The sequence below is a fragment of the Micromys minutus genome, assembly GCF_963924665.1.
Source record: "Micromys minutus genome assembly, chromosome: 24".
In the NCBI taxonomy this organism is placed as follows: Eukaryota; Metazoa; Chordata; class Mammalia; order Rodentia; family Muridae; genus Micromys; species Micromys minutus.
Genome location: NC_137959.1, coordinates 36,201,594 through 36,489,951, shown reverse-complemented (window position 1 = coordinate 36,489,951; position 288,358 = coordinate 36,201,594). Strand labels below are relative to the sequence as shown.

General features: G+C 43.9%; 3 protein-coding genes and 1 pseudogene across 5 annotated transcripts; 1 reads left to right on the top strand and 3 right to left on the bottom strand.

The window, feature by feature from the left end:
• Window positions 1–58,477: 58,477 nt before the first annotated feature.
• ADAMTS18 (ADAM metallopeptidase with thrombospondin type 1 motif 18) lies at window positions 58,478–196,865 on the top strand (the record flags this gene model as incomplete). Of its 2 annotated transcripts, XM_080937342.1 has the most annotated exons (23): window positions 58,478–58,567; window positions 58,670–58,760; window positions 62,061–62,374; window positions 126,051–126,333; window positions 128,479–128,672; window positions 128,889–128,972; window positions 130,874–131,033; window positions 132,982–133,087; window positions 136,803–136,940; window positions 139,567–139,720; window positions 147,909–148,004; window positions 151,324–151,472; window positions 155,527–155,699; window positions 160,142–160,272; window positions 161,338–161,461; window positions 162,004–162,248; window positions 181,482–181,623; window positions 182,690–182,816; window positions 186,017–186,221; window positions 188,906–189,088; window positions 190,607–190,810; window positions 192,565–192,712; window positions 196,750–196,865. In XM_080937342.1, 23 exons carry the CDS (start codon window positions 58,478–58,480, stop codon window positions 196,863–196,865), a joined length of 3,657 nt encoding a protein of 1,218 aa, XP_080793468.1. The 2 variants fall into 2 exon arrangements, with proteins under 2 accessions (XP_080793468.1, XP_080793469.1); XM_080937343.1 differs by lacking the exons at window positions 58,478–58,567; window positions 58,670–58,760; window positions 62,061–62,374 and having other exon boundaries at window positions 126,076–126,337.
• A 43,650-nt stretch (window positions 196,866–240,515) lies between these two features.
• On the bottom strand, window positions 240,516–249,766 carry SYCE1L (synaptonemal complex central element protein 1 like; the record flags this gene model as incomplete). Its single annotated transcript, XM_080937142.1, has 11 exons — window positions 240,516–240,608; window positions 241,341–241,413; window positions 241,531–241,615; window positions 241,692–241,761; window positions 242,477–242,549; window positions 243,683–243,737; window positions 243,987–244,034; window positions 245,073–245,147; window positions 245,233–245,292; window positions 247,036–247,104; window positions 249,679–249,766. The coding sequence occupies 11 exons, from the start codon at window positions 249,764–249,766 to the stop codon at window positions 240,516–240,518; spliced, it is 789 nt and encodes a 262-aa protein (XP_080793268.1).
• Window positions 249,767–251,979: 2,213 nt separating this feature from the next.
• Window positions 251,980–261,084, bottom strand: MON1B (MON1 homolog B, secretory trafficking associated). The gene is made up of 6 exons (XM_080937221.1): window positions 260,975–261,084; window positions 260,415–260,572; window positions 258,648–259,037; window positions 257,339–258,158; window positions 256,867–257,014; window positions 251,980–255,098 (listed from the first exon to the last, which is right to left on the bottom strand). Exons 2-6 carry the CDS (start codon window positions 260,560–260,562, stop codon window positions 254,898–254,900), a joined length of 1,707 nt encoding a protein of 568 aa, XP_080793347.1. The 5' UTR covers window positions 260,563–260,572; window positions 260,975–261,084; the 3' UTR covers window positions 251,980–254,897.
• Window positions 261,085–265,954: 4,870 nt separating this feature from the next.
• LOC308436002 (small ribosomal subunit protein uS15-like) lies at window positions 265,955–266,399 on the bottom strand (annotated as a pseudogene). Its single transcript has one exon. The product of its transcript is annotated as a small ribosomal subunit protein uS15-like (transcript).
• Between the last annotated feature and the right edge of the window lie 21,959 nt (window positions 266,400–288,358).

Here is a 288,358-nt window from a genome sequence, read left to right as displayed (position 1 = left end):
GTTAGTCCCCTACCCCTTCCTTTCTCTATTAGGTGGGGTTCCCCAGAAGAATAGAACCAATAGACTGGTTGGTTAGTTCAACAATAGCAGTCTTTCCACTGGACATTCCATGAACCCAGTAGCTGTGCAGTCTGAGAGGCTAGATGCCTCTGCAGCCCCAGACTAGCACTGACAGCTGGGGGGATTTCAAGAATTGTTTGTCTTCAATTCACATTTGAAACCCAAAGAAGTTGGTTCTCATATCAATGAAAGAATGCTGCAGTAGCAGAATCAGCAATGGCACAGATGAATTTGCCAAAAATGAATGCCAGTCAGCAAAAGCAAATGCTCTTTGTTGAACCTCCTTTTGTCTGGCTGCCACTGGAAGGACTTCACTTGGGTAATGCTCCCTTACAGTTTCCTATACGCCTCTCACCTTCTTCTCTCCAGCTATGGAGTAGAAACCTTTGGGGTTTGGGTGTGGTAGAGTGAGGCCCCTATGAGAAGAGGATGCTGAGCATATTTGGCTTCTCTGGGCTCCTATATCCTTCCTTCACTCTTCTTGCAGATATTGGCTATTTAACTGAAGAAAGTACCATCTACATGCCAAAACCTTGGCTAAGGATTGTATGTGTCTTGCTTATCCATAGCCTCCAAACAAGTATTCATCAAAAAGTAAAATAACATAGTTGTGTCATACAGTGAGCTGGAGAGGCTAAGAGACAAGGTGAAGGTATAAGGAATTGTGGAGAAACACTTGCTGAATATCCATCTGTGTACATTCTGAACCAGGATCAAGGATGGGTGCATAGTGTCTGGGAATGACAGAGACCAAGCCGGGTGTGCAGGTATCAGAGGTCGTTCTCCAAATTCGAATGTTGAAGTGCATCTCATTTTGACTCCTGAAAATGTCCTCTGCATATGCTCACTTGCTCACCAGGCACATACTGAACTTCTGGAGACTCAGATCCCGTGCTTCCTGGTACAGGGGTAGCAAACAGATTATCCCCGTATCCTTAACACACAGGTTGGATGTGAGCGATGAACTAACATGTGCACAGGCAAGGTGTTCCTGGGATGAATGGGAATGAAGGGAGCTGTGTGGGAGAGGAGAGATGAAGAGACACATTTATGCACAGGCCTTGAAGGACACGGGTGTAACCATATGGAGAAGCCATCTGTGAAGCTAGAAAGATCTGGCTTTGAGGAAGTGAAAGGAAGCCGTATGCCTGAGTGCTGTGAATAAAGGCAAGGATATGGATGGATATGATGTTGCTGTTTTGAGACTCGGCCTCCCCCTGTAGCTTCACCTCACCTGGAACTCACTGTGTAGCTCACACTGACGTGTAGCTGTGACTGCCCCATATTCTGTTTCCCAAGGGCCAGGACTCCAGGCATGTTGCATCTGGCTTTAATTTCTGTTTTATTCCAGTAGTTGCAGGATAACAACCCAGACTCCTTGTATCATTTGAATTTTACTCTCCCCTCCCCCTCTAACACATGGAGTGATTCCTGTTGGAGTAGGACGGACTCTTAGTTCAATGTGATTGGTGCAAGAAGAAGAAGAAGAAGAAGAAGAAGAAGAAGAAGGAGAAGGAGAAGGAGAAGGAGAAGGAGAAGGAGAAGGAGAAGGAGAAGGAGAAGAAGAAGAAGAAGAAGAAGAAGAAGAACAAGAACAAGAACAAGAACAAGAACAAGAACAAGAAGAACAAGAACAAGAAGAACAAGAACAAGAAGAACAAGAACGAAGAAGGAAGAAGGAAGAAGAAGAAGGAGGAGAAGGAGGAGGAGGAGGAGGAGGAGGAGGAGGAGGAGGAAGAAGAAGAAGAAGAAGAAGAAGAAGAATAAGAAGAAGAAGAAGAAGAAGAAGAAGAAGAAGAAGAAGAAGTCCTAAAGATGGTTTGGGGTGAAGAGACCACATGAAGACACAAGCAGACAAGAGCTGTGTCAGGATGGGGTGGTTGAGAAGCTGGGATGGGGCTTGGCTCTGTCAACATCTTATTTTCTAGTCTCCAGAATGGTAAGGGTTTCCATTTGTCTAACTCACCTACGCTTTTGTAGGGTGTTAGGGAGGCTCCCTGAAAGCAACTGTGATCAATCAGTTATTTCCATTCATGACATACACCCAATGCTGGTCACAATCTAGTTGCTCTTCTAGGGTTTTGTGTGTGAGAGCTGGTTTTGTTTGTTTGTTTGTTTGTTTTTTTGTCGATGTGGCAGGTCCCTGAGAGGAGGGGAGAAGAAAAACAGGACCAAAGATTCACTTTGGCTTACGAATAGAGAGGTCTCTGTGTATAACTGTTTGCTCGATTGTCAGGAGCCTATGGTGAGGCAGGGATGTGTGATAGAGGCTGCTTGCTTTACGTCATGGCATCTAGAAAGCAGGGGTGGGGAATAAGAAGTATGAAGGGATGAGACAAGGTGTAACCTTTGATGTCATGTTACTAAAGGAGAACCCCCTTTAACTACACCCTATAGCCTAATGACACTATTGAGTTAGGACTCCTACATCAGTGGATTCCTCCTCGGAATCAGCTCTGCTCAGAGCCCCATTTCCAAATAAAGCCTTCATTCATCGTGAGTGCTTTCGAAGGAAGCCATTCCTTATGCCTAACCCACAACAGGCCTCGTGGTAATTTTTCTTCAAAGTGGAATGATCAGAAAGCATGTCTCCGGAAGGAGCGAAGCCATGCCACCCTAGTTGCTACATGAGCTGCAAGTTGCTTGCATTTGTTTCTTGGCCTTTATGCCCAAAGTAACACAAACCAAGGAATTTGTGAGATCACCTGACAGTGCAAAGTATCCCCACTACCCAGGCTGCCACTTCTCTCTTCATTGCGCAGAAACAACTGACCTGGATCAGTCTAAGATCCAAGGGGAAAGTGAATTTCCTAAAACTCTATCCTCTCTGTGGGGAGATTTAGATTACTCTAGCATGGGGTTCAGATAATTAAGGGGGGGGGGACTAGTTTCCTTTGCTCCCAAGTACTTCATTGCTTGAACAAATGTTCCTCGTTAACTAAACAAGGGTAATTCCCCCCTTTCTTTCCTCTGAGTGTTAATTGCCTCTTCTTACTAACACAAAATTCTTTGCTTAAGGAACGGAAAGGGGATGTGTTTGAGACTTGTGATAGATTCTCTGGTGGCAGGAGACAGATGGAAAAGACTATCATGGATGTGGATTCAGAAGCATTTGCCCCCCCCCCCCAGTTCTGTGACATGCAGAATGTTGTCACTTTCCTGAGAGTGCTGATTTCTCAGTCACAGAGCTGCTGGCAGCTTTCAGTCATGTGGGTAAGGGTCTCAGAAGAGTCCATTGTCCTAAAGCCAAATAGTACCCCTCGAGCCTAGTGCCTCCTATGGGTTAGATGCTTCTCCTGGGGAGGAGACGTTGACTTGGGCTCGTGGGTTTTAAGGGTGTATCCATCATGGTGGGAAAGGCCTGGTGGTTGGAACTGCTTTGTTCCTGGTGGTGGGAAATTGATGAGTAGCTTCCTCATGCCTTGGACAATCAGGAGGCAGAGAGAATGAGATTGGAGGAAGGGCTGGGCTGTAACCCTCAAAGGCTTCTTCTGAGTGACTCATGCTACCAGCTAGACCCCACTGACTGCAAAAGCAGAACGCCAGCTGGGGACCAAGTGTTCAAACCAACAAACCAACGGAGAAACCTTTAAAACTAAGCCACATCCTGAAGGATGACTGTATGCACACTGATGAGCTAGGCTGGGGAGCTGTCCAAGATAGTTCCCATGTAGCACGGCCCAAAACACACCAGGTGTCTGATCAAGCTTAGCACACCACAGGAGGCATCTAGATTGTGTGTGTGAGTGCCAGAAGACAGAGAGGAAGATAGTTTTGTGTGTGTGTCTCGGTCCATCCCCTACTTACACAGGAAGCCACCTGTGCCTGGGAATGAGGTTTGACTCAGCTTACACAAGCTCCTAAGGCTTCGAAAATGTCAGAAGAGCAACAAAGGGCTTGATGGCTCCTGGCACAGGAAGTAACACGAGCTCAGGTTTGTGTCTGTTCCTCTTACCTTGTCACTCAGGATGGTACAAAGTGGTGGGTCTGTCACCCATAAGAAGCACAGGCTTAAGAGATGGGAAACTTTTATTATTTATCACCTTGGATTTTATACACACACACACACACACACACACACACACATTTAGCATGATATTTCAGTACATTCATATAGGAAGTGGATAAAATTAAAATTCTCCTTACCCATCTCTATTCTCCACTATATTCAGCTCAACATTTCTTAAACATCATTTATCGATTTACTTATTGAGACAGGCTCTCACGATGTAGCCCTGTCTGGCCTGGAACTCACTATGTAAAGCAGCCTGGCCTCGAATTCACAGGGATCCATCTGCTTCTGTTTGTGAGATTAAAGGTATACATTACTGTGCCTGGACACATCAACATTTCCAAACTCTCACTCATAAAAGACAGTGTATGATAATAGTGTCTCTATAGCTGGCAAATGTCACTTAACATGTTCTCCTCCGGTTCTACCCACTTCGTTAACAGTGACAAGATCTCAGTTTTTAAAACCACCGAACAAACACCTACTGTGTGTATGTTCTCCTGTTTTTTCTGAACCAGTTCACACAGTGATGAACACCTTATGTATTGCAAATGGCACCTCATAGACACAGGCATGCTGATACGTTTGGTAAACAGGTTTCTAGTGGTAGATCTGGTTTGAGTTGGTTTTGATTTTTTTTGTTTGTTTTGTTTTTTGTTTTGGTTTTTTTTTTTTGTTTTGTTTTTTGTTTTTTTGGTTTTTTTGGGGTTTGGTTTTTTTTTTGTTTTGTTTTGTTTTTTGAGAGTCCTGCCCACCATTATTCACAGTGGCTGTGCTAATTCACACTGCCACCAACAGTGTTGGGACAGTCCTTTGGGGGAGGTGCTATGTCTACCTTCGCAGCCTGTTGGTAATACATGCTCGAAAACAGACCCCAGCACAAAGGAAGCTGTGACTGTGCTCTCCAGATGCACAGAAATGTGTAAGCCCCATGGAAAGCTGCCCCAGCAAAGCTACCGAAGTCTGTTTCTTGTTAAAATGAAAGCAGTAGTAGTCAGTTAGAAGGCACTCTATGTTACTTTTTTTTTCTCTTCTCCATTTTCTCAGTTCTCTTCTGCTTTTAATTCAGAGGCAAGGGTCTGGTAGACAGAACCCAGCCTTGGACCTGGGTCCAGCTCACAAGTCTGGTACTTGGCCTACTTGGAATTTGTGTAGACACACTGGGCAAATGACTTCCTATTCCAGAGCATAAACTTTCTCATTGATGAAACGGGGGTACAACTACCTACAACACGGTGGGACGATGAGTTTGGCGTGTGAATCTGTTAGGTTTCCCCTGCTGTGACCAAGTATCTCAGGAGACACAACCTAAGGCAGGAGAGGATGATGATAGTTCAAGTTTCAGGGACTATAGGCCAGCATCATGAGAATGGCAGGGTCAAAGGTAGCAATATCCATGACAGTAAAAGCTTGTGGCAGGACTTGTTTACATACTGAAGGACAGAGAGACCACTTGGGCTTGATGTAATAGTCCTGGCTATAACCCAGGACTCACTCCCAGTGGTAAACTACTGCTAAATCTCACCGCTAAGGGTGCAACAACCTCCAGAAAGAATGCCACCACGTACGGACAAGCATTCAAACGTGAGCCTATGGGATGCATTGCACATTCAAACCATGACAGCATATAAATTGTTTCAAGACTGGTGTCTGTGTTTATAATTGCCACGTGATTGGTGTTCCGGCCTGGCTTAGTCAAGAGAAGAGCATACATTTTGAGTATCCACATCTCTGCAGAGATTGTGTCAGGGTAGAAGCTAGCCCAAAAGCAAGTGGCGGGTTTTGAGCAACGTTGCCCAGTCAGGGCCTTGCTCTCCCAAACTTTCCCTCCAGGTTCTCTTAAGAGAGTTTCCTGATAGCCTAGTGGGCTGCTCAGGAGCAAGCCTACTCCTCCCAAGCTGGAGGAAGGTGATCTCTTTGACTTTGCTACAGACTTTGTGTCCTGTGGCCTGTATATATTCTGTTCTGCTTCCTACTCAACAACTCCACTGTGCAACATCTTCCACTCTCCTCCCTCCTCCTCCCCGGCCTACATTTCTGCATCATCCTTACTCCCCTGGGGCCTGTGTGTCGGGCGTTTTCTTCTGTAGCTGCTGCCTTTCTGGTATGGGAAGCCATCACTGCCAGCACCTTCTCCTTTACTCTTTGCCAGCAAGTTTTATCTCCTTCATGTCACTGGGCTTTGGCCAGCTTTGGAGAAGTGAAGACTTATTTCAGGCTTCACATTCAGAACAGGGCAGGCTGATCTCCTCCCCTGGGTCCCGCTGCTGCTTTGTTTATTCCTGTGACTTTGAAGATCTCAGAAAGGGATAACTTTACTAACCTTGGCTCCCAGAAGGGTCCAAAGTCAAAAGGAGAAGGAAGGCTGTGAAGTCAGGGATGTGATTCCACCTGCTGTGATGAGTGGACCTGTCCCTCATGTATAACATCTGTTTCCTTAGATCCCATATTAATATCCAGGCCAGTGGCTGTGCATGGAAAAAATGATTTGGCTACTTGGGTTGCACTCTCTATTCTCATATTTGGCTATTGTGTAGTGTTGTATTTCTTCTATGATGACTTTTGAGTACCCGTAGTGATGGAGACAGAACATACTATTTTACCCAAACAAAGCTAAGTGCCATTTATCTTGACTGTGTATCTGCCTATCCATCTAAATACTTCTTGTATTGATTCATTCATCTCTCTATCCATTTATCATTTCTTTATCCTGTCAGTCTATTTTAAGTTGTAACAAAATATTTGAGGCTTTGTACTTTATAAAGCAAAGAGGCTCCTACAGTTTACAGTGTAAATGCACTGATGCCTCATGACTTGAGTTTAATCCTTGAGATCCCTATGGTATAAGGAGAGAACCATCCCCTTCACATTGGCCTCTGAACTCTACATGCATGTTCTGGTGCACACACCTTCTCTCTTACATGCTTGGCTCTCTTGCTCTCCTGTTCTTTTACCTACCCCCTCTCCACCTCTTCTTCTTTTTCTATATTAGGCATTCCTCTCAGTATTAGATATTCTATTTCAAACTTTCTAAATATTATCAATTAAATCTGTGGCTTTAAAAATCGAAATCTTTACATTATGTTTTGAACTTTCATTCTTTCTGAATACAGGCTGTATGGTCCAAGTTTGTATGGACATGAATTTGTTTTTAACTGCTAGAAAATGTCGGCAGCTGTGGCAGTTTCTCTTCTGTCATGCATGTGGGCTGTCTGTCTGTCTATCTGTGGGTTTCAGACAGACATTCATTGACTACCCACCCAGGTTATTAAAAAGTCTCACTCAGAAACTTTCAGGACTGGAAGCTTTATTTTCCACACAAGGAAGGAAGTCTAACTTTTTTTTTAACAAAAGGAAGATACACAGAGGAGCTTTGAGTCCAAGGTGTTTACCCATTCTTGCCAATGAATGTTGGGATAAAGGATGGATTTTATATCATGTGTTCTCAGCCAAGGGAGAAGCACCAAGAAACATGAGCAGGAACGACAGAAACTCAGCAACAAATTAAAGAGCCCACTGTGCAAAGAGGAACAGATGACCTGAGACAGCTCAGCAATCAAGAGCACAGGGCACAAGTTCTGTTCCTCTTACCCAACTTAGGCAGCTCACAAGTGCCAGTAACTCTAGGGGATTTGATGGTCTCTTTTGCACTCCTTAGACACCAGAACAATCACACCTGCACACACACTCACACACACACCACCACCATTGAGAAGTAAAAGTATTTTTTCTTTTAAGAATAGACAGGAAAAATAAAGGATTTGTAAGTTACTTTCTCACTATAACAACCAATCTGCCAGAAGCAACGTAAGAGAGAACAGGTATATTTGAACTCATGGTTTCAGTCCATCAAAAGGAAGCTAAGGTAAGTCCATGGTGGCAGAAACATGAAGCTGCCACTTGTCAAGCCCTGGCGGATTAGAAAATACAGATTAGGACCAGAAGTGGGGTGAGCTATCGCACTCAGAGCTTCCTTCTGTGGTCCACCTGTGTGAACCATGCTTCCTGTTCCAAGGTTCTGAGTTTTCCCAAATAATATTACCCTCTGGGGATCGGGTGTTCCGGCACATGATTCTGTGGGAGGCAATTTATATCCAAACTGTAAAAGTCCTGGTAACAATCCTGAGGGAGTCACATATGTCAGAGCAGAGTCAGGTATCAGTGTGGATCCTAGGGTATTCCAAACAGTTTGTATTTTGAGAAGGGCTTCTTTGAAGGCTCAGAACATCAACCTTGTACTGTAGGGTGACTGAATATTCTCTCTAGTGGCCTTGGAGAGGAGGAGTGTAAAGGTTAAAGGTCATACTGGAGGACTTCCAGAGGCACTAAAAGCTGTCACATGACTCTGTGTATGTGTATATTCTTTGTTATCAACTGATAGAACTAAGACATAGTTTTCTTTACTGGATAATATGGAAGCAACATGCTTTGGTCATTCTTTGAGACATTTCTAGAAATTGTCCATTAAAGTTGCTGAATGCTGTTCGGTTAGGTTGGCCAGTTCACATTATCCCATTCTAAGGACAGATCCACCAAGGGGTGAAATGATGGATCATAAAGAGAAATACTTTTGAGTTAAGGTCTCACTCTGTGGCCCAGTCTGACCTTGAACTTGTAGCAATCCTTCTGTCTCAGCCTTTCAAGTGCTAGACTTATGGATGTGAGAACTAACTGGCTTCTGGTCAATCTTCATCCCAACCCTCATTATCCTTTGGGTGGTTTCTTTTTTAATTTTGGTGTGTGTGTGTGTGTGTGTGTGTGTATACACATGTCTGCAGATAGTTACAGAATCCAGAAGAGTGTATAAGATTCCCTGGAGCTGGAGTTACAGGTGATTTTGAACTGCTCAATATGGGAAAGCATCAGGTGGTCTTGACCTCTGAGCCTGCATTCCAATTATGTCTGGGTGCTTGTCTGCAGAGAGAGAGAGAGAGAGAGAGACAGAGACAGAGACAGAGACAGAGACAGAGACAGAGACAAAGAGTGAGACAGAGAGACAGAGAAACAAAGAGAGAGTGTGTGTGTGTCTTCCTTTCCTTCTTCTTTAGTCATCTTGAGTTCTTGCTTTGACTCTCTAGCTGTTCCCCATTCTACTTACCAACCCCTTTAGAAATCTCCCCTCTAAAGAGACACAGTTACTGCTGCTTGCACCGCATGTAAGTGTGAGTTGCTGATTCTGCAGTCGTACATACCTTTATTTTATCAGTCGCCGGGGATCAGACAGCTTCATTCCCAGGATTTGCATGTGAGGACACAGAGTGACCAGGGTGATCTCTGACCAGCTAGGAGTGAAAGGGCTTTACTGGCTCCCTAAAACGACTTTTGCTTGCCCTGTGAGGCCTAGTTTTCCCCATTTTCACAGCACACTAACACTATCAATTTGAGATAGTTTTGAAGAGCAGAATGAGAGAAACATATGAGGGAATCAAAAGCAGGGGGTAAACTTCTTTCCCCGAATGATAACTGTTGCTTTTCTTCTTTTTATTAACATGAGTAATATTGTATTGGGATGGAAATCAGCATAGACCATGACTCTCAAAAAACAGTACATTTTATTTTAAAGCCTTGGGAGGATATGTCTTTTAAGAACTGGTTTGTCTATCTGTCTGTCTGTCTGTCTTTCTATTTTGTGTTTTGATAGTGTGTATGCATGCCATGCTATGCATGTAGAAGTCAGAGGTCAGTTTAAGGTATTAGTTCTCTCTTTCTGCCATTTTAGGTCCTGGGTGTTGGATTCAGATCATCAGATCTTTGCCCACAAACCTATGTCACCAGCTCCAGGATATATCTGTCTTCACCAAAGTAAAATACTGAAATAATATGCAAAATAAGATTCTATGCAAGTAGTTATTTATTGAGCACAGAGACCCTTGCCATACAATGGTGCATCTGAGAACCCTGGCAATGTGGCCTGAGTAACAGTCTAGACTAGATAGACTTTTAAGAGTCTGCCTTCTGCATACAAAGACAATGCCCAACACCACCCACTGTCATGTTATAACTTAAGTTCTTTTGAAGACAGATGTATCCAATTCAGACGGGGGTTCAAAGACTATGCCAACTCCTCTGAAGAGTCAGGGGACCAGGTTTTTAATTCCTGGGTGGGCATGATGGAGCTTCTTATAAACTATGAGATGCCTGAGGACAGCAGACATGCCTGCTGTGGGCATGCAGTCATAAGTTCAGGATGCATTTTTAAGAAATGAAAGGAAATATCAAGGTGGAAGGAAGAGCTCAATAGAATCCAAGAAGGGCCTCCTTGGTCCTGGGAGCTTTGTTGGCTCACACACCATACTACAGATGATACTGAGAAACTGCTGTACTAACTGTGTTCTAGGGAGATGGTGATGAAGAAGGTATAGTCTGCCACTAAATGGTTCAAAATTTAATATAAGAGTTCAATTTTCAACTTTGAATAGCACGAAATATTCAAGAAGTGGATGGTTACAGAAGCACCAGGGGCAGGCAGTTGCTTTGTTGTTGAAAATACCCTCTTTGCCCTTTGAACTCTAAACTACCCTTTATAAAAATTTCAAGAGCCACAGAAAGAGAGGGGGGTGGGCATGTGATTCAATCAGTAAAATGCTTGCCTTTAAGGCACGAGGACCCAGAACCCACATCAAAATGTCAAGCATGATGACCTGTGGTTATCATCTCACGACTGGAGAGGCAGCACATGGGAAGAGCAAGTATGGGATGTCAGGATTGCCCAGTGCTGTGGTTAAGAGGGTCAAAGCACCAGCTGCCAAGGGTTTCAAGCTCAGATGGGTCCCCAGGTCTCCCATGGTGGGAGAGAATAGAGTTGTCCTCTTACTTCCACACATGTACTGCCATACGTGCACACACACACACACACACACACACACACACACACACACGGAGGAGGGGGATAAAAATGAAGTTACAGTTGTGTTGGCAAGATGGTATAGAGGGCAAAGGCATTTGTTGTTGAATCTAAAATCCTGAATTCAGTCTCCAGGACTTTGATGGGGAGAACAAATTTCTGTAGTTTGTCCTCTGACCTCTACACTTGTTCTATGTCCCAGTTGGTACACACAAATCATAGATAGATCAATGACAGATAGATAGATAGATAGATAGATAGATAGATAGATAGATAGATAGATAAGTAGGTAGGTAGGTAGCAAGGTAGGTAGATGATAGAGATGAATGAATAGGTAGTTGATAAGTTGATAGACATATATAATAAAAGGTCAGAGTTTTTATGTGTGTTTATGAAGGTGTATGTGCACATGTATATAGAGGTTTGAGGAAAACCTCAAGTCACCCTTAAGAAGGGTATCCACTTCCCATAAGACTGTCTCTTGTTGACCTGAAGTTTATTAACCAGTCTCCACTGGTTGCCCAGAGAGCCCAAGGGATCCCCGCCCCCACCACAGTGTATGGTAATCACAGACCACCATGGCTCCTGGAGATTGACCTCAGGCCCCTGTGCCTATAAAGCAAGCTTTTTCCTGACCAAGTCATTTCCACTGCTCATGCTATTGATTTTTTTAAACCTTAACGTAAAGCCAAATATTTAGCTAGGCACAAAAGTCACACACTCCTGGTACCTCTTTAGCCCTCTTTCTTCACATGGGATAATCTAAGCACATATTTTGGGGCTGTCAGTGCTGTGATTGCTCACATGTTGCATGCCACGTGTGCTATTCTTTCTGCTGAACAAATCCTCTTTGTCCATTGGACATGAACACATTAATTGGCCATACTGCTTATAGCTTCTCTGCTTCAAATAGATCCTTGAGAGCTAACAGTGGGTGTGGGAAGTCAACTTGGAAAAGGTCCATGATTTCTATGTCTGGACACCAACACCCTTGTGTAATCTACCTCTGAGTGTGGGCATAGCCTGTGACCTGCTTCCTGCCCAAGGCTTATGGCAAAGGTGAGGGGATGCCTTTCCCAGGATCATGGTAAAGATCCATGACAGCCATCTGGCATCCTCTCTTCCCACCTGCTGTGCTTTGAGTTGCCAAAAGACAATGAACTTAGACTTTGTCTGACTCCAGGAACTCAAATCTGCCAACAACCACATGACTCGGGAAATTTCAGATGCAATTCCAGCCTTAGCCTTTGCCTTCACTGCATCCTTATGAGAGACCCTGAAGCAAAGGGTCCAGTCAACCTAGATCCAGATCCATGATCCACGGAGGCTCTCTGGCAGTGAGCGTGTGTGGTCATTTGTTGTATAGCCATATTCATGATGAAGGGGGAAACCCCATTGTGGCCGAAGCAGGCCAAGGGCTTCCTAGAGCATAAGGCCTGATGAATTCTGAATTTCAGCTCTACTGGGGCACAGACTTGCTCCAGACAACCCAGGCTTTGTGGAACATGGGAAAGAAATTTCTAGAAGGCAGCACGGAATCCAAATCTTTGTTCCAACCCTTCTAGTCCTAAGTAGAAACGTTGTATGGAATCTTCTGTGATTACCACTTCTATTCCAGTAAGGATTTCAAAGAGCAACTGCAATCCACATTGGCCAAGTGAGGACTTGGCAAGCTAGAGGAAAGATGTTCAGGACAAGTATCATTAGAGTTCTCGAAGAAAAAGCTCTGTTTTCCACTAAATGTGTTTTGAGGTCTGAAAACAGTATGAAGATAAATGAAGCAATCACTAGTGGCCTCTTCTTCCCGCTCTGTTTTGTGTCTGACACTTAGCTCAGGGGATCAATCACAAAGGGTTCCACTCACTGTATCACATGCATCTGGCTTTAAAGGAAACCGCAGCCTAGTGGATACTAAATATTTTTTTCCTTCATGTCCTTTGGAACTTCCAGAACATATTGAGATTATTTCTGCAAATCATGTTGAACTAATATTTTAGCGTTCTAATTAAGATTTATATAGAGTGTTTGAATCTGCCTCCAAGTAATGCAACAGGGTCTGAAGTTGTGATTTGTACGCCCTGCAAATGTTATGAGGTTTCTTCCAGCTGTGTGTGCTGCTTCTGTCTGCTTTGTGTCTTAGGATTCTGGGTAAAGTTGTATTTGAGAAGCATAAAATGAGGCAGTAGAAATAAACTAATGATAAGAGTTAGGAGGGATGGCTTCACAGGTTGAAGCACTTCCTGTGCAAGCATGATGATTTGAGTTCTAATCCCCGGGAGCCCTGTGAAAAGCTGGGACTGTGGGACATGGATACATGGAAATTTCAGAGGCTTGCTGGTCACCAGCCAAGCTCCAGGTTCTATGACAAATGCTGTCTCAGGAGTGGTAGAGCATCCGGTTAGAAAGGTGGCTTCGTGTTTAAGAGCTCTTACTGTTCTTACAAAGAACTTGAATTCAGTTCCCAAAACCCATGTGGAGTGGCTCACAAGTCCCTGTAACTCCAGCTCTAGGAGATGCAAGGCCCCTGACTTATGTGGGCACTTGTACTGATGTGTACATACTCACATATGTAGGAATGGAGCAGGCAAGGCCCAGTGATCACCATGCATGTTAAAGGTCACTGTGCCAGGCACTTGCCCTGTCAGATAACTCTTGAAAATCCTGTTACTTTCAGGAAGAGTCCAACGTGGAAGATGTGTGAGCTGCCCTAGCTAAGACAGGCTGAAAAATCCTGTGTCTTAAAAAAAAAAAAAAGAAAGAAAAAAATCAAGAACACTGGTAAAACTGATCACGATTTCTCCTTGCACTGAGTGTCAACAGAATTTGAGTACCAACATGCATCTGTTTAATTTACATCTTGGTAGCTGAGATTTGTTATGGGGATGCTCTTGGCTATAAATTATTTATGGCTTTATAATGCCCCTGACCATTATGTAAAAGTAGTGTTGTGTTACACAGGTCAAGGGAAAACAGCCCTTGGTTGATTCACTTCTTCTGTCTGGGACTCGTTCCCAGTTGCCATGGATCATATCTATACACTGCAAAGCGTAAATATCTGCTTTCATATATGGACAGGGTGACTGCTGTGGGCTTCTAGGGAGGGAATTTACCACCCACACTGCACTTTCTTTCACTTCTCAACCCTCGAAGGGATAGGAGTGAATCAGAAAAGAGCTATATGGAAATCTGTGCTGAGATAGCCTATAAATCACCCTTGTCATCATCTCTTCAGTCTGTGGTTGATTTATGATACAGTCTCATGCCTTGTGGCCATGGCCACACCATTCTCATGATATGAAATCACATCCCCGCACCACCAGGGACCACTTAGAGATCATACAAAGGGAGAAATAGAAACAAACCCGAATCAAAACAAGAGAATGCATACATGGGATGGGAATCCATTTGCTAGATGATCTAGGTGTGGGAGGGAGTTAAGAAGCAAAGGAGACAGGCATTTTCAAAGTTCGCACTGGATCTCCTAATTTAACGAAGAGGGTGGAACAACCAAATGCTGACATAGGTGAGCCTTCATCCCCAGACGTACAGGTGCTCCCATGAGCACATCCTCATTCACTCTAAGCTGAGGATTTCTAAGCAGAAGAATTGTCGAGGTTAGCTTCCATTCAAGCCAAGTGAAGGTTTCTGAAACAGGACAGGGAAGCATGGTAAGGGAAGAGAAGAAGAAAAGAGCACGGTGAGAGAAGGAGATGCTAAAGAGAGCGGGGCTGGCAATGGCTCCTTCCCATTGTTATTAGAGCCAGATACCAGAGATCTGGGATGAACCTTGGTATCCCAGCCCAACTCTGTCACCATCCCAATTAAAACTGCAGAGCTGAGAGCCAACTGCCAGTATCCTCAGACATAACCTGAGTCCCACTTCTCTAGTGAGCCAACAAGCTTACTGCAGTGGAATATCCTTTTTAATTGTCTATATACCCTATGCATTCCAGACATCCACTGGAAGTAATTTTCTAAATTATTTTAACACACATCATGGTAGGCAATGATGACATCATAAGAGCAGCTGATGTGACATAGAATTGTCCTTCTTCTGGACATTGCTTTTTCTATTCCTCCATAGTACATCCAAGATGAAAGCCTAGTAAAGCCATGTGGGGAATAGTATTGGACAGAAAGAGGCTGTGGTGCTGACTTCCAGCAGCCTGCCTCTTCCAATGTTGGCTGATGTGCTTGGTATGGTATTGGGACATAGTTCCTTGCTTATGGGTCCGCTCCCTCTCCACGTTCTGCCACTTAATTATTTCCTTTTTCTCTAGTTACTTGTCATCGCTTCGGGCTCTGAGAACAATCTCTGGGTTAAACAGATGTGAGCTGGGCCCCAGCTTTGTCTCTTATTAAGTGCATGATATACAGTCTTCGATCTCACCACCAGCCTAGGTCCTATTGTTACACAAGCTGGGGGCTCAAGCAAGAGTCTTTGGATGCTGTTTGTTGTCTAGTGGACATAAAAGACAAAAACAAATGCTGAACACTCACACATCCTTATTTTTAAAATCCACTCATGTTCTTTCATGATGGAGGCTTATCAGCATCCTCGGGACCGTATGTTCTCTGGCAGACATCCTAGCCTGGTGTTCCTCCTAGTCAGTGGTTCCATTCTGGATCCTCAAGGATTGTGTGGCTCACTTCTGAAGTAGCTCAGTCCCGGTAGGAACAGTTCATGAGAATGGTAGAATACGGAGATGAAAAACGGGCTGAATTCCGCTCAGTTCCTAGAAACCTAGAGCCAGCCTCGGTTAAGAGTGGAGACAAATGTGACCTGTAGCCACTGAGTGAGTAACTATCAAGGGTAGTGGGTTGCATTTGCAAGTAGAATACTTGGTTTCAAGTCTCAGGTCCGCTGTCTCCACTAGCAGGATCGCCTGTGTGAAACACTCAGGGTACTTGCTACCTGCTGCAATGAAGTAGATGCATCCATGGTCCTCCACCATGAGCCGAAACGGCTCCATGTCATGAATTTTCTAAGTAGATGAAACTGACTGGATGGCACTAGACCTAAGTAGTAAGATGGTATTTCTAATCATGGTAAAATGACCATAAACTTTCCTTGAAGAAATCGACATGTATCCTTCTATGTCTTATGGATACACGGTGAGTAAAAAAAATCCCTGTCCATGACACCATCTGCTTTCTCTCTTTGCCTGAGCCTTAGCTCTCTACATTGAGTAAAAGCAACCAGTGGGAGTCATCACTCACACATTATTGTGGATATTTCATTCCCTCTGTCAAAAAAGAAGCAAGTATACTTCCTGAAGATAGCGACGTAAGGGTTTTACTGGCTCTTTCAATGGTCTCTATTAGTAACGAGTGACAGTTTGTGGAATGTACGCGTAGTCGGTTGGCATTGGTATCCATTTCCTTAAGATCTCCTGCACCCGCTGAACTATGGCACATTCAGGTTATCTACTCCACAACGACTTGAAAAGTCATTAAACCCACAAACATTCCATTTGTCTAGGGTGTCTACACCTTCTCCTCCCCCTCTTGCCTTCGCCATTCTTTTTCGTCTTCTCGGATCCTGTTTCGAACCTGAGCCCATGTCAGACTGGGTGCAAGCATGAGAATTACAAATATGTAAACAGTTGGGCCGGGTGATCTCTCCCCTCAGGTTCCCCCAAGGCTGCCTCTATGCCCCACATCTCCTTGGCTTTCACCAAGATCTGCAAAGGAAACAATGGTTGTCGCTCTCAGCCAAGCCGGGTCTTTTTGAGACACAGCTGAACAATCAATTACTAGGTGACTGTATCTGAATTTCCCTGGCTGCCTTCCACCGGCCTAAAGACATCAAAGCTGCTCCGAACCTCCTCTCAGGCTGCCTCATCCTCTTGCCATTCAACTGGAGTCTCTGAGGGAGCTCCTATCCCTGCCAGCCCCCAATGGCTTCCTCCAGACTTCCCACGAGGTCTCTGGAAAGAGACGCAATTGTTCCCTTTTAAAAGCCTGATCTGCTGGAAGGGAAAGTACAGATAACTGTATTTGGCGACCTTTGTTGCTGAAGGCAAGGGATTGGGAACTAGGAGATAGAGTGTTAGGAAATTTAAGTCTGCGTTTTGGTACAAGAAGTGGGAAGCCCCTGTGTTAAAATGTAACACATAGGGGCTGGGAGATAGCTAGACAAGTAAACAGGAAGACCTGAGTTTGAGCCTCAGAAAAAAAAAGGCAAGGTGGCAGGCGCTCACTGGCTAACTAGTGTAGCTCACTTGGTGAGCCCAAGTCACAGCGTGAGACTTTATACCAAAAAGAAAAAAGGGGGCAAGGATCCAAAGAAACACCACTAAGGTTGGCCTCTGGCCTCTAGCTGCACATAGACCTGCACACATGTGGACACAGATTGGACTTTACACCCCTCCCCTTTCTCTGTAGCAAACACACTCAAACTATGAGGACCTCTGATGAGGAATCAGAAGATCAGACCCTCAAGCATCCTTCCACAACCATGGACCTAAAGTCCCCCCAACTACAAAGGGCATCAGAGCTGTTTGGATTGAAGATTTTTCTGGTATGAAAACTCAGGCTGTCTTCAAGAGAGGCAGCGTGCTAGCTTTGACAGCAAGCTGGGAAATAGCTTAAGAAATTGAAAGATTCTTGTCTGTGAAGATGTCTAGTTCTCTGGAGTGCTGGTCTGGATATTTTATGTCCTTTTGGAAACCTGTTGGCACAGCCTGAATACCTGACATGAAGGTGGTTGGCAGGCAGATCAGACCGTTGGTGTAGTGGTTTATTATTTCCCAATACTGTTTCTAAAAGACAAGAATTTACATGACTGGGTCTGAAGACTGGAGCAGACCTTTATTAGTATGTTGACCATCTTCAAATGAAACATCCCTGTGTGATAAGAGAGCCAAACTAAAAAGTTCCCATTTATAAAATAAGAAAAAAGTTGGACCTAAGATGTCTGTAGTAGAGAAAAAAAAAGTGGGAAAAAATCTGTTAAATCATGAGACTGTGGGAGCTTATTAGAGCAAGATGCTCAAGAAAAATCTCTGAAGGGTGTGACAGCTTACAAAGATGAGGCTTCTCTTATGGGGACAAAATGTCCTAAAATTGGATTTTAATAATGGCTGAAAACTTGCTGCCAACATAAAAAGAAATGTGGGATTGTATGTTCAATTGTGTAAGTTACGTGACTTGTAGATTGTGTGTTTATAAAAAGAAAATACCAAAGCAGTCTATTAATAGAAGAGAGGAGGGATAGGAGAGGAAGAGGAGTCTTAGTATAGAGACAAACCAGATAGCTTAGTCATGCCCCCTGGGAACTTAGTTTTGAGGTGGTGGTGGTGTGTGTGTGTGTGTGTGTGTGTGTGTGTGTGTGTGTGTGTGTGTGCATGTGTGCACATGTATGCATACTCGTATACATGTGTGTGCACATTTCTAACTGGTCAAATAAAGAGAAGATTGGATGGAGAATTCACAGCAGTAGCTTACTGTGTCAGACACTGGTAATCAGTATACTATACTGTACTTTTGATCTGGCAGTATAGCAGTGTCCCTGAGGTCAAAGGTTCTGCTTCCAGGCATCCTCCCTACAGGTTTGGTCCTGTCTGGCCGATGGAGCGTGAGCTGAGGCAATGTGTACTTTCCAAGCTACTTGTGGTGTAGGAAACAGTTTTCTACACCACACTATGGACCGAGAAGCCAACTTAGATCTCATGGAGAGGGTAATAATCTTGTGAGTGATTTTGCTATTGGCTAAATTTGCATATCCTCTTCAAGGATCAGTGCAGAGGCCTTGGGAGGTGTGGGCCTTTGAGAGATAAGGTGATCAGGATGATTTGAATACCCATGAACAGAAGTACTGAAAACCCAACAATAAAAAGTAGTCTAAGCACCAGGAAGCAGGTCCTCATCAGACACCAAATAACAGTTTGTTATGTATCAAGACATATGTATTATTTTTTATTGATGAATATGTTCCTACAAGTATTCTTAGGCTTTCTCCACACTACAGAGAAGTAATTTGGAAACATTTTAAGCACACTGGGTGTCTTTGTTTATATGATGTCTTACGCAGGTCTGGGGCAGTTCAGTCTAGGGTTAATTATTCCCTATCATGGAGGCGAAAGTACCCTGGACGAGCTACCAGACACCCTATGAAGTATGGGTTTTACCTGGGGGAAGGAAGCTTTCTCTGGCCCAGTGTGAATACCAGATAGCATTCTTTTGAATCCTTTCACGTGGGTCTCAATGTTATCTGGGATAGTTTCCTTACATGCATGTATTGATGACCAAGTCCACTAAGTAGGACCATGTGCTGATCTTTGAAGGTCCCTCTGTACCTGGCTCTCTCCTCTCTGGCACTCTGCCCCACACACTGCAGCCACTGAGGTCCTCAGATGTGAATGCTCAGCTCTTCCATTCAGCTCTGCAGATTCCACCAGTGTTCCTGAGCATCTAACACTGCAAATCCATCCGCAAAAGCAAACCAGGATATAGTGGTGTTTTCATTCTAGCATTTCACTCATAACTTTATGTACAAAATCTTCACGACCACTTTCCCATATATTTTATCTCATTTTATTTGTTGAATTCTTTCAAATGATGTGTGTGTGTGTTTCGTCTATTTTGTCTGTAAAACATCTATTTTTGTCTTTCTCCCTTTCTAATACTAATAATGAATCTTATTAATAGTCTTTGCAATAGTAAGCCGTTCTCCATTTTATAGTTAAGAAGGAAAGACTCAGATCAGCAGAGTGGTTCTCTGATCTCACATAGTTTGCAGTGGTAGAGCCCAAACTCTACCTTACATGTTATCTCTAGGAAGTATAGGAATGTCAAGCTGCCTGTGTGCCTTTCTATTTTCTTGACTTATATACTCTGGGGGCACTAAGAGAGGGAGGGAGATTAGAGCAGAAAACAGGACCAGTAATCACTCTTGGGAACCATTGCAAGCTAATTCCCTTGGTATGTAAAAATTAAGAAAGGGTGGAAATATGAACATATGTTCCAGATATTGGGACCACACCAGTAAGACTCATTCATTCTTTTCCTTCTTGGCGATCATTGTGCCAAATTGGAAGCATCACTAGGGCTCTGGTGCCTCTGCCAGCCTCAAAAACAAGCAAGCAGACAAAAACTGTTCAGTGGGAAGAATGTATAAAATTTTGAGTTACAAAGCACAAAGCAATGTTCAAAACAGAGAAGAGATTGCAGAGTAATAGCCTCAGTTCCCTCCTGTTGATTCAGGGTTGAGCCTCTGACAGGAACACTGATATGTAGGCTTGAACTCTTCAACACAGAGGAATAATTCTCTGACAGCGCGAAACTAACTATTCCTTTTGTTTTAATGTCCCACATACTTGTGTAGACATAATCCACAATTGTTTGTGTATAGAATGCAGTCCCTGACAATTAATAGAACTGTGGTTTCCCATTCAGAAAATTACTCTGGCTTTCAGTTCTATATCCCAAGACAGAGCATCTAAAGATCTTGAGGAGCTGGGCATGTGTGGGGCAGTGAATCCTAAGAGGCAGCCAGGTTCTTGGTTGAGCTAAAGGCTTGGAAGACCCAGAGACCCTGAAGGGACAGTAAGAACTTACCTGCTCCCCCCCAGCTTGTGGGCTCCCACTTCCTTTTCTGCTCTTCTGTGGCTGGGTGAGAACCCCGTGGCCACAGCCTTGTTGTATACTCGGGGTCCCCCGAGCCAGCTCTGGCTTCTCTATGCCTCAGACTGTGCTTCTTCACCCCCAGAGCAGTGTCTCGAAGCTTCCCTATGGACTGACACCCACCATGTGGGGAAAGCACAGTCAAACTCCACGAGTTCTCCCTCCCTAAGTGGCCATGCCCCATGGTGGAGCAGAAGCAGGGACAAGCATGGTGGCACAAGCCTTTAATTCCAGCACATGAAAGGCAGAGATAGGGAGCTGAGTTTAAGGTCAGCCTGGTATACAAAGTAAGTTCCAAAACAGCCAGGGCTTCACAGAGAAACCCTGTCTCAAAAAAACAAACAAACAAACAAAATCTGCTTTAGGGCCTCATTCATGTGGAGCTGAAATGAAATGGTTCTGTATGTGGAGACACAGAATTAAAAGGCTTGAGTCAACATTATCTGTAAGTATTGAAAGCCATGGGAAAGAAAGTCCTGGCCAACAGAGAAGGGTGATTCAAGGCAGAGTAGGAGCACAGCCAAGACTAAGAACAGAAGAAGGATAAAGGGCCCCAAGAGGAAAGGGGTCATCAGAGTGTAGCCATCTAGAATCCCAAATCTGAGATTGGATTTTGAATCCAAAGCAGGTACCTTGACCTTTCGACTGCATAGTTCAGTAAGTCTCACCTTGTGTTTAATTGGCTATGATCTCAGGTGTTGTCCCTTGTAACCGGAAGTGCCCTGCTAAATTCAGAGGCAGTAAGTTGCCTGATGTGAAGATCTTGAGTTAGTAGGGAGCCAAGAGGTTTTTCAAATATGCCAGGCAGGGAGAGACTTTAAGACCTTCCCCCCAACACACAATCTGAAGTGAGAAACAACTGTTCCATTTACACAAAACTCACCACAAACTAATTATCATTTTCACACATACCAAAACTATCATAGCTTAGTGCCAGGTGAAGAAACTATTCTTTCTATCTATCTATCTATCTATCTATCTATCTATCTATCTATCTACCATCTATCTATCTATCTATCTATCTATCTATCCATCCATCCATCTATCATCTATCTATCTATCCATCCATCCATCCATCCATCCATCCTTCCATCCATCCATCCATCCATCCATCCATCCATCCATCCATCCATCCATCCATCTATCTATCTATCTATCTATCTATCTATCTATCTATCTATCCCCCCTCTCTCATTTTTAAAAAGAATTTTTTAGGCATTTTAATACTCTTTTTTAAAAATGCTTCTCTTTGGAAAAATGAGGTCATTGTGCAGTCAAAGTTTGCCTCAAACTCACTGTGTGGCCCAGACTGGCCTAAAAGTCCTGACAATCCCCCTGCCTTCGTAAGTGCTGAGGTAAGGTTTGAGTTCCAGTGTTCTCCATGGAGGCTTGGAGAAGGGGAACAGCCCAGGTGAAATGTCAGAGCTGGTGTCTACTGTAATTAGGATTCTCAGATGAGGGCAGCCTGACTTCCAGCAATGCATTTGGCTAGTGTGCCCTCCTCCCCTGGGCTTATCCATCCATATACCCTTTGGCTCCAGCCCCAGGTATCCTAGAAATAATCCTCAGCCAGCTGGTAGCAATGTCATGTATGCTTTCTTTCAAATTTCTCACTTAACAGCAAGGGCAGATGGAAGCCTAATTTTAGGATAGAGAAACGTGTGATTCCCAAGGATTAAAAAAAAAAAAAAAAAAAAAAAAAAAAACTCAGATGATTTCTCTATTTAACCTGCATCATTTGCTCTAATTAACAGACTGTTAGTCAAAGCTATTGAGGGTGAATTCTGATGCACAAGGGCCATTCTTTTGTGTGTGATCCATGCATGTATGCATTGTGTGGGCTTATGTGGAGACCAGAGATTGTTTTCCTCAATCACCAGGTCTCTCCCTGAACTGGCGATCATGAATTGGCTTTACTGGGTCCTGAGTATACCTCTGGATCTGCCCCTCTCCACTGTCTAGCACTGACAGAGGTTATAAGCGTGTGCTGACTGACGTAACTGACTTTTTGTTTAATGTGGCTCCTGGAGATATGAACTCAAGTCCTTGTGTTTTTGCAGCAAACCCTTGCTCCACTGAGCCATCTCCCTTAGCTGCCCACGGATGGGGAATAAAAGGTCTTAACCTAAGTTTCCAGAGGGATTTTTCTACAGCCTAGTAGGTGCCATTTGTATCCAGCCCTTGCTGAATCAGGAAATCACTTCATTGAGTACAAACTAAATCCATGTGCCTTTTGGACAAGCTTGACTTGACAAAGCTCCCAGTTACCATGATTAGAAAATGTGCTGCAGCCCAAAGGGTATGCGTTTGGGACACTGCAAGCTCTGCAGGCTTTGATCTCTCAATGGGTACTGCATCTGTGTGCCGCCATATCGGACAGATTCCTGTTGGGACAAGTGGAGTAATTTCCCCATGGAGATTTTTTTTTCTGTTGTTCAAAAGTTAGTAGACCTTCAATTATCAGTGGGACCAGATCCAATAAACAAAATGACACAGACACTTCTGGCATTTTGGTACAGTGGCTCCCCGCTCCCCCCCCCCCACACACACAGCAGAAGGGTTGAGTGCAATGTTCCTAGGGTAACTGAAAAGTACTTAGTAGGGACTGCATGTTTAGACAGGGTGGGTCTGGGAAGCATTCACAGAAGGCCCACCCTGGGTCTGGCCTGTGGGAACAGTAAACACAACCAAGTCTCCTATGTGATAGGAAGGAAGAGGCCATTGTCCAGCTCTCTGGAAGAATGGAACTGCATGGTCTCCAGCGGCTCGAAGGCTGGTGTCATCTCATCCCTGATGTCATTGTCACACAGGTCTTTCTCACACACCAGATGGTCTCTGCCTCGGAACTGGCAATCGGAGGCTTCCCTTGTCCCACTTGGCAAATACCTACAGGATGAGAGTCTGGCTGGAACCAGGGAATACTGCCTCCAACCTGCTTGGGCAGAGTTGACAGTGGGAAGGAGGACAGGGAGTGATGGATCCTGATACCAACTGTGTTGCTTCCAAGACCTGAGCATTGGGGAAGATTCTATCTCTTCTCTGAGCTCCTCCTATAGCCGCTACAGTTCAAATAGACCTTAAGGATCATCCAATGAGACAAGCTACAGCTCCAGAGATGAACTTTGTCTGTGAGAACATTGTCCTGTGTCGTACGGACCTGAGACATTCCAAGCTCGTTCCTGACTTTGGGAAGGAAAGGCATGAAAACAAGGTTATGGGATGAAGTAAGGTCATTTGCAGGCAAGAAGATCCAGTGAGAGATTAGGATAGTAAGTCAATCAAGTACATCGGCAGAAGACAAGCATCATATCCTTCCTCTCACTGGTAGGTCCTGTTCTAGGTAGGCGCATGTTTGTACATGTGCAGGGGATATAAGAGCAAGTAAATGCATTCAGGAGTGTGGGTAGTGCACATCCAAAGACAATGCTCTAAAGGACATTTAGTGTATTTGTAGGAAATTGCCTTGCAGAACCCAACCGAATGAGATAAAAATCTATATAAAATACATGACACAAAGGACAGACAGAACCACTAACAGACAGCAGAGTCCCCCAGCACTCTCTAGCTAGCTGTTGAAATGGCAGCTCTTTGATCTTCCTTCCTCTTTAAATCAGATCACTATTCCCCACGCCCACCCCACCCCCCAGATACAAATGCATAAAAGAAATCTTTATAGATCACTTGCCGGCAATGAGAATTTTTTAAATGCTGTATTATTTTCACTGTTTTATTATTATTTTAATCGCTGTCTAATTAGATAGCTTTGCCTGCCAAAGGTTCTCCCCCTGAAGCTGGCTCTTTCCCTAATGCTCCCTAATCTCCCTTTTAAAAGAGAAAGATGGGAAAGACAGGCTGGGGCTGGCCAAGCCCAATCAGAATTCCCCCCCACACCCCCTTGATGCAATCAGCAAGTGAGAAAGTGAGTTTCTTCTGGATTGTGTTAGATCCCTGGGGTGGCATTGTTCTTTTGTTGGGGCTGGGAAAGTCACCTCTAGAAACCACCGGTGGTACTTTGTCCTCCTTTCCTGAGAAGGAATGGGAGATTGGGTCCCTCTCCTACCTAGGCAGCTACTCAGCAAAGGCCTGTATATTGCAAAGATTTCCTGATAGGAGGCTGAACCTGTATTTCTGTCACTGCCTCAGTGAGATCCTCATCCTTGTTCTCCACGAAACTGAACTATTCTCTAACTCTCTGTAGCTCCGGGGAAACAAAGAAGACTCTGAATCTGAGTAGACAAATTAGTAGACGACTTGCCTCATAAGCACAAATACCTGCATTCAACTCCTAGGACCTGCATCAAAAGGCTTAGCGTCATAGCAAGCATGTGTTCAGAATCCTAGCATGGGGGACGTGGAGACAAGCTTGCTGACTCAGCAGCCAAGTCTTCAGGCTATTGAGAGAGCCTCAGCCTCTGAAACAAGTGGCTGGGACCTGAGGAACAGCACCTGAGGCTGTCCTCTGGCTTCTTCAAGACTGCAAGACTGCCCCCCCCACACACACATTGAGATGTGTGCCTTCATGTACACAAATACCTACTTGATAAAGTGGGACCAAGCATTATACACTTACTTCTTGAACCTAGAGTCTTTACATGCTGAGCAAGCATAACAGTACCACTGAGCCATGTGCTCAAGCCATGTCCCTGTTTGAGACAGTCCCACTGAGCTGGCTACGCTGGCTTTGAGCTCACTCCAAAGTGAGCTGGGATGACAGACCCGGGTCTCTAGTCCATCTAGGCTTATCAACTGTGTTTGCAAACCCAAGCTTTGGTACCAAGTGTGGTGAGGTGTGCATTTCATCTGCGACTACAGAGATCAAGCTGTTTCTGACCACATAGGATATTCTTGAACAAGTCTCCGAGGAAGAAGAGAAAGGGCACAGGAGGGAAAGAGAAGGGGGCCAAGGAAGAAAGCAAAGAGACTGCCATCACCAAATGAGGCACCACAGTAAGATCAAAGGCTTGGTAGGAAAATCTCTTGTATCTTTCTTTTTTCAAAGAGTTTTAATATTGAGTTTTTGGTGGGCACCGATGAGGGGCAGGTGACCGTAAACTGTTACACAGATGGAAATTCCTGTCTTATAAACAGAAGTGGGCAGCTGGCCCTAAGGAATGGGTCCTGCTTTTTCTGTTGCTACACAGGGTCATCTTTCAGATCTATGGGCTCTACATGGAGGTTTGAAGATCCTGATTACAGGGGAGATTCTTCCTCATTGCCATCTGGGTTGTTTCAAGTACTTTATCATAGAGGAACCGGTGAGGGGCGGGAATTCCCTAATTAAGCACCAAACTGTGAGAGACATTTCCTCTAACCCTTGCTGTGATCAAAGGACACAGGTCAAATGAGCAAATGACTTCAGCCAGTAAGAGCAGGACTCTGAGGCTCAACCAGAGGGTGAGGACTAGACTAGACCAAGTGCCTCCTGGAACAGTGAGCTCAGCCTTCAGAACTCAGCCTTCAACAGCTCTTCCCTCTCCTTTGGGCCTTCCAAGATCTGTGGTTTCTGTTTACCTTCAGAGTAACTCTACCTTTTCTGTTTACCTTCAGAGTAACTCTGCCTCCCCTGCTTCCCCTATTCCTTTATCACCTGCCTTGGTTCCAGGAAACATCCAATGGGATTATGATCACTGCCAAAACTATACTTTCTAAAGAAAAGATCTCCCTCTCCTTCTCCTTCCCCTCTCTCTCTCCCCTCCTCTCTCTCTCTCTCTCTCTCTCTCTCTCTCTCTCTCTCTGTGTGTGTGTGTGTGTATTTTCTTTCCTCCTTCTCCCTCCTCTCTACTTGGAATAAGTATATTTGGAAGAAATGTGTTTCCTAAATGGAAGCTTGAATACATTGTAGGCCTACAGTATTATCCCTCTCCTGCTGTGGGAACTCAAAGAAAAGCCCATATTATTTTGCAGAAAATACTGACCTTTCCAACTTTACATTTGGTGAGTGCCGTTCGAAGATGGGAAAGAAAAGCATATTTTAATTTGTCAAATTACTTAGGCAGTCTGATGTTCTTATGTGAAACTAAATTGCTCCGGTCACTTGTGCTATTGTAGAGAAGTTAAGATGCTATAACCACATTCTCTCCAGGTGTCTCTGACTTGTTTTGATGGAGAACCTACTGTGTGCCTCATCTTATACTAGGGATACCTGTGGGAATTAGCATCATGCGGAAGACACGGGCTGCAGTGACCACTTTTGCTGGGATCTTAACCCTAGTGTAGGTTTCAGAGAAAAGTCCCTAGATGTCGTGACTTTTAAGGATATAAAGAGTCAGACATTTCTGACAGACAGACATCCTTTCTAACAGCTGCTTTAAGAACTTACATTTTCCTTCCCTAGGGAAACATTTTTGTAGCAATAAATTCTCTTAAGTCATCTTAGCGTCTTTTTTGCCTCTGGCCTACAGCAACCGGAGAATGCTTGCTGTTCTCCCGTGCCATTCAGGCTTGGCTAACATCTTAGCAATATAGTCATTCGGTCCTAAGCACTAACATTATATAAGTGTTTTATTGAACCAGGCTTGGTGTCACAGATCTGTAACCACAGCTACTTGGTAACCTGTGGCATCAGGATCACAAATCCAAGTCCAGTCTAGGCTACAGAGTAAATTAAAAGCTGGGAAACTTGTGAGGCCCATGTATTAGATAAAATAGAATGTTAAGAGAGCTGATGGTAGGTATAGCCTAGTGGCAAAACCCTAAACCAGCATACAGGCTGAGGCTCTAGGTTCAGGTCCCAGTACTTCCAAAAAACAATTTCAAATTTATCCAAGCAGATAAACAAAGCTTCCCAGATATAGTTCTTCTTGCAGCAAATACTGTATAATTTAAAATGTCACGTAAGAAATGAGAGTGGAAAGCATACACATAGGGCATACATTTTATTATTCTATGCTTTGAAAGTATCCAATTCAGTATAATTACATGCATAACCGTAACCTCCATCTAGTTTCGTTTCTTCTTTAATTTTTATGTATTTTACATTTATTTATTTATTTATTTATTTATTTATTTATTTATTTATTTAGGTAGGTAGGCTAGAGGAGTCGAAAGTCAATTTTCAAAAGTCACTCTCTCCCTACCTTGACATTATCCTTGCAGTAAGCACCATTACCCAACAGCCCACTGCCATTTCTGAGACTTTAAAATACATTTCTCCAAGCAGAAATTCTAAGCATTAAAGCCACTATTTCTTCTCTCTCTGGGACCTCTGAATACAATTCTCCATGCTTCTGTCTGTGGCAGAGATTTTGTTAGTCAGGCAGTATCTTCCTTCTGTGTTTAACATACTCCATCTAGCAACGATGCTTTAAGATTGATTGTGTGGTGGTAGCACACATTGTGACTTCCTATTGTCTGCCTGAATAATGGAGCACTGTAGGGCTGTCTTGTCTTGTTTATCTCTATGTCTGATAACAGGTACTGTTCTCACTTATTCTCTCCTGTGAATAACACTGCAAAAGGAGATGCCTAGGTTTCTCTGGTGCCTCTTTGTTTGTAAGTCCTTTGTGTATCTCCCTAGGTGTGGATATACTGACAATTAGATGATGACATTCTTTGGGGGAACCTCTAGACTGTTTTTTCACAGCTGCCATGCCAATCAATATTCCAGCCAGTGATGTATAAAAGTTTCAGTGTCTCCACACCATCACCAACAAGATGTAGCCATCCTAGGAGTTACAAGACGGCATCTGGTCATAGCTGGGTTCGTATCTATTTAGTGACTTTAATCTATGTGGCTGTTAGCTATCTATTTACATATTTTACCCATTCTTTGGAGATCTAGATGATATCAATTTTATTCACTTATTTATTTTCAATTTTTAAGCACATATTAATTTTCCAATGTCATGGGCTTCATTGTGACATTTTCAACATATTGTACATTGTATAACTCAGGTTCTAATTGTATCATCTATCTTTTTGTTATTAATTTATAATATTTTATATATTCTGGGCATTGAATCCTTACCAAGCATATTGTTTGAAATATTTCTTCTCATTTTCTTTTGTTGGTCTCCTTTTCTTTTCTGGAAAAATCTCTTTTTATTTTGTAAAGATTTACTTATTTTATTTAATGTATATGGGTATTTTGCTGGCATATATGACTAGCCATCATGGGCACTCAATAACAAAAGAAGCCAGAAGAGGGTGTTGGGTTGTAAGATCCCCTGGAACTGGTATTAGGAATGGTTGGGAGCTGGCATTTGGATGCTGTAAATTGAACTTGGGTCCTTTACAAGAACAACCAATGTTTTTAACTGCTGAGCCACCAGTCAAGCCTCTAGAAAATATCTTGTGATGAATGAACAGTTTGAATGTGGGTGAAGTATTTCATGACATGATATGATGAGACATTTGGGGTCATATTCCAAGAGTCTCTTTCTAAATCCCATTCATTTAACCTTACACTCTTCAGGTATTTGTTGGCTGCAAACGTGTCAGGCACTGAAGACAGTGAGGCAGAACAAGCTTTTGTCCATGTGGAGTCTTCTTGTTAACAAGAAGCAAGTGAAAGGCAACAAATGTCCATCATGAAAAGCAAAGTCTCAGAATATAGTGTCATGAAGAATTACTAGGTAAAGAAAAAGGTGACTTTCTTCAGAAAACCCCTTCAAGAAGCTGTGAGTTCAACTGACAGTTGAGTGATAGCAGGGGTCAAGTACTGTGGTAGGACCAACGTTCTTGTCCCCATCTCTTTTGCCCCTTCTGTATTTCATGATTGATCAATGACTTGGAATGGCTATATAGCTGAACGCCAGTGGGAGGAAATGGAGAAGGGAGGAAAGGGATATTATTTATATTTTATTTGTGTCAAAGTTATGGACTCTTTGACCACCATGAGGGGCAATCAAGTGACATATTAATTTGCCCATTATTTTGACAAGCTGCACTGGAATGTAGGCTCCCAGAGTTACTCAAGATCAATAAACACTGTTCCTCAAGGGGTGAGGCAGCAGGCACCCAAACAGCTATTCTAGAAAGGAATGCAAAACATGCATTCCTTTCCCCAGACCCAGGACTGGCTGCTGCAGTGGGATTTCTGGGTGGCGAAAAGGAAAGAAGAAGCCAATGTTCGGTCTTCAGTGGGACTTGCCTGATAAATACCAGAATGACAAATTGTCTTTCAGGATCCCTAGTACTAGATGGCAAGGCGCAACAGTGGCTCAGAGTAGAAGTCACATTCCATGCTTGGGAGACAGTGGGGAACCAAGCCCAGTTCCCAGAGTCCTCTGGACCCCAGACCAAACTCTCCTTCTTGGGAAAACATAACCCAAAGGCAAACACACCCCAAACGCCAGGCATTCTCCCACAGAACAGCTCCCAGACTCTTGAGATTCTCAGCACAATCCCAGCTCCCAACAAACAAAGTGTAGAGAAGATCTTTCCCCGGGGGAGCAGAACTCTGGTCTGTTTCCCTAGGAGTTAGCCTTATTTGGCATGATGCTCTACACAACATGCCTATTTGTGTGCTTAATGAGGCTTCATCTCTCTAAGCTTCCTCCCCAAGGAAGGAGTTAAAAGTTACATATTCCCTTCTTCAATCTGTAGATCCCAATGCTGAAAGTATTTTCCATAAGCATTTGCTTGCTTGCTCGATCTATTGTTTTAATGGAGGTAGAGTTTTATTCTGCTATCAAGGGTGGTCTGAAATTTGCTGTGCAGCCCGACTGACCTTGGTGCTTTGTTTTATTTTGTTTACAATGTTGTGACTCCCCCAACCCCACCCCAGTGCTTATACATCTTTGAATATTCTTATTTCTATGGTGTTATCCATCCTGCCTGGCATGGGCTGGAATGTGCATGATTATTGTGTGACAGAAATGTGTGACAGAAATGTGTGGTGAGGTTTGGAAGCTGGCCCCTGCTACATGTGCTTCCGCAGAATTTGAAGATGTTGATCGTGTTGGAATAAAATTAATGTTGCGATCAATTCTTTGATAAATGGATTAGGTGACCATGCCAGGGGGCAGAAAGAGAACAGGAAAGGAAGATTCCCAAGCCTCACACACCACTCATGCCATTTCAGTAGGAGGAATAAAAATAACAAGATAATTCATAGAACAATTTTAAAATCTAGATGAGAAAGTTAATAAAGCAAAGGTCACAACTTAAGTATTTTATAAATATGTACAAGTCATAAATGGTGGCTTGGTGAGATTGAAAAGCCTTTCCTTGGATACACACACACACACACACACACACACACACACACACACACGTGACATATGTGTGTGTGTGTGTTAGTATATAATGCATAATGCAGGTATAGTTTTAAGGAACACATTTGTATACATGTACATGATAAATATTTTGAACATATAATAAGAAGGCAGACGATATTCCTTTTGATCCAAATCTACCTGTCACTCAGAGAAACAAATGCTAAGCTAATAATTCAAATAGATAACAAGCATTTCTTTTCAAATAAAAAATTATAATCTTTTTTTTTACAAAAATGAAAAGTCATATAATTGTTAAACTTTCAGCATGCTAAGCTTAGGCAGGTAATACATTATACTTGTCTTAAAACTTGTACTAAAACATATACACAACATACATGCATATGTACATACATGCATACATACTTACATACAACACAGTCAGGTTACATTTTAATCCCAGTTTAAAAGTTGAAAACATGCATGATTTCAAGTAGGTAAAAAGTGAGTGTCTTTGAGCTGCATGTCTTTGGCTTTAGCCCTGAGAGTTAGAAAGCTTGTATAAATCCAAATATAGGAAGGTAAATTTCCATCTAAAGTGTCAGAAAGAAGTTAAAAATGAGCTAAGGAAGGGGAATGGAGGATAGAAAGCACCCTCCCCCGGGTGCTGTCCATTGACCCCTTGTCTACTCTGGAGTAAAGCCAGTGCTGACTGAAGCCTCAGGGAGAAGATCAAATGGGCTTTTGAAAAGGAGACACTACTGCTCTAGAAAGGGAGAAAGGTGGCAGATCATGCCTCTCAAAGCAAAACTAGCTCTTGGTGGCCTGTGAGAACAATGCTCAAGGTCTGACAGTTTATTAGAGAATATTTCTACAGCTTTTGAATCTTATTAGGGCAGAGCATGGAAACCTGGTAGCATCCTAAACAAAGTGTGTTGTGTGGAGGCACTTAGGCCGCCCAAGTGGCTTCTTTCTTTAGACACCGAAGAGCAGGGTATTTATTACATGGGGGACTATGTATGAAAGGGCGCTGATGTTAACAAGGTTTGTGTCAAAATAACTTCACATCCTGTGTTGATGGTGTCACCATGAGGCTGGTAGAACAGAGGCCAAATGCCTCTTAGTTTCTGAGAAGCATTTGATAATGTTTCTCTGATGGCCACATGAGCAGGATTATGGCATGGGAACTAGATGGTGGGAAGACTGGATACAATCCTAAATGTCTGAGGAACTCCTCACAGCCACGCTTGATTAATGATGCCTTGTCAACTTGGTGGGAGGTCCCTAGCCATTGACATAGGGATCTTTCCCTGGGCCCGGTCTGTTTGTCATTTTTTATCAGTTCCTTAGGTCGAAAGTCTGCATATCACATCTTTAGCTGCCACAGAGTCGAGGGGTATTGTTGATGCAAAGTTGACAGAGCTAAGACACAATGAGACAAACAGGCAGGAATGAAGGATGGACTGAAAACTAGAGATCTGGCTTTCAAGGAGGCAGAGGTGGTTCTCTCTCTCTCTCTCTCTCTCTCTGTATGTGTGTGTGTGTGTGTGTGTGTGTGTGTGTGTGTGTGTGCATGCTCACTCTTGCACATGCTTAAGTATTGGGGGGAGTAAAGTTTATTACTTCCAATCTTTGTAATGTGGGAGATATGAGACTCATTAAAAGAACAAGAACAAGACTCCGAGTTTTTAAAAACACAGAGTCAATATGCACTTTTTGGAATAGCGAAGGCAGACACTGAATTAAAAATCAGAGAGTACATACTGTAGGGTCTGACAATGTTGTGTCTCTTTGCCTGCAAAGACAGCTAGAGTGTTTTATCTAGATGCAAGCTCCTTATCTCAAGAGATTCACCAAAACATGAGAGAACAACACCATTGAGGAGCCTTGACAAAACCCGAAGACAAGAAAACCAATAGCAAACTAATTGAATCGGTCCGAGAAGAGACAAAAATGATGACCATGGGACTATAAGGTCTTAAACGCAAGATCCACCCTTCTTTTCTAGAAAGCCATCTAAATGTATTATAGAGATGTACGTTGTCTTCATGTATTTAACTAGGCACACGTTGAGAAATAAGAACTAATGTCTTGGGCACAATATTATAGGGAAACCTATTTTTTTCTGCTATAAAGAGAAGCATGTAATGGGTCATAGTCTATAAGAAGTCTGCGTATATACTTTATGGGTTCTCTTTTTCTGGAGCAGCTGAAACCACATAGAAGGCCATCCATCACATGCACATGGAAAAGATTCAGCTTAAAAACCTGTGCCATCCCTGACACAGTGAAAACTCCGAGTCTACGAATCAAGCCAACAAGAAATTCAAGTGCGTTCAGCAAGTGCTAAGCTGCCAGGTTCGCAGCTTACTCACTGTTGAGTCCTGCTGTTTGACTCCGTGTCACATTCCAGATTGCTGGATCCCATTTCTGGCTTTGCTACTTGCTAACTCTGTGAGTCCCTGGATCAGATACACACACTCGACAGCACCATCTGTCCATGTGTGGAAGATGGGAAGAGTGCCTTGCTGACTGGCTGTGTAAGCATTAACTGCAGCTCTCACAGGGACGACATTGAGCATACATCCAAGCCCAAGACAAAACGGGATCGGCTATGGGAAATGCTATCTCAGTGATACCTACGATGAACTGAAACACCTCCTTTCTTCCATTTTTCAGAGTGTTGAGCGGGAAATAAGGCTGCGCTCACTAAGGACATCTGAACCTCAGACAGGCCAATATTTACGAGCTGTTGCCAATCACAAATTAGTCTAGAATACAGGAGTCCTCTAATAGCATCTCCAGCAGCTTTAGGGCAAAAAGACACAGATTTGGGTTCTACTTAATGTCACTTGGATCAGGATATAAATCAAGAAAGAAAGATTCTGTTTTTTACCTTTTTTTTTTTTTTTTTTTTTTTTTTTTTTTTTTTTTTTTTTTTTTGGAGGTGGGGTGTCTTCTGATTGACCTTATTCTGAAAGATGTGTAATCATTTTAGCCCATCATATCCAACATGTTTGGAAGTGTGTGACATGAAAACTGAGAGGCCCCCTTCCCCATCCTCTACTGATCACCACCACACCCCCAGAACAAGACCAACATGCCTTTCCTCCTCTTAGGTAAAAACTTGGCTGAGAAGCCTTCATGGTGTTTTTCTTCTCTGAACCACAGGGAGCAGGCACTTACATATATTGAACGCTTGTGTTGGCTGATGTTACTCTACATGACTAGATACTAAGATCAGAGAGGTAACTTGTAGGTAGTGAGTAGTCGTGGTTCAGACCTTGCTGTCTAAATAGGTTTGTTCTTTTTAATCTTGCTTAGTTAATTTTGATTTATTTTTATTTTCTGTGCATGACTATTTATTTGCCTTTATTCATATGGTGCCAAAAGGAAGAGTTGGGTTTCCCTGGAATTGGAGTTATCAGGGGTTATGAGACATCTAATGCATGTGCGGGGGACCAAATTCAGGTCCTCTGCAAGAGCCACAAAAGCCCTTAAGTGGTGAGCCATCTCTCTAGCCATTAACTGAGTTGACTCTCATCCTTGAGACGACTTGGGCTAGTCTGAATGATGACATGAAGAACTGTGCAAAGCACTATGAGATCAAAACTGAGTGTTTCTAGTCATACAAACTCTTACATTGTAGAGAAAGCATGCCACTAAGCTCTACTGGGAAGCATATACCCCATGCCCACAGCACTCGGGGATGACATAGGAAACAAAGCAAATAACACTCCTAGATATTTTTTTTTAATTTTTATGTATTTGCATTTTACATATTATCACCTTTACCCCCTCTCCCAGTCCCCCTCCCACCTTCCCCTGCTTATATGGAGATGCTCCCACTCCCACCCACCCACTCCCATCTTACCACCCTGGCATTCCCTACACTAGGGAAACAAGCCTTCATAGGACCAAGGGATTCTCCTACTATTGATGCCAGACAATGCTATCCTTTGCCACATATGGGGCTGGAGGCATGGGTCCCCAAATGTGTACTCTTTGATTGGTAGTTTAGTCCCTGGGAGCTCTGGGGGTTCTGGTTGGTTGATATTGTTGTTCTTCCTATGAGGTTGCAAACCCCTTCAGCTCCTTCAGTTATTTCTCTAACTCTTCCATTGGGGTCCCTGTGCTCAGTCCAATGGTTAGCTGCAAGCATCCTCATCTGTATCAGTAAGGCTCTGGCACAGACATCCATAATCAGGCGACTGTCAACAAGAACTTCTTGGCGTCAGCAATAGTGACTGGGTTTGGTGGCTGCATATGGGATGGAAATTTGCACATTTTGATATTTTGTGTCTAGAATTGATGGATTTGATAAATCTTTCATTTCTAGTGAGTTTAATCTTTTCTTAGTGTCAGATTATAGGAAGAGTTCAAAATATTTCAAGTTGGGGAAGAAATCATTTCTCATAATTCTTCTCTTTTAAGAGTTATCTATTTAATAAGAATCAGAGTCCCCCATGGGCTTAAAAAGTAGCTACTAGTTGGAAATATTTTTTGATTTAATTAAAGTAAATGGCAAAGGACACCACCATAGGGACAGGCTTGACTATATATTTCCATTTGAGAAGAAGCTAAGCACTTGGCCTGTGCTGTGATCTGTGCCCCACCCCCACCCCCTAGGTGCAGGATACCAATGTATTTATTATATGCTCTTGAATCCATTGGATTTACAATTATTTTCTGAATCCTCCCCTTCCTAATAAGTAAATGCTTGGGTTTTTAACATTTTTATAACCCATGCGCATGGCTGGAAGTACATGGTGAGTGTAAGTCCTTGGCATGGCTCAGCAGCCTTCCCATATAACACAGGGTAGCATGTGGTCAGCCCATACAGACCAGAGTTTCCCAGGCAACTGAGTCCTGCCTGGTGGGGCTTTCTTGAGAAGGTGAGAGAAAATACCGAAGTGAGTATCCTGGAGCACCCTGTCTCCCAGCCCTTGCTCTTCTAGTGTCTTTCTCTCTGCATTCCCCACTATTCCAGCCCAGGGCTACTAGGTAAGGAAAATGGATTCCATGTCAGTGTTCCAGAGGGTTCTTGGGGGCAAGGAGAACTTTTTAAGGCTTCAACAGTTTAATGTTTTAGCTATTAAGGCAGTCTCTTACAATAACAACATTTCAGGTCATGGAGTGAATCGAGTTACATAAGTAAAGAGTTCAAGTGTACCCAGATTTGTTAAAAAACACAAACATGCTCCACTTGGCATGCTCGCACTGGACCATCTGCCCATTCTCTCATCCTGGTTTTTCTGTTTACATTGTTACTCTTATTCCTTAACCACAGTAAGGATAATGATATCAAACACTTTGTTTCCTTTGGAATTTGGACCTATGTATCTATTTTTTAACTAATTTTTTTAAACAAAGAAGAAGAGTTGTTGGCTAGAGAGAGATTTATAAAACTGGTTTTCATTTATGTTAAGAGAACACACTAGAATCAGATCACACACACACATACACACACATTCTCTCTGTGTGTTTGTGTGGAAGAGAGAGGAGCAGGCTTTGTACATGTTAGACAAACTTTCTACCACTAAATTACACAAGCCCTTTCTAATAATCTTGGCTTCATCTGTCACTAGTCACATGAACTTGGCTAAGCAGTCTTGGGTTATCTGGTTTCCCCCATACCTCAATTTGTTTTTCTGTAAAATAGAACAACACAGTGAGAATTAAATGACTAGAACACAAAATTTAAACAGTTTCCAGCACCCATTTACTTCAAGGTTTTACATATTCTGCTCCTGCTCCTAAGGTGTTGTTAATAATTACAATTTTCCCTCTTATTTCACAGGGATAAAATATCAAGAGAGGCATGTTTCAGAACAATGGTGTTTGATCTTCCAATGGCAAGGTTTCTGGGCTGTTCTTAATTATCTAAGAGTACCTATTGTTTCTGTGACTTTTTCCAAGCCCAGCCCTGGTATAGTGACAATTTGGTTGCTTTATAAAACACAGAAATATTATAAGAATATGTTTTTTGTTGTAGTCCCAGGTGTGGGGTATGGGGCTGCTTCAGATTATCCATAGCAGCTGATTATGATTTGCTTCGTGCTCTAGCAGGGGCATGATTTTGCCAGCTGCAGATAGTTTCCAGATTGTGTGACGTTTGGAATTATGGGAACTTTTCAGGGGCCCTGATTGGAGATTTATTGGTTGCTGTTGGTTTTGGTTTGTTAAGTAGTTGTGTGCAAAGAAGAAAAAAACAGCAAAAAGAAATTAGATATTCCAATGATAAAGATCAAACTTGCCCCAAAGAACTCAAAGCCCCTAATCAGCCGGAAGTATTGCCCCCTTTCTGATCCTCAACTTTATTCAAGGATTTTTTTTTCCTTTCTTGTCTACCCTTTTTCTCTTTTGTCTAGTGTTAGAGGGTTGAAAGGGTGGTGGAAAAAAGGTAGAGAAAGCTGGAAGAAAGAAGACAACCCTATCCTGGTTGTTGGGTGGGGACAACTTTGTTGTCAATCTTCTAGTCATTCCTTAGGAAATAAATTTTAGGACAAGCTTTGTCCCTGCTCTTGTATGGTGAAAGAGAAGAGAGTTCGTTAAATTAATCTTAAAAATTTACTCTTTCTATCCAAAGATTCAATAGGTACATTGATTATTTTCCAGTTTATTTTCTGATATTAACCCTGTCTCTTTATCTTTCCTTCAATTTTTAAAAAAATTCTTTGGTAATTTTGTAGATGAATATGTTAGGTCATAACCACCCCCACCTTACTACATCCTGCTTTTCTTCTCCAGCTCCTTCAGGATTCTCCTCCTAGTCCCTGACTGTCTTAATGTCTTCCATATCTGTTTAAAAATAACACACTGACTCTAATTAATGGTTCCTGTGTGTCCATAGGTACAGGCCACCTGCCACTGGAGCATGGGCCACCTACCATGCACCAACCTTAGAAGAAAATACTCTCCTTCCTTCAGTGGCCATCACATGCCAATAGCCCCTTCACTGGGGGATGGAATCCTTGAGTTCCTTGTTATGCTGGCGTGTTGGCTCACTTGATCTTCTGCTGGTCTGCTTTACCAACCACAGCTTCTTCATAGTTGAGCTTTCGGCCATTAAATAGACCCAGTCAGATACAATGGCAATCACTTTCAACTCACCTCCATGACTTGTTATGTTTTAATACAGCTCTTCCTGCTAATTTAATCAGCGTTAATGCAGACAAGGCTGCTTGTGCTTCAGTAATAGGATCTTCTAGAGCAGGAATGGAGGGACTGTATGGAGATTAACAAAGAAAGAAGCCAGTTGGCAGGAAAAGACAGGAAGCCCTCATTCACCTGGGTAAAGAAGAATATTCTCAGCTGCTATGTAACTGCCCTATCCAAAGGTCTTAAGCCTCCTGGTGGGAGCTTTTAAGGCTCTTCCTTCACTAGTCCAGTCCTAAATTCCGGAAGTGCTTTTCCTTTCTTAATAAGCTTTCTTTAATTCTCTACCATATTTTGCCCTGGAACACAAGTGCCTGGAATGGATACTGAAGTCAGGTCTGCAGCCCAGCACTAAGCACGTCTTTCCTTTACCCTTTTCTCTCTTTCGGATACTGGCCAGAAGTCCAAACATGCTCAGAAACTAGGAGCTTTCGCCCTTTCTTTGATGCTCCCTCCCCTTCCACAACACAGCTGCTTGCAGATCTCCTTGCTCTGAAAAAAGCCAGCTTTCTCAGGGGTTAACTCTAAGACACACTCTCTTCTTCATACAGTTACAGCTTGCCTGCCCTGTTGTTTTTTTTCCTCTCTTCTTTCTGAGTCCATCTTTAAATTCTTTTATTGATGAGGTTAAGCACACAAAGGGGAATCCCAGAACCCCAGATTCCCAGGTGACCTTTCCTTTTTTATTTAATTATTTATGTTCTTTTTGCACCTGAGCCAATTTGGAGTTGCTCCCAAACTTTTAGTGAAATGCCCATTTCTTTGTTTTTTTTTTTTTTTTTTTTTTTTTTTTAAACAGTTTCTGCTGCTGCTTTTTGTTAAGATTGTTGTAAAAACAAATGCCCATGAGATGCTTGTTCTGAGAGACATGAGGCTTCTAAGGGACCACGGGCTTCTAAAAATGATGAGGTCAAACAGGGTAAGAAGGGCCAGATGGAGTAATTGGCATACTTGATGCATGCAGTATTGGGTCATATAGCTACATTCATGTCTCCTTGAGAATATAAAAACAACAAAGATCATCTGATCTGTCATTCCAAAAAACATGTGCTGTGTTGCTGTGTTTAAATCTTACCTCACTATTCTCCACTTCTTCAGTGACCCAGAGGCTCAACACAAATGCACAAGTTTAATGAAAATTGTCTTCCATTAAGGCAGAGATCAAAGACACCGTTGGTTTACTTGGCCACTATTCCCATGGTACCTAATATGAATATGTAAGTGCAGGAGTATCTGAGTGACTCTGAGGAAAAAGCTCCAAGTGAACGCAAGAAGATGGGGGCTATTTATGGATGGGGCACCTATGGCTGGGAAGGATATAAAGTATGTCCAGAAGGCAGAGCCATATTGTATACCCAATAGTCTGTTCCCTTTCTTCTTCTATGCCTTCTTAATCTCTACATCTTCATCCTTTGCCATCTCGGTCCCCCTGAACTCATTGCCTCTAGCCTGGACACAGGGGATTCCTGGCTGAACTTTATCACCCCTACTTTTTATTCCCTTCCTCACTCTGTACTCATTGTAGGGTTTTGTCAAGCACAAGTCTTCTCACCTTGGCCCAGCCCTTCTTTTGCACATTTAATAAATGCCTGAAGGTCTTGCTATGAAGATCAGCCTCCTAAACCCAACTCCATGCATCTATTGTTTAGCCCCTCTCTTAGTTCACTCTCCTTCAATCCTTGCATCTGGCCACCCCAGCCATTTTCCTTGAATGGACCAACTCAAGCCAGTGACAGGGACCTACACGCATGCTCTCTTTCTTTGCATAAAAGGTCTCTGTCCAAAGTTCTTCATCATAACTCCTCCACTAATTTACGTTCCCGACTCAGAGATCATCTACTTCCTAATAAGCTCCTCTTCCATTTGCTTTTATGTAAGAAACTGTTAGATTCAAAGCACTTTACTAATCAGTACTTATGCACTTAGTTGTTTCATTTATTAAAATAATATGAGTTTGGTTTTGTTTGGTTCTTTACTAAAAGGCAAACTCCTGAGATCAAGACTCTATTTGCTACGATGCTTTCTTATGCCTACTGTACAGCCTAGTATGTAATAGTCATTTACTGAATATTTGAATAAATATACTATAACAAGGCATTGTGGGATCCTTTCATGTGGAAGCACACTTGTATTATAGTTACCTGTGCTCATTCAACCTAATCTGTGTCTTTATATTTATAACAGGTAAAATGGTGGCCATGGCTGGAGCTGCTCCTTCAGCTTCTTTAAGTAATACTGGAGCCACCATCATAATCTCTGCTTTGGTAGGTGGCTTTTACTCGGCATTGATGAATTTCCTATGATACAGCTTCTGCCGGAGGAGACCACACATTAAGAGCAATTGTACCACCCCATCTGCACATTTGGAAGATAACTCCTAGATATGTGTTCCCGGTGTTTTTGAGAAATCATCCCTTCCTGCCTTACCACAAGGTCTGGCTTTGGATGCCATGGGACATTGTGGTAGTTTGAATAGGAATGGCCCCCATAGCCTCATATATTTGAATGCATGGATCAGAGAAGGAGTGGCATTATTAGGAGGTGCTGCCCTTTTGGATTTGGTGTGACCTTCTTGGAGGAAGTGGGTTGCTGTGGGGATGGGCTTTGAGGTCTCCTATGCTTAAGCTACTGAGCTATGCCCAGTGTAGGACAGAGTCTCCTTCTGCTACCAGTGACTAAAGATGTAGAACTCTCAGTCCCTTCTCCAGCACTATCTGGATGCCAGCATGGTCTTGGTCATGACAATAATAGAGTAAATCTCAGAGACTGTAAGCCAGACCCAATTAAAGGTTTTCCTTTGTGAGAGTTGCAGTGGTTATGGTGTCTCTTCGTAGCAATCGCAATCCTAACTGAGTCAGACGTGAACAGTTTTGTTCTTTTCCTGAAGGACCCATGAAAGGTTCTGTATTTCAGTGCTGGGCATTGCTTGGGGATTTAGTTTCCTTAAGTGACTGGCTGACTAGCAAGGGTCTCCTCAGTTATAACATGGACAAGTGCCTGCAACTAGAAATAAGACGAGGAGGGAGGCTCGGAAGGCTTAGGTTTCAAACGTCTTTCAGTGAGGAATTAATTTTAAGGAGTCACACAACAAGAAAGCATAAAATGAGTCCAGACACCGTCATTCAGGGCAAGCTTACCCTCCGAAACTGGCACCATGCCAGCCTGGAGCCAGGTGCCGCTCCTGGATCTGAATCAATTGCCCTGCGGCCACCTACAGAGCACTCAGGTAAGATCCGAAAGCCCATCACCTCTGTCTACCCTGCCTGATTACTATTTCAGTTCCTCCTAAGGACTCCCAGCTGGCTGGCCACAGTCCAGCATCTCGGGATCAACCTTCCTATTATCCTCTGGGCTGTTCTGAGGATAGGGAGTACCATGGGAGTGGATGGGGTCTACGTCCCAGACTCCTTGGCTTAGGCTCCCCTTAGAAAGAGGTGCTGCTGACCCGCGTCTACAGAGTTTGAGATGCTAGGATCTATGGCCACAGAAAGAGGGCCAGAGAAGCAAAGTTGAGATGTGACTGTGATTTTTTTTTTTAAGGCAAAATGGAGGTGGGGTGGGGTGGGAGAAGAGCCGTTGTGCAGAGTGAGAGGCATTTGCAGCATATCCCAGGAGCAGCTGAGTTCTGTGGCTTTCAATCAGTATCCCCTCGAAACGCTCAAATATAACTCAGAGTGAGCAGGTGGTAGCTGCTTAGTGTTAGTAAGACCAAAGCAGAGGGTTTGTGCTTGTCTTAGGAAGCATGTGAACATTTTGACATGTATTCCGCTTGCATGTGTATGATATAGTACACGCATGGAGGTCAGAGGGCAGCATGCAGGATTCCATTGTCTCCTTCCGCCATGTGTGCAGCCGGGATTGAACACCGATCATCAGGCTTGGCAGCAAGCACCTGCCAACACTTCAGTCTCGGTAAAATGTGTTCTTACAACTTGTTTTGATTATGCCCTTTGTTGTCCACTGCAATCGTGACATTTTCCTTCAAACACGTCACTGACTCTTATCTCACTTCCCATCCTGCCTGTTTTCTCCCCTCCCCCCTCACACTCAGCCCCTTCCCCTGTCGACAGTCCTGCCTGTGCTTCCAGTCCACACGTGAGAGAGAACGTACTATTTCCCTGAGTCTCGCTTATTTTGCTTAGCAAGGATGATCTCCAACCACATGCACTTTTCCCGAAAACAGCTCGAGTTTGGCTCTTCATTTTGGCTGAATAAGGCTCCACTGTGTGCTTTCTATTTCATCTTCTCTGCCCATTCATCTGCTGACAGGCCCCCGAGGCTGTGTCCTGGATACAACTTGGCTATTGTGAACAGTGCCACAGGAAGAGCAGGTATGCAGGTATCTCTGTGTTTCATTGGCTTAGCAACTTGACTACCACGGTGGGAGGCTCAAATATAATCCAGAGTGGGCAGGTGGTAGCTGCTTAGCATTTTATTAAATCCTTTGTGCTTGTCTTAGGAAACATATAAATATCTTTATGTTTATTGTGTGTGTGTGTGTGTGTGTGTGTGTGTGTGTGTGTGTCCCATAGTACATGTGTGGAGGTCAGAGGTCAGCAAAGGTAGAGCTGAGTCATGTGTGTATCTTCTCCTTGTTTCCTGAGGAAACTGCATTCAGATTTCCACAGATATTATAGACAAATTTTCTGTTTCTGCCAATGGTATGTGAGCATTCCCTCCCTCCATGCACCCTCGCTAGTATTTATTTATTTTTCTTATTATTGTCTTATATGTTTAAAGGTACCTAATGTAGGGCGCAGACACTCAATTACATGAAAGGCAATTGACCAGTTATAAACTGAGTTCCCTCCCACATCCGTGGCCAGGCCAAACCTTAGCAGATTGATCACAGCCATACAGTAAGTCTAGCCAAGTCTAGTCTGAGGGGTTTCTTTCTTAGGGATGCAAAGATCTCCAATGGATGCTATTGGCTGGTATCTTCTTCAGTGATTTTCCAAACCTTCCTTTGACTGCAGAGAGGTCTAAATTGAGTCTTAGTCTGTAGGTCTATCCAACAACCTCCTTCTTTCTTGGAGTCAACTTACATTACAATCTAATGTCTTTTGTTTTTGTTTTGTTTGTTTGTTTTGCTTCCCTAACTCCCTCCTCATTTTTCTTGCAGATAGCTCCCTTATGAGGTCCTTAGGGATTTAATCTTAATTATAGGGATCCTGGTAAAACTTGAAGCACTCCTGTGTACAAGTACAGAGACACTGATAGAAAAGAGGTGTGTGGCCAGAATGAGCCATTATCTTCAGCTGCTCGTTCGTAAAACCCATCAGGATTCTCTTTTCTGACTATTGAATTCTCAGATGCTCTCCCCTTTCCATTCTTCTTCCTCCTCCCTTTCTTCATCCTCCTCCCTTTCAACTTCCTCTCTTACTCAATATTTCTAGGAAGCCACCATTTCTCTGTAATCATTTGGGATCTGTGATTTCTGACCTCATGGCCTCAGTAGGCTTCCTAGTTCTCTCCCACCACAAGGAACAGCCTCCTGTCTCTAAAATTGTTGCCTACAGAGGAGCTAGTGGCCTACTATATTGGCAAAACCATTCAGTGCAAAGAAAACAAACGCTTGGCAATCTTTTCAGGAATTCTTTGATTAGATACTAAGATTACTGATTTCAGTTTTTAGCTTGAGGACCACTGTGTGTGGAAATTGAGAATCAGAATCATTAAAGCAGATGCTATGTTGCCTTGGGAAGGCTACCCAATCTTTTTGAATGTCCATTCTGTCCTATGTTTAAAAAGGGAAAGGTGGGGAAGAGAAGATAATTACGTCATAGCACTACTATAACTGTCTTAGTAATAATGTTGTATTTGTAAAGGAGAAAACTCTTCACCCGTTCATCCCCACTATTATTAGCCCAAAGACACTGGCAAGGAAAGGAGCAGTTACAACTCTCAGCATAAGGTAAAATACACCCAGTACCTAGTAAATATTTGCTAAATGCGAAACTTTCTTAAGTGTGATTGTATTTTATTTTACTTTTTTGCCTATTCACCTGAGGTTTCATCTTATATCCATCAGAATGGCTAAGATCAAAAACCCAAAAGATATCACATGCTGGAAAGAATGTGCGGCAAGTGGTACACTTCTCCATTGCTGGTGGAAGTAGAGACAACCACATTGGAAAATCAATTTGTTGGTTTCTCAGAAAACTGGAAATAGTTGTATCTCGAGACCCAACTACACCACTCCTGAGTGTATACCCAAAAGATGCTCCAACATCACACAAAGACACCCTCAAGTGTTTATAGCAGCTTTATTCATAATAACCAGAAACTGGAATAACCTAGATGTCCCTCAACTGAAGAACAGCAATTTTTTAAAAATGTGGTAGATCTACATAATGGAATACTGTTCAGCTATTTAAAAACCAAGGCAGCATAAATTTTGCAGGCAAATGGATGGAACGTGAGAATATCATCCTGCGTGACATAAGCCAGATTCAAAAGGACATTCATGGTATGTGTTCACTTATAAGTGGATACCACCCATAAAATACAGAATACAAACACTATACTCCAAAGACCCAAAGAAGCTAAACAAGAAGGAAGGCACAATTGAGGATGCTTAAATCTCACTTAGAAGGGGGAATGAAATAGTCATAAGAGACAGATGGAAGGAGGGAACAGGGTAGGGGAAGGAATGGGGAGGGGAATGGTGAGGTTCAGGATCAGGTATGTGAAAGAACAGGAAAGATAGTCAGAGGGCCATGAAAATGAATGGAAATCTGCAACTGACAGGGGTGAGGATTTGGGGGGTATCTCCAGGACAGGACAGAGACCAGAGATAAGGGAGGCACCCAAGAATCAGTGGGAATGTCTGCAGCTGTGACTCACTACATTGGGGATTTGGAACCTGAAGAGGACACTTCTTGTAGCCAGACAGGAATCTCAGTAAATGAGAAAGTTTTAATGGAACCACATACCTCTCAGTCATGGGCTTTTGCCCTGTGCAGTGTGGGACAATGAGCAATAAACTGACCTCTACACCCTAATGCAATGGCAACTCCAAACCTAGCATGGTCACCAACATCCTGGTCATTGTCCCATTTCCCTCATTTGGAAATGAATCCAGGTAAGGACCCCAGTTAAAAATGATGTAGACACAGCCCTGTATCTCCAGGTCTCAAATCTAGCAAGGCAGCCTTCCTGCTTTACTGGTTTTGGTTTTCAAAAGTTTATTTTATTTTAAATTAGGCTTATGTCTGTGTGTCTGTATGTGAGTGTGTGTGTATGAACACAGGTGCCTATGGAAGTCTGACAATGTCACCAGACCCCCTGGAGTTGGAGTTAGAGGCAGCTGTGGGCCACTTGACATGGGTGCTGGGATCAGTACAAGTCATCTGAGGAACAGATCTCACCCTTAATGGCTAAACCACTCCCAGTCCCATTTTTATTTTTATTTTTTGTCTACATTTAGTTGTCTCCTGTTAGGGCAGAGGAAGGCGGTCAGTCTATGGGTGGTTCAATAGAGAAATCTGAACTCACACCAATGCCAACCCAGACTCTCTTCCAATCCCTGACCTCTACAAGCTTTTGTAAATAGACTTCCGAGGTCACCCAGAGCCAGAGGTGAGACACTGAAGCTTGGCTCCTTTCAGCTCCATAGATGAAGAAGAAGCCATTTCAAACAGACAACACTTAAGTGTGTTTTGAGCCTAAGCTGACATGAGTTTTTCTTTCCGTGAAGATGGTCACCTCTTCTAGTCAGCTTTCACTGGTAGAAACTGGCTAAGCAGAAAGGATATTGAGGCCCCTCAGTTGATTCATCTGTTCTGCTGAGGAATGAGACTAGGAAGGAACCATCTTTTAGACCCTCTGAGCATTTTAACAAGCCACTTGATTTACTCAGATAGGCCTCAGACAGAACAGAAGTGGGGCTAAATTGTTCTGCATAAAATGGAAGAGAGGAGAGGGAAGGGGGGCAGTCTTCTGGGGCTTGGAAACCTTAAGCCACATGGTGGGTGGCCAAAGACTTGAAAGGACATCTGATATTCCCTCTAAATCGCTTCCCACCTGTGTGACATAAAACTCATTCCATGGCAGTGATGGTTGCATATGGGCCCAGTGAATGCACTTAACGCCACCAAACTGGATGCTCTCAAATGGTTGGAATGGCAAGTTTTATGGGTTGTGTATTTTAGCACAATCACATAAAATCAATTGGGGCCTCCCAAATTTCGTAACAACTTCTACCCATATACATGCCTCCCTCGAGTCGTTGGGAGCACAGAAAACTGGCTCCGTTGTATATCTGGGCTGAAGTAGTCAGAGAACAGGTATTGTTAAAGGCTCAGAAGCCAAAGGAAACAAAAGAATAAACCCCAGGAAGTCCTCGGTCCTGGCAAGAATATTGGACCTATTTTATAGTTATGTGGGACTTAGGGATTGTGTTGTGCAGGCATCTGAAGGAAGATTATGGGCTCAGCTGTGACCTGGCTAACACAGGAGGAAGACAGAATCAGAAAGATGAGCTTCTCGGCTCTAGATTACAGTCATGGGGAGGCTCCCTGTATTGCTTTATTTGTGTTACCCCTCTGCCTTCTGTAAAGTGGGCTTGGTTTGCTCACTGTTTGAGGGTGCAGTCCATCACAGCGGAGAAGGCATGGTGGTAAGAAGGTCCCTGGATGTGGCAGTGGGAACTCCCTCACAACTGGGTGGAACAGGAAACAGAGAAAGAACCGGAAGTGACTCCTTAAGGCTTCCTTCCAGCCTCCTAAACCAGCAGCACCTTTTCCAGATCAAGTGAACCATAGTCAACTTTTTAGGGGTGTGGGCTGAGCATCTCAGTTTCTCTTGATGAGACAAAGTAACCCGATGAAAGCCACTTAAGGGACAAAAGGATTATTTGGCTCATGATTCCAGGTTGCAGTGTGTGGCGGTTTGAATGGGAAATGCCTTACCCTCATTCCCCACTCCCACCCTAGGCTCCAGTATTTCAACACTTGGTCCACAACTGGTGATGTTGTCTGGGGAGTGATAAAGCCTTGTTGCAGCACATCAGTAGGAACAGCCTTTGAGAATTTAAGTGATAAGGTATCTGCACTTAAATTTGAGTAAAAAATGGGCTGGAGAGATGGCTCAGAGGTTAAGAGCACTGACAGCTCTTCCAGAGGTCCTGAGTTCGAGTCAATCACATGGTGGCTCACAACCATCTGTAATGGGACCCAATGCCCTCTTCTGCTGTGTCTGAAGACAGCTACAATGTACTCACAGACATAAGACAAATTTAAAAAAAATTTTTTAATGAGTTAATAAAGACAGTCCCCTGCAGGGATGTTCTTCTGACCAATCGAACCTTAAATAAACCCTCACCAAGACTGCTTTCCCTGGTGATGCTACATGTCCAGTTGACAATCAGAACTCAGCTGTGCATAGAATCATTCTTATTCCTTGATTTAAAAAAAAAATATTTTCAAAGGTTAAGAGAAGACCTTGTTTGGCTCTATCATCATAAAAACAAATATATTTAAGTTAAGTCTTTGTAGCCAATTATTTGACTTGATTGTGAGGATGTGTGTATGTGCGTGCGTGCGTGCCTGTGTCTGTCTGTCTGTATTTTTGTCTTCCTTGTGTGCTTTCAAGCCCAGTTAACTGTTTCATAATTAAAGCAGTGTGCTCTAAGTTGTAAGTTTGTAAGAGAACTGCCATTTACCATGTAGTTAAGGCAGCAAGCAGAGAGATATTTATGCAGTTCTGAAAAAGTGTGTATATTTTCTAAGTGGGGGTAGGGACTTCAATCGTAATGATTTTCCTCTGTCCTTTAGTAGGTTTCCAGGGCTTTTTCATTATGGTAAGGCTGGGTCATTTGACGTACCTGCTCTCTAATCAGCCCTGGCTGACTTCCAGCCAGCCTGAGAGGAAACTCACTAGGCATGAGGTTTAATTGGGGCCACCCACTGAGGAAATGCTTCCCCTCCTTTGTCCAGAGACGTGGAAGCTCCTTGTGTCATATACATAAAATCTCCCAGGCTTTCCGGTTACAGTTCACGGTTAGATTTCTAGACTTTTCCTTGATAATCCCAAAAACGAGGCACTTCAACCAATTGCAGAGGGAGATGGGTCTGGTAGCAGAGAGAGCAACGTTAAGTGTTTGATTTGCTACCTGGACATCTTCAGATAGATCCCTGACTGCTTTAAAAATAAGAAATACACCCTTACCCACATCTCATTCCTCTGGAACCATGGATTCCTTAAATCAGTCCCGCACACAAACCACATGAGTTCTAATCATTGCTTCTAAATATCTAGTTCTTGAAATTGGCCATTCAGCCCTGTGGAATAGCCACGGGAGGGGGGAGGGGGGTGGGTTTTAGCACAGGGAGTTCAGTAGCCACATAATTTGTAGAAAGAAAAGGCCTGTAAAATGGAAGACAGTTCTGATACAACATGCTCAGCAAGATGGGGCTTGAGTAGCTGGGTGAACAGCCTATCAGAGAGGCCAGATCACTGGTAGAGACCAGCAAGATGGGGCTTGAGTGGCTGGGTGAACAGCCTATCAGAGAGGCCAGATCACTGGGAGAGACCAGGTAATGCAGATGAGTAAACGGAACCTTTATCTTCTTCACACTTAACATTGGAAGTGTATAATTTGGATAGGAACCAGGTGCCTAGAAACCTCTTCCTTTTGTCTATCTGTACCCCTCCGCATCCACATACAGCATTCTGGGAATAAAGGTGTCATCTTTCACGGCACTAGCGTGGTGGGACAAGGAATGGTGGAGGAGAGAAGGTGGTCACAAAACTACCACTTAGCAAGCTAACCTGACAACCAACTTGATTCTTGGGGTTGTATTAAGCAGAGTTTAGGTTGTCAGTAGAGTTAAACACCACAAAAGCTGAGCTCTCTTGCTCTTTCGTTTGTTTGAGGCAATACTTTCTGTTGTTTTCGCCATCTTGTAGATATGGACAGGAACACTTATTGAGGACAGATTTTCCCTTCATACCCCAACTACAGTCAAGGTCTCGTCTAGTTGACTCTACAACAGTGTGCTTCTCAACCTGTGGGTCATAGCCCCTCTGTGGGGTTGAAGGACCCTTTCATGGGGGTTGTATATTAGACATCCTGCCTATCAGATGCTTACATTAGGAATCATGGCAGTAGCGAAAATTAGTTATAAAATAGCAATGAGAAAAAAATTGATAACAGGGGTCACCACGCCGCAACGTGAGGAACTTAAAGGGTCTCGACTCGAGGAAGGAAGCGTGTGGAGAATAACAATCTGACTTGTCCCTGCATTCACTGGAAATCTAGAGCTTGTGCAAGTGGAGGCAGCAGCCGGGTGGGCATGGCCTGGGGCTGCAAGGGTCCTCCTTGTACTAAAGTGGTGATTCTGGTGCTGCTGACATTGCCATGTTCTGACCGTGGAGGTTCTGGAGAATGACGTTCTCTTTAGGTTCATCTGAAGCCAGGCACCTATAAAATTAACCCCACCGTGTATTCCTAGCCATTGACACATACCTCCGGGAGAAGCAATTGGCCAGGGTGCTCCTAAGATATGAACATCAGCTGTGGGGGCGGGGCTAAAAAAATCACAGTCTCAATGTATTTGTGATAGCACACAGTTCATCTAGGAAGGGAAGGAAACAAAGATCAGTGTGTTTTGGAAGGAGAGGGAGAGAACAAAACTAGAGGAAAATTTGGAGCATGAAGCAGGGGCTAAAACAAATGAAACAGTTGGATATGGCTTATGGGCCTGTGGAGCGTATGTAGCTATGGAAATTTGCTCTTTTCAAGGGAGCCATAGCTGATGTTCTAATGTGCAATCTGTTGCTGTGATAACCATAGCCAGAAGTGATTTAGGGAGGGAAGGGTTTATTTCCTCTTATAGCTTAAATCCATCATGGGGGACCGAGGCAGGAATCTGCCTAAGCAGGAACCTGGAGGCAGGAATTAAAGCAGAGATCATGGAGGAATTCTGATTGCTGGCTTCTTACCCTCTGCCCTCTTTGATTTGCCTCCTGCCCCTTATATATCTCAGACCCAGCTTCCTACAGTGGGTTGGCAATTTAAAAAATGCCTCAAGATATGACCGCAGGTCAATGTGATGGAAACGATTCCTTAAGGAAGGTTCCCTCTTTCCAGGTGATTCTGGGGTTGTGTCAAGTTGTGACTGCAGCGACCTATAACAGTGGGTTGATTGATTTTGTGCTGAATTCGGTGGGCTTTGGTGGTTTGCCTTCTGGTTTCCACACAGTGTATTTATTATCGAGGCATGTCCATGGTTGCCCTGTTCTTGAAATTAGGAACAGCGACAGCTGCTTTAAAAAGCTGGCAGCAGGGTTGGATGGAGCCTATGGCTTCTCATGCATTGTCTTGGTCGCCTGGCAGAGGCCAGAGAGGAACTGGCAACTGTGGGTACCTTCAGGAATGTGTTTGATCCGGCATAGTCTACTTGGAGCAATCAGGGTATTCTGCCTAGACAAGGCACAGGATACAGATACAAATGGCCAGGAATTAGACAACTGAGGTTGGATGCAGAAAGATGAAACCTGAATTAGTTAAAAGGCAGATTTGGGGATTAATTGAACAACTCTCTCTCTCTCTCTCTCTCTCTCTCTCTCTCTCTCTCTCTCTCTCTCTCTCTCTCTCCTCCCTCCCTCCCCCCTCTCTCCCTCCCCCTCCCTCCCTCCCTCTCTCTCTCTCCCTCCCCTTCCTCCCCCTCCCTCCCTCCTCCCCTCTCTCTCTCCCTCCCTCCCTCCCTCCCCCCCTCTCCTTTTTAACTGCCTTTACCTCCTGGGAAATTGGAGTGTACTTGCTGGTGTGTACTCGGTGCCTGTGAAGTTTCCTGCACTTCAGATACATCAGCAGTAAAAAAGTCCTCTAAATCTTTGGAAATATGTGTCTAGAGCACAGCAGAAATCTGAGCTGGGATAACAAGTCTGGGAGTTACCAGCTTGTGGTGTTGCCAAAAATTCCTTCTCTGGGAGAGACTTGAAGCAGCCCCCCACAAGCCCCCAGGTCCCAGTGACAACCTGAAACGCATTCCTTAAAAGTTCACTCTGGGAACCAATGAGATTATTGGATTTACAGAGCAGTGGGTGAGAGGTCACAGGCAGGAGCAGGGGTGATCTAGCAGCAGACACACTGGAAGCTCTACACCCAGCAGGGATGATGGCTTTCCCATGGCCATGTAGATGGAACCTCCTCTCTGGTCCTTCCTTACCTATATCCTCTAGATTCTTTCCCCAAGACACAGAGGCCATGTGCACTTATGCCAGAATTGCGCATAGCTGGTTTGGATATAGTATCCAGCAAATAGCTAGATACTCAGGTGAGGGTCCCATGAGAGAGAGAGCCAATAGTCAACTAGTCCAGCTGCATAACTTTTGGCGATCTGGCCCAGGGAACTCCTGAAGATGGCAATAGTATGTTCCTGGGGCTAGACTTGTACTCCAGATGGAGATTACCTTATGAAAGACACAACACCACCATCATCAATGTTTAAAAGACATAAAAGCAAAGATTTGTTGAATATAAATCCAATGTGACCAATAAATAAATAAATAGACAAATAAATAAACAAACAAACAAATAAAACCAAAAGAGGATAGCAGACTGGGAGGCTTTGCAAGGGAGTTGGCAGCTTTTAGTTTTAAACACTACACCTCCTTCCTCTTAACTATTTCATCTTTATATGCGGACTGTGTGTGTGCACACACCTGTGAGTGCGGGGGAAGAGGGTATTAGGATCCCTTGGAATCTGGAGCTGGGATTAGAGGCTATAAGCTGCCCACCATAGTTGGTGAAAATGTAACCAGGGCCCTCTGAAAGAACAAGAGTTAAGCACTGAGCCCCCTCTCCAGCACATTCAAATGTGATTCCTCTTTGAAGATGAATTGTGCCAGTGGCTGGCTCACTCTCCCATTCTGTCTGTCTCCATCTGTCTAGAATTTTAGTGGCTGTATTTGAACACTTCCTACTTTCCCTATACTTATTACTTTATGAGGCTTTTTGCACTTTTTCTTTGAAGGAAATGTGACTATGGGTAGAGAATCATTGCAGATCAGTAAGGAGTGAAATGTCCTATTTACCTTCCCTGCCCACCTGTCCTGCCCACCTGCCCTGCCCACCTGCCCTACCCACCTGTCTTATCCACCTGCTGTGCCCACCTGCCCTGCCCACCTGCCCTGCCCTCCTGCCCTGCCCACCTGTCCTGCCCAGCTTTTCCAATGAGCCTTGGCATAAACAGCACACATGAAAAAGATGCTGGTTAGATGGTTCAGTGGGTTAAGGGGATTGTTGACAAGTCTGATGACCTGAGTTCAATCTCCAAGATCCACATGATGCTTAGAGGGAATAGATTCCTGCAAGCTGTCCTCTGATCTGCACATGTATGTCCAGCAGCCACACCACCTTGACACAATAAATGAATCAGGATAAAATTGGTAGATCAATACCAGTGAAAGACAGATCAATAGCCGGTCTTCTTTGAGTTCATCTCTTGGGCCAACAATTTTCAACATGAAAGTGTTACTATATATATATTATATATGCCATATATATAAAATATATATTATATACCATATATTATCTATTATATACTATATATTATATATAAATTTAATTTCAATTAAAAACAATAGGCTTCATTATGACTTTTTTATATGAAATCACTGACCCACTTGGCCTCTCTTGCTTCCTCTTGTCCATCCCCTGAAATCCCACTTAATCATTCCCTGTGATGCGTATTTGTGTGTATATAAGCTATGTATGAGACAACTTGTGTGATGTTTAATTTTCTCCTAAAGATATGATTTTCATGTCATATAAACTTAGACATGCCTCCATCATAGGTGGAGTAAAAAGGAAGTGATAAATTTGCGAGAATGAATCCCCCTTTCCAATCCCCAAATCCAATCAAACCAGAGATGTCAGTCCTGACAGCTTTGCCTTGTGCTCCAGTGATGTACTAGGCTTCCTCTACATGTATAAACAGTGGAAAGGATGAATCTGGAATAGTTGAATCCTATTCAGTAGGAAGTGGCGCTGGCGTCCAAACAGAAGCGGAAGTACAGTGGGTCCCAATTACTGTTTTGTAATATATTTAGTTACATCGGAAACCCAGACACACTTAATTGGACTATTCACAGTGATGCCAAGAATGTATAGTTACGTTGTTCCAGGTGATTCTGATTAATGGTGGTCACCAGTCCCCACTGCTCCAGTCCCAAGGCTCAGGGGGAGCTGGTGTCTCAACTCCGGCTGGAGCATGATGGGTAAAGGAGGAGAGAATGGTGCCTACACACAAAAGGTATTTGTCCTTCCTAGGTGGCTTGATGTTTTCCAAAGCCTTTGCGAAGTGTTTATTCCATTCACACTTCCACAAGCTCTGGACTTGGCCTTGAGTTGGTGGAAATTGGTAGCCTAGTTTTAATGCTACCTCCTCAGCCTCTGGCAAGCATGGAACTTTTAATAGTAGAGCTTGGGAAAGGGCTAAGAATAGAATTTGGGAAGCAAGCATACCACCCGAAGAGTAAGGTCCACAGTGGAAAACAGACAGAGGAGACCTTCCCACACAGGTAATCAGAGTCCTGGTTTGGTGTCTAGAGAGTAAGAAAATTAAATGTAATGCCAAATTGAAGGTGAGAAAGATCCCCTGGGAATTCCTCGGTCATGGGTTGACTGGAGAGTGGGGCACAGTGGAAGAGACGGGCTTCATGGCATCACACTCGAGGAAGGCAAGTGTTTCACTGCCAAGCCACGCCCTCTGCCCTCTTTACTGTTTATACTGAGATCAAGTCTCAGTAAATTGCCCAGACTGGCCTTGAACTTGCAATTCCCCCAAGCCAGCCTTCCAGGCAGCTAGGATTACAGGCCTCCATGCCCAGGCCTGACTTCCTAAACTGCACTGGATGACCTCTGGTTAGAAAATTAGATGCTTCAACCCCAAGGTTCTGTCTGCTATACTGCTAGTGATTTGTTGTAAAAAGGCTACTGTCTTGGGTTTGAATTTCATCCTTTGTGTCCCTTGTCTTTCAGAATCATTTGGTTTTAAAGGAGGCAGTCAGGAACTCTCCCACCTCCCCACTGATTTTGAGGACAACTTTGCTACCTAGGCCTCATTTCTGAGAATGGGAAGGGTTCCTACTTCTCAGGTCTCTAAGGAGGTACATCCACATCAGGGTGGGACTTCCCTGGGGGAGGGAAGAACTGCTATGTTTTGTTTATACTCACATGAGGTGGTTCGGTTGTGGGTATGGGGACATGTGGGTACAGATAGCACACCTCAGGTGTCCTTCAGATCTTCTCAGTCTACTTTCTGTCTGGGACAGGGTCTCTCAATGCCATGTCCTACAGGATAGCCGGCTCGTGTGCTTCAGGAGATCCTCCTGTCTCCAGCTCCAGTTTCAGAGCACACCATTGCAAGGATTACAAGCACGCCATGAGTTCAGCCAGCTTTGTACAGAGTTCCTGGGGGTCTGACATCAGAGCCTCACTCACTTGCTTTACTGAACACCTGCCTAGTCCCCCATGTCTGGTCTTTCTTTTTCCTTTGGCTGCTGAGCTGAAATAAGTCTGGCCATTTTACTTCTCCTTCCCATCACCTGAGGATGGTGGAAATTTCCTCAGGATAAGAAAGTCCAGGGCCGAGAGAGATACACACCTGCTCAGTAAAACGTAGCACGGGATTCTGATGCAGCTTTTGAGAGGCTGAGCAGGGTCCTTCATCGTGCCTGTAAAAGAGGTAAAAATCAAGGCAGCTAGCTCAGGGAGATAACCATGGTGAGCTGGGAAATGATTTTCTCTATGGGAGAAATATGTACACCTTTATGGATCAGGGACAATGGGCAATATAAACAGCAAATGGGGTTTAGCTCATATTTCTTGACCTGGACAGGAGGAGATATATTACCAGACATATTGCTTTTCAGAATAAGAAGGTTAAGTTTATGTCACTAAATATAAAACCAACACCCAGACTTTACCATTGATTTTTAAGCAAGGGTAGTATGGGGAAAATTTAAATAATTTTTCTCTCTGTGTCAAATGTTTCTGTTTCTGATTTCTTTGCCTTTAGCTCTTCCTTCATTTCTTATTCCACATTTGAATATCATCCGCATGCCACGTTCTGGGCGAGGATGAAAAAATATCTACTGGCTTCTTATGGACTTTAATGGCTGTTGCAGTGTTTTTGATTATAGTTTTAAAACCAGCTAAACATTTCAAAGTATCTCCAAATGACTTAGAAGTGCTACAAAATGCCTCCTCAGGGCTGGATGCCGTGCTGGTGACTCTCTGTCACCATCTAGAGGTAGCGAGAACATATTGCAGGCCCAGTTCTTGGGAAATTCAATGCCCAGACATCCCAGAAGTTGGGGCTTTGCAGATGATTGTGTATCCGCTCTGCAGGAGAGACTGGACACTTCCACCTGTAATGAAAACAATTGGAATTTTGATGGTTATAGTTATATGGTTATAATAAATGAGATTTATTGAGGTATAAGAACTGGAAAGACACTGAGGTAGATGAATGGGCACTCCATGTTGATAGAGAAAGAGATTAAGATTAGGAACTACACTTTGCATTCATGTCCTCACCTGAGCAAGACCTCCACTCTGGGAACATCTGGACATCCGTCCTAATTGTGTATGTTTGGTGGTTAACATTGACTGACTGTTTGGCAGGATCTAGAACCGCCTAGAGGTGAGCTTCTGGGCATGTCTGTGGCTTTTAGTAATGGAGACGATTGGGCTAATAGTTGGGGTAGAAACCTTACTCTGTGGTTGGCATCAGGCCTCACGAGTTGGTAGAATCGCAGATTGTGTAAAAAGGAGATGGGTATTCATCCCTCTGCTTCCTGTCCAAAGATACAATGTAACCAGCTGCCTAGTTCTCCTGATGGCATGAACTGTATCCCCTCTACCTATGAGCTAATACAAACCCTCCCTCCCTTGTGTCCCTGTGTGGGGTACTTTGTGCATTTTCACAGTCCTGAGAAAAGTAGCTGATTCAGACTGGTACTGGAATGTGGTTGGTAGAGGCCAGAGAGAGACTGCTAAACACTGGATGTTTATAATGCATGGAGAGTCTCCATCACAAAGAACTGTCCATGTCCAAATGTAGTAGTGCTCAGACTGAGACTAAACATAGCATTTAGAGCTGTTCCCTTTGGATTCTAACCTTGAACTTAGTCACAAAAAGAGAAGTGATGTGGATAATTCTTTTCGCAAACTCATCTTAGTCCCTGGAAGAACACTAGCCAGGGACTTACTTATTATGCGCTGATTGTGGGTAGACCATTTGTCCCTCCAGTTTCCTTCTGAGTTTACTTGATGCTGTGACTTACAGCACAATGACCCCGGTCCTTCTTTCTTGTTCAGCCTGTTGGTTAGTGACACGGTGGGGTGATGTTTTACTGCATGTCTTTGATGTCTAATTTCCTTTAGTATCCAGTTCTTCCATGAAGTCACCTAAGGCATTAAGTCACCCCATGATGACTGGATGCTGGATGCTCATCTTTGGGTTCTATACCCAATGGATCCTGGCTCAGCATCAAAGGCAGTTTTGGTGTATATGTAAGTTTCATTTAACATATTATGCAAAGTAATGGAAGTATCCTCTGTTCTTCCTTTTAAAGCCTACTTATGAGATGCGTAGAAAAATATACTTAATTCTTAGGATAACCTTTAGATATATCATGACAAATCCTGTTTAACATATTATATAAGACAGGGGCCCCCGGGAAAACGCAGCAATGACAGAACCCTGATGTTCTCTGAAGCCATGCCTCATCCTTCCAGCAGATCTGTGTCACACTCTGTCTCTACAGCCTAAGTTTACCATTCACTCACTGCTACAGTCACTGAACCAAACTCTGCATACTAGCCTATCATTTCTAAGACTGACATGGACCTCTTTACACTGGTATTCAGGGAGTGGAGCAGGGTTGTCTCCTGTTACCACCCGTGGTCTCAGCTCTGTCACGGTACACTCTGATGCTGGCAATAGTCACCTAACCTTCTCCTCTCTGGCTTGCCTCAGTACCTCTGATTTGTCTCCATGCTCAACAGGCTTCCCATTGGCCAAGTTAGCTGATGTCACTCCCTATCTACACACAGCACACATTTGCTGAAATCTAATGCTTTCCTGTATCCAATACACCTGCAGGCTTTGTATACCTCCTGCCAACACTATAGGGCCCTTCTCATCTAGCTACCTGATGCTTTTGTCGCTGACCCGTTTAATACTTCCATCATAGCAGCAAACCCTTTCCTACTTCGAGCTCTTCATGGATGCTATGACCCCCCTCTCTTAGCAAGTGGATCCCGGTGCCCTCTTTCTTGTAAAATGGACCTACTGTCTGGGGCTTTCCCCACTCCAGTTGCATATCTAGGAGCTCTCTCATGTCTGACAAGTCTTCTCCCTCACAACTTCATCCTTTCTGGCTGAAGAGCCTGTTTGTGCTCCTTAATGATACAAGCACAAGCTTCTCTGTCTTACTGTAGCTGAGCTACCCAATGAAGGTCTTTTTCCTCTGGCCTATGAAAAAGCATTTTCTTTCTCACTACAAACTGTAGAGATCAAAAAGAATCAAATGAATGAGTCAAGGAAATGGCCAGCCATACAGAATCGGAGGTAGCTGTTTCTTAGGACTAATACAAAAGGGGGTTGGGTGTCTGGGGACAAGATTCAACTTGTAAAAAAAAGAGAATGGAAAAGGCCATCTCAGAGTAGGGGTGGGGGGGTGGGGGGTTCACACACTGGGGACAGTGACTAGTTATTCACTGCCCACTGTCCTCTTTTCAAGCTGCTAGTCCATTCTACTAGATGGGCTATTTACTGGCGGGATTCTGGACAGCAGGGCGATATTTAGTGCATCCAAGCTTCAGGTCGTATACCTCTTCATCAAAGGTTCAGGATTCCCATCTATCTGGTCGGGGCAGGGCCAGGGATATGGCATAAGAGAGAAAACTGCAGAAAGTTGCCAGTAAACGCCCCCTACCCCCACCCGTGTGTGTGTGTGTGTGTGTGTGTGTGTTTTACCCTGTCACCAGAAGATTATGTCCAAAAGTCACGCCTCTTACCTGAGCCTCCAGGGTCTCAGCTCATCTTTCTGTGGCCTGAGCTAGGATCCCAAGGCAGATCCTGAGGGCTGCCCTCCCTCTCCTTGCGGTGCGTCTGTCCCTCCTTCCCCCCCCTGACTCCCACCAGACCTCTCCGCCTCCTCTGTCCCCTCCCTCGGAGCCCAGGCCCAGAAATCCCACGCCCTTTGCTGCACAGGAGCTCGGACGAAGCCGGGAAAACCTCGGGTCGCCAATCACGGCGCGGAGGAGAGGCGGGCGCTCGGGCTCCGGCACGCAGGGGAGCCAGCTGGCTCTGCTCTGCGCGAGCCGCACACAATCACTCTGATACCGACACGCGCCCAGACCCGCGAGCATCACCGACAGAGCCTCCCAGCTACCGGCGCTGCAGACCCGGCTCTGAGAGCCCCCTCTGCACCCCGAAGCGCCGCAGACCGGCGCGGCCAGAGCAGGGAGGAGGCTCGCAGGCTCCAGTGCTGCCATGTGAGCGACGGCGGCGACTCGCACCTGGCGCCACACCTGGGGCTCCGCTGCCCTCGGGGGACAATGCGCGCCTGCCGCCGTCGCCGCGTCCGCACCTGACCATGGAGTGCGCCCTCCTGTGCTTGTGCGCCCTCCGGGCCGCCGGTCCCGGGCCGCCGTGGGGCCCCGCGGGACTGGGGCGTCTGGCCAAGGCAGGTGCCACCACCGAGGGGCGCGCCGCACAGCCGGGACGAGGGAGGCGTCTTCCCCGCGGCGCTGCTCACGCGGCGGTGTCACCCTTTTCTTTCTTGCAGGCGCTCCAGCTGTGCTGCCTCTGCTGTGCTTCGGTGGCCGTCGCCTTAGCCAGTGACAGCGGCAGCAGCGGCGGCAGCGGACTAAATGATGGTTCGTATTTGCCCTCTCTCTGGGTACTTCACCATCCCGCAAGGGCTCCCCACGTACTCTAGTCCCCTTTGTGTTAAAGTGAGTCGTGCTAGGAAAAGGAGCACCTCCTAACCTGGCAGGTGTGTGCCTTCTGAGCAAAAGGTTCCCTGGTTGGAGAAGGGGGAGTGTGGCAAGGTCTGTGAGCTTATCAGAAAATCAGTGCCTCGAGCTGCGAGTCACATAGATGAGAAAATAATTTCCCTCTTTCACAGATGGCTTGTTAAGAAAAATAATCCAAACTTTAAGTAAGAAATTAGGAAGGAAGTGGGCACCGGGTTGGGGAATTGATAAAAGGCTCCTTCCTTTCCTTCTCCTCTGGGAAAACCACAGGTTGAGGCTGAGAGGGGTGAGCGTCCCCCATCCCCCCACCCCCGTTTCCCCTACTGCTGGTTTGGTTTCCCACTGTACTTCTCTCTTCACTGCATCCTGGCATGGATGCCCAAAGATGCCTTCTTTTGGTGAAAAGCCCTGGCACAAGGTGCTTTAACCGCCCCTCCCCCCGTGTCTCTAAAGTCTCCCAACTTCAAAGATCCAGCAGGCTTCCATTAACTCCACAGAACTCCCAGGGAGGGAAAGCCTTTTTCTGAGTGTTTCCTCACTAGCTGCAGGAGGACAGGGCTCTTCACCAAGACCTTCCTGGCCAGCATGGATTTCTTGGGATTCTAACTTTTTCATCTTTGTAAAATTGAGTCCTCTTATCCTGATGCAAGGGCTCATTCTGGGACTGAAAGCTGCTAGAATTATGGGCAGAAGCTTCCCGAGAATGGGTGTTCTGAGGACAAGAGACGCAGAAATGTATTACCAGAGCCTAAAGTTTCTAAAACTTCTCTCTTGTTCCACCAGCATGTAATGGCCAGGGAGCCCTTCTGTCCCAGGCACGGCCTGTAAGGAATTCTTTCTTTTGTTTTTGGAGGCAGTCTCAAGTAATCTAGCTATGGAGAAGATGGCCTTGACCTTAGGATCCTCCTACCCCCAACTCCTTACTGCTGCTGGTTTCACAGGCCTAACACACCTGGTTTATGTAGTGTTGAGGAGTGAACCCAGGGCATCAAGCATGTCTGACAAGAACTCTGCCTACTGAGCTACGTTTCCCAGCCCCTGAAAGGACCATCAGTAGCTAGCACAGCCTAGAACAGATCATTTTTTTCAGTACCCCCTTTCTAAGACAGGACTGGATATAACCAATAGCCTGTTTGTTCCTCTCTTGGAAACAAACTTGTTGAAGGTGTCTGGGGTAGGTAGGGGGTGGGGGGTCCGGATGATTGGCTAACACTCCCACATGGTCTTCCAAGTAAGAGCAGGTGGAGTTTCAGATGGCCCAGCAAAGGAGGTAAGAAACACACCATAGAAACTGTCTGGAACATTTGTCGGAAAAGCTTATTGTGTAGTTAGGTATGATTGGTAGATAGAGAAAATGGGTTTTCCCTTTAATAAAAAAAAAAAAAAAAAAAAGGAAAGAAAGCAAGGCTGGCTTTAATCAAAAGCTACATACCTGCAGCGCAACATATCAGGAATTTTTGAGAAGTAAAACCCGTGCTGCTCAGAAGGGAAAGAGAAGGGAAACATTTTTTTCTTTTATTTTCTGAAAATATGTCAATGATGGGGTGTTTCTAGTTTAAAGGAGAGAGGGAGAAAATGAGAGAACCATAAAAGAGTTGGCCACGCCCTCAAAGTCACAAGTGGTCCAGAAGGAACCAGGGCATGTTATCTGCATGTTGGGCGTCTTTGCTAATGAAGCCCAATTAGAATACAATTAGAGTATCCTGTGTGGATCCCTACACACCGAAGGCATCTTCTGTTTTAACTTCATTGTTGTTGACTGCTCAAGAAAGGGAATCTCCCCCACCCCGCCCCCTTTCTCTTCTGCAAGCCAAGGACCCAAGTGACTCAAACATACCTCCTAGTTGTTCAGAATCTTTCTAAACACTTTCCAAATTAGTTTCCCATTCTGTGCCTAGAAAGTGAAAACCCAGAAGTTTTTTTTTTTTTTTTTTTTGTTTATTTTTTTTTGGGGGTTTTTTTCTTTCTTTTTTTTTGGTTTTTTTTTTTTTTCTTTTTCTTTTCTTTTTTTTTACTCACACTGGGCATGCTCCACATCATCCTCTGGGATGACGCTTTTCAATTCCAATGTTTTGTGAAAGAAAGCAGTGCACTGACTTCGCTCCTTCCCACAGCAAATCGTTTCCTTGCTGCTCACCACCCCCTACACACCCCCAGATCACACAGCAATTAGTGCTGCTGGGGGTGGGGGGAGCCAGGGGAAGGCATTTTTAAACATGCCTTTCCAGGTGTCCCTGATCTGCCACACCCCCTCCAACAAGTCTGAGCAGTTCAAAACCTCAGCCTCTCTCTAGGATGCTTCTGATGGTTTGGAGGCATGTTTTCTGCCAAGGTTGTATTTTAGGCCACGGATTAACCAGAAGAGTCCCTGGTGGAAGGTGCTTGAAAAGCTAAGGGAGATCCAAATGCTGGTATGAGTAACCTCTTGCACAGCAAGAGGGAGCTGGCTGCCCCTTGTTCATGAGTCAAGGGAATTGTCAGAAGCAGCCTATTTTGTGATTCATTCGAAGTTTAAGCTCCACTAGGAAAGTTTCTAGGTTCAGCATAAACAAGACAATCAATCACATTCACCCTTTGTATTGACTTTTGTCAATAATAATTAATAAAACAATTACATATGATGCTCCGTGGCTGATATATGAAGAGTCCCTGCATTTCTTTTCAGACTGAGCATTGACCTTTTACCCAAATATCTTTGAAATTTATCAAAACTGCACATGCACATAGCTTTTAGATTTTTGTAGTTTATTTTTTATTTTTGTTTCAAATTCCAATTAAATTTTTTTAATTGGATAGATTTTATTTACATCTCAATAAACCTTTCCTGGTTTCCCCTCCATAAACCCCCTGTCCCATCCCCTTCCCCCTGCTTCTATGAGAGTGCTCCTCTCCATTCCCCACCCCTTCACCCCCTCATGCCTTCAGGCTTCCCCTCCCTGACATTCCCCCACACTGGGGTGTGGAGCCTTGAGCTGGGCAGGTGCTGGGCCCCTGAGCCACATCCCTGGCTGTAGCCTCTGTAGTTGAAGCCGGCAGGGCCTGATTGCCCAGAATGCAATGCACTTGAGCCTCTCCGAGTTCTCTCCACCGTTAGGTCTATGGAACAAAGTATTTTGTGAGCTTTGGGGCAGGCTACTGGAAAGGGGTCCCTTGGCATCCTGGGCTCAGGGTGCTGACAGCTACATTTTTTTTCCATTCCAGATTACATCTTTGTCGTGCCGGTAGAAGTGGACTCGGGCGGGTCATATATTTCACACGACATTGTGCACAACAGGAAAAGGCGATCAGCGCACGGTGCCAGCAGCTCCGTCCACTACCGCTTTTCAGCATTTGGACAGGATCTACACTTAGAGCTTAAGCCCTCGGCGATTTTGAGCAATCACTTTAGAGTCCAGGTACTTGGAAAGGACGGTGCTTCAGAGACGCGCGAGCCTGAGGTACAGCAGTGTTTGTATCAGGGATTTATCAGAAATGACAGCTCGTCCTCTGTTGCTGTGTCTACGTGTGCCGGCTTGGTAAGTCTGCCCCGCTCTCGAGCGCCTTCCTTCGTGTTTTGTATAACTTGAGTGAACAGATGTCCGACGCATTAAGCTCCCTCTAGCCAACTCCACACATTCACACTGTCAGCTTTGATACATATAATATTACGGATAATTATAAATTAGATTAATTGAATTAATCTAATCTGGTCTCTGGGAAAAAGAAAAGAAAATATAATAGAACTTTAATGAGCATTTAGAACATTCTTTTGATGTTTAATGGCCTGGGCCCTTTCATTCTCCATGTTTGAGACGATCCCTAAGGAAATTAATTTGATGGATGCCATTCGCTTTGCAACGTCTTGGGAGACCAGGCATTCTATAAATCTAACCGGCTACATGCATCTCCATTGCTTCGAAAGGGGGGAACTCTGCATTTAATCTAAAATTGTGTTCAGCAGCCCGAGTTAGCCTACCTCCAACTTGCTGGAATGGGAGGGGGGAGTCCTTTGTTTTTCTTTTGAAATTCTGTTGGTTGCTTATTACCTACAGAAGGTATCCTTAGAACAGCGTAAGAGTGTGTGGTACTGGCAGAGTAATGCTTGGCACCCACGGAGGCAAGACATTTTAAAAGCCCTTGGGACAAGCCCGATTTCCTTTCTGTATAATCTTTCTGTGTCAAACACCGGGCCAAGAATAGCCATGTAAACGATATTCCGAATCCAATCAAGTATACAAGGCAGTAAATGACGTCCTAGGCTTTCCTTTCATGTTGCAAGGGGAAAATGTCTCGGACTGACAGTGGCGTTGGTACTGGAGACACATGGTGATCATGCTGGGCTGGAAGAAGAAAAATTTGAGAAAGCCCAATTGGGAGTTAGATGGTGATGTACATGTGCCATGCAGCTTGGCTAAGCAAGAGGTGTGGCTTTTGGGGTGGGTGGGGTGAATGAGGGCTCCCATTTTCTCAAGGGTTAAGGGTTTTTTGTTTGTTTTGTTTTGTTTTTTTTAGTTATGACTTATTTTTCCCCCACATGCTGCCCTGAAATCTAGCCAAAACCATAACCACAGCTGTCATATTCTGTAGTGTATCTAAATGACAAAATTAAAATGAGTTAGCATTACCCAACTAATTTGGATTCATTCAAATGATGACTGTCTCAAAGGTGTTATGACATGGTTATACACACGTGTGCACACACATGCATGGATACATTCTAGTTTTCATCCTTTGGGTGTGTGTGTGTGTGTGTGTGTGTGTGTGTGTGTTGAGTCTTATGCTGGATTTGGGCATTCTCCTTGTGTTTCCCACTCTCTGCACTTGGGATGAGATGGTTTGTTTAAGGCTCTGTGGTGGAGAGAGTAACCCTGGGAGACTTTTGGAAATCAGAATAGGCAATAGCCTCTCCCCGTTCAGCACTCAGAAATTCTGATCAGTGGGAGGGGTAGGAAGTCTGATTTGCTAGCTCCGGAGGAGATACTGGGTTATCTTTTCTAGGGATGAGATTCACGTTTGAACTAGGAACAAATTACCATCTAAGGCAGAAGGATGAAGTAGGCTAAAACGCTCCAGCTTCCACAAGTGCTAAAGGAATAACTCACGGGGGTTTGCCCTGTAGGAGGATATCCGTGTTCTGCAACAAGTGGCTGTGTGGACTTAGTTACCTCGACATCACTGGGCCTTGGTTTGTTCTCTTAAGAGGTGTGAGATGACCTCTAAGATTTTTATAATTTCTAGGCATCTGACTCTAGTGATCTAATTTGGTCACCCTGGAAGAGCCCGTTTGTTAAGAGGCAGGGAATAACAAATATATTTGTCCTGGAGTTTGCTACCAACCATTTCCCTTTCCCCCATAAAATGGGTAGGAAATCCAGCAAACCAGAAAGAAGCAAAGTGGGAGAGGATGGAGCTCTCACTAGAAAGTGGTGACCCTGATCCATATTCATTTTGAAACCTTGTGTTGAAGAGTAGAATCTGCATAGAAATGTTAAAGTGCACATACAGAGAGATATAAAAAAGAAGGTAATGGTATACCTTGATTAATGTTCACAAAGTTTATACCCCTATATGTGAGCCTAATTCAAATAGCACATTTTTAGTGCCCCAAGAAGGGAACTCGGCTATTCCTTTCTTCCTGTCTACCATTGCCTTAATAAAATTCATGGTTTGTTTATGCTTATTGAAAACTGTTGGGTAAGTGGAATTGTAATGTACTTTCTCTATGAGGATCCCATGATGGTTTTGATTGATTGTTTGGTTTTGGTTGTGGAGTTCTTGTTCCATTGGGTACATGCCTCAGAGTAAAGTTGCTGTGCTCCCGGGATAGGCACAGGTGAGGTTTTAGCAGGTGCCATGAATCGGTTATCCAAAATGGCTGCGCCAGTGTACACTTCAACCAACAGTATGTGCAAAGGTTCTGGATGCTTCCTCTTCTCACTGACACTTGATACACTACCTGCCTTTCCCGTCTCAGTCATTTTACAGGCATAAATTGGGAGTACCACATTGTGGCCTACATCTTTCTGGTGCTAATGGGGGTGGGGTGCCATGTATGTGCTTCCTTTAATAATCTCTTACTACCTATAGACAAAATACAGGATACATCTTTGCAACTTCAGTAGCAGTGTGTGCTCCTTTCTCAGTGAATAGAAACAAGGGTTCTAAGCAGAACACCTTGATAGTAGCATCTTCTTACTGTGGCTGTCAAAGTCTGACACCATCTATTTTGTTTTGAACAAGAAAATCACGTGAGAACCACTAAAGTTACCACAGCCATATGCACAGTAGAGAACAGCCCCATCTTCCCACTTCTAGCTACCTATAGACACTGGTAAGCATCATTGGCCAAGAGGGAGGCTCTTAACTCCCCTAAGGTTAATTGGCAGCAGCAGTTAGGGATTGAGAACATTGTAGATGTTCCAAAAGTTCAGTGGTCACTTGTTGGAGTGACTGGTCAAAATGTTAACATGCCAGAAGACATATGTCATTCTTCATCCATCAATGCAGACACTAACAGGACGTCAATGGCACCTTGAGATGAGATACCTTCATGATGTAAAGCTTGGGAATTCTTTTAAGCCTGGGGCCAGACCAATGGCTTCGGGATCGCTTTAGATTTGATAGCCATCTTCCAGTGAGTCGTAGACTGTATTAGGGAAGTAATCAGTCACCATTAAATGAACTGGCAAAATGCCAGCAGAGCAGCCTGCTTCTACCTAGCCTGCTAGGACACCTCAGAAAAAACTCTGAAGGGTAGTAAAATCATAGAGGTGAAATACACGTATTTTTTTATTGTAGGCTGGAAGGTAGGCACACACAGGCCAGCTGGGATCTCTCTAGCAGGGGATTTTCCTGAACAATTCAAAATTGCCCAGTGTTTAAAATATTTCTAATACTTTTTTTGGAATGTACATTTACCAATACAAGCTGACAGAATTCACTTTAAGAAGTGCAGTGGGTTCTTTTTTACTTGCAATCATTTCTAGAACGGGAGCAAACAAATCTTGCCCTCCATCAAGTTTACAAGCCACTCTTGGCTTTTCATGACAAGTGTTCTGGGTCACCACTGCCCATTCTGCCTGATGACCTTAAACTCTGTGAGTGGATTAGAATGGCAGCCTTTGTCACAGAATCATGGGGTTACATAGCAAGCTAGTCTGTAGCTGTCTACCATAGTTGTCCTTCTTCCTCTGTGAAGACTCCCCCATCTGACCTCCACAGTGACACAGAGGGTCATGACTGTCAGCAAGCCCAGGCTCCTGGAAGGAGACCTCATCTTGCTGTTTGTAACCAACTCTGGAATCTCACCTAAGTTTCTTCATTCTGTTTTCTATCAGATGTTGCCTGTCTTTGAAGATTTTAATGTTTTAAAACACTTTCAGAATCCTTCTGTTAAAATGTGTGTGTGTGTATGTGTGTGTGTGTGTGTGTGTGTGTGACTAGAGAGTATGACTCACTTGATTAGCTTTGTCTGAGGTGCTAAAAATTTGGGTTCCTTTCCATAAAACTGAAATTTGGGCCCAGAATTGTCTAATTTTTATGAATGATTTTGCTATGTTTTAGTATTTGAGAACAAGTTAACTGTGGGCACTTGTGTTTGGGAATATAAGGGGAATCCACATTGATTTCTTCCTCCAGTAGTTGTTTAATGGCTTCTGTCATGGCAGACACTTCTCTGAGTACGGTGGGTGAAGCCGTGAACGTGGAGGACACAGAAGCCATTAACACGTCCTGACAGAAAGTGTCTAGCCTTTACTTTAAAAGCAAGATTTAATTTTATTTTCTGTGTGTTGAGTGTGCACACAGTGCACAAAGAGACCAGTAGAACATGCCGGATCTCCTAGAACAGGAGTCGCAGGCAGTCATGAGCTACCCCGTGGGTGCTGGGAACCAAAGCTAGGACTTCTGCAATAGTAGCAAGTGTTAACGGTCGTGTGTTGCTAAGCCATCTCTCCAGGCTAGTACACACACTCACAAGCTCACTCACAAAACAACCTGATTTTTTAAAAATAAGTTTAGGATTCATAGCTCTGCTTGCCTACATATAGCCCATGGGTGTGGATTAGACACACCTGCAGGAGAAACAGCGACGGGCTCTTAGATGTAGAAATTCCCACCTTACTCTGCACTAAGCTGTGGCTCATCAGAGCTCAGGAACAAAGAGCCCACAAGCGATAGAAAAGGGAGAGGCTGGGCGAGGTGGTACCAGTCAGCTCCCCTCAGCACTGCCGTGTGCACCAGCATGTCCATGAGTCAGAGTCCTGTATCTCTGACAGATGCTTAATTCTGTTTAAGCCTAGACTTTTCTCAATTGTGTCTGGTCGTGGGTATTTTTTTTTCTCTCTGAGAAAGATCTCTGCATAGTTTCATGGAGACCAGACAAGCATGGAAACAGTGCTTCTCCCCAGTTTGTACTGGGTCCTACATATGAAAACAACCTCTAGGGACAAGAGTGTCATGGTCACCACTAGGCTTGAAGTTAGGCATCTAGGCTGTCCACATATGCCCCATGTAGCAGAGGAAGATCTTGTAGTTCTGATCCCTTTGCCCCTAGTTCTTGAGGGCTGGAAGAGCGGAAATGCATCCCATGTCTGGTTTTATGTAGTGGTGAAGATTAAGCTCAGGGCTCTGTGAATGCCAGCCAGGTAATCTATCATAGGAGCTACATCCCAAGCCATTTCCCCTGTGTGTGACAGACAGAGACGGCAAGTGCACAAACATCCTATGTAACTGAGGCTGGCCTTGATGTTCTGGCCCTCCTGTCTACACCTCCAGAGGTGTACCACCACATCCGGTTTCTTGTGGTACCTGGGATTGAACCCAGGACTTCGTGTGAGCTAAAAAGTCTATCAAGCAAGTTATGCCCCTGGTCATTCCATAACTTTTAATACACTAACATGCATTTTAAATCTAAAAGATGAATTTGGCACGGGCCTGACCAATGTATCTGTTTTAAAATTGTGCTTCTGACTGACAGACCAGGATTCCCTGTTTCAGCACGAGAGGATAATTGTTAGGCCTAATATAATTTGCCTTTTCTTTGTACCTGACCTCTCCAATGACCATGTGTTTGTTCTAGTTGGAGATAATATATTTTTGCTTAATAAACTCAGTCTAGATCAGGATTCATTCTGCACATGTCTATCAAGTGAAAACATTCACAAACACACACACACACATACATACACACACACACACACACACACACACACATACACACACACACACACACACACACACACACACACACACACACACAGCCACTGACCTTGTGTGTCTGTTCGACTCTACAGTGCACCGGTCTGCTGACTTTTGATAATCTCTGCAGAGACTAGCTGAGCACAAGAGAAGGCTGCTTTGCTGCTGTTGCTGTACTTTCTATCTGGTGCTGGCTTATGGTCCCCACTCCCAATTATATTACAGGTTCCAGCACAGTGGTTACAACAACCAAGGCTGCCTCAAGGGTCCCTTCCAGCCTGGATCCCCTGTGTACCATCGAACTTTGCCACTTGCTTTCCTTTGGTTTCTCTTTCCTTTTGTCTGCTCCATGGCTAGCTGCCCTGATGTCATCTGTGTCTTTTTCTTCAGTGGTGGCCTTTGCAGCCTCTGACTGCAACAGTGACCATTCTCAGGAGAACCTGGGTCCCTGCTAGGAGCTTTCCAAGTAATTGGGTATGAATAGGCAGCAGGGAGCTTTGATGTCTCCTTTTCAAAAGTACTTTATAGCCCCAGAAGCTGTCACTGTCTGTCCTAGTCACTGCCTGCCAAGTTATCTTCAGAAAGCTGATTTCCATTCATAAAGGGCTGAAGTTAAATGCCCCAGCCCGTGGTTTGCAGGGCCTTGCTAGCTAGCCGGGGTTGTTGAATTACATCCACCCACTTGGAACTTCATGGTCACTTGAGAGGATCATGTGAAATTACAGATTAGACTGGGTTGTATTTGCCTGTTTTTTAATACAGGCTGACCCAAATCAAAGATGTTTTCTTAGGCTATTATTCAATTCATCAAGGGTAAAAAGACCCTTTTATTTTCTTGGCTTTTCTCCTCTGTGTTCTCCTAAGACATGATTTGTGAATAGAATTATTTGCTTTTATCAACGCTCTGAGCAAAAGGCCAAACCAAATTTTTTTTTAAAAAAAATTTTTCTCCAAAGACCAAAGTTCTTGTGGGGGTCGGGGGAGTAGCACTCTAGAGTAGCTAAGACAAGCCTGAGGGGTTTCCCATGACAGTCGGAAGGGCCCAGCCTCCGTCTGTGCCGCCTGCCTGTCATAATATAGCCATCAAGCACCATTCCTTCTGGATAACTGTCGCCATACCTGACTCCAGGGCCCTGGGCTAGGGGGCATCTTGGGCATCCTGGGCTTGCTTCCTGAAGCCTCCGGCTTTTTACGTCTTCAGTAGAAGTGGCCACTGGCAGAGCACCGGTGAGGAAGTGCTGAACTTATCACACAGTAGCTGCTCTGCTAGATTGTTGACTTTGAACGAGGAGGTGGTCTGGGCAGGAAATAGCCATTGAACTCTTCCCCCACCCCCAAATCCTGAAGCCTTTCCAGGCAGGCCTGTCAGAACAGGAAAAGAATCTCTTTGGTGTTGGCAACTCTCTCACTGTAAAAGTTTAGGAATCTTGCAGGGAAAGGAAACATTTTATCAATGACGAAAGGATAAAAGCAGGAAGCCGATCGAGGGTGAGGTGAGGAGAGGAAGAAGGGGATCAACAGATAGATCACAGTCAAGGTTTGTGCCTTCAGAAGATCCGGCTCTTCCTGTGCCTACCTGCATAGCCAGGCAAGCTGTTACCTCACTGCGAGCTTGACTACTCCACCATAAACTGATAGGACCTCACTGGTGGGGCTCACGTATATTTGCTGGCAAGAAAGACCTTGTTTGGATGCTGAAGATGGTACCCCAGCAGGATCAAATTCCCTAACATAAAAATCAGATTTGTTAAGATCCTAGGCTTTCTTGAGAGCAAGCATGGCACAGTGCTTTCAGAACAGAGGTTGAAAGTTACCGGTCAGGCACCCGCTGGGGCCATTTTTGAGGCTGTCCAATTTATTAAAATATAAACACCCAGGTTTTACCCGGAGTTGGTAGAGTATTCAGAAGTAGGACTTGATCCTTGGTACTGACTTTTACAAGTTTATTTGATGTGCCTGGTAAAAACAAACAAACAAACAACAACAACAACAAAAAACCCAAAACAAAACAACAGAACCAAAAAAAAAAAAAAAAGATTGTCACTTTAGATTTTAAATGCTTAAGTGCTGACTGGCACTTAGATATTATAAAAAACAAAAAACAACAACAACAACAACAAAAAAAAAAAACTATTTCGTGTCCTGTCTTCCTTCCAATAGCCCAGGTGCAAGTGCTTTTGTGAATGAATGTTTGTACCAATAATCATTACTATTCAGTGATGCTTAGAATGAGTGATGTGTAGCTTAGCTGAACTGCTTGGGAATGCAGTGTTTAGGCCATTTTATCTCAAACTATCTATCTATCTATCTATCTATCTATCTATCTATCTAGTTTATATATAGTATATGTAAAATATATGTATAAATGGTGTATGTGTCTAATGGTGTGTATGTATGTGTGTGTATGTACATAGAATTGGTTACTTTTCTACCTCTGTGATAAAAAATACCATGAGCAGTATTACTTACAGAAGGGCTTATTTGGATTTATGATTTCTGAGAGATAAGAGTTTATCCTGACAGGGAATCATGGCAGCAGGCAGCAAACATGGCAGCTGAAACAACCAAGAGCTCACCTCTTGAACTTCAAGTAGAGATATGGAGGAGTGAACTGGGAATGAAAGGCTTGAGGCTTTGAAAATTCAAAGGCCGCCTCCAGTGAGAAACTTCATCCAGCAAGGCCACACCTGCTAAACCTACCCAACCAATACCACCAACTGGGCACTAATTGGTCAGGTACCAGAGTCTATGAGAGATATCTCATTCAAACCACAACAGCATACACACACACACAAACAACTATATGCACACATGACACACACACACACACACACACATATATAGATATCTCTCTCTCCCTCAGGGAGAGAGAGAGAAGGAAGCATGTGTGTATATGTATGCTTATGTCTATAAATATACATGTTTCTGGCATGGCTTTAATCTATTCTATCCATCCATTTCCCATTCCCTTTTCCCCAACTCGCTTCCTTCCTCCCCATTGCCACCTCCCTCCCCCTTTCCTTCTCCTCCGCTAGAATGCTAGCATTCAGCAAAGCCGGTTTCATCCAGATCATCCAGCTGTGTACTCACTACCCCCCTCCATTATCCCTTCCTCCTCTTGGCTTCCTTGTGCAAAGGAGGCCTCCTGAGTTCCAGGTGATTCAGACACCCCATTGGCTTCCCAACTTACTCATCTCACCTGACTTAACCATCCCTAGAGCCACAGATGTGTCACGGCTTGGAACAGGTTATGTGTGGTCTGGGCTTTATTTTTCTTTACAAAGACTTTGAGGCTTCATTGAACAAATGGCTGTGCTCATCAGAACAAGAAGAACACAAAATCCTTCCTCTTTTTCTTTGTATGTTCATGGATGAGTTAACAACCCAGAGGGGAATATTTATTTGTACCGACATGTGCTATATACATTGTGTGTGGGGGGGTACTGTATTCACTGACATTTATATTAAGTCATTTATACTTAATACTATATATACACAAGACCACATTTGTCATGGTAGTATGGAGTTTTTTTTTAAGGCCTGGATTTGGAGTTATTTCATTTTTAAAATGTTGATGATTTTCATACCCTCCCTCAAGTCCTCCATGATACACCCCGACTCCCTTCTCACCCAATCTACTGTCCCCTTAAAACACACAGCAGAACAGCCCAACTTGTGCTGCCTAAATTCTCCTAGATGTGCGCCATCCCCTTGAGTGTGGTCATCCTACCATGCAGGGATCACAAACCAACTCACACTCACTTAGTAGCTCTCAGCTGCAAATAGCTTCTCAGCTAGAGGTTGGATTCCATGCTTACCTCCCCCCTCGACTTGGTGTTTTTTGTGCCTTGAGCTTCTACAGGTCAGGTTCATACTGTCACAACTGCTATTTGGGGGTAGAGGGAGTGTAACATGCTTTTATGGGCATGTGCCACCAAGTGTCATTGTCATTATAACCTTAATAGTTCAATGTGCAAATTTGCTGAGAACTCACTTCCTCCCCGTTTTGCATGGACCCAAGACAGTGGTTCCAAAGAGCTCCCTCCAGCAGAACGTATGAGTTGAAAAATCGCATGGTTTCCCACCATAAGCAATAAACAATTCAAGAGAAAATGGCGCTGATTAAATCTTGGAAGTCCAAAGATAAACAGGCCTAATGGTAGTAGTGAACACTAAGGCTTTCATAACCAAAAATATTTGTTTGCAGTTCATATACAACACTGTCTACAAACTCAGGAGTTTTGGTTTGGTTACATTAAAGTTACATCCCAGGAAAAGCCTGTTCCCACAGGTTTTTTTTTTTTTTGGTTTTGCCAGTTATAGAGCAGAATATACTTGAATGCTCCAACAGAGGCCTGGTGAGTGTTCTGTCTGGGCAGCATAGTCACCTCTCCTGGAGGGATGGCTTTGATGTATCTAAGGATTTTATCTCCAGGAGGATTCTTTTGATGGCTTATTCATGCCACTCAACTTTGATATACACCATCTGCCTTTTTAGCCATCAGTCACAGGGACATGCCTTCTAATATAAATTAGATGTGGCCATCATTGATTTATGAGGAATTAGCTATGTGCACACCCTCCTTTGAGGGGCAGCATGAGAAAGACTGAGATAAGCCGGAGAGGGGTTTATGTCAGCAGATTTGTTAGGTTCTGTAACAGAGCAGGCTTTGGTGTCCTGAGGTCATCCTGTGAGCCCACAGTTCCTCATTGGCATCTTGGGCTTTACTTGACCGCTCCCAGGAGAAATGTGCAGATTAATTCAACATTAATTTCTTTTCGAGCAGATATGATCATGAATAATTTGTGGTGTGTGTAAGTCTGTGGGTCAGTGTACTGGCTGGTTTTGTGTCAACTTGAGACGAGCTGGAGTTATCACAGAGAAAGGAGCCTCAGTTGAGGAAATGCCTCCATGAGATCCAGCTGTAAGGCATTTTCTCAACTAGTGATCAAGGGGGAAGGGCCCAGCCCATTGTGGGTGATGCCATCCCTGGGCTGGTAGACGTGGGTTCTATAAGAAAGCAGGCTGAGCCAGTAAGTAACATCCCTCCATTGCCTCTGCATCAGCTCCTGCTTCCTGACCTGCTTGGGTTCCAGTCCTGACTTCCTTTGGTGATAAACAGCGATGTGGAAGTGTAAGCTGAGTAAACCCTTTCCTCCCCAACTTGCTTCTTGGTCATGATGTTCATGCAGGAATAGAAACCCTGACTAAGACCGTCGGTTTTACTCATGTCAAAGATAAGAGTCAAGTTAAATATGGCTTACATGTCTATCTCTGCAGCCTCGTGGGAGGTCAAGGGTTTGAAGCCATCATTTTGTAGTAAAACTCATCGGCAGAGGATGGATTCCTGTCTTGTCAAAGCCTTTCTACTGTGTGTAAGAGGAATGTGAACTGTAGTCCAATACTACATCTTTAACACTGCCATAATTAGTAACAAAAGAAGCCTAGAACAGTTGGTGACTTTTGAGTATGGACAGCTGAAAAGACCATGGATGCTCTTGTTTAGATCCTAGTCCAGAGCCCAGAAACAGAAAGTTGGGAGATAGGGCCAAGTCATTGCACACACATTTTTTTAAATCAGCACAGTGTTTTAAAGATTCTCCAGGTAGTCCTAAAAGAAGTCAAGATTGAGAGTCTCTCATATAGGTAAATACTGTGGACTTTTGACACCTCAATGCCTCAGCAAGAGCTTGTGTGATGATTTAAGAAGAGAGAAGGAGATGTTTAAAATGTGGGAGTTATAGAGACAGGACTTCCCCCCAGTAGTGATGCAATTTTGAGGAAAGGATTCCTTTGGATAGCATTTAAGTTTTAAATTATGTTTATTTCACGTGAAAGATGTTGAGGAGGAAGGCCATACCTTGTACATGGGAGGGTTAGAAGACCACCCCAGGAGTTGGGCCTCATTTTCTACCTTGAAATAGCATCTCTTTCTGTTTATTGCTGTCTACACCAGGCTGCTCACCCCTAACAGGATGCCTTGTTTGTTGCTGACTACACCAGGCTAGCTGTGCCTCAGCTTTCCAAGGATTCTCCAGTCCCAGCTTCCCATCTGGTGATAAAAGGGATTATAGACCCCACTTATTGTGCTGGCTGTATGTTGGTACTGGGGATCCGAACTCAGATCTTCATGCTTTGCCCACATATCTGCTAGCCCCAGCATTTGATTTTAAAATAATTTTAGAGTCATAGGAATTTGCAGGGATACTGCAGGGAGGTGCTGTGGGAGAATAACTGACCAATCCAGCCATAGTTTACTATAAAGTAGAGACTACAAGGAAATGAGGGCCATTATGTTAAAGGGCAAAAGTCCAAGATGGTCTCCCATATTCCTGGGCTCTGATATACATGCTCCCTCTTCTGGTTATGAGCTCACTCACTGGATCTAGATGCTACAGGGATACAATTTTGCAGAATAAGCTTCCAAATCAGTTGGCCTTTACATGAGGGGACATTCTAGATATTCCTTCCTAAGGAAAGCATTAGCTATCCTTACACCAAAAGTAACCCATTGAGAATCTATACTAATAGAACAATTTCCCAAGCAATTTAAACAAGTGTGCAAGGAAACTGGCTGCTTCTCTTTAGATCATTGTTATTAAGCAGAGTTCTCTGGATTAACAAAACCAATAGAATATGCATATGTGCGGATACATGTATGTGTGCCCTCATGCATGTATGTGTGTGTGTGTACATGTGATAAAATGGACCATTTGGGGTCCATGGCGTCTAACCTTATCAGGCAAGTTCTTTGAATCCAGGTCTAGTCGGTAAGCAGAGAAAGAAGGGCTTAGCACGGGAGAGACTCTCACTTGTGGGTTCTGGGTATGGATGGGGTCATGTCACAAGAGAGAGTCAGCCTTCCGGGACTACAGTAGTCCTCAAGTGTGAAACAGGAAGCAAACAGATACTCAGGAAATGACATAGGTGTCATTTCAGTTCTCCAAAGGAATGGAATTCTAACTGCCATTGTCCCTTACAGAACAAAAGACAATGGCAGCACATCCCACACTTCTGACTCGAACTTTGTCAGTTGGCAAAGGACTGTAATAAGCTGCTTATTGGCCATGATTTTTTGATACAAAGACAAACCTCTGAGACTTATTCCAGGACCAGTGTTCAGGTGAAGGGCAAACCCTTCCCCTTTTTGACTCATGGTCACCTTGGACCATCTGCCACCAACCTTGTATAGCAGGTGAGGTAGTGGGTAGAATGCTTGGTCTGGACTGTCAGCCCCATTGAGATTTAAGATCACCTGGGATAGACACCTTCCAGAACAGGATCAGCCAAGGAGGGAAGGCCCCCCTTCAAAGTGGATGGCATCATCCACTCATGGCCCAAAAATAAAGTCTGGAAGAAACTATGTGTGTCTGTCCATGTTCCCCACCTGCTACAGGTAGCAGACAATCTGCCTTGATCAGCCTTCTGATGTGGATACAGCATGAGTGACCCTCTAGGGATCTTCCTGGCTTTCAGTGCAGACTCAGAACCATGGAGGTACCTGGCTTCATTGAGCAAGTCCTGAGTTCTGTTTCTCAACCAGCAGATAGCCATTGCTGGACTGTGTCTATACCAAAACCCACTCAAATGGCCCATTTTATGACATTTACATATACATACACACACATACATGTACATATGCGCATTCTATTGCTAATGCTTTTCTTCAGAAGGAATGTCTATGATTCATCAGGTATCTAGGGGCATTCTAGGCCTTTGCCTATTAAGCACCATTAGTATCCCCCGATTTTACTGGTCCAAAGTATCTCATAGTCTCTCGTGGATCACATTTTAATACAGTACTAACATGCAATGGCTTCATTAAGAACAAAAAAAACATTCACATGGGCTGCATTTTTATAGTATGCATGGTATTGACTCCAGTGAGATTACTGCTTTTAGGCAGTTTTAAGAATCCCTTCCCCAAAATACTGAATACTAAAAACATTTTAGATTTTATAGTTTTGTTTTTTTTTTTTTTTTTTTTTAATTTCAGAGTATTTACATAGGCTTACTGACTAAACACTTCTAGCCTCCAAATCCCAAACCCAAATCCTTCAGATTTGGGGACATTTTTGAGCATTGTGTCTATGCTTTAAAAGTTATTATGAAACCCATGTCACATGTGCCTGTTAGCTGCTGAGGGTGGGCGGAGGGTGCAGTGGGGTGGGAGTTGGGTATTTGCTGATGCTGCATAAACAATGAAGGGGAGCTGCTGAGGCTGCAGGTATAAGACAGGAGGATGGGGGAGGCTGAGAGTCTGCGGATTGTGTTGGGCTGTTGGGGCTGGTGGATTGGTTGGCAAAAGAAAAAAAAAATCTGGGAACGTTTTAACTTGTTTATGAGTTTCACATGCTGCCCCAGACTCCTGAAAACAATAAGTTTTCTAATGTAAGAATAGAATATTATTCTTTACAAAAGAATACAAAAAGGTACACTTGCCTTCAGCCTAACCATATGGCTGTAGATTAAAAGTGAGGGGTCCTATTCCTATGTAATTTTTTCTAAAACAAACTCAAGTGTCCTCTGTATTTTCTTGACCAATAAGAATGGGAACAATGGGCAGTTCTGGGAATGACATGGGAATATTCTCCTTGTCTTTTGAGCATGTTCTTTCCCCGATATCGTTGGAATCTGAATGAGAGCTCCCTGTCTTTCTGTTCATGTAAATGGGGTTTGCGTACCGTTGCTTCTTTGAGATATCTCTGGTATTTGATGGGACTTGGAGCTCTGCTGTAGTTAGAATGCAAGAAGCCATTAAACCCATGTTCCTGTTGACTTAATATTTAAAGCTGTTTCATCCCATCCTTGCCACTGGTGATACAGTGATGTTTAGGTAGCTCATAGCCCATCTGAAACATTCATTGTAACTATGCCGGGCAAGGAAAGTCAAGGACTTTGGTATTTTCATTCCTGGATGTTAGTAGATGACATTTCTCCCACCCCTAAGTACTTCATTTATTCCATCCATCGACTCATAAATACATATATACATAAATACATACATACATACATAATACACTCATCCATCTATCTCTAACCCAAAACATATTCCTAGCCATTACATACTTAAGAGACATTAGGTAATCTTTGATATTTCCCTTTGTATTAGACTATGAGGTTACAAAACCATATCATTCCTAAATGTTACAGTACTTTAAGATGAGAGTAGAGTATTGATGTCATGAATCCAAACTCAACAGAAGAGTTAAGAAGAAACATTAAATACATAAATGTAATTTTAAAAAAAAGTAGTGCAAATGAAATGGCCCGGTAGGCAAAAGCATCTACAGCCAAGCCTGATGGCCTGACTTTAATTCCTGAGACCCATAGGGCAAGTGATAATGGTCTCCTGCATATTATCTTCTGACCTCCACACTTCTGCTGTGGTAGGCACATGTATGTACACACAGACAAATTGAATGTAATACAAATCAACATCATAGTTAAGAACTGTTTAAAAGAGCCACAGGGAGGGATCTAAGTGATAATAATGAGACCTAGCAGCACAAGAGATGCATCTGCTCAGGAAATCTCGAAAACCAGGAAGCCTTCGCCTCGCCCATTTAGGGTTCATCATTTACACACAGATAGATTAATGTACTCCCAATCTTGCTGCCACAAGTGTCTCTCTGTGAGCGCTCAGCACAGTCCTCCTACCTGAAGCCTCACTTTTGCCTCTTGGCTCCTCTGTTACAGGAAGCCCCTATTTCCTGTTCCTCTTCAGAACCCTTCACTGTTTCCATTGAGAAGAAAAACTAGTCTGTGTTTTCTAGCATAGAAAGGTATATGTGATCTGGCCTCTTTCACCCAGCTTCCTATCTTCTCCATCCTCGTGCACCCCAGTGTGGCTCGCCATGAGGACAATCTGTAGGGTTTATTCTCTCCCTCTACTATAGGTGTCCTGGGGAATCAAACCCAGCTCACCGACTTTACTAATTGAGCCATCTCACAGAGCCATCTTGTTGGCCCTACTTTTATCTTCTCGTAAAAGTAAGGCTTTCCCAAGGGAACCTATCCTCCCTATCTCTACATTAAGCTCATTGCATAGAGGTGACATGTTTCCTACAATGACCCATCAGAAGGTCAGATATCCTTGACTATAGGGATTGGTTTGGAGACACCCACCAAATGTGATCTGAGACAGTAAAATCAAATTGTGAGCCAACAGGGGTAGCTAAGAGGAAACCTACGTTGTAAACTTACAGCTGCTGGCAGCCCTCTTGCTATCTGATAAGAGGGTGATTGAAGTTCTTATGTCCAGTGATGCCTGAAGTTGGAATACCTTGTTTATTTGTTTTGCTTTGTTTTCCAGAGTTAGCTATAAGCTGATCTTCAGTTGTGACTCTGGGTCAAATTTCTTTTCTAGCCTTTTGGAATGAAAACCCAATCTGGGATAGAGATGAGAGGGCTTTGGACATCTTTGGCAAAGAGCTTGTGACTTTGCAGAAGATCTAGACAAGCACAGTGCAACAAGTTCATTGAGCTTAGAGCTGTTCTTAAGGCAACGGGAATTGACTGACACACTTGACGAGTCAAGTCGTATCGGGTGTAACACTTACAGCACAGAACATGAGAGAGTGCAGCTTTGTTAATAATTGCTTCTGGCATATAACCTTGGATCCCCCTTGGTCCTGTGGATCCACCCCGCCCTGCCTGCCTGAAGTAACAGTGGTTTTAAGTCAAGAAGTAGAAGTGGGTGCAGTATGTGCCAGCCAAGGAATAGTCTGATGGAGGTGGGGACTCCATGGTTGGCTAAGAGGATGACTTCACATGCTGTAACTGCTTTTAATTGGTTTCTTTAATTTGCCTAGATGATGACATGTAGGGCAATGTTGTAAACCAAGAATGCTTATCGGTGGATTACACTGCTCAGAATTCATCTGCAGCTCATGTGTGTCTTTGAAGATGTTTATTTTTGTAAATCTAATTTTAGTGTCCAGTAGTCTTTTATTTTTAAATCATGACAATAGACATCTTTTTTTTTCCTGAACCCACGAAGTCTCCTATTTTTTTCTTTTGCATTGCTTAGGACCATACTTCTTTGTTCTAAGGCACGCAGTCTCTGTGGGAGAAACTTGAAGCCAAAATATCAGACCTCTCAGAATGATGCTTGGATACAAGTTATGCTTCGATTACATTTTATTCATCCCCAAACATAAAAATATAATAATTTCAAGATAAAATTGACACATAAATTATTAATGAGATGCTTTGAGTTTTTACAGTAGTTAAGACTGGGAGGAAGCCTATATCATGTGCACATTCAGCTCAGAGCAGCTGTAACTAAACAGCCCAGAAAAGGCCTCTGTGTTGTAAAGTCCAGGTTTATGAAGTTCATTAACATAGACAGTGAAACCAGGGGGCAAAAAGTCCTCTCTTAGGGATTCATTGGTTCAATTGCTTCTCTTCCACAAAGCATTTTCAGGGCCTCGGCAGCTCTACTGTGGGATGGTTTGATTATCTTGTTTTGGAAGCAGTTGGTCATTATTCAATTACACAGAAAATGACCCAATCCTGTTGATGAAAGTCAGAATTAGGGATGCCCTTGAAGATAAATGAAAGAGATGGTGTTTTGAAAATTTCAGAATTTGTATGTAGACCTTCTTCTAATTATACTTGGTTGAAACTTGCAGTTTAATTAGCTCTAGCCCTTGTTTACTCCAGATGGAAAATGCTTTATTAGGTCTTAGCTTTATGATTTGTTTCCTTAGTGACTTTCCTAGTTACACTAAATAACATATTTAGGGAGCAAAACAAAAATCTTGATTTAAAAAAAAAAATCCCTGCTCAAAAAAGTAAAACCTAATGTCAGAGTATTATAAATTTTCTGTGCTAATAAAGAAGTTCCATGACAAAAACAATTTAGTATAGCAGGTCAACAAACATACATAGTATATTAGTTTTCTCATTGTTGTGAGAAATACCTAACAAGATGGAACTTTAGGAAGAATTTATTTGTACCTTTTAGTTTTCCATTAGTGTATATTAATTACAGATAAATAATAGGTTTTATTTGTTATGTAATTTACATATATATGCATAATGTATTTTGATCATTAACCCCCTGTTTTTCATAGAGGCTGGTCTCACTATATAAGCCCTGGCTTTCTTGAAGCTCACTATGTGTAGTAAAATGTCCTTAAACTCCTCAGAGATCCACTTGATTCTGCCTCCCAAATCCTGGGATTGAAGATGTGCATCACCACACCTGGCTAATCATACCTCCTATAAATCTTTTTTGTACCCTTCCCTATTGCTAATGATCCCCTTCTTCCTCCCAACCAATCATCCAAAATGGGTTTGTCTTGGTTTTACAGTTGGAGGAGCTACAGTAGATCATGGTAGAAAAAGCATGGCAGGGAGATTTTGGGAGGAGAAGCCCAGGGTCCAGAGTAAAATCATATTCTAGAAGCAGAGAGTGACTAGGAAGTAGGACCTCACTTCCTCCAGTGAGCTACTTCCTCCATTGACTACTTCCTTCAGTGACCTACTTCCTCCAATGGCCTACTTATCCAATAACCTACTTTCTCCAGTGACCTACTTCCTCCAATGACCTACTTCTTCCAGAGAGACTCCATTTCCCAAACCCAGTAGCAGGAGGACCAAATGTTCAAATCTAAGAGCTCCTGGGGACATTTTACATTTATACGCCTATTGAGTCTGAGTTGGTATCACACTGACTGTATCAAAAATTTTAGTTATCTTCTGTTTCTACTCCAGTGAATATTTGCACAGATTTACTGTGTCTGTGGAATGCTAACTCAAGCAGATAGGTTAAAGTCTATCCATTGGAAGGTTCTCCCTGTGTTCTGGTCCCAAGTGCCCTTTTCCATAGCTTAAGACTCAGCATCAACTTAACCTCTCATGTTATATCTACTTGTTGAGTCCTAACTCTGTCAACTCAAAAAGTAGAACAAGAACTGCCTTGAAGTATAGAGCAGGTGACATTTCTTCTGCTCCAAGAATTCCTGGCCAGGCAGAGATCAGGGGGTGATATTTATTCTTGTGCCTCCTCTAGTCTTGCTGTAGGTTGAGGAGGAATAAGCTTGTATTAAATAAGACTCCCCAGAGAAACTAAACCTATAGTTCTCATCATATACATATGTGCATAAAAAGATTTATTATAATGAATTAGCTCATTCATTTTGGAAGGAGAAAAGTCTCAAGATCTGTTGTTGGTTAGTTGTGGGCCAAGGAGAGAGCCAATGTGTTGGGTTCCATTCTGACTCAGAAGACTGGGAAAGACAGATGTGCCTGCTCACAGATACAGTGACTTCTCACTCAGCCTTTTTGTTCTATCTAGGCCTTTGGTAGTTTGGATTAGGCCCACCCACACTGGAGATGGCGATTTAATTCATCTATATTATCAACTCACTGTTAATCTCACCCAGAAACACCTCAAAGACACACGTAGAATAACCATCTCAGTATCTGGGCACACTCTGTAGCACCATAAAGTAGATATAGAAACAAGGGGCGGGGATTGGCTAAGTCAGCTTTGCATATCTTCTCTTCTTTATAGATTGAACTTGTGCATTTACATTTTGCGTCACCATTGTCTGCTTCCTGCACCAGAGAGCCAGTGTCACAGTAATGATGTTTGTTCTATCTGCTTCTTTGTTGCTATGCTAAAACCATGAGCAAAACCCATTTAGGGGACTAGACTTTTCTTGTCTCACACTTTATAGATTGACACCGAGGGATGCCAAGGCAGGATCTCAAGGCAGGAACTGAGTCAGAGACCATGAAGGAACATGGTATATTGGCTTGTTCTCAACATCTCCCTCAGCTAGCTTTTACACAACCCATACATAGCTACCCACCAGCCCAGGGTCTGGTCCTTCCAACATCTATCATCAATCAAGAAAATGCCTCACAGAAATGCCAACCTGATGGCAACAGTTCCTCAGTTGGCATCCCCTCTTCCCAGGTGACACTGGGCTTTGTCAAACTGACAGAAAACTAACTGCAATGATATCTGTAGCTCAAGCTGTCGGATGTAAAACTATCTAGATAAACTTACCTATTTGTTATATGTCGTGTATCAACAACTACCCCATCTTCAGAAGTATCCAGGGAGCAGTAGCAACAGGTGGTCCTAATGAAGACCATCAGAATGAAGCTGCCTCCACCACACTCTTTCCTATCAAAGTGATTTCACTAGTGAATAGACCCTCGAGTCGTAATGGAAGGCAGATGCTGGGGAGCCAGTGTTGTGGCTCAATTGAAGTAGTGATGAGAGGCAGGGAGTAGAAATGATGGGTGTAACCTAGGAGCTCAGAGCTTCAAGTACTCACTGAGTACCCACCACCAACACCGAATCACTGCAGTTCATTCTCATTAGTCCATCAATCAAGACAAGCAGCCAGTGCCTCTCTCATGCTCTGTTGGCTCTTTGTAGGCCAATAAGGGCCCATTGGAAAAGCTGAACCAGATTGAAATGGTGGTACCTGGGCTTCATGGGACACTACCTACTTGCAGAACTGCTACATGGAATATCTCTGAGAGTCCTGTCTGTTCTGTTGCCTGGTGCACCATACAGTTGGGTGAGCCAAGTGAAGGTTTTGAAAACATGTGCTGAATATGTCCTGTTGACATCCTGGCTGAAGGAAATAGGTGTTCTTCACTCTGAGCTCAGTCCTGGATCTGGACCAGGCTTATTGCTAAGGAGAAATCCTCAGTGGTGTTAATGGCCTGTCCTCCCTTCCCTCACTTGACTTTATTGTTTGGGTAGCATTCCTTCTTCAACAGGGGATGAAATAAGAGAAAAAGGCTCTTGGAGATGTGACAAGATAGTACAGCAAAGAGCCTACAGACAAGAGTTTCATTCCTTCGTGCTTCCTAAAGGCCATGGATCCTGTCACAAAGGCTTTCACTTCCCTGTGCCTCAGTTTCCCTTCCTGACAATAAGTGGATGGTTCATGTATTCTCTGCTTTTAAGAATTTGTCATTTTGTTTTTACTGTACATGGATAGGTGTTTTATCTATGTGTAAGTCTGTGCACCATGAACATCATATGAATACCTGGTGTTCACAGAGGCCAGAAGAGGGTATTAAAACCCCTGGAACTTGAGTTACAGATGGTTGTGCGCTGCCATTATAGGTTCTGGCAATCAGTCCTGGATCTTCTGGGAGAACACTTAACCACTGAGCGCCCTGATACATTTTTCAAAGTGTTCACTTCACTGTACCCATATAAGAAATTATGTAAATGCATGTTAAAAATTCAAATTTCAGGGATGGGCAGTGGCAGTGTGCACACCTTTAATCCCAGCACTTGGAAGGAGAGGCAGGTAGATGTCTATGAGCTTGAGGCTATTCTGGTCCACAGAGTATGTTTCAGGACAGCCAAGGGTACACAAAGAAACATTGTCTCAGAAGAACAAAACACAAACAAGACAATACCCTATAGGTCTCCAGATCTATTTAGTCACAGTTCCTAGAAGCATAAACCTGGTGGAATCTGCAAACCAGTAACACTCTAGAAGACTCCTAGACTCAGAAAAAATTTGAAAAGGGGTGACTTTAAAATTAAAAAGGTGACTGCATCACATATCTAAACCTACTTTGATCAGAGACAGTTTTCCAATTAAAGGTTACAAACCAATTAGTGGATAATAAGTCAATGTCACTCATTATGACTGACAGTAAGAAGAAATGAAACATCAGAGTTGAGCACAGCAAAAAGCAGGTGCAGGGGAGAGGGCTCTGCTGAGAGTGCTGGCCAAGAAGCAAGAGAGTTCAGGTTCAGTCGCTGTTGTAGTTGGGGTTACTATTACCGCGATTAAACACCTGCCCAAAAGCTACCTGGAGAGGAAAGGGTTTATTTAGCTTACACTTCTACATTATGATCCATCCCTGAAGAAAGGCGATAGAAACTCAAACAGGGCAGGGACCTGGAGGCAGAACTGAGGAGAAGCCAAGGAGGAATGTTGCTTACTGTCTTGCTCATTGTGGCTTGCTTAGCCTGCTTTCTTATAGAACCCAGGATCAACAGCCTGGGGATAGCTAACTCTCCCTGCCTTTCATCAATCACTAAATAACAAAATACCCCACAGGCTTGCCCACAGCCAGTCTTACAGAGGCATTTTCTTCATTGTGGTTCCCTCCTCTCAGATGACTTTGTATTGTGTTAAGTGCAAACTAGCCAGTACAATCTCCCAGAACACACTGAATTAAAAGGTAGACAAGTTGGCATGATCTTAGCACTGAGAAGCCTGAGACAGGAAAAACCCTGGAACTCAGTGGTCAGCCAGTCTAGCCTCATCAAGTGAGCTCCAGGTTCAGCAAGAGACTGTCTCAAAAGGTAAGGTAGAAAGTAACTGAGGAAGATACCCAACATGAACATCTAACTTTTATGCACACCTGCACACATGACATGTACATGCAAAATGTGGGCAACTAGCTAACCCATCTAATACTAGAGAGGATGAATACAGCATAGAGTTTGCAGTATTCTGTATGTTTCCCTGGAGCCATGGTATAAAATATGACAGTGTTGAATTTACAAGCCCTGGCTTTTATTCAAGATGTTTTAAAAACATTATCGTAAAGCATCCACGTTTGATGGATACACAAAGTAGTCTTTGTGTATCAGGCAATAGCATTGATGGGCTGGAGAGATAGCTCAGCAGTTAAGCGAGAGGACCATGCTTGAAGAAAATGAGAATTAAGTTCCCACTATATAGGTAGGAGGGCTTACAAGGAACCATAACTCAGCTGCAGGGGTTCTGACGCCCCCTTCTGGATTCCATGAGTACCTGCATACACATGCACAGCCACACACAAACATAAATGAAAATAAACTTTTTAAAAGCATAGTATTGTGTGAGACACTTAAATGGAGCCTGAAAAGTCTCAAACCCCTCTGATAAGAACAGCAAGACGTAGAGACACCGGATAAATAAATCTGCCCTGGCACTGATGAGTCTTAATGATTACAAACCTCTCTACCCTCTCTCTATGTGTCTGCCATTCCACCCCCCTTAGTCCCTGAGGCATCAGAGAGAGTTCCATTATTTTCACAGAAGTGGGGCATTTTCCCCCAATATTAGCAAAGGCCCAGCTTTGATAGCCCAGCTTTTAGCTGAACCTCAGACTCAAGATGAGGCTTGTTGTATAACGCTGACTTCTCAGAAGGCATCACCGTAAATGCCTTGAAGCTGTTGATTTAAGGGTTTGGGGGTATACTGTAGGTCAACAAAGCCTCAAGCAGAGCACATGGTTTTCTATCTGAGATTCAGCTCTCCATTGTAAATCTGTCATCGCTGGCTGTTGAGTCAGCTACTGAGAGTGGGGTGTCTGAGATCCTGTTTATCCTGTCCTATCGGCTTAGAATGGTTTTTCTGTGGCTGTGCAGAATAAGCCGCCCCCATCTCCCCACCCCCATTAAATGCTATGTTTGTCTAATGCAGCGTCTTATCTCTGTTTTTATTACCGTCTGCTTCTGTTGAACAGGCTTCAGGCAATGTGCTCTCAGTCTTAGCTTTTTCTGACTAAAAGTCCCACTACATTTACGAGGTGCTCCTGAGGTCCCACATGCCACCTCACTCCTCATAAGGAAGCCTTTGGTTTCTGCTTTAAAGGGAATAGAGATAAGGAACTAAAATGGGTATCTATTAGGGAAGGTGTCATCCTTGGTTCGTTCATTTACAAAGTGCCCATGCTCCTGTAACAAGCCAGATAGGAAGATAGACAGCCACCAGCCTCAAGAACATTTCCTTAGAGCTCCTCTTCTAGTTTCTTGCTTAAAGACAACCGCTAGGGATTCTTACCTCTGAGCATCAGATTTGCTTGTCTCTGAACCTGCTACATCTGGGCAATATGTTTATGACACCCATCCACAATAGTGAGCCTCTTGGTCACCTGTTCCCCTTTGTCTAAAGTAACCACTTACTAATAATAGCATTTACTTCCCATTCCCCTGTTGGTGAAGATCCGGACTGCCACTGACTTGGGGCGATTACAGATAACACTCTGGTGAATAGTCTCTTTTAAGTTAGATGTGTTTTGAGTTGGAATTTTTGGCTTATGGTATGTATGGAGTTCCAACTTCTACAGAAAATGCCAAGATCCTTTACAATTAGTTGGTTCTCTTTCTTCTCTCTTCTCTCTTCTCTGCTCTGCGCTCTCTCTCTCTCTCTCTCTCTCTCTCTCTCTCTCTCTCTCTGTGTGTGTGTGTGTGTGTGTGTGTTCAGATAAACATACATTTCCAGCTATATGAGTTTTCCTTGTGTGATAGTCAATGTTTTATTGCTGTGGGGATACACCACAATCATGGTAAAACATCTAATCGGGGCTGGCTTACACTTTGAGAGATTCAGTCCATTATCATCAGAGCAGGAAGCATGGTGGAATGCAGGCAAACATGGTGGTGAAGAAGGAGTTCTGCCTGGATCAACAGGAAGAGAAAGAGACACTGGGCTTGACTTGAACATTTGAAACCCCACAGCACACTGTCTTCATTAAGGCCATGTGTTGTAATCCTTTAAAATAGTGTCACTCCCTATGAGACTATGGGAACCATTTTCTTTCTTTTTTTTTTCTTTATAAAACTCCTTTTAATTTTGTCTACTTATATATGTAAAAGAACTTATAAGAAAGAAAGAAAAGAAAAAAATCACACACCCAAATTAACCTGGCCCAAAGTCTATATAGCTCAACACACTGTATTGTTGAAGCTGTGGAGTTTCTGGTTAGAGTTACACTTTTGCTGCCTGGACCAGCAGGTGGTTCTTCTGCAACACATTCCTGAGAGAAAGGACAGGGAGATAAGAAAAGAAGAAAGTAGGTAAGCTGTGTTCAAGATGTCTTGCTCACTAAAGCTTTAATTGGGTAGCTTTCTTTCTTTTTTTATTTTAATTGAACAACTTTATTTTAAAAAACAAAGATAAATGTACAGATTTTAAACATTTTTGCGTAAAAGTATACGAATACATTTTTGTCAGTACTTGGTTTTTTTAAAGGTTTGATAGTGTGCATTAAGATCTTACTAGTTACAATGAGCTTAAAGCACATGTAAAACAAGCTGTAACCTGAAATTAGTCAAAGTTTTCTTGGTGTGTAGAGATTAAGCATAATGGTTTTTCATTTTCTTTCTTTCTTTCTTTCTTTTTTTTTCTTGAACTTCATGTTTCTGGGATGTTCTGAGCTTTCTGGGGTTAGTATCCAATTATCAGTGACTGCATATTATGTCTGTTCTTTTGTGACTGGATTATCTCACTCAGGATGATATTCTCTAAATGCATCCATTTTCTTGAGAATTTCATAAAGTCATTGTTTCTGATAGCTGAGTAGTACTCCATTGTGTAAGTATACCACAATTTTTGTATCCATTCATCTACTGAAGGACATCTGGGTTCTTTCCAGCTTCTGGCTGTTATAAATAGGGCTGCTATGAACATTGTGGTACATGTGTCTTTGTTATATGTTGGAGCTTCTCTGGGGTATATGCCCAGAGTGGAATAACTGGGTCTTCAGGTAGTACTATGTCCAATTTTCTGAGGAATCGCCAGACTGATTTCCAGAGTAGTTGTACCAGTTTACAACACCAGCAACAGTGGAGAAGTGTTCCTGTTTTTCCCCATCCTCGTCAGCATCTGCTGTCATCTGAATTTTTGATCTTAGCCATTCTGACTGGTGTGAGGTGGAATCTCAGGATTGTTTTGATTTGCATTTCCCTGATGGTTAATGATGTCAAGCACTTCCTTAGATGTTTCTCAGACATTCGATATTCCTCAATTGAGAACTTTTTGTTTAGCTCTGTACCCGATTTTTTAATAGGGTTGCTTGGTTCTCTGGTGTCTAGCTTCTTGAGTTCTTTGTATACCTTGGATATTAGACCTCTATCTGATGTGGGGTTGGTAAAGATCTTTTCCCAATCTGTTGGCTGCCGTTTTGCTTTCTTGGCAGTGTCCTTAGCCTTACAGAAACTTTGCAATCTCATTAAGTCCCATTTGTCAATATTTGACCTTAGAGCTCGAGCCGTTGGTGTTCTGTTCAGGAAATTTTCTCCTATGCCTATGTGTTCTAAGGTTTTCCTTACTTTCTCTTCTAATAATTTCAGTGTAGCTGGTTTAATGTGGAGATCTTTGACCCACTTGCACTTGAGCTTTGTACAAGGAGATAATAAAGGGTCTATTTTCATTCTTCTGCATGTTGAATGCCAGTTGAACCAACACCATTTGTTGAAGAGGCTGTCCTTTTTTCATTGAATGTTTATAGCTCCTTTGTCAAAAATCAAGTGACCATATATGTGAGGGCTCATTTCTGGATCTTCTATTCTGTTCCATTGATCCATGTGCCTATCTCTGTACCAGTACCATGCAGTTTTTAGCACAATTGCCTTGTAATATAGCTTGAGGTCAGGGATAGTGATTCCCACAGATGTTTTCTTGTTGAGGATGGATTTTGCTATTCTAGGTCTTTTGTTATTCCAGATGAAATTGCACATTGATCTTTCCAACTCAATGAGGAACTGGGTTGGAATTTTGATGGGGATTGCATTGAATCTGTAGATTGCTTTTGGTAAGATGGCCATTTTTAAAATGTTGATGCTTCCAATCCATGAGCATGGGAGATCTTTCCATTTTCTGAGATCTTCCTCGATTTCCTTCTTTAGAGGTTTGAAGTTCTTGTCATACAGGTCCTTCACTTGCTTAGAGTCACACCAAGGTGTTTCATATTGTTTGTGACTATTGTGAAGGGTATCTTTCCCCCTAATTTCTTTCTCTTCATGTTTGTCCTTTGAGTAGAGGAAGGCTACTGATTTGTTTGAGTTAATTTTATATCCAGCCACTTTGCTGAACTTGTTTATCAGCTGTAGAAGTTCTCTGGTGGAATTTTTGGGGTCACTTAAGTACACTATCATGACATCTGCAAACAGTGATGTTTTTACTTCTTCCTTTCTGATTTGTATCCCTTTGATTTCCTTTTGCTATCTAATTGCTCCAGCCAGGACTTCCAGTACTTTGTTGAATAGGTAGGGGGAGAGTAGGCAGCCTTGTCAAGTCCCTGATTTTAGTTGGATTGCTTCAAGTTTCCCACCGTTAAGTTTGATGTTGGCTGTTGGTTTGCTGTATATTGCTTTTATTATGTTTAGGTATGGACCTTGGATTCCTGTTCTTTCCAAGACTTTTATAATGAAGGGGTGTTGAATTTTGTCAAATGCTTTCTCAGCATCTAGTGAGACGACCATGTGGTTTTTTTTTTCTTTGAGTTTGTTTATATGGTGTATTACGTTGATGAATTTCTGTATATTAAACCATCCCTGCATCCCAGGGATGAAGCCTACTTGATCATGGTGAATGATTGTTTTGATGTGTTCTTGGATTCGGTTTGCAAGGATTTTGTTGAGTATTTTTGCATCCATGTTCATAAATGAGATTGTTCTGAAATTCTCTTTCCTTGTAGGGTCTTTGTGTGGTTTAGGAACGCAGGTTATTGTGGCCTCAATAAATGAGTTAGGTAGTGTTCCATCAGATTCTATTTTGTGGAATAGTTTGGAGAGTATTGGTATTAGGTATTGGTATTAGGTTGTCAATAAATGTCTGATAAAATTCTGCATTGAACCCATCTGGACCTGGGCTCTTTTTTTTTTTTTTTTTTTTTTTTTTTTCTTTTTTGGTTGGGAGGCTTTTGGTGACTGCTTCTATTTCTTTAGGTGTTGTGGGATTATTTAGATGATTTACCTGGTCCTGGTTTAACTTTAGTATCTGGTATCTGTCTAGGAATTCATTTATTTCCTCCATATTTTCCAGCTTTGTTGAGTATAGGCTTTTGTAGAAGGATCTGATGATTTCTTGAATTTCCTCAGTTTCAGTTATTATGTCTCCACTTTCATTTCTGATTTCATTAATTTGGATACTCTCGCTTTGCCCTCTAGTTAGTCTGGCTAAGGGTTTATCAATCTTGTTAATTTCCTCAAAGAACCAGATCTTGATTGTGTTGATTCTTTCAATGGTTCTTTTTGTTTCTATTTGGTCAATTTCTGCTCTGAGTTTGATTATTTCTTGCCATCTACTCCTCTTGGGTGTATCTGCTTCCTTTTGTTCTAGATCTTTCAACTATGCTGTCAAGTGTATGCTTTCTCCAGTTTCTTTTTGGAAGCACTCAGAGCTATGAGTTTTCCTCTCAGTACTGCATTCATTGCATTCCATAGGTTTGGGTATGTTGTGTTTTTGTTTCCATTAATTTCTAGAAAATCCTTAATTTCTTTTTTTATTTCTTCTTTGACCATGCTATTGTTTAATAGAGCATTGTTTAGTTTCCATGTGTATATGGGCTTTTTGTTGTCTTTGTTGCTATTAAAGACCATCCTTAGACCATGGTGATCTGATAGGATGTGTGGGAGTATTTCAAACTTCTTATATCTGTTGAGGCTTGTTTTGTGACTGATTATATGGTCAATTTTGGAGAAGGTGCTGTGAGGTGCTGAGAAGAAGGTGTATTCTTTTGTTTTAGGATATGTTCTGTAGATATCTATTAATTCCAGTTGGTTCATAACCTCTGCTAGTTTTACTGTGTCCTTGTTCAGTTTCTGTTTCCATGATCTGTCCATTGGTGAGAGTGGGGTGTTGGGGTCTCCCACTATTATTGTGTGGGGTACAATGTATTTTTTGAGCTTTAGTAGTGTTTCTTTTATGAATATGGACGCTCTTGTATTTGGAGCATTTATGTTAAGGATTGAGAGTTCTTCCTGACAAATTTTTCCTGTAATGAATGAAAAGTGTTCTTCCTTGTCTTTTTTGATAACTTTTATTTGAAAATCTACTTTATTCAATATTAGAATAGCCACTCCAGCTTGCTTCTTGGGGCCGTTTGCTTGGAAGTTTTTTCCCAACCTTTTACTCTGAGATAGTGTCTGTCTTTGTCTCTGAGATGAGTTTCCTGTATGCAGCATAATGTTGGGTTTTGTTTATGTATCCAGTCTGATAGCCTATATCTTTTTATTGGGGAATTGAGTCCATTTATGTTAGCAGATATTAAAAAATAATGGTTACTGTTTTCTGCTACTTTTTGCTTTTAGAGGTAGAATTGTGCCTGTGTGTCTTTCTTCTTTTGATTTTCTTGCTTAGGTATTTTCTTGTTTTTACTAGGATATAGTTTCCCTCCTTGTATTGGGTTTTCCACCTATAATTAATTGTAGTGCTAGGTTCGTGGTCAGATATTGTGTAAATTTAGTTTTGTCTTGGAATATCGTGGTCTCTCCCTCTATGGTGATTAAGAGTTTTGCTGGGTTAAGCTTGGGCTGACACTTGTGTTCTCTGAGTGTCTGCATAATGTCCAGGATCGTCTAGCTTTCATAGTCTCTGTTGAGAAATCGGGTGTGATTCTGATTGGTCTGCCTTTATATGTTACATGACCTTTTCCCCTTACTGCTTTTAGTATTCTTTCTTTGATTTGGGCACTTGGTGTTTTGACTCTTATGTGTCTGGAGGAATTCCTTTTCTGGTCCACTCTATTTGGAGTTCTGTAGGCTTCTTTTATGCCCATGGTCATCTCATTCTTAAGGTTAGGGAAGTTTTATTCTATGATTTTGTTGAAGATATTTACTGTGCCTCTTAGTTGATATTCTTTGCCCTCTTCTATTTCTATTATCCTTAGGTTTGGTCTTCTCATTGTGTCCTGGATCTCCTGGACATTTTGGGTTAGGAGCTTTTTGGTTTTTGCATCTTCTCTGACTGTTTTTTCTCTTTTCAATGTTATCTTCGGCCCCCGGGATTCTCTCTTCCATCTCTTGTAGTCTGTTGGAGATGCTTGCATATGTGACTCCTGATTTCTTTTTTATGTTTTCTACCTTTAGGGTTGTCTCTTTTAGTGTTTTCTTTATTGTTTCCATTTCCATTTTAAATTCCGTCTTCCATTCCTTCATCTCTTTGGTTCTGTTTTCCTCTACTTCTTTGAGTTCTTTGAGTGTTTTTCTTGTTTCCTCTTTAAAAGCTTCTATTTCTTTATGCTTTTCCTCCTGTTCTTGTTTAAGGATCTCTATCATCATCTTGAGGTAGGATTTCGGGTCTGAGTCTTCTTTTTCTGGAGTGTTTGGCATTCCGCTCTGTGCTGTGATGGGAGAGCTGGGTTCTGGTGTTGCCAGGTTGTCTTGGTTTTCATGGGGTAAGTTCTTTTGCTTTCCTATTGCCATCTTGTCAGTGATTGGTTCCTGTCTCTCCCATGTACCTGGCCTATGTCCCTGGATCTCCGCTGTTCCTGGTGGCAGATGGCTTGAGTGCCTGTTCTAAATGCTCAGGCTGCTGGGTGGAAACAAAGACCCTAAGGCAGGGTTCCTGCTCCCTTGAACCAATTGGGGGGGGCGCACTTTCTGAGCACTCAGCACAGACCCCTCTGTTCCCCGGCTACTCGGAGCACCATCTCAGCAGGCCTGTGTCCTGGATCTCCGCTGTTCCTGGTCAGCCATTTTCATTCAAACCAGCACACTTTCTTTTTAGTCCGTAGCCAGTACTTGATGTATTATTGTCTGCTTTTATTTTGACTGCTGCATCACATGCCTGTATGTTTCTTGGAAGACAAACAGCTCTCAAATATTAGATCATTGGAGAGCCTCTTGTCAAAAACCTGAGTTTGTTTGCATTTTTTTCTAATAGATTACTTTGACTTGTATGTAAATAAATTCTATTTACTGGTATGTCTCTCAGCCACCTGAATGTTTTTGGTATGTAGCCCAGGCTGGTCTGGAACATACTTTGTGTAGATTAGGCTAGCCTCAGACTCATGGAGATCCACCTGCTCTCCTTTCTCAGTTCTGGAATCAAAGGTGTTGACCATCAGTCCCAACTTGAATGTTTTGTTTTGATAATGATATTTTAATATCTCCCAATTTGTCACTTCCTGGCATCTTATAGCAAAAGGTTCTACATCAAGGGCCATAAAAATAATTTCTAATGTAAAATTTGAGATTTCATACCTATCTTCACAATTCATCTATCTGTAATTAGTTTGGAGGAACAGTGTGACCAAATTGGCTATTGTTGTGTGACAAACTTTGCCTGAGGATACCCAACATACACATATCTATTCATCCCAGAAAGGAAATCCACAAAAGATCAAGATAAAGATTATACTGACATCCATCTTTGGGAGCCAATGAGGCTTTGCTGTGGTTACTAACAGGTATAGAGATAAGAGTTAGTTACTGGGACAGGAATAACTCAAAAGCAGCTGCATCGTGGAAAAACCTACTTGAACACGTGATCACTCATGAAAGCTGGAGCCTTGAGCCTACACAGTGCTGGCTGGTCCCAGGATCTTGTCTCTGCAGCTGAGCGGGTCAGAGTATCCTCCCCCACCAGTTGTTTACGCCATCAATAAAGCTGTGGAGGGGCCTTCTAGAATCTTCCATGCTTCCACTTTCAGACACCGACGAGTTCATTTACCTCCCAAGTCTCACGAACTTCCTCCAATTCTAGTCTACTCATTTGTTACCGCTAACATCACTCCTTACTACCTCTGGATTTTGTGGGAAGGGGGCACAAGGGACAGTTTGGTTTCTTCCTCTTGCTATGTCTTTGTTTATCTGTGATCAAGACTACTAGTGGGATCTTGTAAGGTGTCCTGAAAGTTTAAGGAGCTAAACATGCTGGTAGGCAGAGGAAGAGCAACCAATGAAAGCTATCCAGCTCTTGGTTGCCTATAGTGCAGCAACACGCTCTGCTCGACCACCATCAAAGCCTCACCCATGTGCTTGGGTTCTTCAGAGAAACAGAAATGCAGAAAGATATGTGCCATGAGGAATTGACTCCTGTCCTTATTGAACTGGAGAATTCTATGATTGGTCACCCGTAAGCTGGAACAGGAGGAAAGCCCATGACGGAGTTTTGAAGGTTTGAGAGGCGGAGATATGCACAGTATCCAGGGACAGTATGCTGCAGTAAATATTTAAAATGGCTTATTTTTCTACCGACCCCCGTGGTCTCACTCCTCAGATGCTAGAATGCACATATATGGTCCCCACACCACTTGGCACTTCTGGGCACCTCTAAGAACTCAGGGTTCACTCCACTGCCCCTGTTGTTTCTGTTCTGGGTGGATACAACCGCCCTGGTGTTTTCTTTCCTCCACTGCTCGGCACAAACATGACTCCCAAGCCCAATGTCTTTTCATGTAGGTTTATATATTAAATTCTCAATCCACAAACCCTCTACACAATAAGATTATATCCAATGGACAAAGATACCAACTTCCCTTCTATATAAGTCCACCTGGATCTGGATCACCCATCTTGATTCCTCCTCCTTCTCCCTCTTCCCCCTCTCCTTCTGCTCCTCAGCCTTTCCCCATCTATCTTTCTCCTGTCCAGTCATGTACCACCTTAACATAAATCTACAACAGTAGAAGATGGTTGGCTCAGCTTGAGTGAGAGAAAAAAAAAAGAAAAAAAGAAAAAACCTGCCTCCAGCTTGTTTTCTCTGTTCAGGATCTCTACTCAGTGGGTGATTCCCACCCATATTAGTGAGGGGCTTTATTGCTCAGAATCCAGGCTTTTTAAAGACAGATTCCTTCAATTCGATTGATGTCACTTTTTTCTTAGTAATTTTAAAAGATTTTCTTTTTATATTTAATTGTGTGTATGGGTATGTGTATGTGAGGGAGGTGTCAGACTCCCTGCAGCTGGAGTTACAGGAAACTCTGAGCTTCCTGATGCTGGTACCAGGAACCACACCAAGGTCTTCTCTTCTGTTAGAGCAGCAAGTGTTCTTAACTGCTGAGCCCTCTCTCCAGCCACTCGGTAGCAGTTGTTTCTTGTTTGGTCTTAACAGTTTCTACCTGTTTGTGTTTTAGTGTATACTATCACCATAGGATAACCCCACCTTTTATTCTGTAAATGCACATCAATCTGCCTTCTCATCTATGGAGTAGATCCGATGCAGTCAAGATAAGTTGTCCCTTTGGGTCAGTTCTGGATCTGACTTGTAAATATGCACTTAAGCTTTCCCATGTGTCCTTTCCAGAAGTGTTTGCTTACAAGCTTTTTCTCTTGCTGCACACTTAGTAGGCTTGGACACTGAAGCCTTGCTGTCTTCATGGAATGACCTGGAAAATGCCTTGTGTTTGATTGCACATTCCTTTCTTTGTGAGAACAAAAAGATTCTAAGATCATCCCCCCCTTTTTTCCCAGCCCATTCTTTTTTTCTAATGCATGCTTTAGAAGCATGCCACACCTCTTAACCTGTCAGCTCCGTTGCCATAGGAAATACTTTATGGTTTTCCTTTAGTTTTTCCTTTCAACTCACAGGTTGGTTAGAAGTCATCGCTTCCTTTTCAGAAATCCGGGAGTATCGAATATCCAGTCATAGTTTTGTTTTCTATTTCTAGTCTAATTTAACAATGATGAGATGATATCTGGTTTTGTCCCTTCAGAATTTAAGTCTTCTATTATGGGACTCCCTGTGAAGCCCCAGCTGTCCTTGGGGTTTGGGGGTTCTCCTCCCTCATTTTCATGTATAGGAGTGTCCACATGTACCTAGTCATATGTCTTCCTCCTCCTCTACCTCTTCCTCCTCCTTTGATGTTTAGAGTTTTTGTTTGTTTGTTTGTTTGTTTGTTTTATTCCCTTATAAGACTGCCAACACTATGGGGTTAATTTTCTCAAACTTTGGGACGTTAGTTCTAATTCCCTGAACCACCATGCTTTATGAGGGAAATTCCCCAAAGCTGAGCCTCCATGATTGTTGGGCCCACTCTTTGTTCTTCTCTTATTTGTGGGATGTGGCATCTTCAGGTCTCAGGGACTTCAGTCACCCCAAACGCAAGGCCCAAGTGTCCATGTTTCTTGAGTTAGCAGAACTTTGTTTTCTGGACTCAGCAGGAAATAGTGCTTGGTTTTCTTACCCCATATACTTATTTTAACCTGAATCTTTCGGTCCTCATCACTGAGTGTCTTAAGGAAAACACGATGTAGAATGTTCATCTTGATTCCTTCAGTTTCTCATTTTATGGGACTCTCTTCTTTGGTCCCGGACACCTTGAAATCTATGTTGTTAATTCCCAAGGTAGGTACAGGGGGATTTTCATGACGCTGATCTAGTTACTTTCCAGTCAAAGAATAGGGTGCTATAGGACAGTCCCAATATATGTATTTATTACCCATGGAATCATTGTTCACACCATAGAGCAGAAAGAAAATTAAAATTTGGGAGAGACGCAGCCAACATAGATTTACACTGCACATACGTTTCATGTCTGGCACTGTAAGGACCGGTTGCCATATTGCCACTGATAGGGGAGTAAAAAGCAGTTGTTTGTTAGTTAGTTTGTTTATGGATTTTATAGTTTCCTTTCTGAGGCTGAGCACGTTTAGAAGCAGGTTTTTCCATGGCTCTTGCCTCTTGCATTGGTGCCCCGATGTCCCTGAGGCATCGACTGTGACCTGGAAGGCAAAGAAATACTTCTCTCCCCTGAATTGCTTTCGGTCCGACAACAGAAAGGAAAACATGGAACCAAGGGTGTTTGGTGCATCCTCCACAGGCTCATGGTCTATGAGCTTCCTCATACATCCCAGGCCCACAAGCTCAGGGAATGGAGTTGTTGGGCCCCTCCCTCTCTCAAATAATATGTGTGTGCATAGTTCCCCTACTTTGTGAGCACACAGCGTGAAAGTGGCCAGCCACCTGACAGCTAGAAAGGAACCAGCTGGTTGGTCAGTTACCTTGAGTTTGGTCGTGTGGCCCCTGAAACGGAGAGAAACGCTCTCGTTTCTTGTGCCCCCCAGTCTGTGGTTTTGTGGCACAGAAGCCCTGGCAAACGACCCCAAGAGGTAAACCATTCATGCTCTCTCGTATACTGAAGCAGAGGGGAGACTTTGATAGGTGAAATTCTCTTATTTATGAAAATGGTGTCCTTCGGGACACAGCTGGAAGAGCCATTTCCTATGTTGCCTTTCTTCAGCACTAGACGGAACCGAAGCTTGCCTGTGCTCTAATGTGCTCATTTAGAGCCGTGCGGCAGGTCGGTCGTACCCTGGAAGTCAGCACAGGGTTGGCCCCTGGCTTAGTGTGAGCCATTCTGCCAAGAGTAATGGGGGAGGTGCTCGGGACATTGACAGGAATCCCATTGTTTCTGTTTGATTTTTTTTTTTTTTTTTTTTTAATTCATTCAGGGCCGCAGAGCTTTTGGATGCATTTGACCACAAGCTTCTTGTCTGGACATGAATTTGAATCCCCTTAGCTGTCAACATGCCACTGAGACGTCCAGATTTGCTCTCGGAGCCTCACACAGGGGTGGCCAAGGGCTGCTGCTAGACAAACCCGCCCTTTGTCTGATTCTGAGTGTCACTCTTAGAGCCTAATCTGCCCAAAATCACTCTGAATATTTTCCCTCAGCAGTGGCTAAGGCAATTAACAGCAGTGCTGAATCACAACTCCCCATAAGTTCCCCATCCCCCCAGCCTCTGGTCTTCTTCCGTGAAGACACTGTTCAAACCCCTTTTTCTTTTCCAAGCTAATGTCTTCTCTTTCACTTCTAAAGTGAGGCAAGGCGTCCTGTGGCTATCTCCCCACTGGACAGGACAGGCCACTCCTGCAGGAGAAGCTTTACATTCTCACAACCTGACACCGATCCTTCACAGAGCTGTGAAATATTGTGTGCAAAATGCCTCCGGGCAAGTACATAGGATGGCTCCAGTTGGCCTTTGGAAAATATGAGGCCCTCATATGACATGAATAGGAAAATAAATCAAAGACTTCAACTTTACTAAACTGCACAACCATCGTGGACTTATATTTTTAAAGTTTTTCTTCTTGGTGCATACATGCTGTGTGTGTGTGTGTGTGTGTGTGTGTGTGTGTGTGTGTGTGTGTGTGTGAGTGATGAGGTCAGAAAAGGAAAGTAGATCCCCAGGGAACTAGACCCAAATGCAGTCATAGGCCATTTGACATGGATGCTTGGAACCAAACGTGTGTCCTCTGAAAGAGCAGCAAGTGCTCTTAACCGCTGAGCCATCCCTCCCTCCAGCTCCTCCATGTTGTGTTTGAAACAGTATCGAGCCACACAATTTACAGTGAGTTTTCTATTTTGTTTTGTCTTCCCTTTGAATTATATGCCTGCCATTAGTTATTTATTAACTTGTAGGAAAAGAGCCATGGGTCCCTGTGATAAGAGGATGTTATATAATTGAGAGTCACACTCAAAATACATTTCCTCCCATACCTATTTTTTTCATGGCCCCAAGAAGTTATATCCCCAGGTCCATTTTCCTGGTGCTCTCAGAATAATATGTGTGTGTGTGTATGTATGTATTTGTGTATGTATGCGTATACACATGCACACACACATATATACAGGCATTTGTCATCACATGGAGTTTTAGAATTGCATTGTCAGAATGCAGAAGTCAATTCAAACTCTCCATTCATTCACTCAAATTTTCTCATTCCTTTCTTCCTCTTGGGGTACAAATTCATCTTTAAAAGCCAAAGCTTTGGATTACAAGTTACCAGTGTCTGGGTTTGAGTGTGACTCAGCTGGCCGAGTGATTTCTGGTTTGCATGAAGCCTCGAGATCCTTCCTAGCACCACATGATCCCAGCATTCAGGCGGTAGAGGCAGGTCAGCAGCCTCAGCTGCCTGGTGAGTCTGACTCCAAATGAACTATGTAGGACTTTATAGCAGGAGAAAAAGCAAGAACCGATGTCTATAGAGAATTTTCAGTGGTCATACATACCCTAAAGAAAGTTTGGTCTAAATATAATGCCAACTGTCCTCAGACCTTGGCTAAAAGGCTACTTCTTAAAGATTTTTTTCCCCATAGATTTCTATCCTCAAACTTAACTTCATTCCAGTACTTTTGTTTTTCCTTTAAAAAAATATTTATGTGCAGGTGTGTGTGTGCGTGCATTCACACACACACACACACACACACACACACACACACACACACACTGAATGGGATGTGGGAGGGGACAAGGAGAACCTAAGACATGCATGTCTGAAGAGGCTACCGAAGGGCCTCAGATTCCCTAGAGTCACAGGAGGTTGTGAATAGGCAGGATGGGAGTTCTGGGATTCAAAGTCAGGTCCTCTGAAGGATATAGCGGGTGTTCTTCCCTGGGGAGCCATCCCTCCGTTGTCACTTTGTATCTCCTTTGACAGCATCAAGAGTCCTCCTGCTCAGGTACTTATCTCATGCTTAGTTATAGAATGCTCTGGTTATTCTCAGTCTCTCCCCCTAGACTGTGCAGACTGCACCTGATTTTTCTCAGTAGCTCTGATGTACACAAGGGCCCTCACACGTTAAAGAGAGGGATGACTTGGTTTCCATTAATAGAAAAGAAACTGACTGAGACGTGCAGGCTGCCTGGATGTGTTTCAGAGGCTCTGACTCACAGGCTAGTGGGCTGAGGTCCAAGAAGGACCCAGAGATCCCCAAGCTTTCCATCTCCTTTTCCCAGACTCATCCTTCATCTGTGTCATGGTGTGGGTTAGAAGCATGGACTCTGAAGATTGGCGCCTTATTTAGGCTTTGGCTCTGCCTCGTCATAGAATTTTAATATTGGCATTTTCTTCATTTTTTTGTGGCTGTTACAGGTGTGTGTGTCTGTGTGTATATATGTTTGGAAGGGATACACGCAAATGATTGGAGGGAACATATGTATGTGGGTGACTGTGTACATGTATGTGTGTGTGTGTGTGTGAATGTGCTTTAGTGTGAATTGTGAGTTCATGTGCATGTGCTTGTGTGTGAATGTGTGTGTGCATGTGCTTGTGTGTGAATGTGTGTATGTGTGTGTGCATATGCATTTGCTTGTGTGTGAAGGTGTACTCTGGCATCTGTCTGGCACCCCAAGATTGATGTTAGGAGTGATTCTTGTTCACCCTTCTACCTTATTCACTGAAGCAAGGTCTCTCACTAAAATCCAGTACTTACCAATATTTCTCATCTTGCCGGACGCTTTTCTACAGAGATTCCCAGCCTCCTGCCCCTCAAGGCTTAATGTCCTAATTCTTTAACCACTGAGCCACTTCCCAATTTAGAAGTGGGATTTCTAATTTTGGGATTTAGAAAGTATCTCTGGACTTAGATTTATCAATCTACCTCCTAATGGAACGAATACCCCTTTTCTTAGATGTTTAAAATTTTTATGTGTGTGTTTGCTGACATAGATGTATGTGCTGCATATATATGTATAGTTCCCACAGAGGTAGGAGAGGTCGGATCTCTGGGAACTGAAGTTATATACAGGTGTGAACCACCATATCCGGTACTGGGAGATAAAACTCACCTCCTGCAAGAACAGTAATTGTTCTTAACTGCTGAGCCATCTCTCTACTCCTATTAGAACCCTTTTAATTATAAGATTGTGTTCTTCCCATCACAATCTATATGCCCTTAGATAAACAGATCAATCTCTCTAAGCATTGCTTGCCTTACCTTTGAGGCTGGCAGTATTATGATCTATTTCACAGTCACAGTGGCTATGGAATTGAATTGTGCATTTAAATTTTAAACCATATTTGGTACACAATAAGCCATTCATATAAAAGTTGCTTTTTGTGATAACTTAGGATAACTATGAAAATGATCATTATTTGAAAACATACCACGTGACTGTTGACCCAGGACTTGCTTCATGCATATTCAATGGACATCTATGCTTTGGGGCATGTCTCATGAGGAGCCAGGTTGCAGATGTGACAATTTCGTGACACCCCACATGTCTTGGCGCATCTGTCACCGTGATCAAACCCACCATGACAAAAGCAACTTGGGGAGCAGAGTTTAGATCACAGCCATCACGAAGGGAAGACGGCTCAGGCACCTGGAGGTGGGAACTGAAGCAGAGAGCTTGGATGAGTGATGCTTACTGGCCTGTTTCCCATTGCCCAGCCTTTCCTCATTCAGCTCAGAACCACCTGCCTGGGAGTAGCATCATCCACAATGAGTGGGACCCTCCCAGATTAGTCATTAATCAAGACAATGCTCCCCACACTTGTGTTCAGGCCAATCTGAAAGAAGAGGGAGTTTCCTTAATTAATGTTCTTCTTTGGAGATGACGTGAGCTTGTGGTAAGTTGACAGAAAACCAACAGGACATCACTGTAGCAAGAATTTGTGGTCTCAAGGCATCTAGATCATAACACTACAGAGAACTTAGGAAAAAGGAGTAGAAAGCTAAAATAGGGCTGGGTTCCAGGAGCTAACAAAGAGTTTTAATCTATCCACACCCTGGTTTGTTTTCCAAAAAGGTATTATCAATTGTTAGCCTTTAGACTGATTATCCACGTTGATCAAATATTCTATTCAGGGAGACAGGACCTCATGTAAACAATCTTCTATATACAGCTGATTTTTAAGTTATTTATGTCAGGCTGTGATAGAGACCTTGACGTTTGTTCTCAGAGTTGTCAACCCTCCAGTCCTCCGCTGTTACTGGAAAGTGGGCTCAGGTCTCTGCCTCCCATCCCCCCAATCTCTAGTGGTCCTGGCCACACTCAGATTTGTGTTAGAATGTCTGTGCAAAAAGTGCACTCACAGGACTGCTAGGATATTGGCATAGAGAGAAACAGAAGGATCAGAGGAAGAGGGGGTGAGCACAACCCATTGGGCTATCCTTCCTTTGGGTAGGAAGCAGGTGATGGGTGGGATTTTGAAAGGAGAAACTAAGCACCCTAAAAACTTCATTCCATAGCTAAAGTTGTTCTTGTCCCTTGTTTTCACAAGGGTTGAAGAAAGAGACAGAGCATGTCAGCCAGGGCTGGCCAGACAAACAGAAACAGTGTAGCAGGTAGATAGGGAGGGAGAGACTGATAGAATGTTACCTAGTGTAAACATCTTAAAGGAAAGTGTATTTATTTGGGCTCAAGTTTCAGAGGTTTTAATTGGTGGTCACTTGCTTTTTGTGTTTCAGCAGAACACCACCATAATGGAAATCATGTCAAAGGGGTTATGTAAGAAGGCGAAGTGGTGGGGTAGTCACACACACACACACACACACACACACACACACACACACACACACACACACACACACACACACACACGCTCTCGAGTGCACAGGAAAGGAAACAGACAATGCCGTTACTGTTAGGCTTTTCCCTTTTCTCTATCTCATTTAACTTGGCATAAATGGTGTCACATTCAGGGTAGGTCATTCTCTCCCCCCAACCCCCCACTTCTCTGAAAGCACTACCCTTATAGACACACTCAGAAGAGACTTTTATTAGTCTTCTAGGTACATATCAATCTAATAAAGTAGAATCAAATATCAACATTTATCAGAATAGGTAAGTAGGCAGATAGATGGATCAATAAAGAGATGATGGATAAGTGATAGACAATAAATAAATGATAAAAAGATAGATAAAATGGGTAGATAGATAATAAACAGGTGATAGATTACAGATAGATTATAGATAGTAAATAGATAATAAAAGATTATAGAAAGATGGATAGACAGACATACAGGTGATATGTGTTAGTAAATAGATAATGGAAAGAAGGTTGATAATAGATATGTGAATGGATGGATAGATGGTAGGTGATATAGAGTTGAAAGAGAGAGAGAGACAGATCAGGGAGAAGGCATATGGCTGAGTGATCTTCCAGAATTATACAGCAAACTAGAGAATCAGGAAAGCGATACAATTCACTGTGACCTTGAAGACCTATCCACAGGAAGCAGGTGTTATCCTCTAGGTCAAGCCTGAAGGCCTAAGAGATTGGGATGCTGCAGATGTCAGCTCCAGGCTGCAGAAGTCTGAAAATCTAGAACCCTGATGTCTGAGGACAAACGATGTCTATCCCAGCTCCAGGAAGGAGAGAAGAAATTAAATCCTTCCTCTACCTCTCTCTTCTGTCTGGGCCCACTGTGGATCAGACAGTGCCTTCTCACAAAGCTGAGGATCGGCCTTCTTTACTCTGTCTACTGACCAACATTGCTAATCCCTCCAGAAACAGTATGTCAGTCCCACACGGCAGTGATGCTTTGGCAGCTCCATGAACACCCCTACCTAGCCAAGAGCACCACTTCACTATCCCAGCAAACCAAGGGCAGAACATCACAGTGACCCAGGCTTAAAAGCAGTGCTTCTTGATTACTGGGTCAAGACTACTTGGGGGGCTGTGTGTTAATGAGCTATTTGACAGGGGTCACAAATATTAGATACCCTGCATAGCAGGTATCAACATTACAACCCATAACAGTAGCAAAAGTACGGTTATCAAGTAGCAACGAAAATAATTTTATGGTTGGTGGCCACCACAATACAAGGAACCATATTAAAGGGTCTCAGCATGAGGAAGGAGAACCACTGGATTAGACCCACTGACCTGATGCTTTCTGGTTCAGGGGGTAGAATGTCAAGTGGGCAGAGCCTGAGATTCCAGGCTTTAACCTTAACCACTTGAGAGACCTGGCTGTGGGCACCGGGCCATGCTAACTAGTTTCACCCCATGTTCTCTGCACTAGAAATGGTTTTGCTTATTTTAAGTAGGTCCCTGGCCAGGTGCTGAGACAGGTCACACTGATATTTAAGGTAGATCCATATAGAATTCTAGACGGCAGAGAGCAAATCTGTGTGGAATGGCAGGGGACCATTGGTGAGGGACACTGCTGTTGTGGTGGGTATCATTGCTCTTGTTGCTAGGAGCACCAGTGGCCACTTGAAGACCGAGCGGTGCCCAGGAGCGTGTGTTGGATGCTTGCTAAAAACCCAGGCACTGTACCAGATCCCAGGCATTGCTCTACTGGAGTTCTGGATGGCATTTTGTGTGGACCTGTAGAGCCATTGCTGTGTTAACAATTTCAAATTATACAGTGTCTGCATCTCTGCATCTGCTTGCTGCAGAAAAGAATATAGTTCCTAGAATGTCATTAATTGTTCTCTAGGAAAGATCTTCTGGAAGCTGGCAGTGAGGAAACCTCAGAGGAAGGCTTGCCATGTTAATTTATTAGCACCACACGTGGGAAGCCTGAAGTTCTCTTAGAACTTGCTCTGAGAACAAAAATGGAGGGCTCTCTATTCTTCTCTCGAACACATTTCCCATCTATAGGCGCTGGTGAACGCCCAGGGTTTTCTCTCTGCCTACAGCTGAGATTTCCTATGTCTAAATCGGACTCCCAAACGATTTCGTCACACTTTTTCTCTGTGGAGTTCAGTTGCAGCTTTGAACATAGGATCCGAGTCTCTGTAAAGGCAGCGCAGCCTGGTTCGTGTTTGGTGAACAGGGCCAGCAGTCTATAACATGCCAGTCTATGAGAACAATAGTGGTTTTGGCATCCACCTGGTTTCTGACCTTAGTTTACAAAATAGACCAATCGCCATTTCTTGCACTAGTTCTTGGGCTCTTGATTTCCCCTGTGTACCGGAACTGAGAGCTTCCTCCACACGTTGGTCTCAAACCCATTTGTTTTCCCTTCAACATTTGTTTTCTGATTAAGTTATTATTTTTTTCTTAACCTTCAAATTTTTTCTGCGGTTTTGGTCTAAAATGATTTTTTTTTTGTCAACCTTGTATTTCTGATAACAACTTAAAAAAATTCATACCAATCATGTGAAACTGGTTCATAACCTGTGTGGCGTCTGGAAGTAGTTATTTTTAAATGACTTTATGCTGAAACACAGTCATATTTTTGTAGGGAGGCTGTGATCTGTTTTTAATTTACAACAGTTTGAAGCCATATTGACTCTTTGTGTGTGTGTGTGTGTGTGTGTGTGTGTGTGTGTGTGTGTGTATTTCTGCTGATAATCAACATTTCCCTTTTATGGCTAGCACAGTCTGATTAACCTCTTGGCTTCCTTTACCATGGAGTGCCAATGGCTTTATTTACCCAACGGAATGTCGGTAGATGAGTCAGCCTTTAATTCCAGGGGGGAAAAAAACTAGAACGTGGTAGAGAGCTATAAATTATTGCGGTTCCAGGCTAGAATTTAGTAGTCAATGGCTAGTGAAAATTCTAACTTTGTCATGCTAGCTGGGTGGCCTTGGGTGTGTTACCTAAATTTTTCTTTTCTCCCCTTCATTCTTCCTCTCCCTACCCCCACCCCCTCTGCAGTTTCTCATCTACCAAGTCTCCCTGGTACCTACGCTCCCCACCCCTAGGGTGCTTTAGGAGAACTAAGCAAGATTGAGTACGTTGGCACCCTGCCCACCTCTGCATTGCCAGGACATGGTAAATATGAACCACTGTCACCATCATGGTTTCTTGTTGTAGTGCTGGTCATAGCAACAGCATACCTGTGGCCTTTCCAAATACTGGTGGAGTGCCAAAGGTTGTTTCCAGTCCAAGGGGTTCTACAATCCTGTTGACAGCACCAATTCTGTCCTTTGATTATTTCCCCCTCCCTATTCAGTGACAGGCATTTCAGTAGGTTCTGCGGTTGGTTGATTGGCTGTTAGAAAGGTAGTGTCCCTGCCCTGCTAGAGTGTATAACTCCCAGTCTTGTGGGTATGGCTCTCCCATTAAAGGATTCCGGAGGTATGTACCTGAAGCTGTTGTGTGCACTGGAACAAGAGAGGTATATAGTGCTGTGAAGTCATGGTTTATGGAGAGAGGAAGCAGCTCTGAGGATGGCTCAACTGAGAAGTAGGCAAAAGACACCTTGATCAGCTAGAGAGAGGACCTCAAAATTACCTAAGGTGGAGGCAACAGCTAATGCAGATGTCTTGTAGGCTGGCTCCAAGAACAGCCACACAGCCATAGATAAAGCCAAGGTCCTTGGGTAACCCACAGGCTAAGAGACTTCAAGGGTCATGCTGTATTTTCCCTCCAGAAAGTATTGCCTCCCCATACATACTCTACCCAGTTTCAGCCACATATCAAACTGGTGACCTCTGTAAGACCCAATGCTCCCTCTGGTACTGCCAGAAACCCACCGTGGGTCTCTTCTGGTGCTCTGGTTCACTGCAGACAGAAGTAGTGAATCGGATAGAAATTTGTCAATACGGTTGTCTTAACATTTAGCTGCCTGAATCGACAATGTAACTTGCAACAATTATTTTTTTTAGAAAGATAGCAATTCTGTGTTAGTGTTAATTGTAGTTTTTATCTACAGATCTTATCATTCCAATAATCAAAATTTTCCTGCTATCTTTTTCCTGCTTTAATGCTAGGAATTTTCTTTTGAAATGGCCTTGAGAAAATCACACTTTGGAAGGAAATTGTTATTTCCTTGTTATGCCCTGGGGGCAATCCCAGTGTGGTTTAAATAACTCTGTAATATGCTTTCTTTCTTTTCCTGTTTTCCACCACACAACTTCTCTTGATTCAACTTTCTAATGACAACATCGTAGTTTATCTTCCCCCTATTTTCTTCTTGTCTAGTGACACTAGTGAGTGGTATTTGTATATTTTTATCAAACGAATACCGACATCTCACGGCAATCCTCAAATGAAGCTGTTTTTTTTTTTTATCTCTCTCTCTCTCTCTCTCTCTCTCTCTCTGTGTGTGTGTGTGTGTATGTGTGTGTGTGTGTGTGTGTGTGTGTGTGTGTGTGTTTAAATGTCATAACATGCTTGCTACAGAGGGCATGTGGAGCTCTGGGGATCTTTAACCAGTATGGACTTCCTAGATTAGATTAGGATGGCTGGCCAATGAACACCAGAGGTCTGCCCATCTGTCTATTTTTCCAGTAGGTGAAATACAAGCGCAGATCACAATCCCTAGCTTCCAAATTGTGAGCTTTGGGAATCAAATTCAGCTCCTGGTGCCTGCCAAGCAGGCACCTGACAGACTGAGCTATTTCCCAGCCCCAAGTTGGTTATTTTGTATTTTAGGTAAAACCATTGAGGTATAAAGAGATTTAGCAACCTCAGAGTTTCCCCTTGGGTAGTGTCTAGATTTAAGAGAGTGGGTGTATCCATTACCTATTGTAACCTTACCTATTTCTGTTCTCCAGCTACAAAGTAATATAGTCTACAAACTATTGCAATTCGAGGCCAGGAGGGTCCCAAACATGCTAAGAAGTTCTTGTTTGGGAAACCATTACTGGTTTACTTCTACCAAACAGCAAGTGAATACGTTTTTATGTGCCATGATATCAAGCTCAATAGATTCTGGCAGATAAATCTTTATAATGAAGTTCTCAGGTCTCTAGAAACAAAGTGATCATTAATCATGTGAAGTCCAGGCAACCTGAATCTAATGTCTCAGCAGCAATACTTCCACTAACCACATAATGGTTCATGGTCAGGGACAAACAAAAACGGGGCAAGAAAGGACTGAGTGAGTCTTGTTGGTTGATAAAGATGATGACTCCACTCCTCTGACATCTGTCAAGAGAGACCTGAGACAATTCTTGGTTTTATGTGTTTGAGCATTTTATCTACATGTCCAAATGCATACCTCATATGTGTCTGGTGCCTGTATCTGCCAGGAAAGCGTATGAGATACTCTGGAGTTGGGGTTATAGCTGGTTATGAGCTGCCATGTGGGTGCTGAGAAATGAACCCAGGTCCTCTGTATGAAGGGCAAGTGGTCTTGATTGCTGAGCCATGTCTCCAGCCCCTTTCGGAGGACACTTGAAGAGATGAAAGAGTCAGTAATAGAGGTGACTTGATTCTAATAGGTCCATGAGGTTTTTCAGATGATTAGGTAACTTATTAACAACAGAACTTTGTTTTCCAATATGGAGGCTGGGAGTCAGAGATATGGAGATTTCTCGAGAGGACCCTTTCCCGGTTTCAAACTGTGGTTTCTTTCTGTGTCAGGTGGAATGGGATATGGCAGGTCCTCCCCCCATAAATGGGCACAATTTCTGAGTTAACCACCTTTCCAAAGGTGCTACATCCTCAAACCTCCAGTTGGACTTTCCATCCATCTGCCAGCCCACACATGTTGGATGCTTTAGTGGCCTCTGATTAAACTCAATTGGGAATGCAGTACGTTCTTATTATAGCAAAAGGGTATTTGATAGAGAGTGCTTTTTGTATAGGGATCTGCTACCGGGAATATAAATTCCATTAGGTTAGAGACACTCACTCAATATATCAGCAGTCATGGTACTTACTATAGACTGGAGTTAGGGATTCAAGAAGGTAGAAAGAAATGCCTGCCTGCCTGTCTGCCTAGAGCTCATGAAATAAGGCATAAGTACTGAGATTTTGTGTGAGGGAGGGTGTTAAGGAAAGCCAGTCTGTCCCCAGCCATGGAGCAGCAGGGTAGGAATTGCATGTTGGATATTCTGGAAAATTCCTACAGAGAGTGGCATGTGAGTGGGAGGGAAGGATTCTGAGTAGACAGAGGGAAAAGTGTTCTGTGCAGAAGAAGTGACCATCCATGATGGCGGGGCGTGTCAATTCTGGTGTTTCAGGATTGGCCCTCTGACTGGTACAGCTGATGCTCCGTGAACCTCGAGAGATGGAGCCTAGAGCAAAGGGAGCCTGTAATGGATAACTGTAATAAAATCAGGAGATACCCCCACGCTGGCCCCAGAGAAGGCTTCAGTTTCATAGGAATCGCCCAAGGGTCCTGAGGAAGGAGGAAGTGATGCCCCTTCTCAATGGGTGTCCCCTTTGCCATGTGCGCCTGTGTTGTATATGATCACACAATGAAGCAATCACTTCTTCTAATGGGGTGGCAGCGCACTGGGCTTCAGAACTATTTTCCTGCCAGTAGTGTTCGTGGAGAAAATATTCCAGAGGGTGCACATTTCTTAGGTTAATAGCAGTATGAATGACCTTTCTCAAGGTCAAGATGACTCTTTTTAATTTGCCAGATGTCGCCTTCTTCCTGTGATGGAGAGGGATCTCCCACAGGGCTCTCTTTGGATAGGGAGAAAAGTGAGTCAGGTCACATTTTGATCTCTGTTCCAATTCTGAGGACTCCTGGACCATCCCTTACAGAATGAAAACTCTGCCTTTCCTTTCTCTGCAGACCAGAGTCAGGTCAGCTGGTATCCCCAGTCTTAATCTCTTTACACCCAGCTCCAGCAGATGATGACACTGTCCATAAAGCCCCTGGCAATTACAAAAGGGAGATGCTGGGCTATTGCTGACTCCTTGATCCCCCTAGCTGCCAGTGCTATGTCAGCAGCAAACACTAATTACTTGCAACTAGTACAAGGCCCCAGTTTGTTTGCACAGCTGCTTCTGTGTTACCTCCCCCAACACCCCCAAGACTGGGTCTCTTATAGCCCAGGCTGGCCTCCAACTCACCCTGTAGCCACGGATGATCTTGAACTTCCAATTCTCCTGCCTACATCTCTCAGGTGTTGGGTTGTAGGTATGCATGGCCTTGACCAGGTCTACAATCCCAGGGAAGGAACCCAGAGTCTCAAGAACATCAGGCAAGCATTCTAGCTACTGACCTATATATACTTCAGTCCCTCTTTTAGTCTCATAAGATTAAGCCATTGTAAGGACTTGGTGTGTAAATCTATCATATTTTTATTTAAAGCATATACGCACTTACCTTATTCATAGTCAGGACTAGGGACCAGCCCCAGAACCTTCCATATGCGAGGTAAACTCTCTACTACTGAGGAACACCTGGGACTTACATGTAACTTATTTTTCTGGGCAGATAGAAATTTTGATTTCTAGAAACAGTAAGGGTGCCTTTTAGATTTTAAAAAAGGAAGTTAAATCGAGGCCAGTGTGCAGTTCTTTGGTAGAACTGTGGCATGTAGTGGTGTCATGGGAGTTGTTAGTGACAATATAGCAGAGTTGTACCCAAGAAAATCATCTGTGCCATCTAAATATGACCACAGCTCTCTTTGAGATGTGTGACAGAGGCAACCAATTCTTTTTATTGAGGTCATGTAAATGACTCAATTCTTTCTTGAGACAATGTCTCACACCACCCAGACTGACCTCAGACTCACTAAGTAGCTAAGAATGACTTGTGGACCTCCAAGTGCTAAGATTACAGGTGTGCGTTGACTTATGACATTTTATGCAGTTCTATGGGTCGACCTCGGGGATTTGTGCATGTTAATCATTCTACCTCTGAGGTAGATTCTCAGCTTGGCTAATTAAACGTAAGTATCTGCCTGTAGCTGCTGACTACTGTAGTAGGGGATTGCCCACCAGGCTTTGTGGCTCTAGAAGATAGGACTGGACATTTGGGTCTGCATGCTCTCTTTCGTTTCTCTCCCTTACCCATCACGCATAGCTAAACGCTAGCGAGTCTTTCTCTCTGGTTGAGTTCACTCTGTCTTGACCATTGCTGGTTGCTTTCTTCCTTGTTGCTGTCTCTTGCAGAAACCCTAACAACCATTTCTGATGGGTTTCTTGGTTTCATTTCCTGTTGTTTTGTGTCTTCCCTCAACTTACAACTATAGCCACTCTTTTTAAAGAGGAGTGTGTGTGTGCATGAGAGAGAGAAAGAGAGAGAGAGAGAGAGAGAGAGAGAGAGAGAGAGAATGTGCACAGGTACTTGTAGAGGACAGAACATGGCATCAGATCCCATGAAACAGGAGTTACAAAGCAGTTGTGAATCTTCCTTATTTCTGTGCTGGAACCTGAACCCAGACCCTCTGGAGAAGCAGCAAGAATTCTTAACTCCCCCACGATCTCTTCATCCCACGAACCACACTTGAAAGTTCCCACCCAGTGTGTCTACCTTGTTCTCACACTGAACCTCAGAGTCCTTTAAAGTCTAACAAATCTCCCAGTTTTGGGAGCTTCTGCATACTTCTCTGTCAGCCGAATGGAAGGCTTTGCTAACAATGCTTTTTTAAAAATTTCGAGTTACACATGAATACACATGATACCTTTATAAAGGGTTAGTGAGTGCTTCTAGAAAATTCCTCTCTCGTTTTTTTTTCTACTCCCAATAGCAGATGCATGCCAGTGCACATACTCCTTCTACGCTTGAGAGGTCAGATCGCTGCAGGGCACTGAGCCCCTCTGCCTGTCATCTCTGCCCCCTCACCTGGAGCTCCTCTTCCCCCTCCGCACTTCTGGCTCACCTGGCCAACTCTGGCTTCATTAAAGGCTGTTTGGACACACACGACCTTTTTGTAAGAAACCCTCTCAAGAATTTGTTAGTGTCCCTTCATTGGTCTTACAAGCTTCTGGTGGGTTAGGGTGGGCAGAAGGGGGCTGCTGAAGGAATTTCTGTTTAACCATTGATCTCCCAGATCTGAATCCCCACACCCTGAGGGCAGTATCCAGCCCCAGCCAGATTTCATTTCTTCACCCCAGTGCCTCACTCGGTGCTTAATCCACTACAAAGACTCAATATTTGTTCCACAAATGAATCTGACAATCGGACACTGGCATGAGGGGAGTTTTCTAACTGCAGCTCCTACGCAAAGAAAGAAAACCGGAACCAACGAGGTTAAAACCCAACCTGTGTAAGTGATGATGATTGACACTTGAGTTCAGGCCACTTCGTACTCACTGTTAAATTTCAACCCCAACTTTTGGCCTAAAGATAATTACACCTTGTTGGCCGATAGCAGCTTCATTAGAAGCTGTTGCTGATTGCAAGCACTGTCTGGCTTCTGCCCATTCGATTAGCACCTACTTATTCAGAAGTGATGATTCATCAGACAGGGCCATGGGTGAGGTGGGGCATTGTCTTTGGAAACACGGGGCTAGAATTTGCATGGTAACCTCCTCTCTGCTTCCCAATCTAGCCAGAGTCACAATATTTGGTGAGCGGTTTTACTGCAGAAAACCAGCACCCTTTCATCTGAGCCCCTCATTCAATAGCCGAGTTCCCTCTTCCCCCAGCAGGGGAAGTGTATGCCCCTCTTACTCTCTGCACTGGTCATGAAGCCATGTGCATATATGTGTTGTACATGTGCCACACACTCTTCCTGTTGCACACCCTGTGGTCACCCATCTATTTCTCAGTATGAGGGCTGGTCATCAGTTTTGGATTCCCGCTGACCATTGATATCTATTTACTGTGTGGGTGTAATTTACCATGTGTATTGCACACACACATACAGAAAAGAATTACAGTATTGCCAATTGTTTTTTTTTTTTCCTGGTGCAGTACAGTAAGTTGAGCTACTGGGGAGCCTGAGGCAGGAGGTATTCATGTTCAGAACCAGCACTAGTATTTTTGTGAGACTTCGTCTCAAAATCAAATGGGAAAAAGAAGGCTGGGAGTGTTATTCAATGGAAAAGAGGCCTCGGGCTTCATCCATAGCATTGAGGGAAAGAGGGAGAGAGAGAAAAATGAATATTGCCATGTTTTCAGACAAGGAAGCAACACAGAGGACAGGCCCTGGCTGTGCAGAAGGCATTTGTATGCTTTAGATATTTGAATTTTACCCCTTAGTTTTTAGAACAAGCCAATGTCCTTCACTTGGCATGCGTGCATGTTGAAGAAACTGAGGCACAAGTAGTCAGAGACTCCCTGGGATCACCATTCTTCAGAGCAGTACAATGAAAGTTTGACTCCCAGGCATTTGGCTTGGCCATGGTGCCGGCTGACGTTATCCATGTTTGTGATTAGCTGGGGAGGGACGAGCACTGTGCTCAGGTGAACCCAGCCTTGCTGGACTGCAGATAGAGAAACAAGCCGGTTTAGGGAAGAACTCCAGAAAGGCCAGCTGGCAGCCTGAACTATAGTCAAAGGAAGGGGCAGGTACAGATGAGGACGGGAAGTGAGGAAAGCAGGCACCTGGCTACTTTCAAGCTGTATAGATGTTGACAAAGGGGTGGCCAGCACTGGCTAAACACACTACTGGACAGAAAGGCCAGCTTGGTTCATACCCTGCATGTTGATGGACAAATAAGATATTGGCTGCCATTTTGGGCCGTGAGCTATCTTAACTATGGCTAGAGAATCTAATAAAACTTGTTCATGGCAGATAAAGAACTCGATATCCTGGTACTAATTCATTCTTTCTTTCGTTTCGTTTCGTTTTGTTTTGAGACAAGGTTTCTCTGTGTAGCCCTGCCTCTTTTAGAACTCATTCTGTAGACCAGGCTGGCTGCCAATTCAGAGAGCGCTGCCTGCCTCTGCCGCCTCCCCAGTCCTAGAGCTAAAGGCATGTGCCACTACCTACTGGTGGTGCTGATTTTCATATTACGACCATCATAAGCCACTGACATGCAGTGTATAACTCCCCCTAAGAAAATGGTCCAGCAGCAGAAGCAATCCCCCTATGACATTTTACATCAAAGTATGAAAATAGGGGTTTTAGAGAAGGTGGCTTGGTTTTTAAAGTGCTTGTCACTCAAGCACAGGAACCTGAGCTCAGATTCTCAGCATCCACATCGTGAGGCATGACAATGTGCGCCCATATCCCCAGCTCAAAGGAAACAAAGACAGGAGAGCCTCTTGGCCTTGCTGACCAGCTAGTCTGGCAGGAACATCGAACTCCAGGTTCAGCAAGACCGTGCCTCACAAAGTAAGGGGGAAAGCAATAGGAGAAGAGACCTACCCAACCACTCTAGAGTCTACGTGCATTTCACACATGTATGCGGCCACGCATCCACATGCACACTTACACCCTGCCCTCGAGTGGATACTCTGGCACAAAATGTGTTTTGAGATCTCTTCTAGAAGTCTGGCTGCCCATTTTCTTTAGTAATCTAGAAGCCTAGACATAAGCAGGTGTGTCAAGATACAATTTATTCCATGATCACGGTGACCTGAACCATTTAAATGTTGGGGGCAGGGGCAGGAAAATCATGTAAACAGATCCATGACAACCTGATATATAACTATATGACCAGAGACAGGCATGAGCCAAAGTTTAGTAATAAAGCCACCCCTCCTCTCATCTCCCGATACTTTGTGCTTGTAACCTGAAGAGAATGGGGACATGTAAGCAAGGGTCAGGAGAAGCCTGGAAATCCCTGCCTACAGGCAGCTGCTCCTCACTTGTATCAGTGGCTTCAGTTTGAGTTTCCTTACCATACCTTGTTGATCTCTTTCTAAGCCGAAACCAGGATGAAGGATCCTGGTTTAATTTGATGCATGTGGCCCTTTGCTGGTTCTGCCAGCCTCTGCCAGGAGCAACAATTTTGACGATCTACAAGTGAGTGTTAGTGGCTGCACAGAGCTGCTGATCGCTTAGAAGCTGCTGTCTTCATGTTTCTGCATGAAAGCCCCTAGTATTTGCAAACACACACAGACTCCACAAGGTTAAATAAACTCTGCTTCGATTCCAACTTTCTAGAAAGCTCTGTTTATCTGCCTGCTCCTGTTTACAGTGACCATGCGTTGATTACATAACGCAGGCCCATTACCAAGCAGCGTGCCTTGCAAGGAAGAGTCACATGGAAATACCCAAGGAATATTAAAAGGAGCAGTTTAAGCAAACCACACAGAGTGCCAGAGATCCTCATGGACCAAAGTCAAAACTTGAATCTAGGTCCAGACTCAAAAATCTCAGCTCCTTTACTTAGTATCCATTCCTTGTGTGTGTGCCAAGGTGTTTTAGGGATTACATTTATATGTAACATACCCAGGGTGTTAGCTTTCTGCCACGTGGTCTGGCAGATGCCAGAGACAGAAAAGGAAATGCCTCCGCCTTGACTCGGCAAGCAAGGCACGTATTAAATATAAGAGATTCAATGCAGGGTTGAGTGAGGACAAAGGTCATAGAGTTAGAACGTCTGGGGGCTCGGAAGAGGGTGGGAGGAGGGGCACTTTGAATGGGGAGCTTCCTGCCTTATTCATAAGGTTTATTCTGCATCTTCTTGTCACCTGCTTATGCTCCTGAATTAAGAAAGTACTTGAATGTAAGCCAGGGGAGGGCCATTCAATCAAGTCAAACTTTTCTACTAAAATAGACAAGAAAATAGAGTTGCAGACAACAAGGTTCTACTATATTGCCAATCCGTTTTGACCTGTTGGGTCATGCTTTATTCTCCCTGTATCCCATTTCCTGCCTCTGAGAAATCCGGGAAATGGACTACACAATTGCAAACATCCCTTAAGCCTACGATTATTTTCCTTGGATTTACCTTAAGGCAGGGGACACAGAGGGGCCGAAGATAAATAACCGGTGAAAATTAAGACCAGCTATCTCCAATACAGTGGTCATCTCAGGTGTTCCCATACCACCCGTGGGAGCACTTGGGAGTCCAGTCAATCACATAGCCCGTTGGTGCAGCTACCCAGTGAGTTGACGCCACGTAGTAGACTTCCTCCCATGTCTAACAGCTGGTTGCTGGCGTGGTTTCCAGCTCTAGCTGTCTGTTTAACAAATGAATGCTGTCAGTTCCAAGGGAAGCAGGGCGGGGCGGAGAGCTTGACATAACCCATCACCACTACAGAAACAAGTGAAAACATATGTCTTCCCAGTCATGCATCAGCAGGCAGCTGCCTTGGGAACAGGGAGCATCACTGGTTCCTAAAAAACGATTCTCCAGTATCTTGCAAACATAGCAGATGCTATTTACAAAGTTCCAGCTGAGATGGATAGTGTGTATCAACTCTTCCTTCTTGAAAAAGTAACTGTTTTCAGGCAGCTGATGCTGGCTGCCAACCAGGGGAATGTCTGTGTTATTCAAACTTAGATGCTAAGTGGGTGCAGTTTAAAAAGCAATGATACCAACAATCAATTGCTTATTATCAAATGACAAGGGGGTAGAGTTTTAATATATCCATGGCTGCCAGTCTTAAATATGAGTGTTCATCTGAATTGATGTGAAAGGGACAGTTTTAAGCTTCAATAGACAAGCACCCATGTCTGCAATGTTTAGGATTTGAAGAAGAGAAGTCGATGTGCATGGATGGCATCATAGTAAGGCCTGACAAACTGGGTGGTGGGTAATGTGTGCTCATTATGTAAGTTTCTGTCACTTTCATGATAATGTCTGGCAGGTATGTCCTTCATTGTTCTGGGGGGGGGGGTCAGAGGATCCCAGCAATGTGGGTCCCATGCCAGGGTTTTCTATAGCATAAATTGGTTCTTGCAGCATTTCAAAGCTTTCTGCTTGTCCCCATTGGACAAGAATCCAGACCCTTAGATGGGATCTGCCCTAACTTCATATGCCCATGGGATCCTATAGATGCCATCATCCGTTCAGCAAAATTTGAGCAACATTCCCACAAGCGCTGTAAATGGCTGAGGCACAAAATCAAGATCATTTATCTCAGCTTTGCCAGGATTTCCATTGCAAGGATGAGGAAGAAACTAGAGAAATAGTCACTCACACCCCCCGCCGTACACACACACACACACACACACACACACACTCCATTACTGCAGAGTGACCAAATGGCCTGTGGGAGGAATCTGTTGATCAGGAAGATGAACCAGAAGTGGCTGCTTCTGATTGAGCGCTTGTGTTTGTCCCCCAGAGGAACACCACTCCCTGGGTATCTTTATTTTTATGCCTCTCATCCTAGTTGCATCTCTGCTGCTGTGATAAATGCTCTGATCAAAAGCAACAAGGAGGGTCACAAGAGATTTATGCCCGGATAACCTCACACTATGGGGAAGGCACAGCAACAAGAACTTTTAACAACCACAACATCACATCCACAACTTGCTCTCTGGCTCACGCTTAGCTTGTCCTCTGTACTCTTCTGCAGCCCCGAGCCACCTGCCTAGAGAATGGTGCCACCTGCAGTGGGTTGGGACCTCTTAATTAATAGTCAAGGTGGTTCCACACAGTCATTCCCACAGGCCAATCTAATTTATACAATCTCTCAATGAGATGCCCTTCTCAGATAACTTTAGGCTGTATCAAGTGTGACTAGGCTAGCTTAGGGGCTGGGCAGGGATGACTTTCCCTCCTTACTGTTCTCTGTGCTTATTAATTCCTTCAAAAAGGAATTAGGATATAATGTGGCTGCCATCAAGCAGAGCAGTCCAGGCTCAGTTCTGGAGAATCCAGTATCTCTGGATCCATGGAGAGCCTTAATGCTATCTCAGCCACCTCTGGTCTTTTGTCATACATCTTGATGTGAAAATATCAAGGAGAGAGAGAGAGAGTAACCAGCAGGTTTTAACATCTCTTGACCTCACTCTTCCATTTCTGACACAGACCTGCACTTACTTGCCTGTCGGTCTCCTCCATTTGTTTGAAGTGACAAGAATGCCCAGTAGTCAGGACTCTTTGCTGTAAGATGTGCAGTCCAGACATAGTTTACTTTTTTAAAGTAAAGTATATGACGCTTCAATGGCTGTCTCTTCCCCAGAGTCACATCCTCCAGAATCCTAACATGCTTAAAGTTAGGCAGTGGGGTGCATGCCTTTAATCCCAGCACCTGGGAGGCAGAGGCAGGTGGATCTTTGAGTTCAAGGCCAGCCTGGTCTATAACATGAGTTCCAGGGCATCTATGGCTACACAGAGAAACTGTCTCAAAGAAAGAAAAGGAGCGAGGGAAGGCTGTGTAGTCTCTCGGCTTGGGGCTTGAGCTGTTTGCAGACGTGAGTTTCTTATTCCAATGGAGATACAATAATTAGCTAAAACAGTGCGTTGACAAGCATGCACTAAGAGCTTTTACAATGACTGAAACTTCACCAGTCAGATCTCTATGGCCCTACAGCTTTAGGAAAGGGCCAGAACCTATTGGCTTTTATGTCAGGACATGAGTGTTCCTTGTGGTCAAAGCCACATTGGTTCATTACGATTTGGCACTCATTTGGGATAGAGAGAAAAAGGGCAGAATGACAGAGAACTCTGCAGTGCTGTTGAGGGCAGAGAAGAAAGGGAAACCTTCAAAAGAAACACACAGAGAAGGACTTGCTGACTTTTTTTCTTTTTCCTTTCTGTTCTTGTCATTGTCATTATGACAATGTGTTCTACTTTGCAGAGGTCAGGGGTTACATAGACAGGTCACTAACGTCTGGTTTGCACCTGAGAAAACGTCAGGCAGCGTGCTGCAGGAGCAGGTGTGGGATGGCTCAGCTCACCAGGTATTCTGTGGAAGCGGCAGGCTTTTGCCTGCTTCATCTGAAGAGATGGCCAGCGTGTGACTCAGGGGCCCTAGTCTATAGTGACAATCTGCTGCTGTGCGCTCCAGAAAGTCCACGGTGTTCTAATGAGTCTAAATGAATCTCCATGATGCCAGTCAAACTGAATGGGAACATGCCACCTCTTTCCCATTGAGAAGGAGAATAAGAGATCTAGTCTTCATAACACATCGATACTACACCTAAACATCTGATCTCCAGAATACTGTGGATATGCAATTAGTGTCCATACTGGCCGTACAAACTGAGCAACCAAACCAAGTCTTCCCAACCTCCCACTGCCCTATTCCCACTCAAACCAACCAACCAACCAATTGCCTCTATGACTTAAACTCTCCAAAGGTTGAGCTGGAGAGATGGCTCAGCAGTTAAGAGCACTGACTGTTCTTCCAGAGGTCCTGAGTTCAATTTCCAGCAACCACCTGGTTGCTCACAACCATCTATAATGGGATCAATACCTTCTTCTGACATGTCTGAAAACAGAGACAATGTACCCACATACATGAAATAAATAAACCTCGAAGAAGAAGAAGGAGAAGAAGAAGACAATGATGATGATCAAGATGAAGATGACGAGGAGGAGGAGGGTGGAAAAAAAAACTCTCCAAAGTAGACTTATTCATGACTTCTCCATCTTTAAGAATCTTTGGTTATATCTGGAAGATTTTCAATGATCCCTTTCTTTTCCGGTCCCGAAGCCTTTCTCCTTCTCTGTGTTATCTCACCCAATAAACAGAGTTAATGCTCATACAGTCTTATACCATTCAATGTCTGATTGAAGAGGAAAACCCTAAGAGTAACATAGTTGGGAAAGGGCCTAGCTAGCAGATGTGCTATATCAGTCCTGTAATGCCAATGATCAGTGGGACAGGGCACAAGGGGTGAGGGCAGAGGCAGGAGGAGTACCCAAAATTTGAGGCTAGAATGAGCTACATGGAGAAGGGAAATCACACAAGACTACCATAAGAAAAGGATAGGAAAAGTCTGGCTTGAACTCTCTGCTCTGTTTCCAAGCTATCAAATATAGCAATTATAGGGATACTTGATAGGCAGTACCAGCTCCCCACCTCTTCCACCATCTCTGACACTTTACAAGTCTTCATGCATTTAATTCTCTAAGGGAAGGGCTATTGCTATTCCCATTTTAAAGACCAGGGACTTGAGTTCAGAGAGGTTCAGGAACATCCCTAGGAAGTAAAGAAAAGGATACATATTAGCTACATATAGCTATGGTAAACTATGGAGTAACTTGGTCCACAGTCATGGTGTAGAGCAATATGGCAGACAAGGGGGCTACTGAGGAAGCTGTTAACATACCCTCTTAGTCTGAAGGTGGAGAGACTGGCCTGAGAATCTCACTAGAGATTCTAGTCACTTGTTCCTCCTTCCCTGGATGGACCCAGTCTTGGGATGCCATCGTTTACAGCAAGTGGCAAGTCAAATGGGCGTTGGGTCTTTCTGGTGCTGTCATCTCCAGTGTATCATCCATGGTCATATAAGTTGACCTCAATGAACTCACATTAGCAAGAGGTCACCCAACAGTATACCAACCTGGAAATTGTGTGTGTGTGCATGTGTGTGTTCATGTGTGTCTATATATGTCCATGAAGATAGCCTCCCATATCAGTCTTCACCTTTCACCTAGTTTTGGTTACGGACCCTTGTTGGCCACAGAATATGCTAGGGACTAGCTGGCCTGTGACCCTCTGGGATTCTGGAGTCTTTGCTATGGGATAATGAGATTACAGTGGATAGATGCATACTGCCACACCTGCTTGGTGTAGGTCTTAGGAGAAGTCTTCATGAGTAAAATGTTTGCTGCCACAGTCCCCAAATCTGGAGATTGTTAATCTCCTCCTAAATAGCATTGTGAGTCTATCCCATGAATATTGAGATAAAGAAATGAACGGGAAATGCTAGTGTTTTGTTAATATACACATTTCCCCCGTTTCCCCTCAAACATACAGGAGATATTTTTCACATTGACAGCAGCAGAGAATCCTGGATATCTCATCTCTTTTGGAATACACGTGTAAACTTGCAGGCCTGTCCAGGTCACCTATCCCACCACCTCGGTATGTGTAGATGACAGAATTTCTGTGTAGGTGTCCTGGAATTAAGATATTTTGTCGAAAATGGAATAAGCTACCCATATTGGTCATCTCAGGGCATAACATCAGCAGGTGTTCTCTTCTTGGCCCGAGCAGTGGTCCAGATGAGCCCACTTGTTCTTTCCTGGGATTTATTTAGTAAACAGTTTATGGTGAATCAGTTTATCACAGTTCCTTTTCTCCTTGGCTTTTTCTTCAGAGCAACTATCTCAGTGTCTCTGTCTGTCTGCCTTTCTGTCTCTCTTTATATACATACATACATACATACATACTTACATACATACATACATACATACATACGGATGTTTATGGATCTTTGTCCAAAAAAGCTCATGGCATAACACACTGTGGCTAAGGATGGACTTATTCCACCCAGGGAAGCACTGAGTTCTGGTCCTGTTTAGGAGATGAAAATAAAATAAAAACAGCAGCAAACACTTAGAGCCTTCGAGCCCATCTTGGGAGCAACAACACTTACAAGTCACCTTTAAACCCTGCTGTTCTCTTGACAATCTTCCCTAACTAACTGTTTATGTCTGTGTCATTCCACCCAAATCCTTCAGTAAATCTTTTTGCCTCCGGACAACAATCCACAAACATCCTCCTCCCACAGGCTGCCCTCCGAGGAAGACTGTTGCAGCTTCCGCTCTGCAGAGCTGTGTTTCTCTCCTTCATTTTCCTTGTTCCCTGCCTCCAAATCATGGATTTTTGGTTCAAGACTGACCACTTAAGCCTTTCGTTGGATCGGACCTAGGGAATGGCCTTTAGCATGGCACTAGACATATTGTGCAGCAAAGAATCAGTTATCTGTGGTTTGGATAAAATGATTTATCTTTAAAAGGAATGATCATCTAGGGAACTGGAAACTTGGCTCGGGGGCCGAAAGCACTGTTGGTCACGCAGAAGAGCCATTTGCAGTATCCAGCTCCCACGTGGTAGCTTACAGCCATCTGTAACTGCAACCCAGGGGGTCCGATGCCCTCTTCTGCCCTCCACAGGGACCGCACACTTGGCAGACATGTGGACAAACACCCGTACATATAAAACAAAATCTTAAAAACTTAAATGAATGACAATCTCAGTTGAAGAGACCACATTTTAGAAAGTTATTGGGGCTAGAATAAAATTCAAAAATTCAAAAGTGAAGTCGAACTTGGTGATGACTCCAGAGGTATATGATTGATAGGCCTTTGCCACGGTTTTCCAGCCGGCCCGCTGAGAGCCATCTGGCTGTGTCTGTCAGTTACAGGCCACTGAAAACTAAAGTGGAATGATTCTACCGGTGGGGCTGTTGCTGTCACCATCCAAGAGACTTGCTTAAGGTCTACTCAGTCATTCCACCTGTAGCTCTGTACGGCTGTAGCACATCAGTAGTCCATTAAGGTGTTCGTAGGTTTAGGGGGAGGCTGGGTATTTAAAGGCCCAGGGATACAAATTTAAAAAGGAACTTATAACTTCCTAACTTTCATTGCTCTTTAGGGCTGTTCACACTGAGCTTTCAAAAATGAATTAAGTGCCCGGTGACCACTAACTTTATCAAGAGTCTTCCATTTCTTCTCATCTTCAAAGCTGCTAAGAGAACCGAAATCTGTATAAACAGCTAGTTTTATTGAATAAAGGTCTTGTTAAAAATATGAGCGTCTCTTAAAAGAGTCATTAATATATTGTATTATTTTAATCACAAATTTATTAATTTAACTACCAATATATTGGGTATTGGGTTTTTTTAATTTTTTGCTTCTTTTAGGTTTTTTTTTTTTTTTTTTTTCTGGACTGAAGAACTGTTTTATATTCATTTTGACTTAGTACTCAAAGTTTTCAAAAATAAAAACTTATTGACTTATATTAATTATCTAAAGTAAAACAGAGTAAGGTATCAAAATAGAATATTGGCCTTTGGTTAGTATGTACTTTAGTTTTAAATTTAGTGGTTTAATCTGTCTCTTTAAAATCCAGACAGAGAAAACAATACTAGAACAATCCTTGCATGCTGGTCTTTCTGAAGAATCCAATAGGGGGCGCCACACCTGCTACCATCTCTGCCTTTCTTTTTCCTGATTTATACTTTTTTTTTATCTGTCTGTCATTTTGACAAATTCTTCACTTTCCATAGTTTATGACATCACCAGCTCAGCGTATTGGAGCCCTCTCTTGTCCTCGCTGTCTAGGGACACCCTGTCTGATTGATTGGCTTTGCAGGTCACTTGGGCCCTGGCCTTCTGCTTGCTCCCACTTTTTGTTTCGTAGTTCTGTGAGCCCATGCATGTACTCCATCCAGGGTTAAATCTGCCTAGATCAAGGAGCCTCACTGTTCTCAGAAAAGCTTGCTGTATATACATACATACATACACACACACACACACACACACACACACACACACGCACACATGCACATGCACACACACAAATACACATGCACACACACAAATACACATGCACACACACATGCACACACACACAGTTACTTCCAGTAGAATCCTAGTCTTCCCTCCCTGAAACACTGCGTCCTGTACACTAGTGAATATTTTATTTTAATTTGTAATAATTACTAGCTTCCTCTGTATATTTTCTGTTGAATTAGAAGCTTCAGGGGACCACAATTCTCCTAATTCACCATATTTAGGCAGAAGGTTGCACTGATTTAGTTAAGTTTAAAAGGCTTCACACTCCCAATACAAAAATGATACAATTTAGATGCACTGGACCTGTATCTTTAAAATGTAGCTTGTGTCTTTGCTCCTATTACATTGCTTTTCATCAGACCCCAGGGAAAAAATTTTTCTCTTTTCTTATCTAGCATGGTGCCATTCTTCCTTTATTATAAAGAATTGTTGTAGACACTTTACACTGAACTGGTGTGTAGGTCCAGTGTGTTTATCCCAATACAGGCCCTTCAACTGAAGTGAGCTGTCAGCAGGAGACAGTTTCACACTCCCTCCTGAAGAGGCCTGAAGGGTTCTTTGCAGAGATGTCCATTCAGGAGAAGCTGGATTCTAGACTTAGGCGTAGAAAAGCAGTTCAAACCCAATAGAAAGTACAGCCGGCATTTATTGGGAGGATATTTTAACATAGGTTGGAAGTACCTGAAGTACCTATCAGAATTGATATAAAGAGAAGTAAGGGGGGAGGGAAAAGGCCCTGTGTGTGTGGGCTTTTTAAAGGCAAGTCCCACTTGAGTGTCTGAACAGCACCCACACACTCAATGTGGGTGTCTTTTAAGTTACATCTCAAAGCATTGCTAAGAACCCCCTCCCATCCCTCCTTCTTTCTTGATAATTGAGACTAAAATAAGGCTCCAGGGGTACCTTTGATGGGATTAAATCTGATAAAATAAAACCACTCCGATTAAGGGAGCTCCATGCGTTTCTTTCAGTGTAAAAGGGGTTTTTGAGACTACTGGGAAACAGAAGCCAGGGAAGGACAGAGGCCTCCATGGGCTGTGTTGCTATTTTAACCTCCAAATTTACATCTCTCTGTAAAAGCAACATTGTTTCACAGCACATGACGTCCACTGTGCTGTGGTCCTTGCCTCTCAACTAGGAAGAGGCTTCAACCAGACTCCAGGGGGAGGAGCTCCTTTCCCTCCCCGTGTCCAGTTAGTTAGTTGCCCATATCTTTCTGCCCTGCCTCTTGATGACCAGTTTATCCATGTCTCAGCATAGAAACGCCCCTTCAGCCTCTGAGCAGCCTAGAGTCTTCGGGAATTAGGGAGAAAAGAAAACCTCCAAACCGGTCAGTCCGGTCCAGGCACTTGAATAACTTTTAGGATATTAGTTAAACCAAGTAAGGAAGTCAGGCAAGGTGGAGGGCTTTTGAGGCTTTTTTTTCCCCTTCAGTTATGCCTCTGTATAGGGAGGGCTGTAAATGGTGTCTTTTGTCTACATGTAGTCTAGTGGAGGGGCCAGAGTGGCTTGGAGTACTCCGCACAGGAAATGGAGAGCAAGGATTCCACCTGCATTTGCCACTAGTATTACTCTACATTTCCAGCCTGGTTTCCTTTCTTTCTATGATGGCCTGCTTTCAGCCTAGTCTTCACTCTGATACAAGTTTATAGACTAAGAAACCAGTATTTGTTGTCTGTTAGCATGCAGATTACCCCAAGGCTTCCTGTGTGGTCTGTATTATGACAGGTCCGTTATATTAGATGCAGAAAGACTTGGATTTTATTCCTTTCATTGGAGAGAGATGGGAAGACAACGGTGTGGCTTGTGATCTTTTGGAAGGGAACATGTGGTTGTAGCCCCCTTCTCTGAAGGGGGACATCAGAGCATCTCTGAAGACTTGGCGTAGCAGCTGAGGCATGTGCACCTAGCATTTGCAACGTTCTACGAACCCCCTGCATGGCTAAAGAAAAAAGTCTGAGCAAACTCTGGGATGATGTGCATGGGTCTGAGGCACTATTTATGGGGTTTATCATTGATGAGAATCCCGGGTGGTGTCAGGGACTGTGTAGGAAAGGTCAAGATGGAAGATGCATGTTTCTGGCAGCATTGGCGAGAGCTTGGTGTAGCCAATGCATGTGTGTCTGAGGGATATGATAGAGATGTTTCTGGAATGTGTGAGATTTAGCTTACTTCATGTGTGAGAGGGTACATGTGTATGTACACGCATGTGAAGCCGGAGCACAGTCGCTGTCTTTCCTAGGAAGTTGTCATTCCTTAGCTCGGTCCTTCAAAACCACTTATTAACGTCATCAGTCCGGCGTGGTTCCTCGTGGGTAGCAAGCCACGTTGGGGTTGCCTAAGACCATGGGAAAACACAGATATCCAAATTATGATTCATAATGGTAGCAACATTACAATTGTGAAGTAGCAACAACATTACAATTGTGAAGTAGCAACAATATCACAATTGTGAAGTAGCAATGAAAACAACATGGTTGGTGGTCACTAGCACGTGAACGTAGTCAAGTGTCACAGCATTAGGACAGTTGGGAAGCACTGCTCTAGGGGCTGGAGAGATGGCTCAGTGGATAAAAATGCTTGCGCTAGAAGCATCAGGACCCTAGTTCAAATCCCAGCACTCAAATGCCAACCTGGGCATAGTTTTATGTAATCTAGCATGTAGATGTGGAGATGGGACGATTTCTGGGGCTTACTGGTGGCAGGTCTTGCTCCAGGTCTCAGTAAGAAACCCTACCTCAAAGGAAGAAGGCAGAGTGACAGACCATCCCAACATCCTCCTTCACTGGCCTGCATGTGCATACATGGAGCACACACACATGCACATATACACATGCACACATACACACAAGCACAAGCACAAACACACAAGCACAAATGCACACATACACACAAGCACACACACATGCACACACACATGCACACATACACACAAGCACACACACATGCACAAGCACAGATACACACATACACACAAGCACACACACATGCACAAGCACACATACACACATACACACAAGCACACACACATGCACAAGCACACATACACACATACACACAAGCACACACACACATGCACAGTGCACACACACACATGCACAAGTACACAGCCATGAGAACACATACCACATATATGTATGCAAATAATAAAAACGTGAAGTGTTGCAGCCTAGCCAGATAGCTAAGGATACATGACATATTCAGCATGTGTAAGGCCCTGGATTTGAACCCTCAACTACCATAAAATGCATTTGAAAAAAATACAGATGATGGTTTCCCCATGATTAGCGTAGATTTGAGAGAGAGAACCAGCCCACTTACTCCTCTGCCGTCTCCTTCATAAAACTGGAATTAGAACAGCAGCAGGTAACAGTGTGGAGAAAACATGGCATGGCAGAGCCACTAAGATGCTTTAGCATGGTACATGTGCTTGCCACCAAGCCAGATGACATGCATTCAGTCCCGGGGCAGGAAGAGAAAACTATCTAAGTTGTCCTCTGACCTCCACATACACAAATGTGCACCTATGTACACACACACAAACACACACAATTTTAAAAAGGCGGGGAGAGAGAGAGCAAGCATTATTTATACACAGAGCCTCTTCACAGGAAGTAATCAATGCAAAGATGCCAAGCATCGACCCAGGAAAAGGCATTGCACGGGCATGGAGTCATGAGTGTGCTCTTTGTGTTTGGATTTTCTAGTCAGGTCTGATAAGGACTCGAGACAATGAATTCCTCATCTCACCGCTACCTCAGCTGCTGGCCCAGAAACACAACTACAGCTCACCTGCGGGCCACCATCCTCACGTCCTGTACAAACGGACAGCAGAGGAGAGGGTCAGGCGGTACCAAGACTACCCTGGCTCCCAGCGGACATATTCTGGTCACCCCCCAAGTCACACTCCCCCTGCCTCCCAGAGCCAAGAGACAGAGTACCGCTATCGAAGGCGGCAAAAGCAGCATTTTTGTGGACGACGCAAGAAATGTATGTAAGGAGACTTTCCTTGTCCTGTTCTGAAGAGGGACCCAACGAACGGGTTATTTGGGGGCAGCTGGGTTCGCTGACGTGGCAGGTCAGTGAGGCTGCGCAGTTTGTTCTCGGATGCCACCTAGCAGAAGTCTGGTGGACCCCATACTTAAGAAGGGGCTCTCCTACCTTCAACTAGGAAAGATACATTCGGGTCTTTTTTCTGTCTTTTTCTCCCTCCCTCCCTCCCTCCCTCCCTCCCTCCCTCCCTCCCTCCCTCCCTCCCTCCCTCCCTCTCTCTCTCTCTCTCTCTCTCTCTCTCTCTCTCTCAGTTTTAATCAAAGATACTAATCTTATTTTAGTTTCTGTGATCTTAGGGAGGGTACCCAGCTTTCTATTGTGAAAAATAAATCAGAGATACATTCACAGCTGAGTGTTCCTTCTAGAGACCCAAAGAAGAGACTTCTCTGTCAACCTCTTAGGAATATTGGCTCTGGACAGTGAGCTGACAGTGAACTCTTAGGCACGCCCTATAAGCCAGTGGTGGATACCTATAATTCCTAAAATACCAGTGCTTGGATAGGTGAAACAGGAGAATTATGGGGTCAAGGCCAGCCTAACCTGTATAATGAGCTCTTGTTCGAACAAACATATAAACAACTGAAACATGCTTTGCTTCCCTCTCCCCCACAGTTGGGATCAAGCCCAGGGCTTTACATATTCTCAGTAAAGCTCCAAACCAGCCAAGCTGTGTTTCCAGTTTCATATCTTTTCTAAATCAGCAAGGTCAGATAGATTAAAGAACCAAGTGTAAGTTTGCATTTTCCAACTGTGTCCAAAACCAGTTTAAGGCAGACATTGTGATGTATACTCGTGATCCAAGGACCCTGGAGCTGAAGGCAAAAGAATCAGGAATTTGAAGCCATTTTGGCTGTGTAGGAGATTCAAGCCCAGGCTGCCTTTAAAAGTGAGATTCTGTCATTTAAAAAAAAAAAAATCAAAAGCAAGAGCTGAGGAGATGGCTCCGTGTACTGAGGCACTTACTACTCATGTATGAGAGCCAGAGTCCAGATCCCCTGCATCTGTGTAAGCGCCAGGTTCCTCCCCCTATAATCTCTTCACATGAGGAAGATAGAAACAGGCTCCTCTGGAAAAATGCAACTAGATGAGCTGAATTGATGAGCTCTGTGTTCAACTAAGAGCCCTGCTTCCATGTATAAGATTGAGATTGATGGAGGAAGATATGCCCATTATCAACACACACACACACACACACACACACACACACACACACACACACACACACAGTAGTTATAGCATCTTCTAACAAAATAATAGAAAGTTTAAAACAAATTACTTACGGTAATGTTTTAGCTAACTCTACCATTTAAAACATCATCATCTTCAGTTATAAGCTAGGTAACAAACTACTACCAGGAGATGGGATATTTTCTTTTATGTTTTATTCTGGAAAGGTAATTAGTTTACTCTTATAACTCAGTGTCAGTAACAACATTTCCACAGGAAGGATTTCATTTGTATGTAGATTTCCTAAGCCTTAATCCCAGAGAGGTAGATTTTAGATACTTCATTGCTTCAGAGATATTTGAACTCTTCCCGCAGCAAGTTAAATATTATTTTTTGATGAGATAGAGAATGTGGTCCTTATGTTTTCCAGCCCCACTCAGCTAACTTGGTAGCCACAAACAGTCAGGTCCCACACTGCTCAGCACAGGCAGATGAGGGCCTCTCACAGAAAAGGGAGCTGGCACAGTTGGTTATACAAGGTAGTGCTGCTGCCGTTTCCTGTGGCTGTTGGTCTTACGGAGTCATCATATGCCATTAAGGGATAAAAATGAGACTTTTCTCCCATTGATGTTTGCTAACCTGCCTTGTCTGCCAACTAAAATTGTAGCTTGTTTTCTTTTACTTTGCTCTGAGCATTTTTAACATTTCCGAATCTACCAATCTGTCCACCTGTCCGTCAGCCCACCCATCCGTGCATCTAAGCATCTGCAGAGTGATTCTCAGGTGCAAAGCCCCCAGGGCAGGTGACAACAATGGCACCCAGTGGCACCTCCCCATTTTCTCATCTTCCTCAGCCTATGTCACCCAGATTTCTTCTACTGATCTTCCTTCCAAATGCTCTTCTGTCTCCTACAGATGCTCCCAAGCCTCCTGCAGAAGATGCCTATCTAGGCTTTGATGAATATGGAAGCACAGGACGGCCCAGACGATCAGCTGGGAAGTCACAAAAGGGTCTCAACGTGGAGACCCTTGTGGTAGCAGATGCAAAGATGGTGGAGAAGCATGGTAAAGATGATGTCACCACATACATTCTCACAGTCATGAACATGGTAAGGGGCATTTGTCAGGAACCCTCTTGATACCCCTAAGAATGACTTACACTTAGCCACATTTTCTTAAATTGAAAAATTTGCATCCTGAGACAACCACTTTTATATCTGGTAAGATTGAAAGGTACACCCATATCAATAAATGTCTAATGGATTCTCCCCATGTACAATTGTGTCTTTAAAAAATGTTTATGTGGTTATAATTGCCCCCAACAGGTTTCTAGCCTGTTCAAAGATGGGACCATTGGAAGCGACATAAACGTCGTGGTTGTGAGCCTAATTCTGTTGGAAGAAGAACCTGTAAGTGACAGACTTTATTTATTTATTCACTAGTTCTGCTGTTGAGGATGCATTTATTGAATATCTACTGTATACCCATGCATGAAATGGTCATTTGAATCTCATTTTTGAAAGTATATCAACCACCTCATCAAGAAAAGTACAATCTAAAAGGGACTCATCAATCCAGTCATTGGGCTAAATTGTCACAAAATAACCCTTTATATATCATTCTAGAAAATATATTTATAGATATATCAGTAGTTGTATGTAAATATTAAATATGTTGTTAATATACAAAATGTAAGTACTCATATATTCAGTCCTTGTGATAAAGGTTAATTTGGTCATAAATTTTAGGGTTGGCAGAGCTTTAGATCTCAGATATACCAACCAACACCAAGGTGGATACGTAAGCATATTTTGAGAATTTACCAGAAGGAACCCATCATAAAATTCTTGTAAGTCTATGGTCTCCCAAGCACCAGTTTAGGAATGACAAAGAATAAACAAGGGGCCTGCCTTGAATTGATTATGGTGAGGTGCCTGACACAGGAATTGGGCAAATTGCAAAAACAGAACCCATAATAATGTGTTAGATCGCACGGTACTCCCTGCTCTGCATTGTTTTGATCTGTAAGCTGGATCTTTCCCTATGATCTCACCAATCAGACAGATGAGTTTTCAAAGCCCCCGAGGCTTGTCCTCTTCAACTCCAACCCCAATAAAGACCTTAGTGCAGAGTATCAAACCTTAAAAAAAGAAGAAAAAAAAAAAAAAGCCAAGCACTGGCACAATTTTATTTGTATACATTTATGCAAAAATGTTTAAAATTTTTTCTTTTATCTTTGTTTTTTTAAAATAAAGTTTTTTTAAAAAAGGAAAGAAAGAAAGAAAAAGAATGTGAAACACAGGGAGTCAGAGAAAAGAAAGAAAAGGGATCTAAATTGCCCATGTGTGGAGAGTTATAGGGGTTTGAGCTTTGCAAAGTTATCCTGGAATTTTAGAAAGGTGTGTGTGTGTGTGTGTGTGTGTGTGTGTGTGTGTGTGTGTGTGTGTGTGTGTTTGGGAACCACTTGGGCTTTGGTGTGCCAATCACAAACTGCAAACTGCTCAAAGATACTGAATCCAACATCACCCAAATTCACTGACAAAATTATTGTCTAAAACATTTATTTGACTTGACCCAACTCATTGGTTTAACTTAATCAATGATTTGGGGGGGGGTGGAAATGATTGTTTTAGAATAGTTTCTGTGTTCTCTGCTTTTATTTGGTTGTGTGTGTGTGTGTGTGTGTGTGTGTGTTGCCTACATGTGTATGTGTGCATCATGGGTGTGCCTGGTACCCACAGAAGCAAGGAAATTGTGCTGGGTCCTTAGGAATTGGAGTTATAGAGATTTGTGAGTTGTGATGTCATGCTAAGAATTATGCATAGGTCCTCCAGAAAATCAGCCAGTGCTCTTAACCTCTGAGCCATGGTCTCTTCAGCCCTAACCCCTCACTCTTGAGAGCCTAGTCAGTGGTTCGCTATTTGGAAAACTTAGATTGTGTTATTTGATTGCATATAGCCTCTTAAGCACTATACACAGAGATGTAAACTATGGATGCCATCTCTGTCACACATCATTGAAGAAACTATTGAACTTTGATATGAATAAATATATAAAAATTAACAGCTTTTATTGTAGCAATATAGTTAGAAATACGTACTAAAAAATCAAGTTTACTTTCAAATTTATATTAACCTAAAATAGAATCTTTTTTTTTTTTTTTAGTAGAGATTGGTTCAGTGCCTTTTTTATCTACTGATAATGTCCCCTAGAAACATGGCACTTCTGCATTTGCTTCCACAGTCACAATGATTCAACCTCTCTCCTCTGGCAAAGTCAACACTCTTTAATTCCCACACCTTTCCCATAGGGAGGATTGCTGATCAATCACCATGCAGACCAGTCTCTAAATAGCTTCTGTCAGTGGCAATCAGCCCTTGTGGGAAAGAACGGCAGGAGACATGACCACGCCATCCTCCTCACAGGATTTGACATTTGCTCCTGGAAGAACGAACCATGTGACACACTAGGTATGCTTTGCCCAGATCTCTCCTGCACACCTACTAGCTGGAAAAACAGGATGACAACTTTCTGATGGATGAGACCCTTTCGAGTCTCATCAAAGGAAACTGATATACTCATGTGTCGCTTACTGTCCATTGCACATTCTGAGAACTGTATCACTAGACATTGCTTCTGTGTGGCCATCTCAGAGTGTACTCAGAGAATCTGAGATGACTGTGACATCACTAGACACTATTTTCCCACAGGACCACCATTGTATAAACACCCACTGTTGCCTGGGATTATTATGTGACGCTCCGCTGTATTTAGGTCTTTAATAGTTTCCTTGCTCCATGGTGAATGTGTTGTACTTTCTGGATCCGTTGTGGTGTGTAGCATCTGTATATTGGTCAGTTGGTATTTTTCTTTATTGCTACAGTTAATGATCAATGACATGAAGATAGCCGTTTGACTACACACATTTTGGGTCATTTCATAAGGACTATGAGCACATAACTGGGAAGCAGAAGAAGAAATGCTGGCTGTTGTCACACCTCACCATGTCACTGGTCATTGGTATCTTCTTTAGCAAGCTCCTTGACTTTGGACAACTCCACCCCACCCCCCCTTTTTTTGCCCAAGCCACCCACCCTAAGAACAGTATTTCCATAGTAGTGCCCATAGTAGGAATTGAACTTTTGGTTTGTGGGCAAATTGGGTTATTCACATCAAGGTCTGCAAACTTTTGCTCTAAAGGGTCCTGCAGGAAATATGCTCTGTTCTGCAAAGTGGCAACTACTCACATCAGATAGTTAGCGAGAAACCAGTTGCAGACAGCGCATAAACCAATGAGTGAAGCTTGTCTAATGAAGTTATGCTGAGGAGACAACCGCAGACAAATGTATAAACAAAGGCTTGAACACAGCAAGCATGCCACCAGGAATCAGCCCCTGATCTGCTACATAGGTCACTCTCTTTAAGGAGCATGCCACGCAGGCTTAGCCATTCGCATACACATTGTGAATACTGAGGCCTCAGACTATGCTTCCCAAAGCAAATTGATTCAACTGTCTGAGTCTCAGATTCTAATTTGAAATTTAGATGCACACATTACATGTACAGTAAAATATATGGTGTTTCTTAAACATATGTCAGAAACACAATATATTTGGAAACACAAGACTTTTACATATCCAGGCCCTAAGCAGGTAGAACTGGAAGCAAGACCAGAACCAGCCAACTTGACACCAAGTCAGCTTCACTGTGATCCACACATTAACCAGGTCCCCTTTCCTTATCTAGCATCTCTGTGACCTCCATCACCTAGTCTATAGTCCCTCCTTACCTTTGTCATGTGGTATAAGTAACATATTAGTTAAGTGATGATATCACCCATGGCACATATGTGTTCCTGCGTTATTAGGCTTCCTAGATGATCTCATGACTTGGCATTGAGGTGGATGCATCCAATTCACAAATATGTATTTAACTCTACATGGCCATCAAGATGTATTCTAATGGGCATAACTAGAAAGAAAGACATGCATGAGCTATAAGGTTGATCAAGATAGAAGCAAGGGGTGATGGGAATGGTTACATAACTGTTCTTGCAGGGAGGTAAATTTGAAGAACGAAGACACCAGATTGTGAGTGGAAGAAAAGTGAATTCGATCTGTACATATTGCCTGGGCATGTTTGTTTTCTGCTTCAGAGAAAGATCAGGAAAGAACTGGAAAGTATATCCTACCCTTAGACAGTAGAGACACTCTTCAGCTAACATTATACCTGGATATAACTGTCTTCATTTCAATGTCTATCACTTTAATGATATACTTGGATAAGTCATATACATTTTGGTGACAATAATGGTATTCATTATTCTCTGCAAAAGAAGAACCTTAAATGTACGAATCCACTAAACTCTGTATGTATATACCCAATTAGTGTTAATATCTGAAATTGATCTTTCAATAGGATTTGCACCTATCAGTGGAATGTGCAGCAAGTACCGAAGCTGTACCATCAATGAAGACACAGGACTTGGCCTTGCCTTCACCATTGCCCATGAGTCAGGGCACAAGTGAGTGGCTTCTTAATTCACTGCTTTCTATGGAAACTGGCCAAGAAATCCTTTGGCTTTCCTCTAATGACTATTCTTGATCTAATCAACAACACAGGGTTCGTCTTGCATAAAGCTTCAGGCTGTGGACTCTAAAGGACCTTAGGGGTTGACAGAAGACTCAGCTGCTAAACTACCTGCCACACAAGTATAAGTACATAAGTTTGATCCAAAGAGCACATGCAAAATGATAGCCAACGATGGTGGTGCATGCTTCTAATCCAAGTGTCTTAGTTTCTGTTCTGTCCTCCATGACCAGTGCAACTTACAGAAGAAAGCATTCCAAAGGCACAGGCCATGGTTAGCATGGCAGGGAGTATGGCAGCAGGCAGGCATGGCCCAGGAGCAGCAACTGAAAGCCGAGATTCTGATTGGTAGGAGGGAGCCAGAGAGAGAGAAAGTCTGGACCTGGCCTGGCCTTTCAAGACCTCAAAGCCCAGGGGCCACCTCTTCCAATAAGACTGCACAGTTCTTCCCAAATAGTTCCACTAACTGGGGACCAAACATTCAAATATATGAGCCTATTATATCAAGCAATATGGAGACAGCTCTCTAACCCTAAAACTAGTCTTAATCACTGACTAGACTAATAGTGACACATTCTAGAACAGTGAGAGAGACACTGCCTCAAAGTAAAGGGGGAAAATACCTAAAGTATGGTACCCAAGGCTATCCCCTAACCTTTCTCATATGTATATACTCATGTGTGCACACACAAACATACTCATGTGTGCGCACATACACACACACACATCCAGTAAAGACCAGTCATGGATGTCTTTTTTTTTTTTTACATCACATATTATATCATTTAGGTTTGCAAATGAACTGTACATTACTTACCCGATTCTCTTGTCTTCTAGGTCATTTCTTTTCATTAAGGTTTTGCTTTGGTGAAGACATTTAAAGCCCAGACCACTTTGTTCCTTTTGTGTAGAAAGCACATTTGCTGCTGCTGAGCCTTATGTGTCCCTTCATTTATAACTTGTATTATGTGGCAACAATCTCTCAGTACATTTCCCTGGCTGACCTTGAACTTGTGACCCTCCTGCCTTAGCCTTCCAGGTATTGGGCCTAAGCCACCCTGCCTCTAAAACGGCTCATCCTTTGTATAAAACAAACTAATCATGCTAACATGTAAATCCACCCCTATTAGTACAGCGATGTACTGAATTTGGTTTTTAAAATACTGGCTATGAAAAATGCAACCATTCTTGATTATGAATAAAAGTTATCTGAATCCCAAATCTAATACACTAGTTATGGAAAACAAGTCATAGACTTCAGGGAGTATGAAAGAGAGAAGTTAGAGGTAAGGGGGGAATGGACTTTTGGGTGGGAATTTGATTAGTAAGGCTTTTCCTATGCAAGCTTTAGGATCTGAGTTCAACAGCCCAGGTGTGGGGATTCATGCTGGTGATCTCACGGCTGAGTGAGGCAGAAGCAAAAGCTAGAAGATGTCCCAGGCTCAGTGGCTGCTTAGCCTAGGCTCATGAGTTAGTTCTAGGCTAATGAGAGATGCTGCCTCGAAAACAAAGGTGGGGGGGCACCTGGGTTTCATAAAAATGTGCATACAAGCATGTACACACACATGTGAACACACAGAAGGAGCAGACCTAAAATCCGATTTCAGGATCAGATCTTGGCATGTGGCCTTTTTGGCATGAAGTTGATGAAGCAGATAGTTGCTGAGACTTGAGGAGGACTTTTGAAATGAGCAGGGGAAAAAGTGTCTTCCAAGGGATTACTGAATGAAAATGCAAAAATTTTGAAACTCAAACTTGAGTTCAAATTGGTTTTTTTTTTTTTTTTTTTGGTTTTTTTTTTTTGGGGGGGGGGGCAAAAGAAAAAATTCCAGTGAGGCTCTAAGTAAGCAGCTTTCCCCTGTTGAACAAAGGCTTTGACCTCTCCGCTCCTCATTGCTCCTTCTGGGATTTTTACTCTTCATTCATAGGCTTTAGTGTATTTGGAAAGAATGTCTCTCAAACAAACCCCCATCAGCTTCCCTGCTTAAGCATAAAGAATTGAATTCAGCAAAGCTAAAAATGTGAAACTGCTCTTGCCAAATGTCTTTTGAGATTAGTAAATATATTTTTGGAAATAGTTACCTCTAAGTCCCAGGGAGTTGATTGAAAACCATCCAGTATATAGCCACAGCCACCCTCTGCTTGCTTGTTAAACTGGAAAGAACACTAGCAAAGGAACGTCTAGATTGTAGGCATGGCTCACAGGAAAGTCCTGCTTGTGGATATAACACCGTCATTTGTTAGAGCCGACCTTCAAAAGGTAACTATATAATAATATTGTTTTCCCCATAGGAATTGTAACTGCTTATATGAACATGCTCTTAGGAGGCAGATTTTATTTCTTTAAATTATCAGATTAAGAACAATTTAAATTCATGATAAATTCATATAGACACCTCTCTGTGCTCTGCCCTCCTTGAAAGAAGCATCACAAAATTTGCTTTGTCTCATAAATATTTTCCAACAATGGCTGCAGAAGCATGTTGTGGCACTTCCTAAGACTACAAGAAAGAATGCATTTGCTTTGCATGCAAAGAGACTGGAAACTAACTAGGAACAGTATTCAAGATTCCCTAAGGAATCTCAAAGAGGCCTTCAGAGTTATGGGCAGCTGTGAGCCACCTGATGTCATGGGTGCCGAGAACCACACGAGTCCTCTGGAAGAACAGCAGATGCTCCTAAACACTGAGCCATCCTTCCAGTCCAACCACATAATATTTTAAAACAAGAATATAATGCTTATTTTCTGCATAGGAATTCATTATCCCAATGTCATAGGAAGGATGGTGTTCAGAAATCATTTACAGTGCTAACAGGATGACTGCTCTCTAAAAGGCTGAGCTCAGGGAAGTTCTGGTTTTCTTTTATAGGTTTTGAATGGTTTTCATCATTACTTTGTGAAGATTTTTATTTTTATGAGGGGACTCAAGTATAATCCGAATTAGAGAGTTTAGCTAATCAGTTGATTATCTTTTGAGGGAAGATTTATAAGGTGTTAGCTTTATAAATGGATATCCATAAAGGGCTTATAATTACCTTCTCCTGTGCCTAATTCCTCCTTACTCTGAACTTCTAGACTGAAACTCCAAGATTGGTACCAGGAGAAATTGGCTGTTTTTAATTTTTAGAAATTAGCCACCTAAGCTTTAAGATAGCTAAACCTTTTTAAACATTTATTATTGTACTCATTTTATTTATGTGCATGCATGAATGTTTGTACATAGACGTGCATGCTCGTGTGTGTGTGTGTGTGTGTGTGTGTGTGTGTGTGTGATTTGTAGGAGTCTGTTCTTTCTTTGCATCCTGTGTGTTCCAGGGATTGAACTCCATCAGTCAAGTTTGGCCACAAGTGTCTTTAACTGCTGAGTCATCTTACTGGTCTAACCTAAGAAATCTTGACCAAAACTTTCTAGCCCTTACATACATAGCAGACAAACCATTCTTTGGTTTTGTGGCCATTACATAACAAAGTCTTTAGCATTCTTGGAGTTTCTCTGCAGAAATTACACAGCAGTTCCTAGTAACCCATTTTGTCATAATTCCTGTCTCCCACCTGGGTCTGCTGAGTCTTGGTGTAATTTTTTCCCCCATTTTTCTGATGGTAACTAAGAACATGGGTTCACAGAAGGCAGTTTTTCTTTCTGTTTCAGCTTTGGCATGGTTCACGATGGTGAAGGCAACCCCTGCAGGAAAGCAGAAGGTAACATCATGTCACCCACACTGACCGGAAACAACGGGGTGTTTTCATGGTCTTCCTGCAGCCGTCAGTATCTAAAGAAATTCCTCAGGTAAAATGGGCAAAATCCTGGGGTCTGTGTCCAGTTCTGAAGGAGTCAGTGTTCAGTGGGTATGAAAATAAATGTTCAGTGAACGGGCTGGGCTTTGTGACTGGCAGACTGCGTCAGAATGATTGAAAGGCAATGGTGTGCCTGGGTTAGGTGTAAGTTCAGGGCCAGTCTGAAGAGTAAAGAATGAAAGGGAAACTTACAGACAGAGCTCAGCAGTAGAGTGCTTGCCTCGCATACATGAAGCACCAGGTTTAACTCTAGCACCCCAAACAGGAAATGAACCAAACAGCAAATACTCCATAGAAATAGCTTTTGGTATCTCAGTAAAGAGAGACTAGAAATTCCTATTATGATAACACTGGTAATTACAATGATCCAGTTGTTGGAAATATATTGAAGTCCCATCACTATGCCAGATTCCCTCCACACATTGCCTTACTGAGTGGCAAGATGGCCCAGGAGCCAACGCACCTGCTATCAAGCCTGATACAGGCTTGAATTATATACTGGGGGGGTGCTATGCTGGAGAGAGAACTGCCTTCTGCAAGTTGTCCTTTGATCTGCATGCTTGGGTGGTGGCGTTCAGGGCGTGCATATGTGCAAACACGCACACACAGGCACACATAAATAAATAGCTTAGTGTATGTCAGTGAACGTGCTGTAGGCTCAAGACCACTCACACTTAAATCCATTCTGACCCTAAAATCTAAAATTTATAACCTTTCTCTCTCTGTCTGTATCTGTCTGTCTGTCTTTATCTCTGTCTCTGTCTCTGTCTCTGTCTCTGTCTCTCTCTCTCTCTCTCTCTCTCTCTCTCTCCCTCTCTCTCTCTCTCTCTTAACTTCCAAGACTCCTATATTAGTCTTTTTACTGACTAATTATTTTAATCTAGCACACCAGCTTGTAGAACTTAGGAGAGCCCAGCGCTTGACTTACATCTTAGAAATGAACCCAGGGCTGGATGTCTTAGCAATTAAGAGTGCCAGCTGCTCTTGCAGAGGATCGGAGTTTTGTTCTGAACATCCATGTTGGGTGGCTCACAGATGCCCGTGGCTCCAGCTATAAGGGATGCCCTTTTCCGACTTCTTCCAAATGCTTACGCACAGGGACACATACATAAGTAAGCCTTGAAAGAAGTAACTCAATGCATAATGGCATGCATGCCTCTCCATCTTTTTAGTCTACATTGATTCACGAAGATGTGACATAACACATAGATATATGGATTCTAATCACTCCCTTTGACCAGATATTAGTAAAGTTTCATGACAAGTTGATGTTGCTGATATGTTCACACCTATCCTACTGTATGTTAGCTGCAAATGTTCACAGAAAAGCTGTATCAGCAAGGCAGATTAAATGTAAGCCTGTATAGGTTGACTGATAACCACAGCACAGTAAAAATGGACAGATGTTTGCTGATGTATCACAACCCACATCCCCATATATTTTCATATTGACTTTGGATTCATCGTTTGGGGATTGACAAAGTCTTCCCTACTTCACATGGGGATGGGCTCAGCAAATACTGTCCACCAAGATGAACTCCACTCGGATTAAATCACCATCCTGACATCGTAGCAGTTCTGGGCTTTGCGTAGTAATGATAGCAGAAGCCACTGACGTTACCTTCGCTGCTGGGCTAAGCACATTCCATTTTCTTGTTTCAGCCACAGGACAGCCCTTGTGGGAGTCATAATCATTAAGGGGGTTTACAAGAATTATATAAAGTCATTATGGATGCATGGTTAATAGTATCTCCCTGTATCTGACTCCAAATTTGCATTTAATATCACATACTAATTAACCTCTTCGTGATGGCACAGTTCGGTTACATAAATAAATTGGGAAGAAGACTATTTCATTCAAAATATCCTTACCACATTGTCAAGACCTCCCCCCACCCCGGCCCCCAGGGAAACTTTCTGCCTTGTGCCCCTGATTCTAAAGTTTATTTTATGAGGCACCCTTATATTTTACACAAGGTCTCTTGTATATGCCTAGGCTGGGCTCAAGCATCTCCTATAGAAAAGGATGATTCTGGGCTTCTGATCTCCCTGCTAGGACTCCAGGCCTGTGTCAGTACAACTTGAACCTCCTGATTCTTCGGCTATAACTTGTTTGGTTTTGTTTCTAAAGCCTTATCTCTTCTTAGTCTTATTTTTAAGAAGTATACCGTCCCTTAAAACCCCATGAAGACAGATATTCTTTGTGTCTGACCTATTTTGTACTTAAACTCCCTAAACTAATGCTAACCCTATGGTAGGATCTCAGTTAAAAAAAAAAAAAAAAAATGCTGGCGTTGTTGGGATGAGACAGTAGAAGGGGAGATTTTAACTTATATTTACACTTCCATCTCCTACCCAACCCTAGTGCGCATTAGTTAGATGGCCAGAACTTCCAGCCTCCTATAAAATCCTTTATGACTATGCATTCCGGCCTTTTAGACAGGGCTCACCCTTTGCAATAAAACATACTTTAACAAAACAAAAAACTTTAAACACATGCCTGTGTCTCTAAGAACATTCTATGTTTCTTTGTATGACCGCACTCACAGAGGTGCAGTTTTAAATGGAAAAGGTGACAGATGAACAGAGCCGTTAATAAGGATGTGTTATCAATGTAGCACGCCGCAGGCTGGCTGTCTGGTGGACGAGCCCAAGCAAACGGGACAGTATAAATATCCGGACAAACTCCCAGGACAGATTTATGATGCCGACACGCAGTGTAAGTGGCAATTTGGAGCCAAAGCCAAGCTGTGCAGCCTTGGGGTTATGAAGGTATGTTTCCTTGTGATTTCTAACTTGCATTAGGGATATGCCATGTGCCTGTACCTACCAAAAGGATAAACATTTGGTTTGTCGAGGCCAGAGGTTAGCATCTGGGTTATCTCTAAAATGTCATTTGTTTGGCATGATAATTAAGTGGTAATTTTCCTGTCAATGAATTATCCCGGCTTATCCCTCATAGGCCATGCATGCCTGGTTTAAATACCAGTTGTCTGTGTCCTTGGAAGAAAAAAACATTTCCCTTCTTACTGCAGGCTTTATTCCTCATTGTAAGGCTGAGAGTGCTGGCTCCTGGTAACCGAGGCTTTTGTTGTCCTTGTGCGAGGTTAGAGGAGTGTGCCTCCATGTCACCATTACATCATTAAACACGTGCCCTTCACAGAGTATGAAAACCAATAGAGCAGACAACTCTCCTTGATACCTGAAGTTGACTGCCTCTTTCATAGTCTCAGCATGGTTTTCACAATGACTCATGGGAAGCAAGATCACAGCAAAGACAAGTGAGAAAACACAGGATTATTAACGTTCATTTATTTCCGGTGTCTGGTGGAAGATATAAAGCATGGGAAATAGGGAGGTTGTTGGCCTCTCCTTTCCCCCACTACTTCTGTCCTTTCTCTTCCTCCTCCTCCTCCTCCTCCTCCTCCTCCCCCTATTGTTCCTTCTCCATCACCACAGCAACACACATCAGCAGCCACACTGTCATCCTATGCCACCACCATCATTTCAGAACTCTCTGATGACTCCCCACCCCCATCCTACAAAAGGCATTCCACCAGAAGATTTATTGCACCTGACCTCCATCTTCAAAACCACTTTGAAGTAAAAGTTATCGCTCCCCTTTCACCTACATCCCAGAGAAGGTATCCAGCTCGCCCCAAACCACAGAGCTTTTAAATGATGAAATCTAAACAAAACAAATCACCTACGTGGAAGTTAAGCCTCCTCCTCTCTTTCGTTGGACACTAGTTTCCCTCCATCTGACAGGTCAGCAGCCGCTGTTGTGACTTGTGTGGTATCTCTGTAGCTTCGGTAAGAGAACTCGCCTATTAAACAGAATTCCATCCTTGAGAAATGGTATCTATCTAGTCACAGGTTTGACGTGGAGCTATGTAAGTTAATGTAATTTAAAAGCACTGCTATTAAAAAACTAATCCGCAGCTGCGTCTTTTAGGCATATCCCTCACGACACTTGGGCTTTATGTTGGCAAGTGTTTATGTATGGTAGGCTTTTAAAAAAGGGGGGGGGGAGAAGCAAGTCTAAAGATGCTTCAATTTGCCTGTTAAATCACAGCATTGGGGGAGTGACCTGCTCATTGTAGACTTTGTCTCCTGAGTTTGCCCTTCACTCACTTCATCCTGAGATTCACCAGCTTTCTCAGTCATTGAATATGCACACGTGGTAAGTATAGAGCTAGTATCAAGTATGGCTCCCTTTAGAAGCACAAGGAAGCTCCTGAGTAAGTCACATTCCTCCGGGGTCACGCCTGTTCTGTGTCAGGCAGTGAGTAGGGTGTCAGTACCTTGTGTTAATCATTTTCTGGTGCCACATCATATTTTTAAAAGATGGTATCTCAGCCTTCACTGGCCCTGGAAAGCAGTAGTGGATGGAAATGAAAATTCTAAATGAAAAGAACTGAATGATGGCCAGCTCAGAGATGCCTGCCTGTCTGAGAGGGGGCTGGGGAGTCTGGGTTAACAGACGGTTCAAGAGGACAATGGAGGGGGAAGGTGAGATTGATGGATGGCTCCTGAATGTGGGGTTGTTTTCCCTGTGAACTAGCCTTTGGTACTTTGCAAATCTTGCTTATAACCCTTATAACCTGAGTCATGGCCACACCTCTTATGGTCATACAGAGTGCCCTGCTGTTCTAACACTAACACACACACACACACACACACACACACAGAAGGGGGTGAGGGAGAGAGAAAAAAAGTTTAAAAATAAAATAATTATCTTTTATAAAAACACATACTATATTGCACATACTATATACAAACATACTATATATACACATACTATATACCCTTAGGAGTTAAGGCAGACCTGGGGTTAGCGTCTAATTTCAACTTTGCCTAGAATCTCTGACAAATAATTCAACCTCCCTTGACCTGCATGTCCACATCAGTAAGGAGAAGGTAATAGCCCTCTGGCTAATTTGTAAGGTTTGTTCTGTGGGTCTCATTGCATCCTACCTAAGAGTGTTTCCTCTTGATCTCTTCTTTCTAATCTCAACATCACTGCTACCAGCCTGCTTGACTTTTTCATAAGGACAGAGGTGCTGAGACTAATTTTTTACTTGTGCCCACTCTCCCTCTTCTCCCAACTTCACATTTCCTTTGCATAGCAAACCACACTGATCTCGGCTTTGTCCCACGACATTTCAGTGTGCCGGCTGGAACAAAAGCCCTGCAGCATAGCTCCATACATGACAAAAAGAGGCTGCTTTACCTGACAGCTGATGGGGTGGTTCCCGGGATTGCACTGTAGCTGGTCAACTCTAGTGAGGGTTTTCTTAACTGTGCCCCAGTGTGGATGATGTCCATGGCCAGAGCATATATAAAAGAAAATAATCCCGCTGCAGATGTTAAGCCAGACAGGGAGATAGTGGAGCTGTGCCCAGGTTATTATAGTGTGCCCACTCTCATGAGAACTAACTAACTGAGGGAGTTAAAGCACATTTCTATTCCTGTTCCCTCAGATAGGACACTGATAACAAGCAAATCGATCATTCCACCCAAACCTAGCCTAGTGAACCAAGGAGTTTCTTAGGATTCCTTACAGGTGCATGAATGACTCAGAGACAGAAATACCACACAACTGCCCTCCCAGCATGAGTGGACATTTGGACAAGCTGCAACCAATATCTAGAGCTCTCTGTAACCATTTGGCGGCTGTTTGGGCAGTTGAAGAGTTTCTTCTCCTCAGCAATTGGTTATTGACAGTGTAACCTTGGGAATGGACCTGTGGAGCTTAAAAATAACAGGAACTGTCAGAGATGTATATGTTACCTGCACTTCCCGACTCCTAAGAGCCCCTCTCTGGAGGGAATGTTTCAATCAGAAGGAAGCAGCTGCTCAGATAAAGTATCCAGGGCACATCTCCACTTATCCGAAATCTTTTCTCTAGACCCTGTTTGATAAAGACCTCACCTCCCAACATTGATACACTGCAGACTAAGCTCCCAACATGTGGGTACTGGGACTTCAAACCATAGCTAGGGAAAAGCAACATTCATGAAAACTCGTTGTTAACATTACCTAGTGGTTCATGCCATTTAAACAAACCTAAAGCAGGTTACCTCCCTAGCAGCTGATGGGACAAGCATCCACCCAATGTTATACACGTATACATAAATGGATGCTCGCTCATCAAGTTGAACTGCTGATGCTAATCAATGGTCTAAAGCTTGTCACAGGAGACAATCAGTGTTTGCATGCTGGTGATTTTCCTACAAAGAACATAAGTGGAACAAAGGGAGCACCCCAGGGTTGACTCCTGGCTCAGTAGACCCCATTACCATCATATAACTGGAGCTCAACCATCCACGATGCTTGACATATTGAGAGACTGTGATGCCAAATAGAAATTGTGGGGAAGACATTTGAACACCAGTGAATGTTTGAGTGCCCACCATTTCCAAGAGTGCTTCTCCTGAAGGCATTAAAATGTGAGTGTATTGCCTCTTAAGAATTTTATATTATGCTTAAGAAAGGAAGAAGAAATAGGAAGTTTCTAGAAGCTTTTCCCAAGTGCTCTGTAATATACCAACCACATCATCGTTCAATTTCTACTACCTTTTCCCCACAAACTTACATCCTAGTTACATCAATGCACCTTCAAAAATTCTATTTAATATTTCCTATTTTATGCGTGCAGCCCTTGTCTGTGGATTTCCCATTCTGGAATTCTGCATTACCTTCCATATGACGAACATGTAGCCATTCATACTGCTAAAGACAGGGCTCAAGAGATACCTCTCCCTCTCCCAAAGATTATTTAAATATTATTTCTTCTGGGCTTCATCTTATGTATGAACCATTATGAACTCATGGTTCCATGTTGTAATCATGTATACATGTTTCTCTCCCTCTAAAACCTACTCGCTATTTGTCTGATATAACAAGAAGTCCTCCATAACTGGCCTTGTAACAAACAATGGTCGAGGTTTTAGATACTCCCACTTTCATAAAGTAGATTCTGCGACCATCCTCTCTTTCATCTTGCAGGGTGATTTATCTAATAGAAGGGGTATCTCAGGCTGGGGAAATGGCTCAGTAGATAAGGTGTGAGAACCAGAGTTGGATCCTCAGCACCCACTTAAAATCCAGGCTGTTGAGCATGGCAGCTAGCCTGTGATCCCAAGGCTCAGAAGGCAGAGTGGGGATCTTTTGGCTAATCTGGCAGAATCGGTGAACTTCAGCTTCAGTAGGGAACCCTATCTCAATAAAACAAAAACAAGCAAAAATATATACAGTTGAGGAAGATACCCACACTGATCTCTGGCCTCTAAACACATGTGTAGATATGTACCCTTCCACATTCAAGCATACATACACACTTCTGCATGCCAGATACTCATATGCATGCCAAAAGAATACACACTATAAGGCATTCCCAGCATTGCTTGTCTGTGCCATTTGGCTAAAGAAGCCATATTTCTCCTCTAACAAATCTTCTAAAGATACCTCACCTCCAAGAGAGAGTTTGGTTTGCCCCTCTTATCTACAAAAAGGGAGGTCCAGTTAGTTTAACACTAGATTGTGTTGCCGACCAGTTGGCCACAGATTGCAGCCATCCTCCAATTCTTCTTAGTCTGTAATTGTTTGTTTTTCTAGCTCTCTCTTTGAATCCAGTGTTTCATTAATATGACAATAAAAACATCTATGGCATTATTGTTGTTCCCCTTGAACTCAACAGTAAGTCCATTGGTGTGAACTAATATAAGGGCACATAGAGCATCAATAGAAAAAGGAACCATGAAACCCCCCCGCTTCTGAGTCAACATGGATTGATTTCTTGATTATGTACATTTGAATGAACTTTTTGAACACTGAGGAAAGTAGTCATTGATTTATATAGAAATAGCTATATCTCTATACACATATCTTTATTTACCCTTGGATCCAGAAAATCCCCTCCAAATGTTTTGTCTGAGAGAAATCATAGAAGATACATTGGACAAAAGTGATTTAGTCAGTAGTGTTCTTAGCTACTGCTCACCTGCCAGGAGTCAAAGTCTGGAGGTAACCTTCAAATGTCCTTAAGACTGTGACTGAAAACACACTGATATGTTCATCGTTTTATTTAAAAAGTAATCATATACAGAAACATAAAGTTTCAAAACCACATGTTGAAAAAAAAAGTCACGAGTTCATTTGGTAGGATTCTACAATCTGAAATTGAAGGGCAGATATGTGATATCTGACAAATATTGGAATGGTGGTTGCTTGGTTATTAATTGATGTAGGAAGACTCAGCCCACTGTGGGAAGGACCATTCCCTAGTCAGGGAGCCCTGAAGCATGTAAAAAGGAAGAAAGCTAGCTGAGGTCAAGCAAGTATTGATACATTGATTCTTTCTCTGATTTGATTGTGGACTAGCTGCTTCAAGGTCCTGATGCTACAGCTTCTCTTTCAGGGTGAACAGTAATCGGGAATTGTTATTAAACGATTCGGCTTTCTCCCTATGGGCTGCTTTTAGGTGGAGGTTTTCTCATAGCCAAGGGAATGAAAACACAATAGCAAGAGTTAACCTGTAAGATATGAGATCAGAGGATAAAGAGCATTCAGTGTATGGTATGGGAGGGGATGAGGACTCTGGCTTTACACTGAGTGTATCGAGGGAGCATCACACGATTTGAACAAAAATATAACATGAACTGGCTGGCTTACGTGGAAGGTTCTCTCTAGCTTATAATGCTGGCCAGTATAACTTTCTATAATGATGAGATGATTCATTATTCAGTATGATACTCATACATCATATCTGACTCTCAAAACCATGAGATGTGACTAGGGCAAAAGCCATACACAGCTGTGGGCCATTGTATCGAGTAGTGCCTTGCTGAGAATCCGCTGGGTAGGAATGGAGGTGAACAGAGCAACTGGCCAACTGGCCATCTCATAAAGGGTATGGCACAAAGGCACATGCAAAATGGCAGGGGACAGGGTGGCAGCAGTGGGTGTGGAGACAATTGTTTGGATTTGGAAGGTATTTGAGAGGTAAAGTCCACACGATCACACAGCTAAAGGACCTGGGAACATCTAGATATGTGGATAACCTATAGAACTAGTGTCTTCAGAAACTTTTAAACATTTTCAACGTGTCATATTTTACTAGAAGGAACTTGTCCTGTGGAATATAACCAGAGGACATTGGTCAGCAAATGACAGGACCCAGGATAGCCAGCACCGCTTAAATATGTGGTCTTGTTGAGGTGGCGGGGGGGGGGGTGTCATATCCAGGCAACATGAAACCTTAGGGTCTCTGTGGTTATTTCTCTTTCTCTTAAATTATGACTTAAATCCAGGTAATTATAGATAAGACAACGTAGAATATGCTGGAGGGGGAGGGAAAGGGAGATACCAGCAAAAAGAAGTGCAAGCTCCCATTTTCTGTTTACTTTGAAAGGGAGTTTTCTCAGAGGGTTTTTGTGGTCGTTAAAGCATGTCGTCGGCTATAATTACGTTTGACTTCTGCACTTCACCACAGGGGAAATAACATGTCCGTACAGCCTGTCTCCTTTCACTCTGGAATCCCCGTGTTTTGCCTGTTCTTCTCCAGCTGCCCTTTGTCTCAGCCCTGTGGCTTGGCTTTGGCTGTGGTGTCTAGACCACCCTCCCCCTCCACCCCTTTCCTGTCTTCTTAAGGTCTCTCCTTTTCTTTGCTCATTTTGATGGCCACTATATATATGGGCCCTGGCTCTCTATTGGCTGTAGGAAACAAACCCATTTAGTCTTCAAAGGTGTGGCTTGAAGTGACACTAGATTGGAAGAAGCTTATTAGCAAAATGATCTTTGTTCTGCATGGATGGATGCCACCTCTAGTCCATGTCCATAGAGCTAACTTGAACTGTTTCCATGGAGACCCTTTTCTCCTCCAAGCCAAACTATACTCCTCATATCTCTTGCTCAAAACCTGCCTTCAACTTCAAAGTACCTTGGTATGGAAGCCCATATACGTGGAAGCCCTGATTTCATCTGTTGAGAGCCACCTCAAAACCCTTTAAATGACCTCAAAGATCTCCTATCAGAATTACATTGCAGTGATACTGGACAGTCACAATGTTAAGAATGTAACAATGATAGTGGCAATACTAGCCAACACATTAGGAGTCATGTGTGTCAAACAGAAGGGTGTCTGACCGTGTGGTGTCTCTGTGGGGTTGGGTGATAGCTTGATAACTTTTAGACTGACAACTAAGAGAAAGGTGAACCTGCAGCTGTTAGCAATTCTAAAACATGCCGTGGAAATGCCCTGAGTCGGAGTTGCTTTATTCCTCCCATATGTTCTGCCACCCAGGATATTGTCACTGTCATCAGAAAATAGACCTTGGGCCCAATGAGATGGCTCAGAGGGAAAAGGTACTTGCCACTAAGCCCATTGACCTGAGTTTGATTGCCAGGACTCACAAGGTAGAAGAGGGAGAACGGATGCTTGCAAGTTATCCTCTGATGACCACATGTATATGCACATATGGGCACACATGTACACACACCACATACATACACACACAGGACACACACATACACACACACACACACACACACACACACACACACACACACGACACACACATATACACATACACCACATATATACACACACACATACCACACACACAAATACACACACCACATACACATGCCACATACCACACACACACCACACACACACACACACACACACACACACACACACACACACCAACCTAAGATACTCAGTGCTCTGGACGTTAATCAGTGGTGCCACACCCCAATCACTAAACACACACGAGCATACATGTTCCACAGACACTCCCTGGGGAGGGGTGCGATCAAACAAAGTCCTCAGGAAGTACAGGCAAGCTGAGCTGGTAGCAGGTAAAATACTGTACCCCAAAGCTTTGACTGTACTCTGTGTGTATGACCAGTCTCACCCACACTTTTTTTTCTCTCTCTCTTTCTCTCTTTTCAGGACATTTGCAAATCACTCTGGTGCCACCGCGTGGGCCACAGATGTGAAACCAAGTTCATGCCTGCAGCAGAAGGGACCGTTTGTGGCTTAAGCATGGTAACCGTGCACTTGTTAGTCCGTAGCCCTGAAATGGCCCTGAGGTTTTGAAAGTGCAGCCCTAGAACAGCCATTTTCTTGGCTGCTTGTTTTTGTCTTTTGGCTTCTTTCTAGAGTCACCAGCCTTACCAGGCGAGGATTGTAAAGCAGAATTCTGAACATAAGCCAGTTCACTTGTTTTTATGTAGATATTTGTTTGTGTTTCTTTTTGTTTACGTGGGGCCTTGCGTCTTAACTATCTGTATGTTACCCAACTGATTGGCTTCACTCTATTCTGTGTGGGGGCTGAAGTCCATGTCCTATGAGAGAGCCCCGGGCAGGGGAAGGGGGGAGCCGTTCCTATCAGTAACAGGAATGACTGTCTATATCTACAACCTTTCATATGTATTCCCACTGCCTTCTTTTCCTAGGGAGAGTGTGGCAGGAAAGGTGCCCTTACCATAGAAATAACTGAAGCAGACTTAGCAAGTCCACTTGAAAGACGGAGATAGAATTTTCACATACGATGAGGTGATACACACTTGCTGATCTCTGTCATTCACTTTCCTCAAAACACCCTTAATCCGGGGAGAAGGATTGGCCATTTAAAGAAATTTCAATTCCCTGGTGACGATTGAGTACAAAGGGTCAAGATACAGCTCTGAAGGTATAGAAATGAGACAGAAAAGCCAACTCTGTTCTCCTAAGAACCTGTGGCAGAAGCCATCAACTGTTCCTGGCCTTCAGACATCTCTTCCTAAAGCACTATCTGCTATCACCCAGTAAAGAAATTCAGAATGAATGTCATGTGACCAGTAATGAGTGTGTATGTATGTATGTATGTATGTATGTATGTATGTATGTATCAATGTGGGCACTAGACTTTAAATTGGACAGTCTTTTGAGGGAGTATAGAAATGGGGGCAGAACACAAACACATGAAATCTAAAATGGGGTGAAAGCCAAGTACTTTCATCTCAAGATGTGTGTTCGAGAAAGAAGAGTGAAGGTCTTGGGGATGGAGAGATGGCTCAGCGGTTAAGAGCACTGACTACTTTTCCAGAGGACTCAGGTTCAATTCCCACCCCCCACACAGCAGCTTCCAATTGTCTGTTTCTCTAGTTCTAGGGAATGTGACACCCTCACACGCACATACAAGCAAGCAGAGCACCAGTGCACATAAAATAAAATAAATCATCTGAAAGGTTTTAGCAAGAAGGAGGAGGAGAAGAGGAAGATCTTTGTTGTCATCCTCTAAGCTATTTAGGCAGGGCACCGGCATTCATTCTGTAATCCCAGCATTCACAACACCGAGACAGGAGGATCTCCATGACTTTGGGGTCAGCCTAGGTTGTGTAGCATAATGCATTTTCTGAGGTCCAGAGCAAGTCATGGCTACTCAGTAATACTGAATATTTAAGACACACTAGGGATATGTGTGATGGATAAGATGAACTATGGGTGTCTATTTAATATTTGCATTTTGTATGTAAGAATTTTATGTATGCATATGTGTTATTTGAATCTATATGTAGATTTCTGTAAATTCCCACTTGTTACACAGATTGCAAAGGCACAGGAAGACAGTCTGGCAGCAGCCTGCCCTAGGACCAGGTGAACACTGAGACTGTGGTGGTGCAATTCATTGATTGACACAGAAATAAAGGGACACATTCCCAACTCAGGAATTAGATTCAAATCGAGGGCCATTGGTTGGTAATTTGTCCTGGTTATGAGAAGCGGAATGAGTCCTGTGTAGGTATAAAATCTGGCCTCTGCCGTGTGTGTTATGTGTGCCCCTGTGTGACTGGACAAGTCAGCATTTCCCTGCTAACTTTCCAAAGGCAGGGTAGTCTTTAATTTCTAAATGCTTGAACGGGTTCTAGAAGACTTGGTGTATACCTGTCCCTTACTGTTCTCGGGACACCAGAGCAACTTGGTGTTCTTCAGTGGCTGCAGATGCTAATGGGACCATGAGTAGTTGCTTCTTGCCCAGTGTCAGCACAGTAAAGGTCCCATGATTCCCAGTGAGAAAGATGTGTGGTAACAGTAGGCAAAGCCCTCAGATGACAAACTGGTTCCCCACAGTATTATGGGATCTCAACCTCTGAAATGGCAATTAACCCAGATGAAAGAAAAGCTTAAAACAAACAGATTGATCTGCCCAGAACAAGGATTTTAAGAAAGGGGAAAAAAAAGATAGCAAAGACAAAACTCACTATCAACAAAGCTACACTGAACCCCACTTCTCAGTCAAACTAGACATCACCTAAACCCCAGCCCTTTGGATAAAAGTGCAGAGGTTTATCAGGAATGTGTACAGCAATGCTATGTCTTTCAGGACTTAGCTCCAAATGAAAACACATCAAGGAAAACTAAAAGCAATACTACCAGAGACAGGAGCCCTAGAGGAGGAGCAAAAAGAGCGAAGAGGGTAGGGAGGAAGCAAGGAAGGGAACTCAAGCAAAACCCAAATTTTCTGCAAAGGAACAAGTAACATTGGAGGCTAAGAGAAAAATAAAATCCTTACTCCTCCTGTGTGACTCACAGCCAAATGAATGCCTCAGAAGAAATCCGTCGAGGATGGTGAGGTGTCCAGCTATCAGAAGGTCTGAAATGGGTACCTTCTACAAATACAATTTGTTCATACAGAAAGCTGCTAATTTCATAGGAGATGAGTATGTGGCGGCTGAATGGGGTAAAGCACATGTTAGCTGTATCTTGCATCTGCTTTGACAATGGGATAATCAGTGTTCAAGTCTCAAAAGCATTACAATTGTTTCATAAGTAGCTCTGTCTCCAAGTAACAAAGAAATCCTTAGAATTCGGTCCCAATACTTGGACCACTGTATAGAATCTTATCTATACATTTCCTCTACACAGACTGTTCATAAGGCATGTACCCCTCAGCATGAGGATAGGAAATGACACTTTTCTCTAGAAGGGTGCTTCTCAACCTTTCTAATGCTGTCCCTTTAATACAGTTCCTCATGTTATGGTGACCCCCTGCCATAACATTATTTCATTGCTACTTTATTACTTCAGTGAATCATAATGAAAATATCTGATATGCAAGAGGTCTGAATTATGATCCCTGTAGGGGTCGTGACCCACAGGTTGAGAACCACTTCTCTAGAGGAAACCTTGAAAATGTCAGAAACAGCCATGAGCCATCACGCATTCATAAGACACAGCAAAGGGCTATGTCACAGCATCACATACTATCTGTCCCTCCTGTCTTCCCAGACCCCATTTCCCTTTCAGATTGTGTGGCTGTTTGCCTCTCCCGAACTTTCCCAGGTAGCCTCTGATGGGAACCGTGTTACGTGTTCTTTTGCAGTGGTGTCGGCAAGGCCAATGTGTAAAGCTTGGAGATCTCGGGCCCCGGCCCATCCATGGCCAGTGGTCTGCCTGGTCGAAGTGGTCAGAATGTTCTCGAACTTGTGGTGGAGGAGTCAAGTACCAGGAGAGACACTGTAGTAACCCCAAGTAAGGCTCCAGAAAGATTTGGCTTTCGAGTGGGATTTTTTTTCTTCCTTCCAGTTTTTACTATTTATGTATAAAGGATATATGTACTGGGAAGTGGGGTGGGAAGAGGCGTGGGGTGTAACATATTCAGAATTCATCAGTGGAGTCACTCTGTGCTTAAATAAGATGGTTGAAGGCTCCAGTCGCTCGCTGAGCTTTTTTCTTAATTTGAGCTAAGGCTCTGCAGTCCTAGAATCAAATAACTGAACTATTGTACAGCTGACCGGCTTGGTAGGTAGAATGTGTATCTTTAACAGATGAACTCAGAGCATGTTATGATTTTGACCTTGCAGGGTAAATTGTAATCTCTGTCAACTCCTCAGACTCAGTACCTGATTATAATGGGAGCAAGGCTAGGGATCCATTCATGATTTACACCAGATAATAGAAACAAACTTAGGACCAAAGTCCTAGGTATCGCTGATCAGATTTACTCCGTTACTCTGGGGTTTGTAGCATAGTTCCTGGGTCTGGTTTTCATACATGGCCACATTTTATAATCTCAATATTTTCCTAAGCAAGAAAGAAATTACCTAATAGCCCTGCCGGCAGAGTGTAGGAAAGACGCCCTGGGATTTAAATTAAAACCTTTTTCATATCTATGGGATTGAGAACTCCCCTTATGATTGATCACTGCTTGTGGAAAGAGCCTATCTCAGTTTCAGAGATTCCTAATGAAAGAATTAATCACTAAACTATTTTCACTCAGTGGAGTTTTGTCATGTTAGATGAGAGCAAAGATAATTGGAACACACTCCACTCTTCCTCAGGGTGAAGCCACAAATAAACCAAATGGATAGCAGCCCATCCAAGGATGGTTGGCTGAGCTGTTCTATCCCATTTCTTAATTCTATTTATTAGAGCAAAGGGGACTTTATTTTCACCTTTTCAGATTGAAGTTAATTTATTTTTCTCTGCCAGCTAAATTCTATCATTTGGCATTATCTGTGGCTCTCAGTTTGAACCATTCCACTTTCTCCCCAAGAGAAGAAGTAGATGGTTCCTGTTTCATCTACTTAGGTTCTTCCTAGGATGGGTTTTGTTTCATAAAGGAATGAGGCACAGAAGACTAGTTTGCAGACTCACCAACACTTTTAACTTTACAGTGTTTAAAGACCATCTGATCCTACAATAGCCAATGTTGAGCTAGAAGTCTGACTGTTCCATCTGTCTATTATAGCAGGTGTTTCTATTTCTTCCACACCCTGTTTTCTGTGGCATTCCTCTATACCTCAAGAGCCTTTCAAAATACTTTTTCCAGACGTCTTCTCCAGACACGTCAGTTCCAACCTTACACCATCCCTTTATTTCACAGATGGGCCACCAACAGAGACAACAGACTCCACTCAGAGCATCTGCACCTGCTTAGGTATCACACTGACAATTGTGGAGTCAAACTAAGGCCCAACATTTGTCTTAGCCCTTTGACATTTCTCTTCTTTATCTACCACATAATCACACTGCAACACTGCCTAAGGATGGTCCTATGAGCATCCCTCAAAAAAATTAACAGCAACATGCTGAGATATTCCAGGACTTCCCTAAAATACAAGTCTACTCAACAGAGAATTATAGTCTGATTATTCTAGTACCACCTAGCCAGGGGAGTTTGGGGGTGGAGGGGGCTGGGGCTTCCCAGTAGTCTTCAAACTGACTCTGGGGCCCATTTTCCTAAACAGTAATTTCCAGGTTTAATTATCAATATTAGCAAGGTCCCCCAAAAGGCACAACAGTATCTTTGGAAAACACACCATAGAACACATCATGTACGAGAACCTCTGTCTGTCTCCAGTTCCCATCTAGTACTGCATAAGCCAGGCTTGGTGGCACACATCCGGAATTGCATCACTGGGGAGGTAGATTCAGGAAGTTCTGCAATTGAAATTCATCCTTGGATGTGCAGCGCATTTGAGATACAGGAGGCCTTGTCTGAGAGAGAAGGGGAAGAGAAAGAGGAGGGGGCGATACAAATATATTATAATGTAGAGGGAATCCTGCTATATATACATGTGTGCCCATATGTACATTAACAACATTCCCCAGTGATGCTAAGAGTCATATAACCAACTAACACCATAAGCGTCTCTGGTCATATTCGCTGGTACAAAAACAAATACAGTTCTGCTTTATAATGCAATATCATGTGGAAAGACTTTCTTTTCTGCCTCTGGTTTTTGTTTGTCATCATGGAGAACGCAACACTCTGCAGGATGCTATGTAAAAGAGTTCTGTTGACTTTTCCACACCCTCATGCTAACCCTACAGAAATCCAGATGTGGCTGAGCAGGCCCTCAACCCCCCAACATTCAGAAGCCATAAGCAGAAAGATTCTGGGTTCCAATCCAGCTTGTTGCTACCTTTTGAGACTGGGTCTCAGAGTGAAAGGCAGCAGGAGAATGTGCTGGGGTTGGAACCTTTGATAGGAAATCTGAACTTCTTGGCAGCCATCGCTTTGACTTCTCTGACGCTATCCCGTAATGAAAAATGAAATCGGAGCATTCTGACCATGGGGAGAGTATAGTGTGGCTTGTAATTTGAGAGAATGAGCTTTTAAAAATATTTATAGTTTATCTCCTCTATCAAGTCTCAAGGGACATTGAACCCGTTTTTGAAACTGCATAAAATTTAGTGCATAGCTGTATCACTTTTAAGACTGACTCGCTAACTACTCTGCTTACTGGATCTTTCTCTCAGTCCCCATGTGGCCTGTCTCGGTTCCCATGTGCCTGCCTTGCTCAGATAAATGCAATCCTAGGTAACAAGGAAGAGAGCCTGGGACAGAGTCCAAAGGTCTGCGGTTCAGCCCCGCTGTCCTGCTGAACTGCGAAACCTCCGCTGACATGCTGAGTGTAGTCCGCCTGCCCACCCTTCACTTCAACTGTCTGAAGAGAACTGTTAGTCTGGGGCTCCTTTCCAAACTGCAGCTTTGCAGATTGGAGAAGTTACACATTGGGATGGTCATTAACCTTACTATGGGCAGTCCAAGTTTAGTCAACATTTAAAACCTCAGAGAGAAAGCCTTAAGCTGAGAATTTGCCTTAATATTCCTTGTAAAGAATATTGAGACTGTGCTAATACAACCTCAGGTTTTCTAAATGCCTAACAAATGATCATTTGAGAAGTCTTGGGAGGATCAGATGGAGCGCCGTGGGGGCTACATGTTTAGCCATTTGCTCCAGAATGTTTTGAAACAGCGTAAAAATGTCATTCGGGCCAGGAGACTCTTTCTGTGTCTGTGAAATTCATCCATGGGCTCTCAGGAGGACTGACTAGGAGATGGTGTAGCACAGAATTCAGCAATATTCTGTAGCAAGCCTGTGCCCGTGGGGACAAAGAATTTTAATCACATCGATTTATTAACCTCGAGTCTCCTTTTTGTTACCTGCTGGTAGTAGATTTTCTATGAATTTTCTATGAAGATTTTCCATGGTTGAGTATTGGCTCTGGAGAAAGCTGTGGGTTGGGAGCTCAAAAGCAAGGACTTTGGTCAGGGTAGGTTAGCATTTGGTGGGAATGGTAGTAACTTGCAGTGCGTTTGAAGATTTTGATGCCACTGCAGACAGTGTATGTATGTGGTACAAAGGCCCATTGCAGAGACTATCTAACTGCAGCCACAGAATCCCTGACACATGAAGTATCAAGAATAGTTTTTTCTTCAGTTGTTAAAGTTCTAGAACAGAAAAATTGGCTCAGAGATAGGAAATGAGTTTGGTTTTATGTGCTAGTTACAATTAAACACAGCAGAAGCTGCCTTCCAGTATGAGGAAAATGATATTGCAATTATGAGGCCATATTAAGTCTCTGTGGAAACAAAAAGGAGTTCTGTGGTTGATTAGTTATGTCTGCATGGTCGCAGGAAGAAGCCAGATGTGGGACATATGTTTCCCGTTATGTAATAAACTAGATATAAGTGCCCATAGCACAGTGATGCTCCCCTCAATTGTCCCTTCCTGTACTATTGCACGTGGCTGAGGGTGAAGTGCTTAGTGCTGAAATTCTTGAATTCTGTCTTTAGGCCTCAGTATGGTGGCAAGTACTGTCCAGGATCTAGCCGTATCTACAAGCTGTGCAACATTAACCCTTGTCATGAGAACAGCTTGGATTTCCGTGCCCAGCAGTGTGCAGAGTATAACAACAAGCCCTTCCGGGGATGGCTGTATCGTTGGAGACCCTATACAAAGGTCGAAGGTAACTCAGTCCCCGTGACACTCCGTGTGTCACTGGAGATAGTATGTAAATTCACTACACAGTTTCCATGTTCATTTTCTGTTTCTGAGGCTTGTCCTGGTTCAGTGTTTTACCAACCTTCCTGGGTGCTGTTTATTTTTGCACAGTCTTTGTTTGTGTTCCCCCAGAAGACACCCCTTGTCTGTGAGCAAAAGGACATGTTTGTTTGGAAGAGATTTACATTTCCAAATGTACTATTGACAGCTTGTCGATCTTTGTCTCCCAGGGATGTGAACTGAAATTGGTATGAGTTGTCCAGACTGAGAACTCAGGAAAACATATACATGTGCCCCACTTACATCATATTTGGGAAAGGACCAGTGATGATTGAAGGAACAGGAAGACTTATTTTTTGTAAAAAGGATGTATGTCTGTGCATACACACACACACACACACACACACACACACACACACACAAACATGTGCATTCAGTGAATAAAAAGTTATACAGAACTCTTCATATTTATTATAACTGAAAGTTATAGCTTGCTTTTGACTTGAGACAAGGAAGGTGTAGAGATGATGTGTCACTCTTCAGCTGAAATTAACTTGGAATTTAGTATGTACCCCAGACTGAACTATGTAGCCCAGATTGACCTGAACTTTTGGCAATCCTCCTGTCTCAGCCTCTTGAGTGCTAGGATTATACCATGACTAGATGCACTTGACTTTCTACAATTAAGAAAACATTTGTTTTGGTTGCCATGGAAATACTGATATCCTTAGGTAAGCCATCACTAGTCCATCTGGTTCTTGGCATCTTTGTATTGTCCTTACTTACCAGATCTCATCCTTACTTTCTTGAGGGAGGATTTGCAGGACTCTTGGTAGCCTATGTGTAGAAGGGGAAAGTTGTGATATTTTTGACAATTGATGGCTGTCCCTGTTCTAAAAAAAAAAAAACAAAAAAACAAAAACAAAAAACAAAAAACAACTATAGTAAACAGGTACCACAGCTTTAAACAATACCATTTTGGCTGGTCCAGGAATGCTCTGACACTTCCCTTAAGACTGTCAAGAACAAAGGCAAATGTGAATATTTTGAAAGCTCTGTCTTCAGAGAAAATAATGGGAGCGCTGGGGATGTTTACTATTTTTTTTAAAAAAGGGGGGGGTAAGTTTAAAAAAAATAAAAATTGAGGTGCTTTACTTGACCTTCTTTCAAAGAACCCATCAACGTGAGAGCTCAGAATGTCCTAAGATCTCAGCTCCTCAGAGCTAGCCATTCTTTTCTTTTGACACTTTTATTCCCTGAAGCCTTTGTCGTGCTTTATTTATAATTTAGCATGAGTTTACTTTAACATTTTTGTCTCTACAATATGTATGGATATTTTACCTACACATGTGTCTATATACAGATCCCTTGTTACTAGAGGAACAGACAACCGTGAGCCAAGTATGGATGATGAGAACTGAACTCTGGTCATTTGTGCTTACCACTCTTAACCACTAAGCCATCTTTCCAGTCTCAAGTTTACCTTGTTCTTCTTCATTTATTCATTTACGTATCATTTTTACAAGAACTTGGGGTCCACAGGGAGGTAACTTGGTACATCTTTAACATGTTTTATGTCCATAGCATCCAAGAAGGCTACTTAGTCCATACTTAAAGGCTAGTTTGAGGGATTTGTTGTTGCCTTGTTTTATAATACAGAGTACCACTTTGTGGCCCAGGCTAGCCTGGAACTCCCAGTCTTCCTGCTTTGACCTGTGTCCTGGGATGGCAGATGTGTGTTACCATACCTGGCTTTAATAGCTGTAATATTTGAAATGAATGAATGAATATTAGCTATCCAAAGTATACACCTGATCCCTGGATAAGTGATAAGTTCTCTATCACTACAGGCATTCAATGAGGGGTTGAGTAATAATCAGAGAAAGATGCCACAGAGCAACTTCCAGCAGCTCAACAGATGGGATAGGTCAAATTATTATAGCATCTAAAACTGTATTTTCTCTTACACACACACACACACACACACACACACACTCACACACTCACACTCCTGCAACCCGTGTCTCTTATATGTACTTCTTTCCCTAAAACCCTGAGTTCTTCTCTTTGCTGTCTGTCCTTTGACTTCTTGATTGTTCTTTGACCTTCACATGTGATTTATTTCATCGTATGTAGCACTAATGCAGTCTGCCCTCCTGTTACCACTAACCGGGTTCTTTGTTGAAATCTAAACAGAACCTAGAAAAGTCTGTAGCTGGGAAAATGCTTCGGGCTGCAGTGTAGCTACACTATTGCATTGCAGACTTTACTAACAAGGGAGTGTGCAGTTTGAGTCACTCATTCTGTGAGAATTTGCTGCCTAATGTCTGCACAGTGTGAGACAGCACAGTTGAGCCTTTTGTTCTCACTTTCTTCTGCATACGACACTTAGAATTAGAGGAGACTAACTATTATGAAAATCTGGCTCATTCCTACCATTTAAGAACAGAGGGCTAGATGGAATGGGACACACTAGTAATTTCAGTCCTTGTGAAGATGAGGCAGATAGGTTCTCATTTACTTTTTATTGCTGGGATAAACACCCTAACAGAAGAAGCCCAGCTAACAGAAGGATTCACTTCATCTTATATTTCCAGATCCCTGTCCATACTCCAGAGAAATCAGGGCAGGTACTCAAGCAGAAGCCAAAGAGGAACACTTCTTACTGATTTCTAGTTACATGATCTAATTCATGCTCAGCTAGGTTTCGTATATTACCTAGATCTACTTGCCTGGGGAATGGTGCTGCCCACAGAGGGCTAGGCCCTCCCATTATCAATTATCAATCAAGACAGTCTCTGGAAGACATGACTATGGGCCAATGTGATCTGAGCAACTCTTCAGTTGAGGTTTCCTTCTTCCAGGTGACTCTAGGTTGTATGATTTCATGCTAAAGGGTAAATAGAATAAAGCAGAGATCAGAAGCTGGCTTGGGATACATAGTGGAAGTGTCTCAAAAACAAAGCCAAGCCAAAAGGACAGGGGAAGTTTCTGTCATAAATGGAGATCTCTCCATGAGCAGTAAACTCTAAAGAAAAAAAAAAAAAACATCTCTTTTATTCTTTTGAAAAGGCAAGTTTGTTCCTGGAGATCTATACTAAAAAAATAAATGAACAAATAAAAGACAAAAAGCAAGGGAAATACTAAGCTTTGATTAGAGCTTTTCCATTCCTGAGACTAATACAGAAAAGAAGCACACACATACACACACCATCCAACTTTTCCTTAATCTCATTTATAGAACTTAGAATGTATTAAATAAGCTCATTATTTGAAAACTAAAGACATTGTAGTTGAGAGGAAACCATTTTATCCACCCACGCATCTACATATTTTGACCACAGTAATATATTTTGTCTCACATGTAAGTTTTTAAGTTTGACTTCTACTGGAGGGTTTTGTGAAACAGAACTGTTTGTGAACTGTTTACACATCTGTGGGAAACTGTTGTTAGGGATATTGCTCAGTGTCGCCTACAGAAGGTCCCATGTGAGAAACGTCATCTGGAGTTTCTGGCCAAGGACAGCTGTCTCTATCACAGGCATTGGCTTGGTTTCTCCTTCCAGATAACAAGAGCTTTATAACTATACTTTTTTCCCCCCTGTATGATACCAGAAATTTCCCAGGCATTCAATGGTCAACTAAAAGTACTGTTTTTGCCTTTAGAATTACCTTCTCTACTTTTTCTGTTTGTGACATTTCAATTTGATATCTTTCATGAACATGGTAGACTACATGGTTTTGCTTTTGAAGTATGTCAATCTTTACCTTTATACGGGCTGTCTAAGTTTTTGAGGGGAATCTAGTCCCGAGCCAAATCATTAGACTATAACCTGAACTGTTTGTAAAAATCAAATTTAGTGAAGAGACAAAGATGCCCCTTTATCTATCTGCTGCCATTCATCAACTCCAGGGAACCACAAAGTCTGGGATATTTACCATCCAGAGAGGCTATCTGCACAACCCAGCAACCCTGCACATGGTTATGAGTCCTGTGGATTATGAGTCCAAAGCCAGGCAGAGTGACACACTCTTTTAATCTAAGTGATTGAGAGTTAGAGGCAGGTTGATGCCTGTGAGTTCAGGGCCAGCCTGATTTACATAGGCACTTTCAGCTTAGCCATGGCTACATAATGAGAGTCGCTCTCAAACAAAACAAAGTATCCCACAATTCTTTGGTATCGATATTTAATTGGCTTTGCGTGGGCTCTCAGTGGGACCTGTCTTTTGGAAGACATGTGGTATTCTGTGCACACACACAGTCATATTCACAAACTAAATTATATAGAATGCTGTCTACTTTGCCCACAATCACTATCCAAGTCAATTTAATTGCCCTCTCTGGAGGCCACAGTGTTCTGCACCCAAGCTAGTCTTGATCCAGCCCTTCCATCTCTCTGCCTCTAGAGGAAGATCGGTGTAAACTCTACTGCAAAGCTGAGAACTTCGAGTTTTTCTTTGCCATGTCTGGCAAGGTGAAAGATGGGACCCCTTGTTCCCCACACAGAAACGACGTCTGCATCGATGGGGTTTGTGAGGTAAGAGGACCTTTCTGCCCCAGGATGTGCAGTCAGGCTTTGAGACCCTCACTAACTTTCATAAGACACCTGCATTTTTTTTTGTCTCAGCAACTTTCCAGCATAGAGAATGTGGGTAAGTTACAGCCATTTTTTTGCATTGCTCTAAAAATGACCAAAAGAATGGTAATGTCCCAATGCCTACGTACTAAGTATGTTTACCACATAGTAGAACCTCAGAAGTGCAACAGGAATAGAGCTGTCCTCTCTCAGTTCTTGTCTTTGCGGACTCACTTTCCCTTACACCTAAACTTTATTAAGAGCCTTTCATCCTTTTCCAGGGTGTGTGTGTGTGCACGCACGCACACACATTCAAATGTCTTTATGTGTGTCTGTGTGTACATATGTGCCTGTGCTTATTTCCATGCATATGGGTATTTTTCATGCATGTGTCTGTGCATATGTATAGACAATGGGTACATGGTTGTTTATGCTTGCATGCATGTATGTATACATGTGCGTGCATATATGCGCATGCACGGAGGGAGTCTGAATGTGTGCTGCTCAGCATTTTTATGCTTTATTCAAGCAATTGGCCTGGAGATCTGCTAATAGCCCATGATTCTTCATTCTGGTTTTCCGAGCCCTGGAGTCTAAGCCTCAGATCAGTCATGCAAGCTGACCAACCACGAGTTTGCTTGCAGAGGAGAGTCACTTTCTTTAGGGAGAAGCTGACCACCAGTAGATTGCCCATGCTCCAGAGCTTGACTCCACATTTCTGTGTGCGTACAATCAGTACGCGTTAGAACCAGCGGGCTAAAGCAGCAATAAGATACGAAAGAAGACATGAAGCTGGGAGATGTATGAGAGACTTCCAGGAGAATTGGAGGGGGAGGGGCTATATATGATCCAAATAGATGTGTGAGTGAAATTTTTCGAAGAATGAGTAAAGCGTTCCAGAAGTCTTTGAGCCCCAGTGTGACTCTGGCTTTCCCCTTAGCAGATCTGCCCATCCCCCACCTCTGTTGGTCTTCACCACTGGGTCTCTGCTCATCTTTGGTCCTTCTCTGCTTTTGTTCCTCACAGCCCGTGGGGTGTGACCACGAACTTGGCTCTAAGGCGGCGTCTGATGCATGTGGTGTTTGCAAAGGTGATAACTCGACTTGCAAGTTTTATAAAGGCCTGTATCTCAGTCAGCACAAAGCAAACGGTAAGAGCTACTGCCTTCCCTTGCTGCTCCTGGTGGGGTCCCACTTCTGCCTCTTAATGGGGAATAGGCTGTGCTAATGTAACCCTAGCTCGCCTGACACTAGTGGGAACTTTCGTCACATGGTAAGGTTCTTAGGACCTTTGGCTGAGCATTTTCATCCATTCATTGTGCCTCGACAGCACACTGAGTCGGCCTCAAAATGGCTTATCAGAGAAAAGCAGTTGCCGCCAAGCCTGACAACATGAGTTTGAACCCTAGAACCCAAGGTGGAGGGAGGGGAGAACTGACTCTCCAATGTTGTCCCCTGACTTCCTCATGCATGCTGTGACACGTAGGTACACGTAGAAACACATGCACTCACATGTGCATGCACAGACACACACACACAGTGAGCAAGTGCAAATCTAAAAAAAAAAAAAAACAAATTACTGGTCTCTTTATTTTATTAAATAGAATTGACTAGTCTCGAAGACCCCATCAAAATGGTCACTGTTCTACAGTCCACAGCGTCAAACGTGGAATATTCTTCTGTGTCCATTTAGAGTATTATCCTGTGGTCACCATCCCGGCTGGGGCCCGAAGCATTGAGATCCAGGAGTTGCAGCTTTCTTCCAGCTATCTCGCTGTTCGGAGCCTCAGTCAAAAGTATTACCTCACAGGGGGCTGGAGTATCGACTGGCCCGGGGACTTCACCTTCGCTGGAACCACATTTGAATACCAGCGTTCCTTTAACCGCCCTGAACGACTGTATGCTCCAGGACCCACAAATGAGACGCTGGTCTTTGAAGTAAGTTTGATCCTGGTGCTAGCGCCTCCTGTGGCAGTGGTGACGATAGGCAAACCCAGAGGACTCCCATTGGCAGCCTCTCAGAGTGCAAGGAGGGGAAGGGTAGTTAGCAACTCCATCTTGAAGGTTTTCATATTTGAATAGCAGTCTGGTTCCAGTTCCCCTGCCTAGGAGTACCCAGGAATGCAAAGGGAGTATTCACTAGACGATTCTGTGTCGTGATCGACATTCCGAGAGCCCACTGTAGCTAATTCTAACATTGTCAAGCTGGCCCGGGAGGAGGTTTTTTGGTAGAGAAAATGCTGACCGGCATGTCAGGAGGCATTTAGTCATAATTTTGTAGGTTGTAGCTTCCCCTGAGATGAAAGAAAGAAAGAGAGAGAGAGAGACAGAGAGAGAGAGAGAGAGAAAGAAAGAAAGAAAGACAGACAGACAGACAGACATGAATGGACAGTAGAAGCAATGAACCCAGCCCGCGTTTCTCTAAGTAAGTATGCAAGATTGTAATCATAAGAATATCCCCGAGTTCTCTGGGTATGCTCTCTTCCCATTTGCAAAATGGGGTTCAGGCAGGACTGTGATTTATTTCAGTGTGTGTATAAGTGACAGTGTCTGTTATTTAACAAGTGCCGGCATAACCAGGTATTATGGCTAGTCATTTTGCACTTGAGGTTTTTTATCACCTGCACAATTAGAGGAGAAAGGTTACTGATGTTCAGATTTCCGGTTCTACCGGAAAACACCCGAAGAAATCGGCTTACGCAGAAGAAAGGTGTGTTTTGACTCTGAGATTTGAAAACTTTGAGCTATGCTCTTTGGGGCCTGTTGCTCTTGCTGTGTCTAAAGCATCATCAGGAGTATTAGGGGGAAGAAGATGGCAACCAAGAAGTAGAAAGAAAGAGGGATCCGGGTCAGGAAATACCACCAAAGATTCTTCTCCCCCAGTGACTTGACATCTTCTAACTATGATCTACCACTTAGAAGTTTTGCTTGCACACACACCACCCAGCAGTGTCACAGGCTAGGAACCTTCTGACCTCTCTCTACCAAAAAAGCCTCCTCCTGGGCCACATAGCACCTTCCCTGTTTGACTCGACTTAAAGACAAGGGGTTTGAACATGAAGAACAGTTAAAAGCTTCTATAACCCACAAAGCTAAGAGAAGCAGGGCAACCTGGAGACATCTTCTCCTCCCAGGAGCGTAAACTCTTTGCCATGGTCCAGATCCGTTGCTCATCTCTGTTCAAAGGAAGCAGACGTTTGGTGGACCGGCTCCTAGTACCACTGCTGTTAAGGGTTGTCCTGGAGTCAGTCTTTCTGTGGCTAGACACTGTGCTAATCAGTCCCATGCATTGGTTTCCCTTTTGGCTTTCTGGAGAGGAATGTGAATTGTGTGTGTGTGTGGGGGGGGTGATGCATAATAATGTAGGTATCTGCACATGACATATGACACATGTGAGCACATACATGAGTTGGCCAGAAGTGAGGTTCATAGAGTGTCGCCCATCTTGTTTTGGAGACGAGGCCTGAAATCTGTTAGTTAGGTTAGGCTGGATAGCCAGCAGGCTCCAAGGATCCATAGGTCTGCCTCCCCAGCTAGGGGTTACAAGTGTGTGGCACCATGCCAAGATTTATTTATATAGGTTCCAGGGATTGAACTCAAGTCTTCATGCTTGCCTGGCACACACCTTACCAGCTACGCCATCTCCACAGCCCTTCGTGCTCTGGTTTCTTGAATGTCCACAGCACCTCATGAAGGGAGAAGGTGTGAACCCCCATTCACAGATGGGAACACAGAGCCTCCTAGAGCTTGTTTAACACAGAGCTGGTAGACCTGAGATCCGAACTCTGGTCTTTCTATCTCTGCTGCCCATGACGTTACCTCACATCTAAGATGCTAAGAAAAGTCAAGCCTCTCAAGTGGCAAAGCTTTCTTAAGGCAAAACTGCTCCGGGTGACCTAGAAGGTGCAGAAGCTTCTGGAAGGGTGGGAAGCTCTGTGAACAGGGAGCTGGGCTGCTCAGGGGCAGTTGCTACTCAAATTATTTTTTAAAACATTTTGTTGGTGCGAAGAATTGGAGCCAGGGCCTGGTATAGGCCAGGCATGGACTTTCCCTATGTGCCTCAGCCACAGCCCCTTGTCTGCACTTGAATCAACAAGATCATTGGGATATACCCACCAGACATAGACCAGTGGCAACTAGGAGGCCACTATGAACTTAATAGTCAGTCTATCAAGACAGGTACCAGGAGCTTGGCTGATAACTTTTGCCTAGGACTCTATTTCATTCTCTCCACCTGGTACGTAGTTAATCTATCTGCGTTCATTGTGTCTTTGGTATACTCAGGGGGCATCTCTGCACTCGATCCTTTAAAATGCCGTGTCCCGCCCTCTTGGGATACTTTGGCCAAATTCACGATCGACAAAGTTCTTTCCAGAGGCAGATTCTTCCTCTGTATAAACTGAAGCTTCCTGTTCATTTTCCGGCTTCCTCCCTCAGCTGGACTAGATCTAACTGCTGCAAAGTGGGGGGTGGGGTGACCCCGTGCAGCCTCTGGCGGGTCCGTGGTGAGAGAGGTGCGGATAGATTTCTCGTGCCCCCGGGTGCAAGTTTGGATGCCCTGTGTGATGAGCTATTCTGGGTGAATTTACATGGTGTTTAGATGGTTCCTGGACGGACTCCTAGATTTGCCGGAGCCGTAGATGGTTGGAAATTGAAAAATGCCACTGTTTTGAAGCTGCTGTTTGAGGTCTTCTGCATTTCACATCCTGAGCATCTACTTGGTTCCTCACTTAACTGTAGATGGGTGCAGGTATGTAGCTGAGAATAAAATAGTAAAGGAGAAGAAAAAGAGAAGAGAGGAGAGGGGAGTGAGAGGGGAGAGGGGAGGGGAAGGAAGTGAGGGGGACGGAGGGGGGAGGGGAAGGGAGGGGAGGGGAGGGAGAGGAGAGGAGAGGGAGAGGAAAGGGGAGGGAGAGGGAGGGAGAGGAGAGGGGAGGGGAGGGAGAGGGGAGGGAGAGGAGAGGGGAGGGGAAGAGAGTGAGAAGGGAGGGAGGGGAGGGAGAGGGGAGGGGGAGGGGAGGGGGAGGGGAGAGGAGGGGAAGGGAAGGGGAGAGGAGGGAAGGAGAGTGAGAAGGGACGGAGGGCAAGGGAGGGGAGTGAGGGGGGAGGGGAAGGGAGGGGAGGGCAGTGAGAGGGGAGGGGAGGAACAAGCTAGCAGCCTTCCCTGGCATTATAAAACTTAGCATACTGGAAAGCTAGAACAATGTTATACTACTCTATCAATGAACACAGATTTTTGGCAAACTCCCCAAAGGAAAATAAATGTAAAGGAAGCAAACAGAGACGATCTCTGGACGTAGAGCTTGGTAGAGAAGTGCCATCTTATGTGAAGTGTGCAGAGTTTTCAGGACAGGAAATAGTTAAGGATAAAGCTGATGCATCAGGCTGAGGTACACTACACTTTGGTGCATGTAGTGGACCTGCAGAACGCAGGTGACATTCTAACCCAGGGTGAGGAGCATGAAGTTCATGCCAAGGCGGTGTCCGGACGGATCTTACTGAGGTGGATGTGTTAAAAACTTACTCCATCTGCTGGGTGGAAACGTGGTCTGGGGGACACAAAGGGAGCCGAGAGACAGAGGAAAGGGATTTTTAATTCCAGGTAAAAAGTGCTAAAAACTTGTTACCGAGGGTGTGAACATGAAGGGGCATGGTCTTGCTTATAGCACTTAGATAGACAGTAAGAAGGAAGGTTCTAGAGACACCTGGGACGTGGAATTTTAGGGAGAAGACAATATTGAGAATGAATGGTAGCCTCTTCCTTTGAGCCTTTGGTGTTTGTAGTGCTATAGAAATCTTGGCGGCACCTGGCAGTGGTGTTAGGGATGGAGGGGCGCTTCCATCTTAGCCCCCTGTTCTTTAAAATGCACCTTCAGTATTGATGCAGCAATGGAAAATCGGTGGGTTGTGCATTCAAATACCCAAAGCAGCATTGAAAGGAATGTATATCAGATCATGGAAACTCTGGATGTGATGATACCTTAATGAAAGTTAATAAAACATAGAGTGCAGGTCCCAGTTCTCGCTGATGGGCTGCTTCTTGGGAATAGGCAAATCTTTGCCTTAGCAAGACTCTGTCTCACAAAAACACTATGGAACTCCAGGTGGCACCACTGATGAGCTGGCACACGAGACGAATGGCCACCTGGACCTTGAATCGGGTCAGTCTCCCCTTTCACCACACGGGTGTTCTGGAGATTGAACTCAGGTCATTAGGCTTGGTGGCAAGCACCTTTATCCACTGAGCCATCTCACCAGACCTGTAAAATAATCTTTCTAAAGAAAATGGTAAACTGCAGTAATAGTTGTAGCCACTTAGCATTAGACAGTCACCATCATGAAGCCAAACTATACTTTCCTGGTTGTTTTCCAAAGCCTTACCTTATGATCCTGTTCTTCTGCTACTCTCAATGAATCTTAATGTAATGGGCCAGAAATATAATCTGACAGACAGCCCACCCCCATAGTAACTTCTATGGCCAAATAAGACACACCCTAATTTTTAAAGCAAGTATGGATTCATTTTAAATTTATGAATATACATGGCATTTAAAAATAAATCTAATTACCTAATATTTGTTTGAACTTTTAAAAGAATCTGGGTTATGTCAGCATCATCACATTTCTGGCTAGTTTTTATTATCTGTTTTGTTTTTTAAAGATTTATTGATGTATGTATCTAAATGTTCTGTCTGCAAGCATGCCTGTATGCCAGAAGAGGGCAGCAGAGCCCATTATAAATGATTGTGAGCCACCATGTGGGTACTGGGAATTGAACTCAGGACCTTTAAAAGAGTGATCAGTGCTCTTCACCCCTGAACATCTCTCTAGCCCCAAGTTTCTGGTTAGTTTTAATCACACTTACTTCTCTCCAAAACTGATGGCCTAGGGTTTTTTGGTTTTGTTTTTTTTTTTTAACTTAAAATTTTATTAAGTCAGATTTAGGAGATGGCTCCGTGGGTAAACTGTTGTAAGGAATGAAATTACAGTTCAGCTGAACCTTCATGAGGCTGAGTATGATGAAGACTATCTGTAATCTGGGGACTTCTACAGCCAAATGGGAGGGAGAGACTGAAAGATCCCTGCAAGTTTATAGACCAGTCAGCCACCTTGGCATACACAAGGCCAAACTAGAGACCACCTCAAACAAGGTGCAAGGCAAGGACCAATTCCAGTGTTTGTCCTCTGACCTCCACATAGTCTTCATGGCTTCAGCATCAGTGAGCTCACACAAACAAACATGGAAGGCAGAGAGAAAGAGAGACAGACAGAGAAGGAGGGATGGAGAGACAGACACAGAAACAATGTCAGAGAGAGACAGTGACAGAGAAATTGTAATAAGTAATAAATTATATTTCCCTAAAGAAGACTTTATCTTAATGTCCAAGTGATCGATGGCATTATTCTTTAAAGGGAGTTCAGTAAAGTTCATTTTCTTTTTTTAAACAAAGACAATGAGTTGAACCAAAATGGGTACTTTGGGAGCCAAAAGTATGTTCACTCCAATATGAAAAGGTTGAATATGTTTTACAACCCTGTGGGATGCTGAAGTCAGAATGTGGGAACACAGCATCCTCAGAAGCACGCCTACGGGCCGCACTCTTCTCCTGGCCTTGCGTGTGTCTCAGTTTTCGTTACAGGGTGAAATGTTTCCCAGCCACTCAAGTGCAGCCCTCTGAGGATGACGCCTCTTTCTTTCCCACTCATGTGCATTATTTTATGCAAAGTTCTAGCAGTGCCCCATCTTCAACCACCTTGGGAGACATTGGTTCTGTGACAGTCATCGAAGAGACCTTGTTCTTCTTTATATCTCTCCTGATGTCTAACAGTTTGCACTTTTAAATTATATTTTTAGACACAGACCTTAATTCTAAAAACATCAAATGCCCACTGGTGCCATTCTATCTGTAGTCTATCTTAGATACAGAAGTTGCGCTGGGGGTTAAAATGCAAACGATATTGCCCAGCCTTTATGACACAAGTCTTTTTGAATATTTTATGTATTCTTTGACAGTTGCTGACACATGTATGATATATCTGGATCCTATCCTCCAGCACAAATGTCTCCTCCTGCTTCCCCTGGACTCCACATTGAAAACATGCAACTCCCCTGGACCTTGGAGTCCTCATTTTAGTGTCCTCTCTCTCTCTTTTTTAATGTGTTATAACCCATTATGGATTTGTTTTTTAAAAGCAATACTTTGTGTTTATTCTTTAAGAATCTCGTGCCTCTCTATAATGCAGTCCCATCATATCCCCCATCATCACATACCTCCCTCCAGCTTGCCCCGAGCCCCATCTTATCTTCACCACAACTCCATATCTTGCTTTTTTTCTGTTATTAATTACTCCAAGTCCAATTAATGATGCCACATGTACATGGATGGGGGACTATCCGCTAGGATGCAGGCGACCTGCCAGTGGGGCTCCTACCAAAAGCTGAGTGACTCTCTCCCTCAGCAACCACCAGCAGCTAAAATGTACAGGAACAGATCTTTGGATCCTTACCTGTGGAAAGCTTCGTGGGCAAGACAGGGAGTAGCTGTTACAGTAATTGGTGCTCAGGCTTAATGGCTCCTGTGTGACATTAAAGAGATAGTTCTGGTTTCCTGGGTCCCAGTTTGTCAAGGGTGTTCTTTTAATACCTGAATCCCAACTTTCTCAGATGATGACTTATTTCTCTTCATAGCTTTCCTCCACTGCCATAGTATATAGAACATTCTAGAATACCAGGAGAAAAAATTTTAAAGCGTGGAGCAAATGCCATCGCATGATAAAACTTGTGGGGTTTTTTGTTTGTTCGTTTGTTTTGAAGATTATGATTTGATTAGAACATTGATCCTGTCCCTTTCCTCCCTCCAAACATTCATATACACCTTTTCCCCTTTCCTTCATATTCTTCAGTATATGTTATCATCATAATGTTTAATTATCTCTTAGAACCAGCCTTAGAGCCAGAGCCATATGGAGTAAAGTTAATTACAGCGAACAACATTTAAATCCAGACACCTCTTTTAAATGTTTTTTATTTATGTACATGTAACGGTGTCTAAGTATGTGCACATATGTGTAGGAGCCCGAGAAGACCAGAACAGGGTATCAGACCCTCCGGAGCTGGAGTTACAGATTATTAAGTATGACCAATAGGGGTACTTGAAAATAGAATGTTAGTTTTCTTTGTGGATGTGGCTGGCCTGGAACTTAACGATCAGTCTGGCCTCACCTCACAGAAATCCACCTACCTCTGCCCCTAGACTGCTGGGGTTTGAAGGCAAGCACTGCCAAGCCCAGATGGCCTACAGGGACTCCTGACCGCTGAGCCATCACCCCAGTCAAACACATTGAATGGGAAAATGCTCTCCTGGACTCCTGTCCCATTGTGAGCATGATTGATTTATGTATAAGTACTGTTGACCCATGAGGTCTCAGGAGGCTCACTGTACTGAGGGAAAGGCTTTTGCTTCCCCAGCCTGTGGGTTCGCCAGATCTTTCCATATTATCTCTGTGTGTTTTATAATCCAGAGAGAACAATACAATCCCCGGAGTCGTTGACTGCTGTCAGTTAACCCTGAGAAATAAGGACATGGCCTCACACCAGCTAAAAGCACCTTCTGCTTCTGGTTATTTTTATACATCAACATTTTATACGATGTCTTCATAGGCAACTCAGAGTTTAAACTAAATGGAAAACAGACTTTCACTTTATCACGGAGTCACAGGCTAGTCCTGTTTCTAAATGCTGTCTCTGTTCCACACTTCCCCTCTCTCTGCGTCCTTGGCGCTATCTGGATTCCCCCATTTCCAACAGGTGGATGTCACTCTGTCATAGATCCTCTCAGTGGCCAAGGGACGTTCCTGGGTCTGATGCTGATTTTCTAGAACTATCTCAATCAAGCTCTGAGGGATTTTAGGCATTATTTAAATTCATCTGTCACGTTCCTGCTTTGACTTGCAGACTCAAACAACCTAAGTTTCTGCATTGCTCATGCGCAAGTCCTAGCCCCCAAAGAAATCAGCACAGACTTGGCAGTGGTCTGCTTTCTGAGATCACAGCAGATACAGTTTTTATGAAACCAGACAGTTTCCATCTATTTCGACTCACTCTCAACAGCAAAAGTCTGGCAGGAGGACTGAAACGTCTCTCATTAAACTTATGAACTTGTTGGTTATCTGGAAGGCTTAGAGTGAGCTTATGTTTCAATAGTGCTGAGGGTATTGTGCGTGTGTTCAATGATTGGGTTTGCCTGCCTCAATTCTGCATCCCCCAATACTTTAGTGTATGTGTGCCTAGGGATATAAGATTTATATATTAAAGAGATAGAAATGAAAAATAACTGACAGCCAGGGTCAAAATTTACAAATAGCTTCTTTGGGGGACAAAAAACGGTCTCATCTTAAGTAGACCGAAGTATGTAAGCTGAGCTTTTTATTTCCTTTGACAATGTACATGGTATATTTGGATTGTCATACTCAACACCTCATTAACCTCTCTTACCCCCTCCCACATTCATTGAGCCCCTTCTCCTTCCCAACATATCCCCTACCTCCTACTTTTGTGTGTGTGTTTGTGTATATGTGTATGGGGGGTGTGCACATGTGCACACGTGCTTGTGGTTTGGGTGGTGTGATTGACGTGTGTCTGATTACACGTAAGTAACCATGACTGCTGTGAGATGATGTGCACGGGTCATGGTGTGTCCAGAAGACGGGATTGCACAGCCCCATGCCCCTCCCTTCCGTTCTTTCTGCTTCCTTTTCTGTAATGTTCTGAGCCTTGGAGGACTTGACCTGGGCGCCCATTTAGGGCTGAGAAAAGCTGTAAACCTTTGCAGTTACCACCACTGCTGAGTTTTGGGCTCTGGGTGAAGACTTAACGTTCTGCCATTTTAAGATCTATATAGAGATCAGCAAAGATCAACGGCGGAGATCTTTCACTTAGTACTTCAGGAGAGGCTCTCTTAATAGGCAGTGGTAGGAGACCTTGTAAAACTCAAATTCTTCTCCTTGGCTAATCAACTTCTGGAGGTGCTGAGAATCCATCCTGGGACTTTGTGCTTTAGGCCTCCTCCCTCCTGCCGAGCCACATCCCCAGGCCAAGGTGTGTCTGGCTGAGGATGTGGTACTCTCTGCTTCATGCCTCTCATTCATTCTTTTCTGTCCCTCAGGCTGTCCTGTGTCTCCATGTGTCTGTCTCTCACGAGTTCACAGGCACACAGCTGTGAAATAGGCCTCCTCTAGCAAGCTGTCCTGCAAAGGAAAGGGGATTCCTCAGGAGCGTTTCCTTGTAGCGTGACATCATCCTTATCTCTTAGACAGAGTGATCCAGGAAGGCAGGGCAGCGGAGGCTGCTGGTCTTTAACTGAAATCTGATCTCCCAGATCCTTCGTAGCATTCCTCTTTGAGAAAAACTTGAAATATAAACTTAAGCTTATTTCCTTTAAACATTTTCCCTCCCCCTCAGCAGTGTCAGGCTGCAGATAGGCACATTTGTTTAACTCTTTGCAAACCCAGCGGTATTTGATAGCACATCAAAGGAACCCTAAAGCCAAACAAACACACAGCAGCCTTGGAAGTTAGCAACAGGAAGTGAGACATATGCTGGCCTCAGATTAATTGTGAGGCTGGAAAAAAACATCTCTACAGAATTACTGCGAGCTGAATGTGGTGGTGCACACCTTTAATCACCGCACCTGGGAGGCAGAAGCAAGCTGATTGGTGCAAGAACCAAAAAGGACCATCACTACTTAAAGTGCTGAGAATAGCCTATTTTAACACACTATTGAAGCTTGAACCTTACTGATATAGATTAAGATGCTTGCAGCTAACCATCAGACTGAGCATGAGGACCCTAATGGAGAATATCAACCACCCCCAGGAGCTCCCAGGGACTAAATCACCAACCAATAAAAAAAAAAAGTTTTGTGGGCTAGAGAAGGAGAGAGAGAGACAGAGAGACAGAGAGACAGAGAGACAGAGACAGAGAGAGAGGAGAGATTAAACACAAGGGCTTGTGCATTCTAGAGGATGCATACTATACTATCACTGAGCTATAGCTTCAGACTTTAGGGTAATAGAAGTAGGTGCCATTAATTAACCCGAGGCTCCGGTTTCAAACAGGATATGGCAGCTGAGACAAATCATTAGTTGTTGCTAAAGGTCCTTGGGGAATGGCTGTGTCTCCCCTGAGGGCTGCCTCAGCTTCTCTGAAGTCACTCTCCATTTCTTCCTTGCCTCTTGAGTTCTCTGCTTTTACCAAATGCAGGCTTCTTGGGTACTCTCCTTTTTCCTATGCTGACTCATTTTACAGAACACTTTTACAGCTATTATACACAGGGGAGGGTTTAGGTAAAACTATTTCAAAGGCAGGAGCGATACAGAAAGGGTGGGGTTATTGATGGTGCTTGTACATGGTCATCCATGGTCATCTCAATAATTAATGCGCCCATCCACTTAGATCCTTGACCCATAGCATCTCCCTTTGCCGGAAAGTGCAGGGTTAAGTTATTTATTATAGTAATGCATTCTCATTTAAAGTCTCTGTCTCTCTCTGTTTCTCTCTCTCTCTCTCTCTCTCTCTCTCTCTCTCTCTCTCTCTCCCTCCCTCCCTCCCTCCCTCTCTCTGTTTCTCTCCCTATTTCTCTCTCTCCTTTTCTAGCCCACAAAACTTTTTTTTATTGGATAGTTTATAATTTTACATTTCAAATGTTATCCCCTTTTCTGGTTCCCCTCTCTCTTATCCCTCCTCCCTGTGTTTCTATGAAGGTGCTCCCCCTCCCACCCACTCATTCCCACCTCAATACCCTGGCATTCCCCTACATTGGGGAAAGGAGTTTTCATAGGTTCAAGGGCTTCTCCTCCTATTGATGCCAAACAATGCCATCCTTTGCCACATAGTGAGCCATGGGTCCCCACATATGTGCTCTTTAGTTGGTGATTTAGTCCCTGGGAGCTCCTGGGGGGAAGGTTGATATTGTTGTTCTTCCCATGGGGTTGCAAACTCCTTCAGCTCCTTCAGTCCTTTCTCTAGCTCCTCCATTAGGGTCCTCATGCTCAGTCTGATGGTTAGCTGCAAGCATCTTAATCTATATCAGTAAGGTTCAAGCTTCAATAGTGTGTTAAAATAGGCTATTCTCAGCACTTTAAGCAGTAATGGTCCTTCCTTTTGGGTTCTTGCACCAATGAGCTCACTACAGTTGTGTTTACCTGAACAAGAACTCTACACATTCTTTTTGTAAGTTTGTTTGTTTAGTTTGGGGACAGGATTTCAATAATTTGCCCAGGATGGCCTTGAACTTATAGTTCATCTGACTCAGCTACAGAGTATCTGGGATTATAGGCCTGGCTCAATTTTTCAAGCTAAAACTTTACATTGAAATCCTAGACATTGTTTCAGAGCATGAGAAGCAGTGTTCTGAGAGAGTAGATTGAGTGCTGCAACTAGACAAAAGGATACTTTCCATCCTTTGCTAGCTGGTATGAGAATATTCACTTACAATCTGGGGGCTGATAACATCTGTGTATACTATTAACATCAACTTTAAAAGAAAGAATACATTTTGTCTTGCCTTGGTGGTGCACAAGATAAATTCAAGAGATGCTGCTCTCACTATGTTTAAAGCAACCAAGCTCATTATGGGGCTAGGGAGCTAGCTCCTTCCATAAAATGCTTGCTGCACATGTGTGATGACCCAAATTTGGTTTCCAGAATTCATATAAAAAAATCCAGTTGTGGTAACAGCACCAGGGGGGTTGTGATGGGGGATGCTGAGGTTCACCGGCCAGCTAGTTTATCCTAATTGATAAACTAGGAGCTCCAGACCAACAAGAGGACCACAGGGTCCTGAGGAACAAGGTGGACAATACCCAGGGAACACCCAAGGTTTAATTCTGGCCTCTACAGTCACTTTCCCAACCCCCCCCCACACACACTTTGAAACACAGGCAATCAGATACACAATAGATTCCTCACGTATAGTAAAAGCCAGTCTTTAAAACCTATCTGTTAAGTTGCATTTTCATGAGGCAATTTTAAAAATGTACACACTGGTTTAAAAAAAAAAGGTTTTTAATAATGAAATCAATATAAACCTGGTAGAAGAAATGTGTAAAGTTTAATAGAACCTAAAAAGCGAAGAAGAGAAAAAGCCAGTTATCTACCTATGATTGCGTTGGGTGCCCTTGGCAGAAGCTGCTTCCCCCAACCTCAGAGGGCAGTTGGTAGATTCCAGTCCCCTCTGTGGTTTTCTAGTTTTAAGAAGCTGTGAATTTTATAACCATGCACCCTGCGGTCAAAACTGCAGAGCTTTGAGTCCGAAGGCAGGTGGTTCTTGTGTTAAAGGTAGACATTAAACAGTTCTATTAAGGACCTGGAAGTATTTAACGGAGGCGCTTGCCAGCTGTAAATTAGAGACCCAATCCCAGTTGGCTGGAGAGTTCTCTGGACTAAGTCCAGTTAAGTAGACTGAATCGCTGGCGGTCTTTCCAAATTTGCACATTTAACAACTTGGCTGTTCAGCCTGCCGTGTAACACCCGGATGGGCGGTTCAGAGGTGGCATCACTGTGAGGCAATGAGCCGCCATCTACGCAAGGATGGGAAGCCTGTGGGATTGGGAGAGGGACAGTGTCAGCCACCCCATCCCCGCCTGACAAAAGCAACTCATCTCGGTTGACAATCACGGAGAAGGTTTGTGAAGAGCTGTGACTGACACTATTATTTTCAGGAGATTTATTGTCCAAGGCTCGCACCCCAGCATTCCCAGAGGAAATGGGTCCTTGAACTTCTCTCCAAGGCCCCTGTGGTTCACAGTGCCTAGGTGCAGTTAACGGGATTAATGACAGTCACATTAAAATCCTTGGGTGTGGGTGACAAGGTCACCAAGCTGAGGGCTGTGGTCTCTCTCTATGAAGAAAGAACCTGTTAAATCAAATGATCCTTATGGATTTTAAAGTTTTCAAGTTGTTTCTTTAAATTGACTAAGTCTGATCCGAGGTGCCTTCACAGCCATGGGACCTAAATGGTAGCAGAAAACCTTGTGTGCTCCAAAGGAGCCCTGTATTTGGTATAATGGAATGCTGGGCTCTTATTAAATCAAGGGACCTTGGATTTTCCCTTTTGCTCTGGGACCACAGATTCTGAAATGTGGAATTGAGTTCTTCACCAAACTTAGGTTTTTGGAAACAGGAAGAACCTCTCGATAACCTTGGACAAAGTGCACAGTCCGTTTCCAGAGAACTGTATGAAGAAGAAAACATAGAACTGGAGTTTCCTTCTATGTGTTTCATTTTCTGTCATTCACCTCCTCCACACAGAATAAAGAAAAGGGCAGACCAGGCCTTAAGGTCATTCATTGTGTGCTTGCAGTTTCTGTGCTTTGCCCTGCTCCCTGTAGAAGTTGGTCCCTCTTCCAGAGGCTTTTAAGAGCTTATGTTAAAGTATTCAGAATGCGCTCCTCTGGTTTAGGTATTTGCTTTTAACATACATGACTGCTCATATAACAGCATGTGGATTTATAGCTATGCAGACAGCAAGGTCAAGCCTTAAGTTTTTAAACTTGGGGTGCTTTTAATTCACTTAATGCCTTTGTAAAAACATTCACGTGTTCCACAAATAAATATAAAGAATGCGTCCTATGTGTTAGTGCCTATAAAACTAATAGAATGTATACAGTGGGTCATTATAGGGGCTTGTAACTTACAGACTTGAGAGTGCATGTTTCCTGTGAAATTTTTCAATACATTGTACCTTTTAATCTGTCTTTTCTTCCTTTCTGTGCTTGTTCCGATTATATGGGTTAGATGTTCATTATAGCTTTTAAATATCCTATTCAGAGTTCTCACTCAAATATTTTACTTTTTCTAAGGACCTTTTCATATTTTCCTTTAAGTGAGAAGGAAGGGGAGATGGGAAATGTTTTATTTGTCTCTTCACAAGGAATATAAAGCCTCAGAAAATCTTAAGTCTCCTTTTGTTCATTTGGACACATAGCCCAAGTCCTCGCCAAGGTAGTTTGATAATTCAGTCTGGGCTTCATGCTACACACTGGAATCCTGGCATTAAGAGGCAGAGGCAGGAGGATTATGCATTCAGGCAGGCTCTGCTATGTAAGTCCAGTTACATTTCTTAAAAACAAAACAACTGCAGCCCTGGGGAGACAGATTCAGGAGAATCAGGGGTTCTAGGCCAGCCCTGGTTGCCTGGTGAACTTCATGCTGAGATAGATGGCTTGAAAGTATAGCTCAATAACAAAATAATTAAATAAACTGAACAGGAAACAAGGTAGAACTCAGAATTAGGATAATGTTCAATAATAACAACTAAGCTGCCTTAAGTGCCCCTGTGATTTTTAGATAGAGAGATTAAGCTGGCCATGTGATTTCAAACAGTCTTTCCATTACCCCTACGTTTCGCATATATGTGTGATTTCCCTCTGCGGGTTTTAACGTGCCTGGCTCTTAGTTTTTTGGGTGACCGTGGCAAACTTACTCCGACCTATGGGTCTGCTTCAGCTTCCCTGCTAGAGATGCTGACGTTTCTCCACCCTGCCTGTGGAAGTCAGGAATGACTCCGTGGTGCTTAGCTCATTGGTGACAGGAGAGGCGGTGTGATGGAAGGCACAGTGAATGTAAGGAGCACACCTCGTCCTGGCCTGCTGCAGGGAGTTGTTAGAATCCAAAGAGTCTGTGGTGGCTCCATGATCCTGTGTTGTCTTATTAACTTAAAAGGATGGGCTGACATCTCATGGGGCCTAGTGAAGAGAAGCCTTTCTGGATACAGGTAAAGAGATTGCATCTAATGTTGGACTTGAACTTACCTCCCGAATCCTCAGATTCAAAGGCTGATTGAACAGTGGATTAAACAAATGTGGAGGCCAGCGATCGAACTTCATAGAGAATGGCTACCACTAGTCACTCGTGATAGGCTGAAATTGGCCTGAGTTAAGTCTGGAGTTACTAATGGCCTGGGCTGTGTTCAGAAGCTAGCTGAGCAAGCCAGTGACTAAGCAATGTTACTCTGTGGTTTCTACCTCAGTTCCTTCTTAAGCTCCTGCTCTGACCCTCTCAATGATGGACACAGGGAGAAGTCTGAGGGGGGGGGGGCAGGAGGTAGGAGGTGGGGGGCGCAGGCAGAACATCATAGAGATGTCAGGGAGGAGTGGGCTGCAGAGACAGAAACAGATTTCTGAGGGATATCATACAAGTCCCTTCCTGCCGGCAGTGTTGTAGGTTGAATGGGTGGCTGGGATGGCAGTCTGGGAAATATGGGCATCTTGGTTGGTTGGTTCTTATTATAGAGGAAGCATTTTAGTCTAATGTTTCAGTGTTGCTGGGAAACCATGTGTTTGCATCAGCTCCTGAAAAGTATCTAGAAAGTGAAAGAAACAGATACTATGTATACGCAATGGAAACTTGTTAAACCATTTTTTCCCCTTTAGATTAAGTTGGGGGAAGGGCAGGCAGGATGGTCTCAAACTCTGTAGCCAAGGATGACCTTGAACTTCCTGAGAGTCCTGCTTTCACTTCCCAGGTGCTGGTATTGTATGGGCCTTGTTAATGTGGTCCTGGGCTTGAACCCAGGTTTTATGGGTGTTAGGCAAAGGCTCTCCCACCTGTTCTACACCCCTAGCTGCTTGTTTGCTTGCTTGCTTTCCCAGTGCTGCAGAGCAGCCCCGGGGGTTTGTACTTGCTTAGCAAGTACTCTCTACCATATATCATGGATCTAAATCCCAAACCCTTGTTTATCCACTCAGCTCACCAAAGTGTTCACCCTTGCAGCTAAAAAGAAAGAAAGGAAGGAAGGAAGGAAGGAAGGAAGGGAGGGAGGGAGGGAGGGAGGGAGGAAGGAAGGAAGGAAGAAAGGAAAGAAAGAAAACAAGAACTACCATTATTTTCTATTTCTATTTTCTTTGTAGTTTTTTTAGAAGTCCATTCACCTATAGCAGTAAAAAGTCAGCAATTAGTTTAGATTAAGGTATAGGTGGCACTAGAAAGTGGAGAAAAATCAGCACCTCTTTTTTTCTCTAGAGCACACAGGAATGTGCCCCCACCATGTGCAGCTTAGCGGAACTCCACCGTACCTTGGCATCACCCTGCTAAGGCCTTGCTTAGCTTACTGTAGTTCTGCATCGCTCAGGTCCTCTGCTGCACAGAGACAATGGCAGCCAAGAATGTAAAGATTTGTCCACCTGCTTCAGCTGAGGAGCTGAGGTGGGAAGAGCTAGTTCACCTCCTGACCTAGTTTCATTCCTGATGCTGGGATAAATGCAATGTGAAAAAGCAACTTAGGGAGAAAGAGTTTGTTTTAGATCACCATTCAAGATTATAGTTCCTCCTTGATGGATGAAAATCAAGACAGGAAGCTGAAGCGGTGTCATAGCCACAGTCAAGCGCAAAGAGGATGAATGCAACCTGCTTACTGCTTAGCTAACGGTTTCTAGTCTTTGTTCTTAAAGATTTATTTATTTATTATAAGTACACTGTAGCTGTGTTCAGATGCACCAGAAGACAGCATCAGATCTTACTACAGATAGTTGTGAGCCACCATGTGGTTGCTGGGAATTGAACTCGGGACCTCTGGAAGTGCCATTAACCGCTGAGCCATCTCTCCAGCCCATGTTTTCTATTCTTATACAATCAAGAACCCAACACCAGTGAATGGAGAGCTCTACTTTTAGGCTGGGTCTTTTTCTATATCAGTTAACAAACTCAAAACAACCCCCCACCCAACACACATACATATACATACACACATACTCATATACACACATACACACATATATACACACATTTACATATACACAAATGCACACATGTACACATACATACACATATGCATACATATACACACATACACGCATAATCCCACACATACTTATATACACACAAATACATATACATACATACACATACATATCCACACATTTACATACACACACATACACATATATACACATATACACACATACATATATAAACATACATATATACACACACAAATACACAAACATACATACAGGCACATACACAGGCCAACCTGATCCAGACAGTCCCCTCATGGAGACTCTCTTTGCAGGTGATTCTGGGTTGTGTTGAGTACACAAAACAAAACCATCACAGTTTCTGAATATAGCTCTGCTCTTCCAACTCTAGTTTGACTGTGACTTGCCTGAATTTACTTAATCTGACACCAGAAAAATAGCAGAAACACAATAGAAAGGCCAAACTAGGAGAGCAGAACACTTTTTATTGGTAACTGGTGAGAATCCGACGTTTGTTCATGCTAATGGTTCTTCCCGTTGTGTTGTGTATTCGTTTCATTTCTCATAAAATATGGCCATGGGGGTAACGCAGATCCATCTGTTAACATGACGCTGTCTAGAAGACTCCACACTTGGTTTGGTCATACTACCACGTGATGTTCCCGCCGTGCTTCCTTCCGTGGTAGACAATACTTCTGGAGGCATTTAAGCTAACAGCAATATGAAACCCATGTGGTAGCATCCTAAAGAGCAGTGTGGTACAGTGGTACAGTACCGCCCAGCCAACCTTAATTGAGGTGGGATCCCGACAGACAGAGAGACCAAGGGTTCCTATTTTTAACTGGCTCTAACCTTTGCTTCTGGGGTGTGCATGCCCAGTTCTGGTGGTAAAGAATTTTCCACAAGACTCATGGGGTAGGAGAAAACCAGTCATTTATATTCATGAATTGAGCTTGAGAGAGAGAAAAAGGAATGGTTTGAAAAAGAGGACACCCAGGGAGTGTTTGCCCACATCAAAAAGAAGGTAATAGACAGCATTGGAAAAGCATGTTTTTTGGTTTTTTTTTTTTTTTGCAGATTTTATTTAGTCATTTGTGTGATCTTGTACATATTCTTTTTATGAAGAAAAAAAGAAAGCATTATAGAGCTGTCTGGAGGAATGTCCTTAGATAATGTACAGAAATCACTGGCTGAGCACCTGATAACAAAGAAGACCCCAGGCCTCAGATCACCAGGAATATGCACTATACGCTGAGATTAGCCCTGAGTCCTGCCCCCCCTTTTAGATTAAATCCCTTATACTACATACATATATTGACTCTATTAGGATTAAGTAGATATGTGTGAATGTGTTTGTGATTGTGTGTGTGACTGTGTGTGTTTCTGAGTATGTTTGTGTGCATGTCTGCATCTTTGCCTGTACATCTGTGTGTGAGTGAGCACACATGAATGTAGGTGCCTAAGCAGGCCGGAAGTGTATGTTGGTTCCCTTGAAGATATAGTTAGTCACAGGCAGTTGTGAGCCACCCAGCAAAGATGCTGGGGACTGAGTCAGGGTTTGGTGCATGTGCTTCTGACCACTGAGCCATCTCCTGAGTCCCCGTTACTGCTCCATTTAGACATGGTATGTAGACACTCTCTCTTGGCAAACTACCTGTGAAGAGTCTATTGAAATCCTACTTGGACTGTATAGTGGGACAGGCAACTCTGACTGAGATATGCTGTAATTTGGAGGCATACTTATTCTGTGCTGAGCTTCAGTCAGAAGTTTGTAAGTCAGTTTATGATTAGTTTAGAGTCTAACGATTAGCCATGGAACACTAGTGTGTGTGTTTTGTTTAGGCTGAGACCCAATGATCTGACCTTTCTTTCTTTATTACTTGTGTGTGCGTGTGCATACGTGCACACATACAAATAGGCAGGAGTGTGTGTACACATGTATGCATGCACACTCATGTACACATGAGCGATGGAAGTCCAAGAATAATAACTGTGGATTTTGTTCTCTCCCCCTACCATCATGTATCTCCCAGGGATGTATTTAGACCATCAGAACTGTGCCTGCAGCTGCCGAGCCATCCTGCTGACCTACTGACCTACTTACCTTCATTTTTTCAAGGCTCCTTTGCTTTATTCATAGTGATACCTTTATTTTTATGTGATTACAGAAAGCATTAAATTGGGTTTTTCAGCATCTATCTACTCCAGTTTTCATCCTAGGAAGGTTAATGGTTTACAGTGTCACAGGAAGCCTTCTTATAAATTAACATGTAAAATTCTTGGGAACAAGAAAAAAATGATCTGACTTTAAGACCAAAATGACATACAATGTCTTTAATATGATCAACAAGATCTCTGCAGTTCCTGGGTCTGGCCGGTATGCTGATCTCTTAAGTTTTATCTCACCTCATGCAGATTCTGACACAAGGCAAGAATCCGGGGATCGCCTGGAAGTATGCTCTCCCCAAGGTCATGAATGTAACTCCGCCAGCAACAAAGAGATACCACCACACCTGGCGCACAGTGCAGTCTGACTGCTCAGTCACCTGCGGAGGAGGTAACTGACTTCCCAACTCTGCTTCCCAACTCATCCCTGCTTACAGGTGTTATCCAGTCCATGGAAGGACACCGTGAACTCTCGGGAACCACAGGGCAGTTTAGATCCACGTCTCTAGGAAACAACCTATTTTTAGCTGAGAAACACATCTGATTGTCAATCAGAAAGGGAGAGACATTATATTTGAATCATGTCTCAGATGTCATTTCAAGGAGAAAAAAAAAACACATAAATGAAAAACAAGGAACAATTCAAAGTCGAGCGGTGCTCCCTATCTGAGGAGCTAAACATGAGTATTTACAAAGAAATGAGTGCCTCCGGTGGGAGATTTTGAATCCTGGGAATTGGGCCGTATGGTTCCCCTAAAACTAATATTTACATAAACGAGTCATAAGCTGATAGGTATGAATGGATATTCAGAGTTTAACTTTTAAACCCATGTTTGCATCGCCCTGTGATGAAGTAGCATATTAGGGTTTTCACACACAATTCACTAGTGGCTTAATTATTACATGTGGGACTGTTTTGCCTGTCTGTATGTATGTGCACTACATGTACCACAGAGGGCAGGAGAGGACATCAGAACTCCTTGGAGCTGGCAATGCAGGTGGCATGAGCTATTATACGGATGCTGGGAATCAAACCCTGGCTCTCTAGAGGCAAGAGCAAGATAGGTGCTAAGCCACCTCTCCAGCCATCTCACTGGTGTTCTATTGATAGAAATATTTTCCGTTTAGACCTTTACAATTTATGTCAGCGCTTCCTGGGACGTTTCGTTTTATAGTTGCTCTGTTTCGAATGGTATTTATCACTTGATGGTTCTAGAATCCACTTGAAAATTAAAAGCATATATTAAAATTACTAAAGTATAAAATCAATTATCTTGCGAATAAATGGAATTCCAGTGGGTTGAAATCGTATCCAAGGGACCCATTTTCGCGAAATATGTGGATTCCGTGTCTTAAAATAGGATAGCAGAACACTGATTGACCCCAAGCTAAGCCGGGAAACTTAACTAAATGGGTTGTCTGTGTTTCTCACTGTGGAACTTCTGGCATCTGACTAGGTTACATAAGCATCAAGGCCATTTGCTTCCGAGACCAAAACACCCAAGTCAATTCCTCATTCTGCAGTGTAAGAACCAAGCCAGCGACCGAACCCAAGATATGCAATGCTTTCTCCTGCCCAGCCTAGTAAGTCTTCCACAAATGTCTCCTTCTTTGTATGTGCTCTCCCATAACCTTGTTACTAGTAAGACATGAGGAAAAGCCCCCTGGCCACACTTCTGGTTGGAAGGGATTCAAAAATAAATACAATATTTAATATAAAAATCGGGGAAAGGATGGTTGAAGTTGAATCATGAGACCTAAGAATATGAATCTGCCTTAGACATTCCCTTATGTTTTGCTATGGAAGCTTGATATGTAAAGATGGGTTTTCTCCACCACCACCCTCCCCAGGAGTAAGAATTGGACCTGAGGTCTCTTGCTTGCCAACTTGTGCTTGATACCTGAGCTATAGCTGCAGCCCCCTCCACCCCCACTTTAACTTTTGAAGAGATCCCCATCTTTCCAGGATGGAATCAAAGAAGTTATTTAATGGACATACAATCCTATATTAGTTAAATTCGAGTGTTGCTTAACTTTTACATAGGTCATCCAAGAACTCAGAATGACAATAATGAAGGCCTTTAAACCAAAGAAATGCAAATTGCACAGTAGTAAGATGCAAGCTGGAGGGGGTGAAGGCCAAGTGGTGACTCCTCCATGGATGACTGTCCCCTCAGAAGCACTCAGGGGAGGGGGTGTTCTCACACTCATTTTAGCCATGCCAGTATTGGAAGATGAATCTAAGTAAGCTTCCTGGCCAACTGGAGTCCCTTCTTAGCTGATTTATCTTAAGCCAAATATATAAGACAGTGGTGAAGTCACCAGGGGTCACACACATCATTTTAATAAGTGACACAGTTGTGTGTTTGTGCTCATGCATGTGTATGCATGTATACTAATATTTCATTTTTCCCACAATTGTTTGGGGTTTCAGATACCCACTAATCCTGCATGCTTACTTTCTCTCAGATTCTGAAGCTAACCATGGCTACAAAGAGTAGAGGAAGTAGGGGAAGGGGCTTCTGTGGATTTTCCTCTTTTTCCAAGTAATAGGCAGTCCCTTGGTGGCCCTAGGATGCATTTAACAGGAAATATTCTTGACTATCCTGGGTTCATCTGTTCTTTAGGGGAAGTGGGGTACAGTGTATGTACTAACATACATATTGGTAAATTGATAGTTTCTGATTTCAAGACTTCCTCCTATCACCTAGCAAAAGAAAGGGACTCTTTGATACACATGTCAGTGTAAGGAGCATGCTAAGGTCATCTAGAACTTCTAGACCCTCCCGAGACTCTGTTCTGTAAAGAACAAGTGTGTTACTGGGAATCACAACAACCCCTTGCAGGGTCTGCAGAGGGAAGCTGGTGTTGTGGGTGGCCTCCTCTGCCCCTCTCTGTTTCCCACCAATACTCAATGTTAGTATATTCAACTAGGAGACTTGCTCTTCCCCAAGCCTAGACTAGAGAGAAGGCTCCTGGACTCTGAGAAACTTGGGGAACAAAGGAACCGCCTGATCAGACCCTGTTACTTTTCTGCACCAAGAACATCACCGGGACTCACTGTACATCAGGCTCTGAGCTGAGCAGTGTGGTGTGGGGGGCGACAAAATAAGGTCCCAGTCATCAGCAACAACCTCCTATGGGGGAACGGAAATGATGGATAAGTACAGAAGGACTGAGGTGCAAAGCCCTGTGCCAGAAAACGCTAGGCAGTAACGGATGAAATGGACAACCTGGAGTCTGTACCTGGGGCAGAAGTAGACGACAGTGAAGTCAGGTTGAAAATGTAGCCTAGGGATCAAACATGGAAGGCCAGGTATGCCACCCAAAAGTGCCCATGGGTTGCTCTTTCCAGTTCATTATTTTTGTCACATTCTATTTGTCACAAAAGGAAAGCAACTTGAATTTAACAGAAAAATGTCATTTGTATAGACAAATGGTGAAACTAACAATTTTGTACTATTTTTTAAAAGCTAGTGTAAGGTACAAAAATTATATAAATATGAGGAATTGTTTTATTAGATACATTGACTCTAGACTGAAGGGCTTTAATTTCACACAGATGTGTTGTGGTATCATAGTCAGGGTTTTGCTCCTGTGAACAGAAACCATGACCATGGCAAGTCTTATAAGGACAACATTTAATTGGGGCTGGCTCACAGGTTCAGAGGTTCAGTCCATTATCATCAAGGAGGGAACATGGCAGCATCCAGGCAGGCATGGTGCAGGATGAGCTGAGAATTCTACATCTTGGTCCGAAGACAAACAAACTGGCTTCCAGGAAGCTAGAATGAGGGTCTTCAAGCCCACGCCAACAGTGACACACTTTCTCCAACAAGGTCACATCTCCACTTCTTGGGACCATATTCAAACTACCACAGGTAGAAACCAGAGGGAGGGAGGAAACAAGATTAGGGACGTGATGAAATTGTAGAGGTCTAAACAAAGCACAGTTAGCTACTGATTTGGTCTCAATTTCTAAAAATAATCAGTACTTAGCATATTCATATCCAAGGTAACTTGTAGACATCACCACTGCAAGTCAGATATGTAGCAGCTATCCCAACTGACTCTTTTTAATGTCTGTGAATCACACCATTTCAGTCAGTCAGAAGGGAGTCTTGAAAAGGCGCTATCGTTGCCACAGATGGGCGTTCAGGCATCATGACTTAGTTCTGGAAAAGCTTATCTGACCATATTTAGATGAATCATGTGAGCTGAGATCTCTGACCCATCTGTAAGTTATAAGGCCAACTAGAAAAGGAATGTGAGGAGCTGCTCACTTAGAAAGAGCTTCCCAGAGTCGCCTCCTCTGAGGTGTTCCCTCTCCCACACAGACACATGCCCTTCCTTCTGCTTACACTTCCACGAGCCTTGTGGTTTGTACTTTTGTTAGTCTGGGGCATGGTGCTTACCAGCCAGCCTTGTCTTGATGTGTATATCCACGGTTTCAACCCCCATGCTTAGGTCCCTGACAAACTATTAAAAGCTCAATAAATTTGCCTGGATGAATTGCTCGGAGAGAAGAATGTGTTTCTTTCCATGTAGAAGGCTAGCATGTATATTTTGTTTTCCAGATTAAATGTGTCTCCTTGTGACATACCTGTTCTCCCAATGGGTGTGTGATTCAACAGCCATAAAAGAGCAGTTAGTGGGTGTGGCCCTAATTGGTTATAAAATGGATCAGAGGCTTTGCCTGGGTGGTTAAGTCCTTCCCAGTAGCTGCTTGAGTGGTCCCATCAAGCCTTTGCTTTACAGGACGTAACTTTGGTTCTTTCTGAAAGTTGGTCACCAGGTGAGTGGAGTACATGTAGCAAGTCCTGTGCCGGGGGCCAGCAAAGCCGCAAGATCCAGTGTGTGCAGAAGAAGCCCTTCCAGAAAGAGGAGGCTGTGCTGCATTCTCTCTGCCCAGTGAGCACGCCCACTCAGGTTCAAGTCTGCAACAGCCATGCCTGCCCTCCCGAGTGGAGCTCCGGCCCCTGGTCTCAGGTAACTAGCACTGCTTTGGAAGCACTGGTTTTGGGCTGCCTGGAAAAACCAAGATGGCAGAAATATGGGTGACACTGCATCTTCAGCCTGGGCCCTCAGCTCTGTGCATTTTCCTGGGAAATTAATAAGGCAGTGCCTGGGAATTTTCATTTCAGCTAGTACCAGTTTAGTGGCTCTCATCTGGCTGGAAGTCTTGGACCTCTTCCTTGGTGGTCCAGAAATTAGTATGGAGACTATTTAGGGCAGACTATGGATACAGATCGAAGGGGATTGGCACCTAGTCCTGGCTACTAGAGATATAGATCCATTGATAAAGGCACTTGGCAGCAGGTCCAAGCACATGAGAACAAGCCCCAGCACCCACATAATTCCTGTAAATTAACTGCTGACCTCTATACATACAGAATAGATGAGTGAATGAATGAAGGAACGGGGACACAAAGAAAAAGTTAAAGGAAAAAGATTTTATTTTGCTTCAGTGGCAAAGATGCAGAACTAAAAGAATATGTAAGAAATGGCACCCAGGTTGCAGTCATCACAAGGCATCATGGGGTTAGAAGAGACAGAGTAGGAATTTCCGGCTCTGCACGCCTCATACATGTAAAGCAGATGTCTTCTATTGGGAGCATGTTCATCTCAGAGACATCTTGGGAGTGAATGGGCCCAACTGGCATCTAGAGCACAGATGCAAACATCCTCCGGGGCACAAAGAGCTCCCCTAAAGCACAGGATAAGTACCAGGACTTCCCTGCCCTCAGCACCTCACCTTAGCCTCTGTGGGTGGATAGTATAAGGCATGGCCCATGACGCTAGTTCGTGGCAAATGGCCCCATGTCTGCTGTGCTTTCCCTAAGATTCTGTTCTCTCCCTAAGAAAGTATTTCTCACCAAGATAAACAATGCACCAACACATTCAGAAGAAGAAATGAAGGGAAGACTTTTAGACTGTACTTTATAGAGAATAAAGATGCAAGAATAGATGGGAATATGTTGAACATGAGAACAGATCCACGCCAAAAAATAAAAAACAGTTTGTTTATAGCAGAGAGCAACTCTGAGCAGGATATGGTGCTGAATCAATATTTCTTTTCAATTGAGAATTGCAAACCGTGTGTGTGTGTGTGTGTGTGTGTGTGTGTGTGTGTGTGTGTGTGTGTGTGATGGGTGTGGACCATTGTAAACAGGTACTACAGAGTGTCTAGCACATCTTAAACTTTCACATGAAATATTTTGAATGTTTTTTTTTTTTCCTCTTCTTAAAGTTGAATTGTAAAGACCAGACAGACCTGCCTTGAGTAGATTCGGGGTGAACATGAAGCAGAATTCATTTCCACAAGCTGTTCAGCTCTTGTCCATGGGTCTCGGCAACCAGCCGGTTCTTTCTACAACCAACATATGCAGCTTGCTGTTCTGGGGGAAAAAAAAAAAAAAAAAACTGCAAGCCACATTAAGATTGTGTTCATTGTTCAGGAATTCCATTTGAGAGAGCAGTGATAGGTTCCATGGCTCAGGTTTCCAACTGAGCAGCTGACTGTGTGGGCTTCAGGTCAAGTCTTCCTTTTGAAGAGGAGATAGCAGTGAACTCAGAAAGTTGATGGACAGTTGTGTGATCTGTGGTCTAATTTGCAACCTAAAACCTATCACACTGCATATATTTCACTCTCACATGATGAATGGTAATTTACACTGGCCCCCTAAGCCCATGTAGGACTGTCTGCCCCAGCCTATTATTTAGGCACCGGAGGCCACATCTCACTTGGCCTTTCTGAGATAAAAAGACAACCCCAAAGATCAACACAGGCAGAGAGCCCCCCAAGACAGTCTCTGTGTGGAGCCAGTCTTCAAAGGCATCTTGACAGGGTTTTAGCTGCTCCAGGGTCAGTTCTTTGCCACCTTATCTGCTTTGAAGAATTTTCAGGAAAGCTGAAGAAGAAAGGTCTTAGAAAGGCAAGTTCTCTGACGCCATTTTTCTTTCTTGCATTTTTAACATTAACTATGAATGAATATGACCTAGGTGTGAAATTCATTTGTGTCTGAGTTCTTCTGTGAAAGAACAAGCGCTTCGAGGAATCTTGATGAACTGTGCCATAGAAAAGTACCGTTGAGTTGCTCGGCAACTCGTACATCAAATGTTTATTGGACGCCGAGTAAGAAAACAATGTGACTGAAGAACATTCATCTTTTTAAATCCCAAAGTTTCCACATGATGAGGACACAGAACACACAAGGCAGCAGCAGAAAACAATGGACTACGTTGACACATACACATTACACATGATGTTTAGTTTCGTGACAGCCTCTCCATTTAACATTCTTATATATAAACCTTATGTATACCTTGTCCTGATTAGTTTTTGATGTCAAAATCTTTACAAGCAAGAGTCATCTGGATGGGAAAAACCTGAATTGAAAAGAAAAATGCCTCCAAGGGCCAGTTCTTAGGAGTAAGAACTTTGCTCTTCTTGGCACTGTTGTTCACATCCTCACTGAGTGTGTGTACATATTTCTACTGTGCTTTTGTGTGTGTGTGCTGGCGATGATGAGTTTAAGCACATCTTCAGACTGGGGGACAAAGCAGCCGCAGGTATTCAGATGTTTCAAGCAGACGCTAAATATCCCGTTACTATATTATCCTTGTTTACCCAACTGACACGGGTGCAAACGGCATTTCTTCTTCTTCTCAAGTGTTCCAAGACCTGTGGGCGAGGAGTGAGGAGACGAGAGGTCCTTTGTAAAAGCCCTGCAGCCGAGACAGTCCCTGAGAGCCTGTGTTCCAGCAGCCCCAGACCTGAGGCACAGGAGGGCTGTGTGCTGGGACGGTGCCCCAAAAACAACAGGCTCCAGTGGCTCGCCTCTGCGTGGAGTGAGGTATGAACTTAGGCATACAACTGGGGGCGGGGAATATTTTCATAATTGCTTCCCCCTCATCCGCACTCACACGGATACTCCTTTCTGTGCATGCATGTGCCAGGTGCCTCCTCATTGCTGTCTCGTATCCGTATCCATGGCTACAGAACAGAGATGCTTGCTGGTGTTCCACATGCTTTATCATCTTCTTACTATCATCTTCTTACTTCATCCGGTCCAGGAGCCCAACCCATGTGGTAGCAGCACCCCAATATTTAGTGTGGGTCTTCCTACTTCATTTCAACCTGGCTGGAAACTCCAGGGCTGCGGTTCCCAGGTTGTTTGAAATCTGGTAAACCTGACGGCGAGCATCACCTATCGTAAGGAGCTTTGTGGCCACACATCTGTCCCTGAAATGCACTTCTGTTCTAGGTGATGAGCCCACATTATGGAGCAAAATCCTACAGTATCCCTGTCATCTGTCAATCATTTTATAGAAGTATTACTGTAAAATAGCCAGATGGAAGACGTGCCCTCTTTACGGTCAACCATCAGCATGCACCATGCAGGTAGCACTGAGCCAGCTCCTGTCTCTTCGTCTTTACGATGGAGCTAACATGTCACCCCTTCAGAGTTTGCGAAATTTATACTGATGTACTGACCTGTACACTTCATCCAGACCCTGTCCATTGCCTAATAGATTAAAACCGTCAGTCCTCTTTCAGACTTCTCTCTTTCTGTCCCTGGTGTAACACAGAATAGGTCTAGCTGTTGGAATAATATTATTGTGTTCTATATAGAGGTATCACCTTTCAATAAAAAGGGAATAACCTATTAGCAAAGGGCAGGAAATAAAAGGCGGGAGTTGTAGTAGAAAATAGGAACTTGGGACGATAGTCAGAGGCCGAAGGTTCACCTGGACTCTGAAGAAGTTGGACCCATGAAACTGAGGAGAGGTAACTAGCCTTGTGATAGACAATAGAGTAATTTAAACAAGTTATTTAAGTTATAGGCTAGCCACACACTTATTCATAAGATGATAAGCCTCGAGGTCATTATTTGGGAACTGGGGCATGTGTGGAGAAGCAGTTACATCTATGTAAAGATAAAGACAGGCAGTTATCCAATCTAAAATGGTTCCATCTTGGTCATTTCCATTCCTCAGCCCAAACTCTCCACTCTTTGGGGAGGCCTCCAGTAGGCAGGGTGACTCCAGTCCAGCCCCAGCTCTGTGGATGGAGGCTGAGGTGAAATCAAGAGAATTTAAAATTATTACAAGATAATGTTTGGGACTTTGACAAAGTGAGTGAATCAGTGACCTTAGCCTCACACATCCGCATGGCAGGCACCTCATCAATCCTGACGAACCGGGAACTCTCTCTGTAACTCAGAGAAAAGCACTTCGGTGCTCCAGCCTTTGATTTCCTCCTCGGTAACTGGAGGGTCTTGGCTGCTGTATCATGTCATTGGCGTTGTGTGGACTGACAGCTCTGTAGATTTGACTCCATGTGCTCTTTCCTTTCCTTTCTGGGCTCCTAGTGTTCTGCAACCTGTGGCTTGGGCGTGAGGAAGAGAGAACTCAAGTGCATCGAGAAGACCTTGCAGGGAAAACTGATAACATTCCCAGAACGGAGATGCCGTAACCTTAAGAAGCCAAACTTGGAACTGGAAGAAACCTGCACCCGAAGGGCTTGCCCAGTGTACAGCATGGCGGCAGGCTGGTATTCATCACCATGGCAACAGGTTGGTGCATGCAGTTTAGAAGGCAGATGGTCAAGTGAGATGGAGTAAAGGAGTATTGTCATTAACCAATCAACCATTGTCCCCTGTATAGAGTTGGAGTGGCTGGTATCACTTGACCCACCCCACCCCTGTCTATGAGCCTGGGTAGATACCACAGTCTTTAGACCTAGAAAATTGAAAAAAGAAGTAAAGCACTGAATAGAAAGCCTGTTCTATTATGTTCATGTTGATTGCCGCCACTTGAAACCATCACTTCAGGATGCTGCTTTCTTTTCCTACTTCCTGGTTGCTAGAGCAACATGTTTCCAAAGGAGACACACACTAAATTTTGCCAACCCCTGCCTGTGCTTTCTGTTCATGCTCTACAGGGACTTTCTCATTCTGTCTTTGCATTATCTCTTGTGTTAGCTATTGTTGTCCCAATTTCGTGGACAAGGATGGTAATAGGGTAAGAATATTCAGCCATCAGGACATGTTTTCTTGGGGATGTTAGTTGGGTTCCACAAGAGCTTGGAGCTATGTTGAGATGCTTGAGACATAGAGACTGCAGAGATAATACTGTAACCAAAGCTGCTCACCACACCCTTAACTTAGACACGGGGTACAGAGGGGGACCTGAGAATAAATCACCAGTGAAAGGGAACTGAATATTTCTAATAGACTAGGCATGGTAAAGCACACACACACACACAGCTATAGGCTTCTTACTGTTTGTAATTTTTATTTAACATTTACAAATTCTTTTTTATGGTTTGTGAAACCCCATTACTATGTGTAATGACTATAGAGACATGTTTGCATGGGGGAATCATATACTTTTATCGGAAGGAGTAAATATGATCAGAAATCAGCCAGCAAATGCCAGGAGGCCAGATGTTTTCCTCCTCAGACACCTGTTCTTGTATAATAAAGACTGACTTTGGACCTAAATGCTTATTGCGTGTGTATATACATACATATATATGTATGTATATAAATGGCAATGTCAGAGTCAGATAATTTGATGGAAACATATGTCTGTATTTGAGTATTAGGATAATTCCTAAATGTGTCCTCTTTCCTCCCAAACACCAGGCCACAGAACAGTATTTGTACAAAATGGTGCTCTCAGCTGCCTGCAGCCCATTCTAAAGCAAAACAGCGATGATCTATTGGCAGCACTGCCCTCTTCCCAACCCCCAGATTTCCTTATGTGTCCTTCTGTTAAAGATCTATCAACTTTTTTTAGCCACTGGGGACAAAATGAAACTCAGAGCCAAGATTCGTTTTAATTGGACAGACAAAAAAAACAAAACCCTGGCCGTTAGCTACCATGGTACTTCAAAACCCAGATAAGCACCATCCCAAAGTGTCTCTGGTCGGTATGTCCTTTATGGTCCCTGTTTCAAGCTACCCCTATCCATTCTGGCATCTGGCTGACATTGCCTGGGTTTCCTGACCTCCATCGCTGGCCACGTCTGGATATGTTTCTGAGTTTTAAAGGCACTTCTGGAGCCTACCTCCTTATGAACCCCTTAACCGGGAAATACACTCTCAGATGGTGCAGTAGCCTTTGCCCAAGATTTTCCTGATGGACCCCACAGCTCACACTGGGCTGAATAGACGTGGGCTGTATGGCCAGGCCTAGCTGTCGACTGCAGGCACCTTGGGGTCATGAATATGGTGCATCTTATTATTTGATGCCACTGACCTCAGAGAGGACACTGTCCAGTTGGACAGGTATAAAACCTCCCTTCTCTCTCTCTCCCTGGCAGTGCACAGTAACCTGTGGGGGAGGGGTCCAGACCCGATCTGTCCACTGTATGCAGCAAGGTCGGCCTTCCTCGAGTTGTCTGCTCCATCAGAAGCCTCCGGTGCTCAGAGCCTGCAATACCAACTTCTGTCCAGCTCCTGAAAAGAGAGGTAAAGGATCCTTTGTCCCATCAACTTTGCCAGTTTTAAGAAAGCATTTGCACAGCTCATTATACACGGTTCTGTGGCTTGTACCTTGCCCGACTCTAGAGCACCCACCGGACTGCATGTTTACACCTGTACAAGCCCCGATTGGGGGCACTTGCTGTCCATCCCAATATTGTGTGCATGATCTGAAGGCAGCATTACATCCAGTGGGGATTTTCAGCAATTTAATCTCGGGTCATGTTACCACTCCTCCTTTTTTAAGACAAAATATCTGGGGTGTGAGATTTAGCACGGTTGGTGGGGTGTGTACGAAGCATGCGTGAATCCCAGGGTTCGGTTCCTGCATGACAGAAAATTTTGCATAACTGTGCACAGCCGTAATTCTAGCCTTTGGAAGGTGAAGTCAGGAGGACTGGAGTCATCCTTGGCTACATAGTAAGTCTGAGGCCAGCCTGGGCTACCTGAGACCCTCCCTCAAAATAAAATGTAAGTTTTGCTAACCAATGGAAATACAAAGGTAAACAAAATTTCCCCCAGAGGAACTCACAACCCATTTAAAAGGACAGTGTTCTTAGTTGGTTCAAAGTGAAGGGCAGCAGGTACTGATGGGTAGGTAGTTCAGAATCATGCTTAGAAATCCAAGTCATTTTACAGAAATCTGGCAAACACCACCAGGATGTCTCTCTCTTTCTGCAGCAGAGGACTCCTGGGATTTCTTTTCAGTATCACCATCCACAGGTTTTCCAAGCCTGCCGGATCCCTCAGCCCACTTTTCCAACTTGTGGTGACGAATATCCAGTGCTTTCAGTTAGCCCCTCCCTCTGCCCGCTCTCCTGCATCACTTCCTGCCTCAGCTGCAGTTGGTTGGCAGCTCAGGCCATTGGTGCTCCTCCCTCTTCTCTCCTGTGATACTGGGCTGTTGAAACAGGACCGTCTGTAATCAACACTGGGATTCTACTTGGAGGATACGGAGACGATTTAGTATTTAGAATGGTGGAGCATTATTCTGCCAGACTCCGTCTCCACCCTGTCTACCTCTGGAGTCAGACCACCCCAGAAGGAAATACAACCCCTCAGTACTCTGGTTAGTCCTGGGAGCACCTCTCAGATAAGTACGTGAGAGACAAAATGGTGTCGGTGTTGTTTTTCTGTCATCTGATACTTACCTGGCTCAGGCCAGCCATTAAGCAGGCAGTAAATGAATGAATGGCGATGTACAGTGTGGTGATACCCTTCACTCCACACACATCGAGAACTTACCATGTATCCCCTGGACACCCATTCTATAGAAGAACATGTCAAGCAGGGTCCTATCCTGAAGCTATAACAATCACAGAGCCTTGTGGTGGACACCACAGCAAATCTGAACCTTGAGAAGATGGTGGGGAACCCGGCTTGCCACAATGGTGGAGTCAGACACCAGAATTGAAATCAACTTTCAAAGAGGGCCCCCAGGAAGTAAGAGAGGGGGACCTTGTGTGTGCTTAGCAGAGGAAAGAGCAAATACAAAGGAACAGAAAGATACTTGGAACAGGAGCACAGTTGAGGACTGTAGAGGCACAAACCAACTGTGGTACAGGAGCTTTAGCGGCCATCACAGAGACATCAGATCTAGCTAAGGTGGAACGCCATGGGGTCTGTAAGATCATGACCATGGGTCACCTGTTGTAGAATGAGAACAGGGTCTCCTCATGGAGAGGTGGCTGCTGCTATCCAAGAAGGGATGGAGGAGTTTCTTTATACAGGAGGTAGTAAGGAAGGTGGAAAGCTGGGTGGAACACTTAGCCAATGGTGCTTGCTGCTTTCTGGCATGCGCAGAGGGAGGGCTCTTACATCAGCATCCACAGTGTAAGCCTGGTTCAAACCTCAGATACCCGGCCGTTCACAAAGCAAATAAGGTACCATATACACACAGCATGCTGGCCTTGCTTGCTCTGCCTCCAACATGAAGCCCATGGCCCCAGATAAAGGCCTGTGTTAAAATCCCATTCTGTTCCTAGGACAGATGGCTCCACAGTTAAAAGCACCAGGCTGCTCTTCCAAAGGATCAGGTTCAATTCACAGCACCCACATGACAGTTCATAACCATCTATAACTCCAGTTCCAGGGAACCTGATGACGCCTTCTGGCCTCCTTTGGCGCTGCAGGCAGGCGGCACATAGACATGTGACATGTATAGAAAGAGAACCCACACATGTACATTTTTAAAGAGAGGTAAGGTCAGCCAAACAGTAGTTCATGCCCATAATCAAAACACTTAGGGGGCAGAGGCAAAAAGCATAGCAACAAGTTCAAAGCTATCCTGGGGTATAATGCAAGACCCTCTCTCAAAAGAACACACACAAAAAAATAATCGACTGTGAGGTTTGGACAATAGTTTCAGTGGCCTGTATTATCTTCCATTGTGCCATCAGAGTAGTCTAGACTGTAAATAAAATGATTAACATGGAGATAAATGCTAACTGATCTGGAACATCAGCGGTAGACACATATGTAATAATTGAACTCAAGTATGTCAGTATATGTACATACATATACGTTAGGCCAATGAAATATACTTGAATCTTCATCTTAATGTCTGACTTGAATCATGAACCTAGTTAGTATATCTCAAACCAGGTTTCTGGTGCTATATCCCCAACCTATAGGAGTGTCCATTTCAGGGAATTAAATGCCATCCTTTGACATACTGATCTTAAAAATATTGTTATTTCTTTCACATCATTTACCAGCAAGTAAAAGTTACCAGCACTTTGGTGTGTGTATCTCCAGAAGTCACTGGCAAGAAAAGAATATCCCACCTCACTTTTAATTAATTTTTCAAAAGAAAAATAATAAGTTAGACAGGACTTGTATTTCGGTTGAGTCGAAGGACAGGACTTACCAAGTACAAAGCTAAATCTTTTGCTACCCAGAACTCATTGTTCAGTGTGAGTTTTGAAACCTGTGAGGAGGAGCATGATGCTCAAGCCAACGCAAAGCAACGATGGGGTTCTAAGACTAAAACTCGCTGATGACTTTAAGAAGACAGTTGATAGAGAAACTACTCTGCGATTGGCACTATCTTAAGTATGGGGAAGAAACCAATGAAGAGTCGAGACCAAGACCTTGGTCACAAAGCTCTTGCCTTCTAGAGGACAGACAGGGTTAGCGACCGCACAGTGTTGAGGGTGGATAAACTGAGGCCCCTTCCTGCAGGGACAGAACTTTAGACTGGTTTGTTGCCTGGGCAGAGGAGAGAAGAAACCAACCTGAAATTTTGGGGACAGCAAACTCACTGCTGCACTGCCGATGAGCAAGGGGCCTAGTGTGGAAAGAGAGGCGTAGATAGAGTCTGGGAGGCAGGCTTTCAACCTCCATGGCGATCACCATCCCTTGGCCCCTTAGGATGGGAAGGTGCCTGAAAGGGATTCCTGGGAATGACTGTGGAATGGGGAAGGGCATAAAAGGGAAGCCAGGACTTAAAGAACTCTAGGCAGATATGAGGCACAAAGCAAATCCAAACTGGGGTCGATACAAAAGGACAAGAGACCTGTGGGTCTTTACCGAGTATCCCAGTTGCTTTCCTCTTGCCTAAGAAATGCACTGCCCTGGGGCCCTCATGTCTGTGCTAACTGCTGGAATATATGCAGACGAGGAGACCTGACCTCATACTAGGTATGGCTTTTTTTTTTCTAACACTGCCCCCTCGTTTAAATTTTGCTAACACACACAGTCCCTTTTGGCATCTTAATCCTGCCCTGACAAAGTCCATATGTATCATGGGCAGAACACATGGAGGAACAAGGCAGAGGGGCCTAGGTCTCTGTTCTGTAGGCCCTCGTCTTAATAAGAAGTCCAGAAGCTATCTCTTGCTCTCCCACCCTTACCCCTCCTCTCCCCCTTCCCATCCCCCTCCACCACTTGCCCCCCACCCGTGCGCTCATGGCCAGCCTCTACTACCCTCTTAACTCCCTCATGACCTGAATAAACTCTATTCTATACTTTTAAAAAAGGACAGAAGCCTTACCCAACATGCTAAATGCTTTCTGTCCTTTCAGATGATCCATCTTGTGTGGATTTCTTCAGCTGGTGTCACCTGGTTCCTCAGCATGGAGTCTGCAACCACAAATTTTATGGAAAACAGTGCTGTCGATCATGTTCAAGGAAGAGCTGATCTCAGGGTCTCCTCACTCTCCTCAGACCAGGACCTGACCGGTCCATCTCCAGGTCTTTGTTATCAAGACTACAAAACACAAAGGAACTACCATAGGGCTTAAAGAATGGACAGATAGCCACCAGCCTCCTGAGTCAACCCCTGGAAACACATGGTACTCTAAAGTACTTGACAATGGGAAGCGAAGCGATGACAAATCTAACTTAAAAGGAAAAAAAGAAAGCCTTTGGTTTGCACTGTGATTCGGAAGGTGAGAGACGCATCGCACTGAGATATGTCAAGTTTTCATTTTGACAAAGTGGCAATCTTGCTGGCTTTGGGATTGGTCTCATCCTCACACACATATATGCTTGAACATGAAAGGATTCAACAGCAAAGACATCTGTTTTTTTTAAAAAAGTCTTTAAAGTTTCAGGTCAACGACTGAGACCCGGAGCCATGGATACATGAATGGAACTCTGCGTAACAGTTGCTTAGATTCTATTGTGTCAAACTCTGACAACCAAACGGTGCTCAATAGGTGCTTGCTGCTGGGCTGCAAGCTTCATCTTATGTTTTATTTTTGTGTGTTGTTTTTATTTGGTTTCAAGTATATTCTGCTGATAGCGAGTCTCCAAGACTGAAATGAACAACTTGAAACATCGTCCCAGTGGCCACGTGGACTACTTAAGTTCTCCAAGGAATTGAAATCCACACCTGAAGGGGTAAAAATATCAAATCCTGATTGATGTCCTTCACGTGAAATCAACCCCGTAATGTCTGGAGCTTGTTGAATGGGACCGTGAGAGGCAGGGAATGTTCTGTGCGCTCTAAGAACAAGAATTGTGATGTGTTCACTTTTGGTAAAAATAGGCGCTAACTGGTAAAATAGCATGCTTGAAAAGGGGAAAGCCTACCACTTATAATGTTCCATACATATTATCAGAATGCTTAGAAAATTAAAGGCTGCTTGTGGTTTTTCTCCTTCCAACTGACGAGTTTCAATTTGCTCTGGGACTTGGTCAACAAGAGGGGGGGGGGGGCGTAGAAAACACCGTGGCTAGAGAAAAATCCATCTGTCTTCTTGCTGCATTAATAAATTACAACTCGCCAAGATCTTTCCATGAGTAACAGCATTTCACCATGTCTCAGAAGGAGAGTTTTGAGCGTCAGGGGCCAACTGTTGATGGCCATTAACAAGCTTCAAATTGTTCTCAATTGGAAAAGTACCACGCTGTTTTGCCAAAACCAGAGTAACTTAAAAGACGGTGCCCACCCCCCTGTAATTCTTTGAGAAGTGTCTCTCTACAGGGCTTGTTTATATGATCCTAGTCTACTCCCCCCCCCCAAAACTTCTTTGATGAATGTACACTTTTTTTCACTGCTTCTCAGAGTCTTGGTTCAAATAGGGGTTTGCTAGCTCAGCAGAACTAGCGAGACAGTGGTCTGTTAAATTTAACAGCACTCTTTGTCCCCACCCCAGTGGGAACCGTGAGCTCTTGCATGCCATGGAAGTGAAGAGTGACAGCTTGGCCTTCTTGGATTAGCCTTCCAGTAGCCATTTTGATATGAGGAGGAAAAAAAAAAAAAAAAAAACAACAACAACAAAACCACACTACCGCTCCCTTGCTCTACGAAAAGTGGGAAGTTATTTGACTTTACATAATTATCACTTTATTATTTTATGGGAAAGAATTAATTTATTAATAGCCTATTCTTATGTGTTCTCACCTCTCTTCTCTGAGTAAATGATATTCTGAGGGAAAATGTTGAGTTAAAAAAAACATGGATTATAGAGAAAAAGTCAAAATATATGTGTAATATTTAATTATTTTATAATAAAAGTATTCTGTTCCTTCGTCTTTGAAACTTGTTAAATTCTTGAACAAATTAGTGAGAAGTGGGTGGCTTCCAAGTTAATTTTCTGTTGCTGGAGACCCTCAGCAACTTCACTAAGGGGAGGAGGGAAGAGCTTTAAGAATTTGGTACCTCTGTACGAGGAAATAAACTGCCCAATGCTTTTGGGACCAGTCAGATGGCTCCACCACTGAAGGTACTTGATGTTAGTCCTGATGACCTGAGTTCAATCCCTGGAACCCACACTGTGGAAGGAGAGAACTGACCCCCCGAAACGAGTCTTCTGGCCTCCACACATGCACATGTGCAGCCCCACAAATGTGGATGAAAATACGTGATGTTCTGACATGTTCTGCTACATGAAGCAGATCAACATTTACATATGGAAATCATTGAAGATTAAAGCCATTAAAGCAACTGCCTATTTGAAAGGCATTCTGGGAAAGTGTGTCAAAATGAAAGGGAGGGGAAAGAAAGGATAGTACTTACAGGATGGGACAGGAAAGGAGGGAAAAAGTAAGATGTTAAACAGCATACATGTTCAGGCTTCCCAGACTTTAGTCATCAGACCCATGAAGACTCTGGATGAAGTAAGTCCAAATAACTTGAATCGCCAGCATTTCTCTGCATTTATGACCACACACCAGACATAGCTCTAAAGCATATTTAAGAGTATTATAGTATGAATTATTAATATAGACGAAAAGAAAGTGAAAGCAAAAAAAAAAAAAAGCTAGTTTTGTATTTTGGAGTAACGGAGTATATGGTTAGGAGAGATTCATTTGTGTTTCATGACTTCCAGGTCCTATGCTCAACACTTTTATATATGTTATCTTATTTAATGTACATATCAATTCAGTTAAGGGGATACTGTTCACCAAGAGGAAGCATCTGGGATTCTGAGAGATCACATATTTGACCCTGAGGCAAATGGCCAGCTTGTGAAGGGGTCAAGACTCAAACTCAGACCCCTTAGAGCTCTTCTGTCACAACCCTGGGAGACATAAAGAGAGCAAGGAGCACATAAGCCTTGGAATCATGGTCCCTACGATGCGTATGAATAAGGTTTTAGTGATAAATGACTTTAATGACAATGAATTGTAGGCAGAGCTGGGAATTTAAGATTGGGAATCTGAGTGGAAGGTAATAAATCCCTGCTAAGCCCCGCTTTTCAACAGAGGATACTTGAAGACTTGTTGCATAGTTTTAAAACTCTATTCCTTAATAATAGCTTCTCTCTGGGATGATAGTATTTCCTGAGCAATAGCACCAGAGTGTCTAAAGCCTGCAGGTTTCCAGGATCATCAGGATGGAGAGAAGGCTTGCTGGGCTGCTCTTGGCATGGGCTCTGTTCTAACCATTCCTGAGGCAGTGACTGTCATACTAAGAGTGGATTGGAGCATTCCGATCATTGAAGCCTATGGCTGCAAATGTCATAGGGAAATGGTCATATGTTTACAGGGTTTGTGCCCTTATCTTGAAAACCATAGAAGCATGGACAGGTTGCTCAGTGGTGAAGAACACAGATGCTCTTGCACAGGATACAAGTTTTAGTTTTTAACCCATTTTGGGCAGCTCAAAACCACCCAATTTCAAACTCCAGGAAATCTGACACTCTGGGTTTTACAGGTACCTGCACTGCACTTGAGTGTGTACACACACACACACACACACACACACACACACACAAAACTGTATAGTACATGCCAGAGGTGTCTTGGCCATGCTATTAACTATAGCACTGGCAAGGCAGAAGCCGAAAGCAGCAGATCAATTCAAGTTTGAGGCCACCTTGGTTCACATAGTGAGTTCCAGGTTGGCCAGAGTTGCATAGTAAGACTGTGGCATGATGGTGGTGGTGGTGGGAATGGTGATGGGTACATGGGTGGGTGGGTGGGTGGGTGGATGGATGGATGGATGGATGGATGGATGGATGGATGGATAGATAGATAGATAGATAGATAGATAGATAGATAGATAGATAGATATTCTTTGAAAGTAAAGGAAGGGATCCTATTTTCTATTTTACCTCATCTTTACCTTAAGATTTTAACTCTTCAAAAACCTTGGTGGTCGACACTTGTATTAGATGTTTCTCTCACTGATGTGACCAAATGCCTGTCAGTAAGTAGCTTGTGGGAGGAAGGGATTATTTCTGCGAGAGAGGGGTCTCAGCCACCAGGGTTGAGAAGGCATGGCAGCAAGCAACTCCTTGGTGGGTGCTTTTTACATCTCCAGAGGACAGCAGAGAAGAGACAGGAAACAGACTATACATGTCAAAGCTCTTTCTAGTGACTCACTTCCTCCAGGTAGGCTCTCACCTTCTGAAAGTCCCACAGTTTCCCAGCACAGGGTCACCAGCTTGAGACCAACTGTTCAAACCTGAGCCTGTGAAGAACAGTTTATATACAAACCGTAACAATCCTGATGATCCTTTACATCAGTACCCTGTATGCATGTGATGGAGACACCAGAAGAGGCTCTGGACACTTGACTCTCGCGCTTGTCACTCAAGGTATCATCCAGAGTTTCTCATGAGAGCATTGGATATCTACATCCTTCCTTCCCCCATATCCAGGGAAATAATTATTTTCTCTGAAGAAAGTGTTTTAAAAAGGCAAATGTTTTATAACTCCTTCAAATGGAAATGTGTGTGTGTGTGTGTGTGTGTGTGTGTGTGTGTGTGTGTAAAAAGCATGGTATAAAGAGAATATAGCTAATCAATAAAAAAAAATAACCTTGGAGGCTAGGGAGATGGCTCAATGGTTGAGATCACTTGTTCTTCTAGAGAACCAGAGTTCAGTTCCCAGAACCCACATCTAGTAGTTCACAATCTAACTTGAGCTCCAGGGATTAAGATACCCTCTTCGGTCCTCTTGTAGGCACCTGAACATGTCACACACTCACATACATATATACATACATACACACACACACACACACACACACACACATATATATACATATATATACATACACACACATATATACATATATATACATACATATTTTTTCTGGGTGGAGCTGGGGTGGGGCTTGGTGGCAGAGCATTGCATCTGCCTAGCATATTTGAGGCTCTATGCACACAGCCCAGAAAACAAAACAAAGCAAAACCCTGAGTAACGTTTATATTGCACATTTTAGTTTTAGTTTAAAAGAATACTCACCAGATAACTGGCTTACAAATTATCTGAAAATATATTTCCTCAGGATTGAAATATTAGTAATTTCTTAAAATTTGTGAGGTTCTGTATCTGTGTCAGAATGAATAAAAATGAAATACTCTATCGGTGAGATAATCCTGAAGGCTGGTATCCATGGTGCAGAGAAAGGGCCAATGATACCCACGTTAACTATGCTTTTTAGATGTTGAGAATCGTGTTGTGATTTCTGTCCAATAAATTTTTTTTGTTCTGAGAAAGCACTCAGAGGCATGTTCTGAATGTGTCCAGATATTTCTTAGTTGCTACAAAGTAGTGGAAAGCTGCCTCTCCCCTTCTGCATCCCTGCATCCTGTATGAACATCATAAAGCTATCATTGCTAGGCATCTCTGTGTTCAGTAAGGCGCATAGTTGAGTTTACAATGATGTTATTTGCTAATTAAAAAGTACCTCAAGTCAGGATGGCTCTGTGGTTCAGAGCATTGGCTGCTCTTGCAAAGGACCTAGATTAGATGCCCAGCACCTGCAGAGCAGCTCACGACTAGCTGTAACTCCAGTCCCAGGATATGTGACTTTTGGCCTCTTCAGGCACCAGGCAAGCATGTGGTACATAGCCATACATGCAAATCACCCATAATTTAAAAGAAAAGAAAGCACTGTATGTGGTTATCAGATTTTGTGACAGACACGTGAAGTTAAATAGCTGTTATAACACCCTAATGGGGTTGAGAAAAAAAAAAAATCCCGCTGTCCAACAAGCAGCCAGCAGCCAGCAGCCAGCAGCCAGCAGCCAGCAGCTCTGAAAGTCACTTTGTTCCGTGTCCCTTTCTATACCTCTCTTATTTTTCTTCTCACGTGCTTGCCCTTGACATTGAGGCACCTCTGTGCTGTGCAAGCCAGGATCTCACTCGACCTCACCCAGTCCAGCATCATAGCATCTACACCATGTTAGAAACTCTCTGTAGACAGTGTTTGGTGCTCCGCAAGCTAGCATTTAACCCCTCCATTCCTAGATAAGTAAACCAGTATGGGAATTGCAAAGAGGGGAATCTTTGCTGCATTGAACTAGAGCCCCTGGGGAGATGCTTTCTGAGGGCTGTCCAGGCTAGGGGGGCTATTTCAGGGGAGGAAGGACCCAGATATGTGTCTCCTAACTCTCCTTACCTTTGCACATGGCTAAGGCAGAAAACTGTCGCCCATGTTAATGGTCCCTAGCAAGCTCCTAGGGGAGGAGGAGTCCAGAACACTGTAATTCTGTGCATTAGAGGTGGAGTGTGCTCTGGTTCTGAAAAGGGAGTCCTCTTGCTCCTGTTCCCATGTCCTTTCGAAAGCTTGTTGGACATAGAGCCTCAGAACAATGCTTCCTAACCAACTGCTTCCATCACCTGAGGGTGTTTAAGTTTCCCAGTCCCTTTCAAGACATTGGATGTGTTAATACTGCAGATGGGCCCTAGGGGATTTATGGTTTAAAAGGCGTTCAAGTTTCTCTAAGAAAAATTGGTTTTGGAACCACAGGTCTAGGATAATAAAAAAAGGGACTATCCTCCCAGTTAGACAAAAGAGCTTCCTTGGAACCAGGCCACATGGTACGGATCCACAGTGGTTAAGCCAAATTCGCCTAATGATACGGTGGCCCACTGCCCTGTTGCCTAGTCTTGTCTCCTGCAAGTGTATTTCACCTGCACACAGCTGGACAAGGAAAAGGTTGACCAGCAGAGAGCAGGAGCAACATCATTTTTCCCCTCACTTCCGGAGACACTCCAGGTTAGCTGAATGAGAACCAACAGTGTGGAGGACAATAGGCTGTTTATCTCCAGTCAGGCACCCACAGACGAGAGCTACAGTGCAGAAGAGAGCCCAGTGAAGAGTAACTATGGCAACAAGGCTTTGGCAAACTATTCCCACAGCCTCAGGTGTGTGTTTCTGGACAAGAGCTGCAGCCTGAACCCCCTGAGATTCAGAATCAAGATAGAACAAAGGACGTCCCCGCCCGCTGCCTGTCATTATGTGCCAAGGAGTGAGCTAGCCACTTTTATGAATAGTACCAATGCTCACCTCCCTGGCATAGTGCCAGGAACCACTGGCTTGATCTGAGAGGGAGAGAGACGCAAGGGGAGCAGGGGAGGAGAGAACAAAAGACAGAGGGAGGAAGGCAAGAAAGGAAGGGAAACAACCTAACGGCAGAGAGACGCTGGAACGGTACTTGGGACTGAGTCTCTACTCATCAACAAGATCCTGGTCTGAGCTGCTCTGAGACACTGATTCTGTTTTATGGCTACATTCATTAATTCACAGCTTTCGTGTTTTGTAAAGGCAGATTGGTTCCAGATACTTGAAAAATTAGCATGTTGCCTATTTACACATCTGCTAAGTCCAAACCTAGTGAAGAAGGGATCGTGTTTGTATTCAACAGCTCAGCTCCTTTGTTATGACACCCTTATTGTCCACAGATTTTATTACTTGTAGCATGGTCTGCCGAGGGGGAAAGACATTTCACATGTTCTTGGAGCTATTACTTGTTTTTCAATTCAAAGCCCCTCTGACACGCATAGTAATGCTCGGGCTTGCTTAGTCTGGTCTGCCTCAACTAACATTATTTTTCCCACATGTCCGCTAACTAGCGTACATGTGTTCTTTCAACAAGAGGATTTATTGGATATCCATGAACAACAACTACAATGTGAGATCCAAACAGAAGAAAAAAAAAAAAGCTCTTGTTTCTGACCTGAAGGGACTTGAACGTACAAAATACAGCTGGCCTGGTCATTAAAACAGGACTGTTGCTCCAGCTATCTGGAGACTGAAGCTGAGGAACTATGAGTTCAAGGGAAGTTTGGGAATTTAGAAATAGCCACCCTTTACAAACTTTAAAATAAGACTGTTTTGAAGGACTGGGACCATGGCTCAGTGGTAGTGCCTAGTAAGCAAATCTTTCTAGTGCCGAAAAGTATGGGGGATGGGGGGAAACAGAGTGATGGTTTATGCACAGACATCGTTTCAAGGTAACATACATTGTCCCAAGGTCATAGGCATTCTCCCAAGGTCATAGACCCATTTAATGCTGTCCTTACTTTAAGATTCGTCCTACTAAACAGAACTTTGTGCATATGTTCAGCATGCTGCTATCAGGAAACATGCACATCTGAATATGCCCATTCATATTAAAAATATGGATATTTTTCACCTCACTCAAAGATAACAAAAGTCACAAAACTATAGCAGTAAACAAAATGCCCTACCTGACAACAGATAAACATTTAAAAACTCAAGGTATTTTATAGGGAACTGTTCTCCCATTTCCCAGATCCAGAAACCAAGGGCCAAACTTTTCAAAGCCTTTCCTAAAATCATCATCCAGTAAACTAATGAAACTAAATGAGATTGAGTGATTTATTTTTCAGAGATACTTGCATTTGATTGTACTCTGAAGTATTTTTTGATGTTTACTTGCCAGGGAAACACTTATTAACATGAAGGACAACTTCATAAGGAGTAGGAGTCAAACAGAAATCCAGTAAGAAACACTCCTGAATTCATTTAACACTTGGGACAGAAGACTCTGTTACCACTAAAAGATCATAAGGATGACCTTGAGAAAGTAGCAGTCCAGCCCATTCCCTTGTAAGGGTCTGGGTGACAGGGAGTTTATCAATTGCTTGCCCCAGAGCCATGAGTCAAAAGGCCTTGCTCAATGCTTCAAGACTATGATATGTCAAAACTACTTAACCAGATACTTCAAGTAGGTAGACTAAGAATATGCATGCTATATTTCAATACAGTAGGTTAAATGGAATGTTCTAGAAGTAAATATTGGCTTAGACCTGTATAGCCTTATTTTGTCTCTGTATCCTTGGTGCCATAACACCCTATTGCATTTCTGCAGCTTCAGTGTTATGGTGTCAGGACAACCCCGTCACATTCATGTAGCCCTGGAAGCAGCCTTACAGTCATTAGATCTCCAGTGAAAATCTGTGCTGTCACATTAAGGGGACTAAGGACAAAAAGACGTCTAAGCTCCACCATGCTCAGGGCTCATCTTTCCATGTGAATCTGCTGAGCCAGGACAGGCATAGGTAAAGCTGCCTTCTGGGGGGGAAAGGGGAGCTCCGTGTTCTGTTCTCCATCCGAGGACCCCACTACAGTGAAGTCGGTTATGTAGCAAAGGAAATAATCAACAGAGCAAAACACTAATCAGCAGAACTGGGTAAAAAGCTTTAGACCCACGGGTCTGCTAAGGGGTTAATACTCAGAATTTGTATAAGGAATTCATACAACTTAAAATAGGAAAAAGGAAAATCTGGATTGCAAATGAGCAAAGGGCAGAGATGTCTCTCTGTGAAAGACAAACGCGAGATAACAGGTAAGGGAAAAGACATTCGACGTGACGGATCCGGCAGGCAGCGCACATTAAAACTTCATGGAGATGCTACCTTATACCTGTCAGGGCAGCTGTTCACAAAGGACAAAAGGCAGCATGGGTTTGGGACTGTGTGGAGAAAGGAGCCTGAACTGATACATTATACACTGTTTCATTCTCAGAAACAGTGTATAAGCTTCTCTAGGAATTAAAAGATAGAACTACCAGAAAGATGACCAGCCATGCTCCATCTGGGGGCACATCCAAAGGGAATTCAGAGAGTATGTCCACTGAAGCATCATTCATATCATAGAGTCAATTCATTTGGTGACGAAGATGTGAGTGGGACACACACACACACACACACACACACATCACATGCATGCACACACACACATGCACAAGCACACAAGTTAATGTTACCATGTGCTTAAAATGTACTGAGAGGGAAGGTGGAAAGTATTTTCACATCACAGGAGGAAGGGAGGGCAGGGTGGTTTATAAGGCAATCCATATGCTAACTTGGTCACCATAATCATTTAATGGCACACTCGTCATCCTGATCTAAGCATTAGATCTCCATCACTCTGCTGGATGCATTAAGTTCCTAATTGTCAGTATGACCTTAAGTCGAGCTGAAAAGAAAAAAAGTATTTTACAGTTTTAAAGTTCCTCAGGAGAAGGGGGGGGGGGCAGATTCATTCATGGTCTAGATTTCAGAAGGCTGAAGCCCCGGGTCATCTGCTCCCCAGCTGCCAGCTTTCTGGCACAGGTGCGAGTCTGGCTCCACAAGCGGCTAAGCTGGCAGCCTAAGAGTCGCCAGCTGCCAGCCTCCTCCTCGCTCTGTAGAGGGAGGAAGTTGGTTCCTGTATGACAATTTATTACACCCTGACGGGGCAGGCACTTTCAACGTCTTTTCCAGGATCACAGTCGTGCGAGCACCCTTCCCCACTGAACTGCAGCCAGCCTCAGTAAGGGAACCGGAAACCCCCTTTGGCAGGGGCCAGAGCTCTTGTTCTCTATCCAAACGTAGTCACCCAGGTAGAGGTCTCAGAGGGAGATCAGCCTGCAATTCTCAATAGATCAATTGTTCCCACCTACTGCCCCTCTACAAAGTCCGGAAGACATGAAATAGCATTTGAGGCAAGATTAATGTACCGCCGCGCTGTCCTGTCTATCTGGAAGGCACACTCTGGCGATTGTCTGCTAGCACAAAGCGCCTTTCAGAAGCGCCTTGCAAAGTCCTGCTTTTCCCAAGGATTCTGGTTTAAGAGTTGGGTGTCTCGCTGTCCCTGGGACAAAGTGGCAGGAAGATTTAGCAGTAATCTAGATAATCTTATCAACCCAGATCATCCAGGTTTGGCTTAACTGCCTCTAAGTGGAGTCCCCCAAAAAGCTACCAGATAACTCAATTGCCTTCTGAAGAGAGAGGTGAACTAACATTTACTGAGCCAGAGACCCCTGAATAGGCCAGGGATGTTTAGCTGCACTTTTTCTCATTCTCATATGAAATCTCTTATCGTCCTTTCTTCTCTTTCAGGGGAGAGGAACTAAGGTTCATTAAAGTTAGATAAGTATTTAAGATCACACATCTAAAAAAAGAATAATAAGAGGTCTAAGTGGGTTTAAGACTTGAGTCTGCCTTGGGTTTTTTGTTTTTTTGTTTTGTTGTGGTTTTACCCTTGTGGCTATTCTTGTTTGTTCGTTTGTTTGTTTAGGGTTGAGGTGATGTTTTCTGTTTAGTTTTGTTTTATTTTACTTCATTTTGGTGGTACTGTAGTGAACAAAGGACCCTGAACATCCCAAACAAGCACTGTATTATTATGAAGCTTAATCCCCTTGGTCTCATTGCTTTAATTTTGAGATTTGAATTTTTAATTAAGTATATTGTACCTGTGTCAGTGTGGGGCCCGGGCATATGAGTGCAGTTTATGAAAAAGCCAGAAGATTCTCCGGAGCTAGAATTGTACTAAGTTGTGAGCTTCCTAACTTAGGTGCTGGGAACCAGTCTGGCTCTTCTACAAGTGGATCATTTGTTCTTAACAGCCGAGCTTTCGTCCTAGTCCCTAAGCTGCCGAGATTGGCAGTAAATGCCTTCTGCAGCCTAGGGAATCCTTGAACCTGCCATTTTTCTGCATTGCCCTATTGAATAACTTGTGTCTCCATGCAATTGAGATCAGCTAAGAGGCTGACAGACTGACTTATTTTAAGTCAGCCTGATGATAAAATACATTCAGGAACACCCTGTGTCATTCACCTGTCATTGGGCAACAGAAGCATCCCACAGGCCACATTCTGAACATAAGAGTCTGTATGATCAATTAGCTAAAACTTTGTAACTTTGATTTCAAAACTAATCTACATAGAAAGGCTCTCAATGAACCACAAAGAGCAGAAACGAAAAGAGATCCACAGCAAGACACTCTATAAGACTCTATATGTGCCCTCACACAACAAACGTAATAAAAAGATTTTTTTAATATAAAGGAGAAAACCCATGCAGCCATAAAATAAAATTGGACAAGCCTCATCATTCACCGAAGAGTTTTTGAAAGAAGCACTTAGCAAAGAGTCCTTATTTGCAGATGAACTAATTCTGTGTGGGGGACCCTAAAGACATTCCATTGGAACCTCTGAGAGCTGATGAACACATTCAGGAACTGGCGGGCTTACAAACTTAATACACAAATATCAGATTTGCCTTCCTATCTCCAAATTACAAACACGCCCAGAAAGAAATCAGGAAGACACCTCCACTCATAGCTGCCTCAGAAACAAACGCCTCTCAACAAACCGAACCAAGGAAGTGAGAAGCCTCCACAATAAACTTTTAGAGAGTTTGGTTCCTATTTCTGTGATTAAAAAGCCATGACCGACAAGAACACCACAAGAAAACCCACAGAGTCAGCTAAGCTGTGCTCCCAGGAGTTCACAGAGATTGAGCCAACAGTCACAGAGCCTGCATGAGTCTGACCTAAGCCCTCTGTGCAGATATGGTTTTCCAGCTTGTCTGACCTCCTAAGGGTGGGGGCTGGGGAGGTCTCTGCTGATTTTGCCTACGCTGGGGACCCTTTTCCTCCTGCTGAGTTGACTCATCCAGCCTCCATAGGAGGGGCGGTGCCTAGACTTTTTGCAACTTGATATGCCATGTTTGGTTGGGATCCATGGGAGGTCTGCCCTTTTCCGAAGGGAAACTGAGGAGGAGTAGATGGGGGTGAGCAGTGGGGGAAGGAACTGGGAGGAAAGGAAGAAGGGGATATGAGAACATAAAATAATCAATTTCAAATTATATAAAAATTTCTACTAAACGCCACTGTAAGGCTGACATGTTCTGATTCCATTAGATAATTATAGTGTATTTATATCATACAATCTCTCCTCTGTCCTGTCACATACAACCTGGCAATTGTAATGTGTGTCTTACTTACATAAACCCCTGGGTAAGGCTATAAATGTAATTAATACTATAGCTGTGATTTAAAAGGGACTGAAAAACATGGAGAGGAAAGAGTTCATTTCAGCGTCAGTCCATCAGAAAGGGAAGACAGGGCAGAAACATCAGGTGAGATCCTGGAGGCAGAAACTGAGGCAGAAGCCATGCAGTGTGCTCCTCACAAGCTTGTTCACGGCTCGCTCAGCCGATTCTATTTATACCCCCAGAACCACTAGCGGAGAAGGAACACTGCCCGTAGTGGGCTGGGCCTTCCCACATTAGTCCTTAATTAAGGAAATGCCCTGCGGACTTGCCCACAAGCCAATTGAATGGAGAAAAAATTCTCAACTGTGAGTCTCTCATTCCACATATGTCCGGGGTTTTATTAAGCTGAAAAAGAAAACTACCCCCTACAAGATGGATGCAGGAGACTCGAGAAAACAGTAGAAGATGGAAAGTCCTTAATCAATTGGAAGAATGGATAGTTCAATGCATGCTATCAAAATTCCAATACTGTGATTTATAGAAATAGAAAAGAATATTAAAATTCATTTGGAAGCACAGAGACTCCAGAGAGACAAAGCAATCCAGCACAAGAATAATTCTTAAAAATATTGCTAGAGCAACCCCAAAGAAAGCCCAACACTGTCTGGACCCCTGGAAGCTCGCAGAGACTGAGCAACCAACCAACTAGCATACACAGGCTAGCCTGAGGCCACCGGTACTTAGACAGCAGAGAGAGCTGCCTTGTCTGGCCTCAGTGGGCAAGGATGTCCCTAATCCTGTAGAGATGTGATGCCCCAGGGTGGGTGTTACTTGGGAGGAAGGGGCACTGGCTCAGAGGCAAGGGAGAGGGAAAGGGGGAAGAACTCTGCAAGGGGGGACTGGAAAGGGAGGAAACATTTGGGATGGAAACAAACAAAATAATTAATTTGAAAAAAAAAAGTCATACTTGATTTCAAGTTATACTCTAGAGCCATAGTAAGAAAAACAGTATGGCACTGTCACAAAACATGCATGGATCTATAGGCAAAAATAGAGGGCCAGAGTGTATGCTCACAGAATATGATGGCTGAGTTTTAATAAAGATGCCAGGCTCAGAAGAGAAGCCAGGGTTTTCAACAAATGGTGCTGGGCAAACTGGATGTCCAGAAGCAGAAGGGTGAGATTAGACTGCTGCCTCTCATTCTATAGAGAGCTAACTCTCCGTGGATCAAAGACCGTAACGGGAGACCCGAAACTCTCCAACTGTCAGAGGAGGAAAAACCAGGCGCAGGCAAGGATTTCCTCAATAGGACTTCAGTTGCTCAGAAAATAATGAGACCTCGTGAAGTTCAAAGGCTTCACAGCAAAGGAAGCAATCAAGTAAAAAGACAAGCCATAAGATTGGGGGGCGGGGGTTGTCAGATTATGCTAGCTATACATCTGATAGAGGACCAATTTAGACTATAAAAACTAAATAGTCAAATAACCCAATGGATAAAAATGCCAATGGAAATATATATACTGTTCTCAAAAGATAACCTACAGATGGCCAACATGAAAAATATTCATCCTCCATAGCCTTCGGAGAAAAGCAAAAATGACCTGGGGTGGGGTGGGGGTCTGCAGAGATGGGTTAGCAGTTAAGACCAACACTTGCTGCTCTTGCAGAGGACCTGAGTTCTATCCCTGGATGCCATGTTATAAGGCTCACAACCCCCTTGTAACTCCAGTGCAGGAGGATCCAACTCCCTCTTCTGGCTTCCACAGCCACTGCCCACATGTGGTGCGCACACATACATGCAGACAGACATGTATATGCACAAATAAACCTTTTAAAAAGTTTTTTTTTTTTTTTTTACTACATTGAGATTCTACTTCGACTCAGTTATAATGGTACTCATTAAGAAAAATAAATTCTGGCAGATGTGTGGACAGCAGGGAATTCACACAATGCTGGTAGAAGTGTATAGGAAGCACTATGGAATTCAGTGTGATTCTTTTGAACAACTAAACAGAACTCTACCATATGGCCCAGCTATACCACTCCTTGCTGTTTACCCAGACGCCCACAAGTTAACACCTGCACAAAGATACTTATGACAACACTATCCACAGGAGCCAAGTTATAGAAGCAACCCAGGTGTTCATCAAAGGAAGAACTGAGACAGAAACTGTGTTGCACATGATAAACAAATAAACACTGGGGTGGCTTTCAGCTGTAAAGGAGAATAAAGTTTTGTCATAGGCAGGATGTAGATTCAAAGGGAGATAATCGTACTAAGCAAGTACGTCTCAAATTTGTCTCTGAAAGACAAATACTATGTGTTTTCTCTTATCTGTGCTTCCTAGCTTTTTTTAATAGATTCATAGAGTTATTTACAAATATCTTGCATGAAAGTAGCAATGGAATTGTTTAGAAGAATAGGTGGGGTTGTGGGAGAGAGGGAAAAAGAAAACAGGCAGGGGAAGGGGGAAGACATTCAAAATAATTTACATATTTATATGAAAGTTCCCCCCCAAAATGTGCTGAATATATGTTATATACATGTATAAAAGTATAACCCAGTATTATCTACAATGAATATAAGCCAATGAAAATATACATATAATAAAAGAAGCAAAACATTCCAGTATGCAGGTTATCCTAAGCTACACAGAGAAGTTAAGACCAACCTAGGCTACATGGGGAAAGCTTATCTTACAGTCCAAGCAAGCAAAGGAGGAAATGCTAGAACAGAAATGGTTATGACAATCCCAACACACTGAAGTCAGTCAACCATTAAAGTTGAGGATAAATTCCTAAACACATACAATCAGGGAAGACTGGATTATGGAGACACAGAAAATCTGAACAGACCGATTATTACTAAGTACCTTGAATCAATAATAATTAAAAAAATCTCTCAAAGAAAATCCAAGGACTCAAACATTTTCATGGGTGCACCCTGCCAAATATTTTTAAAACTCATATTGGTCCTTTTCAAACTATTTTCCAAAAAGAGAGAAAAAAAATAGTATGAGAGAATGCTTCTGATCTTATTTTACAAGCCTGGCATTACTTCGGCAGCAAAACCATTCAAGGATGTCGCAAGAGAATAAGATTATAGGCCAAGATCCCTGACTAACTCGGACATAAAAATCCTAAAAACAAAAAAAACCAAAAAAAAAAAAAAAAATCACACCAACCTTTCCCAACAACATTAAACGGTATATTACAATGGTTTATTCTTGGAGTTTAAGGATAGTTCAATAACCACAAATCAATAAGTGCAACAATCACAGAATAAAAGAACAACAACAACACAAAACAAAAAAAATGGCCAACAAAACAACCTCCAATACTCATACCATCTCTCCAAGAAAGCATTTTACAAGCTTCAACATTTAACTATGGTGCTAAAAAAGAAATCAACAAAGTCGGTATATAAAAAATATATCTCGCTGTAGAACAAGCTACAGTAACTCCACTTGTAGCATATACTCTCCAGTGAAAAATTGGAGGTTTCTCCTTATGCTCAGAGTTCTAGGAGGCCTGTTCTCATGTCTATTCAACATAACACAGGCTGTCCTGGTCATTAAGTCAAAGGAATAAATTACGTGGGATACAAATAGGAAAGAAAAGAATTCTGTGTGTTTGTTGTTGTGTGTGTCCCTAAAGCATTCACTAAGAAAACTGTTAATAACAATATCATGGTTTTCTCTCCATTAAGCACATGCAATTTGTAAATTGTTCAGTTTATAACAAAAGTGACAATACATAACATGAAGTATTGACACCTCATAAAATATGTATGACTTTTGAAAACATTCGAAATGAAAGAATCCAGTCCCAACAGACTGCTCCATTCTTCAGCGGTACCCAGAAAAAGAAAATCTATAGATTCATAAAATGTGCTAGTGTGTTGCCAGTGTCTTTGGAGATCTCAAATTTATTGAGTTGAGAACTTCAAGTGAACACATTGTATGGTACATAAACCACAGTCCAAGGAAGACATTTTATAAGGAAAATTTAAGAAGTATATGATACACCAGCTACAGACATCAGAACTGAGTGGGAGTTGGTAGGAGTACTTAGTGATAACTAGAACAGTGGTTCTCTTTTTCTGTTTCCAGTTTATCTTTAATTATGTGTGTACCTATGTGGCTTGAATGGATGGACATGTGCATGACCAATGCCCAAGAGGCCAGGAGAAGGTCTCAGATCCCCTGGAGTTGGAGATGCAGTCAGTTATGAGCCACTTGATGTTGGTGCTGGAAGCAAGGTCATCTGCAAGATCCAGTACCCGCTCTTAGCCACTGAGTCATCTCTCCAGCGCCTAGCATGGGAGTGTTCTATGTTATCTGAGAATCTTCTGGATTCTCTAAACTTACAAAGGTGATTTTGGGCGCCTGTGTATGGAGAGCGGCCGCCCTAGATGGAATGTCCTCCAATGCTAATTTGTTTGGGCCGTCTAAGGCAAAGCAAAACAGGTGGGAGGAAATGGTTTTAGACAGTGTCCACTCTGGTGAGTTCTTCCTGGCTTCTGCTGCCTCTCACCGGTAATCATTTCTACCCAGTTCTTAAAAATGTGTAGTAGAACCTGGCATTCTGGTGACTGAGGATCTGGAATCCCCAGAGGTCACTATTCCTATAAAGAAATCTGAAGACTTATTATCTATACGCCCTGAATTAATTAGATAGACCACAAATTGCCTGGTACCTTTCCATAGTGAATCGGAATGATGGCTTTAATGGAAACCCAGGGAACTCTTGATTCAGGCTTTGCACTCATTTCCTGCATGCATTTGATTTATTCTTATATCCTCTCAGAGTCCTGGACATCATTAGATTTTGTGACCCTCAACCCTAAATGCACATAGATGCACATAAATCTATGCCTGTGGTTCCAGTCTCACAGAAACTCTTTTGGGTCCATTGGTTTGGGACAGAGCCGCATAGTCCATATTCTGAAATTCAGCAGGACCACAACCTTTGTGTTTGATCCCAATAACATCGTAGCTGACTCCGAGCCCTGTTTTATTTTACGATTATTTCCACTCTCGATGAAAAAGCTAAGAATGACTTCAGCCTGTTGTGTAAGGGGCTAAAGCCATTTATTTATCAGCCTTGGATAGATTTAACAAGCAAAGATTGAAAACATCTGTGCAGAGTCTTAGTCACCAGGGTGACAAGGGACAGAGTGAAGATTAGGGTGAATGGTCTTTGGGGAACTTCTTGTTACACACTCCAACCATCAGGCATTTGTCATTGTCCCTATGCTAATATCAGATGCCCTGGCTACCTTAGTGGCAAGTTGTAATCAAAATAAGAAGAAAAGTCTTTCCAATACACTAGTCTTCATACACAATACACAGACAGCCTAATTTTCCTCTCCACCTCTCCCAGGAATCTAAAAACCCACATTGGTTTTGATGTATATGCTGGCAGTATGACTTACTTGGACTAATTTGGGATGGCAGAGGTCACAGAGAAATACAAACAGGGTCCTTAAATAAACCCTAATCCAAATGGGGAAATTACTACTTAAATTTACAACTGAGTTTACCTAAGAGGCTTCTTTCTGTCCCTTCCTAATACCCTTCCCTCCTCCTCCTTCTTAAACTTTTCTTATTTATTTGTGTTACTGTAGGAGTGGCTGTGTGTGTGGGTAATGCATGTGCCATCATGAATGTGTGTTAACCAGACAGGGACTTGCCTTTCTTGGTGTGGATCCTGGGGATTAAACTCAGGCTGTCAGGCTTGGTACCAAATGCCTTTACCACCTGAGCCATCTCACCAGCCCCCACTTCCTATTTCCAAAGGAAGCCAGCTTGTCATTGAAATTGACCCTCTGTGTTTAACAAAGTCTATGCTTGGTAGATATCAAACCCTAAGGGCTCTTTGATGAAGTCATTTTGAGATTGATACCCTGCCTTCCTTATTACCTTTTTCAGAGGGTTGTCTTAGTTAGGATTACTACTGCTATGATGAAACACCATGAAACAAAAAAGGAAGGGAGGAAAGAAAGGGTTTGTTTGGCTTACATTTTCCACATCGTGGTTCATTACAAAAGGAGGAATTACGGACAGGAGCTCAAACAGGGCAGGAACCTAGAGGCAGGAGCTGATTCAGACGCCATGGAGATGTACTGCTTACTGGCTTACTCATCATGGCTTGCTCAGCCTGTTCTCTTACAGAACTCAGGACCACCAACCCAGGGATGGCACCACCCACGGTGGGCTGGGCCCTTCCACACCAATCACTAATTTAAAAAATAATGCCTTACAGGCTTGCCTACAGCCTGATCTTAAGGAGGCATTTTCTTAATTGAGGCTCCTTCTTCTCAAATGAGTTTAGCTGGTATCCAGTTGACATACAAGCAGCCAGCACAGATGCTGTTGTTTTCCCATAAAAGTTTAAGGCAATGCGATTACAGGCTATGAGACTGCCCATCCCCCCAAAGGAAGGGAGTCAAATTCCACTCAGGTGTTATCTCCCTTTAAAGAAGTAAATCAACACTCTTGTAGCTTGTACCAAGAAATAGTATGTTTAAAATACGACTTCTGTATTTCGCATTTGCCAAAGGACAGGTATGAACAAACATAATCTCTATGCCTTCTTTCTTCTTTAATGATTGCTAACGTTTATTTTACCTTCATTTTCCCCTGGGAAGACATTCTTCCTTAAGACTAATTTATTTTTATTTTATGTGTGTAAGTATCTTGCCTGCATAGACGTTTGTGCATCACATGTGTACCTGTGCCTGCTGAAGCTGGAGGAAGCCATTAGATTTCCTGGAACTAGAGTTACTGGATGGTTGTGAGCTGCCACAAGTATTCTGGTAGCCAAATCCAGGCCCAGTGGAAGAGCAGCCAGTGCTCTTAACTACTGAGCGGTCTCTCTATCCCCCAGAAAGAGGTTTACATTAAACATTATATGTAATGATAAGGTTTTTGAATGAAAGCCCTTAAATAAAAAACATTTTGGTCATCATCTCCTGTTTTTCTAGGGAAATGATTTGTACTCTACATCAGTATTAATTCTGCGCCCCAAAAGAAAGCTAACAATGATGAACTGGAGGAGATAAAGTTGATCATTAGTGGGTCCCACAAGCACCTGCTCTTTGCCAGTGTTTAACTTGGTCTTGGAAACACTGGGCATGATGGAGTAGCCCTTGCTCTCCCTCAACTCTTGATAGAAGCTTTTGTCTTATAATGAGAGGCAAACTCTCACATAATAGCATGTGCAAAGTGCTTTGAAAAAAAGAGAGAAGGAAATCAATTCTATTATGTGCATTCAGCAACCCCCCCCCAAGAAAAGTAGATGGCATCTGTGCTGGTTAGTGTTGTCATTGCTTGTCATTGCGACACAAATGGAGAGTCATCTCAAAAGAGGAACTTCGATTAGGAAAATGCCTTCATAAGACTGGCCTGTAGGCAAATCTGTGAGAACAACGTTCCTTGACTGATGATTGGTGAGAAAGAACCTAGTCCTCTGCGAGTGGTGCCGCCCCTGTGCAGGTGCCCCTGGGTTGTATAAGAAATAGGGAATAAGACATAGGGAACAAGTCAGTAAGCAGCATTCTTCCATGGCTTCTAAAGCTTTAGTTCCTACCTTGCTTGGGTTCCGACCCTGATTTTCTTTAGTGCTTTACTGTTACTTGGAATTATAAGATGAAACAATCCTTTCCTCCCCAAAGGTCTTTGGTTGTGTGTGGTTATCACAGCAAGAGAAACTCTAACCAAAATGGAACCTAAGATGATTCTGGGAATTTGAATAGCAGGTGGCTAGGTAGAAGGAAGACGGAGTTAATCAAAACAAACAGAATATTAGACAAGTCATCATGTTGACCTTACGGGCATAATAACTACTCTCCAAACAGCCCTCCTGTGATCTCTGCCTCCTGATATCCACACCTTTATGTATTTCCCTCCCAAGAGTGGCTAATTCAAGCGACCTACAAAATATTGACAAATTGATTGTGTATGGTTTCCCAGGACGGCTCAGCTCACTCATATAGTTTGATTTCTGTTTCTGTAATAAAAGTATCTTGACAAAAAGCAAGTGAGAGGAAGAGGGGGTGATTTGACTTAAAATTTTAGGTTATAGTCCATCATCAAAGAGAAGACAAAGAAGTAACTCAAGCAGCTAGTCATACCATATCCACAGGCAAGAGAAACAAAAGGATCCTCCTTGGTTGTTGTTCTCTTGCTAGCATTATTCATTCTTATACATTTCAGAGCCCAGCCTAGGGAATGATACTGCCCACAATCAAACCTTATCCTCCACAGATGTTCCCAAATGGCAGCCTGATCAGTCGCCATAGTATACTCAACTAGCCCACTAACGCTTCCCAACTGGGCTGTAGAAGAGAGTCATCTTAAATCATAGTTCTCAGACCAACCACAGAGTCAGGCAACTACAACCCTAATCCATTAAAGTCCTAGGCGAGAGTCCCGCAACTAGTCACGCTTGGATGACTACGAGCCAACAAACGCTTAGTTGGGAAACCCAAATCTTAAGCTTATTTTACAGTGATAGGTAGTTTAGGTGGCACTGACATTTAAATCATGCCATTGGATCAGAGGGTGATCTGAGAGGAATGGAATCTAAAGGGAAATCTGAAGATCAGATCAGAAAGGTGTAGCAGTCAGGATAGGTCACCGAGAACAGAAGGGGTGAGTGAAGTCTTTGACAATTTTTGTGATGCAATTGTATTTTCAAGTCAGAAAGCATGTGTGTAGACATGAGGAAGGGTGCCAACAGAAGTGTCCAGGTGTAGGGAGTTGTTTCCTGTGGCATTGGCTGTACCCACCTGTATTCAAAGCAGATTTCTGGACTCATCAAAGAACACGCCCCCCCCTTTTTCAGAACCCACTTGGAGAACTTCTCGCCACTGCTTGAGCGTCTTCATGGATGAAGAGCTTCCCTCCAGGTGAGCCAACCATCAGCCTGTCACTCTGAAGGTCTAGAGAACTCCTAACAAGCTAACAAGCTCTGGGTCTACAAGTTTTAGGGTCTTGTGTACTAGAAGGCAGATAGGATTCTATTCCTGTTGCCAGACTTCTTATTCTTGAGACAAGCGAGCAGCATTCTTATCTCGACCCAATCAGTAGCCATTATTTGGCTGTCCGGGCCCAGAGATCCTTACTTACTCTCCTTGGGAGCCAGGAAGAAGTGGAGTGATGGAAATGATCTTTGGATGAAGACTTACACTTGAGCATCAGAGCCCCCAGAAGAAAAACCCGACCTTGCTTCAGCAGCATCCCCACTTGAGCTTCTGCTTGCAACCCTAAAAAAGAATTTAGAGAGGGCTCACACTTTAGCTTAGCCAGTGGAGTGCTTGCCTAGCCTGTTAAAAAAAAAAAAAAAAAAAAAAAAAAAAAAGCCTTGTGTATAATCTCCAGTACCCTGCCCAGCGGTGTTGGGGTGTGGGCTTGTATCCATGTGGTGCCACTCAGATCATCTTCATCTTTGTAGTGTGTTTGAGGCCAATTTAGACAACAAGAGGTCCTCTCCAAACAGACCACAACAATGTAAGCCCCTGATAGGTTATCCAATTCCAAGATGTCATACCTAAATTCAAATACATATGAACACTAAGTCATGGTTGGATTGTTTACAAAGACACACACACACACACACACACACACACACACACACACACATACACACGGGGGGGTGTATATATTAGAGAGGTTTTGCAGGGCTTTTTTTTCTCGTTTTATAAATACCCCCCAGGGTCCACACTATATTGCATCCCATGCCATCTACTTGAAGGCACTTGAGTGGATGTGGCTTAAAGGCTGATGTCCCAAGATGTCTAGAATGAAGTCATAGTTAATCAGGACTTTGGCACAGACCAAACCCTGGTAGAGGAAGCTTGAGAAGCAATCCTGTTTGTATAAATCCCTTGCCTTTCCAGCCCAAGGTTACAGCACTTGGCAACCATTGCAGCCTGTGCAGTGACTTGGATGTCTGCACAGTTGTTTAATCAGTAGGCTCAATCATTTGGGGGCTTTAATAACTTTTAATTATTTTGTGTATTATATGATCCCTGTAAGTCCTGCCAAGACAGTTCTGGGACAGGAAATACAGAGTAATGGATGCAGGATTGTGAACCAGAAAGTCACCTTGCATCTTGTCATTATATGACACTGAGATTTAAAGTCCTGTTTACATCAAAATCATTCTGATTTTTGTCATGCTTTTTATCTTTGGAACTTTATTTTAAAATGTGTACCAGGCTTCTTAAGGTCCAGAAATGGTCACAGTGACCCATCTTCAAGTCATAGTTTCCTGGAAATGTTTTAACTCAAATTTGGCAACGAGTCTGGGCACCTGAGGATGTTCAGAGTTGGTGTGTTCAGTACTTCGGCTGAAGTTCAGAACATCACATGAACACTGGAGTGGGACAGTTTCAACCCAGCATGGGGTATCTGTAATACATCGCTCTTTCCCCAGTGTCCCTGGTGAATTGGGCACTACATGAGATCAGAATCACAGCCTTTGGTTTGCCCTGCCCACTCCCGACCTACAAGGATTTCCCTACAGGAATTGCCTGTCTTTCAGAAGCATTTCACCAGTGAAATATTCACACTACTAAAGCCGTCTCAGTGCCTGCTCTCCCAATGTTCCAGCTGACATCAACTTACTTAGACACTTGGAGTCACGGTCCCCCACCCCGTTTCAGATTACATTGCTGCCACATACATGATCTGAATCTGCTGAGGTTAAATGTGATAAAATATCTAAAGTGAACTGGGATTTATTTATTAGGGATTGTCCACCACCACCACGCTACCACCACCACACTACTACCACCACGCTACCACCACCACACCCTCCTCTCTGTGTTCCTTCCTGTGACTCACCGGCAGGAGTTTTTCTTTCTTTCTTTTTTCTCTTTTACTACTGGTATACTGAAATCAGATATATTTTCATAGGTTTTCACTAACTTTGATACCGACACTATATGGTGGAGGAAAACTAGAAACACACAGTTGTAAATGTTTCTGTGAACCTCTCGAGGGTAGAAACTTTGGCTATTCTTTTATTTAAAAAGTGTAAGCAGATGATCTTTGAAGATAATGTCTAACCTGGAACGTCAAAAATACAGCCCAAGGAGGAAAAACCTGCTTGAGTCTGAAGGAAAAACTTGCAGTGCCGAGGAAGTAAGCCGTCGAGTATAGAACACACCTGTAACCCCAGGACTCAGACATCTGAGGCAGAGGAGTCATGAGTTCAAGCTATTCTGGCTTAGTCAGACACTATCTGATAGATGATGGGGAAGAGGCCAAAGATGCCAGAGAATATGGTGAAGTCAGATAAAGTCAAAATCATCCATACACATTACCTGGTAACCTGGAGAATAGAGCGCTGTATCCCAACAGAGCAGGCAGGGGCGGGGGGTGGGGGTTATGCTGGGGAATTTTGTCCCATTTTGTAGGGGAAAAAAACACGTAGCAAGGCCCAGAGTGCAAGGAAGTCAGGCCTAAAGTAATAAAACAGTAGAAATCTTTGAGATACACCCCATCTTTGAGTCTCTTCTACCTGAAGGTGATGGAGCTTAATCTCAAGGAGTCTGAGCTGATCCAGGTAAAGTCATCAGGTGTTAATTAGAGGCCGTCCTTTGGGAGCAGGGAAGGAGTACAGTTAACCCCTCAACATTCAGCACTCCGGGCCTTTTCTGAGAGACCCTCTGGGCTCCATAGCTTTAGGAATGTGAGCACACTTGTAGAGAAACAGCAGCCAATGTACACATTCACAGACTTCCATTCCCCCGAATCAATTAGGCTTACGTGATGGTAAGGGTCTGACAGAGCCACAAAAGAAAGAGCAGTCTTTAACCTCAGAACTGAGGCCGATCCTGGTGCCCTAATCTAAGCCATTGTGTCTGGTCTTATTTGCAGGCCCAGGTCTGGTTCTCATTGACTTTGTGGATTTAAATAAAATCCTTCACATAACTTGAATTAGGGTTTGTGTCAATGACATTTCTTCTATTATAGAATAAAAGAAAGAAAGAAAACGCCCAAGTCCCTACAATCCAAGCCACTGATCTAGTGGCCACAGGCTGTCCCAATAGTTAAAGAGAGTGTGCCCCCCCCTCAAAAAAATATGAGGGTGACATCATTGTGGGCAATGCCACTCATGGGCTGAAATCCAGCCTCATTTACAGAGCCAGATGGGTATGAGCTGTTCTCATGCCCTGCTGGTATTTTGGGGTGAAGTCCTTAATGCAAACCATATAGGACCCAGGCAGCTACTATAAGGGAGTCAGCGAAAAACTGTAGGACAGCTTTGGAGTCAAAGCAAGGTTTGCCTGCCATTTATTTAGAATGAGACTACCATGCCATGCGGAGTGAGAACGCAGAAGCCCAATGCAGCTCCGACGCCTTTACTCTCTAGACGAGGGTGTGAGTGTGCAGGGTTTGATTGGACAGGTGATTCTCAGCAAATCAAGGTCAAGTTCACAGCACAGGCAGAATTTGAGTCCAGACTCTTGGTTTCCAGGCCATTGCTCTTGTTTGGCTCAGCTGCTCAGAGGCAATGAAAAGCTTCTGGTTCCAAGTTTTTATTTCCATTTGGGTGAGAAAAATGGAATAGGATTCTAATGAACAGGCTGCCGGGGGAATTGGGGGTGGGAACAGCGCCGGGCCCAGTCACGAATGTGGAAAGCATTTGATTTCACGCTAAGGTCATCATCGCATGCATGCTGAATTATGGGCATCTTCCCCACAGGGCTCAGGGTAACCTGAGATAGGCTGGTTGATCCTGTTCGTACTGATGAGGCAGCAGCTGTCGACAAACACATCTTTTTCTTGACCCCAATTCTAGAGTCAACTAAGGAGTCACTAGATGGAGTAGAAAGAAAGACATCGCAGTTGAAAAGACCCCCAGGAGATAAGCTCGTTCTGAGGAACAACTCATGGGAAGGCAAGTTCCTGCTACGGAAGGAACGAGCTGGTGGTGAAATGGCAAAGTCTGGTGTAACCCAAATATAAAAGGACCCTGAGGCAAGATGTATCAGAGGCTTGGTCGCCGTCATTGTCACATGCATTAAGACTTTCCAGGAGAAAAGATACAGATCCACCAAAACTGAGTCCTTTTTCATTCAAGAGGCACTGTCACAACACTAATGCTTCTTAGAACATAACATTGGAATGCTGGCCACTTCCAAATCATGTAAAAACAAAATGGTCAGAGATGTGACATCTCCTGGGTCACAGAGCTTATCAGTGATGGAAATGGGGCTCAAACCTATGATGGTAACCACAGCCAGATCCCTTCCTCTCTCGCTGTCAGGTTCCTAAATCTGTGTCTCTATTCGACTTGTCAAAAAGCAGTGAAGAGTTACTAGAGGCAGCTTATTGTTTAATGGGGTCTTCATCAAACCCCCAAGGATACACTCTGTGACATGTCTATTAAAAAGTGAGGTTTTGGAGCTGGACAGGTGGCTCAGTGGTTAAGAGCACTGGCTGCTCTTCCAGACGTCCTGAGTTCAAATCCCAGCAACCACATGGAGGCTCACAAGCATCTGTAATGGGATCTGATGGCCTCTTCTGATGTCTGAAAGCAGCTACAGTGTGTATTATGTATGTATGAATGCATATAAATGTATATATTTAAAATATAAATCTATAATTATAATAAATATATATATATTTTAAAGTGAGGTCTTAATAGAGTCGCTCCTTTGTCTAGAGGTGGATAATGAACAAGGATTTTTTTTTTAAAAAAAGGAAAGACCGGCAGAGCTCCCTCAGCAGTTAAACCTCACCAGTCTATCAGAGGTCCAAAGTTCAGATGTCAAGACTCACATCTGAAGGCTCTCACAAATGTATGTAACCACATCTCCTAAGGTATCTGATGCCTCCTTCTAGCCTCTGTGAACATCTACACACATGTCTACATATATTTACACACACACACATTTGAAGAAAACTTAGGGTGGATGGATGTTTTCTCTAACTAGCCTGGGTTATAAAACAATGTCAGCTCACTCAGGGCAGCATAGCAAGACCCTGGCTCAAAAACAAGACTGTGGCTAGTAACACAAACAAACCCTAAAAGCCAAAACAGAAGGGACAAATGAAGTAGTGAAACCTCTTGGGAGTTCTTTTTTATCTACTGCTGAGCTAACTAACGGTTCCTTCGCTTCTCCCAAAACAATAAAGGAGGTTACAATGACAAAAGATGCAGTAACTGAACTTTGTGGTTTCCTTGTCCAAACTGCAGTCAGTCCTGTCAAACTGGAGTTGAAGGTAAGACTTCCATTCACACCTCAGATTCAGCAGCTCTACAGTTCATGGCCCGCACTGGGTACCCTTTAGTAAAGCCAGTCAGCCTCTCCTAGAGACTTCCCTTCAAAGCCTAAGGAAGCCCATCCCAGCCATTTGGAAGGCATTAGCTCAGCCCTCCCATACTGCCATTGTCTTTAAAATGTCTGCCCTGACATCACAGAAACTCTACCTCGGGGGGGATTTCAAACTGCTTACCATCCTTGGCCCTAATTCTCTTTGCTGTCTCACAATAGGAAAACCCTTTGAGTTAACATTCGGGGACAGGGTATTAGACTTTAGCTGCACTTTTAGTTATGAGCGCCTAGGTGTTGGCGTCAACAGCACTGTCACCAGGTGCATCATCACCAGGACGTCTGTGCTTATTGCTGGCTTCAAGATTATCAGCTGTGCCAATGGCTTGCTATCATTTGGGGTGGCTGTTCTGATTGTCAATATTCTATCGATAAAATGTGGCCCAGTAAGACTAACCTAGATCTTTCATCTAGTAACTTAAGCAGATAGGAGTTGGATCACAACTAATCCCATTGGATAAGATAGCACTTTGGAGGTGGCATGATGCATTTATGCACTTAAGTGTAGAGGTTTGGGGGCTGCAGAGATGGCTCAGTGGTTAAGAGCACTGACTGCTCTTCCTAGAGGTCCTGAGTTCAAATCCCAGCCACTACATGGTAGCTCACAGCCATCTGTAATGGGATCTGATGTCCTTTTCTGGTGTGTCTGAAAACAGCTACAGTGTACTCATATACGTAAAATAAATAAATTTTTAAAAATGTGTGAGTGTTCTCTCCTTTGTTCTCAGGAGCCCCTGAGTTGATGATTATCGTCCCTATAAGATGAAGGGAGAGAGAATTTCACATTCAAAACCCAAGAGATCTTAGACTGTAAAGGAGTGGCAGACATGAATCTAGAACTAAGGTCTCTTTGTCCCCTAAACCCAAACTATTTTGGCTCTAGTATGGGGCCCTGTGCAGGCCGCAGTCTCCTTGTTCAGGAAAACAGGTAACAACACTGCTCTCAAGCCCGACTGCAGGGAAGATCAAAGCCGGCTGTGGTCTCTGAAAGATCTCCTGAGCCAGGTGATGAGAACAGCTGCCTGTTTCATCTTGGTCTATGCAAACCTGCCTGGAGGAAGGGGTGGCCCTGGAGGAGTGCCATCTGCTGTCCGGGTTCGTGCGCTGGCTGGACAGCAGGCTCACTCACCTAATTTTTTAGGGTCTTGTAAAAGGTATGAGGTAATTTGTCTTTGTTAGTGAAAGATTTAGTGATGAGTTCACCCTGCGGTATAATTAGCCCCAGGCCTGTCTGTCCCAGAGGGGATTCCCTTCCTATCTTACCAAAACACAGGCAACCTGAGGCTAATCTGCAGAGTACAGGCTAATCTAGTAGAAATGCTTTGAGTCAGCGAGGCCTTACTCCTGCCCACCTCTGAGAGCCTGCGCTTTCCCTCAAAGCCAAACAAAAGAGTATGTCGGTGCCAGCATTAGGGTTGAGCGAATGACATCAACTCCCCATCTTAAGGACTTTTAAAAACTGCTGAATTCTTGATCTGAGTTCTGTTGCTGCTTCCTCAGTTTCAGGGTGGTGTGGGGGAGGGGAGCATAAAACAAAGGGGTGTTCTTAGGAAGCAGGATGCATTTGCCATGCCCATCCTTGCCTAAGTGATAGGCCTCTACTTGCTTTTCTAAAGAGACAGAACATGAGGCTAGGGGCTTGCCAGCTTCAAAATAAAGAAAAAGAAAAGAAAAGAAGAAAGAAAGAAAGGAAGAAAGAAAGAAAGAAAGAAAGAAAGAAAGGGAAAGGAAAGGAAAGGAAAGGAAAGGAAAGGAAAGGAAAGGAAAGGAAAGGAAAGGAAAAAGAAAGAAGACAGAGGGTTTGCTTGAGGGAATCTGTTAGCATTCTGTCTTAGCTCTGCCCCACAGTTACCTGGCAACAGCCAGGTATGCCTGACACTATGAAAGGGGCTGCTAGCCCCCTCCTCTCTCTCTTGTTCTCTTGCTCTTGCCTTCCTGCCCCCACATTCTCCACATTCTCTTCCCCCTCTCTTTCCACTTGCTCATAGCCAGCCTCTACTCCTTCTCTCTCTCTCTCTCTCTCTCTCTCTCTCTCTCTCTCTCTCTCTCTCTCTCTCTCATTCTCTCTCCCTCCCTCCCACCACACACCTCCCCCTCTCTAGATCCATCATAACAGTCCCCACAGTCACACACACGCTCACTAGGGAGTCAACTACGGTCTGTGCAGACAGTTCCTAGCAGAATTGACCCTTCACTCCAAACAAGCACTCTAGGAAGCAGCATTCAGAGACAACAGGACTGGACCCAGGACCCGGAAGGTACCACAATCATGCTGGTGACCAAATGTACGGGAATGAAGAAAGTCTGGATTCACTTCCTAGAGGATCTAGGAAAGGATGCTCCAGATATACAAATTCAAAAGCCACCATCTAAACCACTTGCTGCCGATGATCTCATGCTGGCCTCTACCATGTTAAGGGCCTTCATGATCTTGCATACAAGGATAGTGGTCCTCACCTCTGGCAAGGGCACCGGCAGGCACAGAGTGGTTGAGCTCTGAGAATGACATGACATGCTTTCCCTGACATGCCTTCTCCCATGATTCCTTCCCTGGTTCTCCGATACCACATGATTCTAAGAATGTCCCTAAGTAGACAGCAACGTCCTCTCCCTCAGGTACTGTGGCCCTCTCAACCCTTTATTCCTCAAAAATTCTTGAAGTCGCTTTGAATATAGTGTGTGTGTGTGTGTATGTGTGTGTGTGTGTGTGTGGTATGCTTGCTAATTTTTTCTTACTCCCCCCCAAAAAAGGTAGTGATTTGAATGAGATGGCCACAAGATGTTACAGCACCTGTTCATTGGAAGCTGGACTTGATTTCATCATTGTTCAGACACTGGGCTAGGATCAGACTTGCCTTGAATGCTGGAAACTGTTTCTACAACCAGGTTCCCCAAATGTCTTCAAGCACTCCCACTTGGGCCTCTTGAACTGCTGGAGTGAGACCACAGTATAAAGTTCTGTCTACCTCATTTTAAGGCTGAGAAGCTGGGTAGGAAGTAACCGAGGTACCAAAGGATTCCTGCACCAGCTACCAGAAACCTGAGGCCACCTGGGCCGCCCACACATAGGATAGCTACTTCATAGGTTATTCTAGACAGCTCAAGAGGAGAGACATTCCAGGCTAGGAATCTTGAACTAACACCATCATGGCTCCCAACAACAACCCTGGCCGCTTGTTAGGTATTGACAGTTTTCCTGGGTGTGCTGTGAAGTTTCCAGATGTATGGTGGTTCTCGGGTACTTTTGTATTTGAGAAGGCAGATGGTTCCCATGAGAAAAATCCTTTAGCCCCTGCGTTCCTTACCCTACTCATCCCCGCTGATGGCTGTTAGGATTTGAAGGCAGCCATTGGAGTGGACAAGGCTCCTCCCCCTGTCCTCACCAGACCAAAGCAGTGCACACTTTAATGACAGTAGCGTAAGCTTGGGCTAATTGCAGGCCGCTCTGAAACCACTTACTTAATTAGGCTGTTCCCAGTTCGGGTCTCAGTGTCCCTCTGGGCACTTTAGATGAATACTGCCAGGCTGTGCTTTGGTAGGAATTTGCAGTGCTGTCTTTTAGTTCCAGGAGCCATACATCTCATGAATTACTCTGTTTTGTTTTGTTCAAATAAACTCCGCTAAATTTAATTGGTCTGAGGAATTTTCCCTTAACACTATTCAGGTCTCAAATTGGACACTGTTCCTCTGAGAATTGTCTCTGGCTCCCTCACCTCCCCACCCTTCGCCCCCCACCACTCACCTCTCAACCTCACATTCCTTGACCCCCACCCCCATCCCTTACCCCTGTGAAAGCTCTTTCTTGGGACCCCCCACCCCGTGTTTTTAACATTATCATGACATTATTTATGTATTTTTCTCTGCATCTGTCTGTCTACATGAGCGAGTGAAGTTCGGAGGACAACTTGCAAGTGTCTGTATCTCCTCCAGCCTGTGGGTCATGGCCATCTAGATCAGGTCGACAAGTTCTTTAACCTCCTGAGACATCTTTCTGCCCACTGTCCCTCTGTGAGGTGCCACGCGTCTCCCACCCTGAGGCTGTGCTGTCAGCTGTCCTCACTGGACAAAGTGTGGTCAAGCCAGGCTGCTGTCTATCTTGACCATTACTGTGTTTCCAGCGTTCAGCTCAGTGCGGGCCAACTATGGAAGATTCCGTTAGGGATGCAGGTTATCAGCCCGCCAAGATTCCGTCAACCCGCTTATCTGGACACCAGTTTGAGGATGGGCTCCTGCTACGGATGTAAGGCAGTGGTTCTCAGCCTTCCTGATGTGGTGACCCTTTAACACAGTTCCTCCCATGGTGCAGTGACCCCCTAACTATAAAATGATGCCATTGCTAATGTATAAGTGTAACTTTGCTACTGTTACAAGATAGCTGACATGAAGGGTATCTCATATGCAATCCCCATGGGGGTCCTGATCTCACAGGTTCAGATCCGCTGATCTAAGAGATTTATTCTGCCTCTGGGTCCACCTTCCGTACAGGTCTGTATCTGATCAAACCTTCCCCTGCGTTATTGGAGTAGGGGTGCAAGATGCCCGCCCCCTAGCAACCACCCCTCCCCAGCCTACACTGTACAGAACAGCTGCAATCTTATGTTCCATCAGGCCCCAGGGTCTCGCCTGCTGCTGCTCTTCTGACACACTTCCAGTTGCCAAAACAAATTGCCAAAAGACGGCAACTGAAGCTTAGCACTTACAGTGGTCTGACCACGGCGGGGCAGAAACCACCGATTGCATCTGCAGCTTAGAACACGATGCTTTTATTAAGGCCATGTGGAACTCACACTGACTTCCGAGGAAGCCTCATTTTGCTGACTTACACTGGCCTTGTCGCCAGGCAACAGCCTGCATGAGGAAGAGAGTTATACCTGTTGCCACCTCACCTCAACCTGAGGATGTGTTAACACTGCAAGCAACAACCATGGCCAACTTATTTCATCATGTTTTAAAATGTAAATAACTGAGTCTTTTATATAGTTATTTAAAAAACAAAAAACTGTGCTATGCAAGGCTCCTGAGAATTTCATCAAGCCAGAATTCCACATTTCATTGGACTTTCCTAGAACTTGCCTTTAGCATATTTTTTTTTTTTTTTTTTTTTTTTTTTTTTTGTTCAGTCCTTGGGAGAGGTTTTTTTTTTAACTCCAGGGCATTCTATTTAGAAAAGAAAAACAAATTACAAGTGACACTAAATTCCTTTCAGATAACTGAACATTCTCTCGTGTTGTAAGGGAAGCCAGAGTTATAGAACAAATGTGGGCTTGGGTACCAGGCAGACGGGAGATCCAACCCAGGGCCTTACACCTGCTGGGCAAACACACCGAGCCCCCAGCTCTAGGACTGACGTTTTTTGTTTTTGTTTTTCTATTCTGTATATGGTTTATTTAAAACCAACCAAACAGCCAAGCAACAAACCAAAGCGCCTAAGAAACTCAAAGTATAAGGAAATGAATTTTGCTTGTGCTATCAGTTTATATACCTGTATTGACGTGAATAGATACGAGCTCATTAGATACACTATCAGGGGTCATGTTGGCAGGGACGGAGGGGCAGGCCATCTGGGATTGGTCCTAGTTCTTTGTTTCTTGGTTCCCCTGGTGACTGTTCCTGCAGAAGACCTGAGTTTGGTTCCCAGCAGCCATGGCAGGAGGTTTGTAAATGTCTGTCCCTCCAGTTCTAGGCATCTAATGTTCTCTTATGTCCTCCACAGGCACCTGTACTTATGTGCACATACCTGAGCAAAGACCTAAGCACACAATTAAAAATAAAACCAATTTTAGATAGAAACGAGCATTTAATGTAGAAAGCTTTCTCTGCAGAACTGCTAAAATGCAAAAGCAAAAAGTAAGGTCTCTGTCTCTCAGACTCTGTGTTTGTTTCTCTGCTGCCTCATCCCAACCCCCACCTGTTGGCAACTTTCTACCGTGCACATGTGGAAAAGTAGTAACACTGGCGTAGAAAGCCACAAGCACAAGTTTGTTCTACAATAACCACTAAACCAGCTCTTCTGACCCAACAGTGGAGCCTTGGCGCCCTCTGCTGTTCTCTATGCATAATGCACCGAATCCTGAGTTCTTTAGAGGAAGTTGGTGTGTCTCTGGGCGATGCTGCCATCTCCTGGGTACAGTAATGCTTAGCAACATCCAGGGTGTTTGATGTTGCAGGCTAGAAACCTCCAGGGCTGGGTCTAGGTGACCTATCTCTCCAAATCAGTCTGGAAGGTGAGCTTCTAATGGCCATAGAATTCCTTCCAGCCTAGTGAGCATCTCGCTCCTCAGAAAATGAGTCACGAAGTCCCTCTCATGGTTCTAGAAGCAGTAACAGCTGCAGGGGTGAGGAGAGACTCCATCAGAGGTGTGCAGCTCTGGGGAGCGGCTTTCAGTCCTGCTAGGGCAGGCTTTTCAATGATGCAGCTGCCCTAAGTCACCCCTGCTATTCTTAGTGAGCCTGGTGAATGCACTACTTTACATGGGTGGGCTTGGGTGCAGTCTTTGGTCTACTGACCGGTGCTCTATCAGGTAAGGACATGTTCATCTATATGTCCCAGGGAAAGTCCCATGACATTGCCATGCATATACCAAACCTTTCTGCTCATAGTTCTCTGACATTTGAAATGACTTTCTGAAGGATCCATGTTATGGACGATGTCATTGTAGAAAGAGCATTTTTACCCCAAACTAATTTTTTACATGTTATCTGTGCATTAAAACAAATACATATTCATATAGATATATACATATACATTACACACATCTTATATATATATTACATATACATCATATAGATACACATGCATAAACATATGCATATGTTTATAAGTATATATCTATATATATTACATGTACATATAAACATATATATACACATATGCATGTATGTATGTATGTGTGTGTATATATATATATATATATATGAAGAGGCCATAATGAATTTGGGAGGAAGTAGAGGAGACAAATATGGCAGGGAATGAGGGTGCCGAGGAAAAGGGAAATAATATTTAAATGGAAAGGAAAATCAAATGGGCATGTATTTTAGAGTAAAATATTATGTTAGTTAGCAACTTGTGGAGGAACAAGTTTATTTCCTCTTACAAGTCCTCAGGGCAAGTACTCAAGGCAGGAACTAGAGGGCAGGAGCTAATGCAGAAGCTGTGGGGGAATGCTGCTTACTGACTTGCTTTTTATAGCTTTCTCAGTTTGCCCTTTCTATACGACTCAAGGCCACCTGTCCAGGCTTGGCACCACCCACAATGAACAGAACTCTCCTGGTCATTAATCATGAAATTGCTCCACAGGCCAGTCTGCTAGGGGCATCTGCTGCACTGAAAGGGTTTTTCTTTTTCCCTGTGAAGGACTAACTGAGGACACAGACTGTCAAGATTTAAACCTCATACAGTGTATACCGGAACCTAAACATCGTGTGACATGACACCCCATCATTTGTCTAAGTTTTATGTGTCAATTTAAAAACTGTAAGAGGCCAGGTAGGAAGGCATGCATCTCAGCACTCCAGAGGCTGAACTAGGAGAAACTGCTAGAACTCCAAGGCCAGCTTGCACTAAATAACGCGTGCCAGGCCAGCTGGGGCTACGGAGGGCTGGAAATCCATCCAAACCCGACAATGACAATCTGAGACCAACTGGCAGGAGTAGGGCTGTTTTCCTCCTTCCTCTGGGCCTGCATGCTCTGTCCACCTAGCCTTCCACCTCTATCTGCCACCCTTCAGGTAATCACATAGCCTGGTGGCCAGGTTACAGGTTAAACATCTCCTCTCCCTACAAGGACATGCCCAGCAAGCACCTGGAATTCCTCTTCATGCAAAGGAAGCATTCCCAGTACCCAGTACCAACCAATCATATCCACTCATCCTGAAAACCCCTACCCATTCCCCAAGGTTTATACAGCCCTTGCTCATCCGCAATAAATAGAACTGTTTCACCAGAAATTCTTTCCAAAGAAGGCTACCTTCCCGCAGCACTCACACCAACCAATATCCTGCATTAGTACCCACCTACCCACCCACCCCGTGGGTAAGCTTCATTCCTTCCAGTCCAGACCAGTGCTCAATGGTACCTGGATATCCCAAGGGGAAAAGCAGACCTGGGTTGGCAGGGCTATATAGTAAGATGCCCAGGGTACCTTATCCAAAGTAAGCACAAAAAAAAAAAAAAAAAAAAAAAAAAAGTTTCTGCCTTGGGATGTTTGGAGGTGGACCAGCAGGGATCCAGGTTAGCAGGGGGAGGGACGGGGGAGAGGGAGGGGGAGTGAGAGGCAACACTACAAAAGCAAGCTTGCATAAAACTAGTGGGGTGGCGAGGTTGTCCGGAACCAGGATTTGGGGCTTAACCTTGTAGTTCATAGGAAATCGCAGCCGTAATAAAGTGGTGTAAATTCATTATTTCTGACCACATTGTGGTTGATGAAAGGACATTTGATGAGACCAACATCAGAGTGAGAGGCCAGATTCTTAGAGAAGCCAGGCAAGTGGAAAGGACAGTCAGGGAAGATGGTGGCAGTAAGAGGAAGGTGACAAGAAGGTGGGTGTGAGGAGCTCACTCACCAGGTAGCAGGGGAGGATTCTGTGATTAAGTGTGAATTTTAACTAGAATGCAAATTCCTGCCTTTGTGACGTAAAGCCAGAGAACTGCGAAGGAAAGGCCAGCAGGAGACCCTTGTGACCTCCTGAAAGCCTCCCCACCCCCCACTCCCCTCACCCCCGAATTCACTCTACACCTGCAAAGTAACCAGCCAAGTAGGAAGGTGGATGAAAAGGTGGTTTGTGGGACCTTCTGGAAAAGACCCTTCGGTGTTTTAAAAGTCATTCGTGTCACAAAGGTAAAGAGCCACCAACCCATCTTGAAAATCAAAATGGATGCTGTAGGGTTTGCTAGATATTGCCAGCCATGCTCCATCTGGCTCCTTTCAAGGCACGGACAGCCCTCCCCAGCTCCAACAACTGTTTCTCAACTTGGCTCTGATCTAAAGTAAGCATCCAAAGCCCTGGAGGCTTGTAAACAATTTAAACCAGTTGATCCTCTACAGCAGACTCCCATGGAATAGTACAGGATGCACAGCTTTTAGACCCAGGCGGACATAGCTGGGTTTCTCTGTCCCATTACTGGTGTTAGATAAAAGAGAAAATCTCTCTGGAATTCGGTTTTTCTCAGTTATTAAAAAAAAAAGGGGGGGGGGATGAGGAGTTGTTGGTGCTGTGACGGGCGGTGTCGAGCTGAACTTAAAAAGCTGATTGCCAGAGGGAGGCTGGATCCCTCCCTCCCCCAGTTAGGGGCTGCACGTAAGAGTATAATAAAGCAGAGCTCTTCTCGTCCAGAACAGCCCGCTGCACCTTCACACCGGAACTCAGCTGCAGTCCAGTTATGCCATGGGGAACCTACAAACACTTCAGGAGAGCCGTCCTGCCTTAGTTAATCTAGGTAATCCTTCACAGATGCACCCAGAGGCTTGTTACCATCACAATTTTAGAATCTCTCATCGAGTTTGTTGGGATTCTGTAAACCCCACCCCACAGTTACCCAGCAACATCCAGGTATGCCCCGCCCCAGTAACCTGACACTATAAGGGGACTGCTTGCCCCATCCTCTCTTTTGTGTTCCCCTTCTTTGCATTCCCACTCTTGCTGTCCCTCCCTTGTCCCTCCTCTTCCTATTCCCTTCCCCCCTCTCTCAAGGCAGGCCTCTACTCCTCTACGCCTCTACTCCCCTGCCCCACCCCCACCTCTAACATCCTCTTAACTCCCTTCCCCATGTTCTGTACTATCATGTGTCTGGTCCTTCAGGAGAAAGACTCTTTCTTTCTCTCTCTCTCTCTCTGTCTCTCTCTCTCTCTCTCTCTCTCTCTCTCTCTCTCTCTCTCCCTCCCTCCCTCCTTCCCTCCCTTCCCCCCTCTCTCTCACTGCCTCTACTACCTTAACTCCCCTCCCCATGCCTTGAATAAACTATTCTGTACTATACCATGATGTATATGGTGGCTCAGGGGAAGGGATTTTCAACATGGGTCCCCCAGAGACATCTCCCTGCCCCCATGCCTTGATGCACCTCCATGGAGCATGCCCCCCCCCTTCATCTTTTTCCTAACAGAGTTTGCATTTGAGATTGGCCATCATAAAGATCTTGGGATCAACTCCTCTGGAAGGAAAGGAAGCAGAACTGGGTGGTGGGAGAGGTTTCCATGAAGGCAGCATCAGCCAACCTCCTAGGCAGTTTTAAAGATGAGATTTCTCCTTAAATGCTCCAAATTCAGCCAAGGTCAGTGGTCTACATCCAAGCTCAAGGGCTCATTTATACTAAGACAGCAGCCACACCAGTTATGGGCTGCCCCAGGAAAATCGCAGGATTTTTAACCAGCTTAGTATAATACTGCATTCCAAAGGGGGGATGGGATGTATAGTGCAGTGTCCACGGCCTGCTGGGTTTGTGGGAGGAGTGTGTGGGCGCATAGTCTCTGTGGAGTGCTGGGGGGCACTTGGATTGGCAATGGACTCTCCTATGCTAACTGCTGGTAACTTCACCTAGAAGCCACATGAAGCGTATATGCCTGGATGAAATGTACTCTAACTCATGAAGAAATGGGAACTCAAAGCTGAAAGAAGACATACTTCAGAAGAATACCCAATAATGGAGAAGACCGATAGATCTAGACAGTCATCCATCTTAGCTGTAGAACTTCTGGAAGTATCTATAGCCTTCTCAGACCTCAACATCCCAGTTTACTCATGGGGGGGGGGGTTAAAAGCCCATTTCCTGAGCAGTCAGCTCAGAATGAGTTTATATGTATCTCATAAAATGCCCAAGCAGGGATACACCAGCACTATACAGTATCTTCATCTTAAATATTAGAATTCTATCAGTGTGTCTTAGTTAGGGTTTTGTTGCTGTGAAGAGAGACCATGACGTTTAGTTCATTGTTGTCATGAGGAAAAACATGGCAGCATGCAGGCACGCATGGTGCTAGAGGAGCTGAGAGCTCTCCATCTTAATCCACAGGCAGCAGCAGGAGACTATGTGCCATGGTGAACGTGGCTTGAGCATAGCACACCTCAAAACCCGTCCCTACTAGACACACTTCCAAGACCACACCTACTCCAATAAGGCCACACCTCCTTATGGGCCAAGCATTCAAACACATGAATCTATGGGAACCATACATACTCAAACCAACACACAGTACATATAAAGACAGTTAAATATGGTTATAAAAGAAAGCGGGGGAGATGGTCCAGGCAGTAAGAGTTCTTGCTGCACAAGTATGAAGACCCAAGTCTAATACCTGTAACCCATGTTAAAAGCTAGGTATAAGCTTGTGATATGAATGCTAGGAAGGCAAAGGCAAGAGGATTCCTGGTGCTTCCTGGTCAGCTAGCCTAGCTTAATGGCTGAGCCCAGGTCCCAGGAAGATATCTTGTTTCAAAGACCAACATCTGACTGAGAAACAGCATCAAGGTTGACCTCTGACATCTGACTGAGAAACAGCATCAAGGTTGACCTCTGACCTCTGACTGAGAAACAGCATCAAGGTTGATCTCTGACCTCCGACTCCCCCCCCCCCCCCCCGTCATGCATCTGCCCTCCTATGTGCACATAAAGAACACACACACACATACACAGACAAACGAAGGCTGGATGTCATTTGAGCACTGTATCTCCACACGAATGCCCAAGCTTTCCTCACACAGGACGAATCTTTAAGATTGGTATGGGTTAATCACGTTCATCCCAGGATCGGCTCAGTTCTGTGTTCACTGTTCCCATAGACTCGTTCTCATTTCTGCATGACTCTGACGACCCAAGGGTAGGGTTTGAATGACCTTCGGAAGTGCAGAGAGTGCTGACTTTCGCCTCAGCCCTTGCCAGCCACGTGTTGACCCCACTCCTTTTGTTTTAGATATTACTTTCAAGAAACTCATTTTTAAAATAATTCATTAAAAGGAATGCTGTTGCTAAATATGGCTACCCAAGGTGAATTGTCTTTGGAGGTAGAGGACAAAACATAAATAGGAGGAAAAGAACTCCAACAAATTACATCCTTTAAAAAAAAAAAAAAAAAAGAAAAAAAAAAAAGAATAGCTGCTTGCCCCCAGGACCTTATTTAAAAGGGAATATTCAAAGATTCAAGTTTGTGTTTCAGTCATCTTACCCCAAAACACGGATTCTTTCTTAACATTTTGCAAGGCGATTAATGCCCTACTTAGGTGATATAGGTGTCACCTGGCCCACGTGGAGCATTCTGACATTTGTCCCATGCTGATCTAAGTTTCATATACAAAGATTATATTAATTTTTTAATCCTAGCACTCATCCCTGCAGAGGCCACTGGATCTCTATGAATTCGAGGCCCGAGTGGTACAAACAGCAAGTTCAAGGCCAACTAGGGCATGTACAGCGAGCACCTGATCTAGAAAAAGAATCCTATTTGACAGATGTGGTTGTTTATAACTGGGGTTAGGTTGAACATAGATTCACACCAAAGCATGTACTTTTTAATTCCTTTACGGGGAGAAAGGTTGCATTGCAGATGTATCAGTTGGGGCTGGGTACCCCCACAGTCCTCTAGTCTCTGCATTTTGACCAAAATGCATCCGTAAAACCTCCACAATGTGCTTGCATAAGACAAAACCTGCATGCTGACAACACCAGCTGACATATATGTGCACAGGGGAAATTCCACATGGTCCCACCCACAGATGAAGAGCTATGGTGGTCGGTCGCTACTGAGAGAAAGGGAGAGTTTCCTCCAGGGAGGAGCTTCCACATAAGATGTCCAATACAAATGGTCAGGCCCTGGACACACGTCCAGGTGAACAATGCTAAGTGGACAGCATAGGTGGAGCATACATGCACGCATAAACACACAGAGAGAATCTACACAGTGTGTATACATGGAATCGTAACCAAACAGTTTTTCAGGGGGCAGAAAGGAATGGGAGTGATACCGAATGTCTATTATAAATTCTGTACCTGCAGTGTTCATTACGTTAAACATTTAAAAGGAGGCAAAGGAAACTGACATTTGACATAGCTCTACTGAACCTATTATTTTAGTCTCTGGTTTACAGTTGAGATGAGGACTACAGATGCCAATAATCTTTCTTGGATCGCACTTTGTTTTTCTGAGACACCTGTTTACAGAATGTGTTTCAGAACACTTCTTTGCTGGCCTGCGGCCTAAGATCTCATCTAACAAGTAACCAGTTCTTCCTCTCACAGGAAACCTGTCCCTGTGTATAGTTTAGCATGGACTCAGACTTTCAATCTCCTGCCTGAGCTTTCCAAGAGATGGCATTATGTGCACGTGCCACCGTGCCTACTGTCTTCAATTGTGCTTTTCAATAAGAGGGTCCCTGGCTTGAGTCAGGAATGTCTGGCTTTAATAGTGGTCTTTTGAAAAACTATACCAGAAGGATACAAATGAACAGGAAAAGCCAGAAGCTCTTTTCTGCAAGAGTTCAGTTTGCAAATGTGGACATTAGAGCTACCCGGCGGGCTAGTGAAACTCAGATCGATCATCGTGTCCACCTGGAGTGTTCCTTTCAGCAGGTCTGGGACAGGAGCCAGCTTCCTGATGTCCTAGCCAGCCCCCAGGTGCTGCTGATGCAGGGAGTTCAGATATCACTTTTCCTGGAGCTTAACCTCGATCAATACTGTTCCTTTTTTTCTGGGTAACTGCTCTGCAAGGCCAAGCACACACCATCTACTGGGAATTTTTAAAGTAAATCCAGCCAACAGTCAGGATAGCAGAAACAGAATCGGACCTTTGGAAGACGGTTCTGGGCATCCCTGTCCTCACAGAGCTGCTGCCGACCTCGGCCTGCAGCCCGGTTTGAAAATCAGTGGTTTGTGGAGCATAGCCATGAACACAAATCTGCTCTGGATGGCTGGGGTCTTGCTCAGACTTTCTATAGATGGATAGCACCAATGGTTTCCTTGTTTGGTTTCAGGGGCCCTTTGCAGAGTGAATATGAATTCCACCCCTTCCTGGGCATGGGGATTCTTTCTCGATGTTTGTGGGATATTAAAGATATTCCTTTGCCGAAGTGTAAGGTCTATTAAGTCCCAAAGAGGTTAGGGGTAGTGGTGGGAGATTTGGGAAACAGAAGCAGCAGGTTAAGAACAGAAAATGGGGGATCTGTTAAGACTTACACTGGTATGAGAATCGTGGTCCGGGCTTTATCCAGTCTGCTTTCCCAGGAGGCTCTGGAATGGTTAATTCGATAACACCAGAAAAGCTGGAAGGTTCTTGCCGTGACTCGGGTGTCAGTCGTTAGGTCTGATTATGGGCACTAGCTGTGGGGTTGCTGGGTTTCGGATCAGTGCAATGAAGAACATGTGGGCTTCCCATCACAGCCGCGGGGGGAGAAGGAGGGGGAGGGGGACTGAGGCCAAAGTTAACGAGTCAGCTGAGCTTCAGACAACCTTGGTCAGGGCTAAAATTAAGCACCTAACAATGCTGAGCACTCCTGTGCAGCTCTGTCTCTTTCGACAAGGGGGAGGGGAAGGGAGGAGGGCTAGAAGGAAGTTACTTGCTCACAGTCCTAAGGACAAATGGCAACTGAAAATACTATGCCTGATACTCCCAAGCCCTGCCTTTGAACATCATCTACAGAGCCTGCTACACAGCCTGTGCTTTCCTTTGATAGGGATCTGCCTCCACAGCACCTCGATTCTAGATGTGGGCTTCCACACCCCGGGTGAAAGTCTGCAGACAAATCTTTTCCTAAGTGAAGGACCATTGGCCATTTTTTATGAGCCAGGAAGGTCCTTTTAAGGACCTTATGGCCTGGTCCCTGTAGTGGGGTAGAAAGAACTTCTGCCAAGTGCCCCCCCCCCCAAATGCCAGTTGCAATTGTTACTTGTGTAGAGCAAATCAATATATACAGTCAATTAGACTCTGTGAACCGTGTGCGCACTTGCTTGAAGACTACTTGCTGCTCACAGATTGGATCTGCCTGGTCATCAGAGGATGGAGTTTCTGTCTTTGTGATCTCTTTAGCCAGCTGCCTGGGCTGTGGCCCTGTTCACTGACTTAAAGCCTGTGTCATGAGGAAACTGTCTTCTTGGCCACATTTTGTGTAGAAGTCTCCTGGGTTGGCGGAGGGCTTTGGTTTCACTTTTTCCTCAGCAAGGTCACACAGAACTGAGTCATGAGGGAAGTGGCAAATTACTGACAAGACACTTCCCCAGTGACACCCTCAGAGTACTAAGCACATGTCCTCCAGCTGAGACTCTGGGCTCTATGGTGGCAAAACTTGTGGGAGCAACATTTTCTAGAACTTTCTCAGGAACTAGCAAAGTGCGGGAACGTGGTGGGTGGTCAAGGCAGGTTGGACTGTTGGGATAGTTAAGTGGTCCCGTTATGGTTGGAGACTCCTTCCAGTTCTTACGAGCTAAAATTGGTCCCTGTTGGGACTGGGGATATGGCTCAGGAGTAGCCAGCTTACCTGGCACACTTAAAACCATAGGTTCCATTCCCAGCACTGCCAAATAAACATGTCATTGAATTGCTATATAAAATTTAATCAACATCACGAGGGAAAGGGGGGATGGACGCTTTGTGGGACTGGGGTGCTCAGGGTTCCAGCCTTTGGGAGATAACTGAGAGTCCCTGATCATTAGGGTGGAGCTCCTATGCTTGAACCCTGATACTTTAGAAGAGCAGTAAGAGATCTGAAGTGACACACAGAACGGAGAGTTCTACATAGTATTCAAAAGGCAAACAGAAGACTGTCTCCCATGTGGAGGAAGAGGGTCTCAAAGCCCACTTCCCACAGTGACACGGATGCTTTTATAGAAAAGATATGTTCCCAGGTTTCATCACCAATGTTAGGAAAAAGAAGGTGGGGAGAGCATACTCCATGGAGGTGTGGCAAGGCCTGGGGGCAAGGGAGATGCCTCTGGGGACCCATGTTGGGAATCCTTTCCTCGAAGGGACCAGCCACATGATGGTATAGTACAGAATAGAGTTTATTCGGGGCATGGGAGGAGGTAGTAGAGGCAGAGAGAGAGACAGACAGACAGACAGACAGACAGACAGAAGAGAGAAGTAGAGAAGCAGAAGTCGAGGAGAGAGAAGAGGGAACAGGGAGAGAAGGGTGCAAGAGAGCAAGAGGGCAAAAGGCCAAGAGAGGGAGCAGAGGGCAAGCAGCCCCTTTTATAGTATCAGGTGATACTGGGGGTGAGCATACCTGGCTGTTGCCAGGTAACTGTAGGGTGGGGTTTACAGAATCCCACTTCCTCCAACAAGGCCACACCCACCCAACAAGGCCCCACCTCCTAATAGTCCTACTCCCCATGGGCCATATTCAAGCCGCCACAGTGCCTTAGTCGTGGTCTTTTATCACAAGAACAAAGAATAAGGAACATGTCCCTGCCCTCCTCGTGAGGAAGCCCACTCTCCTGGCCTCAACCTTCCAGTGGCTGTTCAGGCTGTGTTCCCAACACTTCCCTGACTGCTCACTTCTGAATCCTGTCCTACCTCTCACAGCTGCTTTCTTTCTACCTCAGTTATCTATATTACCACCCCTGTGGTGACTGCCAAAGCCGCCAGGACACCCAGTGCCATGGGCACTCCAGATGAAACCTTACTCTTGGCAGTGTTGGCCTGGAGGTCAGGATGGCAAGAAACCAGCTGTGAGAGTGAGTTGCAGAGAGGAGAGAGGGGCAGGCCTGAGATGTCAACGACCCTACAGGGGACACTAATACACAGGGAGGCTAGGGCTTCTCTGGATCACAGGGGTGCCTGCCTGGGTCTCTATTGATGGATGATGTTTTTCCATACCTGGGTGTGGCTGGGGAGATCTGGTGGGCCCTTCTCATCTGACACTCACTGGACTGTTCAGGAGCATCTGTTGAACATCTGTTAAATGTCTGTGGTTTGGTTTATGAATGAAGTCCAGCTGATGCTCCACTCAGGGATACCCTGGACACCTTCCCACATCATGGCTGGGGCCTCTTACTTCCAGTGACTTCATATGCATGCACTCGAGAGACTCTTGGAATCATCTTTATTTTTTGGTAGTCCTTGAAGGAATGTGAGCACTGGTGGGTCCTGGGGCTTAGCAGGGCGTTCCTGTCATTGGCAACTCCCCTGATGGCTTCACATGATGCTGTTCCTCTTGGCCAGCCTAAGGTTAGTGGGAGTAGGTTGCAGGGCCAGAACCTCGGACACTTCCACCTAGACACTTCTGCCTGTGCCTGCTGGCTCCTGGTAGCTCCCTCAGTGTATCCCAGAGGCTTGGAACCCTCCAATCCTTCTTCTCAGGGACCTCTGAGCCCCACCCCAACCCCAGCCTCATTTCTCTCTGGTGTCTACTTCTGTTCACCAGGCACCTACCTCCTCTTTGTCATTCTGAGCTTCTGGGCTGCTCTGGACTGCCCCCCCAGATTCCTCCAGCTCTGTCTTCAGCCTAGGAGAAAAGCAGAGAAAAGAGAGCATGCAATGGCCCAGGGCAGGGGTGGAAAAATCAAGACCAAGAGGCCTGAAGATCTGAGACCCAGGCTGAGGGGCACACTCCTCCTCTTACCCACAGTTTCTTGGGGTATCCTGGGCCTTTTTGGCCTTCTGCATTCTCTGCTCCACCTCCTTCAGCCTGGCTCGCAGCAGAGTCCCTGCAGGCAGTGGAGGGACATTAAGGTGGGCCCCCGAAGCCATGGGCCCTATCACCCATCCCTGCCCCAGTCTCACGCTCCACCAGCAGCTGATCTTTCCTGTGCTCCATCGCACTGATCTCCTGGGACAGTCGCTGATGCAGAACCTGTGAGAACAGAGGCTAGTCTCTGTTCTCTCTCCTGACGGCACCTCCAGCCCTCCCTGCTTTACACTTTCAACAAAAGCCTTCCCTACATTAAGTCATTCACTTGTATTTTAACTGGGCAGTTTCTGCGGTGGCTACAGACTTGCTGCACCCAATGTTCCCTGGGTCCCCCTCTTATTACTCAGGAGCCATTTCTTACAACTTTTCCAACCCTCCCGCATGTGTTGTTCTTCTAATGTTCCAGGAGTTCAGCCTTTCACAAGTACACACAACACTAACCTGCATGTCATCCTTACTCATGCACTCAACAAATGTGGATAGATGCCAACAACTCAGGGACGGTGGCCCAGGGTTGGAGCATCTGTCTGCTTTGCTTTCTTGGTTGTGTTCTGGGTATGTATTTCCTACCCCTGAGGAACCTGAGGTAGGAAGGGTCCTTTGCTATACTGCTGCCCCCTCCTGTCTGGGATGCTGCCTGATGCTCTCTCCTGCAGCTGAATGAAGGTTTTTCTGGGGTGAGGGGTGTTCCCATGGGCCTCTTTGAGGCAAACACAAAGTTCACAAAAGCTATGACAACAGCCAGCAAAGGATGCTAGGTGTAGATGTGAGGGGTGGTGAACAAGGGGTAGAGGAAGAGTCAAAGTCTGTCCCAGGGCACTGGACTTGAGCAGTGACCACTCACACACACTGAAACCCAGCCTGGGGAGGACCTTACGCGGAACTCCCAGAGGTCCTTGTGCTGACTTGCCAGATCCTTCAGCCTCTCCTCTGGTTGCTTAGCATCCAAGCTGTGGAGACACCCAGAGATGAAAAGTTGTGTGGCCAGGACCCACACTCAGCACAGTCAGGTCTGAGGTACCTTGTGCTCTCCAGGTCCCATGCACCCTTCAGGTCCTGCCCAGTGCTCCCCTTTATGGGTCTGTGAATGCCTCCTCTCTGCGCCACCTTTTCACCATGCAGGCCCCACTCCCACAACTTGGCTGCCCACTAAACCACAAACTTAGAAATAACCCCAGCTTCTCTGGTCTGACAACTAGACTGTATGCCTCCCGGGAGGAGACAGATCATTTGCAGCCAGAATGTGCCTGAGCCTCTCCTCTCTCTGAGAATGCTTCTCTTTCCTCTCTTTTGTTACATGTGATCCCTATAGGGGAACCACAGCCATGTCCATCCCGTTGTCCTTATAAATGTGTCTTCGTAAGAAAACTGTATGTATAAAGGTACAGTTGGTCACACTGTCCACTTTGTTCTATCACCACCACTTAATGGCCATGGAACTGTCCTGTCTTCATGCCCTTTTTGTAGAAGGAAAACAAAGAGTATGTATTGTCATGGGTTTGGCCTAAGGCTGCTTATATATTTGTGTCCCCCAGAATTGTTTGTGCCAGGGAGTCTGCACATCCACATGTAAGACAGTGAGGGACCCTGCCTCCAGTTGGTTCTGACTGGTAAATAACGATGCCAGCAGCCAATAGCTAGACAGGGTAGGCAGAGGTGTGACTTTTAGGATTCCTGGGCTTGGGATCCAGAGAGAAGAGAGAGCTCAACCCTCCTGGGAGAAGGAGAGGAGTAATACCCTGCCTGAGAAGAGTAGAGAAGAAGGGGAAATACGGGCATGAGAAGGAGCAGGGAGAATATGGCCAAGTTGGGCAGCCCCCCAGGCATAGAGCAGCCAGGCAAAATATAGAATTTGATAAGCAATAACTTGGGATTATTGTTAGGAAGTGGATTAACCACATGGAGGTTAGGAAGTGGCCCAGCCATTGAGATGATTAAGGCATATCAAAATATAAAGGCTGTGTGTGTGCCTTTCATTCGGAAAGGCAGAATATTGGCCTGGGTAATCCAACAGTGTATCTGTGACTCCTTACACTAGTCTTTGCTCCCTCCTCCTTGAGCTGGGGGTGGGAAGAACTCTTACCATGGAGTCTCACTTTCTCTCTCTTGGGGATGCTTCTGGAGAATTGACAGAGCGTCTGTGGAGAGAGCAAACAAGACAGCCTGATGAGGGGACCTTGAGGGAACACAATTAGGCAGAGTCTGGGGCCTCCACATCACCTTGGACATTGGTGGGAACTGGCAGAACTTGGGTGCATCCTCCACATGGGTAGCTGTGGCCAGGGGAGTAGTGAAAAGGCTCATGACCCAGTTTTCAGCCGGCATTCTGAGGCTGCTCAGGAGGGTGGGCTTCATGAAGTGACAGGAAAAGTGGAAATAATACACACCTTGCTTTTTGCACAGGACCTCTTCCAGGTGTACTTTCTCTTCATTCACTGGAAAACACGAAGACCCTTTCAGGCCCCAGAAGCTGCATCCCTTTTGCCCACTGCAACTTCATCCAATAGGCAGAATCACACAGAAGACAGGGGAGAAGTGAGGTCACTTCCTCCTACACCTATAACCATCTCCCACCGGGGGCAGGGGTCGCACCTTATTCTTGTCTCCCCTACTCCATCCATGTTCTATGTGAGTGGCAACACAGTCAATGAGTGAGTAACCCACTCTGAAGAAAGTACAGGTTCATGTCAGAAGGAAGAGTGGACTATCAAAGAACCAAATGCCATGTCAGGTAGTAAAAAGGAGCTAGAGAAAGGACTGAAGGAGCTGAAAGGGTTTGCAGCCCCATGGGAAGAACAACAATATCAGCCAAGGAGACCATCCAGAACTCACAGGGACTAAAACACCAACCAATGAGCACACATGGAGAGACCCATGGCTCTAGCTGTATATGTAGCAGAAGATGGCCTTGTCTGGCATCAGTGGGAGGAGAGACAGACCTTTGGTCTAGCGATGGCACGTGTAGGGGAATGCCGTGGTGGTGAGGTAGGAGTGGGTGGTTGTGGTTGGGAGTGGGAGCATCTTCATGGAAGCAAGGGAAGAGGGAGGGGGATGGGGGTTGGGGAAAAGGGGATAATATTTGAAATGTAAATACAGAGAATAACCAATAAAAATGATTTTTAAAATATGTAAATTAAAAAAGAGAAATAAAGCAGAGGTGACATACACACATGCAGAGAGAGAGAGAGAGAGAGAGAGAGAGAGAGAGAGAGAGAGAGAGAGAGAGAGAGAGAGAAGCAGGAGGGGTGGAGACAACAGGGTAGAACTCTGATTTTACATAAAACTATCCAGGTAGGCCTGTTGGGGCTATCTGAGCTGGGAACTGGAAGATGACCTCCTAGAGTGGCTAATCTGAACCGTATGAGCTAAAGGAAGGACCACGTGTGAGAGCACTGTCCGGGCAAAGGCCCCTGAGTCACGTTTGGAAGCACTGGCAGCAGACAGGGGATCCCTGGATCCCTCCTTTGACTCACGGGAATCTAGTTCCTGGTTCATGGCTTCCTGGAGTGCCTGAGCCTCTCCCAGCTCCTCACTGGCTCTCTTCTTTGCTGGACCGAAGATGGGAAGAAGGCATTGTGTGAGAGCTATCTTGCTTGCTGGTATCAACTAGCCAGGCTAGGGTCGAAAATTTACCTTGCTGCAGCTCATTAATTCGATGGATCAGGTCCTCAATCTGGGGTTCCAGGCTTCCCTCTGAAGAAAGAAGGCAGTCTGAGCCAGAAGAGACAAGTGCTTGTCTGTCCCAGGCAGCAGGGGGACTGTAATGGGGGGAGGGGGAAGGGTTGTGGGTTTCTACACTAGCCACCTACAGGCTATTATGAAGTACCTACTTTATGATGGGCTCTGTAACAGGTCCTTGGTCTCTGCAGGTCTTGCATTCTTGGTAGGGGAGATGGCTATGATTCAATCTGGTGGCAGTGCCAGTTACAAAGATGACACAGGGAGGGCGTTAATGAACAGATTGGTACTGTTGCTTTTTGAGATATGGAAAGACCTCAAATCAAGGGAAAGAAACAGGCTCTGTACACTATGGGGAGGGATGGGTGGAGTGGAAGCTATTCCAGGGAGAGGGAATAGTATGAATCCCTTGCAGTGGGAGTGGGAAAGGTCCACACGCAAAGTCACAGAGGATGGGTAAGCTGGGCGGTGGGAGGTCCTACAGGACCACAGTGGAGGTTTACAGCTGCAACTCAAGTGTGGTAGAAACTGATGGAGACCTCCCAGGTCCCACTCTCTTCTAAAGGGGCAGAACAGGCTGTCATTCCTGCCTCTCTGCTCTCTAGCTGTCATGAAGACAGCAGGGCTTTCCAGTGACAAGCGTCACCATGCAAGCTCTCAATGTCTTTTTAGAGAGTCACTTCTGACCTCAGGGCCCATTTTACAGCTCTACAGGGCCTTCCTCCTGCCTCATGGTGTTCCAGATCAAAGGTGAGTCACGGGCATTGGGATATGAGCCTGCTTTACATTTGCCGAGTGTCACTGTTAACACCTAAAGCAAGCCGGAGGATCATGAGCTTAGCCCCGGACTTTTCAGGATGACAGACTCCCTTTCTAGACACTTCTAGAAGAGTGAATGTCCTCTAGGGTGCTGATAGCAACAGGCAGAAACCCTCATGGCCCAGAGACTTCATTTCACTGCAGATGGTCAGGGTAGGTCACCACACATTTATAGTCCTCAGTGTCCAAAGTTTTAGTCCAAACTGCAGCCGCAGTGAAGTGTAGGAGCTAGAGCAGGTGACAGGAGGGGAGAGGTTCTATTTCGCTTGGAGCAAATCAGTGGGTGCAGCAATTGAAGCTGAGAACAGTCTCGTGGAGTGGGCAAGTCTTACTTCAGACCCAATATTTGCCCCAGCACTTAAATGGGTACTCAGTGTAAGCTGGCTCCCAGGTGCCCTCTTAACCAAAATGCCAAGTGCAAAATACTTCACACTGTCCTTTGCAGTTTGTGGGTTTTAAAGGGACAAGAAATATACACCTGTGAATGTTGTTCATTTTAAACAAATCTCTGGATGACACTGGACCACTTAAAAATGGCTGTAGTGGAAGAGTTGCTCGGTGGTGCTGGGTTCAGGCTGCAGTACTAATGAGCAAAACAAAAAATAGTATGACTGCTTGCCTGTGAATCCCAAAAATGAGTAACAGATACATGATAGATTAATGGATGAATGGAAAGATGAATGGACTGATGGAGTGTGTGTGTGTGTGTGTGTGTGTGCGCGCGCGCGCGCACTCCTATAAGTAGAGGAAGATTTTTCTGTCCTCTTAAAGATTCTGAAATTTTAGCTGTAATTTCATTTTTTTTGGGGGGGGGAACCTCAAAGAATAGAATCAAACTGGAACAACAAGATGATTTTCTAAAGTTGTGACTTGAGGCCTTTAGGTTCTAATTCTGTTTGCCTGACTCAAAATCTGAGACTCAGACACAAGATACCTGACCTTTCTGTAGTTTTTTCACTGTCTCCAGCAAGTCCTCTGTCGTTGTCATATTCAGAGAGGTGGCCTGCCCTGTGGAGATGAAAACCAGAATTACAGGACCCCGCAGGAGTATGGGTAATCCTGGGAAAGGCACAGACCCAGGCAGAAATGCAACTAGCTGTCTTTAGACACTCCTGGGCTATGGCCAAAGCTGGGCTGAGGGCCAGGTCTCCAGCCACAGCAGGGTGCCCAGAGAACCCATTCTCTGTTTTTCAGGATCACAGTCCATCCTGGATGGATCAATCAGCTTTGCTACAAGAGGACAAAAGATATTCCTAAACTTCCGTTAGTCAAACTCAGGGTGAGAAGAGAGAATGTCTTCTTTTACTGCAGTCCAAAGGTCATGATGAGGTTCCAATAAATGCAACAGGGAAGACAGATACTTCTAAATTTTAATGAATTATTGGGTCTAGACGTGTCTACTCATGCTCTTAATACGTATGTCTGTGCGTGTCTGTGTGTGCTGTTGTTGTAGTTGTTGTTGTACATATGTGTATATACATGTATGTGGCAGTGCATTGGTTTATGTGGGAAAATGTATAGCACAAAAGTCAACTTCTCTAGAAGTTACTCTCCACTATGTTTTTTGTGACATAGCCTCATTATTGGTGGAGCTGGCCATGTCAGCTGGACTGGTCAGCCGTCCCAAGTACAGAACTGACATAGTTCCAACCCTCACTCCGTTCACCCTGCACTGGGGTTACAGACCGTACTCAGCAAGGGTTATACTCAGGCTGTGCTTAGCATGGGTTGAGGGATCTAAACTCCGCCCCTTACTCTTGTGCAGCAAGCCCAGTCAGGGGCTGCTAATCATTATAAGCAGAAAGAAGTGGGTGTGAGGAAGCTCTTGTTGGACAACCATAACACCGCTTATAACAGAATAAAAGGGGGTGTGTGTGAGAGAGAGAAACACTGGAATTATACCAAGATTTTGACATTTTTAGTTCTAATCCAAACTAATACAAAAGACAGATGAACATGGTAATGATACTATTGGGAAACTGTTCAATGTCATGAGGACTAGGAATCAATACACATGAGGACTAGGAATCAATACACGTGAACACACACACATACTTGCACGCATGAACACCGGTGCCTGGCGGAGAAATTGGGGGAAACCCTGCATTATTAAAGACTTGTATGCACATTCCTCAGGCCTACATGAGGCAGGGGTAGAGCTTCTAACCGGAGCACAGGACTCAGGACTTCAGTCTGATCCAGTTCTGCCCTCTCCTCAAAATTTTAAAGCCACAAGGAAGATGGGATATCCAGTGTTGTCTTGCCAGAAAGGGTGACTTGTGGCTTTGTTCTTCTTTTTAAACTCCCAGCTTAACCATCAGACTAAGCACGGGGACCCCAATGGAGGAGTTAGAGAAAGGACTGAAGGAGCTGAAGGAGTTGCAACCTCATCCTCATTGGAAGAACAACAATATCAACAAACCAGACCCCCCCCCCCCCAGAGCTTCCAGGGACTAACAACCAAAGAGTATACGTGGGGAGGGGCCATGGCTCCAGCCACATATGTAGCAGAGGATGGCATTGTCTGGTATCAGTGGGATGGGAGGCCTTTTGTCCTGTGAAGGCTCATTTCCCCAGTGTAGAGAAATGCCAGGGTGTTGAGGTGGGAGGGGGTGGGTGAGAGGGGGAGCATTCTAGCTGAAGTGAGGGCAGGGGGATGGGGGTGTGAGAGGGGACCGGAAAAGGATATAATGTTTGAAATGTAAATACATAAATAAAACAGTGCTGCTTCATACTGACCAATTCTGACATTCTTTTCAGAGTTGAAGCCACTTGCTCCAGCTTGGTTGAGTCAATGTCTCTAAAAGTTTAGGGGAACTTACCAGTTACATGTGATAGACTGGAGCTGAGCTTTCTGGCCCCCTGTCTTCAAAAACAAACAAACAAACAAACAAACAAACTCTCAGCTTGGCTTCCCAGTTATCTTGTGTGGGCTTTTCACTCCTGAATCTCAGTTTAACTCTTTAGGCTTAACCTATCTGCCTGAAGAATATCAGGCAGTCAAGTCGCATTACTGGTCTCCCTCCTGATTATCACTGAGACTGGTTATGTACTTGTTGGGAATTAGCATGAGGACCTCTCCGCCCAACTCCATCCATACAATTACAGACGAAGACTAATAATCAGCGTCGGAAGAACTACCAGAAGGATGCTACCCCAGCAGTAAGAGCTATCCCTACCAGTAAGCAGAATGTTCTTCCTTGAAGCACAGAATGTAACATTCAGCTCTGAGTTTGGTGTCAAACTCCTACGAGCATACATTTGTAAGTGTGGGGCTAAATAATTTTGAACACAGTGACATCGCGAATCCTTTTAATACCCAATACTGAAATATAAAAACACAAAGGTTGAGCGCTATGAGTGAGTTCAGCTACTGTTGTAAATGTCTTCACACATGAGTTTGAAAGAGAAAAAATGAACTGTAGCCATGTTCAAGCAAATGCATTTTTCCCATGATGCATACGTCTATAGATGCTTCTGCATGAGCCCATATTACTTTAAACATTCAAGCAAACAACCCTAGGGGGAAAATGCCCTAAATTCTTGAAATCAACCATAAAAGCTCAAACTCCAGTAACCTACAGCTCTCCACAAGAGCCTGGATGGAAAAGAAATACTGCTCAAACCCACAGACCGCAGCCAGAAAGTGAATGCAGAAGTGCTTCTCCATTGTCTAGAAAATCCCTTACCCTCAGACCCCAAGTTCCCCAGGCCCTCTCCTTAGAAGTCATTCAGAGATATAAGCTCTGGATTCACATCCAGACATGCACCCTTTCTCCATGCACAGGACACCATGACATACAGGATGTGGCAGGTCTTCTATTTGACAAGGTACACCGGTGATCAGCTTAATTCTTTTTGGTGGCTGTGTGGCTTCCTACTACACATACCAGAATTCAGGAGTGGTCTCCTACTGTTGCCCTTGGACCATCTCCTTCATAGCTGTAAACAATGCTATAATGATCACATCCTCCATTTCTCAACTGCTCACACGAAGTAGGTCTCCACTCTGTGTCTGCCGTCACATGTACTACTGTGTGTCACTGTGTCCCATAGCTCCTTTCTCTTGTAGGATACTTACTGAATTATCCTGAGACAATATGTGACCTCATCCTGGTGGTTATAGCTGCAAAGATCCCATGGGCTGGTTAGTTTGTATTTTGTTCGGCTGTGTCTGGATAGATACCTGCATGTGACTATGTACTACGAGTCTGGTGCTCAGAGGTTAGAAGAGGAACCGGATCCCTAACTAGAGTTATAGGGCTTTGTGAGGGGCTATGTGGGTGCTGGAAAGCAAAGCTGGGTCACGTGGAAAAGCAGCCACGTGCTCTCAACCACTGAACCCTCTCTCCTACCATGCTGGTTAGTTTTTAACTATCAACTTGACACAACCTTAATTATTGAGAAGAAAGCCTCAATTGAAGAATTACCTAAATCAGGTTGGCCTAAGGGATATGTCTGAGGGGGTAGGGAGTGTCTTTATTGTTAATTAATGCAGGAAGGCCCAGCCCCTGTGTACTGTTCCCCAACTTGGGGGTTCTGAAGAGAGAGGGAAAAAGCTGGCTGGGAGCAGGAAGCAGGGGGCACCGCTGCGCATGCTCCTCTCTGCTGTCCATGTGTGCTGTGACTAGCTGCTTAAGTGAGTTCCTGCCTTGACTTCCCTAAAATGACCAACTGACCAGCTGTAACTTGGAATTGTAAGCCAAGAAAACTGTTTCTCTCCTACATTACTTTTTACTAAAATAGTTTATCACAGCTACAGAAATGAAACCAGAGCCTTCTGGTTTCAAGTAAGGCCACTGTTTTGCCTTTCTTTTTAAAAAAAAAAAATCTGTAACAATTTCATACTTGTGTACAATGTATCATACTGAGAAGCTGTGATGAACTCAAGCCAGGAAAGGGGTGGGGCCACACTTTTAATTAATTTTTGTGATGCTGTAAATCAAACTCAGCCCCTCACACACACCAAACTAGAACTTTACAAGCTAAGCTACAGAATTTACCACTATCAGCAGCTCATATATTTTCACCTTTTAGAAAGAAAAATACTTCATGTGTCATTAGAAAAAAATTCATACCCAGTAGCATTCTAAAACATCTTTGAAGAAATGAAATCTTTCCTTCTTGGAATCTCTCTGCCATCATACAATCACCTCTGATAAGTTGGTACACCTCCTCCCGAGACATTTTCCTTATTGAAATGATTTTAATAGTTAGCCAAGAAAGAAAAGTTCACAGCAGAGAGATACGTTTGTTTTTATAAAATCTTTCAGACACAGTGCATGAGGCCGTGATGAGCCTTAGTACTAATGATGTCGGTGCTACGACCGTTACCATCAATTGACAGTTGTCATATAGAATCTCCAATGCTCAGACCATGTGCAGTGTTCTCTAAGCAGCCGGCGCTCTCCATGGACTTTGCTTCATCCATGGATTTCCTCTCTCCACCTTACAGCTTGTCATAGACCCAGGGTGAGTAACAAGAAAAAAAAAAATCAGCTTTCTGTCATTTAGTGCATGTTTTGCCTTGCAGGTGTCTGTCCCCCATGAGTGCCTGGACCCTGTGGAGGGTGTCAGATCCCCTGGAACAGGCAGGAGTTAAGGGCAGCTGGGAGACACTGTGTGGTTGCTGGGAATCAAACCTGAACCTCTGCGAGAGCAGCCGGTGCTCTTAGCCACTGGGCCATCTCTCCAGCCCCCAAGCTATAAGGAATTTTAATTTCTAATTTAACAAAATGGAACCTAGTATCTCTGCGAACTTAAAACAGTAACAAAATGCCTGCCATGCTACAAAAGAAAAGAGCCGGGGGAAGAGAAATGCCCATGTAACATTTTATTTTGAAATTGTTTCAATGTACACAAAAGTCATAGAAATAGGCTGCAGTACTCTATCAGCATCTCCATGTGCTGTCTGTAGGTTAGATAGTATAACCCACTAGTCCTCAAAACCCCAGTGCACATTTCCTGTCTACGGAGGCTCCAGGTACCTGCACAACTTAAAATCTGGTCACACCTTAACAGAAGCCTCAGGTGCTGCTCAGCTTTCCTTTGCTCTCCCACATTGTAAATTACACATGACGACATATTTTCTAAGGGATAAATAAAACGATACATCGCAAAGGTCTCCGTTTTACTCCCCTCCCTCAAACCCAAGGCCCCTCACCACAATTATCAATGTGCTTACCTCTGACACTTTTCAAGGAACTGTCCTTGATGGGTATATCCCCTTTTCTTGTTTCAATCCTGACTATTCAATAAATTAAAATAAAGCTTCTGGGGCCCATCTTTTATGAACGATTTTGATAAGCAATTTTATCAACTGAAATTTGTTTCTCCACTAAAAAACAAACCCACAATCTGCATGGATATACCTAGATTTGGTGGTTTTAGATCACTTCTTCCATCTCTGCCTCTTTTAGTAACTAACCACCAGCCACCCTTGGTCCATGCTCGGGTAGTCTGCATCCTGTCATTAGCTAGCACGGGGAGTGCAGATGTGGAATAACATCTGTTGAAAACATAAGCCTCAACCAGAAGGCCACTGGAGCTGCGTATTATCCCCTGTGGCCAGTCAAAGGCTAAGAAATGTGACTCAATATGCCTTCTAACTACCTCCAGTGCCGATGAAGTCCTTTATTACTTAAACTTTGAGGAATTTGAAAGGTTGATGATAAATGTTTAAATCTCTGTGGCACTGTATCACGTGCTTAATAAAGTGTGGCTTGTCTGATTTCTATTCTTCTTTGAAAACTGACACCCAACATGTGGTTCCAATTTAAGACAAATCCTGTTAAAATGATTTCATTATTTACCCATTTAAAAAAAAAAAAGTCACCTAGTACCAAGCACCAAGCAGGTGTTGGGTGCCCAGGGAAACTTCAGGTCTTGCTCTCGAAAGTTACATTCATTGTTTTGGAATCTGAATGAACAGGTCTGGCAAGATGCCACCTCCCATATACGGTTATGCAGTGACAGAAAGGAAGGTAAAGACAGAAACAAGGACAAAGACTGAACATCCACTGAAGCAGAGTCACACCATTTTCCCTACTTTATAATGTTTAGAAATTTTCTATAATTAAAACAATGCTCTTCTAGTGAATTTACCATGAGAGATACTTTCTTTCAAAGGAACTGCAATTTCCAGTAATTTCTAGGTTGGACTTTATCTGCTTGTCCCCAGTGAGGAAGAGAAACCGTCATTACTGAAGTCAAAGCAAACTGGACAAAAGTGGGGGAAGCCATGCTCAAGAGCCTTGAAAAAAAACCACGTGGTGATGTCGGCTGGCTGTGTTACAACAGAGGCGTTCCCTCCCTCGGCTGTGGCGCAGCAGAGTTCTGGAAGAACATCACTATTCCTTCCTGACTTTCTTAGTAATGGGTCCTGAGACAAACTACCGCTTAAGAGATTTAATATGGTCAGTGAAGTTGGCAAGTTAACCTAGGTGTTATTTATTTCCACGTTGTGGAAGTTATGATTCAATAGGCTAAAAACCTTTTTTCTAAAAAAATTTCTCACTTAAAGAGTCAAAGCCTCTTTCCCATCTACCCTACTGGCCCTCACTACCTCGGGTGTCTTCTGCTTTCTCAGCTTCCAGCCACTCCGCCATCAAAGGCTCCACAGCTATTTCCCAACGTGGGGTATCTGCGCATGTGCCTCAGAAAAGAAACAGCAGGGAAAGGCAGTACGTGCCACTACAGACATTGGAGGAAACCAGGGGGTAGGGTGACGCTGGTATCTGCTAGGAGCAAGCGCAGAACATCGGCAAACGCCAACTGCTAGTTTGCGTTCGCACGCATGCGCACGCAACCACACGGCTTTGTGTCTTAAAAAAAAAAAAAAAAAAAAAAAGGCTGGAAGCCAGGTAGTGAGCAGTTGGGGTGGGTTGTGAGCACAAGCTCTTTAAGGGCTCTTTAGGTTGTTACTGCAAGTGGCCAATATCCCAAACAAGCATGTTCGTGCTGGGCAACAGCACAACACATTTTCAGCCCCTGTCCGTTTACAGATCTCCACTAAAAGGTACAGGAAAAACTTAAATCCTTTCGTGAGTGAGCAAATGCTTTAGCAGCCAAGAGCATCTTCACAGAGCTGCATCCGGCCCATGGATGAAGTCAGGTGGTACGTTTTACACAGGTGGATGCTAAAGGCCACTTTCTTATTGGAATAAGAAACAGCCCAACACGGTGGGGCTTGGATCTGTTTTGTTGTTTGTTTTAAAGTACGGAAAGGGAAAAATGATGGGGGTGGGGGAGCATGAAGGACAGAGGAAGGTCGTGAGGGATTTGGCCTTAGGCCCTTTTTGTACAGTTTTTTTTTTTTTGGGGGGGGGGGGAGGGAGGTGGTTTTCTGTTTGTTTTTAAACACCCATAGGCTGGTTTCAAGCACAGGCTAGCCCTGCATTCCAAATTCTAGAGCCCTTGTGGGTTACCCACTCCTACCCTGAGGACAGCCTCAGCCCAGGCTCAGGTCTGCTTGGAAGATGGACATGGTAGCAAATGTACTGCTTAGACGAGGCTTGGGGGAGACAGCTGGTGTCAGAGGTACAGTGGCATTCAGGCTAGTTAGGGAGGTGAGGCAGAGGATAGAGGACACGTCCCACTTTCCTAGATGTGGAGGTAAATGAGGGGGTTCAGAGAGCAACCCGTGCCTCTGGCTGCTGTCACCCTTCTCCCATTTGTGGGCAAATCTTGACAGCTTGCCCTTCTGCCCAGGGAGATGGGGACCAGCCCCACACAGACCTCTAGCCACATTTCCAGAGTGGACACAGAATGTAAGAGCCAAGAGTGGTCAATCCAGCAGTCGTTCAGAGCCCTGTGAACAAGCCATTGTTGGGGGCTTGGTCCGCTGAGGTGGATGGGGGTGTGGAGTATTTGGGTGGGTAACGGATGAAAAGCCGGTCCTCTTCCTTCCTTACCCAGCGCAAGAGCTTCGTCACTACTAAGATGGCACCAGCCTTGGTTACCAGGGGGCTGAGGCAAGTATAGAGCTCGAACTTGGAAGTCACCTGGGGAAAGAGGAAGAGAGAGTTAGATAGGCAAGAGCTGGTCATGAATGAATGATTCTGTGTTCCCAAACCCAACCCTGTGTGCTTCTGAAGCTTGGGAGACATGCTTGGCAGCAACTAGGTATGGCTTGCCCGGCAACCTGGTATTCATCCTATCAAGGGCAGACAAGAGGCCAGCTGGATCAGTGGTTTCAACTGGGTGATTCTGACTCTGTGTGTTTCTCAGTTTGCTTATCTGCGGATTAGAGATAAAGTAACAGCAATACTGTTACATTAATACTGACTGAGCAATCACTACATCCATGGCTGTCCTTGCTCCTGCCCCTGTGCTACCATCTCAGCCTTGCAGATTCAATGTGATCCTCACACCAATCTGAGGCCCAGCCCTCAGGTCTCCAGGACCTTCTCTGTGACACTCTGCCCAGTGTTCTTCTCTTTCTGCCGCAGCAACTTTGGCCTTTCTTTTGCGGTTCCTCCAATACAGCCTCAGCCTTGTCTCCCATCTCAGTCTTTTCCCCTCTGGGGTCCTCTAGCTCACAACGTCCTCTCCACTCGGAAGCCATCTTTTCAGCAAACCTTCTCCCAACCACTTGATCTAAAACCCTGGTGTTCTTTAGAGAAGGATAGTAGTGTTCCCTGGCAAAACAGCTGAATCCAGGAAGGATGTAGTATGTCAAGTAAGCTGTACTAGTATGTGACTGAGATGTGCCAATGGGAGACAGGACCCAGGTGACCGTAAGTCAGGGAGTCCATTGGCTAAGTCCAAAATAACTGCAGAAAATGCTAGAAAAAAATTTTACACTACTGAAATGAAGAACAATCTCAAGAGGCCATATTTATATAAAATATAAACTTCTGGGCCAGTGAAATGGCTCAGTGGAAGAAAGGGGCACTTGCCACCCAAGCCTGACAATCTGGTAGGAAAGTATGAGTTCTCACAAGCTGTCCACTGACCTCTGCACATAACATACATGTGCATGCATCCACACTAAATAAGTAATAAATAAATGTAATTTCTCAATTTAAAAAAACAATTCAACAAGAAGCCTGTCCTTGTGTAGAGTCCCAGCTATAAATGTAGGAAGCGAAGTGGTAAGAAAAGCCATCAGCAAGCAAATACCTGGTGACTGCTGCAAGTACAAATATAGAGGCTTGATGAAATGAATGAGGGAGCACACTTCTAAAACCCACAACTCCACGGGCCACAGTGTGTGCGAGTTACAGAGGGGAAGCACTATGGCGGAGGTATGGCCGCCTCCACCTTCCCTGAGAGCCGAGCTGGCCCTTACTACACGGCCTCTCGCTGGGACCATGCTGGAGCACAAGACGGCTGAGGTAGAGGCACTCCACAAGCAGGCTTATTGACCCATGTCCTTTGAAAGTGGCAGGGCCACAAGTCAGCAAAGCCTGTGGAACCATTCCAGAGCAAATGAGAGCCCGAGTGAAAGGCCTCTTTGTGGTGATGTTTCATACCGGCTTTGCCACATCCAACTCCACAATTACTTGAAAATTAAAACAATCATCCTAGCCTAGAACAATGCTGGATCCATATTAATACCCACTGTTAATGACTCTGCTGGGGGTCGTCTCACTTCCTGTGGGACCGCCGGCCTGGCCACCAGCCTCCCTCGGCAGCTGTGATGCAGATAGAGGTAAAACCTGTGCGCATTCTGGTGTGCATGTGGAGGATGCCAAAGCTAGAAGGGCTCATGACAGGGGAAGCAGGCTTGCAGTGGGGAACTAATTTACTGAAAGCTGATCAACTCACCCAAGCCAGCAGCGTCTCTTTCTCAGCCACATGGTAAATGAGGCGCAGGGGCCGGGAGGTGCTATGGAGACGAGCATGCAGGCGGTGGTACAAGTCGGACAGTCGCTGTCGCTCCTCCTCTCTGCTGTATGGGGCCTCTAGCTCAGGACTGCAACAGAGGGAGGCATGGTGAGTCAAAGCCTGCCTCCCCTCTCAGGCTAGGGACTGTAATTAGGTTACAGGGCTCAGCCTCTCCCATTAGACTTGAGGGTTTCTAGTAGTTGTGAGCCAAGCTGCCTCCATTAGGCTAGGAAGAAGAGCCTTTCTCCCACTACAACAGAGGGACTTCTTTAGGTTGGTAATTAAGCTTCTGCCATCAGAGGACTCTCTGTTCCCCATTTCTAGAGCATGGCTGACTATCTCTCCTAACTCATGTGTACAAGATACTGTCTTGGTTAGACATGTCTTCAATTGACTTGGGGTCTGGGCCCACCTGGTAAACTGTGGCAGCTGGCGGTGTTGTTCAGGGATGTCCAGTGGCTTATAGAGAAAATGCCTGAGGCCAGGCGCTCCCACAGCATGCACACTGTAGGCAGGGGCACTAGCTGCCGGACCATTAGAGAAGTTGGCAGCCTCCCCAAGAGTACGCAGGGCACCAAGATTGTGCATCCCATCTTCAACTAAGCGCCGGCAGGCGGCCATGGCATGGAAGGCTTCACGGTTGGTACCAAGCAGCAGCAGGCAGACGGGCATGGAATCCAGGCGGGCCACGTAGGCATAGAAGAAACCATCTGGGTTAAAGCGAGGCAGGCACACAGGTGCCCATGCCTCACCTGCTGCAAAGGCTGGTGCACCCACCCAGTCAAGCAGCAACTGTAGATCCGCTGGGTCCAACCGGCACTCAGCCAGCACATTCCTCTCTTGGGCAGCTGTTATCAGTCGACCACCAACAGCCAAAACTGACAAGGCCAACCCTGGGGCTGTACAGCGCCGCAGTAGTGTGCCTAGGGCATCCCGCAGTGGTCGGGCCAGAGGCACACAGCGCACAGCCCCCAGGAGCAGGGCACCTGGGTCTTGCTCGACACTGTCCAGGAGCCGGTCCAGTGTGCGCTCTGAGCCAGCCAGCAGGCGACGCAGATCATAGTTCTGCTTGTGTGCGAAGATGCGGGCCACGCTTGCACGCGTCAGTGTGCTCACAATTTGTGCATGTACTGCAAGCAGTTCACCTCGTAGCTGTGCTGCAGACTGTGGAGTCCGGGACACAGCCACCAGCAGGAGTGGTCCTTGCTGCAGGAACACCAGCTTGTGGTCCTCTAGAGGAAGGAAGAGTGGGGAGGGCAGACACAGACCAGGGGTGAGCTAAGGGGCCAGAAAGGACACCTTTCCCAAACACTCTCCAACACATACAGCACCTGGCCTGACTGAGCCTGTGCTCTTACTCTGCCAGCACCAAAATTAGGGCGAGGACAAGCTAGGACTAGGGGGACATTTGTGGGGATATGTTGGCTGTGCAGGTATCAGGGAATTTAGACAGACAGCTTGGAGTTGGATGGTGGGATGGTTAGACGAACAAGGATTAAGACAGCCAGGTCATACAGTACCCCTCTTCACTCCCAGACAACCAGGGCATATGCTGCCAACCATGTGGAGCCCACGAGGCGGACCTGCAGACAGTTACCCTGATCGACTGACTCACTTCCGGTAGATAGGCAGGTGTATCCATGGCTAGTTATACAGACCTCTAACCCCCAGCCATGTTCCCGACCGCCAGCCTACCACTGACCCCTGTCCTCTTCACTCACCAGCATAGATGGCACGGATGGCATCTCCTGCACTCTGCACGAAGGACACCAGGGCTGTCATCACACCCATGGTGGCCGATAGTGCCTCCACGCTACCATACCGTGAGTAGATAGGCTTGCCTGCCTCACTCAGCACGAACACGTGCTTCCGTTGGCTGCGCCAGTCCTCGTCACTGGGGTCCCCATCACTGGGGTCCCCATCACTGGTGTCCCCATCATTGGGGTCCCCATCACTGGGGTCTTCTCCTTGACCCTCAGAGCTACTCTCAGGATCTCCAGTGGGACTGCTGTCTGAAGCTGCAGTTTTCCAGTGTTCACAAGTGCTTGATGGGACCTCAGCCTGAGGCAAAGGTGACAGGAGTCTGGATGGCTGGTCGTTGGTCTTGGATCCTGAAAGGGAGCCTTGAGTAGCTCATCTCCCATTAACCTCATATTTCCCACAATCTACCAAATTCTTACCAGCCCTCTCCCACCCTGTGACTTCCACACACTGACAAAGATCTCCAAGTCTTCCTAGCTGTTCAGTGAACATGGCTGACAATGGCTAGAACCTTATGTCCACTAACACTAAGGTTTCAATGAGCCGCACCCTAAAACACAAGTAACCCAACGTGTTCTCACTGTTCTTCATTGGCCCTTCCATTATTCCCCTTAGACACTGCCATTCCCAGGTCTTCTGAGCACTTCCCTCTCTGAATGACTGTTAATCCCCTTATCTGCAGTGGCTCTTCCTTAACTCCTCTGATCCCTTTCTTATTCCCCTGAGGTGTACTTAACCCTTCAGTGACCACCATTAAAATGCCCCCACTGACTCTCCTAACCCTTTTCTACCCTCATGCACAGCCACTGACCCCCCACTGACTCTCTTGGTTAACCATATTTCCAGCAATGGTCCTTATTTTTCCCATTATAGTGGCCAATAGCCGCTGCCATCCAGATCTCCAGGACTCCCCTAACCTTCAGCCACTCCCCCTATTTACTTCTACTGCTACATTAACACCCAAACAAATACATATCAACATCACTGACACCTTAGTCTTCAATAACCTTTGTGGCAGTTCTTATTTTACTCCAGGTCCGTGTCCCCACTCCACCAGTGACCACCATTAACAGTATCACACAAGGTTTTCACTGTTTCCACTGCTCAACCCCCCCCCCCAGAGTTATCATTTTAAATTCCATAATGAAGCCATTTGCTTCCGTCCAGAACAACATCCATTCCCACTGCCACTGATGTCTACTGACTCACCCAACGATAATCATCCATTTGCAACCCCATCTGATTTCCTCACACTCATATTTTCTTAATTGTGCACCATGTTCCCAAATACCCAAGGAACGTGTCTCAATTCCCATCACCTGTCAAGACAGCCCTTTTGGGACCCAACTGCGCCCTCTTTGATTTCTTAAGGATCTACGCTCAGGTCAAGTACGGTCTAATTTCCGTACAACAAAAGGGTGTTCCGGGGTGTGAGAACTCCAATGTTAAAAATGGAACTGTTCCGGGCAAAAAAGCCCAGTTCATCTTCCTACCCTTAATACTGCCCCTTCCAGACAACAGCTGACACCCATTAGCTTCTTTGTCATTTCTCAACGATTTCATTTAAGTCACCAAGTCTGTGTCCAAAACTGGCCGAACTATGCCTCAGGCTACTTTCTTGGGTCCCCAAAGACTGCCCACTGGTCTCCTATTTATCTCTTCCCCACTCAGCTAGCAATGACAACCCCCAGGGGTTGCTTACAAGGCTTCATTGGGGGAAGCTATACCTGTGTCCTCCGGGTCCCCATCTCCGGGATCCAGCGTGCTTGAGTGAACCCCTTCACTGTCTCCAGCCTCCTCTCTGGGAAACTGCGTGTCCACCAAGTCCTCCACGCACCCGGGGGCTGGGACAGCATTATCTCCTCCGGCCTCCATCTGCACATCCCTGGAGAAAAGGGGAATCGAGGGTGATGGGCAGCAACAGAAAACTTCTTAAAAGCCTTCAGGGAGCCAGACCCCCTGGATACATTCCTAGTGCGGTTTTCCCTACGGTTTTCGACAGGTCGCGACATTCAAAACCATGACCAAATACTTGCACCCTCCGGCACTTTCGGATGGGCGACGCTCCGCTGGGCTTCGGCAAACAAGAAACATTAACACCTGTCTCAACCTCGTTTCTCAACCGGGTGGACAGCAACACTTCCAGGAGCCGCCGCGGCACTACACTTCCTGGTGTGGTGAGGATTTGCCACACTTCCGGAAGCGACGCCTCCCGGGCCACTTCCGGTTTCACAGCCCTATTTACTCCCCGGAGTGCCAATGGTGGCCACACGCTGCGTTCCCTCACCGTAAAGATAGCGCGGAACTCTCCCGGAACTCTGTGGAATCTATGGGACGCAACCAGGGTCGGCTGTGAAGTGGGGCCAGAGCGGCCCACTTCTTGGACCAAGGGCTACGGGCTAAAGGGGCCTGAAATCTACTAGGTCAAGAGGGAGGGGCCTGGTTCCTCTCGTCCAATCAAGAGTAGGCTTTTACTTATGTCCCTCCCCATTCTGGTTGAGCCTCCGCAGATACTGTACGCTAATTGGTGAAGGCTCATCCTTTGATGGACATCTCCCTGTTTCTAACCGAAATCTCGATCCTGTTCCGGTCTTGGTTAGAGCGAGATAGTGCCGAACCAATGAACTCGCGAGCCCACAATTGGGACAACTTCACTCTTATTAAATACGATAGGCAGGGCGGAGCGTATACTTGACAGACAGTCCCGCTTTCCAATCGGAATGTCGCGCGCAGTCCAGTCAGCCTATGAGACTCGGATGCTGAAGCAAGAGGCGGGCTCTGCTTGTGGGACTAACTCTTGGGAGTCTGGACCGCGCCAGCCTGTGAGGGAAGCCTACAGAATCAAAGTCAGGCTGTTTAGGGATAGTATGTGCGGGCAACACTATTCCACCCGACTAGCAACGAGAGGTTGTGTCGACCGAGCCAACTAGATTAGCAGCCTAATCCTGGGGCGGAGTGAGGGGTGTGGCTTTCAGGGACCGCTGCGTTCTGGTTGGCTGAGAATTGTGCCGCGCCTACCTCCGCGTGTCACCATTGGCTGGATGGACCAGGGGCTGCAACAGCAGTAAGGATGCGCATCCAAGCTCTCTTCATTAAGGCTGCTGAGTGGAAATGGTGGTATCTAGGCGGCCAGAAGTCGCTCCAGGCTAACGGTTTTGTCCATTTTGATTTTGAATCAGAGGCTCCGATATAGCCCAGGCTGGTCTTAAACTCGCGATCCTCCTCCCTCAGCCTGTATCTGCCCCCTAAACTCAAGTCAGAGTAGATTACCGTTCTGCTTCAGCACCTCGCAATGCCTTCAGGTTTAGAATGAGGGTGTGGATTGTCTTTGCTCTGGACATCCAGGTCCGTTTTCTCTGGATCTTTCTGTACATTGGTCTTTGAGACTGTTTGAGCCTAGCAGTTTGTGTCTCTGGGTGTTACTATATTATTATCAGAGAAAATGGAGTTAAAAATAATACCATAGTGACATGAAGGTCGAAGATTTCTGTTTTGGGAATGAGGGGTTTCGGGTATTCCGGGCTGACTTCTAACTCAACCAAATGGCGAGGATTATTACTCTGTTTCCCCAGTACTTGAAATTACCACGAGGTGTGCCCTTGACAGCAGGTTTGTGTGATGTTGTAGTGTGAACCCAAGGCTTCCTGCATGCTGGGCAAGCATTCCACCTAGTGAGATTCAGCCTGGAGACATAACATCCCTGAATATTTAGATACTTAAGACAAAAGTACTGTCAAATCGACAAAATTCAAAGGAGAAATAGCTTATAAGATTAGGTGATGATTTCAACATTCTAAGTACAAGTAGCCAAAGCTGTTGGCAAAAAATAGATAAATATTTAAATCTAAATATATAATAAATATCTAAATAAATAAATAAGGACACAGGAGATGTGAACAACAGTAGCCAAAGTAATTGATATTTATTTAAAAAATGTTCTGCCCAATTACAACAGAATAGACACTCCTTTTTCAAATGCATATGCTGGACTAAAAAAAATATGTCAATTCACCTTTAGAAACTATATCTTTAGAGAAAAGTATTCTATTACAACAGAAATTGTGGATATTGCTAACAAAGATTGGAGAATTCTTTCAGCAGTAAGAATTAGGTCAATACTCACCATATGAACACAGGTATGACTCAGATATTAAATCCGTGGACTATTAAGGAGTAGCTTCAGCTTCATGAGAACAAAAAGAACAAGCAAATGCAGAGACTGTAAATCAGGAGTGCTCACAGGGAAACGTACAACTTTATATATTCACATAGGTATGAGAAGAGACGCCCATACCCTGTCATTCCCGGTGAACCTAGAAAACGATAGGAAATGAAGAGGAAGCTAAAGCTGCGATAAAAATAAGAAAATAAAGATGGGTTTCAGTGAGATAGAAAACATAAAGCCAAAGGAGACAATGTAGAAATAGTTAATTTTTTTTTTTTTTGAGGTCAGCATAGTTACTAAGATGTGTGCTTACATGATAAAACCAGTGATCAATGGGATTGAAGGGTAACACTCATAGACCTATTACAATATTATAAATTAGCTTTGATTTTTTTAAGACAGGGAAGTATGTGTGGATAGGCTTGCTCAGACCCAAGAGATGCTAGAGTAACTAGCTAGTGTGACTCAGACTGGGAGGATAAAGTCACTGGGCCAACAGATACTCAGTCTCTCACTCCCTGTCCCAGACTTATACCTCACTGGAGACCCTTTTCTCTTCAAAACAGTCCTTAGAACAATGATTCTCAACCTGTGGGTCACAACTCCTTTACAGGGGTTACCTAAGACCATCCTGCACCTCAGATATTTATATTGCGATTCATGACAGTAGCAAAATTACAGTAGCAAAAATGTCTCACAGGTTCTGAAGACGCAATGAGATAATTTTATATTCTGGGGGTCACCACAAGACGACGAACCGTGTTAAAGGGTGGCAGCGTCAGGAAGGTTGAGAACCATTGCCTTAGGATGTGTAAGTTGGTAGGATGCCTTGGAACCAGTGGGATTCATCAACCAGTTGCTTGCATCAACGAGGTTGTTTTGTGCAAGAATGACCAGTAGATGGCAGAAAGTCCACATGATAGAGACCTTCCAAACTCAACTCACTGTCCAGTGAATTGTCGTCAAGAGCTTGGGTCCTCACCTCCATGACAAGAATCCAAATCTGAAAATGTCTAGGACTCTTGTTTCTCTCACACTTCTCTTCATTAAGGCTTCCTAAAAGGACATAGTTCACTCTGCAAACTCCTTTGCAAAAGGCTTGACTATGCTATTTCACACTTGTTAAGAGGATGTTTTGTGCTAGAGCAAAGATTGACAACCCGGAGTGGTGAGTTTCAAATGGCTAGGGGGATATAGAGGGGATAATTTTGCACAAGGGTAAGTTTACCTGTCTGACATCCGCTGAAATAAGACACTATTATGATCCAGCAGTAATGGGATCTGGTATTTGTTCCCAACTCTGTCGTAGACAAAACTGATCAACATTAAGGAGGAAGACAGGGTGAAGATAAAGCTTGGTGGTTAAAAGCCCTTGCAGAGGACCCATGTTCAATTGCTCACCGCAGAATGTGTTTAAAATGTCAGGCAACTCCAGGTCCAGGGCTCCTGATACCTTCTGGCCTCCATTTCCACCCACATTCATGTGGGATCACACAGAGAGGTAAAAATAATGATAATCTTTAAAAAGAAAAAGAAAGAGGTAGATTTGTTCATTGTCATAGCATGTGTCTCTCTTGCCGTAATTGAACTTTCTGAGCAAAAGCCACACTGGGAAGGAAGGGTTTGTTTGCATTACAGGTGCAGTGCATCATCCAAGGAAGACAAGACAGAAGCTTGAAGCTGAAACCACTGAAGAACGTTATTTACTAGCTTACTTTCCATGGCTGGCTCATCCTACTTTCTTATACAACCCAAGACTACCTGCCCAGGGGTAGCACCACCCATGGTGGGCTGGACCCTTCCACATAAATCATTAATTAAGAAAATGCCTCACCAAAAAAAAAAAAAAAAAAATAGAAAGAAAGAAAGAAAATGCCTCACACACTTGCCCACAGGCCAGTCATCTAATGAGAGCAATTCTTCAATTGAAGTTCTCTCTTGATCGGTGTTTTCATTAGGGTTTTACTGCTGTGAACAGACACCATGACCGATGCAAGTCTTATAAAAGGCAACATTTAATTGGGGCTTGCTTACAGGTTCAGAGGTACAGTCTAGTATCATCAAAGCAGGTACATGGCAGCATCCAGGCAGGCATGGTGTAGGAGAAGCTGAGAGTTCTACATCTTCATCTGAAGGCTGCTAGTGAAAGACTGACTTCCAGGCAGCTAGGATGGGTAAGTGACACACCTACTCCAACAAGGCGACACTTTCTAATCCTGCCACTCCCTAAACTGAGCATATACAAACCATCTCAATATTTGTGTCAAGTAAGCTTCCAGTGCATTTACCCTAATTGGCTATCATACAGTATATACGTATATCAAAACATCATATAGTTCACCATAAATAAGTACAATTTTATATCACTTAAAAATTAAATATACAATGACTCTTTCCACAATAACGAGCCTACTTCATGTATAATGATGCCGAGCCCATTTTAGATGGTGGGTCCTCAATCCCTACCCTCTAAATACTGTCACAGTGGCACTTAAAATTCAACATAAGTTTCAGAAAGACAAATCTTCAATGTGTTTGTTTTGCAACAGTCCCGTGGCATGACATTTTATATGTTTTTAACTGGAAAGCACGCTGATGCTCTGACATCAAATACTTGCCCAAGATCACATGGTTGGGAAAATTATGCATTGCTGCTTTCATTTGTTTACAGTACATGGAAGTTAGCAACGCTGAGGTGTTATGAATTCAGATGAATAGTAATTGCTCTCTTGACCGCATGAAGCATATGCTAAAATCTTGTTAACTATGCTACTTGGAAGAGCGGATATGATTGGATTGCCCTGAGTCAAGGTGACCCTAAATTAATTTGTTAGGAAATCATGTGGCAATAGTTATGCTGGTGTGAACAGAAGAGTTGAGCCCAGGCTCCCCTGCTGGATGGAGTAGTTACATCACATCAGCCAGCTCCTGCACAGGACAAGCTCATCACTGTTCACTGCCCTCTTCCGAAGTGAGGCTTCAGTTTCTTCCCAGCCGCTATCTCTGGTGTCCTGGCTCAGTTGTTTTTTTTTTTTTTGTTTTTGTTTTTTTTTTTGTTTTAATTACTCAAAGTGACTTTATTGCTTGTGTACACAACAGCATTTATGCCACTAGAGCAGAAGCTGTGGACAACTCATATTACCAATTGGGTGGAAGCACCCGTTTAGTCTTATAGTAGCAAGCCAACCGGTGAATTCTGTTCTATCAGAATCAGGCAGAATTTAGCATCCTTATCCTTTCTGTCCCTCTCGAGGTGCTTTCAGACAGCAACTGCTTCTTAATCAAATGGTAGAGATCCTCAGGGAGATCAGGAGCAAGGCCTTTGGACTTAAGGATTCTCAAGATTTTATTTCCAGTCACAAAACGGGCCTGTGCCACACCATGGGAGTCTCTCAGGATCACACCTCTCTGGGAGGGAGTCAGGCCTTTCTTGGCCAAGTTGTAAATTTGTTCCTTCACGTAGTCAACTTCAGTCACGTGGGGACGCATGGCAGTAGGGCAGCGCCTACTGCGACAGACCCTTCCCCGGAGCGTCCATGTGACCCATGATGGCGGAGGTCTGACAGAAATAAAAGATGGCTCCATTTTTTAAGAGCATCACACTATAGACAAACATCCTTGGGGCCATCGTTGTTCTCATTACAGGATGCAAAGACGTCTGGGCCCAAGAAAGAGTGCCTTACCGGTTCCTTTCCTAAAACTCGATGTGATAGTTAGGGTTCTTGACTGAAAGTAAGAGACAGCAGCTCCTCTATCGAAGTGCCCCATTATCTTTCCTAACAATGCAGGTCAGAGAATAGCTGGCTACTGTGAGAGAAAGAACTAGAGATGGGAGAACCCGAGAACTCAAGATGGAGTCTCTGCCCATGGTTTTCTCTGCATATCTTTGTTGTATGTGTGGGGCAGCTGAAGTTCCCAAATCCCCATCCAGTGTTCAGTCACAAATGAAAATGTGATATGCTGGGCTAGAGTTCCAGTCCTGTAGAAAGGTGGTGAGATGTTTTGGTGGTAGATTTGTTTACATGATACTGGGGGGTTGAGCCCAGCCAGGACTTTGTCCATGCAGAGCAGGTATCCTTGCCATTAAGCTATACTCTCCAGCCTTTCTCTAAAAAAAAAAAAAAAAAAAAAAAAAAAAAAAAAAAAAAAAGTATGACAACCCTTTTTGGACATCTCCACTGGACTCCTGTGAATGACTTCTACATGAGCAGCCTCCCTTCAAAAGACAGTACCAAAGCCCCAGAGGAATCTGTGAGCTGTGATTTCATTCTGTGTCTTCTGAAAGCACTGTGCCTCAAAGGAATGTCTTGTCCATTTCCTACAAGATCCTTTTGGCCCACAAATCTTCAGTCTCAGCCTTCTTTAGATTCATGTATGGAGGACTTGAGGCATCCAGTCCAACTAGAGTACCCTAATACAGACCATAATGGTTAGTTTAGGACAGAGAAGTGATTCAACATGGACTACGTGGAGCAGTGAAAAGCTCTTCTTGGACATTTAATACCTAAGAAATGACCCTAATTCTTTACTAGGAAGATAGGTGACATATGTATGGGGCTCTAAAAGCCATACCTGCTGTATTAGTCACTATTTACAGCAAAGTGACCAAACTGCCTGCCAGAAATAAAGGAAAAGTTTATTTTGGCTCATGTCTTGGGGACAAGAAAGCATAGGGAATGGCTTAGCAGCCTGGAACTCCACCTGATTTGGGCTGTGTACTCACCATTGACTCTTAACACACAAGACAAATCAAGCTACACATTCACCCTACCTCAAATGATAAAATAACTTTCTTTCCTCTTGACAGTTAGCCATCCAGTGTGGATAGTTTCTAGTCATAAAATATTTCCAGTTTACAGCTGGGTACCAAAGCAAGGGGCTGATCCATCTGGGCTGTTTTTGGATGTGTGCACAATAAGATAAAGCATTGTGTGCATATGCATAGTTGGGCATGCGTAGTAATAAGATTGGACACAGTGTAGGACAGTAGAGGAAAGGTCTTAGGATTTTATTGCTGTGAAAAAGACACCATGACAAAGCAATCCTGACTAAGACAGTTGTATAACTCAAATACATAATTGAATATATGGTTATGTAACATGATTCTATCAATCAAAATAGAAACCTACCCAAATTAGACCCCTTAGGAACCAGTCTTTCTTTCTTTTAGACCCCATAAAAGAAGCCCTAGGCAGGAACTCAGGACTCCTGTACAATAGCACTCTCATGGTCCTCTCATGGCTCTGTCACTCTTGGTAACACCTCTTTCTGATCTGTACGACTAGTCACCTTAACTTTGAATAGTTTTCTTGCTACATTCCAATATACCTATTATTTATATATTTTCCTCATCTGAATAAAGTGTCACACAAACCTGTGAAAACCGTACCCCCACACTGGTCACTGGCAACAGTTTTAGGGGGTTACTGTCTATCATGGCTGGTAAGGATGGCTCCTCCCATGGGTGGAGCTTGAGATGAGGCTAGTTTTCATCCCAGTTTACAGCCCCAAATGATCTACCTCTGGTAGCCAGGCCCCACCTCCTTAAAACAACAAGTCCCCCAAGATTATAGTGGTTTACTGGGAAAAAGTGTTTGTAAGCCTTTGGTGGACACTGCAAATTCAAATCCTAATATCCACCATCCAGAGGGACGCTGTATGAGGAAACCTGTCAAAAGAAGGTGGTGGAGCTCAGCTCAGCAGCTAAGAATGATGACTCTTCTTGCAGACGACCGGAGTTTAGTTCCTAGCACACACAAGGCACCTTACAATTGCCTGTCATTCTCCAGCTCCAGAAGAATTTGTCACTTTGGCCCCTGTGAGCACCTGCATGTGCACACACACGTACACACACACACACACACACACACACACACAGTTTAAAAGTTTTAAAACATTGAATTTTGGCTCAAACCACCACTGATGTGAGCTGCAGTTCTGAATTCTCCCATCAAGAGCTTCTTTGAGTCTCTTTTGCTTAAGATTCTTAAGTCTGGTTTTCTGGACTTGTAATGTAATGCCTTAGCATTTGCACCTCAGCCCACAATGGGCTCTGAGCATATCCATTGGCCCTGTTTAATCATTCCACTGACAGTAGGTCATTTTCCTTGCAAAAATCTTCAAAGATGGCCACCCACTTCAGCAACAGATCCACAGAACTCACACTTTTCACATTTGGTATTGCAATTAGCAACATTTTCTGGTGCATCAGGCAGTAATCCGTAGGTTTAGAAATATTATCTCATTTTTATCTGTTCTCTCTTAGTTGAAGCATTTAGGGAGAAGACCGAGAAATAATTTTGCAAAGATAATCACCTAACTTGCGGGAGAAATTTTTCAATCCTAATATATTAGGGATTTCTGCAAAGTTAGATAAGATATATTTAGCTTTAATGACCCCATCATACAGTATATCATGTTGGCTTACAGTCAATAGTTTGCTCTTTCTGATTGCTCTTTCTAAATTTAAATTCTATATTAAACTTTCCACCATGGGCTTCTGGAAATGAACTTAACTATTCAAACAGAATCAAAGCAGCTAGTGACTTGCAGGGAGATATTTTTTATTGTCCCGGGCTTCAGAAGTTGTTGTTTTTGCTTCTCTGGTCGTAATGGGGACTGTTCTTGCTTTCTTAGATAAGGCCCTATTCACACCCGTGATATAGTCTGTTAATTTCAAAAGACTTTGTGAGCTGGCTGTAGCCCCATCTTCAGAATTGGGAACCATATGTGCCTTTTGAGATAGAAATGCTCTCATTGCTTCCCTGCTGCCCCCCTCCTTTTTTGTCTTTTTGTTTTTGTTTTTTTTTTTTTTTTTTTTTGGCGTGTGTTCTCTCTCTTTAATCTCCCGAAAACATAGAATGTATTATTTCAGGTACCACATGCCTTTGACAATATGCTGGGCGCTTTTAACGAGCAGCATCTCTGGCTGCTCAGCTGTAACAATGTATTTTTATTTTCAGATTGGCTGGGAGCCAATTCAATTTGAATCTTCCATGGTCTCCTGATCGGGCATGGGGGATACTGTACCATAGTGGGGAGCTTACACTCCCCATTTTCCTCAATAAGTGGGCAGACCAATTACCAACTAAAACTGACAAGTGGGTACTGTGTGTTTGGAAACATGCTTCTTGTGTGTACTACCACATCTCTGCATGTCTACGGAAATATAAATGGAGGCTAACCTCTGACGTCTGTCTGTGTGCAGAGGAATCGCCAAATAGAACCCATCACTGAGGGGAAAGATACAGGCCAAACCATTAGGCCCAGATCCATGCTTCTAGGGATACCGGTGTCTCTTTTATTTCCATCCCTGTGCAGGAGAGAGGAAAGACTGGAGGAGGGGTGAGGGTGTGCTCTGGCTCCTCCCACAGTGATTTCCATCTGATTTCCCAACACTTAAGAAATTCCCTAAGAGTCTAGTCAAGAATGGGAGGGGGGAAGCATCTTATAGAGACTGCATATAATAGAGAGGAGGATACCTCAGAAAGAAAAAAAAAAAAAAAAAAGAAAAAAGAAAATTTCATGCCCTAAGGGGATGCTGGTTTATCCAGGGAATTAGCCTGAAGAAGGGAAAGGGAATAGGAGGCAGGCAGCAAGAAGGATGGTGAATGGGATGTGGCAGCAGCCCATCATTTTGAAACAGTGAGCATGAACCACAGGGGTTAGACCCTGCTTCCCAAGTGAGAGCTGTTCTCAGTCTTCTGTAGGCGTTACATCAACAAGAGTGACAATAGTCACTCTCCTAAAGACCCTTCTTATGCTATAACACTCTACACACAAATATAAACATAAAAGCAACAATTATCTAAAGATAATTGAAGGACTGGAGAGATGGCTCAGTGGTTAAGAACAGTTGCTGCTCAGTCTTGAGGAATAGAGTTCATGTCCCAGATCCCATACTGCATAGCACAGTAACCCTGCCTTGTAACCCTGCCCCAAGGGACCACTGCCCTCTTCTGGCCACTGTAAGCATCCCCACACAAATATGCACAAAACATTTGCACAGACTCACAGTCACACATAACTATAATTAAGTAAATATTTGTCTTTTAAAAAAAGTAAACTCAAATTAAGAAAATATTTTCCAAGATTAATGATTTCATTTTCTTTCTTTTTTCTTTGTGGTACTGGAGATTGAAACTGGAGCCTTGCCTATGGCTGGCAACTACTCTATCACTGAGCATATCCCCAGTCTTTATTCAGTTTAGAGAGGATCACTAGCTTGCTAAGGTTGTCTTTGAACTTGCTGCAATGGCAGATAATGAACTTGCAGTCTTCATATGCCAGGCCCCTGTCTAGCTGGGATCACAAACCTGTGAATCACCAGGCCCCCTGTCCAGACAATAACTATTCAACAGGGATAATACACTTACTTCAAAGGGTAACATATATAGTTCCAGGGGTTTTACACAATTTAACAGTCTCCTCAGACAATTATGTATTTCAGACTATACTTACTTAAGGTTTTACAGCTGTGAACAGACACCATGACCAAAGCAACTCTTTTTTTTTTCTCCCCAAAGCAACTCTTATAAGGACAACATTTAATAGGGCTGTCTTACAGGTTGAGAGGTTCAGTCCCTTATCATCAAAGTGGGGATATGGCAATATCCAGGCAAGCATGGTGTAGGAGAAGCTGAGAGTTCTACATTTGCATCTGAAGGTTACTGCAAAATACTGACTTCTAGGCAGCTAGGACGAGGATCGTAAAGCCCATGCCTGCAATGACACACTTCCTCCAACAAGTCCACACCTACTCCAACAAGGCCACCTGTTTATAGTGAGTGCCATTTCCTGGGTCAAACAAATGCAAACCATCACAGTGCTGTATCTCTGGATCCTGGAGGATCAGAATCCAACCTTTGATTGGCCACTGACATGAAAATGGAAGGGTATTAGTCCGGGTTCTCTAGAGCCACAGAACTTATGGGTAGTCTCTATGTAGTGAAAGAATTTGTTGATGACTTACAGTCTATAATCCAACTCCCCAACAATGGTCAGCAGCAGCTGTGAATGGAAGTCCAAGTATCTAGTTGTTGCTCAGTCCCACAAAGCAAGCAGGTGAAGAGAGAGAGAAAGAGCCTTCCTTCTTCCAATGTCCTTTTGGAGGTCTCCAGCAGAAGGTGTGTCCCAGGATGAACCACCGTGCCTGGATCTGGGACTTGCTTTGTCCTAGATGACCTTGAACTCAGATCTTGTCTTAGTCTCCTGGGATTCATAGCCACTGTACCTCAAGATCTCCATGCCAAGATCCAGGTCAGAAACTTGTATCTCCCAGCCTCAAGAGCAGGATCATAGGTGAGCCTTCCATTCTGGATTGTAGTTCATTCCAGATATAATCAAATTGACAACCAGGAATAGCCACTACAGGTAGATATGAGTCAGGAGTGTTGGGGAGGGAACTTTTGTACAGAAATAAGAAGCTGAAGGGAGTTCCCATGTGGATCCAAGTTAGGCTGAGGTGTACCAGCAGGCAGGCCACAGAGCTATTTGCACTTGAAATCTAGCTTGCTTTCTAACAAAAATCTCAAACTATCAGCTTCGATGTCAAACGTAGTTTGAATTCTGCCCAAGCTACATGAGACTCCATCTTGAAACACTGAAACAAAACCAACAGAAATCCAAAACAAAGTAAGTGTAATCTTTGCTACGTGTTTATAGCAACTGGGGCAGAACTAGCTGGTTTACATATAATGCCTTTCTTGCCCTCTGTAACAACAGTCCCATGGGTAACAATAAGTACAGCCATTTACGAGTGATAAACTTATCGGCAAGGTGGTCCTTGCCCACCTTCCCAGCTCGTGTGGATCATCAACTTACACAGACCCCACAGCAAAGGTCACGGTGGACACAGTACAAGTTGCAGCCCTCACTGTTCTCATTAAAGAAGCCACAAAACCATTCACTTAGAAAACATGAGACCACATATCGTCCACCGCTGGCCACCGCCATATGATAATTCTGGCTGCCTCCATGGAACTGCAGAACTCCTGTAGTCCTGCATTTCATTTGCTGTGGTGAATTGTTCCATTACAGTGCTTAGAAGGAGACTTGGTTTAGCTTTTGGAATTGTGTGTATGTATGTATGTGCACGTGCGCTTGTGTGCAGTCACGAGTACCACAGCATGCATGTGCAGGTCAGAGAACAACTCTCCAGACAGAGCCAGATCTCTTCAGCCACCTTGAAGGACTTGGGGATTAAATTTCAGTCTGCAGATTTAAGCAGAAATGTTCCTACCCTCTGAGCCACCTCACTCAACCAGGTTTTGGAAACTTTTTCTTTAATGATTACAAATAGGGCTGGAGAGATTGCTCAGCAGTTAAGAGCCCTGGAGGTTCTTCCAGAGGTCCCGGATTTAACTCCCCGCACCTATATGGTATAACATACAATCCTTTGTTAACTCCAGTTCCAGGGGATCTGATGCCCTCTTCTGGCCTCTCAAGTACCATGTACATATATGGTGCATATGCATGCATTCAGAGAAACACTCGTACACACAAGACAAGAATAAATAAATCTTAAAGATAAATAAAACCTTAACAACAAAATCTTTTTAAAAGCCTGTGGGAGTTGACTCTATGTGCCCAACTGAGAAACACTGACCAAGCTAATGGACCTCAGCATAAGTGAGAATTCTGAAGCTTTGGGGGACTGTTCCTATTCTGTAGCAGCCCCCTGGCACAAACATCTGCCTGCCTGCTCTCAATCTGCTGCTGGGCACCGCGTTCCTTTCTGCTTTGTTGGGCAGGCTGACTTCCCACAGAGCAGAGAGAAAATCGGTGCCCAGAAGCAATTTTGGAGACAATGGGAAAAGTGTATCTCACCTAAGCCTTCGAGGCTCCCTCGATCAATCACCGAGAGAACGGAACAGCCTGCTGGGGATGCAGTCTCTGGAAAACCACTGAGCACACAAAGAGAGAAGCCAACTAACCAAAGCCACGCCTGGAGGAGGGGAGAGCAGAAGGCACAATTCCCATTGCAACGAGTTAACACTGGAAAACTAATAAGAAATAACTGACAAACAAAAAAGTGTAATTAATACAGGAGAAAAAAATTCACAAGGAATTCTTTAGGAGTTATGTGTACCTGCGGGCTGAGGCATAGATTTAGTAAGGGTGAACTTCCTACCTCTTACTATAAATGCATTCAAAGAAGTAATAGAAAGGATATCCCATGATGGTGAATCATAAAAGTAAGGGGGATTATGATGATGATTCATAGAATAGATGCTATTGTGTAGATTCATGGTAAGTTGATACATGATTGGACAGTGGAGGTAGGCGGAGAAAAGGTAGGAAAACGGAAGAGGAACAGGGATTGAGAAAAGAAAAATCAAGATGGAACCGGGGAAAGCAGACTTAGACTCTGGTGGCTCTAATCGGACATAGGTAGAAATAAGTATTTAAAGGGATTCTATAGGTCTTTATCTCATATGGAAGGGCAGTTTGGATCTTTGACCATTTTATGTAATCTTATTGTGTAGAGGGTTTGTGAATTGAGAATCTATTATACAAACCCGTTTGAAAAATTACCTGGCTTTGAAGTGATGTTTGTGACAGGTGGTGGAGGAAAAAAAGACACTGGGGAAGTAATTCCATCTGGGATGGAGGCAGTTGGGCAGGTGGAGTGAACTGCCTGGAAAGGGAATCGTGGGGAGAGGGTGGCTTGTGGACCGAAAGATGGGAGTCTGTGTTATTAAGCGGTGCCCATATTAAGGCTTCATATTAAGCGGTGCCCTCCGAGTGAGACTGTGGGGGGCCGATAAAGAGATAAACCAGATTCTATTTAATATTTACTGCAGCACTATTGGGGCTGGAGAGATAGCTTAGCTCTCAAGAGCACATGCTTCCAGAGGATCTGAGTTCAGTTCCCAGAAACCACACTGGGCAACTCCCAACCACCTGTAACTCCAGCTCCAAGGAATCCAATACCCTCTTATGGCCTCAACATCTGCTCAGGGTAGTAGCCCCAAATATTTGGTAACATGGCAAAGGTTGGGTAGACCATGACAATGGGATGGGACATGGAACAGTGATTGTGAGTTCTTTGTCACATGTTATAGACTTTGTTCATATCATGAGCCCCTTCAAAGGCCCCAGGAATCAACCCTGATGATACTGGCATCCCTTTGGTAAATTCTGTCAGAAGTTATGAGATTCTCCTTGGGGACATGGGCAATGCCTTCTGTATCTTGTTCATTTGCATGAAGAAAATATAACCATGATTAATTCCCCTTTGTGGTATTAATTCCACTGTGGCTCCTGTTGCTGTGTCTTAATCTATGTGCAATTGAGACCTTGTTTATGCGTCACTGGTATGACTTCATTAATGGTATAATTGAAATGAATACTGTCATTAGGAGTGAAGATATACTTGTAAACAGGATGATAAATCCACATTTTAATGGATTTTGCGCACGACAACAGACTTGGGTCCTCATTTACGAAAGTGATGTTAATTATTGTTACTTATAAGAAAACAGGCTCTGAAGGATGGTACTAAGATAGCAGCAAGCAAACCCCACCGACCGAGTGAGTCTCCAGTCTCAAGGACTCTGGCTTCAGTCATGTGTGGGATGCTTAATCTTGGTTGTAGCCTTGGGGTGAAGCTCCGAGTCATTCCGTGATCTCTGTGACACGGTTGAGGACTTGGGACAAAGATACAATGATGTCCTCCCTGAGGCACACCAGCTGTGAACAGAGGGAACTTGAATGTTAACCCAAGACCTTGAGCCTCGGTTCCTGTTTGGTCAACCCGTGAGTGTCTCTCATGACAGATAACAGGACAATATGAGGATCCACATTTGGTCAGAAAATTGAAAAATGTTAGTGCTGATAGGTGAAGACAGAGACTCAGAAACAACTAGGCTCCTAAATGGTCCAGTTCCCATCCGTCTCTGCTTCACTCCCCTCACTCACTCTCGGCTTTGTACCCAGATTGGCCTGTTATTCACAGTTATTATCTGCATAGGCGGGCCTACTGTGCACTCACTATTACCCCTCCAGATGGGTGGTGTAGAAGTTGGTGGTTCCAAAAGGAAGGAGAACCCAGTACCTTGGCATCAAGCTTCCCATTGGCTTCATTTTCTATTGTTTCTTCTTTAAGGGAAAAATACCCGAGTTTTGATCTTCATAACATTAGATTTCAAGAAATGTTACACAAACATTGCTGACAATCCCCATAGACCATTGGGCCAACTGTTCCCAATGGTAAATACTCTCTAACAGTGTGGAAACAGAATCAGTGCTGGTATAATACTCTCAACAAATCCTCAGAGCTGACACAAATTCCTCCATAGTCCCACCTTGCTCACTGCACTGCTGTTCTGGGCCAGCGCCTCCTCCAGGAGCCACCCTGGCTTTGGTACCATGTTTCAGAAGTAAGGGCAACTCAGTCATTCCTTCCTTCTGGATCTAACTCAGGTGTGTTGTAAATATCAGCACTTGGTTTTTCTTAATGGATAAACTGAGGTTATGGGGGTGAAGGGCAGTCCAGCAGGCTCAAGCAGGGCAAACATCTTGTCAACAGGTTTCGCCCTTTACCCTTCTCCTCCTTGCTGAGGACCATTAGATTATACTTTGAAAGCTAGCTCCCAAGGTCCAAGCCATTATTTGGCTGCTGACTCATTCCTGAGACAAAATACTAAGGTCCAATAACCAAAATCGTTATTTGGCTAATATGCCCAATCAGGATTTAGCACAGACTTATAGCGTGACTTCTTTGGTCCGCCAGATTTCCAATAATGACAGAGAGTTTTTATTACTTATGAATGCTGAAGGCCTTTGCTTACTCTTGTTCCTAACTAGCTCTTATAGCTTAATTAACCCATTTATATTAATCTATGTTCTGCCATGTGGCTCGTTACCTCTCCTCGGTTTCATAAATCCATTACAACTTCCTCCATGTCTAGCTTGCGAATCTCTCTCTTCCCTGCCTGACTGCCCCTCAGACTTTTTCCCAGAGTACCTATCTTTACCCTAAAGTCCCGCCTATCCTTTCCTGCTTTGCTACAGGCTGTTAGGTCTTTAATTAAACCAACCAGAAGGAGATAGAGAGACTACTTACAAAACACCAAGACAGCTGATGCAACCTTTGTACAGTGCACAAGAGATTAGTGCACTGACAACCCCTCGTTCCTCTTTAAAAACCCACTCCTACAAAAGAAACAAAAACAACAAAGTGCCTGCTGCTTGCTGCTTGCATGAGAATCTGGTGTCTTGGTGTGTCCTGTACTCATTCTGAGGGAAGTCCCTTCCTTTACATGGGGTTTTGTGATAAATTCCATTGGTGATACTATCATTTCAACACGACTTATTACTGAAGTGTTTAGTGGACTTCATGGTTAAGATGGATTCTTCCAGATCTTTCCATTATACAACCATGATCTCCCCTCCCCCCTTCATCCTTTGGAAGTAAATCAACATTAAATCTGCCTGACACTTAAGAGAAAGTTGAGCTGTATTTTCTCCAGAAGTAAATATATACACATACTATCGGCAATTGGTTTTCATGAAGCTTTGCCTCTTAAATGGTTTCGATATACGTGATTTCATCAATACATCAAAGTCGTCACGGGGCTGGAGAGATGTGTCAGTCAATCAAATTCTTGCCTTACAATCATGAAGAACCACATCTAGTCATCAGAACCTACACGAAGATCTAGGCATGGGGAGATCTGTCTGAAACCCTGCACTGGTGTGAAAATGGAGACAGGTGAGTCCTTGCAGCTCCTTGGCCAAAACAAGTCAGTGATCTGCAGGTTCAGTGGAAGATTTTGTCTTTAAAAATTAGGAAGCAATATATGAATACATGAATCCTAGAAATACATTTCTCTCTTCCCTCCCCTCTACCTTCTCTCTGGGCTGGGAATTAAACAGAGGGCCTTGTATATGCTAAAGAGACACTAGGCAGAGCTCTTTCTCCACTAGAGCTAAGGACTATGTCACCCATGTTACATAAATGTTTATCAACATCTATCTGTGTGTTTCTCATGTAACAGTGACTTGTATAAACGTGTCTGTCTAATCCACAGCCACTCTATCATTCTGGTTTCCTTGCCTGTTTTCTCTGACTTCGAAAACTACAGCTGCCAATTTCTATCATTTATCTTTAATTTACCTGCTCTTTGTTTGTGTGCATTCTATAGAGAGCACATAGTTCCAGAACTGATACCTTCTACCCACAAGGAGACCAACCATATGAACTCACTCCCAATATTACTTTAATTTTTTAATTTTATTTTTATTTATGTATTTTATATATGTATGCAAGCATACAGGTGCTGTTGAAGTTCAGGCCATTGGATGTCCTAGAACTGTAGCTACAGGCCATTGTGAACCATTTGATGTGAATGCTGGAAAACCAGACTCTGGTCCTTTACAGGAGCAGTAGGTGCCTTTATCCACTGAGCCATTTCTCCAGTTCCCAAAAGTTACTTTTAATACAAACCTTAACCTATTGAAAGTGAATATCAGTGTAGTTATCTAAAACATTATCTCAAATTATGATACAACACTGAAACGTGTGATGGAGAATCCGCAAAGGCCGTCCATGGTTTCCTCAACTTGACCTGTAAAGTCAGTGGTTCCAAGCAGACTCCCCAGCTGGATGGAGATAGACTTGGCTGTCCTTTCCCTCTGGGAAACAAGGACCAGTCCCTGCACAGGAACTATAAAGAGGATTCAGACTGGAGCACAAAATTCTGAGGAGAAGAAATTGGTAAGCCAAACCCTACTGCCAACAAGAAGGTCATCAACAGAACAGTTCTTTAAGAAGGGATTGTTGTTGTTGTTGTTATTTCCATAGACAAGCTATTATAATTCCTATACACCAATACATATTTAGGTATATAGGTATAAGGATACATATGCATACAGATACATATATACCTACATATAATATATACCTTTACACACACCTGCCATTTTCCATATTTGTAGAAAGTACATTTTCATGTTTGAGTTAAGAAAGAAAACAGTGGTGTAAACTTTCATATCCTTGAAGCCTCCACCCTCCTCTCTCCCTTCTCTCTTATATTCATCAGCACGGCATGGGGCCATCAATGTCTGCAGTAAATAAATGTATTGAGGGAGTTGATGAGAGAAACATTCTTTATCTTATTAGTGTGAAAATTGCTTGCTCATTCTTAAAAGGTAAAAACTCAGGGCCTCTCTCTCAATGGCTCATAAACTGGTTTAGCCAAATGTGAGCAGTAGTGTCAGCCCATAGGAACACATGTGGTTCAGCATTGTGGTCTGCATAGCAATCTACCTAGACAAACATCTGCTTTGCCAAAACTCCTCTTGGTTCTGTATCCCCAAGGATGGAAAAGTTAGGGCTCATGTGCTTTCTGCGTAGGACCTTAAAAGTGAGTTAGTGCTCTGAGGCAGATAGGGCTGGATGTCTTAGGGTTTCACTGCAGTGAGGAAACACCATGACTACAGCAACTCTGATAAAGGAAAACACTGGAATTGGTGATGGCTTATAGTCTAGAGGTTTAGTCCATTAGCATCATGAATGGGAACTATGGCAGCATGCAGGCAGACATGGTGTTGGAGAAGGAACTGAGAATTCTACATCTTGATCCATCTGCAGAAGACTGTGTTCTACCTTGGGCATATGATTTCAACCCCTCCACACATGACCACATCCTCTAACAAAGCCGCACCTACTCCTGTAAAAGTGACTTTTATTCTTCTGTTGGAATTGTTGTCCTGGAGGCTTCCTGTCTCCATCTGCTAACCTAGGCCTACTCCTGGAAGCTTCTAGCCGCCCTTCAATCTCATCTAGGCCTGTTTTCAGCCTCGGAGACTTGCTGCTGAATAAGCTTACCCTTTCCTGTTCTTTTTGAACTCTACCTGGTTGGTTCAGCTCCACTGTTCCGACTCAAACTCCTCTCCCAGCTGATTTATTCGATCTGGCTTTTACCTCATCCTCTGAATTGCTCTGCTTTGCTTCAAACTAACTCTAGCAATCTTTTCTTTCCATGTGGTTCTACTTTCTCTTTCAACTCTACGGTACTGCTCCCTCTGCATTTCTGTACTGTACTGTGTGCTCTTTCTCCGGTACTGTCTGTGTATTCCCTTTCCTCTCTCCTCGTGTGAGGGTCGGGCATATCCTATTCTGTCAAATCTCTTTCTGATTCTTCACTTTTTCCTTCCCTCAGTTAGACATCGCCTTAAAACATGGGTGCTTCCTTCTACAGACTAACTTTACTTTCATGGTTTAGGATTAAAGGTGATTACTTAAGCCCATGTCTGTATTTCAGCCAGGGAGATTAAAGGTGTCTGCTAAGGGCTAAGCCACACCACAACTAGGGACATGTTCAAATATTCCATAACATACTCCAACAAGGCCATGAGTCCCAATAGTGTCACTACCTATGGACCAAGCATTTAAACTTGAGTCTATGGGGGCCATAACTATTTAAATCACCACACTTGGGGACAGGCTCACTAAATGTCGGATGGTAGAGTTTAAGTCATCATGTCTTACAAATGAACAGTGTGCTAAGAACACATGCTCACTGGCACCTGCTGAACTCATTCACCCTTTCTAATTTCTCTGTCTTCAGAGTGATGAACACCTCCCTATCAACCTTCTTCTTGTGTTCTAGGCAAGCACTCTATTGAGTTACACCCTTGGCTCTTCAAAAAGACTTTAACTTGAAATCCTGTTTGGTTCTTCTTTAAATTTCTTGTCTTCCTTTAAACTAAAATTTAAGAGAAATTTGGTGGGACTCAAGATTTCTTTAATATCACAGTATCATTACTATTGAAAGTATTGTTAGTGTTGAAGATAGTTTCCAATAGACAGAATTTTAGTGTTCATTTACTATCCTTTGCAGAGATAAGTCTCTGGGGTTAATGCCTAGTTGTAATGCACTGAAAAGCCACTAGGGGATTAGTCAATGACCCATTAAAGGCAAGTTCTATCACAACATCCACATTCTCCACATTTTTAAATCAGAGAGAGTTGTAAGATCCAGACTGAAGTCACAGGACCCCTCTCTGTACCACTCTGGCCATCTCCCCAGAGGACTCTTTCCCCACAGTTGCCCTCTGCCTGTAATGTTTCAGGTTGAAGGAGGGAGGTGAGGCCTTAGACAACGGGTACAGGGGCCATACAGCCTCTTTGCTGCCCATGAAGCACAGCTAGCCCACACAGAATCTCTATTCTTTAAAGCAGCTCCATCTTGTTCTGGAAAGTTTACACGGGGGTGGACTTAATGAAAGGCTGACATTGGGACTGTGAGTACGTTGTAACAGGTTGAGAGCACAAATGCCCAGCAGATCCAGTATGTCTGACACTTCTACCTATGTTACGATAGTCCCTGTCCCCAGAGCAAAACAAAGGAAGGAAGAAGGCAAGACAAAAGAAAAAGGGAAAGAAAAATACGTGATATATTCCTCAACATTCTATCCATTTCTATATGCTGACTCAAAACGCTGCTCTCTGGTGTGCTGACACCACTCATGTACCAAATAGCATCTTGTTATGTATACTTTCCCCGGTGTCAGACATTCTGAAACAAAAGGTAGGCATGGCCAGAGGGGCAACACAGCATACATGACTGTCCATGTAGGAGGACTGCACTGAGCTCTATGAACATCAGTGACTGGGGATCTCGAAATCCTAAGATGCGCAGAGTTGGCCAGTCCACCTGGTCCAGCATGTTTTGAGAAAACCGCGGCCAACATGTGGAGGAGAGGCTTCTGTGCTACTGGGTTATGGGGATACAGTGATCTTTCACGTGGAGCAGGGCTAGGAAGACTGTGTGTGGATAGGGCTTCTCTGCTACAGCAGGGAGCTGGGGTGGGAGATGAGGCTTCCCAGGATACCTTGAATACCTAGGGTGGGAGGGAGAGGGGAGCTGAGATCATAAAAGCCCACGTGGATTCTAGAAACCAACTTGTCCTGCAAAAACAGAGGAGAGGTTTGGTTATTTTAAGGGGCTCACCGAGAAGGGAGGAGGTATTAGGTATGTTTATCTTAGTGACATTGACTTTCACATCTTATTGAACTGTTTTTATGTTTCTAATTTGTAGCTCTAATATACGGGTAAGATGAGCAGCAGGAGGAATAGGTCAACAGGCTCATGGATTCATTATTTTAAGCTCTACTACCCTCAAAGCTCATCTTTAAAAAAAAAAATTTATATGCACTATAGTGAAACCCCCTTAGCAGAGTTCCCACGCCCTATACTGAGACCCCCTTAGCAGAGAGTTCCCATGATTCTTTCATGTCTCATGTGCTGTACAAGTCTGAAGATGCTGCAGTTTACAGCATCAAGCATGGCAGGCGGTTGACAGTCGGGAGCACAGGAGAATGAAGCAGGAGTGAGATGCCCATGGAAGAAGATGGAGACCAGAGAACAGAAACGGAAATGGGAATATGGGTTAACTGGCTCTGGAAAGGGACTAGGTGGAATGTGGAGCTCCTGTGTGTTCCCTTTAATATCCAGAGACCTGAGAAGGCTGGGATGGTCCAGTTCCTGTACCTCTGTACCTGCATACCTCTGTACCTGCATACCTCTGTATCTGCATACCTCTATACCTCTAGAACTGTACCAAGTTGGAGTATTCATTGAATAAATCCTCTATTCCTCTGAGCCCAGCCAAAAGTCACCCAACTTTCTTGTCTTTGCTTATGTTTCTTTGCAAGAAACAGCTGGGAAGCGCTCCATTATCCCGGTTCCTTCTGTGTCTTTAGGGCGCATCGGCAGGCAGTCATCCATAGTTGCTTGCGGTTGCTTCTTACTGCCCTCCTTCTCTATTTGGTTATTCAAGGACATCCCGACCCTATCCATTAAGATCCATGTCTGTCTCCACAGCCACCAATGGCTAGGCACGTCTTTGTCTCATTATACTGTGCACCACCAACCCTACCGGCTCAGCCCACACATCCAGGAGAAAATAATTCTCGATTAGCTGATTTACAAATTCAATTCCATCTTCAGCAATTAATAATCATATTCCCCTGGTTCTGGAATATAATGTGGTTATCTCTGGAGACTTCATTCTGACCGAGACAGTATAGAAATTCATGGAGTATCGCCTTTAGTGAGGAAGCACGCGCTACACAGTTTTCCTTCCCAAGGACACGGAGAATCAGGTCCTCCAGACACTTGACCCATTTTCTGTGACGGTATTTATGGGATCTCAAGCTCTGTGCCAGTGGAGTTTCTCCGTGAACTCCCTGGTCCGCATGGAGGTTGGAGCCGTCTGCTAACATCCACCTTTAGAGAGGTTCATCAAAGACAAAGACAAAGTCACTCACTGCCTTTCCTAAGAGCTGAGGGATGAAACAAAAGCTTACTCACCAGCGCCCCCTTGAGGAGACAGCTAAAGATAGCTACTGATGTGTGTTCTTAACCTGAGCCTGCCCCTGAGAGATATCTTCTGAAGAACCTCAGATATGCCGCAGATTTCTATTCACTTAGAAACCTGGGAGAGACAGACAGACAGACACAGACAGACAACCACAGGCAGACAGGCAGACAGACACAGACAGACATGCTTTTGCATTTTTCAGGACTCATGGTTTTTAATGTGTTCTGAAACTTTTAACTTGAATGATAGGACGTGTTTAGCTTTCAAGTGTACGCAAAGTTGGAGGTAAACTATTTTACTTCTGAATGCCTTTAGAATTAAAATGGTTTCTTTTAGGACAAAGACGGTTTTTCATTATTTACAAGTTTATTTATGTTCAGCCTCTTTATCTCAATCGTGCCTCCTATTCATCTTTATCTCATTGTCTCGGGATACAGCCAGGAGTCGAGTACATCATTTGTTTAGTTATCATGACTTATGGACTTCAGGACGAAGAAGTGTTATACCATAACACACACACACACACACACACACACACACACATGCATGCACACACACACACATTCTTACAAAGAACTTAGTGGCTCCTATACCTGCACCTACTATACAGACAAGCAGCCCTTTCTGAACAATGGACCTAGCCACCTTGGATCCCCACCTGTGTTGTTATCTGGCAATGAACACAGCCCTCCCTGAATGGCAGTATATATAGATTCTCATTCCCTAACAAAGGTTTAACTTGGACTGTTTCTATTCAAACAGCACAGGGTGGGTGGAATGGCAGTCCAGCCTGAACTGGTTTGGGGTCTATCTATGCACAATAAGGCAACATCGTGCCCATCCGGTAAACTTTTAGAGAGATTTTCCCCATTTACCATCTAACGTGTTTTGCACAACTGGGCATGTAGGGGATTAAAATCAGGTGTGTGATAGGAAGGAACATTCACAGCAGAAAATGATCACATGGCCTACATTATCAATTAAAACAGAGCCGCCTGCTCTGTGTCCCTTCGTAGCCCATCTCCCCCTCCTTTAGAATTCCATAGCACGCTACACTGTAACCTTGAGCAGTCACCAGTGTGTCGGTCTTGACCCTGCATCTCCTCTGATCTCTACTGTTGTGTGTTTCAAATAAAACCATCTTTCTAGCCTTTCAAATCTGTGTGATTTCTTCTTTTCAATTCTTTTGGATAAAAAGCCAAGAACCTGGAAACACCTGACCTAGACCCCAACCATTTGTAACATTTCTATGCATCTAATATATTATTCTCTGTAGATAGTTCAGTAGATAACTATATTCCTATCTTAGTGTTCTATTGCGAAGAAGTGACACCATGACCGTGTCATCTCTTATAAAAGAAATATTTGATTGGGTCTTGTTGGCAGTTTCAGAGTTTTAGCCCATCATCATCGTCACCATCATGGCGGGGAGTATGGTGGCTTGCAGGCTGTCCTTAAGAAACAGAAGTTTATAAACAGGAATGAATCTAGTTTGTCTTTACTATAAGATGACTTGTAAGCCTAAGATGGAGGCAGGCTGGTTCTTCAGGTCCTCTAGTTACTTAGCAGGAGTTTTAACTTGATCAGCTGAAGTGGGTCATGTGCTTCCTGCCCTGTGTTCCTTAAGAGACTTTTGAAAAATAATTGAGAGGCTGCCCAGGTACGTTGAGAGAGAGGAAGGAGTGAAGTCAGGAGAGAAAAAGTGGGCTTGTGAAAGTCAGTGGGCCTTGAGTTGATTTAGGGTGACAGTGGCTGGTCTTATTGTCAGGATTGTTGAACCAAAAAAGGAGCAAGGAGGAGCAAGGGGGAGCTTCAGAGCAACAGAGGAAGGGAACAGGAAAAAACTGAGGACTAACAAAGAAGAAAAGAATTGTATCTGGCTTTGGGGTCAAATCTGGATGTGTTTGGATGAAGATCCCTTTTAGCCAGTTTCTCCACAGCAAGGAAAGTTTCTTTTTGCAGATGAATCAGGGACAAATGTAACAAAGGGAGCAGCTTCAGGGTGATGTTGGAGGTGGGTCTTGTGCACTGTGGTGACTTCAGGGTGACCTTGGGAGATGTTGGAGCACTATGTATTCAGATGCTGAGTTCTATGACCAAGATCTAATTAACAGTCTGGACAGACACTGTCATGAACATTGAAGAATCTCCTATATCACTGTTCTATAAAGTATGTTCCACGGTTGTCTCTGGTTGGTTAATAAAAGGCTGATGTCAACAGCCGATGACTGGACAGAGGAGATAGAAAGGCTGGACTTCTGATCCCAGCAAGTGGCAAAGTGTGCTCTTCAACTTTGACAACTGTGCAGGTGAGAGTCACTAGGCAGGTGGAGGAAGAAGGAGTCTCCATGAAGTCAGATATGAGGAAGAATAGATGAGGGAATTCTCCATGGGGACACATATGGAACAGAGCAAGCCAGAGTGAGACACAGATGGGAAGTAATTTAAGTAACTTGGGGCATATGGATGGGATGCAGGGACAGCATTATCTGCTCAGTCATTGTGCCCAGAGCCTGTTGAACAAATCAATAGTTTTCTATTCCCAATTGCTTGGGAGTTAGCCAGGTTAGGGGGAAAACAAAAACTGCCATTTAAATTTCTCCTATGGGGAGACATTTTGTTTGGGTATAGGATGAACTTCAGGAAGTAAAACATTTCAAAAAAGTGGAACATCACAAACCGAAGGATGAGGAGAACCAGGAGGAAGGAAGGGATGGAAGGGAGGAGCCAGAGTGGGAGGGAACCAGATGCCCATACACAGGAGGAGACTCATGGTTAAAATTTTTTTCTGGTCCCTGTCTCTAGGCACCATCTAAAACCAGTTAGAGTTTGTTGGACTTGAAGCAGCATGTTTCTGGAGGACGGCACAAATGTCATCCTTAGCAGTAGTCAGGTTTAGTCAATTTTAATTTTGGAGTACTGTAGAAGTCAAGGAGTTGAGCTGGTCCTGAAGGATGTTAATCAGATCCAGGCTGGTGAGACCAAGAGATTAATTGATGCAAAGAAGCTATTGGTCCATTTGTTTCCATTCTCAGTCTCCAGAGCAATGACCAAAATGGCAAGAAGAGGGATGAGTTAGATGGCCTATCGTCCATGACCCTTTGAGAGGTCACCCAAACTGCTTCAAGCCTGACCAAAGGTCAACAAGCAGAGCAGCAGTTAGAGTGCACCAGAGGAGGGTCCATCCAACCGGCCATGATAGAACATTAGCAGGTGGGGAAAATCCAGAACATAAGCAAGGAAGTAATAACGGAACGGCATTGTGTGTGTGTGTGGTGGTGGGGAGGAAACATTAAGAAAATTAACATTCAGATTAACACAAGTGGTGCCATCCCTGGACTGGTAGACCTGGGTTCTATAAGAAAGTAGAGGCTGAGCCAGTAAGTAGCATCCCTCCATGGTCTCTCTGCATCAGCTCCTGCTTCCTGACCTGCTTGAGTTCCAGTCCTGACTTCCTTTGGTGATAAACAGCGATGTGGAAGTGTAAGCTGAATAAACCCTTTCCTCCCCAACTCGCTTCTTGGTCATGATGTTTTTTGTGTAGGAATAGAAACCTTGATTAAGACAATGTCTCTAAATAACCAATCTAATTCTAAATAGAATGATGTTAATAGGCTTACTGCTGTCAGTATGAGGTGAACTAAAGATTTGTCCATCGACACAGAAGGAGTAAAGAATTGGTTTCAGCCTTCTTTGTCAACTCAGCCCGAGTTACATGTAAAGTGTTTATAACAAACTTGACATGGCTGACTGCTTTCATACTCCATTTATTGGTTGAGTGTTTGGGCTGAGACTGTAGAAGTTTTTAAAGGTTCTGTTAATAGGGTGAGCTTTAGAAAAACATTGTTCATTGTAAACTTTGTAAGGTGGATTATTTCATCTTGATGTGACAGTCTCAGATTCATGTAGTAACTTAGGGCATTATAGAATATTCTAGAGACTGCCTTTGGGAAGGGAGCAAGTCAGTCACTGTCTCTGGGTATACTTTTTTGAATTGGAAATTGAAAATCATTTCTTTTTGGAGAATACAACTTAAAATTAAATTACCATACAATCCTGGGTTATAGGCATAACAATTTCATGTTAGCAAAAATATATATTAAGCCATGTTTTCAGATACGATTTATGGTCTTTTAAAGTAATAGTCTCAATATTTAAAATTTTACAATACCAAATTGTTTCTAACCAAAAACTTTGTTTTACTGAAGAGACTGCTTTGTGCATTATATAATAGCAGGCATTGTTAATAGCTGAAACAAAATGATGAAGTTCATCACACTTGGAAGCGGGGAATCACACTTAGACACTTTCGGTTCACACTCATTTCTTGGATGTTGACTTTAACTGATTTCTTTTACAAAAGCTTCCAGGTGTGTGTTCCAGATGCAGGTGTCTGATGTAAGCAAACGACTAAATATAGTTACCATATCCTTCAACAAAGCTGAGCTACACTGTCCAGCCCATTGTACAATTATACTTAACCTTATGCTATATTGACTCGTGTGTCTTAGTCAGGGTTTCAATTCCTGCACAAACAGCATGACCAAGAAGCAAGTTGGGGAGGAAAGGGTTTATTCAGCTTACACTTCCACATTGCTGTTCATCACCAGAGGAAGTCAGGACTGGAACTCAAGAAGGTCAGGAAGCAGGAGCTGATGCAGAGGCCATGGAGGGATGTCACTTACTGGCTTACTTCCCATGGCTTGCTCAGCTTGCTTTTTTATAGAACCCAGGTCTACCAGCCCAGGGATGGCACCACCCACAATGGACTGGGCCCTCCCCCCTAGATCACTAGTTGAGAAAATGCCTTACAGCTGGATCTCATGGAGGTATTTCCTCAGCTGAGGCTCCTTTTTCTGTGATAACTGCAGCTTGTGTCAAATTGACTCAAAACCAGCCAGTACAGGCATAATTTATTTTTCCAACAAAATATTTTTTACTATTTGGTGATTTCACAATGTACCCCAATCACACTCTGTTCTCAGCCCTCCCAGGTCTGCTCCCCCTACTCTTGTGACCCCCCTAAAAAAAGAAGAAAGAAAGAAAAACATAACCCAAACCACGTCTCCCCCAAACCAAGTCCAATTGTGTTGCCCATATACTACTGGAGCATGGTCAAACTTGAAGTGGCCAGCCCTGTAAAAAAATAAATCCGAGTCCTTCCCAGCCCCC

What these genes read in the sequence shown, in the direction of transcription:
- MON1B (XM_080937221.1), bottom strand. Translation starts at nt 260,562, where the DNA reads ATGGAGGCCGGAGGAGATAATGCTGTCCCAGCCCCCGGGTGCGTGGAG. An exon ending in TGGGGACCCGGAGGACACAG is followed by an intron (nt 259,038 to 260,414) that starts GTATAGCTTCCC and finishes GCTCCCTTTCAG; the next exon opens with GATCCAAGACCAACGACCAG. An exon ending in AAGAGACGCTGCTGGCTTGG is followed by an intron (nt 255,099 to 256,866) that starts GTGAGTTGATCA and finishes CTCTTTCCCCAG; the next exon opens with GTGACTTCCAAGTTCGAGCT.